This window comes from Anopheles marshallii, chromosome 3, assembly GCF_943734725.1.
Source record: "Anopheles marshallii chromosome 3, idAnoMarsDA_429_01, whole genome shotgun sequence".
NCBI classification, from domain to species: Eukaryota; Metazoa; Arthropoda; class Insecta; order Diptera; family Culicidae; genus Anopheles; species Anopheles marshallii.
In genome coordinates, this window is record NC_071327.1 from 82,759,778 (window position 1) to 83,048,135 (window position 288,358).

Below are 288,358 nucleotides of genomic sequence, written 5' to 3' on the forward strand. Positions count from 1 at the left end.
GTTAGACACTTTGGGTAAGTGAAGGAACCTTACATAACCTACTCGAAAGCTTAAAGTCCATTAGCTAGCCAAACGAAAACATAAACAGTATACCTCGTACACAGGAAAACGTATAGGAAATGGCCGATTTCCTGACCCGGGTACGAGGCGGACGGGATGGAACGACGGATGGCAAGCTGTTGCGCATCATTTCCATTCCGATTCCCAGGGCAATACGGTGGCGATTGTCAACGTTAGATTTACCCATCTCTGTTTGATGATATTGAACCAATGTTCCGATGTAGTTCCCTCCGCCGGTAGACACGCATCGAAAGTTTTTCTCCCAAGGCAAGGACAAGAAGTTCGGCTTATTCCTTAACGCAACAAATCGGACATCAAGTTATCGTAACAAGATGATTGGATGTGAGGACAACCGATAATAAGAGGGCGCTCGGAGGAAGTGAGTGACTCCCCATATCATTATGGGGAGTAAATTGGAAAAACAAAAAGTTTGCTCCGGCTACGCTTGTGACATCTTCATTCCACCATTCCACCGCCAGTGATTAAAGACAAACACTATTGATAATTAATTTCAACCAGCAATTCAAGAGCACAACCATTCACCAGAAATGCCGGCATGGAACAAAGACACGCCAAGATCTCGATCGGCTGGGCACAGCGAAATGTAAAGTTTTCTTAAACCTCACTCAATGTCTCAAGTCCCTTCAGCTAGCTGCTTTGGATTTGTATTGCACTTACAGGGTCAAGGTAGTCTGCTACTTTAAACGGTTTATTTTGAATGATTTTAATGGGGCAAGTTACTGTTTGATTGGATTGGTAGTGTTGTGCTTTCGAGCCCCACTTCGGGACTTCCGAGAAATACACAACAAATAGATATTTTCATCGAAAACGTTACTGAATTCCCGGTTCTCAGAGGTTATATTTTCAACTTCGGCATGGAAATGACGATAAAAAATAAAACGAACCAGTTTGTCATATGCGATGTCAAAGTAATGTTATTACTTTACGGTCCTTCCGAAACATTTCTCCGAAGTGGAATGTGCTAAGGATACACGCTAGTAAACTGTTTAAGGATTGCCTACGAGAACGAATGGTAAACAGTTCTGTTGGGACCGGTGTTAGGTTTCATTCTCAGCTATATTTGATGTAGCTACAAGCTTCTTTACAATGAATTATCGTAGGAGAAGAATTCCAAGAATATAAGAAATGAATACGTTCGGGTTATCGATTGCGAAATTTACATACTCGAAGTTGATTCAAGAAAATTAACAATATGAATCCTTTTAATTCGTTGAACCACATCAAATTCCGATGAAATTTAGGCAAACAATTCAAACGGCAAAGCAAACAATTAAAGAGAAGGTGGGTTGAAACCATCGGTTGGGAAGACTTGTATATATATCTTCAATGTCAGTATCTGAAACAAGCTTTTAAATATGACGAAAAATACACAGTTAACCCCAGTCTCGATTTTTCATACTCCACATTGCAAAGAACTAATTTTCTCGTATACAAGTTTTGCATTCAACCTGCCATACTGTGGCGTTGCATAGTGGGTAAACGCTTGGTCATAAAAATGTGAATGCAAAATGCTCTTATCAACTACAATCTTGAACAAAATAATAATGAAGTGTGGTTTTATAAAAAAAAAAAGTCCTGATAGGGTTTATGCCGAGCTGGAAATTCATTGAGTTAGGTGAAATGCATCCTTTCGAAATAATGTAAGAGCCCATTAGCATTAGTGCATTTACATTTCCATCGGTTGTTTCATTTTCACTAATAGGTAGATTTGACATTCAAATGATACAACGCGCAATAACTAGCAGTAAGCAGAATCACATCCTTGACCTTACCAATGCCACAAACAAACCACGATTGAATAAAAATTTCATTTATTCATTTAGGACAATCCTATTCAATTTTCCGGTGGACTTGCAATAAATTGCTGTTCCACGTTTAGTTGCACGGGGTAGTGGTGCCGGTGGAATGTCCTGAAGTCGTCCTGTTTGCATTTCCCCCTGCACGGTCATCTATCTTCGTAAACATTGGAACACTCGTCACCCGGGGATGAAGAGTTGCATCGGGCTGAGGAAAGGAAGCATGCTGCATTTTTAATCCTCCCACAACTCTTGCCCTCCCAACCTTCCAACCCCCCCTTTAGGGAGGATTTTGTTACCGCTTGTGTGACGTTGTTAATGTGCCGATGGACACAACAATCAGCCCCGCCAGGATGGATGACGCTGGCGCCGCAAAGGTAGCAGAAGCGCCCGTGTTAGTTAACCAAGCACGGCTATGGTCGAGGGAGCAAGTGTAGCACTTTGTTGGGGCGGTTCTGTGGCCGTGTAGAGGGTGTTGAAACGAACGCCAAGCGAGACCGATGGCGGGTGAAAGAGATGCAACGAAAACAATATAAATCACCGTTGGCCACGAAGAGGGAACCAAGCACTTAGCGAACGGCGCGAGTGTAGGAATGAATGCAACAGCTGACGCACTCAGTAAAAGCAGTACTTACAACAATACGCTTGTCAAATCCACCTGTGAGGTACCGCTCTTCACATGTGAAATGTGATCCGTGTTGAAGTTTGTCGTTAACCGAATATATTGAGCCATCCGCGGGTATGTCTTCATTGCTATTGAAGATATCGTGATTGTCACGTAAATTAGCACCATAAAGCAACGAAATATGGTGGAGCAGGTTTTCATGCAGAGGAAACATGCAGAAGAAATAAACTACCAATTTTATATGTGCTGTTTTAGTTAGGAAATAAATTTAACATATTTTAACACTCTACAGTTAAACTGACTTAATCCCATCTTTAAAATGCTTAACAAATAAAACAAAAGAAACATGTAGTATGTGCACATTTTCGCCGCAACTGAGTAGAATTTTTGATCGTTCAGGACTAACTCGTAATAATTAGAGCTTTTTCAAGCAAGGAAGTAATTAATAAATATTCGTCTTCACTCTAGCATACAGACACAGTCAGATATTTAAGTAACAACAAGCACAAAATATCACACTCATGCTTTCGTTTCGCGCGAAAATACGTCAAACGTGGCAATTGCAACAATCAACATATAAATTAGCGGCTTGCCGGACGATCCACATTTTGGGCTGTGTGCTTTACCTTCTCTCCCAATGCCAACAACCAAAATGTGTGTGTTCTGTGATGTCACATTGAGGTTTGAGGCGATCACTACTCAATTACCGATGAATACTGAGCCTAGATGTATTCGCAAAGAAGATATCTTTAAAAAAATATGGAACGGAAGTTAAATCGGGTACCTTAAATACAGGTAGAAAATGTTGACAGATAAGAACAACTTGTTCCGGTGAGGTGAAGAATGTCGAAAATGTCGGTCCGATATGATTGGGCTCTGCGTGTGGGAGATTACAATGCTTCTTCCTGCAACCGACGATAAGAACCATTGCAGCGTTTCTCAAATCGCTTCGTGTCGATCCATTACATGCCGGCATGGTAACGCGGCCGCGGACTCTGTCGGTCATTCGGCCAACGATCGTCCCGCTGGCAGCCGAAGACCTGTACGCGGGCGACAATTTATCATTCGATCCGGACGACAAAACGTATTGTTCCGTCGGTTGGTGCGCTAGAAAGAGAGGGGATAGCCGTGTCTCGGGAGAAAAATCAGATCGTCCGCTGGAACAGCAGGCGAGATCGGGAACGGGAAACGTGCGACAAACTTTTTTCACGGCACCTCCGCTGCTGCACCGGGGGTTTATCAGTGACGGTGTTCCGCCAGCCACGGCTCAGTTCTTCACTGGACGTCGCACGGCTAGGACACACCGTGACATAAGACATTCCAACGTCGGTTTGATCTCGCGCGCTCGGACACATCTCTGCGTACCACAGGTGGGCAAGACAGAATTGTTCTCATGGGTGACAGAGAATGATGTGTGATTCAACAGTTTTCCACCTTCCCTAACTAGTGTAGTGTAGCGAAGCAATAATAACCGGGCGAAAGGCGGACATTCGGACGGTTTGGTACGTGCCTGGGGCCAAGCATGCATAATGAAGTTGGAAATTGCGCTTTGCAAACTGTTGGCGCTTAAATATTGACCACTAAAATTCCCAACCCTCCAGAATTGGTGGGTGTGCTTTAATTGTAAAAAGTTTTGGTGTTGCCGTGCGAGTGTATGTGTGTGTGTATATGTTACGATAAATTGTGCGAATCGACTTCCGAAGAGGGTGAAAGTGTCGATGTGCGTGCGATAATATCTATTCTCCTTCGATTGCGGTTGCGGGTGGATGGTGTCTTCGTCGTTGCAGGGACTTTCGGACGTAGTCGAACACAACACAGCCGAACCACGTGCAGCTCGTCCGTCGGTTGTGACGATTGTGTGTTGAAATGAATTGATTTTATTGATTAATCGTTTCGCGAACAGTCGTCAGCCACCTATTTAGCCATCGATTTATGGTGGTGGAAACGAATTCAAAAAGGCATGCCCATGTCTTCAATGGAACTGGGGTGGAAAACTCCAGTGAACATTCAATGAGTGGGTGTATTTTTTGTTTGATTGGTTATCCGTTGTCATTGCAGAGTGACGTTACATCTGTTTCCAGTGTGGATCGCGTGTGATCACGGGTCTGTGAATTGGTCAAGAGATCGTGACTAGCGGACTTTAAGACGCATCTGCTGAACAAACTGCACCACCAGCATCATATCTCAGACACCAGCATGATGACGGCGGCGACGGCGACAACAATAACAGCGGCGACGACCAGTGCCAGCCATTGTAGTAGAAGCCCTCGAAGAAGAGGCATTAGTGCCAGCAGTGGCGGTGTTATGCTAATCGCATCAATTTTGGTATTATCAGGTAATTTTTCAATTTAACACCACATTCTCCGCACGCTTCACGACTTTGCGCTGCCCAAAAGGGGGGCACCCCCAGAGCTGGAGGCGAAGAACATCTGATGTTGGAGTTTTAAATTTTATTTTTATTCCACGCGTCCATTGTGTTCGATGCGGCGTACATGCGGGAGGGCTCGGACGGACGGTGGCCAGGTGAAGGATACAGTAAACGAACCGGAAAAATGTCGTCCATATGCAAAACAAATAGCTCCACATGCTACTAACAATCGTGCAATGCGGGAGTAGACGTAATGTCTGGTGGTTTGCTCCCGTCCGGAAAGAATCTTCTGCCTCTGGAACGGTCAATAGTCTTACGTACATTCACCGGCTAGAAAGTAACATACTACAAGTTCCAAAAAAAGAACTAATCTTAAATCATGATCTCCACAAACGGTAACCGAAATAGAAGCTACAGACAGTTCATGGCACAAGAATGGGGCCGGATTTGGAGGCCTTGCAAAAATTTCATTCAATTGAAGCTAGTTGACACACTGTCACACCACGTCCGAGTGTCTGCCCAGTTGGGAGGAAGCTTGCAAATAATACGATTGGGATAATAAACGCATTGGGATTGTACACGCTCTTGACAACGCATGTGATCGGGCAGTTTGTCGCGTTCACCAGCTCGGGAGCATACAGGAGGTGGATGCTCGCTTTTACATAATATCGCTCGGCACAGCTTCCCTGCTGTTATTGTTCCCGCTTGTACCCTAATCAGCTGGTGCCGAATGAAATTGAGCGGTATTTAAACATAATCACATCCTGCTGACAGGCGCATCACGATCACGGATCGATGCGCCGAACCAAAACATTGCTGTGACGGTGCGGCTTTACATTCGTGTGTTGGTGTCTCGAATGCTGACAGCTTTAATTATTTACGACACTTTTCCTATAAATAGGGTTAGCCGTAGAAGTACACGGTACACCGCACCCTGAAATAATTTGCGCCAATGAAGCACCAAGAACCAAATGTGAGATGCTTTTTTTGTGTTATTTCGGGAGATTTTTTTTCACGAGGTGGTTTTGTCAAACAGACTTTAAGTGAAGGTTTGGCCCACTGTAGCACCGTCGCTTCGGTATTGTACAAATGCTAGCAACCGTCTGCTTCGGGCAAACGGTCAGGTATTTGCAAATAATAATACGAAACATGAGCCTCTCGAAAGTTGGCGGCACGGTTGTAAAACATCAGTAAACGGTGCGTGCTTGCAATGGGGCGCAAACCTTGGAAAAGCGTTAAAAAACCCAAACCGTTTCCTTTCGAATTTTCAAAGTACATTTTCTTCACATGCAACTTAAAGAGCGTTTGATCAACTGGTTTATTGCTGTATTGAAGGCAAATTTTCCACGATGAATCACGCGCGTTAGGATTTCCTTCCTCCAATTGCCAACCAGATTTTGGATGACTCACTCTGCAAATATTATCTTAGCACAACTAAAATTGCTGGACTGATAATTATTGCACATGTGTGATGAAAGTTGCTGATGGCTGAAAAATACACGAATTAAAAAATAAACAAATTTAGCATCGATAGACTGTGATATTTCACGACAGCTTGAGCACTCAACGTGAAGATTGTGAGATCTAATTTGGGGATTTAGTGATATGTGCTCACTAGTCCGGTGCGGATTTTCCTGTTCTATAAGCAACGGAAAAGATAAACATGCGGTCTAGAAGCAGCCATTGTTATTTTAGCTGACTTCATACTAATTAATTTTATGGATCGGTTGAGAACAGCACTGTGTGGAGATCTGCATTTACGGAAAGCTCAATTAGTCTACTTAAACAATGATTAAATTATGTAAAGCATCTTAAGATATTAAATCTACTAATCTACTACTACTACTGCTGTACGTATTACTTTTCACAAATGTTGCGGAATGTATTTTGTCATAACGAAACGAACCAGGCAGATCATGCGCCAAACACATGATCGCGTCAGCTGATCACTATACAAAATTTGTCTCACTTGTTGTATTGAATAAAAATCAACTTTTTTCCGCTTTATTCTACCGTGCTTCATTTCCTGTCGATTGCTCATGTGAATATTCATCGTGTGTGATGTTTGCGAGCGTACCTAGAGCACACCGTAGCCTGGGGTAACAGTCCACACCGTGATCAAACAGCTGTGAGCAGCGATCACCATATGTATGAATGGGATTTAGTTTTTGTTGTGCTGGTGCCAAACTGTGACATAATATTTTTGGGGGAACAGTGTTACACACGATCATGCAGTGAAACAAAAAAAAAGGAACTTGAACTACAACATCTAGACCTAGACCTAGACAGAGGCGGCCCGGTGGCATGATAGTAGCGGCGCCGGTCTTCACACGAACGGACCGAACCAAAAACCCATCTGGATCAATCCCCCCCCAGCAAGGATTGACTATCCGGCTACGTGGTAAAATAAGTCGATACGGCCATTATTTACTGGCGCTCTTCCATAAGAATGAAGTGAAGTTGTAAGGTTGAAAAACAAACATTACGCAGCGTAATATGTAGGACGAATTGAAATGCTATAAAAAGTTGCAACCTCACAAACGTGCCCGTTTGAAGCGGTTATCAGTTTCTACCAGTTGCTACCGGTTCGGGAAGGAAATATTCCGCAAACTTTCATTAAGAAGGGGAAGTACTAATGCGAAAGGACGCTGTACAAATAAATTAAAAACACGATAAACAAAAAAAAATACTATCAACAACACCATTCAAAATACAACCGCCGGTGAGATGTTGACTGATGACGCACATTTGTAGGCGATTACTTGTACTCCACTGCCAAAAGAGGGATTGCGCTAATACCCCCCACAGCCGATCGGTTAAACAGTCAGCTGTCTACCTTGCTACTTCAGATGTCCGGATTGTACTGTAAACTTCCGGATTTTAGCGCATCATGTGGAAGACGTTGTCTTTGATGCAATTTTTCATCGCTATCCGCGTGACTTTCATCATTTATAAGCTTCTTTACCCATGTCGTCACGATATCTCCCCGGCATGGATGTTAAACGATTGACTAGTTGACATTGAACCTGAGGCCGGAAGGTTAAGCGACGTTTTCCACATTAAATCATTTGACTATTTCCCTCGCTTCAAAGCATTGTTTGCGAGATGGTCACATTTGACAGCGGCAAACAGTACCGACGCGCTTTAAAAAGTGCGACAGTGACGGAGACATTCAATACGGAGTTTTCCCACTGGAAAATGCACCCAATGTTGGAAAACTTCAACACCTCTGATGCAGTTGAGAGGGGGGAAAGAAACTTATTATAAACGTTCAGCATTGCTGTTGTTGACAAATTTATGTGTGATAAACGTACAGCTGGATGTTGCCTACTGCACGTTGGACACCAACCCGGTCTGAGAACGTATTATGATTTATTGTGTTAACTAAAGAATGGATGAGAACTAAAGAAGATCTGCAATTTTCCAATTGCACTACAAGATGCAAACTAGCTCCAAGTGGTGCTTCTTCTGTAAGGTTTACCCCAAGGTTGTAAAAGTACTTCAACATACTACCCTCGGATGAGAGTGACATCATGAAGATAAATATATTATTTCTTCCCAGAAATAAGTTTGCCAGTAAAAAAGCAAACGGTGACATAACGTTACTAAAGTAGCAATGCTTCAAGTGGGTTTGACTCAATTACATTATCAAAACAAGCTATCACGGTCCCACAGAACTATCATGCTACATATGAAAGAACCAAGGGCATTACGAACTATTCCCAACAAAAAACGTGATTTCTTTCAGATTTTGATATTTTAAACAATTTTTCAGAATTACTGGCCGGCATTACATCTGGTTTTTTATTTGAAATAACACCTACAGCAATGACCTTTGAGTATTTTTGTTGTTCAAGATCATAAAGTTCCATCGTGAGTCCATTCGGTTTTATAGTGAGTTTAAACACAAATGTCTAATGTTATTCCAATAGTTCAATGGCGGAATTCTTGTAATCTCGACTCTAGTACAACAGCAGAATTAAAAAATAATCTCTAAATGGGAAATCTACGAAGATAGCCTTATACAGCGAACATCACACCTTACTTGGCGATGACTTGTCAAAAGCGACTGAATATCAAATCGCTGATGGTTGATTACATCTGAATACCGAATACCATTAGTGCATGGGCATCACACATACAATACCCCTCAGATCGTTTGAATAAAATATTCAACTTCCGCGAGTACCCTTCCCGGATGTGTCCTAAATGATGCATTATCGAAGCTGCATTGATAAGAGTTGGAACATGGCCCTCAACGACTCTAGCCCTAACGACCGTCACAAAAACGCCTACATCCGCGCCAAAACTGATCGTTACCTAGGGTTCTTGATTTTGCATTGAAACCAAGCGAATTAATGAGACAACAGACGAACTGGCATCAACGCGTCACGTCGCAGAGGAATGCCCCGCACAGTGGAAATCTCACAACCACAGAAGCTTCTTGCCTCCGATATGATCGACGCGTTGATTTATGACTCAGGAAAGAAAGGCCGCGTAAGAAAGTAAACGTTTACCAGCCAGTCATTAAGATCCAACCCGCATCACACTCAATAAGCCAACGATGGAGTGTCAATTGCGCTAATAATTTGTCATTAGTGGCAATTGTAGCACGTGTGGGGGCGGTGCCCGTTCACACTGTCGGACTTTGTCTCCGCCGGCACAAGTGTCACAAGTTCCTGGCGGAATTGTGCGGAATGGTCACAAAATGGAATCAAACGCCTACGGTAATGCACATCAAAACATCCATAAAACAAGCGTTACAGCAGGACTGATTGGGTGTCCCTTGTCAATTACGCGGATGCGATAGGATTGCCGCGTCCGGGGAGAATCGCACACTTGCACTTGATCTTGTTGCACCAGCTGTTGCAACGGACAGAGAAAGGCCCACGGATCTGCGGGTTGCATTTATGCACCGTGTGTAATGCTCACGTATCCTCTGCATGTGACTGTGATCCGTTCTCCTCCTGGCGGTGGCGGTGATTGGCATCAGTCGCGAATGGTTCCGCAGTGTTTTCGGATTTCGTTCCAAGCCTTTCGGATATCAAGTGTCTTGCCGGAACGTGCCCCCGCTTCTCATGGTTACATTCAATTAAATCAATAAAGATCATCAGCAAGCAGAGCGTCGCGCATGCGGGGATCAATATCACACCGTCCAACACTGGGGTGTTATCACTTTACCGGATGACTTTATTATGCCGGGGGCCTTAGAACACAACTGGCTCCCAAGGGTTCGTCGCAAATGATCGGACGGGATGTACCGCACAAAGGTTCAGGGTTAATCAATAACCTCCGGCCAGCATTGTCGAGGTCAAGTGACACGAGATTTAGTGCACCGATCCAAACGCATCAACAGCACGCATGTTTATGCCAGCCGATCACGAGCCGTCATGCACGCGGCTGTACCAAAAACTCGCGTTCATGTCGTGGCAATTTCATCACACGCGGCATTTCAGCACAGCGCACGGGTGGTTGTGATGGTTTGCCGGTTCGCTACCTGAAAATTGCTACCACAAACAGTTGGTGCCTGGTTACCCCTCAACCAACGAGACACGATCACGACCCAGACGGGAGCGGCACGAATCAGGAAGTCAAATTGATTTTTCCAATACGCGCACAGAGCGCGCGTCGGACAAACAGACAATTTCCACCCGGCGTATGGCGACGTAATGCAACGCTAACTCGGGGAGAAGGAGGGAGAAAATATCCACTGGTAACCCCATGCCCGGGAATTGCTGTGCCGAGCTAGACATAGTTGTCCCAAACCCATGAAAAGTTGAACGCTAATCGGTATTTCTTCGAAAGCGTAAGACTCTCGTGGTGGACGTGGCGATGATGTCTTTTGTGGGACATTACCTTCGCTAGTGGCTGTTAAAATCTCCGGATGTTTCGCATCTGCGCCGGCCATGGAATCGCTATGAGGTGAGGCGAACTATGCAAGCACCCATTGCACTCCAGTGCTGCCAAGTATGCAATATCGTTGTGTACGACCACAAGGGATTGGCGGTTTTGCACTTCCAACATGGATGTCATGGTTTTTAAGGTAGATTGGATGTGGCCATGTCGTAAATCCATGACAGCTGGAACCAAAAACCTTTGTGTAGGTCGGCCGCAACACGTGCTATGTGTAGTAGCATCAACAAAAAAAACATCGATCATGCACCAACCATTAACCGTAGTCGACATAATTTACGGTTAATTTTTGTATGCAACCCTCGTGCTGATAGTTCTTAGTTTCTGGTTTTTCTGTCCTTTCTGGTCCTTTCTAATCGGTCTCTTTTCCTTCCCACTTCCTTTCTTTACAGTTCATTACGGCCATGCACAGGATTTTGGATATGATGGCGATAAAGGTGAGCTTAACGTTGGGCGACTGTTTGCCTACAAAGTTTCCTCTTGCACCTTTGGCCGCTCGGCGTGAGATAATCGTCGAACACTGTGCACACCACCATCGTAATCTATGGCCATCGTAACACGCACATACAGAATTTACAGGGGGGCAGAGTAAAAAATGCATTACAGCTACCAATTCCGATGCCGTGCACAATTATTTCATTAAAATCTAACTCCATCCAGTTGTCATAATACCATTTTGTGGAGGGACAACACCGAACCACGATAGAAGAAGGAAGCGAACGGAAGGCCATTACAGTGTTCGGGAGATTTTGCTGCGTGCCGTCATGTAATGATTCCCGCAGGACTGGCGTCAGGGGAGTCAGGTACTTCTATTCACCATCACCAGCTCATCATCGAAGGGCTCACGTGAAATGATCATCAGATAAATGGATTCGATCCACAACACCGGAAGAGGGATGTGAGATTGTGCAGGCAGAACAAATATTGCCCACACCGTGTCCGTGTCCACCAACTGCATTGTCATGCACCTGACTGCAGCACATGCACTGCACTGCACTGCTTTCACAATCGGATCAATCGGACTCTGGACGGCCTCCCCCCAGTCGCGCAACTGGAACCACATGTGTTCCATTTGCGTGGGATAATTAAATTGTACACTTGTCGATGTTGTGTCGCGTACGAGTTATGAATAATTGATTCGAGTCGTTCTCCCCAGTCGGTGTACGATCGTCACTACTGCGATCGTTTGCTTAGCTCTTGCGCATCGTTGTGGCGATCTGGATGGACGCTGTGGTGTAGCAGGAATCAGTGGGAATGTTACAAGGAATATGAAAAAAGATTAATGAAAAGCAGCGGTTTAGCAGTTCCACGTGCTTCACGTGATGCGTTCTATTCCTCTGATATGCGTCATACTAACAAACGATCGTTACGGGTATTTTGTAGAGCAACGTTCAATACGCTTCTCTAATAGACTTGCCTTGCTTCTGTCATCTTCCCCAGGACCATCGCACTGGGGTGAGCAGTATAATTCCTGCACCGGAAAACATCAGAGTCCAATCAATATCAACTCTTTGGACGTGAAGAAGGTCAACCTACCGGCGCTAGTGTTTCAGGGTTTCGATGTCGCACCCCGGGAAACGAACCTGACCAACAACGGTCATACTGGTAAGTGGCCACCCCGGAGCGGAGTTACGCAGCGACTTCGTTTTCTTCGTTAGTCTAACAACCCCACACGGTCTAGGCATGCGTTCTAATTATTAAAGGCAACTCTATGCGAAGACGAAACAGACAAAATAGTGCACTATTTCATGCGGCAATACTTAAGTCACCTTCGATGGTGCTTCCAAGACTAATTAGAACACACCCTAAATTGGTCGTTTTCAAAGGTGTATAGATAAGGTGTGCCTTGTCGAGGAAACCGTCTGCACGGTGAAGGTTAATTAGTACGCGTCAAGAGTTATGTATCCCGCCAATTGACCAACGAAGGTTAGTGGGACGATCGCTAGAGGTAAAGGCTGATGACTGTTAGTGCGTTTGTCAGTGGCATAATGGCAATGCATTAAAAGTTTATGATAAGAAATGCGTTTTATGGCGTGTGTTAATTGCGTACAGTAATTATCATAACTCGTTCGCTATTTATAAAATGTGCTTTTGCGCACTTGATATCCACAAAATTTTCACTTGGAAGATGCGATCATTCGCAGAAGAAAAAGCAATGTTACACTTTTTCCTTCCAAACGCTTGATTTGGTGTACGATGATCGGTATGATTGAAGTATGAAGCTGTCAACCCTGAAACCGCTAATCAGTATGTTAAACTACGACCACACAGGCACACACATCCTTTGCCGATGTTTGATGGCATCTTCGATTGCGCCACGTGCCATTGTGCAGAGTGACGGTCACGCCTAGCGTGATGTATTTTGAATTAGCATCATTAGTTTTCCACATCACCGTACATTTCTAAACAGCCGACCCTGTGCTCTTCGCTCTTCGCAGTGGTAGTCACGATGGAGTCGGAAGTGACGCCGACAGTGTCCGGCGGACCGCTCTCCGGTGTCTACGAATATTCCCAGCTTCATTTCCATTGGGGTGATAACGATACCTTCGGCAGCGAGGACATGATCGATAACCATCGGTAAGTGGAGGTAGCTTTGCGATGTTAAACTTGCCCACAACATTATTCTGCTCCGTTTGATCCTTTCGCTTAGTTTTCCCATGGAGCTGCACATTGTGTTCTACAAGCAGGAGTATAAAAATGCTCGAACGGCACTCAACCATCCCGATGGGTTGACTGTGCTGGCGTTTTTCTACGAAATTGCCCCAGAAGACAATCCCATGTACCAGGAGTTTATTGAGCTGCTTGGCAATGTCACCGGAAGCCATCTGTCCGAGCGCTTTGACACACCTCCATCGCTGAAGGACTTGATCGCGAAGGATCTGCTTCATTACTACACCTACGATGGTTCACTGACGACACCACCCTGCAGTGAGGTGGTCACATGGATCGATTTCAAGGAACCGATTTTGCTGTCACACGCACAGGTGAGTGTGATCGATCGTGCAAAATCGAACGCACGGAAAGCAACAGTTTGCTTAGTAGCCTGCTGTTAATTCAATTACGCCTAGTCGATGATCAATCGCTTATCTATAAAAAGATTTACCTCAAGGTGGTTTGCTTGGGCGATCTGGTCTAAGACTAGCTAGCGACGTAACTGTGACGCCTCAATTAACACTAATCCTATTTTTACATCTTCTTCGTATCATTGTGTCACGATCAATTTTAACACCACAAAATAATTGAACGGGATTCATGAGATACAATTTAAACACAAAAAGAACTGAAGATAGAGGAAAGAATTCTAAAATCGATCACTTTATTGCAGGTACAAGCGTTCAGAGCACTGGAAAACGAGGAGGGTCATCCATTGACACACAACTTCCGGCCTGTGCAACCGCTAGGCGACCGAGTGGTGCTCTACAATACGGATGAGCTGATCAAGGAGGTCGATCTGGAAAAAGAACATCCCATAGAACCGGAAGGAGTCGACACAAACAAGATTGATACCCCTAAATCGGACGAAGCGATAAACACACCGAAGGATCCTAGCGTTAGGAAACATCCTCGCAATGCAGCTTCGTCACCATTCATGACCCGATGGTCAGTATTAGGTGCCGCATTAGCGGTGATATGGACCGTGTTTTGTTGCTCGGATCGATGCTGAATAACACGAGCACAAATGTTGTAAATATAGCGAATAGACAGTTAAGCACACATAGGGCGAAAATGCTGGTGTTAGTTCCGACCAAAAACAAACCACCCGTTACACTGTTACCAGAGCAGCTAGAGAACCGTGATATAAACAAAATGCGCACAAGTTAAGCAAATTTTTAGATCTACAAAATATAACATATTCGGCTCACAAATAAGGATTATAGAATAGATAAATCGCGTAGAAAAATTGGCATAAAACTATCTAAAAATTGAAATATTGCCTACCTTTTTAAATGGTCATCGGACCAAAACTAACAGAGGATTAGTAATATTATGGTTTATTAAAATATCACACTCGTCAGCAAATTGACGATGCGGGTTTGAAACACTATAAATATGCACCGAGACAATTATCCGTAAAACCCGTCAAGCAACATCCTTGAAATATTTCGGCAACGTTCTAATACGTCCTCGATCGGAGAAACCTTTCGTGGTCGGATCTAGAAAAAAAGGTACGTACAGCGGATACACGGCACTGAGCGCTATCTCACAAACGACTATTGGCGTTACTGTCTCCGCGAAAAGCGCGATGCGGAGATCAACTCAATTGATTAGATAGATACGATCGTAAAAACTTACCGCGGATCGTTGAGCATCGAACTGAGCCTTCTCGAATTTCACCGTCCAGTTACGGTTGCCGGGTCCGGCCCGCTGCTCATTGTCTCTCTGCACTAGCTGAAGGTTATAGTGACGGCAGTCGTCCAGCAGGCACGTGCGCTCGCTGCCCTCGTAATGGAGTATGCTTTCCAACCATTCGAGCGGTACCGTTTGCACCCGGCTTTGGTACGCGATAGAGAACTGTAGCAGAATCTGACGACGGAACCAGGGAAGCTGTAACGATGCAACGGCTGCTTCTAGTGGAGCGAATTTAAACATGTTTTGCATCGCACCGAAATAGTTTCCGCGGTGGCATTGCAGCTGGGTGGTAATGTGAAGCCGTAGCTGCGCTTCACTTGCACCATATCGCGTAATGGCCGATTGTGTTGCTTCTAGACTGCCAATGTTGAAAGAAAGATACAGACGTTCCATTTCAAAACGGTTTGAATCTGTAACAGCAGTGTCTTGATCAATTTCCTCGTAGCAACGAAGTACTTTCTTCAAACACTCCTGCAAGTGTTGGGCACATATTTTTGGATCGAATTCAGCGATCGGAGATTCACAGAGACGGAATGCACTATAGCAAAGGAATCGTACGATCGGCTCTAGAACCGGTAACACTTCGCCGGCAGACAGATTTTGTATTACCATTTCCTGTCGGATGGCACGCATTCGGTCGAAGATAAATTCATACCGTTGGAAATACGGACGCCGGGAATCAGGTAGCACACTGTAAAGAGAAGAATATAATTAAATTTCCACAAAAAAACTACCTTTTGGGACAATCACGATACAAACATAGTCAACAAGTAGTGAACTGTTTCTAGCAGCATGCTAGGCGTTCGTATCTCCCATGGTTTTGGTTGTCGTCGATCGGCTGCTGACCGGGAAAACTCTTTGACCATTCGGTCTCGACTCGGAACACCTGGTCGCTCGATATCGGTTTCGAAGAAATGAACTAATTTCTCTCGGATTCGTCTGGAACGTTAAGACGATTGCATTATAGCACGAAGGCTAAATAAGGTAGGGCATTTCGAAAACTATACCGACAAGTCGATCTCCGCTTTGGGGCACATTTCTTCACATGTTCCACGGATGAATTCATTCATGTTGCGATCGAATACGTAGGTAACAGCAAAAAACAAAGATACAACAGATTTCCTATTAATAGACACAGATACTACGGAACAGTAAAAACGCCGTGACTAGCATCAAAGTATATTTTACACAAGTTATTTCAGTATTTAAAGCGAAATTTTAAAGCCAACATGCGAGCTGTTGCATTGTTTTGAAAACACCAACTAAACAACCAGCTGAAGGGGAAGAAACGAAGTTGTGTTTATAGGCGTTATTTCAATGATTCAAAAGAGATTGAACCACGCACAGTGGTTTGCCTTTTCGGACATATACTTTTTAAAACATAAGCTAGGATGGATGAGATTTGAGTTGATTATTTTATCAATATTAACGAACAAAGATAACAATTGTTGGACAAATAGAAATTGAATTCGAAATGAAACAACATTATGATGATTTCTTTGGCCTATATTTCAACTAAAAGTATTTAAGTCACGAGCAATATTTTATTCAACACGGAATTTTGATTCGTTCGCGAATTAATCGTTATCGATTGTTTGTTTGTGTTAATATTTCCAGTTTTGGTGACTGATTCCACATAGACAACCTCAATTCTAATCCACTTACTGCAGGATGGTCCAACCCAGACCAAGCTCAGATCAAATGCTACCAGGCCTAACTATCACGCTATTTCAACTACGAACTGGAGGTTAAAAATTAATGCTACCGTATCACTTTAAATTGTTAACCACCAAAAAAGAGAATGTCGAACATGGCATTCCTAAGGATTCTGGTGCGGTTTATTAAAGTACAACAAAAAACTTCAATGGCCAACAATGCGAAACGCATGCAAAGCAACACCGATCAAGGTTGTCGGTGTGTTGATTGTGCCTCCCTCCTTCGGGAACTCCTTGCGGCCGGAGAACATGGGAATTGTTTTGTACACTCTCACGCAAACAAGTAGTAACATCGTCCGTATGCAAAGATTGAGCTGCAGCGTGCTCTGGACTGTGTCACTTGGACTGTGGCAGCAACGCAAAGCGGTAGCACGCGACAGGAAGCCCGCGCTTATCGCGGCGAAACTATTGTAACCAATCGGGCACAAACCGATTCGACATTGGTCGTTCAGATTATACGTTAGGTAGTTCTGTAAAGTTATGCTGTACAGTTCAGCAAGAAAGCATTGGAGACAATCGTTTGACTATTTCTGAAACATTCTGACGAAAAACGTGCGTTTTCTCCGCGGAACGCAGTGCTCCTACAGAAGATCGACCAAAACCTGTGTACTGCACCGGCTGCACGGATCGGCTAAGGTTTCTGTGTTGTTTAGTGAGAGGAAAAAAGGCTTATCTATACGTTGATCGCTGTCGATCGCAGTGTCTATAATGCAGGCCATCAGTTACAATGAGCGGTAAGTGTGCGAGCGAAAATTTCGGGAGTCATTTTGTGAAAGTGCAATGCACCCAAGCGATGGTGGCAAAAGCCATTTTCAAGTCAGTTATACAGCTTCTAGGTGTGCGAAGGAATATAATCGAATGGTTTGCACAATTTTAATCAGTACTTCTCCTTGAGATTTCCATGCCTTGTAATCTGTAACAGTGACCTCGACCGAGGAACTAATTGCAATCCGTGAAGAAAGGGAATATAATGCAATAGAAAGGGAATTCTAATTGAAGTGCTGTTTTGCGTACGGTGGTAGTGAAGCAATTTTAGAACAAGATCGTATATTTTCTTTCTAACCACATCACCATTATACTTGTCACGTTAGTGTTTCTTCTGCTACGCTTCCAATAGTCCTAATCAGTTCGTTTCAAATTAAGAAAATCATTTAGATTAAACTTAAACGCCACCACGCGGACATTTTTTTTCGGTTTGAAGCACAGTCGCATGCGCTTTTCACCGTACTTGACCAGTCGGTGAATGCAGTACCGGCTTACCCACTAAGCCATCATTGAAGATGGGCGACAATATGACGAAACGAAGCGTTATCTTCATGAAGAGGGTCGTTTTCTCATTTTTATATGGTTGTTTTGTGACATCTTCACCAGTCACGTTAGAGGATGCCTAGAAAAGCGTGATGATGGTGTAGTTCTTCAGTCGCATTTCAGCAGTGAAGCCCGTGTGTGGATGATGTGCCCAAAGAACATACACTAGTGGATCGAGAGGACGTTTACATACTTTCAGTATGATGTAAAGTGACTAATTTCCATCTTACAAGAGTGATCTGTGGGATCGTTAAACCCAAGCTGTATTAAGCTCAAACATTTCTGTTGACCTGTTTGATTAACCTCGTTTCCCGCACCTAATGGCGCGTTGAAGCATCAAATTCGTGTAGCATGAAACCGTCGTTATCAGAAAACAAATTGTCCCATTCGTTCCACGCAAACCATGGAACCCGTGTGCGACTTTAGGACTGATAGAAACCTTCCGTGCGTTTTGTTTTCAGATTTTTCATCGACAATTATTCCACTATGGACGAGGACGATGAGCTGTATCTGAGCTATGACTGGTCATCAGACGCAATGTCTATCAAAAGCGCCGGAAGGTGGGTTTCAGTGGGAAGAGGAAGGTGCTGGTTTTGATGATAATTTGTAATGTTGTTTATTTTGGTTCGGTTTCAGTGACTCAAGTCGATCCAATGATTTTGATCAGAACGGCGAGCGACTATCGTTGGCATATGAACAATTGTCTCAGATCCCGCGCAAAATTGCCGAGAAGTTCTCCCGCACGACGACTATCTTGGACTTGAGCTACAACGAGATCAGGTGAGATAAAATTAGAGATAAGAATTCGGGCACGTAGTGTAACTCGACTTTCATGCAATTACAGAGACTTATCCTTCTTGACACACTTCCGGCAGCTGAACACGCTCATCTTGGATAAAAACGTACAGCCGGACGAGCGGACATTACCTACACTTCCCAACCTGGAGCTGCTATGGCTCAACCACTGTGATATCAATAACCTACAGAACTGGATCTACCGGATCCGAGAATGTTGTCCATCGCTTAAGTACCTATCGCTGATGGGTAACCCGGGTGCAACCTCCTCCTTCAACGGTAACTCTACCCTAGAGCACAACGACTACCGGCTGTTCGTGATCAGTATTCTGCCACAGTTACGCTACCTGGACGATAGCGAAGTGACACCAGCTCAGCGAACGCAGGCGAAAAATTTTAAACAAAGCTACAACCTTAATCAAGGACCGTACAACATCTTCGAGACAGTGGGCCGTCGCCAGCAGCCAGTACTTCTAGCAAGTGGGCTTGCTCCTGCAACGGAAACCCCTACACCTTCGACGACGGCCACAACGGCTCTGACAACGACCAAATCAGTTCCGAAAATTTCGAATCCACAGAAGAAGCATCGAAAACGTCGTAGCGGCGGCACACAGTCGGAGAATTCGTAAAACATTCCGCCTCGCGGACAAATCGTGTCGTAATGTTTAGTCCTACAGTAGCACATAACGCCAGGTACGCAGGATCCATGAACAACGTAACAGCACATTTTCAAGGTGCTATGTACTGTTCTGTCTAACAATAATGTTTCGTAATAAAGAATTGACCTCAGGCATGGAATGCCGACTATCACCAAACACGTTACCACTGCGGGGATTATTTGGAAGATTGTTTTGAAAGCGAACAGAACGCATGACCTATTTGCGTACACAGCCAGAATTGAAGTTTCTCCATTAGGGATGGCAATGTTTTGTTTTGATCGATTAGCGTGATTTGCAGCCGGTCAATGTCCCGCTCTTGTGTGCGTACTGTAAGAAAGTTCTTGAATTAAATGACGTCAATCGTAGCTGCTGATTATGTGGTCGTGAATCGCCGAGAACAGTTCAGCCATGTGAGTTTATTCCTCAAGAAGTCTGACTACTGATATTTCATCGCTCCGGTCCCCTTGGATGGTGTAATCGAAGACGTTTCCTCCCGAGGGTAGCCTCGTGTCCCGGGAGGGAACACATTACATCGATCCACAGGTGCTACTGAACGGTGGGCACGTGCTCGCTAGTTAAGGCGCTGCGGAAAGGTTAGGAAGGGTCTTAGACCAACCAGCTAATGCTATTTTTAAGGTCATGATGTGCATATACGTGATGCATGCTTCATTCCGCATTCGCCTACTTCGTGGCATTGACGGCGACGCATGGCAATTATGCAAGACGTGCTCACGTGTGGTCGTGATGTATGGACTCTTACTATGGCGTGTGGCGTCCGAGTGGAAGTAGATTATTCCGAATGATACTGGTGCGCAATTATCACCCTGGTGCTGATATCATCCGCGCTGGGATGAGAACTCCACTCTGTATTGATGCGATTTGAATAGCAGCTTCCTTCCAGAGGTAGATAACGTTTGTGATATTATCAAGATCTTCACTGTGGATGGTCAAGCTTTGGAAAGTGTGCCGTCACTTCTCGTGTTACTGCTAATGAGAGGTTGATAAACGACAGGTCCAGACCTTCACCGATACACCGAATGCCGGACATTGGGTTCTCCGCTACCTGTGCTAACAATTATGGCCACCACTGTGTCAATTGCTCTCAACCACTTAAGCAACACTCCCGTTTGGCAGTGTTGCCATTTTCAACTAACAAAGTAAACTGACTGATTGTCCGTCCATATCCACGGACTGGTGTGATAGCATCAACTTTCCAAATTCGATCACCGCGATCGCCGGGGCCAGATCGTATCGTCAGCGATCGATGGTAGCGGATTGCCCTTCGCGATGCACGTGCCCTTCATGCGATGCAATTCGCATGCGGCCCTTTGTGTGGCGATCGATCGAACACCGCTGCTCACGATCACCACACCAACGTGGCGGTGGTATGATTGCGAGTCAGCCTCGCCATGAAGGGCGAGGTATGGGTCGTGTTTGGCGTTCGTGTTCGACGACGAGCACGCTGTGATGCGCAGAAAAAATACGCACGCTCACAGTGACACACGCCGAAACGCTCTCCATGGTAGCACAGCTCCCCAGCGAGTTGAACGTAATCGGGTCGGACATTTCGCTTTGTGAAGCCGTTGGGACGTGAACGCGAAACAGTGTGGCTGTGGATGCAGATTCTTCAAGTGCTAGCAAAGTTGCAAGTGCGTAGTTGTGAAATTTCAATGTGGGTTTGTGTCACGCAGTAATTAAAAAGCACGAGCACGAGGTAAAAGGTGAAAGGTGCGGTGGGGACGGGAAAATTGTTGCACCGTGGTCGATTTACTAATCGATTTTTAAACACCCCTGAACCGTGATGAAAGCAGCGACAATACGGAACCACTGTGACCTATCGAACCGGCAGTGCAAGTGCGTGTCTGCAAATGCAAATTTGAAACTCAACCCTTACCCCGTGCAGGTGCCCGTTGCCGTAAGAAGGTGCTCAAGTGCACGAGGCTTGTCAGCGTGACCTGCCCTTTGGTTGCCTACCGTTTGCAAAACGCTGAAAGCTGGCAAGAAAGGTTGGAAGGAAAACTCCAGCAAAGATTGTGATTACGGGTGAGAGTTTTGGGAGCAGCGAGTAGGAAAACCGGTTTTCAGCAAACCCAACTCCGGCAGGTTCGGTTGGCTGCAGTGAGCCCGTCCGTAATGTGATCTCGCGTTGTCTGTGCGCATCGGTTCCATTCCAGCTGACGAACCGCAGTCATTAGCAGCAGTGTGTGTGGGGGAGATTGAAAACAAAATAAACACCCCAAAAAGCCAAACACCAAACGCAACAAAACAAACCAAATCCAACGCGCACGCCTTTGTACACGCACATTCAAACAGTTGTTCCCTCGCTCGACCGCGCGCTGAATAAAAACGAAGGTAAATAAAGCCGTTTTCTAGTGTGAGTGACACGCAATATATCGCTGCGTGACGTAAGCGATGGAGCCGCAACCGAACCGACCCGTTCGCGGCCGCACAAAGCGTGCTGCGGGGCAAACCGCGCGCAAAAGTGTGCGACGCGTCGTTCGGCGCGGCTGTCTGGAAGGTTTGGCTGTGTTCAGGTGCTGTCATTGATAAACTTTGCCCGTTTCGAGACGTTTGGCTTCATCTGAGAGCAGTATCATCCCGGTGTGGTTGAAATCGGATGATCGAAAGGTGATCGTACAGGTGAATTACAGAGGCGAGGGCTCAACTTCCAGTGAATACAAATTAAGTAATGACGTGTCGGAAGTGGTGCTGTAGGTCGTCGGTGTTAGAAAGATACAATTTCGGAGTAACATCAGTGTGATGTGAGTGGGCAAACGGCACTGACTTTGAATGTGAATGTTATTTGAGTTTTCCAGAATCCGCTATATTGTAGATCAAAAGTCGTAGACATGAACGTTATCTGGAACTTCGTGCTTCGCAACTTCCCAGTTCACAGTGACATTTGCGGAATATGCACTAGAATGCGAATTACATTTGCGTAGCAGTAAGTCTTGTGACCTTCATCTGGAATGATAAAACTAACCACACAAGCACCCACGAACACTCACACACTCCGCGCGAATGAGCGAGATGCCTGGGCAATTAAATGGATCCTGCTGACTGTGTAGTGTGTCAACCTTATCACGTCGCGCACCGCACATGTGTGCGTATTTACGTAACAAAACAGACACAAACCGGAGTGCTGCTCGTGTTTATGCACATTTTTATCAACCAACATTCCGCGGGGGCACACGTACGCGTTTGCAATTCGTAATTAACAACGTCCGTCCGTCGGTGTTGTTTGGTATGGCACGGGCATTGATCAGCTCGTCGGACCATCGGGAGGTTGTGTGCGAGTGAGGTGATCTCGATGACCACTGGACCACAGTGTTAAATAAACAGCTGGTACAGATGGTACGGTCGAGAGGCGAATATACGCGATGGCGGTATAAATCACGGTGCTCCTCATACGTACCGAGTTGGTTTGGTTGAAAGTCGTTTCGCCACTTTCCGTCCTCGTTCCCAGTTCAGCAAGCCAACACGTGGAAAGGGTGTTTTGCAAAATGGGCCCTTAAATCCCTGGCGTTTCTTGGATGCGATATGCTGCGCAAAACACTCGCTTCCAAAACAGATTGTTCGTGTTTGTAAAACCTCATGCGAACATCATATCTCATTTGGTGTTGTCCCAGCTCTTAGCGCTCTGGTTGCTATAACAGCATTGCTCAGCTGGATCTGGGTCAGTTGTGGCGTACTACGCAAAATTAATCGGAAGCGGCCACGATCGTCCGAGTATCGCTGTGGTTGATCGATCCGGTAGTCGGCGACCTGAAGGGCATACCAGCAAACGTGCCGTTCCATGTGCCGGCCATCGCACCAATTGAGCTCAATTACGCTGAGCGAAGCGATTTCCAACGGCCGCCTGTGACCTGTGCTGAACGACCGGACAGGGTCTCAGTGTGGAAAAAAAAACCACACCACACCACAGTTGCACCCAAATGCCACGTTAGTTTAGCGTTCGATGACTTCGCTCGACCTGCCCTCGCAATCGAAAGAGCCCGAACTCTTCGACACCGGAAAAGGGTTTCCAATTGACGGCAGACACCCCGTCCGCCTGGTCAATAATCCATGATATGAACCGAATCGACGTGTTCAACCCTGACCTGCACGAATGTCCATCAAAGGGGGCTGTGTTTATCGCCGTACAAAAAAGCCGTCACTAAGCAGTGAAAAAGAAAGCGCCGGGCGTTTCTAAACATAAAACGCTGTCACGAAGAAGCGCTTCTGTCGTGTTCGTTGGCCCTAAAACAAATTGAAACAAATCCAACCCAACCCCGGCGGCGTGCATAGCAATATTTCGTTTCGTGTACTTTCGCAAACGCTTTTTTCGCTACTTCTTCTAAGCGCAATCAAGCTCTTTATCAATAGACGCTGCGATAAGTCGTGACAATGAAAATGCAATACAGCTGCAGTACGCGGTGCATTTGTGTTTCTGGGAATCGATAAGAGGAAGGGGCGGGCAGGCGGTGTTGGGGATTTGAGCATGGGAAATAACGTAACCCACTTGAAAACAGCGGTGCTGTTGTTTTGTGGCAAATTTTGTTCTTCAGTTTCCAGGCGCGTCCTCGAGCAATTGGAATTATTTGGGTAAAACACCCGATTGGTATGTCATTTCCCTGGTAGCTATTTGTCCTATATATTTGTCTATCGAATAAAAAAAGTTGTTTTCCCGTACCGGGAATCGAACCCGGGCCTTCCGGGTGAGAGCCGGATATCCTAACCACTAGACAATACGGGATGTGCATCTTTTCGAAGCCAACTGCATGCTGCAAAGATGGTTTTATCAGCTTCATTTTACAGCTTCAAGACGTTGAAATATCTTCCGAAACGCGCCAGAAATGACATTGTTCTCTCCAACCTCCCTTCCACCACTGCAAGTGCTCCCTCTCTTCCCTTCGCGAGTCACATAACAAGCGCCAATAATATTTTCCACTCTATTAATAGCTCGATAACGATAACTACAAAAGCTGTCCGACTCGTTTCATCTTTGACATGGAAACACTAGGGAAGACGTAGCGAAGGCAGTAGCGCCCCCCCGCGACATTCGGGGTCGTCTATTGCGTCTTTTCAGCCTCCCGGTTTTCTTTTGCGAACTGCGCAGTGTATTTATGCGCCAATGGGTTGGTTCTTTGCGCGGTTTTATCATATGTAATACTTTCCACGCACGGTTACCGAGCCCGGCCATTGTTGGCCGCCATGCCGGAAGTGCTAGCACAACTAGTGCTTTGATGAAATGACAGAGTTCGCTGTGTGTGTGTGTGTGTCGTTGGCAAAAGGGGTAAGAGGCGGGATGACGCGCAGCCATGTTTATTTGGTCAGATGTCTTTGGGTTTTGGGCAGACAGTCGGAGCTGTTTTGCTTGTCAGGAGTTTATATCGTATCTCCAGCACATCATTAAACTGTAACTGAGCACTTCTGCTAGAACGCTCATTAATCAAGCAGCGAACTTGAAGCACCGTATAAACACTGCGTCGCGGTAGAGTTTGATGGATTTCGAAACGCTTCTTTGCGAATGTTTGTTTACTTTCCCCCAATCCGCAGTTTAGCGCAGTTTTCATTCTCCAGTAGCATGCAAAGGACGCTAGGCGAGAGGAAAGTAAACAGATCTTTACTCCCTGTTGGTGAACTAAATATTTTCCAAAGGCGCTCATTGATAAACATGCGGTGACATGCAATGTGGGGAAGCATCAAGAGCATTGAACAGAAAACCTCCACCATGTGGTGGGTAAAATGCTGATGAAAAATGGAACCAGTCTCGCTTAAAAACAAAACTCAAAAACACCAAAACAACCCCCACCAAACATCGAGATTACGGCGTATATTGATGGGAGTTTTTTTTCACCTTTCCTCTTTCATTTCATGGTTTCTTTCCGCAGAAATATACCAACGGCCCTGAAGTTGAAAGTCATCTAGTACGTCTCGGTCCCAAGGAGTGAGCTCGATCGGGGGCGCACACTATCTTTCCGTCCCTGTGGGAGAATTTTTTCGGCCGCACACAGGCCCGTCCCCGTCACTATCGTCACTATCAGCAAATTGCAATTTGAGCAGCCCGCAAACGGCACCCCGACCGGGCGTGGATTTATCGTAACCCACCCCCATCCCCTAAACGTCACAGACGTCAGACGGCTTGAAGTGGCAGGAAATCCACCCGCGGTGCTCAAGTGAACTGACGGGGGTGGAATTTTTTGTGTATTTTCGCGAAACGCGTGCACAAAGGTCGATCGAGTGTGCTGCTTAGAACCGACACGAACCGTCATTAGGCTGGAATCGCCGGAATCGATAACATCGCTATCGCGATAGCTACTGCGTGCTGTGGTGTGGATTATTGGACGTTGCGCTGTGAGCGGTTCGAGTTCGAGCATTGCACGACGGAAGGAAAGCATGACTATCTCAGGTAGGTTAATGTTACAACCCTGTCGTCGTAAACCGTCTAACGAATGCCGTTTCCCGCCTCCGTTGCAGCAATTCCCCCACAAGAACCCGTCTGGTGTTTGGACCGGCGGGACTCGGGCCATCTGTTCTGGCGCCGGGAGTCATCGAAGGTGAAGTTTCGGTACGATGTGGAGGTGCTCGAGTTCACCAAAGATCCGTACGAAGATCAACTACTGATCACCGACAGTGAGATGCATCGGACCAAGCAACAGCAAGCGGGTGCCGTGTCCAACATGATCGTCGTGTGTGTGACGTGTGTTGCGGCCATTGCCGTCACCGTGGTGTTACCGTGGTTTCTGATCGGATCGGCTTAGAACTGGCAGGAACTGCACCGAACGATCCCACACCCGCTATGTCATTGATGGGACAGTACCGTGTGCATAGTTGCGAGGGTGGTGGGAGTCGCTTGAGAAGATGTGAAGCGCTCGTTGGGTGTACACATCCCGAGCAACCCGATTGTGATAGCTGTCCCTAGCCGCAAGTGAGGGGTTAGGGACATTTTTTCCCCCAAAAAACAATTTTTACTAGCCCGTAAGATAAGACGTGTCCGACGTACTAACCGCACTGCACGGATCGACCGGTGACCGGTGATAGCCAAGCTGCTTCTGCATCACCGGTCGGTTTGTCACTCTCTCAATATGGTGAAATGTCCTGCTGGCGTGTAAATAGAAGCTGATTCACCGTGATACGACAGGAAACAGGGTGGTGATGAAGGAAAGTCATATCCCTACCCAGCAACTTAAGGTAGATCAAACGCACCGAGTGAAAATAGGCAATGTATTAAGTGTTAGTTAAACAAATTTGAAATAATGCAGACACACAGTCACTGAATGCCCTACAAAACCGTACAGCGCAATTGATCGTATCGAATACGTCATTCAGTAGGTAAAATCGTATGTTTGGTTGCTTACAAATGCATATAAGTTCGATGGGGTAAGGGAACAGAACATATTTTTACAACAAATAAAGGTTGTATTACTGTTACAAATATATCGACTATTAAGTAAAGGTGATGCGTTTACTTTTTTCCATCGACAATTACGGGTAAAGAATTTGTTTCTGTTCGCTTTAGGGAGGTATGCCGAACAAAAGCTTACAATGAAGCTTTCCGAAGAGGCGCAGTGTAGTCGTGAAGCTTTCCGCGTGCTGCGGTTCGTTTCACTGCCTACATTTAGGCGCAAGTGTCTATTCATTCACGGCACACTGAAGGATTCACAGAAAAATAAAGGGCGATGGAAGTGTTGCATTGATATGCATTTTCAATTATGCTTCCTGAAGGTCCTGCGCAATACACGAATAGTTTTATAAGAACGCATTGTGTTTGAAACATATGCTACTTTGTGTACGTATCCCATATGGTCTAGTGGCTAGGATATCTGGCTTTCACCCAGAAGGCCCGGGTTCGATTCCCGGTATGGGAAAAATCTTTTTTCTCGCCTTTCTTTGGCTTCCCGACCGAAATTTTGTATGTACAGAAATTTCACTAGTTTCTCAGTGTTTTATAGATTGCTAATAAGATTACTAACTGGAGTTAGTTTTTGAGAACGATTTTTTTTATCATGTTTATTTTTACGATTTTATCGATTCGCTTTTTCAAAAACGTATATACATACACATCCATACTTAACGTAAACGATACAAAATACAAATATGGTAAACAGCTAGCTGGTGGTAGCGGGAATTGTGTAAGGCGTCGCCATTTGCTCCACCCAGCAAAATGGTAGCAATCAATGGCGACAAAATAAAGAGAACAACACGAACCCGTGGTTCACAATGAATGAAACGGATTCACCATGTGAAAGTGCAACAATTTGAGGTAACAAAAATAATCATGTGGAGTGTGTGTGTGTGTGTGTGTGCCTTTGTGAGCATACTCGGGACAGTCGGTGCACTTGCGCTGCGATGACACGGTACGTTGATCCGGTTGCGTCCGGGGATAAGCACGATCCTGTGGTTGAGGGTTTATCCCACTCCCAAGTGCAATACAGATGAAGTATGCGTGTCAGTGAGTGTGCATCGCATGCCCATCATTTAATGTCGTGTAATATTAATTTAAGCGTAAATGTTTATCTTTTTTTTTGGGGGGGTGATGAGTGACAGAGATCGAGATGGCCAATCGTTGACGAGATGTCTGTGCCCTCGGTTTTGTGATTATGTGCAGTTCTGATGATGCACTGCAGAATAAGTACATACACACCAAGTGCAGGGGTGCAGCAAAAGATCGCAAACACGGTGCTGAACACGGAACCGGCATTAAAAGCCGACTACTTGGCTGGTCCCCAACTGGTGGTGCTGGCTACGGAACACTAAAAACAAACCCATGCCCTCTGACGCGATGTCTGGGGCAGGCGAAACAATGTCTTTATCGGGAAGGTTGGTGCGGTGTTCGAGATGCGCTTCGGCTGTCTCAGCTGGTCACCTCGGTTCGTCGCATCCAGGCCGGAATCTTGTCCTTGATCGCTTCCCGGATGTGTCGATACATGATCAGCAGGATGACGGGGATGGCTAGTTTCGGGTTTTTGAACAAATACAACCAACAAGCAATCACGAACAATGCCACATCCGTCAGGTAGGATACGGTAGGCTTAATATCTTCCTGCTCTAGGACAACGGGAATCTTTGGTTCCGGCTCGATCGGTTCTGGGGTGGTGATGAGGGGCTTGGTTTTTGGAGGTTCCGGTTCTGGAGTCGGTTGTTTATTCGCGATGCTTCTGGAGTTGGTGTTCGGCAAAGGAGCTGCTGTAGGTAATGTCACTTTCGTAGCTGCCGTAGTCTGAGCGCCCGCTCTGATGGCTGAATTCGATCTGGAACGATTTCTAACAGCAGCACCAGTCATTGGACCACGTTTCTTCTCCGCTGGTCTACTGACCCGTCCATTTTCTTCATCCCGAAGCGGCACTGGACTGCCCATAGTGTCTCTCGCAACGGACGGTGGTCTAGCGGTAGCATCGCTTTCGATGGAAGCTGATCGTTGCCGCAAGATTTTGCTTTCTCGGGCTGGTTTATTGCCGCGCTGCACAACGATCGGATGATCGGTAGATAGTGAAGGTGACCGTGAAGTACGTCCGCGCAGTAGATACATATCTTCCAGTGGTAGTGGCGATCGTGAGCCAGCTCGCGAAGAATTTCGCGAGTACTCACGTTCGTTCAGCCGCCGTACCTCGTCCGGGCTCATGTAAAGCGGCAGTTTGCGCGGTTTTTTCGAGCTTTCGATCTGTTGTACCATATCGCTGTAGAAGTCGGCCACCGCACGGGACTCTTCGATGGAGTTCTGACGCGATTCGTGGCGGCGCTGACGAGCCGCTTCGGAGACGATCGCACGCTCGATCTCCTGGCCCTCTGGAGGTTGTTTCTGTACAAGAGGGTACTCCTCGTCCGGATGTGGTTCTTCCTGTGGCTCTGCTGATTGTAGCTTTTCCTCCGGCTTTGGAGGCGGAGAAGGTATTTTCACCGGAGATTTCTCTCGTTCAGGAGTCGGTTGTTTTGGTGATTGAGGTGTACCAACTTGAAGATTGGTGTTCGATTGTCTAGTAGCAGTTTGTTCCGCCTTTGCCAGTATCTCGGTGGATGGTCGCTTGAGAATGGGCTTTGGTACAAAGTTTGGATCCGGCAGAGGCATCGGTTTAGTGAGGATTTCTATTGCTTGGCTTGGATCGGGGTTTTGGTACGGTGACCGCATACGCTCTCCACCTGGATGGTAAGGTTCCTCATCTGTTTCGTCGTCATCCATAAAGCCGCGTCTCTTCGGTAGGACGAGTACCTGCTGTTCGAGAAGTTTTTGCTGCTGTTCACGCCTTTTCAGCTCCTCTATCATCGAGTTCATCGAGGACGAAACCGACTCCTCCCCTTCGGAGTATCCGATCGGTAGGGAGGTAAAGGATTCTATCTGCTCCACACCTTGCGACGGTTCTTCGACAATCGTTTCCTCGGTTAGTGTGGAATGTGAATGCTGTTGTTGTTGGGATTGGGTTTGTGGCTGCGGAAGTACTTGGTCCTGCTCGAAACTGGACTGCTTCACGATCGACTCCTTATCGCCCGAAAGTCGTTTGCGCAGGCTGCTTCTACGGTCGGCCAGCCGATTGCTGACTGATGTGGTGGTAACAGGATTGTTTTTCTCTTCTTGTGGTTGCTCTTGGGCCATTGCTTGACGACGCCGGTTCGCCTGTTCCTGTTCGGCTTCCTTACGCTGATTCTCCGATTCTTCGTACGCCACAGCTTGATAGAAGCGTGCCATAGCACGCTCGTAGAGCAATTCCGTCGAACTGACACCAACACGCATGGTCGGTGCCGGTGGAGGTTCCACGTTGAGCTCCGGCGCCGATAGTGAAAGGGGCGGTGGAGGAGCCACCAGCTCATCCAACTCAAAGTCGAAGGTAGAATTACCTGTGATGGGATGAGGACATGTCAAAAAATCAGTAATATGCGCATTACAAATGATGGCCATGTGGTTAAAAATGTTTGTTAATTGAATGTGCTGCATACAGTTACCAACTCTTTGCACTTTTAAATTAGACATAAAACAATGGAATTCTACAGAACTGGTAAATCTAAGCGAACAGGTCTCTCTCGAATGTGTGACGGGCATAGCATAGCATAGTTCCGCAAGGCGAACTAGTTAATGTGATACGATTGAATCCATGCAGCGTGCTGAACATGTCGGTATCAATCTTCTACCACCTAGCAGTATGCTGAAGATTCGTCTACGGGCAGGGTCGAACACCTTACCGGAGCCGGCCCGGGAGCATCGAAAGGACATGCGTGATACCGCACCTGGGTAACCTCGTCGTGTAAGAAGTCGTTCGATGAAGTACCTATCCTTATGAAATTTCCAGCGAAACCAAGGTGTTTTCACCACACCCGTCGGCACTGGTCCGGACTGTACTAACCCGCCGGCACTGCTTGCTGTAACAAATAAATTAGCTGTACAACGTATTGCTTGTGGACGGGGACGAACACCGACTGAGTGCAGAGTACTACGAATGGTGAACAACAAAAAGCAAAACGATGATAGAAAAAAAAAAAACCGAAGCCAAAACAATAGAAGCGGCATTGTGAGGTGTCGATTTTGATGGTCATTTTATGGTAATATCTACGCTCAATAAACGGAACACAATCCCTTACCTAACGCAAACCCCATTGTTGGTGACGTTTTTTAGTTTCTTTCCCATGCTACTATCAAATCACCCTGATGGCGGTGACAAAATACCTTGTGGAGGTGTTTTGTAAGTTAATTTTGTTGTTGTGTAGAATAGGTAATAAATATTAATTCTATTTCGCACTGGCGCATCTGGCAACAAATTGCCGAACGGATGAAACCGAAAACGGTTCTATTGTTTTCGCTTTTTTTGTAGCGCCCGTCCGTCGATCGTTCATGCGAACATTTGAAGGGTGTTAGCACACGCACGACCAAAAAAAAAACAAAAGACCTTCTTTATCATAGGTTGAAGTGAGCAAAACATTAAATCGTTTGGATTTTGTTTTTTGCTTTTAGAACTATGTCTAATCCAACACAAGATGGAACGCTGATGCAGTTGGACTCCCAAAAAAATCCAAAGCTTATTGCCTTTAGCGGAAAACTACGATCATAAACAAAATGGTATTGGAATGCAATTGTTACTTTCCCAGCGCCCTCTTTAGCCTGAATCGACCATTCACGGTGATCTTTGCGCAGTACCTCAGCGCAATAAACACGCAACACGAGCATCCATTGATTGCGAGCACCGAAGGAAAATGTTTGCAACAGACAAAATACAAACTCAAAACCATCTGGGAAGAATAAACAACCATCACTGAGCACCATACTGCCATGTACTTACGTGTGGATTTCTTCGCTTCCTGCTCGTTGTAGAGGACCAACATGAACTCTGAGCTGTTGTGAATGGCCGCTTTCTGGCTTGGCTGTTGGTTGGATTGGTGCTCGGCGCCGCTTACAGAGCCAGACCCCATCTGATCGGAGCTATTGCCGTTGGAAGACAGGTCCCGATCGGACAGCTTCAACGATAGTGGGCTCGGTTCTTTGGAGAACTTCTGCATTGCCTTGAGGGATGATGGCATATTCGCAACAGGCGCACGTTCCACACTCGTCCCGGGACCGATAGATTCCGACTCAGATTCTGGTTCGGCTAGCGGGGCTGGTTCCGTGATGACTAAAGCAGGAACCGGTGAAGCGGCACTCGTGTAACCGTGCCCCATGCCAAGATCCAGCGGAGTGCCGTAGGACATCTCGCGCATGATTTCGTCCCGACCGTATGGTTCCGGAGTGAACGCTTTCTTGGGCTTGGAGGTCGGTTCGCGAAGGGGCGACTGAGAATGATCTCGTCGTTTGCGTGGCAAGGTGGATGGTTGTTGTTGGATTTTCGTTGCGTCGGTAATGCCTCGTCGCGGATCAGGGACAAACAGGACGTCCGACTCCTCACTTGGATCGCTCAATCCGTACGGATTTTCCGCCTTCACGCGAAACCGATATTGAGAGCCTTCGATGAGATCGCTCAAAGTGGTTGTCAGCTGACGGCAGGTGGCCGCCTTAAGCCACACATCCCAGCCAACCCGGTAGTACTCAATGATGTAGTTACCGATCTTGCACCCACCATCGTCTTCCGGCGCGGACCAACTGATTGTGGCGGTTTTGCCATAAGAGATGGCCACCGAAACACGTCCGGGAGGCTCTGGTCGAGCTGTAACCGTCACCAGGAAGGAAGCATTATCGTCGCCCAACTTGTTGAGGGCACGTATGTGGTATTCGCCACGATCGGCACGCTTGGTGCTGGTGATCTTGAGCGTTGAGTTCTTATCCGTGGTCACGATCTCGTGCCGGCTATCATTCTCCAACGGTTCGCCGTTGTGGTTCCACTCTACGGACGGTGGCGGACGTCCTGCCAGACCCACCTTCATACGCACGACCTCTTCCGCCTCTATTAGCAGCCCATCTTCGTACTGACGTGGCAGACGTATTTTCGGAAACGCGTCGATTGTAAGCTGACAACGGGTTACGGTGTGACCAGCACGGTTCGTAGCCGCGCACTTAATCTCCCCCTCGTCCGTTAGTGCTGTTTGATGTATGACAAGCACGCTGACGTCTGCCTCGGTGATGATTCTCGCCCGCCGACTGCTGTAGATCTCGAATCCATCCTTAAACCAACTGATTTGGGGCGCTGGTGTGCCAACCACCTGTACACGGAACTCTACCTTTTCGTTCTCGACGGCGGTCGCATCGAACAGCTCGTGTGCGAACCGTGGAGCTGAGATGGCATTTCGCTGCAGAGTTACGGTGAGCGGGTCGGATAACTCGCTGCTTTCTGATTGTCCGACGATGTTCTCTGCCATCACGCGGAACTGATACCGCCAACCGGGTTCTAGGCCGCTCAGGGACAGTTCTGTCTGCTGCACAAGCGATGGACAGGTACGGACCCAGTGTGGTGAACCGGTCCGTCTCTGTTCCACCACGTACCCGAGAATTGGCGAGCCTCCATCAGTGGTCGGACGACTCCAACGGATGGTTACGATGTCCGGTGCGGAAGATGGCGATCCTGGAACGAGTGCCGGCTTTCCAGGTGGTGCCGGTGGTTCTGTAATGCGGAGAGCGAGAACGGGAGACATAGAGAGATGAATTAAAAATAACAAATGGCAACAACAGCATCGCATCGAGACAATTCGAAATGATATCGCGAAACGCGAGATGAGACGAGAAAACCAGGCAAATTATTCGAATTACACGTTCTGGCAGTGAGGTCAACGGTTTAGCAGGGAGAGAAACAAGAACCGCAACCATAGACGATCGGCCACGAATACAAGAGGAACGGAAAGGCAGATGAATGGGCGCGTATCTCGTTGCTCGAAGAACGAACCGGCTAAAAATAGACGTTCAACTGAAAATCCAAACCCCGTTCGGTTGCGTTCGAGCTGACGGATTGAGCTTGTATCGAAGCAAGCTAAGGCTCCCGTGGCTCATTCGGAGAAGACCTACCTGCCGACTTCCAGTGTACTGCTTTCTTGGGTTTCGCTGTCGTATGTTTAGTGGGCTGATTGCCCATTTTAAAGTTGCAAACGGAACGCTCGAACGTCAGAAAACAAAATCACGTATATTATTCACGTATGTACACTCTCGATCGAATGACTAGCATCGAAGCACTATCGCTTACTACGATTTGTTCTGGGTGGATGGGTATGATCTCTATTGCACTGGAACACTTTGTTGCTTTCGGGCAGTACTCATCGAACCACTGGGCATGTGCGAGAAAGAGAGCAGAGTTATCGAAATCGGAAAGGAATTTTTCACTTTTGCAAGCGTCAGAACTTGCACATCGGACACATTTTTGTTCGTCGTCGTCGTTGTCGTCGCTGTACTGTACGGCAACCGTGAATGGGTACGCTCTCTATCACACACACACTCACATCAACACGCACGCAGCCAGGCACAAAGCGAACCTGATCGCGGATCCACGCTCGATACCGCCGGAGCGCAAGCTGGTCGAAAACTGCGGCAAGAACAGCTCATTCTCGATCGTCTCGGTTAAGGGGAGGGAAACTCTAAATATACCCTGCGCCCTACGTTCGCGCTGGTGATCTAGCATTGTGGCGGATTCTGCGCATCCGCCGACAGATCCGAAAAGTTCCGAGCCGACCACTTGTGCATCGGACCGGATTCCGACGACGACCAGCTGTCAAACCGAGTTTTGTTTACATGTGCGTAACGGAGCGTGTTCCCCCGCGAAGACGACGAACGGAAATCATAATGATCGGCGCAAAGGGAAGAAGTTTTATATCAAATTCTATTTAATTTATTTCATCCAGGCAGATGTCCGGTAATCGTGTGTCTTAGTTCCAGCCGAAGAAGTTTTGGAAGCGGGTGATGATCTGATCTACGTCGACGCCGAAGGCGCGCAGCTGACCGGAGAAGCGGGTGACATCTGGGTTCGTAAGGAGACTGGTGAAGCCGGAGCGACGGGCCTGTACCATGCGGTACAGCTCACCGAACTCGCTGGCCGGGTTGGCGATGAAAGTGCGGGCCAGAGCCTCGGCGCCCTCCAGATTGGTGACGGCACGGATCTCGTCCATCATCGCGTTCCAGGAGCGGGAAGCCGGCGACTTGGCGTTGGCCGAGCGGGTGATCGGGGTCAGACCGAGCATGGCGGCAATGCCGTTCAGGTAGTCGCGGATGCTAACGCCACGGACTTCCGTCCAGGCGCTGATCTCCTGCAGCTCTGGGGTGCTGATCAGCACACGCCACGCAGCATCGGTCTCGCCCGACTGCAGGAAGCTCCAGATCTCGCCGACCTGGGCGTCGGTCTGCACATAGCGTTGGTAGATCGTGCGCACCTCATCCATGTTCAGGAAGGGGAGCAGCTGATCAACCTCAGCGCGCAGGTTCTGCCCGAAGGCAGCACCGAACAGGGCCAGCAAGATGAAGAATTTCATTTTCGCACAGTCTCAGATAGAACTCGAGTGTCAACTGAATCTGAACAACCGCTGAACATGAGGCAGCTTTTATACCACGCTCTGGCTACTGATAAGCGCAACGACAACGATCGTTGTTGTCGATTACGTTGATATGTAGCGATATCAATCCTTTCTTTGGTGAGCTTTACAGGTGGTGCTGTTGGGCATGCTGCTTGTCTGATGTTTTGGTTATCCTACTGCGGTACCCATCAATCATGCCGGTGCGCTATCGCAAGTTTGGTTGTTGCACCCACCATTGCCGTAGTATAATATCACGTTAGCTTTGACGACAACTCCGGGGAGGTCTTTAATCGGTTCGTAAATTTACACATTTGCTTATTGGATTAAGCAGATGGCATCTACGTCATATCAGTGCACCACCCCTCACATGCAATCAGTTTCATGTAAAGTCCAAAGGTAACGAGGACGTAAAGTCCCCGTTTTGTAGAGTTCAAGGTTCTCGAGGAGCGGTGCTGTATTTAAAGTTACTCACATACAATGTTAACGCAGCAACAGAATGTTTTTCGGAAGTTACTAATTGTGCTAAAATTGCGTCAATACTGTAACACTTCAATACCTAATTTTAAATTTGTAATCCAATCGCGGGACCAATGGACTCATAGAGCTCCAAACAAAGACTGTTTTGTACGTTTTCTTTTAACGAATTTGTCTATAATGAGAATATTAAATATTGGGGTTGTTGTTCGTAGGCAGGAAAATATATAAGCTGGCAGCGGTGGGATTCGAACCCACGCCACCGAAGTGACTGGTGCCTTAAACCAGCGCCTTAGACCGCTCGGCCACGCTACCCTGTTGGCAACAGTGCGTGCAAAGTGCGTGCGGGTTGGTTAGATGTGAAAGAATGCATAATTTAGACGAATCGCGATGCTGAGTGCATGCGTGCAAAATATGGCAATTGTTGAAACAACTGCATTCGGTGAACATTGGTGCATTGAACAACAGCAAACAATAAATCAGTACGGCCAATCGGTGTCGCCGCGATGTTAATAATCAAACAGTGCGAATGGATTTCTCTTGTTTGCTATTCGATTGATATTTTGTTTTGTTTCTTTTGCTTTGCCCTTTCTTGTTATTCCATAGACAAACCAAGCCCACTTGTCGTCGGTTATCGTAACATGATGTTATCGACAATATTGCAATACGGTAGCGTTCTCCATAAACGTTCTTATCGTCAAGCGTCGCTTAGGTAGGGCGCGATCGATTCCGGTATAAATAGGAGATTCGTCTATCCCAGCGTCACCTTTCATTTGCGCTTGCATTCAGAGTAGTTCTTCAGCCTCGTCTAACAAAATGGTAAGCAGCGGGAAACAATGCTATATCTGTGCGTCAGGTCTAACATTTGCGAATCCTTTCTCAGAAATTCTTCATCTTGCTGGCCCTGTTCGGTGCTGCCTTCGGGCAAAACCTGCGCGCTGAGGTTGATCAGCTGCTCCCCTTCCTGAACATGGATGAGGTGCGCACGATCTACCAACGCTATGTGCAGACCGACGCCCAGGTCGGCGAGATCTGGAGCTTCCTGCAGTCGGGCGAGACCGATGCTGCGTGGCGTGTGCTGATTAGCACCCCAGAGCTGCAGGAGATCAGCGCCTGGACGGAAGTCCGTGGCGTTAGCATCCGCGACTACCTGAACGGCATTGCCGCCATGCTCGGTCTGACCCCGATCACCCGCTCGGCCAACGCCAAGTCGCCGGCTTCCCGCTCCTGGAACGCGATGATGGACGAGATCCGTGCCGTCACCAATCTGGAGGGCGCCGAGGCTCTGGCCCGCACTTTCATCGCCAACCCGGCCAGCGAGTTCGGTGAGCTGTACCGCATGGTCCAGGCCCGTCGCTCTGGCTTCACCAGTCTCCTCACGAACCCAGATGTCACCCGCTTCTCCGGTCAGCTGCGCGCCTTCGGCGTCGACGTAGATCAGATCATCACCCGCTTCCAAAACTTCTTCGGCTGGAACTAAAGCGATGTACATTGGCTGTCGAATAAATGTTGTTATGTGATCAAACCTCCTAAATGAAAGGTGTGCTGTTTGTACCGTCGTATTATCTTGCAGCTTGGTTGCCTTTTTAGCGCCAGTTGTTACAACTGCGGAAAACCGTTAACGTCCTTGAGCAGGTGCGGCGAGACGCGAACTCCGGTTCACGTGTCATCTGCCGGACATCCTTGCTGTCCGCAAGGTCGTACTCTCTGGTTCAATGGTGCCCTCCCTTCCCATGCATAGAACCGAAATTCGAAAGGCAGGCACGTAGTAAAACAGGTTTCAGAGAAATTGGCACTCACGCATCAGAACTCCAAAGACTCTCACGGCAGAGCGCGATCGTTCAGACAGTGCGCAAGAGACGACTAGTCGTTGCAATCGAGGCTCTTTCCTCTGGAGATCGAGTGGCGCTGGCTTGCGAGTTGCACGCATTGCTCCACTCAAAACAAAAGCTGGGCAACCGCGATCTCCGACGGTCGCGTGACGCAGTGTCCCGTGATGATCGTAGTTTCCTTACTCGATCGCGGCACTTTGTTTCGCGAGTGTGGTGTGGAAAAAGGTGTACGGTGTTTGCGCAGCCAAATTGAGCGCAGTTGAGGACCCGAGATTGTATGATCGCGATGCGGTTTATAACCTCAAACGCGGTACGTGAGCTCAACTTTGATCCGAGAAATTCCTGTGCAGTTTAGGGAGTGCCCCGCGGCTTGTGGCTTACTGTAAGTGATCGATGCGTGTCAAACGCTGGTGAGCTGGTGTGGTTGCGTGTGTGTAAATGTGGTTGTGCTGTGTGACTTGATCCGCCAAGACCGGGTGCGCCTTAAATTGCTCCATTTCAGAATTTAAGTTGCAGTTTTATCCCTTCCCCTACGCTCGCATCTTGGTCTCCGTGTCATGCAAGTTTGTTTTTTATTTTTAATGGCTTTGCATTCCCGACACCGATCGTAAAATAAGATCGCAGATCCGTGGCGCGAGATCGTAGAAACCGACCGAACGCAGGATAGCGCAACTGGCAGGGGGTGTCTGCAGTGACAGGCGTGGCTAATTTGATAAACCGGTTGCGGAGGAAAGAGAGCGTCTTATCGTGGCGGAACGCGCGCGATCATTGACCGTTAGGTTGTCGGCCACTCCACCAGCGGTTCTTCGCGTTTCCGTTGGTACCTTGAAGCAGGAATGCAAATTCGATCTCGTTAGAGTTCTCCAGGCTGGGTGACGTTTGAGGTCAACGTTGAAGATGCAGGAACCGAACGCAAACTTTCTACAATTAATGCGTTCGAGAGAAATGGCGTGCCTCATCGCCGAGAACAAGTGCGAGTTCTGCTAATCCCAATAGGGATTAAAAGGCATGGAGATATAATGAGTGGTGCAATCTTCCCATAGCTACTGTAGTGAAACAACAAAAAAAGGTCTGCAGGGAAATCATTATGTTTAGCATAAAATTAACTTGGTCGAGATGGCGTGTAGACTGTGCAGACACGATTTTCCCATCGATCATCGGGGCTGCTGTAGTGGATCGAATTTTAGCATAATCGCACAACCGCTATTTCCTGTAGCCTGGCAACCCTCAACGGTTGTCAAAATGTGGTGGTTCTATTGGAGCTTTGAGAAGGCTTCCCAACGATCGTAACCGCAGACACAAAAATTATTTGGCGAACTATTCTCTTGTAATTGCCGTTGGATCAGGTTCTATAAATATCACTGGAGATCACTGGTCCGTCTGCCAACAGGTCTTCAGGGGTGAGGGCATCCCTGAGGAACCTTTTGAAGAAACCTTCAGTTCCTTTACGGCTGCTATCTCTCACACGATCGCGTGTATTGCCACACTTACACCGAAATACGATGAAGAATTAATTACTGTTCCTTCCACAACAACGTGCTGGACGTGCCCTTTTGGTTTGCATTGTTCTTCTCGCTACGGCGGAGTTCGTCAGGCTTTGTGTGCACCCGACGTGCTATCGTTGTCAAGAAGTTGTACAGGTTTTTACAGTTACGATCAAAGTGGAGCGTCATCAACAGCAGCGTCACCACCGAGCATTGAGATAACACGCCGCATAACCAGCCATCAAGGTTGTTTAACCTGTTTCTGACCACGACCATCCGTTCTTTAATGTGGAACACGCTCCGGTCCACGCTCGATTGACGTTTGGCCAAAACCAGGAATCAAAAGAGAGCAGAACAGTTACGCAGCGCAAAAAAAAACAACTGGAGGAAGCATAATGAAATGTGGTCTAGTTCTCTTCATCACCTTACACTGACCACAGCTGGACACTTCCTTTTGGGATGATGAATACGATGGGTGGAGTATGTTATCAGGAGGATCACTTGGGGGATGATTGCTGGACGCTGGGAGGACGCTGCATTAGATGGCTTCATTCGATATAGGATGGGAACATTTTCATTTTCCAGTGTGCGATGAGTTTCCACACTGGAATCTGATTTGGCGGTTGATGACGAATTTTAAGCGGATTATAAACCCGTTTCATAAATCCACGTTAAGGACAAGCTGATTGGATGTAATGACAGACTATTTCGATAGCTCATCTATTTCCTCGTTGTCTGAATGCACGCGTGCTACCAGTAGCTCCTAGTGTACATAACCTCTTTCTAGCATAACCCTATCTAGCCATTAGCTGCCCAATTAACCTATACAAAGCGCAAAGCCATAAGCTCTTCCCGATGAAGAACCGAATTTTAAACACAGTGCACGATAAAAGCGACACTGGAAATGGTGTTGAAATTCGTGTGTCTATCGTTTGTCTAAATGTGGTGTAAAACGGCGATAAAACAACCCACTGAACCCCCCGGACACTTAGCATTCGGGTGTGAACGGTGTCGTTGCCGGCAGTCGAATGAAAGAGAACTTCCAAACGGTTTGATAACACTGTTGGACACCAAAACACCACCCCAAAATGGTTGCGTTTGTTTCCATGGCGTTTGCAGAGGTACGCTTGTACAAAGATAACTGGCTATTCTTCCGTTCTTGGGAAATGGGACGCTGTAAAAGACGTCCGTGGATAGCGAAGTTGTTGTGCTACGGTTTCGCTTCGAACTATCCTAAGCGCGGTGACAGCATCAATAAGTGCATTGTGTATATATCGAAGGTATCGATCAAGGCGATGCATTTAGAATGGAAATGGTTTTCGATGGTCAACAGGTTCTGATCGGGTTCCGCCGGGGCGTATCCACTTTACGTTTGGCTTTGCTGGAACCCCGTTGGAGCGGACACGTTGTCACGTAATCTGACACTGAAATGCACCTGCATGGTGCGGGTATATCGTTAAAGCGTTGTGGATTGCTGTGTAAGCATTACTTAAGGGTGCGAAGAGCCTATCCACTCATTTCCTAGGGTGGTGTCAATTTCGAAAGCAAACACACATTTCTCCAAGATGCGTGCGAGCTGCTGTCCGAGACCTCTAATGCAAGTTCGCTCATTTGCATAAAATGCAACGAAGAAAGGTAGGCATCAGCATTTGGATGAAATCGGACATCTTGAAGACTTGGATGACATCTCGTATGTAACGGTATGGTACCTTATTGCTAAAAAAAGACGCTCATCACTTTTACGTCCTCAAAGGCAAGTCCTCATGAACATGCCCTTTTAGGGACTTTTGGGAATCATCGTGTTTATTGTTGGTATGATTCACAATTTGCATTCGTGGCTCGCAACGGTTGATTTGTTTGTTGGGGAACATTTTTTCCCTCTGTCGAATTCGACAACCCGTTGAAAATATATGAGGAGTCGTGCAATTGCGAATGGGCCCGCCGTCGGAATGTGAAGAGCATCGTCGTTATTGGTATGTTTTATTGAGGTTGATGACGGTGTCAGCATTCCATCGGTAGGGGATGGCACCCTTCGAATGCATCGGTGAACGAGGTCGAGGAGATGAACTTTCAAGATTTCTTTTATGCTCCCCAAAAAAGGGGCTAGTCATCATGCAGCTCGGGGTGTGCCGGGAAGGACACCTTTTACTCCACTGCGAATGAATTCTTTTAATGTATGATAAATTAATACTTTTCGCAGTAGAGGCAGGACAGGGTACATCGTTCCCGCACCATAAGTGGCAGATTGAGGACACGCAGGACTCGATTTTGATTTGTGTCCGGAACACGGTAAGGTATCGGAACACAGTAGGGTTCCCTATCCCAAAGGGAAAGGATTCCTGAAGAACAAGCCACTTTTAGGGATAATGTTGTACCCGTACTATCTTGCCATGAAAATTCGATTGATTTATGAATTCTCGACAAGTTTTCAGTGGTTGCCAGTGTCTCTGCACACCGACAATGTCCAGGAAGTCCGCGCATACAGAGCACTGACACACTTTTCCCTTCGGTGAAAGAGGAATAATGAATTTCTCCCTGTTTTCTTTCTCCGACCGGCCCTATCTGCGAGATGTGTGCAATGCAATTCTTGATATTGTAGACATAGGATAGGGTTGCAGATGGGCATTGGGCCTCCGGTGCCGCCTGCACTTTGCGTCCAGTCTCTTTTGAACCGAGGGAGGCCGGGTAATAAGTTCCATGATGTGATTGCACTTGCCGCGGAAGTGCAATGTCGATGTAGGGTTGGGCTGAGAGCTAAGAATTAACGTCCGGCGAACGGTTCTTCCTCCGCGTTGTACGTTCGAAGAGATCGCGTTTTTGCACCGCGAAGCGGAATTTGCAATACGCAAAAAAGCGGTTTCATCCCTCGGGAAGTTAACCGAGACTAGAAGGAAACCACGTCACGGAAACATCCGCTGTAACGGGTTTCGCTAGGTTGGACTATATTTTATGATTGAATAAATTAAACAATAATTTTCTATCAACCGTCCGTCGCAGCGTTATTGGACGAGCCCTACGAAATGGGGGTTTGTTATGAATTTTGACTATTTTCAGCAACTGATAATAAGCACAATCGTTTAATAATAAGCGTGGACACTGAAAGAGAAAGTTATCGTACGGGAGATCAAGCCAATGACAAGGTCTTAATTACACATATCCACCAGATCGTTGGGTAGAATTTTCACATTTGGCTATAATTAAATGCCTCTGTCGCTCGCAACCCATTCCACATCTCACAAAGCCGGTTACCATGACAACGGGGTTGAATTTACGGGGTGCGCGCGCGCCCGTGTGTATGTGTACGTATTTTGCCTTCCTTTCGCTGGGTTTAATTTTCAGGTTTTGCAACGGTGCCCCCGGTGGGAAATTCGACTGTCCGCACATGACTGCCGCTCTCTTCGCGCACAGAGTACAGCAATCAAGCAGAATGTTTCTGCATGCATGACCTAAAAACAGGAAGCGAACGAAGCGGGTGAATCGAAGACAAAAAAGAAATCCCCAGTGAGCGTAAGGGAAGGAACTCTATCCACCATGGGGTTTGGATGGGGTCCCTCAGGAAATCGACGATCGATCACGGTCAGGTTGGGAAGCGTTTGCAAAACGAGTCGATATCATAAGTAAGCTCCCGTGGTGGCAAAGCCGAATCGATCACATAGAAGAAGGAGACTTTTGTTGAATATCAGTTAAGATGTACAGCTCGCTTGGAAGTGAATGGTCAGGTGGTTGTGGCTGTTGGGGTTGGGTTTTCTACTGCAAACACGACCCAACCAACGAGGGGAAAAGCAACATAACTCACAGCGCGTCTCGTTTGTTTTCGTTTGCAGTGTGTTGACATAGCTGTAGCATGGTGACAAACAAGAATGTGCAGCGAGCCCACAACAATAGCGTGAACTGTTCCGTTTTGCGGCACAGTGCTAGTGAGCGTCAAACAAAAAGCAGTGACAGCAGGAAAAAAAACCCGTCCACAGCCTGTACAACGCAACAACATAGTGAAATCATCTACATACGACCACAAACCATTGGCAGCTTTAGCGTGCCAGTGATTTGCAACATAACGGATCTCTCCATAACTTCCCTGCCCGCCCTTCCCTGCAGATTCCGCGCGACCAAAGGCACTCTGGCAATGGCGACCCTAGGCTGTGTTGCGATTTGAAAGCCTCTCCCGGTGTGAAGAGAACGAACGTGAACGTGGTGCTGCGTAGGAGAATCGAGTGGAATTTGTAGTTCGAAGAATGCAGCAAGAGAAACGCAACGCGATCATGTTACACGATGTGCGAGTGGGGGTTATGGTGATGGTGGTCCAGCATTAGGCTCCGGCCACGACTGTTTGTGCACGCGGGCTCGAAAGTGACAGTGTTTGGTTAGGTGTTTGGAATACGGTGGACGCGTGCACTAGTGGAACCATTGTGAGCGTGTATAGCGGGGCTAGGGTGAAAGCGGCTACTTGACGAACCCTTCAGGTGGTGCCACCATGGAGGCGGACGTACTGAACGCGCTCAACACGCAGACGGCGTACATGCCGGGTGGACGGGATCGCGATGGACATCCGCTGATCGTCATACCGGTACCGTTCTACGACAATCTGCCCTGGATGAAGGGGTTCCTCGAGACGACGGTCAAGTATCTGCTGACCAGCTTAAGGTAGGTATCCTTCAGCGGTGGACATGCTCCAACCGTACACCGAAGTGTACCGATTGTTTGCCTTGCTTTTCTAGTCCCGAAACGGTCAGCAGTGGCGTGGCGATTATTCTTGACGCGCAAAAGTGTTCGTGGCGCTCCACCCGCCAGTACATACGGCACGTCCAGCAGCTGTTAAGTGAGCAGATGAACAGTTTTCTCGTCATACGGCCGGACGCATTCTGGGACAAAAACCGGGTGGAAAACTGTGCCCGACAGCATCGCAAGGGTGAGGTAGGTAGATCGACTCTGTTCCACTGCCATCTCGGGGTGGGTTCTCTACCCCTAGATGATCTGTATCTCTAGATGCTTCTCTTCTTTATCGGCAACAACAAACCTCAAGAGGTGTTATAGGGCCTGCCATTTCTGGCTTTCTGTGACTTTATTTACCCGTAGCTGGATAGTCAGTCCTGCGTACGGGGGATTGGTCCGCATGGGATTTTGGTCTGGTCCGTTCGTGTGAAGACCGGGGCCGATACCATCATGCCACCGGGCCACTCCGAATTTCTAGATGCGGGGAAATCATATTTACGACAGCTTCGTCCTTTTCAGTCCCACCTCTGGACATCATCAACATCAAGATCTCTGCTTCTGAAAGTCTTCAAAACATCGTACCCACTGCATATTCCCTTGCGGGGTGGCATTGTCTTCGTTGACATTGAAGAATAGAAAATTGACCGATCGAATGTGATTGATTGCACGCGTTGCAGTGCGATCCAGGTGGGGGTAACACACGGTGTCGGCAATTATAAACCCATTTTGCGACGTGTAGATGTCAAAAAGCTGTGCGATCTTTTGCAAGCATCGTAAAGATAATGTTATCATCACTCGGGCGCACGCTTGGTGTGGTGTGCTCCACTCGGAACATCTCTGTGCAGGTGGCCAAGTCTCCTCACTGTCCAGCGCCCCAACCTTTCGGCTATGTGTGACATTGAACTCTACGCATTTGTACAGCAACTATAGTCTGACATACGTGTGTGACAGTGGTCCGAAAGTGTGGTGTGTCCGGGGAGAGGTTAGACTGGGGTGCACGAGCTGTTACCACTTTACCCAGAGGGCGTGTGCTTGTATGACATAATAACAGGGCTGCTGTCGGCAAAGTGTCCATGGGGACGATGGTGTGCGGTTTGTTTGTTTATCGATTGAAAGCCAGATACGATGGTGCGCCATGTTTTCGATTCCATCGATCGTCAACGATCAGCGCGGTACAAGATCTATTCTTATCGGTCGTTCGAAGCGATGACCTGAGGTTAGCGAACACGCCATTACGGTGGGCCTTCCTCCGTTGTAGGGAACCGGTCGATTTGATGCTCGCCATACCCAGTTTCCAGATTGTTCGTTCGGTCTTCTTGCGTGTGCGGTACTGTTTTCATATTGCACCGTGCGGTAATGTGAACAATGCCTGCCCAACGCCACGGAGGTACCTTGAATACGTACGCGGGGAACGTAATTAATTGTTGGTCAGATTGTGCAGATTACTGCATCGGCTGTTACAATCGGTCCCTTATCGAATGCTCTGAGTGGGATATCTTATCGAAACCGGGAGCTACCGGGATACTACTGCATTGGGGGTTAATTCGGGATGTTATAATGGTCGTGACGACTATCAGATCAGCTTGGCAGCAGATTCTGGGAATAGTACTATCAACACGTGCACCATTTACGTTTCCAACTCAAACCCCAAGGACGCAATGCACTTCGATAAGCACGCACAACACCATTGCATATGGAACTCGTTACAGTGCCATCATCATCATCATCATCATCAGCTTGCTCGCGGAGAAGTGTCGATTTAGACCAGTCGTCTTCAACACCTTGGTTTCCGTTTTTGGGCTATCTTTTACCCACGGTCTCACACAGATTATCCCCTGGAATACTTCAACGGCACCACAAACAAGGAGAAACGCCAGTCTAATTAGCCCTCTGTTAGGTCTGCAATTGACGCAAAGGCTCACACACGTACGCAGTGGGGTGGTAGATAATTTCCATTTTCCCTTCTAGGGATGTTTTTTTTTGTTTTCTTTCCACATTCATACCGTGACCCGGCCGGTGGGAGGAAGCGGGAACAGAGTCTCGAACGTGACGATTGGGATGGTTTTTCCCTTTCTTAACAGACTGGAAGGGTGTCGAAGGCGTTACAGCTTTCCATTGCTGAGCTTCGTTACTACGCAACTCAATCCAGTAGATATGGGGATTTTTTTTTCTCCGCCGCCAAGGGGCTATTCTACTCATACGACGGCTTACATGAGTGTCGCATAATAAGCTGGCGCATTGCTTTTCCTTTTCAGCATTTACATACCGCAATGCTAGTGCGTGAAGTGCACAGTGGTGATGTTTTTATTTTCTTAGGCAGTGCTATGGTGAGCGTGCTTTTTTCCTTGGGGTTTGCGTTTGGCTACGCGCTCCAGTGACTGAAAACACTAACCTTGCAGCTTAACGATGAGAGTACAGAACTCAGCCATCGCGAACATGTCATGCATTTGAGGTATTGCAAAAAAGGGGCTCATGTTTTTAATGGTTGTCAGAGTGAATAAATTAATGATACTTTACACATTACTATTCATGTTTTTACATCTAGTGGGTGATACATTACTGACTTATTCAGGTCATGGGTCGAGCTTTGAAGTTTGTTGTGATATGTTAAGTTACAGTGAAAATGGAGTGAGAAGTGAGGAGGAGTTATTTTTGAAGGATCTTTAGACGAATTGTTAAAATGATACGATGACGAAAGAGCGTAATAAGAATAGGATATTATCTTATTTTTCATTTTTGGCCATTGTTTTATGAATAGGTTGCACCCTTGCATACCTTCGTTGTTCAATAAATTACCTTTCTGTCAATGCTTTTGTCTACGTTTGTTGTTTTTTCAACACACGTTATTATCCACATGAGACCAATTACTATTTCAACGTTCGACGTGCTTCCAAAGCGTCCCGAGACTTTCCTGCGGCGAGGAAATCGGTTCCGGTAAGCCGATTTTCCTCGCCCAGCACACAGCTTGGCAGCAAAATCGCACGTACGTCAAAAGCGACAAAACGTAAATAGTGGGGGCAAAAAATGCTCAAAATCCGTTGTACTTTCTCTCGTGTTCTGCGTACAAAAGCTTTGCGGGAAAGCAAAATCGTTTGCTATCGTTTCCAGCGGGACTCTTGAACGACCGTTCGTGGCTTTCAGGCTCCTTGGTGCGGGAAACCGTACACATCAACACAAATGCACGTTAATATTGGTCGCTTACGGGGTTTCTTGTCGCCGCATGCACAATTGGTTGGGCACTTGCATTGATGTTCGGGATTGGGTTTTGGTGTAACGGGGCAATCAATAAGTGAGGAACTGTTTACCTGTCCCAACGAGCTTTCCGTTTTGGGGTTGGTGAAGAACGAACAAGTGCAGTGGAGAAAGCAATTGCCCGCTAAAGAGACGCTTTTTGCTGAAACGGAAAGTGTTTTGTCAGTGTTTCCAACTCAAATGGACGGCGCACGTTCGTTTTGTTGTGAATTTCGTAACCGATTACTTTTGTACACGATTCAAATAAACAAAAAAACAACCCAACACAAACGAAAACAGCAGTGTGGCATTTGATCGAATTGAAATAATTGCCCATCGATTGAGAGAAATTAGCGATTCCCAAATAGGCGTTTGTGCAATGTTCGAGCTATAAGGCACGTGGTTGTGGTTTTGAGGAGAAAAGTGGATAATTTTAATGTGTGCTAATCTGTGCACTGAATGGGTGTGCAATTTGATCGAAATTGCCCGAACCTTGGCTCATCGTAAACGTAGCGAGGGGACGACGTCGGCTCGCAACTCAATGTGCGGCTCAACTATTCACGGCCATTCGTAAAATATGCTTAAATATTAAATATGATACAGGCCGGTTGTTTGGTTGTCTAACGATAAGAGCGTCGGTTTCCTACACTGGTGTTGGTTCAAATCCTTATCTTGACGACAAGTATTGTGTGCTTTGACATATTAGATTATAAATGTTTAAGCAATGGGATGTGGATGTGGATGTTTTTGTTTCATGCATAGGATCATCTTTAGACTTATGTACTGCATCGTACATGTTAAGCGATCATGCTTATTCTGCGGAGTTCTTTCTCACTTCATGGGTCATTTTATTTTGCTTGTCAGGACCGGCATTGTTGTTTCACTTGGCATTGTTTCTGTTGATTACGAGTTTGCTCGTTAGCTAATTGTATGTTTTCTCTTCCCAGCCCACCATCATCTCAAAGTCCCGTTTGGTGAAGTATTTCGACACGAGTGAGCTACCGGAGGAGCTTGGCGGCATCATCGCGTACAACCACGAACAGTGGATAGAGTCCCGTGAGGTAAGCAAATCGAGCACAAAGCTACCAATGAATGATCCTTCATGGGTAATCAATTGTTAGAATAGTAAATAATCTTACACTTGACACAGCACACATTTTAAAAGGTACTAATTGTGAGTGGTATCGAAACATATTTCAAATTTGATAATAACCCCTTTTTCGACATATAAAATGATCTTCTTTGAAGCAAACTCTACCTATATCTTTTACCAAGTAATTAAATATCCAATAACGTTGAAGAAAAGATTCGAATGCCCTTAATATATCTATTCCGATGCTAATTGAGTAAGATTTTTGTGACGATTATGTGCCCAACTTCCTGTTTCTTCTTGCGTAGAACTTTCTATATTGCTCCCGGACGCTTTCAAACAAAACGAGTGTTTCGCTTCTCCCCACCCCCCAAGCCATCCATAAGCCAACGTAATCTCCAACACCCGATCGGTGATAAAATTCCCATTTTCAATCCGGGCTTCAAACGAGGCATCATAAAAAGCGCTTCTCACTCTATTGACGATCGCGAGGGACTAACCGTACACAGTTTTGAGAATATGTGTGCGTGCGTTTGTATGGGTCGTTTCATCGTCCACTTGACCGATCGATCTGATGGTTCTTGTCATGCGGTTTAACTAATGTACACTGTTGTTGTCGTTTTTGTTTTCCTTTTCCACTTTCATCCCGTACCATCGGGTCATCTGATGCTCTTCTTCTGTGGATGCTGTCCCGACCGCCCACTCACACACACCGACAGCGTATCGAAGAATTTCGAAAATCCTACGACAAAGCCATGGGCGACCTAGAAAACCTGCACCTCATCCTGCTAGACAACCGAACCGTACGGGCAAGCGAATCGACGACGGCCCTCAAATCTTGCCAGCAGCTTAACGTGGATGTGCAAAAATTTCTCTCCCTTGTGATGGACGGCGGTAAGTGTCAGGCGATCTGGGGGAGATCCTGTTTTTTTTTCCTTCTTCCAACTGCTTCCACAACACCGGAATCACCGGTTTGGAGCTGGCATGAGTAAGCAGCTTTATCGGTGGGCAGGAGTGAGGGAATAACGACGCATATTCATAAGTTTCTCCAGAAGACGACCGAGAAGATTGATATGCTCTGGCACAGAAGGGCTTCCATACCAAAACTTGGGGGAAAGCATTGTTGGCTCTCTTTGCCCTGATCGTCCGTAACTGCGACCATGTTTGGTTAATTGAACAATCGATGCGATGCGTCGATGAAGGCTTAATTTCTCTCGCGTCACTGATGACAGGGGGCCGTACCCACCGGAAGTTGGCAGCTGTGCGCAAAAGCAGCGATCGATCGTCTGATCTATCATTTCCGCTCGTTTCGAAATGCTGGTAGCTGGCACCACTCATTAACAACCAGCCGTACATGTCACGGTGCAGACATCTTTTCCTTCCGGAAGGAGTGTCTCTCGCATCAACACATGGTGAAGGCTGATTTTGAAGGGTGTTGGGCAACTCTAGCACATCGTTAATACTACGTTGCTTAATCGGCAGTGCGCGACCAACACCTGGTCGGTTCGGGTCCCTGCCATAACCCGGCGGTTTAGTTTAGTTCCAATAAATGGTTGTAGCTCTAGAAAAGGTTCACATGAAATTCTGCTTTCCCTATCAAATAAAACGACCACTTAGCAAATGACGTGCCTTCCCAAAACAAACTCGGGAGAGTTGAGTTTACCCAACCGCCACGAACCGTGCCACGATCTGGGTCAGTTTCGTGTGGAGCACGCCGCATGAAGAATTTCCATAACAGAGGGGTGTACGCTAATGGTCAATCTGACCCCGCGTGCGAGGACCAGTCAGTGTAATGCGAGCATGAACAATGGGTCTTTTTTTGTGGACAGGTTGATCGTATTTGAGATAGTGTTTGCAATAAATTGTGTTATGGAAAATGTTTGGAACGATAATAGTAAAATTATTTAACTCGACTTCCGTGAGTTCCTGCATAATAAACAAAAAAGACGGTTAGCTAATTTAAATTTTGTCCACTAAACACTTAGCAGCCCGCAATGCTTTCTAGCAAGTGCAGTCAGTGTGAAATGTTGACCCCAAAATTGGTTTTTTCTTTTCTTCTTCGGTCTTAACAATAATTTAGACAATGGTTGTAACAAATCGCACCCCATCCAGTTGGAACAGTTTAAAGTAACTGTTTAGGCAGCTTGATGCGAGTGGAAACGTTAATTGAATGCATAGCAATGTATTAAAGTGGCTGATAAAATTATAAATCATATAATTAAACATGGTTGGGCGTAAAGTAAGTGGTGCCTTCTAATTGTACTGTCTGTTTTATTGGGAGGGGAAATACTCCGTCCAGAGCTTTATAAAGCATAGATCTATCAGATGCGAGCATTGCACACCTACGGTAGATTCGAGAGTGGGGAATTAAAACCATCAGCTTTAGTAAATAATACCGCTTTCCATTTTACGTTTCCGTCCGTCCACCTGCGCACACGTGTGCGATCCGTAGGCAAAAAGCTGCTGGCCCACTTAAGCGACCTCCATGGTGCGAAGTCAGCCGTACCACAGGACCTCACCGACGGGAAGGCGCAGGTCGAGCGGTTGCTGAATACACTTGATCGCAAACAGACGGCCACCAACCAAGCGTGGACGGAGCTGGAACGGACGGTGGAAGTGTTGCAGGAGTTGGCCACACTGGAGGAAGGTGTCTCGCACGTGACTAGCTGGATTCTTACGACGGCTGAATCGATGTTGAACGCCCAGCTACGCGTTGGTCACGACGTTAGCACGGCCGATCAGCTCCGACTGGAGCATGAGATCTTGGAGTTGCAGTGCTGGCAGACGTACGGCTGTTATGCGGAGTTGTTGCACAAGATCGACCACTTTCCGCGGCGCAAGGATACACCGGCTTATCGGGATCTACAGTCGCAGCGCGAGTGGATGGACTTTGTGTGTCGTAGCTTTGCTCAGCGGTTGGAACGACGCAGGAATGTGCTGATAACGTCGGTACGATTCTTCCGCCTGGTGGCTGAGTACTTCGATCGTACGAGTGAGGTCTTTCAATCACTAATCATGGGTGAACGAGTCGAGGACTACGCTCTGGCTAGTACTAATCTGCAGAAACTTAACGAAAATCAACGAATGCTTGGTGAGTGCGGGTGTTCAGAAAGACTCAAACAGATGCAATAATGTTTTCCTTCTCTGTTCTTTTAGAAATGTTGGAGAAGGAGATCATCAAAGAGGGTGAAAAGCTAAGTGATGTACTACTGATGCCGGTGAAGGATGCGGTCGGACGAGACATTGATGTGGACTACAGTGAGGATATCAGTAATGTGAGAGATATCCTCGACGCGACCCGTTCCCGATCACGTATTTTCGCCGACAGTGTCGAACTGCAGAAGCTAACGCTCGACCAGATCACGCACATCTTCAAGTACGAACAGGACGCACGTACCGCCGTCAAGTGGATGGGTGATCTGCACCAGGTGATGTTACGATCGCACGCACACGTGGGGGCGAGTGTGCGCGAAATTCAAGCCCAAAAAGATGAACATCAAACGCTGCAGGAGACGGCCAAGGGCACGTACAACTATGGCTGTCAGCTGCTGAACGCCTCACTCGCGCTGCGCCAATCGTGCAAGCTCGAAACGTCGCAAAACATCGCCATGACCAAATCGCTGCAATGCACCTGGCGATCGTTCCAGGCCGTTGCACAGGAACAGATGACGCGACTGCGCGTATCGGCCGTCTTTCACCGGAGCGTCGAGGAACAGTGCGTGAAGTTGCGTGAACTGCACGAATGCGTACTGCGAATCGGCGAAATCACCGAACAGGGCCGGCGCCGGGTACGGCTGCGCAAGTATCTGGCAACACGCGAGCGTCTGTTGCTAGAGGTGGGTCGGATGGTGCGGCTCGGACGTCTGCTCAAGACGCGACTGAGGGAGCCATTTCTCCTGGACGACCGGCTCGATGCGTAAGTATAGTGCAAGGCGACGGTGATTTATTAATAAAACGCCGCACCTTTCCTAGGTCGTAAGAGTGCGCTTCAGAGCTAATGAGCTGGGACAGTGGGTTTGTACCCATGGACAAAGCGGATTAAAAATCTGCGTAGTAAAGTTTAAAGATTTTTGGAATATTGCCTCCCGCTAAAGAAGTTAATACAGCAAAAATAGAATAGAACTAGAAACGTATCTGATAGCGGAACATCCCTTGACAATTTTATCTTTAGAAGCCGTGTGGAATACCAATTTTAGCCAAGTTAACATTTGTTTCCTTCCATGGTTCCAACTTTATGTAACGCCGCATCTTACCGGGGAGCACCGGCACATGTTTTGGATGTCGTTGCTCAGTTGTTGTTCGTCTCGCTATCACCGATCTTGTTTCAATCTGTACGACCATTTCTCTCTATTTAAAGTTGAAAGTTGGGATAGCTGGGCAATTTGTCGTGTATAATTAGACGGAAATTAGCTCAACGCAATTGTTCAATTGTCTTTCCATCAGGATGGCCAGCCCGGAGAACATCATTACTGAAAGTGATAACATAATGGCGTGCGAAGCGATCTCGAATCGTCTGGCGGAGGTGGCCCAGGTGGCGGAAGCGCTGGACAGTGTGCTAAGCGATGTGCAGGGTGGTTTCGACGACGAGGTAGAAGAACTGACTAATGCCGAAGCGCCGGAAGTGACCGGCAAACGGAACGACGGTGGCAATCAAAGTGATGTGAGTGATGGTTTGTCTCGAGTGCCAACTACGAAAGCTTCATATGAGTGTTTTTCCTTCTTCGAATGTTGTACGCAGGATTGGAGCTCGAGCGTAAAGTCAACCGATGATGGATCGTTTGTGACGGCGTCGGACTGTATCTGTACACCACAGTCAAGGTCGTCGTCCTACCATACCGCTTCGGAATGTCGCGCCTCACCGTGGTGGGGTGTAGAGTCGATCGAGCGTCAAAGCTCGCTGGAGAACGATTCGGCCGAAGATCCTGATCCGGAAGCATTCCCGTCGATCAAGCTGCTATCGGGTGTGGTGATAACTTCGAGTGCGAACCTATCGTTCGACGAGTCGGAGCACAGTTTTCCGACCGCTGGTATCTCACACGGTTCGGCCAGTGTTGACTCACATCCAGACTCGGACGATACAGTACCCACGGTGTGTTCACAGACCAGTCCGATAGTGACCAGTTCGGCCTCCAGTTCCGCTCTGAACTCGATCAACCGACGGGAAAATCTCGCTCTTTCACTTACGCCGGAGGAACTGGAGCAGATTGAAAACGATATCCGCAACAACAACCTGTTGACGTCGGTTAGCACTGTAGATATTGTGGGGAAGGAGCTCCAGAGCACCCAGGTGACACCAACTAGTGAAGATAGCGGTAACGTGAGTACCAGTAGCGTTAAGCTGGATGTAGAGGATGCCACGCGTTTCGAGCCGGTAAAGGGCCCTACGGACATTTCCGGGTTAACGTACTACTATCAGAACATCATCACCAAGCACACGGTGAAGAGTTGTCTCTGAAGAAGGAAACCGATCGTCAATATTCGATATAAGAAGCCATTCAATAGCTTGCCGGTAATGCAGCAACTGTAGCTTGCCAGAGAGAACCAAGAATTAGTTAGCTTGATAGGTTTTATTGAACGAATTTGTGCATAGAAGTGTTATGAAGATATAAACGAAACAAACGTTTGCTGTGGCATAGAGAAAATAAGCTTGCATGATAACGTGTGGCATTTGAACGTTTGATTAAAGTAAGATAGAATAGCATTGTAACAGTTTGAATGTTTGGTTCTGTTAAGCATGTTGATTTGTTGTGTTTTTGGTCGTGAAATAAAAAAGTGTTCTCCGCATGAAGTAGCCCATGTTGACAATGAGTGTATATTAATGTGTGTGGTTTGTTTGTTGTTTGCTTAAATACAGCCATTGTTTTATTTGGATTTTTGTAAAACAAAACGCGCGATACGATTTCAACGTTAGGTCAGAACCCTAATCAGGCTAATAATTGCGCCTGTGAGACTGTAATGCAGATAGCATACTTTGAAACCGCCTAAAAGTATGCAATTTGGAGGTATTTTTAAATTCACCATCACTGTGGGAAAGTATTGTTGGATTTATTATTTTTTTATTTTCATTATGAATCATATCACACGATAGTTATGAATGGAAATTAAATGCAATTATTGTGCATCATTCGAATGCCTAAACTCATGTGCAATAATTGATTAATTAATACACTGATTTGAAAAATCACAAATTCCAACAGAAGCATCTTCTTAAACACGATGATAAAAAGAGATAATGGTGAAGCGTGTTCCAGCATTGCTTTGTAAGTTGTTCGATTATTTAATCTCTTCCACCCATTTCCCCTAGCAGCTTGGATTAAGAAAAAAAAAACACTCAATTCAAAACAAGAAAAGAGTAGAACAAACACCACGGCTGACCACCAGAATATTGTTTTTTCTCCAATCTCAAACACTTGCGATTGCATGCGAGAGCCCCATCTACCACACAGTCGCGAGAGACCACGTTAGTGATCTGGCGCGAAAGAAAAGGTGTAGGAGCGCGAAACATAAATGGGGAGAGAGAAAAAACGTGTTGAATATGATCGCACGCAACAACTCCCTCCAAACAGCAGGAGGAGAAACTCTCCGAACAAGGGTGACCCACAGTCTCTCGGATGCAATCGACCAGTGTGGATCGCCCTGAACGCCACGCAAGAAGATCAAGCTATAACCAGAAAATAGCCTAAAGGTAAAGGTGCGCCCGGTGTGGATCCTAGTGGGAACGAGTGAAAGTGATGTTCTAAAGTTGCTGAAGCTGTTCAGAGTGACGAGAAAAAGATGAATCGTTGATGTTGTCCAGTGCATGAGAGTGATTTTTATTCGAGCGAGCGTGTGTGCGTATTTTGATCGGCAGTCGATGTCAAGTATGCACGGTTCTGTTGTCCAAGCTGGACGCTGGATGGATGAGCGCAGAATGCGTTTCGTTCTGTAGTTCCGAAATCATCGACCATACATTCTGGCTAACTTGAATGCCCGAAGTGCCTACAGCACCATACACCATGAAATGCTTGTTACGGTAAAGGGAAGAGTTACGTACAACTTGAAGACGGAAGACCAGTGTGAATGAAATGTGGAAGCGCCTGTGGCGTCGTCGACAACACTCAGCCGGTTATTCGAAGGGGGAAAAGAAGCTTGAAGCGCACAGACGCACACGGATTGGAAAGAAGATTAGTTTTCTCAATTTTCAACTCAACGCAAATGTGTTCCGATGAAAAAAGACGCCCGGGATGTTCCGTTGGTCGAGGTGCGATCTGACGGATCGTTAACATGCGCGTGCGCAACCGTGTCACCGGATCCGAATGTTCCGTGCGTTGTTTTAGCTTAGATGTGTACAGCGAGAATTAAAAAAGCAGCCAATATGTGCTTCTTCTTGTGAGATTCGTGTGATGTTGCCGGTGCTGTAATCTAAAAGTGTTATTTTTTTTTAATAATATTTTGCTTTCTTGCAGAGTTGCATTTGATTAATTTTAGTTTTCGACCAACCGATAAGGTTAGATTTTAGCAATCTTCATCCTACAAATTTACACCAACTGTATTCGTGGCTGTTTGTGCTAAAGCGGGTGCAATGTGAGTGAGAATCACTTCTCGGGGGGAATTATTATATTGTTTTGCAGTGTAAAAAAAAGAAGAAATCGAAACAGCAAACGAAAGCGAGAGTTTTGATTTAAGTGTTGAAAGATTTGGAGACTGTAGTCATCAGTGTAGTCTCGCATTTCGAAGCCTACTGTGCAGCATAACGAGCCATGGAGCAGAAGCCGCCGGGTGTAGACGGGAAGTTCAGCTCGCTCGATGAGCTGCAGCGGCAGTTGAACGAAGATTTCGCTCAAACGCTCGGACCGATGACTTCACCTCAGCACATGGCCACTGCAGCCACATCACCAGCAGCAGCATCAGCAGCCGCGGCAGCACCGGGATCATCATCTGGAGCGAGTGCAACGATCGCTACCACCATCAGCACCATTGTGCTCCAGGGTGGTCCACTGCAGCTGGTTGTGGCGATTCTGAAGGTAAGCTTTGCTGTGTGTAGAACTCTGACCCGGGTCAGATCACCGTAACCGGGTGGATTGGGTTGGGGAAAAAGCGTAAGATCGAAGATCACAGCGGATCGCATCATCAATCATTCGCCGTGTTGCTTTGCTGGCTTTCCTGTTGGAATGGTGGATTGGATCCAGCGAATTACCCTAGGCAAGATACACCTGCGGACATGGTTGAGCTAGCATGCAGAGTTATAGAACCGAAGGAAAAAATGGAATGAAGAAACGTGAACGGGGATGCATCGCGTGCCGCACAGGGGCTCACATTGAGATGCAGAACATGCCTGATACCTTCATCAGATTTCCGAGGTTTTCCACATTGAATCTTGATACGTTCCAAAACTACAATCAATTAGTGATCTATGAGAAGATTGGCGAGGCTCTTATTTATTAATTCTTTCGCTGATAATTGGTTTGTGTGTTCTTTCGTGTGTGCTTTTAATGCTGGATTCGCATCCGTGCGTACGCACTGTACCGTGTGATGTAGGAAAAGTGTAATGCTTGCTCATCATGCAACGGTTCGGGATCTACTGCAGTGCGCTCTGGCCGACATTGTATAAGGAACTTCGACTTCGAAGACGAAGTCTTCACAACGAACACACTCACCCAGTATGCTAATTGAACTCTCCGTCAAGGTCGTCAACTGGTTTGTTTGTGATGTATTCGAATTCCGACCACGTTGGGAGGTTTTTGATGTGACGTTCGGCATAAGGCAGCCGCATGAAATGACCGGATTTGACAAACGGTTTGATTTTCCTCAGTTTCAAATGGATGCAGATACGCATACTAATATGTGGAAAGTATAAATAAGATACAAAAACAATGAATAATTGCGAATTTCTACTGTTTTAAGTTTCAAGCCGGAAGGGATACTTTTCCAAATTATGTATTCTCAAATGGATGGCTTCAAGCTTGATGGTTCAATAATTTCTTATGTATCTCAATCAAGGCTCAAGAAACAATCCAAGACTAGAAAAACTGATCCTTATCCTCAAAAAGAGAGCATTCAGATAAGAATTTCTATTCTCAAGCGACGTATCCACAGTTTGTGTTGTGAAGATTTTTGGACCTTGAAGCTGGAAAGATGCCATCAGCATAATCTATACCTTTGGTTGACTTTCTTATGATATCATCCTTGCAGACATTTAGGTTAGCTCACTGTGTTGTAACCTTCGCTACTTAGCTTTGGCTTTCATATTCCTTTCCAATGTCTTCATCAAGGGACAACAACCCTTCGAGTAATCCTTGAAAATAAATCATCAAATTGGCTATTGTTTGTGCTCTTTTCCAAAACACTCGTCGTACAATAACGTAAAATTCAAATTGATTGTTTGATTCAATTCAAATAAATGTTGTACACATAGCCAAACATTGTGTGTGAAATATGTCACATTGTTTGCATTCAATCCAACATATTTGTTCAATGCGTCAAACGATGGTACATGAATTTCGTACGCAGGGGTAGCACCTTCTGCTGCCTGCAAAATTCGCTACGCCCTTCTGGTCCACATTCTCGGAAACTCGGATGACGCGACCAGTTGTGAGCGAGTTATTAAATCGTGCGCATGAACAAACTTCATCGTCGCGAGTGTGTTGCATACTAATGCGTCGTCTTCGCGGTGCTCTTTGCAGCGGAGTTGCTATTAAAGCGGACGTTTTAATTGCAATCGTGGAACATACGAGCTCGAGGTCCGAATTAATGAAACTAGAGCTGGGTGGTATGCAAAACCATCGGCGCCGGGCGTCTAAAATCAAAGATGATCCAATGGCTGGAGGTGGAGATGTAGTGGACATTAGGCGTAGCAGATATTGAGAACAGGAGCGAAAAAAAAAATTAATTAATGTCTAATAATTGACACACTCTGCCGTTCATGCGATCGCAGCTATTTCAGTATTGAATCAACCATTTGCACTGTGCAAAGGTTTCATAGTCCATATAACGCACCACATGGGGGATGATCTGCTGGTACCAATTCCTAGAAAGCGTACAATTAAGCTGCGCCTCGCTCGTAAAACAAAATAGATACCATAATTAAAATTAGAGCAAGAACTTTTTAATTTTATCACCCCGGTATGTGCTCTGGTTTGGATTTTACTTGAGAAAGGCGAACGCCGCTCGGGAGGTGTTAGTAATGGTCGTTTTTGTTTGTAAAAAATGAGGCGCTTAAATTGGAACACTGGGCCCGTCTTTAAGAAGCGACGATTGGAAAGACGAATTGCACCCGGACATGCCTCGCACAGTCAAGTTTTACGATAAGCCTTACCCTGGCTTACCGGTTTATGCTCGACCTGGTGGACCTGCATTCTACCTTCGAACGGGGTCGATGTCTTATGCTGTCGAGCGGTGTAAATGGGACTGCCCTGGTACACTAACAAACCGGTGCATTGAATCATTTCCGTCTAATTAGAAGCAATCCCCTCACGCCAGGTCCGGTCAGGCAAAGACTTTGTTCGATAAATTATAATTTTACGAGGCAATCAAAAGAAAAGTTTGTGCCGGAATGGTTAATTTCTTCGTTTATGAAGTCCTGCTTAATCACCCTTAAGTGTGCCCTTAAGAGATAGCTGCGAGTGTGATGTTTTCATTTGAAGATTTCCCCAGGAAAGCACTGGTCGAGGATGGATTGGATGGAAAAGCAAGCCGAACATGATCGTTTATAATACCGATCACACAGCCTACCCTCCGAACCGCGAAAAGGTACCTCAGAAGTTAACATGAACACTCCATTAATCGCTAAAAGCCCAACGGCGCTCGAACTCGTTCCTTCGAATGTGCTGGTTTTTCTCGCGTTGCTTTTTTTTTTAAATCGCGAATATGCATACACAAACACACATGATCGCGTATCGGAATCAATCCGAATCTGAGGATGGGTTTCAAGATTTCTGTGTTTGTGTGTGTGTGTTCGCACGAGTTTGGACATCCAGAAGCCGGTTTTTCGTGTGGTATTATTTCAATGTTTAGCGAAAGGAGAGCGCGAGGATGGAGACACCGTTTGTGTGGAGAACCCTGCAAGGGAAAGATGAGTTCTACCGAGGGAGTTTGTGATACTGTTGCCTGAGGATGGACATTTTTTTCTCGCATTGGCGTATCGTTTGGCCCTTTCTGTGAGAAAACATCGTACAAAGAGCGCGGTTTACCAAAAAACCACATACCAAGAATACAGAACGTTCCGGTTTGAGGTTAAGAGGGTACCAAAACAAATTCTCACTGGGCTGGGCGAAGCTGTGGATGCCATCACTTTTTGGGGTTTTTCGAAATCATAACTTTCCAACAGCTTGATCTTCTTCTACAATACCTACTAGAAGCCACACAAAGCAAACCCGATATAAAGCGCGGAACACGGAACAGATACAGGGAAAGATTCGCGAATGAAATTGTTGCATCCTCGCTCGAAGCGATCGCGCGGGGCATAATTTATGGCCATGTTGTCTGTCTGCTGTTGGGCAAATGTTGGGCATGGGTCGGTTGGATCGGTTCGATTCGTGGTTCATTTTACTTATCCACATAAAACCACCCTTAAACGCCGCATACACACGCGGCAACGGGCAGCGGCAATAGGCGAAAGAGAATGTAAACAATGTTGCCCCATTCGCCACAAGATCGCTCTGCTCGGGATGTATAGGAGTTGGTGCGCAGATTTCGTTTGCGTTACTGCGTCGAGAGATAGTGAAGAAGAATGATCTGCAGGAAACTGCAGGGCCGCCTCGAGTGAGGGACTCTGGAATTATCGCACGGCGGTTCAGATTTTCGGATGCAAAAATCAGGTCATAAGCGATTCGAGCGGCAACTTCCGATAGGGTACCGGCTTGACGTCAGCATACAGCAGGGCCAAGAGAAAGGGATGACGGTGTATTACGAGAAAAACACCGGGCAAATGTTTGATGTAAATACACATTGGAGCGAAGAATTATCGAATAGAAATCGTTAATAGTAGTTTGCAAAAGTGATTACCCATGCGCCCAAAAGAAATGACCTATGAAAGATGGGAAATTCCAGGGGTATTTATAAACAGTGGTTGAATTTTTTCCCTAATTTTGGATACATTTTAAACAAGCTGGTCCATCTAATACAATAATTCGTCTGATGTTTTTGTCTAATGCTAGTACATATTTTATTTAATTTTAGGAATTTATAATAAACTATGATCCCATTTTCCCACTAACTCTAGTAGAAAGATTGATCAACACTTGAAGATATACTGGAGTTCCACTAACATCTACAAAAAATTTTACTATTAGGTATCAAGATGGATCTCTGTAGGGTTCTCCTACAGAATCCTACAACAGTTCCCTAGTTAATCCAAAATAAAACGAACAAAATCTGTCACCAAAATTGACGCAAAGGCTATTTTGCCAACAACTCTTATCTTCCCTTTCTTATCTACATAGGTGTTTTCCAAATTTCTCCTTAACATGAAACAAAAGAAAAACATGACTCTTACTCGCCTTAAAAACTTAATATCATTGTTGGGAAATAGATATTAATGTTAATGTAATTGAGTGAAAATATGCATATTGAAAAGAAGAAGCAAAATTGGAAAATTATGTTCAACAATCGCATTCGTCCCATACTGGAACTCCAATTTCCCGCCCAAATACAAGGCGAGCAGCGTTCTGCTTCAAAGGTTTGGCCGTTCCGTTGCAAGATAGTTGTTTTTTGTTATAAATTAATTAAATCACCAACCCCGAGTACCGTGCTCTATTGTCACGTTTCTGCATGAGAAAGCAAACTAATTGCAGAGTACAGATTAGATGCCACTAAATTGAATCCGGCCTTTTGTTACTTCATTGGACATGAGTGTGCCGGAGGAAAAGAATGTGATTTTTGTTGAATTTATATTTGTGGTGAGCAATTTCAACAACAGACCACTGATATTTATTCCTACGATCGCACATTCCAAATGGCAACGGAGGGACAACGGTGTTGCTAGAGAAATTGGATTGTCGCCCAGATGTGTGACGATAAATTTCACATTTTCTTCGACATTTCTGTGGACTTTGTCGAATTCGTCCGGGTTCGAGTAGGAGACTGCGTAGGAGGCGTAGCCAAGGATGCGTAAACAATGTAGGCCTCGGGCAATTTTTAGCTACGCTGAAATTATTTGTTATTAATGGCAAAAGATTTTTGCATTCTTCTCTTACATGTCTCTAGTCCCAGGGAACACCCTGGAGTTGAGATCTGCACGATCAATCTTCGGCTTTCCATTTTCAAACATCGGGAAGCCATCGTGCGTGCATGTGGCGAAGCAAATGTTTTGCTAATTTCGTTGCGTTGGCCAAATGGATTTGCCATTTGGCTGCTACGTTGTGCAGCCATTCTTCCGGAGAGCAAATTGTTTGCGAAGAATGAAAAGCTGGTGGAAGAACGAAACCACCAGCAAGAAAATGTGTGCATAACTGGTTTCCAATCGTTTTCCGCCGGATTTCGGCGATGGCAATGATGATGATTGAGATGTTTTGTAAGAAAAATTTGCAAATTGCTTTATCAGGCTGATGGTTTAACGGGCCAGCAGCTTATCGTTCTTCTTTAACACGCTGCAAATGATTAAAGTTTTTCAAACGGTACCTTGCAAGGTACTAGATAGAAAAATAAACAGCCAAATTGAAAGAACATTGTATGTTCCTCCTACGCCGTGGAAGAAAAACTGCACAAACACGTCCGACTTTCCAGCTACGAAACAGACCCTGAAAGGAACCAATCTCAAGAGTATCGTGCTATTTTTCCACCCAACCATCCGGGCGATGCTGATGTCACCCTGGTGGTGTACCGCGGGTGGTTTTGCATCCATTTTTCCCAAAATAAAATCGTTTGAAAATCCCATATAGCCCACGAGACGTGACGGTTTTCTGTCTCTACACGCAACTCGTGCGTGCGGTGGAAAACGGTAGAGGAATTGTTCAGTCTCTGGTCTCATTAAATTACCCAAGTTTCCAGTGGTAAGCAACGGGAACCGCGACCCAAGTAACATGTTGCAGAAATGTTGCTTTATTGCACAATAAATTGTTCCGAGTTGCATTGTGGAGAAGTTTGTAAAATAAACATGTCCACCCGAAGCGGACGGTCATAAAGTTATCTGTCCCTTTTTCTTTGAAATTGGGAGTAAAAGAACAGTAAAATCTGTTAAATCGTGACTTCGTCCGCAGAATAACCAACTGGGATTTTTGGGACGATTTTCCCATCTCAAAACCGCAACTGCCAACAGAAAATCAGGTTAGAATTAGACGCGGACACCAGCGTAACCGGCATTGGACGCACCAAATGTGTTTATTTTGTGCTGGTCTGCAGACGGAACTAAACAAAAACAAATTCAATTGGACTGTGCGGTCCCGGGGAGATGTGTGTCAGTTAAAATGTTAAACTGCAGAACTGGCTACCCAGCATCGTGCGAGAAAAAGAAGGAAATTGCTCGGTACAAAGCGAAACGAAAACGTCCGACCATTGAGCGATTACCAAGGCACATTTCCACAATGCTCGACATCTTGCAACTTTTCTTCGGATGAAAATTTCCATGCATTCTGGGCATTTTTTTGAGGCCACTGTGGAAGAAATTCGGCAGATCTGAGCCGATTTTCCACTGAGCATGTCCCAAATTCCCGATCACGATGACGGCTGATCGGGCAGCACCAATACCCGTAACGGAGTGCGTTTGTGCTCCAATAGTTTTCCGGACAGCAGCAGACAAAGGGGGGGGGGGGGGGGGGGGAAGTTTGTGCTCAATCTTTGGCTCACGCTCTCCGGCATGCTTGTAATTATGACTACGAGAATGTACCGTTTCTGAGACGGGAGGCAACGTGCCAGACGTTGGGCAACGGTTTCGGGTAACTGGTGGACCAATTGCGATTTGGATGCCGAATTTCGGCTCGGTGCAGGAGTGATCCAGAATTCGACTTCTGGAGCTCGTTTGAATGGAGCTCTTTCACGAGAAGGAACAAGTGGCCATGTGGATTTGTTTCATTTCATCTCTGGCTCTCTTTGGTGATGCGATAAATGATGCGTTACGGTACGATTGGTGGGTGTAATTGATCATCGAGCGGTGTTTGTTATTTTAAGCTGGCCTAATGCTGCCTGGTGAATAGGTCAATCATTGAGCAATCGTTGTGGTATGAAGTTTAAATGTATCGTTCGCAAGAGGATTTTCTGCTGCAGGAGTACAAGCACTACGGAGGAGTTGGTTATCACCCCGACGCTAATGGAATGTCAATTTACGCTTCTTTACGAGACTAAAATTTAATAAGCGCACCACCGTGTGCACGCAATGGCAGAGGATATGTTTGACATGCCGAGCACTCGACTCATAAATATAAACGATTGGCAGTAAGTACACCATTTCGCTGTTCCGGCCGGTACGAGCCGCTCTTTCTCAGCGCATACACAAATCCTGCATGCCAGTATAAATAATCGACAGGCAAGACACCACAATGCGTGTAGCTCATAAATAATGCTCGCGGTACCAGCGATCGCAAACATAACGCCGTCACATGTACGAGCAAAAGGTAAAAAATAACATAAGGGTTCATTTGCGCCCGGTCGTGTCTTGCGCACGAATTGCACACACACACACATACACACATTAATTCACACCACCCGCAAGATTCAGTGACCATCACCCCAGGCTTCTCGTCTGGAGGATGGCATCTCGTTAAATCGTAGAGTGTTCGTGTTAGTCACCACGTACCTTACATGGCGCTTTGGCATTGGATGATTTTCATGCTGCAGCGAGCGTTGGAACAGCGCATTCCCTTGTCCATTGCTACCATAGCCGGAACATTAGATTGGAGTGCGAAAACTAAACCTGCGAATATATCGCTGCTGCAAGGAGAAATAGAAATCAGCGTGTTCACATGTCGTGGACATATGGAAATGACCGTAAGCTTACATGTCGCTTCGCAAAAGCTGCACCATTCGATTGTGCTGGAAAGCGCAAAAACCGTTGCTCCGAGGTGTCATTTTGCTTGAAGATGTTCATTAATCAAAACTCGCTACGCGTTGCGAAGAAAGAATGAAGGTCGCGCGGCTTTGAAGAGTCTTCTACAGATGAAGCAACTCACAACAAACCGCTGCGCGGATACCAGCAGATTGCGCATCTAATGCCGAGGATCTGACATTTGAACTGTCAGCCCCAAGTAATCCGCAGAAGTGTGTTTGTAAACAAAGGTCGTTATCGGTCGAACCTGTTCTCGAACCCTTTCACTCATGCTCACGTGCGGGCCGTCGACCACCCCTGTGTGTTGTAAGTGCACAGGTGGGGTTGGTTCCAGTCTTAACGCCTTGACATGATACCTGATCTTGGGACAGGCGCTGAGCGGGGAAGCGGTTCCTTCCACACATTCATTCATACCGTACAGCGAAACCAAGTGTATCAACGTCCGAGGTCGTGGTTTTCGGTAAACAGACTCGTTTTGTCTTTCGCTTCGTCGCCATCCCGTCGCGTTGGCCATATTTGGGTAAGCAATCTCAAGTCTGTCATGCTGAAGCTGTCGAGGCTCGCATATGGCTTTGGGGGTGGTGTCTGTATATGTGTGTGTGAGTGTGCGACTTTTGATCTGGAGTCTGCATCCGTGTTGGTAAGATCTTTCGCAAGTCACGAGTCGTATGCAAAGTTAAGCACCAAAGGAAACTGTCCCAATTCCATTCCATAGCCAGAGTGACCTCGTACAATTTTGCCGGGTTTCTGTTTGTTTTAAAGCCGGCCTGATTAGATGCTTCGACCACATTGGGACCCGATCTCTGGTGGGAAGTTGTTCCAATCAAAAGTCACTCTGAGGAGTGCTCCATAAAATATCCATATGCGCCGCGTATCGTGCGTGCAACTCGACGGCATCTCTTGGGCCACCTCTATCCTCTAGCAAATGACGTCATGGTGGCCGTTTTGGGGTTACACGCTTCCTTCGTGCAAATGTTGCAATGTTCTAAAATTAATCTTCGCGTTTTCCGTCGGGTTTTACACACAACCGAGAGCAGGTTGGCGGCTGTGGCCGGCTACTGATCGGAAGCAGATTCGTGATGGGAATTGTTCATGTTCGCATGTGTACGTATGTAAATCGCGCATGGTAAAGGGCACCACAATGCAGCGGGATGGAGTGTAAGTTTTCGTAATGAATTATGAGCGCTTGGTTGAAAATTGGGGCCGGAAGGGATGGAGAGTACTTGAAATTATGGGACAATGGTACCATACGGCCCCAGATTTGCTGCATTTTCAGCTACCTCTCCGTTCGAAAAAGCATATGGGAATCGTGCTCCCCGTACGATCAAATCCTCTAAACCCTTCCCATTTCACAATTTTAGCATACAAAACAACGCTTCTTTCGAAGTTCCCCGGTAGCGTTCGTCTTCTTCAACCAGCAAGCACGAAACATGTGCGCCGAGGCATCGGCGTTTTGCGGTGCTTTCTACTTTTAATGCTTAGCACAACAACTTGCCCTGCGAATGGTGGCAACAAACAAAACGTGTGCAGCTGTTGACGGACAGAAAAAAGCCGCCCGTTTGGCAATGGCTTCATGTTGGTGTGTAGAAATGGTGTGAAGCACACAGGACCAAGGTGAGAGTACATGATGGATTTGGCGTAACCACGAACCGCGAATCATCAACCCTTGCTGCAGTACGTTCACTGTGCGGGAACTCGAAGGTGGATCGAACGGAGTCGCTTTAGGCAGTGTTGGCAAGCAGTGCCTGATAGATTCGGCGCCTATAAATCATAATCGATTCGATGCTCTTTCTCGACATCTGCTTTATGGTCGCTACTCGCTTGGAGTGGCGTGTTTTTGATTAGCCTCCAGCTTGATCTGGTCTTTTCCTTTCGACGAACGTCACTAAAAAGTGAACACCTTTCTTGGAAAGAAAGCCCCCACACTGCTTAGCTTATTTCCAACTTGGATGACGCTATCATGGCGCATTACATCATCTTCACAAACGTCGATGTGAAAATGCGACCCTACATCCAACACGTTGATTGCAATCGGTTCGCTGTGAGCGTGTTGAAGTCAGCACGACCTTGCCCTATTAAGCGGCAATCCTCACTGAGATCTCACGGCATTTACCGAAACAAGTCAGCTGCATAATATTTCTCAAGTGAGAAAGCCTCCACCAATAGTCATGTTGGTGAAAACGCTAGCGTTACTAGAATTCCATTTCCAATGCTGGAAAATTCCTTCCCTCCGTTTGCTACTCCCGGTTCACTTTCGTGTATGTAATTTTTCATCCTCGTCCCCACCCGTACCGAAAAAAGGGCGAACCATACCGCGAGGGCACGGGCGTAAAAATAACCTTCATTCTTCGTGTTGCCTACCCCAGCATTGTGTAGCACGGTGTGATCAGTAACGCTACACTTTCTCCCGCTGCGTTCTCTATCGAGCGAGATCCAATGAATCGTTCCGATGTATTCGCGCTTAGCATAAGAATGACGTCTCGCATGGGTGGATTACCGCTTCGCAAGTGATCTCGGGAGTCTCACACCCGAGATCGGAACCCACCCCTGTCTCGGTTCGGTCTCCGGCCAGAGGGGATCTAATTTTAATTCATCTACACCGATCGGATGTGAACCGGTTGCTGTAAGTTGAGTTGCTCTACGCGCATCAACTTGGAAGCATGTTTAACGGTAATTGGGAAAATCTGTGTACATCGGGGAATGTAGGGATGCAGTCGGATGTCTTGGTGGCGTTTCACTCGCGAGAAAGAAGCCAGAATTCTTGGCTTGACTTGCGAGATTCTTTCGCGGCGTTGTGCTACAAATCTAAATTGCTTGCGGGTTTTTTGCTCGGTAAAACTTCAAGGATTACAAAAAGGCCACGACAGTGGCTCGGCATTTGATCCGTAAGATGTCCCGACCTTTTCAACGGGGTTTTTTTTACCGTGTGTGATTGGGATGTTCTTCCCCGAGGGCGTTTGTTAAAGACTGCCAATGTGGTAGGTCGAAATGGCCGGTAAGTCTCTGTTCCTACTCGCCAGATAGCTTTCCGGTTTTCCATTACTCGTAGCCCGTAATTATCCCATTAATTCCTATCGGAAATGTAATCGGGGCAATAAATATTTCCATGCGGTCCATTCCGTTTCGCAGCTTACAACTGGTGCTTAAATGAAAGCCATAAAAAATCGACCGATGGGAGTTGCTGTGGCCAGGGGAGCTGTGGAGAAGGAGAAGTGAGCGGTAAGAGATTTCAGATAAATTTGCCTGACACTGTGCGGGATGGCTGTGATACACCCAGAGTATGGAGTTGTGCTTATGGATCCAGTTTTTGTTAACGAGCCTGCGTCCTATATGGTGCTCTAAATGTTGTCATATGACTCTACCTGGTGCTACTCGAAGAGAATAGCGACGTTCTCTAGATAATATGCACATGGATGCGCGTATTCGGGACTCGACGTTCCGTCCAGCATAAATAAACAAAAACTCACCGGAACTAAAGTCCATGTAAAGAGATTTCGAACAACAGTAAATTGATTCGTTAACGAGATGGTTGAATTATTAAACTTTACCGATAAACTGTAGCTCCAAACCGCACCCCACACCAGGTATTGGTAATTGCGCAATTTAGACTCACTTTTTCTCGCTTAGATGTTTTTTTTTTAAGGTCGACGCTCTGGAAACATATTTTGTAGCCAGAGCGGACCCGTTCCGACCGGTGTGAGGCAACACAGCAAAGACATTGCTTGGAGCGGTGGGGCAGCAAAAGCGGTAGCGGTGCTTATTGGAAGCGAGAAACAAGCAACAAAAAAGCTATGGAGTAAACATCTTGTAATGCCCCATTACACCTTATCAACTGCCGCAAACTGCCCCGGGGGGGAAGTTCCTCCGTTTGGATAGCGGGATCAACCGTGACCGTGGGCACAGTCGGCGGAACCCATCGGTGCCCGTTTAATCGTGCATCGGATGGGCTGTTTGTGAGTTACTGAAGAAATACCGTTCGAACTAAATGAAAACAGAACCCGGGAGAGCGCCGGACGTGGTTTGCATAACATTCGTGGCTGGTACGGCTGGGAATTTATTTTGTCTTTCGATCGTCGAGATTGATTGGCTCGTCCTGGGTGGTGGTGGCTTTTGAAGAAGCGCTGCACGATGGAGGTTTAGAAAGTGAAAAGAAGACTTTCAATTTTGACGTTTCACCGGCCATTGAATTGATATCTTTCATCAATATGCATTTTACGAAGTTTCGAACCCTCTCAACCGGCTTCTAAGCGTGTTTAGAAAGGAAGCGGTGTGAAAGAATCGATAAAGAATGCCACAAAGGAAGAGCGATCGAGGCGCGTTCTTAGCTTGATCTTTCGTTGCTTTGTGAATGAACAGACCCTGCGTGTGGGCGGAACATGTTGAAGACAGATAATTATAAACATATGCTTTTGCTGTGGCCGTAGAACAGTGAGTGATCTGTTATTTTTGTTGTTGTTGTTGTTGTTGAGGTCATAGTTACTGAAGCTGACAGCGGAAGCGGCTCCACTTGTTTAGGAAACATCCAAGACTCCACGGGGACTCGACCTGGCATCTGGCATTAGTTAAGGTAGCTCTGTGGCCCCGCTTCGTTGCTTACTTTTCTTGGGGCTTTTCGGGACTTTTAAACGATGCATGACGACGTCAGTGACGACAACATGTTTTACGAGATCATAACCTCCATGGCTGGAGAAAACGCTTAACCGTTCGGCTAGGCTTTCACATCTCAGACACACTTTCTTGCCGGCTTGTGCTCGGGGGCATAAACAAAACAAAAAAAAAAAGCTAGCATAGAAACATTTGTGTCAAATTATTGGTCGTCGTTTTGAAGCGTCAGCTTTTGCTCTGATTGAGCGTGACCAACGTTCCGCAACGAAAAGTCAACAACAAGTCTTTTGAGGGCTCGGACCCAACCGGGGGAAATCGACCGGTGCGAATCGGTGAAATGGAACTGCAAAATTAATATAGTGGAGGGGGGGGCGAGAGACAAATTATCCTGCCCGTTTCCCGTGCGTGCTGACCTGCATTCGTGAGCGAAACACTATCAACGCAAAGGAAGCTGACGATGACGATGGAAACGACGACATAATGTCAGCTTCCCCTGCGTGAAGGTCTGTGTCGTCGGGAAACCGAAACCTGGGCAATTAATGTTGTTTCGCCTTTCGTTAATGGATAACAGAGGGTTTTGGGAACGATTATGAGCTATGGTTATGCTGAACCGGTAGCACCCTTTCCGACTGTCCAGAGCGTTCTAATATTTCGGAAGGAAACGCAAATGTCAACGCTCTAGGGCGATTGGGTCGAGTTCGCTCATTCCCCCACCGCAGATCGGATGTGCTTGGCGCTTTGATCAGGTGAGCCGCAATACGATCCCGTCGGGGTGCGATCATGTGTCAGTACCGTCGCCACGATGGCCACGCTGCGGGTGACAAACAAATCGCTGTCAAACGTCGCCAACGTTGAAGCATAGCTAGCAAACCTTATCCACGGTGCATCCGCTTGGGCGCTCGTCGCTGTTTGGTCAAGGAGATGTGCATGTGAAGATAGGACCAATCCGGATCGGGTTACACCGGTGTACTGATCGATGTCATCGCAAAAATGGCCCCCCAAATGTACGTTTTAGCGCGTCAAAGACTCACGTTGCGGCATTAGCGTGTTCGGGTAGTTGCGCAACTGTTTGCCTTTGTGCAGCAAAACGGTTTCACGTAAGGAAATCGGAATGCATAGGTTGGTTGTGCATTAATTAACCTCTTTCTTTTTGCGGAGGAAGAACCTGTCCTTTGCACGGTGGGGCAGTGTTAATCTCATGTGGGAATCGTGCTACTACTTCATTGACGGTCATGGACAGGTTAATTGAAATGAATATTAAATGCTGTAATACTTTTGTTTTGTCTTCTCGTTTCAGAGTGGAGAAAAACTGTACATAAAGGTGGCGGATCTGCTACCAAAGTTCACATTTCTCGGTCCCAGTTTGGATGATGCACTAAAGCTCCAGAACCAACACGATGAATTATTACGACAGATACAGGTTGGTACAAACTGATTGCCCGTAGTTTTGATCGCTTGCTAATCGGGTTTTTTGTTTTTCGTTTTAGAACATGCCTACACCGCTGGAAGAGTTCTATCGAAAAATACAGGAAAAGATTGCATCCAACGAAAGACCCAACCCGACACTGATCGAAGAGATGGCCGCCTCGCTGAATGCGGTGTGGCACGACATCAAGCAGATGCTTGCCGAACGTCGAGAGATCGTCGTATTGAACGTGGCCTTTTTCGAGCGGCTGGGCGAAGCCTACGGGAAAATGTCCTCCCTGGAGGTGGCCTGCAACGATACGATGATCCCGATCGAAATCGACGCGGTGCGAGAGTTCCTGGAGTCGTTCCGGGATTTGCGCGGTGACATGCTCGGTGCAGTAGCGACAACACTTAAGGCAGGTCAGCAAATGTTGGACCGGTTGCGAGTGCTTGCCGACATAGGAACACTCGATTCCCGCCCGAACCACATCAAACTGGACGCGGTGCAAGCGATCGGTCAGGTGGAGGCGTGGCTAGAAGATCTCTCGAACAGACGAAACCAGCTGGAACAGGCGTGGATCTCGCGCAAGACACAGCTCGAGCAGTGCCTTACGTTAGCCATTCTAGCGAAGCAGCTGGAAGAGATTGAGCAGTGTCTTACTCGCGTACGCAGTCAGACGCTGAGCTCGTTTACACTCGGGGACTCAGCGCAACAGGCCGGTGATCTGCTAGAAACGTACCAAAATCTCAAGTCGGAAGCCGCCTTACTTCGTGACAAGGCGCTGAAGATCACCAGAACTACCGAAGAGCTGCTTACGAGTGGATGCTTTGCTGGTGATGAAGCGTGCGCCAAAGCGTACTCCGTACTGAACGCTTGCTCGGAGCATCTGGAAGAGATCGATCACCGAGAGTCCTTGTTGGGCCAGTCGCGTGAATTCTTTACCCGTGCGAGTGCAATTCTTAAGCGACTGGATCAGGTGGAACTGGAAGTGGCCGGAACACCCATCAGACCGGCGTCACCAAACGATCTACCGGCGCATCAGAAACTGCTGCAGGACATCCGTGAGACGATCGGGGAGGTACTGCAGACGGGATATTCGCTGGTGGATGATGTTGGACGCACCAAACCGGAGGTGGCCGGCGTACAGACCATGATCGAGCGTATCGAGCAAAGGAAGCTGCACTTCGAACGTTACTGCAACGAGGAAAGCGAGCGAAATGTTCGAACGGCACAGGCATTGAACGATTTCCTGGAACGATACGGTCAACTGTTCGCCTGGCTCGAGGAGGCGCGCGATGAACGGCTTGTTCGTGGCAGTGCCATCCACTATATGGGTGAAAATGTGGTTGAAGCGAAAGATTGTCTGCTGCTTCATCACCAGTTTCTGAATGATCTCGAGGTGGGTGAAGAAATAGTTTTACAGTATTGACTTTCTACGTTTAACAACAAAGAGCACATTCGTCTAGCGATCTTCTCACAGACACAACGTACAAGTTGCATGCAAGTTGAAGATGAACACATGGAAACAAATATTCGATTGCATTGATCATTGATCAATCGATCAAATAATGAGTCTTTGCTACTAAGAAGTCGTCTAAAATTATGTTCGATCGTAGTAGATGTAGAATCAATCGAATCGATGTAGATCGATTGTTTAACACGATGCTATCGGATTGCCCTCCAAGTACACAGTTTCAAATATTCTTCATCGTATGTCTCTGTTCAGATGTTCGTTATAATTTATAGACTTTTTGGCAACGTTTTCTTAAGAACCAAAACAGGAAGCAGAAGCGGCTGATAAACCCATCCACATTGCCTGATGGCGAAACCAATCATCATGTAACAGATGTTGATCGTGTTGTGGATACGAATGGACTGAATTTACCGAGAAATTTCGCGACGTGAAGCATATTGGGGAACTTGACAACTGTTCATTAATCCGCCCGCCTTTTACATTTTCTTTCCCCTTCCCTTTGCTTCGTGCTTCTTCCAGATCAAAGGCAACGCTATTAATAACTTGCTCGTACGGTTGACGCCCAGCCTGGAGCATCTTGCCGACGAGCAGCGTGATGACGTGCAGCGTAAGATCGATCTCATCCGTCAGCATTGGATCGCGCTGAAGAACTGCGTCATCGAGCGGGTTGACCTGCTGAAGCTGTACATCCGCTTCCACCAGGAAGCGGAAACGTTGCGCAACCAGTTCGATGCCCACGCCATCCAGTTCGCCACGTTCAAGGACAACCCGGCGGACCATTCGCTCATCCTGGCAGCTATCGCGAACATCCGCCAGACGCTGGAGAGCCTGCGCCCGCTTGGTGGGCAGTGTCTTGATCAGCTGCAGCAGGTAGGTCGCATGTAGTACACCGCTAAACACCTGTCATCGTACCCAGAAAATAATGACGACAAAACGATACTAAATAACGATTTTGGGCGGGAGGAAAATGGGAGTAGTTGGAACACTGCCAGCCGAGTTTCAGCATGTTTGCTGTTTGTGCCTGATTGCTTGGAGAAACTCGGTGTGGGGTTTTCTTTGCTGCTTGCTGTTGCTGTTTGCTGTGTGCGTATGCTTGGGTATGTGTGCGTGTTTGGGTTTGTGCGGTTTCAACGGTCATGGTGGTCTTGCGGTTTTAACGGATGACTGCCGTTGAATAATGAGCCAACGCGGGCAAAGTCGTGGAAAATATCACAGCCGAGTAGTTAGTAAAAATAAATTAAATGCTTTCCTTCTCATCAGGCACACGATGGAAGCGCAATGGAGAAGGGTGAGAGGAGGGAGGGGGGGGGGGGGGGGACAAAATTGATGTCCGAGAGGGTTTGCTTCTTTGCATGCGGGGTTTGTTTTTGCTTATTCTTACGCTCTTGTGCCTGTAATTCGATCGGTTAGACACAGGAACGATGTCAGTGGGATAGTTTCATGTTTCGGCAGTGTGCAACACACCAAATCTCGCATCCCGTATCATGTCATATTCGCAGTCCTATTCCTGGTTTCGAGCGGGGTTTTAGCACGAACTTTGGCATTAGATTCGCGCAGGAAAAGGTGTTAAACGATCTGTACGTGTCTAATGCTATTTGAGAGGCGTAAGAATGTTGGAGAGTTATTGATTAAAAATAGCTGTTGTACTAATTAAACTCGCAAGACATTAAGTCCACCGGCAGGCTTAGTGATCGCTTCGATGCTGACATATATTCGCATTTGCGCTGCCATTGTTGCTCTGAACGATTTGCTCCAGAAAATTTGAAGCTCTGCTTCGAATCGTACGGTGACGCGGTTTCCTTCTCGCGAGCGGTGTATACTATAGACCATTTGCTCGGCGGTCTATCATTCCGGTCGCCACCCGCACTATTTCCAACGGGTGTCAGCCACTGCTACGCGCACGAGAGAAAGCGAATATAATTTCGTTATTCCTGGCCTCTGGTCGGGTGGTTTGCGAGTTGCGCCTTCCTGCTCACGCTCCATTACACTTGCTTATAGTTAACGGTGTTTCCGTCTCTCTTGCTGTATCCGTACGGTACCGCCACAGATCGGGGACGCATACTTGCAGAAAACTCGCGCAGCGCAGTGCGTCGAGCGGACACTCGCCGAATTTGCCGATCGTCAGTCGGCCGTCAGTAATGAGTGGGAAAGCTGGAACAGTCGACGACGCACGGAGACCACATTGAAGGAAATCATGGCTGCCAACATGGAGGTAAGTCAATGGACAATGGCACAACCGTTCTGGAAAGCCCGTGCTACACTTCCATTTGTAACGATTCGTCTTCCGGCAGACATTGGCTGTGGCGTCGAAGCTGGAGGAACAGCTGTATCCAATCTTTAGCACCGCGCTCGACAACCCGTCCGATCTGGTCGAGTTCATCGGCCGCAAACGGGCTCAGCTGCAGCAGGATGTTAAAGCTGCCGAGGCGGATCTGACGCAGCGCTTCGATACAATCGCACAGCTGGAGCTGGCGGGTGATGCCGGCACCGAGCAGGACATAGTGGCGGTGAAGAACAATCTCAACTCTATCAAGACAAAGCTCTTCTCGCTGGGAGCCGACTTTGGTGAGCTGTCAGACGCGACCGAACACTTCCTGCGCTCGATCATGCAGTGCCGTGATAGTATCCGGGAGTACTTCGGTACCAAGCACGTGGTAACCGATCCGGGCAGTGTTGAAGCGATCGCCGAAGGCTACGAACAGTTTAAGCAGGCTACGATGGAGCATTTCCGTGGTTTGCTGCAGCAGAGTGAGCAGATCATTGAGCGAGTGAAAGCGTTGGAGCCACCGGGGGCTCGGGAGCTTGATACGGACAAGATCATCACACTGCTGGAGAACTTGCGCACGTACTTTGAGTCGCAGACAGAGTCGGAGAACTGTGAGCTGAAGAAGCAGCACAGTGTGCTGGCCTTTGATCGTGAGTTGAGTGAGGTGCGTGCTGCGTTGCGTGCGGAAGTTGATCGACTGGAGCGTGGACGGGGCCAGTATGGTGAAAATGTGGGTGACGCTCAAAGAACCAGAATCGCTTTTGAGGAACATGCAACTGCACTGCAGGTGAGTACGGCTGGCGTATTACATGGTTAAATCTTGTACAATCGTATTGTTCCGATGAAACAGTTTTCCTGCTCTGATTTGACGTTAGTCAAGATATTACCAACACATATGTAAGGTCATGAACGGTGCAATTCACAAGGTCACGCTTCTAGCCGCGATGAATCGTGCAAATTTATTTCGCCGCTTGCATTTTGCAAGTACGACAGGCGCCATCTTCATGAGTTTACCACTGCTTTTCTACCATTACCTTTCGATCGTGCCAAGCCGCACATTTGCATTGGAATAGCGCTCTCGCTGACACTAATTACCGACCAAGCGATAAAAAATACCGTCCTACGGGTGCAGGTTGTCGAGATTTCTTTCGGTATGTTTCGAACCCGACGCTTTAATGTTTTTGATTTCTCCAACAACGGCAGAAAAAAAGTGCGACCCACGGCGTATCACGTAGATGAAGCAAAGCAAACAAACCTCCGGCGCTCTGCTTTCGGCTTGTTGGCGTTACATTTTGGGTGTCATAAATTGTATTCCCACCGGCTTGCTTCCCGCGCGTAGGTGTGAATGGACGGGTGGGGGTTAGAAATAGATGGAGCGTACGGTTCACGTCCGATGAAGGATGTCCCCGCGATCAACGCACAGCTGTTGATTGGACCAATTATTGATGGGCACACCCGGTGTTTGGTGTTTCCTTGGCACACACGCAGGGTTGGGGACCTATTTTTAATATCACGATACGAAGTAATCGTTGTGGATGAAGCAATCGATAGCTCAGTGGGCCAAGCGCAAACAGTTTTCCGCTAAAGATAGCAACGAATAAAATACGCTGCGATCGAGCAAATGCTTGGCGCTTCACGCACACAGGGTGATGCAAAATGTTTTGTCTGCCGTAGGGTGGTACATACTGGGCAGAATTGCACTTGCAATACGATCTGCAGGCAACGGCGTTGCGCAAATGGGCGGGCGGGAAAAACGTTTGTTTTTGTTTATTGGCTCGGGACAGTTGAGGTTATGCTTTAGTTGTGCTGGGTCAAAGTACAAAGCAAGGGCTGTGCAGTGTTTACAGTACCGAGCGAGCGTGTTTCATCATTGTTTAGGGAAGGAACGCGATTTTACAGCCATCCTATGCACTAAAAGCGAACATCTTTGGCACTTACAACGCTATACCGGGAAGCTGGCAGCAACTTAGGGTAGATTTGATTAGGAACCAACCATTTCCGAACGGTTCGTTGATGGAGGAGTGTTGTATTATTTAGACACGGGCGTACAACATCTACTACAACATCCATACGAAACGACAATGTTTTGGTTTTTCTTCTCAAAATTTAGTCCAAAACGCTCGGGATACCCGGTACGGTGGCGTGCCACCACAAGCATTCATCCTTAAATCCATCAACCAGCGATGCGGTGCAACGTTTCGGCAAGCGGCCCATGGTGAACGGTTGCTGCGATCGTGCCCGATGACAAGGGACAGTGTACGCGACGTGTATACCGAGCTATGTAAATATTTATAGAATTGAAAGATTTGTTTGTTCTGGGACGGCCCACGGCTTGAGCATTGGGCCGTAGACGGAGCGATGGCAAGCCGAACTGGTTCTGGTGCGGCGACCCGATCTGTGAATGACGAATGAACCGTCTGGGGTCGCATCCGATGGTTTCGGGTACACGCCATCAAGCGCTCATTTCTCTGTCACTAACAATTAGCGATCGGCGCACCTGTTGCGGGTTCCACGTGCGGTTTCCAATTGCGTCGCGTGATCATGCGTGACATTTAATTACTACGCCCACCTTTTGAACGGAGGATGTCAGGTTTCGGGTGTTTGAATTGAGCAGAGGATCGCGGGGTGGTTGGGTAGGGGCGAAGGAGATTCGTAAGATATTTGCCAAAATGGTGGAAGGATCGATAAGACTAGTCAGTGTGATCTGTTGGTTGACTTATTAACCTAAGGTAGCGTATTAATGGAAGGATTTTTAATAGCGCTACAGGATGATGAATGTTAATGAATTGATTAATAGCAGTTTAGATGAATTGAACATGCACATCTCCTCTAAACCATGCTTACCTTTTACGTATGATTTATATCCTCTTCATCAGGACCTTGAGCGTCGAATCGATGCATTTATCAACACAGGAACGGAGCTGGTACGTCAGTATCCCGAGACAAGCCCATACATCGAGTCGGAAACGCACAAGATACGTAACGAATGGACCGACCTACTACGCAAGCTGGACGAACATCGTCAACTGTACAGTATCGCGATCGAATACTTCGAGTTAATAACCACGGTAAGCTACTTAGTGCCAGCTCATACCAGCTGGGATGATACTACAGTACTGCTTTCCTTCACAGATTGAGAATCATTATCGCACACTGAATGCGGAACTGATTAATGCCAACAATAAGCTCACCATACTGAACAACGTGGACGTGGCAAACGATCTGGTTGCCCAGGTGGACGATACGATTCGTACGCATGAGACACGGCAGCTGGATGCGTTGAAAAAGATTGCCAACCTGTCGGCACAGCTGTACGGTTCCGATAGGACCGTCACCTTGTACACGGAAAATACGATACTTTTCCAAACGTTCTACAAGATCAAAACGGAGGTGTATGAGCGATCGAAGGAGCTAGCAGAGCAGCAGGCACGACGCGATGAGCAGCAGCGTCAAGAGCAGCAGCAGCGTGAGCAGGAACAGCAACGCTTGGAGCAGTTGCAGCGAGAACAGGAACAGCAACAGCAGGAGCAGTTGCAGAGGGATCAAGAACAACAACGTTTGGAGCAGTTGCAGCGTGAACAGGAACAGCAACGCTTGGAGCAGCTGCAGAGGGATCAAGAGCAGGAACAGCAACGGCTAGAACAGTTACAGCGGGAGCAGGAACAGGAGCAGGAGCGATTGGCACAGCTTCAAAGGGAGCAGGAACAAGAGCAACAGCGTTTGCAGCAATTAAAGAGAGAGCAAGAGGATGAACAACAGCGTCTAGAGTTGCTAAAACGAGAACAGGAACAGGAACAACTACGTTTAGAACAGTTAAAGCTAGAACAAGAGCAAGAGCAACAACGTCTGCAACAGCTGAAGCGAGAGCAAGAGCAAGAACAGCTACGAATGGAGCAACGTCAGCGCGACGCAGAGCTAGCAACGCGTAATGAACAGGAAGTGACTGTCGTGGAGGATGTGAAAATCACCACCACAACTTCCCACTCCACTTTACCGCATCAGCAACAGTCGTTCGATGTGCAAACCATCGACGAAGAACAATACCTGCAGGAGCCACAAGTTCCGTTGGTCATACAAACCGTCGAGGAGCAGGTACACGAGCAAATTCATGAAGTCGTAACCACCAGACAGCCGGAAGCGAGCTTGCGCGTGATTCAACCCCTGGCCGATGTGTGCGTGCAGGAAGGGCAGCGTGTGCGTCTGCAGTGTGTAGTGGCGGGCGTACCAGATCCAACGATCGAGTGGTACAAGAACGGCATCAGCGTCCAGGGCAATCCCGACTATCGGACCAGCTTCGATCCGGCCAGTGGTGTGTGTACGCTGATGATCGACGAAACCGTCACTGCGGACAGTGCAGATATTCTGTGTCGCATTGCCAACGAAGCTGGCATTGCTGATACGTCCGCCCGTTTGCTCGTGACGGAGGCTCCACCGCCACCAAAGCCCGTCGGTACGGCACCAACGTTCACCATGCGTCTTCTAGATGGAGGCGTTGCACAGGAGGGTCAACCGTTCCAGTACGATTGTGTTGTCAGTGGTCAACCGACACCGGCCGTACATTGGTACAAGAGTGATCAGTGCATCGATGGTTCGCCCGACTATCGTCAGTCGTATGATCCTGCTTCGGGCGTGGCGTCCTTGCGCATCGAGCAGGTCTACCTTGAGGATCAGACGCATTACACCTGCCGGGCGGTGAACGATTGTGGATCGGACGAAACGAGCACGTTTCTCACGGTCAAGCGTAAGTATTGAAAGCCGATTCACGCGCCGATGAAGCGATCAGACTGACGTTCGGGTTTCGAGTGTGCTGGTGGATAACGGTGCAGTAGTTGGTGTTGCAAGAGAATGTGCTTCGCTTCTATTAAGCGATGTATTGGGACAGTGCGAAAGAAGGATTCAGAAAGTACGTGTGTATCGAGTGTAAACTGACTTCACCGTTGCATTTTCGATGGTTGCGATAGGTAGTGATCGTTGCGGAATTGATGATGGAGACGCCTGGTGCTTAATGTACAAGTGACCAGGCGGCTCCATTGAGTGGTTTTTGAGAGAAATGTGAAATCGCATTACCAGTCTAATGGGCATTCAGTAATCGATAATCTTGCAAAGTTAACAAACCCCCGATAGATATGATGCTTCAAGTGGTAGAAGAGTGTCTCATAAGAAGGGACGAATAGAACACTCTACACGCGTTGGCGTATTGGAACACTTTTGGCACTTGACGGTTCTAGTTTATCCACTTGCAATCTAAATCCACCACAAAGTCCGATGATTCGCAGCGATCAGGTGAAGGCGAAGGGCATACCCCCCGCCTCGTTAGCGATGCTCCGTCACAGAAATTACACGCATCGTAGCTAATGGTGCGTTAATCTTTTGCAATAATTCTCTGCACTCAATTGAAGAAGACAGATGAGGTAAATGGGAAGCTACTTAGCGGTTGCGTGCTTAAGAATCGTGCATCGTCCGACCGTCGGTACGTCTTGGCCGAACCGATCTTCTCGGTTTCATTTGAAATTACACGCTCGATCGCATTCCTATCTGTGCGCGCGCTGTGCCTCTGACCGTCAGCGTGTGTTGGCTGCACTAGGGCCGCTACATTGTAGCGGCTTAGCCATAAGCCACATCGACTAGCGATGCATCGCATGTGATGGTTATGTATGCGGCGGTGGAATATAATTTGCCTGCGATAACAGGAACGGGGTTTGCGAACGATATGTGATGCTTGAGTTTTGTCTACCAGAAGTAAAAAACAAACCTCAAGGGGGGAATTTCTAAGCAAAACGGAACGAAAGCAGCGAAGGTACGCAAATGCTTGGAGCTATTTTTGAGGACCTGAAAAGTGCGCGCGTCCGTTGGTAGTATTTACCGATAGGGCAAACACACCGAAAAAGAAGCCACTGTAGGTGGTGGTGTGTCAAAGATAGAATGGCGTTTAGCACCTACAACACAACGAACGATCAGCTGCTCGCACCTGTTGGTCTGAGCCGCTACAGGCAAACACATGAAATGTCTGCTCAATGTGCTCGCTAATCCCGATGCTAAGCCCGATTTAATTTCTTCCCTGCAACAGCGCTGGAACCGACCGAATTTCCCGACTTCCCGGAACCGCTGTCCAATGTGATGGCGCGAGTGGGACAAAAGATACGGCTTGAGGCGAAAGTCAGCGGTACACCGCAGCCGGAGCTTATGTGGACGCACGATGGCAAACACTTCACCAACCGTGAGGTTAAAGTAAGTATCTGGACGCACCGGCGGGAACCCATTAAATGTCACAATAAATCTTTTTATGTAGGTTTGAGTTTTAACAGCGCTATTGCTTTCAGCAAAAAAACAAAAACTACAACTCTGTTGTGGAATTCTCGGCAGCCAAAACACATCAATGCCTTTTTAATAGCATAATTACACAGAAAAAGCCTTCAAAACGTCATCCCCCCCCCCCCCCCCTTACATGATTCTTGACGATGCGGTACATTTTTCCGGTGGGATTCGCCGCCTGCGCTTCAATTAAGTCATCCAGTGCGGGACATCGTTTCGGGTTGTCAAACGAATTAGCGCATTCGCGTCACATTTCCCGCGCGTGTTGCCAGTGTTCTCTGCCCCATCCTCACACCACCGAGCAGGATTGGATAGTCCTTGTTTGTTTGTGTTTGTGTCCCTGGCGTGCGTTGTGTGTGTGCGTGTGTGCGTGTGTGGTACTTAGAGCTAGCTGTACATATGGCGTTTATTCCTAGCTTTAGTGGTCCCGAACACTCCTCTGCTGTAGTTTGACTGTTGTTTCCCCGTGCGAGATGTTCCTCAAGTCCCTCGTATTGATGTTTTGTAATGTACGATTGTTGTTGATTGTTGGGTAATGTGAAGGTAGCGCACTACTCCAACGTCTCCCCTCCTACTGCCGGGTTCCGTAACAAACGGGCATTTATCGTTATTTATTTCACGATATGTTCCAATTCTGTAGATTTTAATTATAATGGTTAAAAATAGATAATTTTCTCTCTCGGTCTAGCCGGAGGCATCGCGACCGGACTAGACGTGCAGAGACCCGGTGCCGGTGTGAGCGATGTGTGAGCGGTGTTCGCGCATGCTCCGGTTTACCGGTTAGTAGACGAAGCATACAGGCGCAGATTGAACTGGTGACAAACTGTCCCGAGTCTGCCGTGCCAGATGAGGGAGGCAGGCAGCCACCAACACTAGCAAATGCTGGTGCTATGATGGCACTGGGCGATGTTATGACACCGGCTGATGTTGTTCGAAAGGTGTTTGTGCGCAGCCGTGCTGTCGTGGATGAAAAACGGGATCAGTTCCAGAAGATGAAAGATGTTGCACGTACCGTTTGTTTGTGTGTCCGTGCACAATCGTGAGCTGCAATACCAGAACGTGGGAGAGAAATACAGCTTTGTTGGGAGGTAAAATGTGCGAATGAACTAAAAGTACCTTGAACTCCAAGAACTGCAGCTATTGCTTTGACTTCAAACGATCGTACGATGTCCTTGATTTTGTTTCCTTCCAACATGCAGTTCTTGACTTGCGTGTTATTGTCGCAAATGTTTACCGTCCACTTCCACCCAGCCCTATGTGAGGCTGTAACTGGAGCAGTAACACGTTGAAAGAGGAGAATGGTCGGTTGAATGAACTTCTCGCCGTCCAGCAATCCAGGCAAGGGGTCCACGGGCCATTAAAAGCTGAACATGAAAACAAGTGTCCACATAGTGGCGATGGTGGAAATGTGAAAAACGGTTCGAAAATACATCTTCTCTCTTTCGCCCATTTTCACCGTAATGTCCCGGCTCATCTTTCACCCGCCGCAGATAGACCTGCGTTGAGGGTAGAGATCGTGTCGTTCCACAATGTCCAATGAGAGGTTTTATTTCTACGCGCTTGTTTGCGTTTGTATGTGTGTGTTGAGGCTATAAATCAGTATATGTCTTGAAGGAGGATTAGCCTTCGGTTTACGCTCGGTTCAATCTCGGTAACGATCTGGTACAGAGTGAGACGAGAATACGTGTCCCCTGTGGTTCCGGGCTTCAGGTTGGGAGGTTTTTTTTTTCTCAACGTGGATATGCTTCCCAAGAAACACATAGACCACCAACGGGCATTACGACGACAGGCGCAAACGGTGTGACTACTACACCGGCAAACCATTCACTACGACTACAGCGCTGATGATGGCCCTGGGGGAGTAGAGTTCGCTACTGAATGTGTCCCGTTCTTCATTTTAGTTCTTCTACGAAAACGGCCGAGCGCAATTGGTCATAGACGAGGCATTCCTGAAGGATGCTGGTGTCTACACGCTGACCGCCAAGAATATCGCCGGTGAAAAGTGCTGCTCGTGTAATGTGGTGGTGAAGGGTCGGCTACCGAACGAAACCAGCGACTCGGAACTAGCAAGCGATATGGAGCCAGTGAAGCCCGCGGTGCAGCTGCCGTTGCGGGATGTGTCAGTGTTCGAGGGTAAACCAGTGCGGCTGGACTGTGTGATTGTGGGCCAGCCGGAGCCGGAGGTGATTTGGTATCATGGCGAGCGGCCAGTGAAGGAGTCGACCGACTTTCAGCTACTCTTCCAGGGCGATCGCTGCTCGCTGGTGATCCGCGAGGCCTTCCTCGAGGACGCGGGCGAGTACCGGGTGGTCGCTATTAATAGCGCGGGTGAGGCGTCGAGCCAATGCTCGGTGTTGGTCACACCGCTGAACACGGCCGAACCGGCGGTACGGCAGCCGGCCGAGCGTGTGCTGCCGGTGGTCGGTGCACCGCCGCGCTTCGAACGGCTGCTAAGCGACATCCTCGCGGACGAAGGTGAGCGGGTGCAGTTTGAGTGTGCTGTGAGTGCGGACCCGCGGCCAACCATCCGGTGGTTCGTGAACAACCGCGAAATCCCAACCGATGTGACCGTGTCACCGCGCGTACACTGTGTGGTGCGCGACGACGGTGTAGTGAAGCTGATCATCGAACGGGTACTGCCGGACGATAAGGGTGTCTACACGGTGAAGGCCGCCAACGTGTCCGGCGAGGCAAAGTGTTTCTCCAACCTGATCGTGAAGACGATCAACGCGCCCGAATTCGAGGCGGTGAGCACGCCCGCCTTCCTAACCGAGAGTGTGGTATGTCCGACGTTCCGTGAGCTGTTTGCGGATCGTGTCGTACGTCAGCACGAGCCGACCAAGTTCGAGTGTATTGTGATCGGCAAACCACAGCCGAAGATACGCTGGTTCTTCAATGATCAGCCAGTGCAAGGCCATGATTTCCTCGTGTCGACCAGCGGCGATCGACAGGTGCTCACCATACCCGAGGTCCGTCCGGAGCTTACCGGTAAGATCACCTGTTACGCGGAGAACGAAGCGGGCAATGCACAATGCGTCGCGATCGTACAGCTTCTCGAGCAGCTAGGCTCGGAGCAGCTTCTCGGACCTGCTCCGATGCCGGAACTAAACCTACCGCTGACCGAATCGATGCAGCAGGTCGACACGACCGGTTCCTCGTGTGTGACACTTCAGAAGCACGTTACAACCAGCTCATCATCATCCTATTCCTCCTCTTCGATGGCCACCATCCAGCAAAACGGTGTGGCTCACACCCACTCGGAGGTTCATGCAGAGTCGGCAAAATTGGATCGCTCGTTCCACCAAGAAGGCGACCAAGCCCCGCAAGTGGCTGAAGCAACAGAGCATCAGCGCTACGATAAGGTGAACGATCAACCACCGACCGTACAGCACGAGGCGTCCTCGTACGTCGGTGTCGCTCCGAACCTCGAATCGATCATTGCAAACTCGGGCCAGATCAGCACGGGCAAACCGGCGAGACGCAACATGGCGCCACGGTTTGTGACGCCATTCAACGGCAAGATCGTCGACCAAGGTGCTGACGTCCTCATCGAGGGCATTGTCGATGGGTATCCGACACCCGAGGTTCACGTCACGAAGAATGACGTTGAGCTGCAGCCGGATGGGGAGCGAATCCAGGTGTCCTACTCGCTCAACAAAATCGTCGTCGAACTGCGCAATGTATCGCCGCTCGATGCGGGCCGATATACGGCCACGGCTTCGAATGCGGCTGGAGCTTCTACCACTACGGCGGATCTGGTAGTCAAAAGTAAGCCTTCCTGTCTGTTTTACTCCAACCAATCTCAATTCCTGGAGAATCTGATAAGCTTCCCGATGTTTTGTAAAGCTGCCTAGTGTGGCGTGTTTGGTGGCATTTGAGATATTTAGGCGTGAAGCAGGGATTTCTTGGTAGAAATCATTCAAAAATGCCTTTTACAGATGGATGTCAAGGACTGTCAATGTGTCCAAAATTATGTCCAAATTTCGGAAAACAAAGTTTTATCGAAACTCATTTGGGGAACATGATTGGAAAAAATTAAAACTAAATCTTTGAATGCACTGGAAGCTTATCGGTGTCTGTTGTCACCTTCTCGAATTGATTACTTTCCTCGGATCCATCCCGGGGCCTTCTCTTTCCCTATATTCACCACATATTTTCCTCTCTCTGGTTTCACGTGATCGCCCCATCCCATCCTGCATCTCGTTCGTTGCGGTGTACATTTCGTGTCCAACCCCTCGATTCCCCAGAATCCATCTTTCCGCCAGTGTTTGGCAGACGGCTGCAGGCGCAAACCGCCCGCAACGGTGATCGGATCGTGCTGGACGTGGAAGTGTCCGGCACGCCCGAACCAAGCGTCGCCTGGTTCAAGGATGGCCGCTCGGTTCAGGATGCGCTCGCACCGGGCAGTTACGCACTGCAGCAGGTGGGCTGCTGCTTTAAGCTGATCTTCGAGCAGGTCACAATGGCCGACACGGGCAAGTACATGGTGGTGGCAACGAATGCCGGCGGCGAAGCGCAAAGCACGGCCGACATTGCCGTGTTGCAGTGTGAAAGTGCGGCACAGCCGGCACCACAACCCGCGCCCCAGAAACATGTCTCGTTCGTGGACATGGTTCAGCAGCAGCAGGTAAATACGAGACATGCCGCCCAAGACGGTGTGCCTGTGTGGGAGTGTGCTTGCGTGTGTTTGCTTTCTAGTGCATCAGTAGCAGGTGTGCGTGTGTGCTTTGCTTAGTGGTCACAACACTGTGACAGATCGCCATATTTTCCAACGCCATCTAGTAGCAAAGTAGTGGTCCGCCATTCATGAAGACTTCCCTGCAATCCTCGAAACAAGCACTCGGATTATCGCCGGGCGGTTGGATCCTTTCATAACCGATCATCTACATATTCTCTCTCTCTCTTTCTTTCTGCTCTGATCTTTCTATCTATCGTTTCATTCACGATATGTTTATGTGAATCGAATTTCATCGTTATCACGCCATTCCACCCCCGACATCTGCACATATCTCGACAAATCAAAACACACACGGGTCGCCCCAAAAATAATAATAATAAAACACGCACTTCGCAATCGCAAAATGTCACCTCGCTCAATCGTGTCACGTTCGTCGCACTCGCTTCGTGCTTGCTGTCGCCACCGGCCCCCACTGCCTGGCGCCGCCCCGATAGCCCCGTTCGGATGAGGCGTTCGAAGGCGAGGGTGGTGGTTTCAGTGCCCGGCAGGAGTACGCGAGCGAGGCGAAGCTGCACGGACCGACGACGGAGTCGACGATCGTCACGGAGACGCGCCGCACGACCGAGGCGACGATGCGCATGGAGCACAAGATCAGCTTCCCCGATCTGCCGGTGCGTTTCTCGCAACGCACGCAAACGCCCACGGTGCCGACGGTGACCGAGGGCACGAGTCCGATTGCTGACCCGTCGGCGCACCAGAGCATGGGCACCAATACCGAGCACGTACCGACCCGGTCGGACGCAACGCAGACGGTGACGGTCGACGTACCGATTGCACCAACACCGGCGCAACACGCACCGGCACCGGCTCAGCCACCGACGATGGCGAACGTTCGGCTCCCAGCTCAGTCCGAATCGAAACGGGAGAGTAGCAGCATCAGCAGCAGTACCACCGTTGTGCGCGATCGACCGAAGTCATTCGAACCTCTGTTGCAGCAGCCGCCACCGCCGGTCAACGGTGATCTCACGGCACAGTTGGTAGGTGCAGAGGTGTCTTTAAAGCTTCCACCGCCGCCGCCACCACCAGCCGGTCACGGTATGCAGAACTACCCGCCGGCGGTGGAGGGCAAGCGGGTGGACTTTTTGAAGCCACAGCCGGAAACGATCCCGACGCCCCCAATAGGAACGATGTTTCAGTCGGAGGTGGACGGATCGGCACCACCGAAATTCCCGCATCCCGAGCCGGTTCCGAAAATTGCCGTGGCTCAACAGCGCCCCACACCGGGCTACCGGGCGAGACTTTCGAGTCTGCCGGAGGCACGTGCCCGCAGCAGTTCTCCCCGGCCGTCGGCTGACGCGATCGCAATGGAACGGTTGTGGTCGTCACCGAAGGCGTTCGGGTCGTTTGGTTCCCGGGCGGCTGAAGAGCCGGTGTCCCAAGTCTACCGACAGTACCGACCACCGCCGACCGTCTTTTCATCTTCATCCTCTTTCACCAAGCATACTACTACTACCACCACTCAACAACAGCAACCACCACAGCAACAACAACAACAACAACACCACTATTCGACACTTCCGTTCGCACGCAAGCAAACGAAACCGCACCAAGTGCACAACACCGCTAAAGCTCGTTCCGATTCGATTCGATCCGATTTTCAGCCGATATACCAGCAACCCGCACCAGCAGCTGCCACCAACGCACCAACCCCGACCCAGATGTACTCATCCTTCTCCTCAACGCAGCAGTTCCAAGCGTCGTCGACGCTGGCACAGCAGCAATACTCGCAGTCTTCGATGCAGTACCAACCGTTCAAGCCGTCGCTCGCTGTGGAGGCACCTGTTCGTGCACCTTCACCAGCCCCGGTGCCGACCTTCGTACCGAGTCAGGCAGCGCCCCCACCAACCCAGAGCTTCCCACCGAAGATTACTCCCTTCAAGCCGACTCCAGCTCCTTCTGCTGCACCGTCGATGTTCACTGCGCCAGCACCAGCGCCAGTGTCTGTTCCGGTTCCAGCTGCTGTTCAGCCATTCAACGCAGCAGCACCTGCACCAAGCTGCACGTTGACTCCGATTGCTGGAGCTACTCCAGCCTTCCTGGCTGGTCCGTCCTACAACCAGACGCCGCAACCGTTTAAGCCGCTTCCGCCACCTACTATTACGCCTAGCGCACTAGGTGCCTCCACTCCAGCTGCTGCTCCGCAACCGGATGCGTTTAGCCAGGCAACGTACGCTCCACAACAGCCGCAACCGCAAGCATACGCACCACCGGCTCCAGAGCCTACTGGTCCGATTTCATTGCCTCCGTATCAGGAGCCACTTTCGTTCTCTTCGCAACCTACCGTGGAGCCACTGTATCCTGGTCAGCTGGGCTATCAGCAGCCTGCTCAACAGCAGCCCCCACAGCAGTACCAGCAGCAGGTGGAACAGCAGCAGCAGCTGTATCAGCAGCAACAGATGTACCAGCAGCAGCAGGTGTATCAGCAGCAGCAACAACAGGTATACCAACAGCAACAGCAGCAACAACACTTCTACATGGAGCAGCAGCAGGAGGAAGAGGTGTACAAGAAGAAGTCCGTGAAGGAGACGAAGAAAATCTTCGAAGAATCACTGCTGCAGCAGCAGGCCGCGTACGGCGAACTGAAGGCACCGCGTATGGTCCAGGGCGTTCGTTTGCCCGTGGCAGCGCCGTTACCGCCAGACTTTGGGTACGGTGCGATCGCGGAACTCGGTCTCGAGCCAGGGCCCCAGCCGACGATGGGCTACGCTCCGAAGGCCTCGAGCGAGCGCAAGAGCTCCTACTACCGGGAGCAGATCGAGCAGTCCTTGCTGGAGAGCATGGACAAGGAGCCGGAGCGCGTTCCGGCAGGCGGTGTCAAGATTATCCCGCCCAGTCCGCGCAAGAAGTCGAAACCGTCACCGACGGCGGTGGGACAATCGGACACCGCTGGAGGAGCGCCTGCGCCGTTCGAGCAGCCGGCAGAGCTGCAGCAGGGCCTGGGTGCCAAGACCAAGAGTCCGTTCACCGCCACCGAGAGCGAGTACGAGAGTGACCTGGACGGTACCGGAGCCCGGCGCCAGAACGGCTATCTGGCCGACACGGAAGAGGTCGTGCAGAAGACGGCAGCCGTGTCGTTCGAACAGCAGCAGACGATCGAGAGCTTTAGCAGCTCGAGCAAGGTCGAGTCTCACTCGTCAGTCGTCAGTGAGGTTGTCCAGCAACAGTCGGCGCAGGTAGCGATGGTTGAACAGCAGCAGATGGGCCAGGAGCAACAACAGCTGCTGCAGGAGGTGGCTCAACAGCCGATCGCAGCAGAGGAACTGGCGCAGCCACAGGAGCAACAGCAACAATCCGAGGAAGTGACCATCTCATCGTCGGAAACCGTCCAGAAGGTTCGCAAGAAACGCATGTGTTGTGTTGTGTTTTTGTGTGTGTGTGTATGTGTGCGCAAGTTCCTTATTGCGTCCCGATTCCGTAACTGCTTCTTGTTGTCCGGTCCGCTCACCCCTAGTCTAATCCAGTGTCACCTGTTTTCCGAGGCAGCTGTTCGGCCCGGTTTTTTTTTTGTCACTGTTTAACATAGTTCCTCCCTGGTGTGCCTTAATATGCGTGAGTGTCGTTTCGATTAATCCTTAATCAACAACTAGAACGGGGACGTGTAGCGCCGTGAGATTTGCCCTTCAAAACCACCATCCCACCAAAAAGGACCGTGACCGTCAGAGCGGCAAACCAGGCAGCATCTCGATTGCGTTGCGTGTGGTGCGTGGATCCTCTGTAACAGTGCTGGCTACGAACTAATCGATCTATGTCAATGTTTATTTTAGCGTTTTTTTATGTTCTTTTTCTGTTCTTCGATTTCACGATCGACCGTCAAAAGAGTGGCCTGTCGGGGCCAGGCTCACAACGACACGATACGTCAAGCTGCTTCTTCCTCGCACAGCCGAGAGCGACCCATGCGACATGGCGTCGGTGGGGTTGCGCGCGCGACGATGTGCGAATTTTGTGTGTCAATGTGAAATTCCTTTCGTTCCGAACTGTTGTGTAGCGTTATTTTAATTGGCTTGCCCGTACAATGCTGTCTGTTATTAACTAATCTATGTCTTTCTTCTTCTCTCTTTCTGTTTTTTTTTGTTTTATTTTTATTCTACATTTTTGCTTTCCTGTCCGCGTGTTCTCTATCAACGTCCTTTCCGTCTGTTGTCTGTGTTTCGTTACTTTGTATCCTTGTGTTTGCCTTCACCACCTTTCCTCGACGTTTTGTAACGTTGACTTGGACTATCTTTCGCTGTACTGTAGGAAACGGTTGAGGAGAGCAAGAGCAGCTTCTTGGTTAACAACGATCTGCCGGAGGACTTACAGCCGGTGAAGGTACTGCCAACTGAGGAACCACTGCCGACGCTCAAGCATGTTCCAGTCCCGGCCGCCGTACAGCCAGTGGTCGAGCAGGCACCCGCTCCCGAACCTACCATCGTGGAGCCGCCGCAGCCTCTCCAGCCGCAGCTGCAACAACCCGAACCGATTGCTCCGACTCCGGTGCAGCAGAACGGATATCCAACGCCCAGTCCGGCCCAGCCATTCCTGTCGGACTATGAAAGTGACGCAGCGGCTCCATCGCTGGCGGGTTACAAGCCGGTCCATCCGGTGTTTGCGCCACCGAAGCAGGAGTTCGCGTCGGGTCCGGCTGCACCGCCACCGTCAGTATTCGACCCAATCGACAAAATTCAAGCGAACCAAGTCAACGCACCAACCGATGCACCAAAGATTGAGAAGCCAAAACCAATCAGCTACGTTCAGCAGCAACAGCAACAGCAGTACCAATCGTACCAGCAACAGCAGACCTCCTCCTTCCAGCAGCAGACCTATCAACAGCAGTCTTATCAGCAGCAGCAACAGCAACAGTCGTTCCCGCCTTCAGTGCAATCGGTGCCGGCGCAGTACTACACCTCGGTGACGGCTCAGCCCGTGCACAACACGATCGCCACGGAGACGTCCAACTCGCTGCACATGAAGGATTTGACGGAGAGCAGCAACCGGGTTGTGAACATGCAGCAGACGAAGCGTGTGGTCAGCCTGGAGCAACAGCAGCAGCACCAACAACAGCACCAACAATCGTCCGTGTTTATGCAGAAGCCGGGACGGTTTACGCCGGGAGAGTATCGGGACAGCGATGGTTACGACAGCGATGGCACACGCATTCGTCCAATGTGGACACCGAACCCGTCGGACAGTGATGAGCCGCACTATCGTAGCGTGCGGCCAAACTTCCAGCAATCGCGCTCGGCGAGTCTGCCACGTCAGCACGAACGCATCCAAACGCCGATGGAGTTCGATACGCTGCCGGTACAGATGCCAACCAAGATCGACCTGTCCGCCGGTGTGGAGTCGAGTCAGCATCAGCGCAGCAGTTCGCTCTCCCGCCAGAGCACTCAGATCGAGACAACCACTACGATGACGACGGAAACGCTCAAGACGCAAACGTTGGACCGGTACGCATCGAAGCGACTGGCCACGACTCCAGTGCCGAACACGCGCGACGATATGGCGGTCAAGGCGCATCGGGTCGCGCCCATCAACTACATCCAGAAGCAGGCGGACGGTATGGCGCAGACGTTCAAGACGAAGGCTTACCACTTCAACAACGAGGTAATGACCGACATGAAGAAGACACCGATCAAGCCGATCCTGAAGAATGCGTACGGTGCGCCGATGGCTCAGCCACAGCCGCCACAGCCGATGGTGCAACCGCAGGCTACTGCTGCCCCACCACAGGTCTACCGGGAGGAGTCACGAGTATCGCAATATGGTGAGTACTGCATCCCCACCCAGTTCATATCTTTCCCCCTTCGTTATTGTTTCGAACCTCATGCGATCATTGCGATCATCAACCTGGCAGCGGACTGACCCTTTGGACAGGCGATGCAGGATGTTGTGTTCGATTCGAGGCAAACGCTTTGCAAACGGTCAAATCCCCTTTGAATCCTAGACATCTTGGCTTGCTTGCATAATGGTACCGAATCTCACAGGTTAAGGAACCATTGTAAAGCAACGGCACCGAAATAATAAAAACCACTGCTCGCCACTTCCGTGTGGATCGGCCATTCTATCGGTTCTCCCAGTCGTTTCGCCTCACGCTTGTGTTCCGATGGCGCAATGCGAACAACGGCGTGTAATCGAGGCTGACGCTTACCATGGCAGACGGATTGAGTATTCTCCCCTCCCATAGAAACATGTCTTTCCGTTCTGTCCTGTTGTTCACCTTTCCCCCCAGGGGATGATCGACAGCGCTGAGATGAAGAAGATCGCCACCGCTTCTACGCTCTAGATCACCGCGTACATCGCGGGATTTGTGTTGTTTTCCCATACAGTTTCCCTCGCCCGTAACGACCGCGGAACGGGGAGCAGTGGAACGCTCCGAATCGAACATCTCCCGCTCGTTCTCGTCCGGGTTGGAACAGCAGCCCGCCAGTTCGGGTGCCTGTGTGCAGAGAGAGGCAGCATCTATTTTTAACATGCTCTACCCGCCGAGAAAAATCATATTTTGCCTCGCTCACCTCGCGCGCGTGTTTTGGGAGGAAGGTGTGCGGGTCCCATCCACCCATCCGCATCGGTGTGATGTCCTTTGCTTGTGCCTGTTTAACTACCGCCGTATAATTCTGCCTTCTTAGCCTCTTCTCGCATAGCCACATCCATTAGCCATTACATCAGAGCGCTCTGCTCAATTTTGTTGCCCGTTTTACTATCTGCTACTACCACTGCTACAATTACTACTGTACCCACTGCTGGTGCTACTGTTTCGATGATCATCAAAATCACTCTTCCCGAAGTGATTGTGGTTGTTTTTATTTTTGTTCCTTCTGTTTGTTTTTTCCCCCTCCTTATGTTCATTTCATCGATTAGCAGCTGGTACGACTTGCTTTTCAGTCTTTTCCACCTTTTTTTTTTATTTCGATGATATTGCTTTGTTTTGCTCGTTTGAGTTTTGGTTTAGTGTTTTATTTTTGATTTCTATGATTTGTCGTTTTTATCTCTTCATTAACTCTTTACCAATTAACATAAACTTATTTCTGTGATGCTCGTAATGTTACATAACCGGCTGTTTATTTGATTTATTTGCTTTCACACTTTTCTTAAACCCTTTTATTCCGTCCAACACCTGGAATGTGGGGTACGTTTTATGAAATGTGTTGTGTTTCTTTATACGAACGACATACATGATCAGGCACGAAACACGTCGATCCGGACACCGGAATCATCTACTTCAAGTACGATTTCGGGTACGAGTTCGGCATCATATTTCCGGGAGAGGGCCACCGAATAGTGGCCGGACGTGCCGGTGGTGGTAACGGTAGGAAACATCCGCGCTACACCCAAAACACAGCGCAGTTCGCGGCAGGTGACATCGAGGTGCCGGTACAGCACGAGCGCACTCGGGACTCTTATCGCACCAGTAATCGCAGCGGTCCAATGTCTGGACCGACTCCATACGGTGTTCGGTCTGCTTCGGTACCGGCAACAGAAATGCACGCTAGCGCTCGGTACGGACCAGTTCCGTTTGCTGCGCCTGAGTCGGCGTTCCACGGAGGAGGCAGCGGTCGGTCGACACCGTCACGCGGCCATAGCAACCGGAACAGCTATTGCGCCACACCAGGTAGTTCGCTCCATCTCAAGTAATCGATATTGTCCAGCACGCTACGGGGCTGTTGCTGTTGAGCCATTCATAACAGCACACACTGTTGCACTTTGCTGAAGCCACACTAGCAGCGAAAGCTTGACGAGCGTGACTTAAATGTGATGCGCTTTGAATGTCAAACCTCAGTTACTGACGTCATGTCTAAATGAAGTGGAGATGAGCTTGGAATGTGTATCTTAGAGGAGAATGTTGCCTCTTCTCCAAAGCTTATTACTGTGAGCATGTTTGATGTCGTCCAACTAATACTTTACTATCAGACTCGCGATGTCATTGCCAGTGGACATCAGGTGTCCAAGAAGAATTTTCCTATGACCCCAGAACACATGGCAACTAGCGGTGTGCATTCGTGTTAACCTAGCTAGGGTGGATTGCAAATTCAAATTCTAGCAGATCATTCAACTCTTTTATCGCGGCTCTTAGCTCCGTCGAACGGGAAGTAGGCTGTCAAGTGGCCGCCTCTTAACTAATCACACTGTCGACAGCCGTGAAGGATCCGGAAGGGGGAGGTCACAGCATAACAATAGCGCAAACGCTCTTTGCGGCTGGGGGAGAAAGCAACGAAATTGGGGAGAACTTTTGCGTAAATCAGCTTGCTGACGGGCGCCGAGGATCGACCAAATTGTCACATCGGATCGCCGTCGCCAGATGCGTCGCCGTCGGTGTCTTATGTCGCAAATTGTGTGACGTACGGATGTGCGATGCCTTGATGGGCCACAGTTACATAACGACAATTAAAAAGAGTTTTCTAGTCGATGTCTGAGAGCACCACCACGATGGTGTAGATTTTATATTTCTTTGCCTTATTCCTAATTCGCTCGGTACGTGTTTGCCAGCGCCACCGTGTTTGTTCCTTTTTTTTTTGCTCGGTTGTCGAACAAACGGCTGGCAGTAGAAACATGATATGATGGTACGCGGTGCACATTAAGCAATGAGGAAAACACTACAACACCGACGATCAACAGCGCTAGAAAACCCTCCGGATAGTTGCTGGCTAGGGTCGGGAAGATCGTTCGGAATGTATTTTCAGCATCCTATCCCACCCGTTCTCGCATGTTCCGACCATTCCCCACAGCAGCACGACTGCATGGTGAAGAAGCCGGGCGAGAAATGGGAACAGTGGCTCTGCTCACGCTGTACTAACGGTGCGACAACATCATCGTCTTCTCGCTCTACCCTATCCTGAACCAAACGCAAGGGAAATCTTGATAATTTATTGGCACAATTGTTGGGACATGAGCATTTTCCGCCTGAACTACACGGCCCATGTGTGCGCTGCCTCTGCTGGGTGGGGGTTTTCTTTTATTGTCCCAAATGTTGTTGGTTTCTGCAGCTGAAACCACACAAGAAGCTCTACCTCTAGATGAAGTATTTCTCGGGGTGGGGAAATGATGGATCTATTCCGCGAAACCATCCACTTTACCCAGCGCTATTCATTGCGATATTCATTCTCAGGATTCCCACAGCGATATCTTGTTAGATCTAGGCAAGGATTCGCATGCATGTTTACTGCTGTATGTTTATGTTCGTAAATTTATAATGCCGTTTGTGCTTGCATCGTTCAAGTTGAAAGAGCCAACGCAGATGTCAAGGTAAGTGGCAAGCTTATAACTGTCAAAACCTTTAGTAACCGTCAAACGATACAGTAACGTCCAAACCAACTCGTACAGCGGGGAAATTTTCCTCAATCCAGCACACTTGATCACATTGAACTATCAGTATTGAATGCGAGTTGGTCTGGAACGTACCGATCGTCCATCGATCGAAAATCTTTTGCGCATGATCATGTTGCTTTCGTATCGCCACCTGTTAACATATGAGTGCTATTCGTGTGTATGCTAGCGTGCGTGTGTATATGTAGTACGCTCTGTAAAACATCGCTCCACGTTGTGATTGCCAAAATTTGCATTGAGCTAATCTCGTACGTCCACACTTTTGCGTGCATCCAGATCCGGCAGTTCAGGGATTAAATCGATCCACGACTAGCACGCCAAACGTGAAGCATCAGGAAGAAGGAGTTCCTACCAAAACGCCCTTGTTCGTCGCTGTAAGTATCTCTCGCCTGCCAGCATATGGAGCTGAGATTGTAATGCGTCTTTCAACGTTGTGTGTTTATGCCTGTTTCAGCCATTGAAAGACATCGCAGTTGTCAGTGGACAACCGGCGCGTTTCGAGTGCATCGTAGCATGCGATGCAGCACCATCGATTCGCTGGACGAAGAACGAGGCACCGATCGAGGAAGGGTACAAGTTTATGCCAGAATATCGCAACGGCGTCTGCCGTCTATCGCTGCCGGTGGCCTACGAAGGTTAGGAAGCAGTCCGAGTCGACTGGACTGGAAGGAATGCAGGCTCTGAGAAGCAGTGGTTCGCAAGACTAACGTGTTTTCGTATGATTTCTCGCCGTAGGTGATGCAGGCCGGTACTGCTGCCTGGCCGAGAACCATCTCGGCTACGCGGCCACCTGTGCCGAGCTGACGGTGGCAAACAGCGATTGGAGGGCGAACCAGTAAGAGGAAACGGGCAGAATTGGCCCTCTGAAAGAATAATGCATCAATGGTGGTCCTGTTTCCACGTCCACACGCCGAATAGAGAGGGAATCGCGAACCTACGCGAACACAACAGCTAGAATCGAATGAGCATGCTTCAATGATATGAAGTTGAGTTTTGGTTTTTGAAATTTTAATGCCAGCGGAAGCAGGATTTGCCAAAATTTTCGTTCGCGACCTCGTCGTGTAATATTCGATCATGTAGTTGTAAACGCTGTGTTGCTTTTATTGATCACCTCTTGCTTTCTATATGTATAGGGTTTTTTTTCTGTTCAACTGTTCATCGGTTTGTTATGACGCCTTTCGCTTTAAAATATGTCGAATCCGCTTCAAAGCACACCCGCTGAACACAACTGTTCTCGTGAGAACGTGTGACTGTGTCTGTCTGCTTCATTGCACCCTATAGTCACTCTGCTCTGTTTATGTTTTAGCCATTTTTGTGCTTCTTACCGGAAGATAACACATTTTAAAATATAGCAAAATGTTTGTAAAGATAATCTCGAACCGCTTGACCGATATATCGAGACGACAAGCATGATCTGTCAAGCAGCGCAACGTGACGTTCGCTGGAAAGGAGCGCCGTCAAGAAGATAAGGAAGCAACTGTTTAATAATCACGAATTGTCGAAACGCTGTTTCGATTGGAAGCGAGTGGTGTTATTGTACCAGGTTTTGTTCTTTGAGCAATCGAAATCGTGTTTGATGTTTATGTTTCAACTGTATTTAACTCGAACCAACTCCCACTGTTATTCCTTCTCCCGACTCATCCTGCTGTTTGCATCGAACCGAACCATCCCTCTTCCCCGAACCATTTTACTGTGCCATCGCTAAATGATTTGTCACATATTGGAGTACTATATAATGTAACGAAGTGAAAGTGAATACGAGTTGTTTTTTTTTTAAATGATGTAAATCACAACGCAATAAATGCAAATGTACGAAATGAACAGGAAATAAATGATGATTAATTAGAAACAAATCCGGTACAACGCGTCATCGAAGGATGATTTATTTCCATCTGCAGGTAAACAATGCTCGGTTGGATTGATGCGAACCAGACGTGAGGGTGGTAAAGACGTCTGTGAATGATTTATGATCTTTCATTGAACAACATCAAAGCTCGCCGCCAACCAGAGAATGCGTTATGATGTTTCTCCTCGAATATGCTAGCGACATCTCTGTCGCCAGGCGCTTGCGTATTGAGCTTAGTAAACGTGAAAGCTATTGTTGTACAGCTTTACTATGTTTCATTCAAAGCGTAGTGAGAAAAAAAAATTGTTTCTTGAATCATGCTGAACGCATTCGCTTCGCTGTGAAATATTAAGAATTTTTGCAATACATTAATATGATGCAAATCACTAGTCGAACAATACGGATACTATTAAATTTCAAAACATTTTTCGGAGAATTGTGGAACATATTTCAAGTTGTGATCAACAACAAAAAACCCTAATCATGTGATCAGCAAGTGTTAGTGTGTTTGCTACTGTGAGATCGGAAAAGCGTTTGATCAGTTCGGCTACTCTCCGCTTGGGGCGCTAGCTGGTGAAATAGACACAATGGGCATTGTTGACCATACTCTGGGGACAGATTAAAGTTTTTCCTTCAACAGCATATTAATGTTTATATTTTCTGTAATTGTTTATGATGATATGTATGTTTTATACTAAAGGAACGGCTAGGCCGTATTGCTAAATGCTGTATCATGAGCAAATTAATAATTAAAATTATTCCGACACGGTACTCACAAATAAAAGAAATAAAATGTTCTTGATTACAACATTTGCTTAAATTAGAATTATTTCTAACCAACAATAAGGCTCTGTTAAATGCATCTGTCAGTCCTGGTGAAATTGTTTCCGGTTCAGTCGAGATTTGAACCAAGACTGAGTGCTTGTGTTTGCAATATTTGAAAAAAATATATATACTATTGTAAACTCATTGGTATTCAACATCGTCAGGGAAGAGAGAAAACCCTTGCTTATCCTAGAACTTGGCGCATGACATGATCTATGATCCTTTGATTCACACGTTATTGACGACGGAACTTTAGTGCATATAACTTGAAATAGAAACAGTGACTGGTTGGTACCTTCAGAAGTGACCAACAGCTTGGATGTTCTATTTTGATGTATTTAGCTGTGACTCACGAGACTTACATACTGATACATTTTCCTCAGCCCAGGTTGATAAATAGACACCAAGAAAATCCTACGCAAAACTATCCGCTCAAGCCATAATTAGTCGTAAAAAAGCTCTTCAAAGAAATCGACTTCTCTCGTTTGGAATAATCAACTTAACACTTCATTCCTGCACGATCGTCATCATTATGCCGTTTCGGTATTGAGCGATAGCGCAATAGCAAAAAAGCGCTATTAAAAGTAAGGAAGTCTTCACATTATGCTCATCCAGCTTGACTAAACCGGAGGTGAATCATCCGTGTGATTGATTTATGACGAGCCGGGCGGTGCTGGAAAGGTATATGCACTCCGATTCGCTTTTCGCATCCCATCCAGTACCGTACAACGTCGGCCCAGTGATAAGCCGCTCTAATTAATAGGGAAGGCAAAAAAAGGTGCATTGATTTACATTTTGCGCTTGCAAATAAGCATGCGTATCATTAGACTGCGGAAAGTGTAATGTGATGCGTGTCAATGCATCATCGGACGAGTGGGGTAAGTGTGGTAGCCTCTTAAACATATGCCTCCGTGACGTTGATCGTGATAAGCGTGCCTAAGCAACTCGTCAGGTTTTAAAGACGATAATTGATTTGTTGGTAGAGAAATTTGTCTGCCTTCAGAAGATCTCTCCAGATAAAGAGATGCCACGAGCAACTGTCTTTCTTGTTTGGTTTTAAGCTGTGCGAGTGAGATTTTACGGGGTTTCTCTTTTTGCGAAATAAATTGCACGTTTTTGTATCTTTTCCAGACTCAATCTAACTCGCATTCCGATCTGCATTAGTCACCAACCAGACACGTTGAATTCGCATTACAAACTCTTTAGCCATTGTGAAAATGCGATCCGGATACCACTCATCCAACTCCGGTAAGGCTATTTTTGGCAGTGGGACAGGAAAACCTCTCCAAAGTAAAACGAAAACATATCAACACTCGAGGAAAATGCAAAAAGAATCCACTCGGAGAACGTTAGAAAACAGCCACGCTGTGTTAGTCATCGCTTCTAGCGGCGCATGAAAGAGAGAAGAGTAATGATATATCCGGAACGTCCAAAGATCAACACCACATCAGCTGTTTAATGTCCACAAAGAGATCTCGATTTTGTACGCTAATGTTTGTAAGATCATTCACGAACTGCTATTGCGCAAAATCAAAATTCACTACCCTGTGGCGCATGCGTCTAGCGTGTAGCCGGTGCTCAAAGAAAGCCCGCTTGTATACAAACAAAATCAGAAATTCCGGCGACCGGCATCGGCCATATTTGTTTACGCTGATGATGACAACAATAACAAGTTGTTTTCCCGATTTCCTCAGTTTGCGGGAAACTTCGGATCTTTCGTAATTCTCGGTAGAGAGAGGGAGAGTGAAAAGTCGTTAGTTTGTAACTCGGATGTTCGAGAATCTTCGGGGACACTTCGTTTAATCCTGCGCACTAGTCGATCGGTGACTGCTGCATTCCCTCCGATGACACTACTTCGCGTTCCACTGTCACTCCGTGGAAAACGTTTAACCATACACACGCACAAACCCGCGTCCCACATTGCAGGAGGGTAGCGCAACCGGTTGTGCGATCTCCTTTACCTTGACATCTTACAATGATTACCGTAATCCCCCCCCAACAGGGTGGATTGCACCGGCGCCATTGCTCATTCATGTTTGGGTTGGAAGCTGCATGTGGGTGAGCGCGCACCATGTCTGTCCCGTATCCTTTACCCAGCGCGTACGGCAAGAGCGTTGAACCACTTTAAGGTCTATATTGGTCACAATTCTTACGTGACAACTGGCTGTCATACCATAGTCAGTTGGAATGTGTATGTGGTGGAGGAAGCAACTCAGGATTGAGGCAAGTTCCTCGTTGCTGTTGTGCGCTGTTTGCTTCGTCCCGTCCGGCGTAAATTGAGTTGCGTTCAATTAAGCGAAGTGCGAACGCAAGACTTAACTATATCGCAACACACACACACTGGTGACGCCTTCGGATAGGTTAATTATGAAAAATGGACCACCACCCAAATGTCGAAACCTCTGGGTCTGGAGGTCAGGGTGGTAAAACAAAAACACATCAATTAAACAGCCACATTATATTTGTGCTTTTGTTTTTATTTTTTATTTTAGTTTCTGTTTCGATTTGGCAAGTTGACAAATTCCACTCTTGGCAGGGACATTTAAAAAGTGTGTGCCGTTCAAATGCGTGGGATGGTGGATGGGGCGACTCCTTTGCAAGGTGGTGCCAGATGATTGTGAGGAACGATAGGAGGAGGGGTTATTTTTAAAAATATTGGCCACCTATTGTGATGATCTTGGTGGCTGTGTGCGTGAGCAGTATCTTCGATCAGACATTGTGAAGATATCCGTAAGGTGGCGCCCTCTAGGTGGTAATTATAGAAAGCACACAGAGAAAAAAAAATCATCACGAGAAGTTTCTTTCCCCGAATATAAATCTTTCACAATTCACGTTTGCAAGATTGCAGGAAAGTTGTTGTTGGTGTTTCTTTATGTCATCCCACGAATCTCCCTCTCCCAGTGATCGTAAAATGATTTAGATTACTTTTATCCTTCGAATCATCAGAGCAACAGATGCTCAACTAGAAGAAAAGTAGGAAGTACAATAGCCTCACAAAACATGACCGGCAGCGACTTCGATCTGGGTGGTTCGGATGGACTGTTGCGTGAATTAATTATTCGCATGTCTCTGCTTTTCGCCCGTTAAACACCGTAAGAGCATCCCAACACCCCAGGCAGCAGATGTAAAAAAGCTGTAACCCCGTTCGCTTGAGCACGCCATCATCTAACCCACCGGTGCGATAAGTGACAAAAGTCTTGATGGCAAACATCAATGGACGGTTTGCTCTTTTGCTCCTTCGTGGCTATCGGGGGGCTATTCTTGTTATTGAAATCCTCAGCCCAGAGGCAGCGTATAAATAAAGTAACGTCTGTTTCAAACAGCAACAGAAAGAAGCAAGCAAATGCAGATCGCTCACATGCTATGCCAGCTCAAATTACACTCGATCATGAAAATCTCGTCACACACACACACACGCACTGCGCGGAAAGAACGATTATGTCACGGTAGCAATTATCACGCCGAGCAATAGGAAATGTCGTTACGGGAAGGAATTTAGACCCTGCTTGAGTGCTTCCTCTTTCCTTGGCGGGTCTGTAGGGCTATGGGGTAGCTTTTGGTAGCAAACTGTTCTGCTTTGTCGGTTGTTGATTGTCGATCCGTTAGCAAGTGTCGATCTGTGCCATGTGCATGTTGACAAATTGCTGTCAGGGGATCGCCGACAGCACCAGGTACTGTTTGATCGATGAGAGTTGATTGCAAAAAAAGGCAGTTCGTAAAGAGAAAAGCATCACGCTTGAAGCTGATCGGTTTTAAAGATACAATTGACGTTCGTTTGAACAAATGATGCTGACGTTGTTTTGAGCGTCTTCCAGACTGACGTTCTTTTGCACAGATATACGTCACAGATATACGTCAACTTGATAGTATTCTAGTGGTATTGAAATAACTATCTTTGTCTTTTGAAAGAATTATCAAAACAATGAATATTTTTTTTTATGGTGATACAGTAGTGACAGCTCTATTGAGAGTGATTTTACAAAATATTTGTCTTACAGTCAAGTCTTCAAAGGTCATTTAGGATAATGTACACAAGTCCGTTGAGGATTTCTAAAGGTAACAATCAACTGTTCTTGAAAAGTTTATAGGCCAACGAGGCTTGCCACCATTAGTGCTTAAGTTAAGTATATTTTAACAGAAGAGCTTACAATTTCGTACGAGAATCCACCTGTTGATGTTTCCATTCAAATCATTGCCTGCTGGGAATAGTATATTGCCCAAGATGCTTGAGATAATCGCTAGTAGACATGTTCTAGTTTAATCTTAAGTTTAAAGGGCTTTTAGCAATAAAAGAAGTGGCTAATGTGTCACGTCGCTTTGTTTTTTTTTCGTCCACACATGTCAATTATCGACCTTACTTGATAAACGGTTATTTCATAACATTGTTAAGCGTAACTTGATCACGCATGCTTGCAAGCGGAATGGCTCTTAATTAGTTCATTGGTGTCTTGACAATTGATGTCTCCGCATTCTTCGCTCCGCTGATCGTCCAAATACGCTATCGACCAATATAAAACCCCGCTTGATCGTATACGCAATGGTAGGCAAAAAAAAAACAAACTGCGAATCACGAGAGATGGAGAGAGAGTGGCTTTTCTATTTTTATTTCCACCGGTTGTCGTCGTTCAGTCGCCAGAAACCCATTGTCGAACAGCGCCAGAACGCCAGCCATTGCAAAATTGCACGCTACACAAACCGATCGGTGGATGTGGGTATTGTGTGTTTTATGAGAAGAAGTTTTGAGTCGACCAACTTCTGCTGCAAAACAAAAACAGGTTTTCCTCACCTTAAGACCGTTGTAAACGATCGAAAGTACACTACTACGCACACGGCGACAAATGCAAAACCAACACCACCATCGTATCACCATAAACCTAAATCGTGCGGGAAAAACGGCACGAGAACACATTTTCTAAAATTAGCTCTTTCGTTTGCTTCTAGTGACGGTTTTTCCAACGCCGCATCCGTTTACTGCGCTACGGTAATGTTTTGTCCTCCCTTTTGCTGCCCCATTGACGGTATAAAGATTCCCGCCGCACGACGACGAAGAAGCAAGAACGTGCAAAGGGAGCCATAAATTGACACTTTATGCGGGGAAACACCCCAACATGAAATGCGTACGAAAGTGGTCGTAATAATACTGCTTTGCTTTTGAGGGCGCCAAGTGGGTGGATGGAAAAGCAGCCCCAAGGCAAACAATTCATTAAAATCATACGTTTAAAGAGAATAATAGTTCATTTAATTACAATTCCATACAAAATTTGATGCCATTATTTAAAAAAAGGGAAAATTAATTCCAAACACTTCCCAAAAACTTTTAAAATAATTAGCAATTTGATGAACTCTTTTCCAGTGCGAATAAACTAAATGTTAAAAAGTATAAATATTTCACATTATTATTGTTTACCTATGAAACATTTCAACCCACCTTACCGTGGATGGGAAAATCTTCCGGAGACGTGTCTTTTACTCGAGTAAAATAATTCAACGATCTCCCGTCTCCTCTTGTATCACAACCATGTGTAAAAGTGTGTTGCGTTCGTCGAGAGTTTTCGTGAAGTTGCGAAATGTCCTCCCATGTTCGAAAATACGTGTGTATTTGAGTAGTCTACCCGTTCACTAATCCTTTTGTGATATTTTTTCTTCCCGATTTCGGTGTCTGTAGAAGCATCATTCCTCTGCTCAAAGGAGCTGAAGCCGAACGGTTCCCTGGAGCCGAATCATCGCGGAACGAACGGAACGGTTCGTACGATTCTGGAGGAAACGGACACGATCGAGAAGACGTATCGTTCCATCTGCCTGATACAGACATGCGAAGGTAAGTAGTTGACAGTGGAATTTTAATGAATTTTCAAAACCATACACCTTTTGAACAAGCGTTCGGGCTGCTAATGCTTCGTTGGTAATGAAGTACACTAACACGGCCACAAAATGGACGACTCTAACGTTTCATGCAACATTGACATTTGCAAATTAATGCATTCTGAAGTGGGGTTTTCCTGCACACCAACGAGCGAATCATTCATTTTAATCATGGTGGCAGAAAATGGAGCAAAACGCGCGCCCCATGGCCAATTTCATCAACCGGGACTGTTTGCCAGCGTTCAAATTGATGTTCATTTACATTTTTTCGCACCTCGCACTCTTTCTGTCACATATTTGTGGTAAAATTGTTCTCGTTTTCATCTTGATCTTCGTACTATGGGATTCTTGGGACATTCGGACTGTCGACGAACTCAACAGCGTGTTTGTGTGCATGTATTGGGTCTGCTTCGCAACAATCTTTCCTGCAACTGCATGGTTCATTCGGTTCCAAGTCTTATGCATGTTCTGTCCTGACGATCGAGTCTATCGCATCCCTATCATGTTGGTTCACTGGTCATTTCTGTCCCTACAAAAAGAAGCCATCTGTAAACCACCGTAAAGTCGAATAGAACTTAAAGAAGCTGGTGTTCCAAATCACACGACTTTTTTTTTCTCTTGTATCTCATTGCAGTGGCAAAAGGTGGAACGAACCGTATCACCTTCCGCAAATCGTAGTAATATTGTACAGATGCTAAACACCTGTAGCACAAGTGGGATGATAATAAACTGCTCCTCACCGGCACTATTGGTTTAGATGAGTTTAGAAAACAGTAGAAGAAAAGGCACCCTTCAAACACCTCCACCCCAGCATTGCCCATCGGTTAACGCGCGATCTTTACAAGCCTAATTTCCACACGCCACCACCAAAAAGTCAGCGCCCCGTAACGTGTCGCCATAAATAAAGCCTCAAGTAGTTTTCACCTTATTCCTTCCGGATCAACTCACCTGCCCTAAAGCATAAAGTACCGCAACAATTAGACCTTAACCCCTAAAACTCTGCACGTTGGCACACACCGTTCCGATGGCACCGTGCGCGGGCTGCTCAGATCATGGTGGCCTTTTTGCTGATACCTTTCTCCGCCTGTTATTTTATTTGCGCCTGTTAAATATTTATACCCATCGTATCGGCCTGTTGATTTTCTGGCGTGCGAGCATGATCAGCAGGCCGGGAGGTTTTTTTTTTACTTCCACGAGTACCCATGGCACGAAACTGTGTCACGCAAGTTGTTACCCTTTTTTTTGGTTGGTTTTGTTTGTCGGCCTTGCTTTCTCGAGAGGGGCACCGAAAGAAAGTAAGCATCTTCTGGACGTTTGCTGCTCATGTTTTGGTTGCTTGATTTTATGGTCACAGTTTTGCCGAACAGCGAACGGGATATTGGACGATCTGTACATGTTTACTGGGGCACCAGCTCTAATCAAACGTTGCCTTGATTTTGTGTAACTTCATATAAATTGGCGAGGGAAAATGATGCGTGATTGATTTATATGATGCGAGAAACTATGTTATTGTAAATGGATTCCATCACAAATCAGGTAAGATACGTACGGCTAAGTAATGTAGGTAAAATAACCATTTTAAGTTGGGCTAGGTACGTCAGGAGAATAGCTAAAGAATGAATCACTAGGTTGTGAATTGAATAAAACGACAAATATTCTAAATGACCTATCTGGCTTCACATTCAAGTGACAATTCTCGCTGTCTGCAACCATTTCGCTATCATGAATTCCCGCTTGCTTTAAATATTATCTCATGAGTGATTCAATAGAATATTTCCTAGGTTATAAATCAATCTTTTAATGATCTCCATAAAATACATCGGCAGGTGGAACGCACCTGTTCTGCTCAGGTATTTAATGCTGAGCTCTGAGTGTCAGCTGTCGAAGTAACATTAGCGCAACATAATTTTCGTTTTCGCTAGACTGCTCTGGAGTATTAAGAGTTCGATACTCATTTATAGCTGCTGGTTACCAACATGTGCATAAATACCCTCTCAACGGCATGGGAATAATACAAGCTGCAACTTCTCTCTGGCTTTAATGATCTTTTTAACTGGAACATGACATTTCTCACCCTCTTGCGGAAATGGTAGTAACCACAAAGTAACCAATGACGATGATCAATGCCACGATGACATGCACTGCTGTTAAATCTGATACCTGCTCTTCCTGTGCTTGCTGTGCGAGCGATAAAATAATGGTGAACCGTTTTGTTTTGTTAAGAATCACCCCTGATCAGTGTTTTGCCCATTAAGCACAGCCATCAAGTAGGTGCGATGTGCTGAAACGATAGCGTTTGCAAGTCTCAACCAAGGCGTCGAAAGGGTTTGCCGATACGAAGAAACCACTCGCAGAAGGAAGATCCATCAGTGTGGTTAAACTGCGGCAAATGGTCTTTGGCAAATCTTGAAGCTGAGCGTGTGCCTTCATCGGATTTTCACGCGATCGCCTTGCGTGCAGTGCAAAACGATCGTGAACATGAAACGAGCTGGCAAGTAGCGCGGCCAGGATGCACGGCAAATGGCAACATTTCACCACAAATATGCCACACTTTGCAGAATCGTTACGATCGGGAATGAAATCATCTGTATGCACAGACGTACACGGAGCTAAAAACGCTTCTATCGTGGAAATTGTGTACAAGAGAGGTTGTGTTTTGGAAAGGATTAGTGGGGTACAACGGTGCTGCCCAAATATCAACGGTTGTGAAATTCGCTAGTGTTTGGGATGTGGTTAGTACATCTGTCCGCCCACCTAAACGATGGAGGAAGACCTTGAGAGACTCTGTCCGCTCGTGGACGGAGGCCAAAGAATTGACATAGAAGCGTTTGTTGTTTATTCGTGTCGAATCATATTTCAATGTCCGCTTCGATCCAGTTTCTGAGAGAGGAGCTGATCAGGGATTTTGCAGGACTATGTAAACGAACATTATAACGAACGTTTAAGGAAACAAATTAAACGAAATAATAGAACCAACACGTAATTTCTTGACATTTCCCTAGAGCAGCACTGCCAAAATAATGTTCTCAACCTTCTCGTCTTAATGAACCATAAACATCCACTTCGCTTAGCGTTGAATGTATTTCCTCGAACCCTTGCACACCAAAAGAAAGATCCGATTCGGTTGACTCACCCCACAGACACCGATCAAATCCAATTTTCCTCTCTACTCGAAATGGAACGCTTCGTAGGTGGAAAAGCGTACCACCGCAGGGTTATTGCAGTGGTCGCGAGAGTTCATCATCGTACAAGGCATTCACCATCATCTTCGCCGTCCGTACGTGTTCTAGTGCAGAGTGTGTCAGCATGTGTATGACATGCAACTGGCTAAAAATATTGCCCCATCACCACTGATCGTCCCGTCAGGCTCCTTCTAGCCGGCTGACTAAGCGTTGCCGTCGTACCGACTGTGAGACAGCATACATGGGCCACTCGTTTTGACACCATGTTTTGACAGCACACGAATCATGATCCTCCTTGAGCATCCTCCCTGGCGATCGGACTATGAATCATCAGACCTTTCGTGGCGTGGCTGAAGTCATCTCGTAGGAATGCACTCGTGGCGAAAGCAAACAACAACCTCGGCCACGATGATTTTCACCTGTTCTTGAATGATTCGCGCAACACATTCGCAACGGGGTTTTTGGGTGGTGTTGACGCGCGTGCATGTGTGAGTAGTTTACCGCACTGGGAGTGCTGCGGAAAATTTCACAACACACGGCCAACAGGTATCATCAGCACCGGCACCTGAAAGGTGAAGGAATATTTCCGACCGAGCCGGAATAAATCTTCCATCCTAATGCTGCTGACGAGCACGATGATGAAGGTGGAGATATTTTTGCTTCCAAATATTTCCACGCCTGGTCTGCTAATTTTCTGTGTACTCTGTGCTTGCAAAAAGTGGCAAACGAAGACTCGGCAGATCTCATCGGGGTCGTGTCACGTTTATTAATAACATGAAATGTTGTTAGTACTGCGACGGAGATTGGATACAGGTTGTCCATGAGAGGTTTACATCACCATCAAGCTCCTGTGCGAAGAGGAAGGATGTTTCTGATGAATTGAAGTTAATTGCTAAAATATGGTGTGTTTGTGAATTAAATAAATAATTTGTTACGGTTCTATCATGTTTTACTGAACTTTTAAGTTGTCAAATGGATATGATGTCTATGTCGAGTCTCCGAATGTGTGGAAAAATACTAAGACTGGCTGTTGTTATTCTCAAAGACCTTATATTCAGAAAAATCCATCTCAACGCTTTCCAGCTGTGGTACACGTCTGTAGTTTCATTTTCGAACATCAAGATCTTCTCCAATCTCTCAATGATCAGGTTCCCTCCACCATTTGAACATTGTGAAATATGCGACCATTAGCGTGGTGTGAGGATATCCATTTTCTCGATAATGGTATCATTTTTTGTGGCGACACTTTGTCCGCTTCTCCCATCAGTTTGCAATAGACCCCACCCACCGAGGGATCGCTATCGGTCCGCAACAATGCCTCCGATTTAAAATGCATCCTCATCCTTCCGTAAGGCATCATTTTACAGCCCACTAGCACCAGATCAATTATCAATTGACCGTGTCCGTGCGGTTCGGTAGGTGTTAAAAAATGGCCTGCGGAACCTACGGCTGAGACCCTCGTCGGTCCGGCGGTTGGTTTTCCACGCTGGACAAACGATTCTCGCAAACACAAAAAAAACACGGGCCATCTTGTGCCGCCTTTGCGATAAGGAGCTTTTTGTTTTCCTTTTCATGAGGCGTTTTGTGTTTTTCATTGCGTTGTCCGGTGCGTTTTAGCTTAACGGCCACGCACGGTAAGTGTGCGATGAATTATTCAAACCCTCCCTTCCATCTGATCACACCTTCCATTACCCTGACGATGGTGTTACATTTTGAAAGAGGAGTAAATAAAAAGAAGCAAAACATAAACCACCCTTTCGGGGTTTTTTTTTTACGCTTCTCCGGGAAAGTGATCATCCTTTGGAGAGGGTTATGGAGGAATTTCCACCAGCTCTCTCTCCGTCTCTCCCGCTCTATGGCGCTCGGGTATTTTCTCCAAAGGGTGGCCACTTTTCTCCGTGTGGTGAATATTTTTCCATCAACGCTCACGTCACAAGTCGCTCTCGCGCTTCAGCTCCGGTGTTTGGAGCAGAGTAGTGATACGCATGCGTAGCACGGAGCGATCACAACACATCAGCCCGCATCATTCCAATGCTCGACGTTCGAGCGCGCTGAGGTGTGGCGTGTGGCGCATAGAACACTTCTTTCTCTACACATCCTTCCTCCTTCTGCACGATCCTCTACCCCATCGTTCGACCCTACCCGTCGATGGGGACGACGTTGGAAAACTGGGTAAGGCATATTTGTTGAAGGAAAAAATAAAAACTGCACGACCCGCGAACCCGTTCCCCGTTTGTGCCCCGTCGGATGTGGACCATCGTTCTCTGGTGGCATTCCTGGCCAGTTTTTCCATCACACAACACACCGACCGGACGGTGCAAAGAAGCCCAAGAGGAGAAACGAAAGAAACATTCGTGAAAAGTGTCATTATTTTTGGCATCGATCCACCGACGGTTCGTTGGTAGAGCGCCGGCGCAAAACGGTCGGGTCCGCGTGGGACATGCGCAAAGCCGGCCACGCACCGGCCACGACCACGACGGAACCGTTCGGATCCTTCCCGGGACTGTGGCGACGATTTTTGCGGCACAGAGTTTCACTCTTCGCTCGCTCTTCAAAAACGACCGACGTCTTCAGTTATTCGTCTCGGGGATGACTTGAACTGTTTTCCTTCCTACAACTCGGTTCTGCGCCTGTGTGGAAAAGTGTGTGCGGGAAAGAAAAATCGTACGTACCCACGGTTCGGTGGCAATCTTTCCCCGATTCGGCACCGTACCCCGTACCATCGGTTTGGGAGTTTGTGCTGGGTGGCGCGCGCGCGCACGAGTGTGTAAAGTGGGCCGAGTGTGAAAATTCTTCTAAGTCCCCTTTGCTAACGGGTGTTAGAGAAATTTTCGCACCGGCCGTGTAATCGTGAACAGTGGAGCTACGGGTGCAATATTGCCACTTAGTGAGAACACAGGATGGAAGAATGGAATTTATACTGATTGTAGTAAAGGAATTGGTGTTAAGTGTGCCTAACAGTGAGGCAATTAAAGAATTCTTTAAGAATTTTTTTTTCTGCTCTCATAAAATTTCCGTGAAAACTCTGTCCGGTCCTTCCGGAACCGGATGAAAACAAGTGTTCAATTTTTATGCTAAAGAAGCTTATTTCATCGAGCGCTTTTTGAGATTTTTGGTGTATTTTGTGTATCGTTTTGGTGGTGATAAAATGTGATGATATTTTTTGCTACAATTGAGTATTTATTTCTTCAATGTTTTTCGCAGCAGTTTGAGTCAGTGGAATTCAGCGGACTTATAACTTGAGTCTGATCATCAAGAGCACGTCTTGATCGTACAAGAAAAACGGGAGGCAAGCGAAATTTAGTGATAAATAGTACGCAGAGCAATACAAGTGAAGCCTCCGACCTTACTCTCCCTCACCCTGGAAAGAAGCCAGCCCAAGCCCAAAGCTAGTGGTGCCAACATCCGTGTAGGCACAATCGAAAAAAAGGAAGTGTTGTTGTGGTTTGTGGTGGTGGATATATGTGATTGATTGCTTGCGCTCTTTCGCAAAACCCGCAAAGGAAGCAAAAAAAAAGGGTTTTCTTAGTGCTCGGGGAGGGAGTAGTTTAAGGAAAACACCAAATCCAACACCAACCGAAGAGGATTTAGTAGTATAAGTTTTGAGTTTTACGAGTTATTCGCCGTGTTTCGTTAAGTTTGTTTCGCTTACATTTTGTGTGTGTGTTTTGTACAAAAAGAAACCCCCCCAAAAAAAAAACCAAACCCACTCGACCCGTCCAGCGTTATTGTGCCGCGTGATAGCGACTCGTGCATTCTCTACTGAAGGATGCAACGACCCAATCCGAACCAGCCGCCGTTCCAGCTGCAACCGCAGCAGCAGCAGCTGATGCAGCAACATCAGCAGCAGCAGGTGCACCAGCAGTCGTCGATGATGATGCAACAGTCATCGACGACGGTGCGCCAGCAGCAGCAGCAGTTTGTGCAGCGGCAGGAATTTTCGCAGCAGCAGCAATTTAGCAGCTCGCAGCAGCGGGTTAGCAGCCGCACGGAGCAACACTCCGTACAGCAGCAGCATCAGCAGCAGCAAAGCCATCAAGTCACTCAGCAGCGAGGTTAGTTCACGTAGGACCTCCATGGGAAGGAACGAGTGTGTGCAACTACGCGACGGTTTAAACTGCCACAGAAGATTACATAACGTGCTTACTATGGATGGCTGTCGAGAATAAACTGTCGCAAGTGTGTGTGCGTGCGTTTCGGTTGCGCCGCATCGGAAGGATCCTCCTTCATTCACAAATGCTTGGCGAGTCTTGTGATGTGACGGTGGACAGTTTTTGTTCCGACCTCCGAGATACGTCAGTGATTCTGGAGGTACCAGAAGGAGAATGTCCAATGAGGAGCAAAATGGTAGTGATGGAACACGATCACAGCCGAATGGGAAAATCTAGAACAACCTCACGGCCCGGTTCTTGGCCTGTCACGCACACAGCTCGTACTCTATTGCCTAGCGTGCTGTGACAGTGAGACTGCGAGCGCACGGTCTTCTGCACGGCCGCGAAAGTGCTAAAAATATGCCTCCGCTGAAAAACGTTATTTTTAGTGCACACGAAACTGCACACATACTGCTCACTCGGTGAACTCGGTGGGTCGCCACCGATCGGCAACCGCACGTACACGTACGCGCAGGATCAGGAATTTCACGATGCGTCCTGCTCGGTTGCCTGCCCACTGGCAGCCAAGTTGAACGATTTCTGCCACCACCGGCAGCAACAGAACATCCGCTGCTCGTAGCTCCCTTTCGCCCTACCAGCGTTGTGGTGTTTCGGATGCAAGTATGCGTGGGCGTTGCGTGGTCCGATCGTTCTGCAGAATGGCAGAAGAATGCGGGCCGTTGAATGAAAATGAATTGCTAAGCCAAATAAGAAAACCGCTCCCATCGCATCACATCCCGAAGGCACTTTTATTTCACACAGCAAAAAAGAGATTATTTTTAAGACAAGCGTAAAAGATTCCTTCCACCATGTGCATTCTGTAATGCTAACATCCCTCACGTTCCACTAGCGGGACGCGGTGGAATTCGTTTCCACGTGATGAATAACCTCGGGGCTGTCACCATTCATTTGATACAGTGCTGTACCGAACAAATGCCACAATTGTGGGTGGTCGGTTCCTTGTAGTGGTCCTCCAAAATGTTTTATTACGACAGGTTTTGGAGCGAAACGACTTGATCGGTGGCCAACGTACAGTTTGCAGATGGTCCGTGCAGACACCGGTGGATTGTTTAGACGCCAAGTTTGCTTGACAGATGACATATGACGCCACAGTCAGGAATAGAATGGCGCATAGAATTAGAATTGTAACAACGCCAACAATACCATGTGCGTCATACTAGGCGGCACATTCTGAACATCTGTCAGCGCTGCTTAATAATGACTCAATACAATCGTTTACCTTCGGTTGGAACGCCACCCTCGCGAAGAGTGTGATTAGATTCCAATTATCGACTCTGTCTAACATTGGGAAATTAGACTGCTCCAGTAGTCGCTGTTGCCAATGCACTAATCGATCACACATTGCATCAACAGCAAAAAAAGCAAAACAAAACCTCCATACGATATCATTGAGATGGCGTCAGCCTTGATCGCGGATGTCCAAGTTTTCCCTTCCCCATTCTAGGTCAAGCCTGTATAGGGACCGATGTCCACGGGCCGGGAGAGGGACAGAGAGAGACACGAGTGGAAAAAATTGTTTCACTTTTGCCCATCCGTGGCTCACTGTGGGATCAAATTTCTTACGACGCGGCTTGCCTTCGCAGGCGTTGCCCTCGACCGGTTCGGCCATATTTGGCAGCCGTCAGTAAACGTGTCGCCCCATGCCGTCCCTGTTGGGTGGCAGTGTGGCAGCAAGTGTAGCGGCCTCGTTTTACTAGAACTGTTGATTAGAGATCGTTTGGATCGTGCGTCCGTCACCGTACGATGCACGAACCGGGCTTAATTGCTCCCTAGAGCGTGTTTCGGGCACTATGTCATTGATGAAGACTATCGGACAGAGAAGGACCACTGTGCAGGGCGTCGGGCGGGGACTATCACTTTGACGAACGATCAGACGAACGATCTTTGATGACGATCAGCATGTTGCAATGATAATTTTTTATCGTGTTTTGTTGTGCATACGACGCACCGATTACTGCTCTCGCCTTATTGATATGAAGCCAAACGGCACGATGTCCAGAGGTCATCGAGGTTATGGGCATGTGATTGATTGTTTATTCTAGTCGGCAATTTGTTTCATTAAGAGTGTGTTCCATATGACATTTCTGGCGGATGCAACTTTTATTTTTGTTGCAACAAAAGACAGAGATATTCTGTCTGTGAAGCGATACATGTGTTCCGTGAAATCTGCTGGAATTTTGTGCAATGTTATCCAGTTCAATTGCATTATGCACAGAGAGGCATTTTCGCAGACATTCATTAAACTTTATACCCTCGGCATCATTCCGATTTGCGGTTATCAGTCATGCAGTGAATGAACCAACTCGATGATCGATTTTAAAAAGCCACAAGGTAAAGAAAATGGATGAAAGCAGAGCAATAATGAGCTTGCGCTTCCCTCCCCATCCAAAAGGGCACGGGGTCTCGCACCGTCCGGCATCCATCCATGCGAGTAGAAAATTAATGCACATTTTAACGGATGTTGTGCACCCTTTCGCTTCGTCTTCTACCATTTAACCGCAACCTGAAAAGTGTTGCAAAAAACGGTACGCCACTGTACGATACGATCTAGGCACTGAGGTGTGCATCACCCAATCATACAGTGGAAGGTGTTGAGGTATTGAGGTTTTTGTGGCGTGCGTGCGTGAGTGCGTATTTGCGACCGAATCGCTCTCTTTGCACCCTTTCGAATGACCTCACCTCTCCTATCGCCTTTCCTGATAGTACATCCATTATGCCGGCAGGCAGAGTAAGAGCGGAGTCTTGGCTCCCTACGATCCCGGAACGACCGGAAACGATCGCATATATCCGTAAACCGTGGCCGCAAAGTACGCTCCGCTGGTTGCTAATATGCACCTAGAAGGAATTCATTAAGTTAATCCATTCGGTGCGAGTTTGAAATGAAAATGAAAACGAATATTGCAACGCAATCGGCTCGATGCGAGAATTAAATCGGCTGACGCGAAGAGGTTGTTGATTTATCATTCGAGTGGAAACAAATGATCGATGATGTTGATTGCGCGAGGTATGATCACGTTATGCGGGGTATGATAATACTATTCAATACTTTTCATTGCATATTTAATCGCATTGAAGGCACAAAGAAAGCAATGAACATTCAGTCACCGCGGTTGCGTTTCACACACCAAAACAAACGTATGTACATCTGCATAAGAGCTACAAGCTGCGCTCCATAAGATATAGAACAAATTTTCCACTACCCTATCTGGTGTGTCTACATTCGTGCAAGACAACTTGTACGTAATACCATTTTCGTCGATTGAGACACATCAACAAACAAGCCGTCCCTATTTGGAGCTTCTCCGCTGTTTAAGCGTTCTAGCACTAGTTAACAAGCACTACTCAGTTGTTTGTTGTTCTACGCTTCATCTGGAGTTAATGGTTTTTCCACTATCTTGTGCGTTCATATTTTTTCTTGTGATCGCATCTGATCGTGCACCGATGGTGTGCACTTGAGGTTCTATTTAGTGACGTCCGTTCGTGATGGCACGCGCTGTAAGTGACGCACGAGTGACTTACTAGTGGACCTGAGGGATGCCAGCTAAAGACGTTCATGGTCCGGAAATGGAAACCCCAAAGGCTGCCCATGTGTAGCATGGAACACAAAAAAAAAGAACCAATGCAGTAAACAAATAAATTCACCTTAGAATTTACTGAATGGATGAAGCCTGTAGAGCTGATGCACATCCGAGCCTTACTTTAGCCGTCAGTTAAGAGCGGAGCTTGCTGATGCATCACGGCTAGGTTTATTTATTTAGCTCCGTTTTTTTATCCTTTCATCAGTGCCAGAAAGCCTACGTTGAGTTCTACGGGAGTAGCTGATTTCACGCTGCACTGATCTTCGTGCCATAAAGATCAGTAACTGTATCGCTCGGTGCTCACACGCTATCTATCCGTCTGAGCACACTATCGGCCGCAGATCTTACACAGCCGGGCAACGCAAAGTGTAATCGGTCATTAGCAGCAGAACGGATCGGATACTGCTAGTTTGTAGTCTGCTCCAGCACCGTTTGCACCGTTCTGTCCCTTACCAGCAGCCCCATCAACGTAGGCGCTTATCTGCGAACTTGTGGTTGAGAATCGGAATAATATTTGTGCAATCTTTGCCAGTGCAAGAAATTAACTTATCGCGATAGAACGGTAGAAAAAGGTGACACAAGGGCTTATGAATAAGCGATAGCATTGCGTAAGCTGTGTTCAGTCAGAGCAGACCAGCGGGTGTTGATGATAAAATAAGGTCATTCGTGAACGTGTTTTGCAACTCGATCTTCTGGATGTATGCAGGAAGTGTCCATCGGTATCATTTCACCAAGCGAAGGAAGCTCGAACTCGCTACTATTCTTCCTGTTCGGATAAGAAAACAACTCTCCTATTTCGAATGTAAATAATTCTTCTTCTCCCATCACCGTTGCTTACGCTCTCTGTACGCATGCACGAAGCACACTACAACCCCATTGAAGCGGCTACATTGGTCCGCATTGTTGCTGACACGGACACGGATTCAACACACCCGGGTCGCGCACACGGACGAACCGACCAAGGAAAAAGGGTCGCTGCAGGTTAAAAATAGTCAAACGGCAATGGTTGTCGCATTGCGTAATCTTATTTCCCGACGCGTTGCCAGATCCGCCCCAAAATTACATCACGCAGATGGTCGGCCCCGGTTGTACGGTATAATTTATGTGAAAGCGATCCGACTGCAGCTGTTCTTGCGGTGATCTGAAAACTCAGAGACGAGTTCCCCACCGTTTACGGCCCCGTTGGATTCTTCATCCGGGTTCAAGAGACTTGCAAAAGCGTGACCATACGGTATCGTCAGATCGTGAGTCAATGGAGCAGCGATAAGAATTAATAATTCTGCAAATACACCACAAACGGGACAGCAAGTTCTACAGGTGGTGTGACCTTGACCCACAAATTGTGACAAGTCAGCAAGATCCCGTCCCTTTGTGACCGATGCTCCTTTACACTCATGAGCGGTTGTTGAACTTAAGGTGTACACATGAACTTGAACGACCTAGTTGGCACACCTTGCAACCTCATGCACTACTCAGTACACCTGTGCTTCGCAGATATGGCTCTAAAAATATACACGCATAACATACAAGCGCTGCACAGGAGCCAGGGCTATGTTACTGACGGCAGATATGCGATCGGTCTCTCTTTTAATCCGTTCGTAAATAGAAAGACGATTTTATTATCGGGACAGCATCTCGTGCTTGTTGGGCTTGTCTTCAAATGGTTTCTAACCGGTTAATGTTTTTTTTCGCTTACAGTGCAACAGCAGCATGGTGGCTATATTCAGCAGAGTACTACACCGCTGGCATCGATAACACCCGGTCTCCAGACACCAACTGGAGGTGCTCCGTTCCAGCAGCAGCCACAGCAGCAAGTACCGTTGCAATCGCAACCAGCGTACGGTATGGCGGCTCCAACTCCGGTTTCGGCCGGTCCCGGTGATTACTCACCGCCGGTATTTGAACAAATCTTCAAGAACTCTCGCTTCGCCCAGGGCGGCAACGCGCTGTTCGAGGGCAAGCTGAAAGGTAATCCCAAGCCAGAAGTTTCGTGGACTCGGAAAGGCGCACCCCTTCTCGATTCCTCGAAACATCGCTTGAGCTACAATCCGGCAACTGGAGCTGTCTCGCTGCTGATCAACCAGATCGGACCGGGCGATGAGGGCGAGTACACGTGTAAGGCACGTAACGCTGTCGGAGAAGCGATCTGTTCGGTGTTCATCCAGCCGGAGGGCATGCCGACTCCACAGTTCCAACAGGTACGTCGCGAACAACAGCAAACTAGCATTAAGCAGCAGCAGCAGCAATACACCAATGGATACTCTCACGTGGAAGAAGAGTTCAAGGTAGATACCTTCGAGTACCGGTTGCTGCGCGAGACATCCTACAGGGAGTCGATCACACGGCGCTATGCCGGGGAAACGGACGCCCAGTTGATCACGACAGTAGATCGCGCTCTGGGTCCGGCGTCGGCTCCTCAGATTGGTCAGAAGCCGCGCAACTCGAAGCTGTCCGAGGGGTCGGATGCAGTGTTCAGCACGCGTGTCGTAGCGAATCCACGTCCGCGACTGTCCTGGTTTAAGGACGGTCAGCGCATTATCCCGTCGGCGGATAAATACGAAATGGGGTACTCAAACCAGCAGGCAACGCTGCGCATCAAGAACGTGAGTGCGCGCGACTCCGGACATTATACGCTGCTGGCTGAAAATCCACAAGGCTGTCAGGTATCGTCGGCCGTCTTGGCGGTGGAGGCTGCTCAGGAACAGGTGGCCGTTGAACGGGCTACCTCGTTCGTGGAACAACAGCAGTACCATCAGCAGCAACAGCAGGTCATTGAGACCTCGTCTGAGGCTACCAAGGCGCTGTCTCCATCGTTCATGACATTGATCCAGGACGCGGAGACGACCGAGGGTAAGATGGTCCGTTTCGACTGCCGCGTGACCGGTCGTCCTTATCCGGAGGTGGCATGGTACATCAACGGCAACCTGGTGACGGACGATGCAACGCACAAGATTCTCGTCAACGAGGCCGGCAATCATGCGTTGATGATCACCAGCACCAATCGCTTCGATCACGGAATTGTGACGTGCGTAGCGCGTAACAAGAGCGGCGAAGTAGCTGCTCAGGCCAAACTGGTCGTGTGTGAGCGTGAACAGGTGGTTGCACCGAAGTTCGTCGAGCGCTTTACCACGGTTAACGTGAAGGAGGGAGAACCGGTGCGGCTGTTTGCACGTGCCATCGGAACACCGTTGCCGCGTATTACCTGGCAGAAGGATGGCATTCCGCTCGTGCCTGGACCGGAAGTGCAAATCTGCAACGACGAGAACGGTTGCACTACCGTCGACATCCCGAGAGCGAAGGCGTCGGACGCCGCGTGGTACCAGTGTACGGCACAGAACGTGGCCGGTACCACGGCAACTCGCGCCCGTCTCTTCGTCGAAGCTCCGAAGGGACCGGCGCCGGAGCAGAAACGTCTCAATCTACCTCGTCCTACGAAGGTCATTCAGCCAGAGTAAGTATTTCAACGAGCGGAAGTCGATGCGAATGAAATGGTTGCTTCATAGCATGCTCGTTCCTTATTTGCAGAGCTGTTCCGGAACCGGAAATCATCTACTTGCGTCATGTGGAACGAGCTGCTCCGCATGCACCACCGAAGGAGGAGGATCGCATCTATCCACCGCCGAAGTTCATAGTCCCATTGAGCGACGTTGCGCAGGTTGAAGGTGGCAAGGTACACTTTGAGGCGCGCATAGAGCCCGTTTCCGATCCGTCGATGCGCGTTCAGTGGTTCTTGAATGGAAATTTGATTCAAGCTAGTAAGTATTGCGTAACTGCTAAACAAAAGCGATTGTTCAAACGGTTTTCCCTTTTGTGCAGGTTCTCGAGCAAATACGACGTTCCAGTTCGGGTTCGTGGCCTTGGATCTGTTGACGATTGTGATGGAAGATAGCGGTGAATACTTGTGTCGCTTGTCCAACTCGACTGGAGTGGCAGAATCGCGTGCCATGCTTAGCGTGCAGCCCCGTCCCCCAATTGAGCAGCAAACTCAGCACCAGTCATCGCTGGATCAGATCCAACACCTTGAGGACTACTCGAAGTACGTGCGTACCGAGAGTATCGAGGAAGTGGTCAACCAGAAACCAGGTTTCACCAGACCGCTTCAGGACTTGGGTGAGCTAGAGGAAGGGCGCAATGCTCATTTCGAAGCGCAGATCACGCCAGTCAGCGATCCTACGATGCGCGTCGAGTGGTACAAGGATGGCCGTCCGATCACGGCCAGCTCGCGTATTACTGCCATTTTCAACTTCGGCTACGTTTCGTTGAACATTATGCATCTGCGAGCGGAAGATGCCGGTACCTACACGGTACGGGCAGTGAATCGCATTGGTGAAGCGATCAGCACTTCGAAGATCACCGTGGTGAGCAAGGCGCCGGTTACCGGTGACTTGGGCATTTCGGAGCAGCGTAACTACATTCAGAAGATCGAGGAACTGGAACAGTACCAGAAGTACCAGAACATGAAATTCTACGAGGAGACACCCGAAAGCACGCAGCGGCCGGAATTCAAGAGCCCTATCACGGATCAACTCAATGTGCGGGAGGGTGGCTTTGCGCACTTCGAGGCCCGCCTTGAACCGGTCGGTGATGCGACACTGCGCGTCGAGTGGCTTAAGGATGGTCATCCGGTGGAGGCAAGCTCGCGTATTACCTCGTTCTGTAACTTTGGCTATGTGGCGCTTACCATCAAGCAAGTTACCGTACACGACGTCGGTACCTACACGTGCCGTGCTTACAACTCTCTTGGTGAGGCGCATGTGTCCGCTCGCTTGACAGTGCTGACTCGCCAGGACATCATTGTCGATTCTCAGACAAGCCACATGGGCATGGAGAAGATCCAGTACCTGGAGGATTCGTCGCGCTACACGCGCACCACCCAGGAACAGGTCGAACAACAGGTGGTGCAACCTCAGCCACGATTCCTTGGACCGCTCAAGGGTACGAACCGCATTGTCGAGGGCCAGCGTGCACACTTTGAGGCTCGTCTGGAACCACAGTCGGACCTGACCATGCGTGTCGAATGGTACCACAACGGTCGTCCATTGATGAGTGCAAATCGCATCCAGACCTACCATGACTTTGGCTACGTAGCGCTGGATATCTTGGACGTTCGCGCGGAAGACTCCGGAACGTACACTCTGGTAGCGGCTAACAGCTCTGGACAAGCACAGGTTGAAGCTACAATGGTGGTGGAAAGTAAGATTCAAAATCTCTGTGTACAAATTGGACCAATTCCTAACACAAACGCTTATTTTTCCCCTTTCAGCCCGTGCCGCTATCGACACAACGAGCATGCACCATGTAGTGGAACGTTCGCAGCAGAAGGTGGAGAAGCAGTTCGTTGAACCACAGTATCAAGTTGAAGAGCTGTGCAAGTCAAAGCCAATCTTTACCCAGCCGCTGTCCGATCCACAGCCCGTTGGCGAGGGACGTAACATTCATTTGGAGTGCAAGCTGGAACCGCTCGGTGATCCAACAATGCGCGTAGAATGGTACCATAATGGACGCCCGATTACTGTGGGTTCACGCTTCAAAACGTACTACGATTTTGGTTTCGTAGCATTGGACATTCTGCATTCGACGGCGATTGACTCGGGCGAATACACGGTGCGGGCTACGAACCAACTCGGATCGGCCCATACGTCTGCGTGCGTGCGCGTCATTACACGCTCGGACGTGATCACCGAGGCCCAGAGCGAAATGTCCGTCGAGCAGATGCAGTATCTGGAGGATGCATCGCGTATGCGTCGGGATGTGCTTGAGGATATTACGGTGATGTCGCCGCCTCAGTTCGCACGCTCGTTGCACAACATCGAAACGTATGAAGGAACCAACATTCATCTAGAGTGCCGTCTGCAGCCCGTCGGCGATCCGACCATGCGCGTAGAATGGTTCGTAAACGGTATGCCGGTTAAGATTGGACATCGCTTCCGACCGGCGTACGAGTTCGACTACGTCGCTTTGGACCTGCTCGGTGTGTATGCGGCAGACTCGGGTGTGTACACTTGCCAAGCACGGAACTCGCTTGGTGAAGCGGTCAATTCTTGCTCGGTTCGCATCATGGCAAAGAAGGATTTGATCCTGGAAACGCAATACCCAGCCGGGCTGGAGAAGCTGCAGTATCTGGAGGATATTGCTCGCTACCGCAAGACAGAGTACGTCGACGAGATCGTGAACGTAAAGCCGCGCTTCCTTACCAAGCCGAAGAATATCGACCGTGCGCAGGAGGGTGGTCATGCACATTTCGAATGTAAGCTGGAACCGGTCACGGATCCGAACCTGAAGGTGGAATGGTACAAGAACGGCATGCCCATCACTGTGGGCCACCGTTTCCGTCCGATTCATGACTTTGGCTACGTTGCGCTGGATATCGTCGATCTGATTGCGGAAGATACCGGCACTTACATGTGTCGTGCCGTGAACTTGGTCGGTGTTGACGAAATCGCCGTGCAGCTGGTGTGCCGTGGCTCGCAACAGATTCTTACCAACACCCAGAACGAGATGGGCCTGGAACAGATCCAGTATCTCGAGGAGAAGACACGTCAACAGCGGTCGGATTATCTTGATGAGATGACGACACAGGCGCCAACGTTCACAACGTCGCTGAAACACATCGAGATTAAGGAAGGTCAACGAGCTCACTTTGAGTGTCGTTTGATTCCTGTGTCGGATCCAACGCTGCGCGTCGAATGGTACCACAACGAGGCTCCAGTCAAGACTGGTTCGCGTTTCACCGAAACTAACAATTTTGGCTTTGTGGCACTGGATATCATGGGCTGTCTGGCAGATGATTCCGGCACGTACACGTGTCGGGCAGTGAATGCTCTTGGTGAAGCAGTTACTTCGGCCACCTGCGTCGTGCATACGCGTAAGAGCATCTACTCGGAGTCGCAACACGAGCATGCTCTGACTAGCTTACGCTATCTTGAAGACAATTCACGTTACCAGCGCGAAACAGATGTGGACGAGGTGATCACACAAGCGCCCGTGTTTACGCTGCCTGTAAAGGACGTGAAAGTGGCGGAGAATCAAGCCGTGCATTTTGAAGCTCGTCTGGTACCGGTCGGTGATCCGAAGATGCGCGTAGAATGGCTGCGCAATGGTGTTCCGATCGAAGCTTCGAACCGCACCACGACGATGCACGATTTCGGATACGTGGCACTGAACATGAAGTACGTCAACCCTGAGGACTCGGGCACTTACACATGCCGTGCGACCAACGACCTTGGCCAAGCTGTTACTTCTGCCAAGTTGGTTGTACAGTCAAAGGCATCATTGGATCTGGATACTCAGAACGAGAGCGCACTGGAGAAGATTCACCAACTCGAAGATGCTATCCGCTTCCAGCGTCGTGAAGAGGAGGATGTTGCTGTTACCCAGCCACCTAAGTTCACCACGAAGCTGCACGGCCCTACGAATCTGGTGGAAGGCCAAAGTGCGCACTATGAATGTCGCATCGAGCCGTATCCGGATTCGAGTCTGAAGGTCGAATGGTTCCACAACGGGCAACCTCTTACCACTGGTCATAGATTCCGCACGACATACGATTTTGGATTTGCAGCGCTGGATGTGCTGACGGTGTATGCAGAGGATTCGGGTGAGTACACGTGCCGTGCGACGAACCACCTCGGATCGGAAACGTCTTCGATCTCGCTGAACGTAACACCGAAGGCCGGTATTGTGCGTGAGACACAGCACGAAGGAGCACTGGAGAAGATTCAGTATCTGGAATGTGATGCCCGCTACGGTCGCAAGGGAGAAGATGAGATGTATGTGGCCGAAAAGCCGCAGTTTGGCAGACCGCTTAAGAATGCAAGTGTCGGCGAAGGACTGCCAGTACACCTGGAAGCAACGTTGACGCCGGTCAACGATCCAACGATGAAGGTGGAATGGTACTGCAATGGACGCCCTATTCAGCAGGGCCACCGGTTCAAAACGACATACGATTTCGGTTTCGTAGCTCTCGACATCCTTTATGCGCACGCTGAGGACACGGGAACTTACATGTGTAAGGCTAAGAATGCAATTGGAGAGGCTGTTACGACATGCGCTGTTAAAGTCACAGGTAAGCATGATCAATCGTTTGTTGTTTATACGTTGAGAGTAATGCGTTTTTCGTTCATGCCTTAGCAAATGCCGGATTATATTTGGAGACGCTCGATGAACAGCGGCTGCAAAAGATTAAGGAACTGGAGAGCTATCAGAAACCGCACACCCCTGATGTTGAACCGACCAAGCAGAAACCAGTCTTCCTCACTCCACTGACTAGCTTGGAGAATCTGAAGGAAGGCGACTACGCCCACCTGGAGTGCCGCGTGGAACCGATCAACGATCCGAATCTCAAGATCGAATGGTTTATTAACGGCAAGGCAATCCGCGCCGGGCATCGCTTCCGTACGACGCACGACTTCGGTTACGTAGCGCTCGACATTCTGTACGTGTATGGCGAGGACAGTGGAACATACATGTGCAAGGCCACCAATCAAGTCGGTGAAGCGGTCAGCACGTGCAACATTCGCGTCACAAACAAGCGCAACATCATCTTCGACTCGCAGCATCCAGATGGATTGGAGAAGATCCAGAAGCTAGAGGCACACGTCCGACCATCGCGGTTGGAGTTGGATGAACCGGAAGTTACTGCACCACGTTTCGTTACCGAGCTGCGTGGCACCACGGAGATTCATGAGGGACAAACGGCTCACTTTGAGGCGCAGGTCGAACCGATCCACGATCCGAACTTGCGCATCGAGTTCTACCACAACGGTAAGCCACTGCAGTCGGCTTCCCGCTTCCATATTACGTTCGACTTTGGTTATGTTGCGCTCGACATCCAGCACGTCGTTGCCGAGGATGCGGGCGAATACACGGTCAAGGCCATCAACGCTAAGGGCCAGTGCAAGTCGTCGATCAAGATGCAGGTGACTGCTAAGGGAGCGATCATTTCCGACACGCAGCATCCGGAGGGTCTGGACAAGATCAAGCAGCTCGAAGGCGCTAGTCCATTCCGCCGTCCGGAGGTGCAGGACGCTGTCACAAAGCAACGTCCTGTGTTCACTCAACCTCTGCAAAACATCGACTACGTTGCCGAAGGACAAACGGCACACTTCGAGTGCCGCTTGATCCCGGTGGGCGATCCGAACCTGCGGGTAGAATGGTTCCGCAACGAGCAGCCATTGGAGGATAGCTCGCGTATTGCCAAGCAGCACGATTTCGGCTTCGTCTCGATGGATTTGCAGCATGTGCGCGAGGAGGATGAGGGTGTGTACATGTGCCGCGCAATTAACCCGCTGGGTGAAGCCGTCACTACCGCTTCCATGCGTGTGCGCACGAAGGCAAGCATCCAGATGGATTCGCAGCATCCGGAGGGTATGAAGAAGATTATTGCGTTGGAGCAACCGCACCAGCAGCGTTCCGATGACCACGAGGCAGCTTTCGAGAAGCCCATATTCACGCAATTGCTGACCGGACCGTCAGAGCTGTGGGAGGGTCAGCATGCCCACTTCGAGGCACGCGTTGTGCCGGTGGGTGATGCTAGCATGAAGTACGAGTGGTACGTGAACGGTGTTGAATTGAAGATGGGTTCACGATTCCGCACCACTAACGATTTCGGATTTGTCACACTGGACATCAATTCGGTTGTGGCGGAAGATTCGGGTGTGTACATGTGCAAGGCAATCAATCGCGCGGGCGAAGCCGTTTCATCGACCACGATGAAGATCAAGTCGAAGGCATCGATCGCCGGAGAGCCACTGCTTCCAGAAGCCTGGGAAAAGATCCAGCTGAAGGAAGCCGCCATGAACCGTGTGCCGGATATGTTTGTCGATACGACGCCACAGCAGGCTCCGGTGTTCACCACGCATCTCGAGAGCCACGATAAGCTACAGGAAGGTCAGCACGTCTATCTGGAGGCCCAGGTGGAACCACGCGCCGATCCGAACCTCCGTATCGAGTGGTTCAAGAATGGTATCGCCATCACTACCGGTGCGCGTATCCGCAGCACATTCGACTTCGGACTCGTTACTCTCTCGATCAACGGTCTGCGAGCGGACGACTCAGCCATCTACACCTGCAAGGCTACGAACAATCTCGGCGAAGCTGTCTCTACAGCCACGCTCAAGATCGACGCCAGCCATTGGTTGCTCGGTGACACCATGCATCCATCATCTGTGCAGAAGATCCAGGACCTGGAGGCACCGCGCATGAACCTGCGCGACGTACCAGAGGATCAGTTCGAATCGCCAGTCTTCGTAAGCCACCTGAACAATGTGGAGATCAAGGAAGGCGAAAATGCACACTTCGAATGCCGCGTTGAACCGTCCAAGGATCCAACGATGCAGATCGAATGGTTCGTCAATGGTAAGCCGCTGCCAACTGGTTCTCGTTTCAAGACGACGTATGACTTCGGTTTCGTCTCACTGGATCTGACCGGTGCATACGCCGAGGATTCGGGTATCTACACTTGCAAAGCTACCAACAGCAAGGGATCGGCATCAACTTCCGGTTCGTTGCGCTGTACCAGCACCAGCACCATGTACTTGGATACGCAACATCCACAGGGCAAGGCTGGACTTGAGGCAGTGCAAGACACCGAGGCAGCTTTGGCCAACCGCTACCGCCGCCAGGAATCGAAACCGGAATCTGCATTCCCGAAACCACAATGGACGGTACAGCTGCAGTCGGAGTTCCGGCTGAACGAGGCAGAAGCACTGCATTTGGAAGGCCAGGTCGAACCCAAGGACGATCCTAACCTGAAGATTGAATGGTACTTCAATGGCAAGGTGTTGGAGCATGGATCACGCTTCAAGATGACAAGTGACTTCGGTTTCGTCACGCTGGACCTGACGGAGGTGTATGAGCGCGATCAGGGTATTTACACCTGCAAGGCGTACAACCTGGCCGGCGAGGCATTCACTTCCTCGACCGTGTATTGCGCAACTAAGGAGAGCCTGATCGAGCGTACACAGCATCCAAAGGGCACGGAGGGCCTGGAAAAGATCCAAGATCTGGAGGATTCTCTTCGCCGTCAAGAAGGTGGGCAGGCTGAATCGGATGGCGGACATGCGCCACGCTTCACTTCGGAGTTCGTCACGCTGAAGAATGTCGGCGAGGGTGAGATAGCGCACTTCGATGCTACGCTCATACCGACCGGCGATCAGTCCATGACCATCGAATGGTTGTACAATGGCAAGCAGCTTGAAGCAAGCCATCGTGTGCGCACGGTGTACGCTTTCGGAATGGTTGTGCTAGAGATCCTCGGCACTAAGATCGAGGACTCGGGCAGCTACACGTGTCGTGCCACAAACCGTTTTGGATCGGCTGAGATCAGCGTCGAACTGGAATGCGTTGACAAGTCGGCTGGACAGAAGCCACGTTTCACTACTCAGCTGCAATCGCTGGAGGGCCTGAAGGATGGACAATCGGCTCATTTCGAGTGTACTCTTGTGCCGGTGAACGATCCGGACCTGAAGGTAGAGTGGTTCCACAACGGCAAGCCAATGCGCCATTCGAACCGCATCAAGCCGGTATCGGACTTTGGTTACGTGCTGCTGGACATTGCGTACGTGCAGAGTCACGACTCGGGTGAGTACGTATGCCGTGCGTCGAACAAATATGGTGAAGACACGACCCGTGCTACACTTAAGTGCTTCGGAAAGGGTGGCGTGTATCTGGAGTCTCTGCAGCCAGACTCGCTGGCAAGAATTCGCGAGCTCGAAAGCCAGTCGGGTGTGAAGCAGACGGCGGCAGGTTCGCCGGTTGGCGAAGCACCGCGCTTCACCACAAAGATCAGCGACATTACGAAGCTAGTGGAGGGACAGAGCGCTCACTTTGAGGCACGCCTGACACCGATCAACGACCCCGAGTTGGTGGTGGAATGGTACTGGAATGGACAGAAGCTGCCGCATGGCCACCGTTACCGTACGTTCCACGATTTCGGCATCGTGATCCTCGATATTCTGTACTGCTACGAAGAAAATTCGGGTGAATTCGAATGCAGAGCCACGAACAAGTACGGGTCGGACAGCACCAAGGCTACGCTTCGCTGCATTTCGAAGGCCAACCTCATCCTGGACTCACAGTTGCCCCGTGGAATGGAGGGTGGATTGGAGAAGATTCAGACACTGGAGGATTCGTTGATCCGTACCCGTGACGAGCGTGAGCGTACCGAGGGTGGTCGTGCTCCAGTCTTTACGACACCACTATCGAACATCGATTCGCTGCGTGAGGGCGAAAGCGCTCACTTCGAGGCGAAGCTGACACCAACGGACGATCCGAAGCTGAAGGTGGAATGGTTCTGGAACGGCAAGCCACTCAAGACCGGATCACGATTCCGCACGTTCTGCGACTTTGGATTCGTTATTTTGGAAATCTCGCCAGTGTATCCCGAGGACTCGGGCGAGTACTCGTGTCGTGCGACGAACGAGTACGGTGAGGCAGTCACTACGTCAACCATGCGTGTGCAGGGCAAGCGTAGCATCATTCTTGAGTCGCAACTGCCGAAGGGCATGGAGAGCACCATTGAACGTATTGCCGAGCTCGAGGGTCTTGGTATTCCACACGGTGGGCTTGGTTCGCCCGATGATGACACTGGCAAGCCACCGGAATTCATCACTACACCTTCGGACATGACGTTAACCGAAAACTCGCTGGCGCACTTCGAGTGTCGCCTGACGCCGATCAACGATCCGAGCATGCGTGTCGAGTGGTACCACAATGGAAAGGCTCTGTGGGCGGGTTCGCGCATCAAGACGATCAACGACTTCGGATTCGTGATCCTGGAGATTGCCGGCTGCTACCAGCGTGACTCGGGATTGTACACGTGCAAGGCTACAAACCGCCACGGAGAGGCAACCGTTTCGTGCAAGCTAACAGTGCGTGGTCGCCAGGGTATCATCATGGAGCCGCAACTGCCATCGAACTTCCGCACTGGCACGGAGAGCATCCAGAAGCTGGAAGAGCAGCTGCACAAGCGCGAAGAGCTGATGGCTGATGAGGAAGAAGGCCGCCCACCGAAGTTCGTTGTCGAAATCAAGGACAACGTGGACATTCCTGAGGGTGGACCAGTCCACTTCGACTGTCGCGTCGAACCGGTGGGAGACTCGTCACTGCGTATCGATTGGTATCACAATGGCAAGCCATTTGCAACCGGTTCCCGTGTGCACATGCTGAATGACTTCGGTTTCATTGCATTGGACATGGACTATGCGTACGTCCGAGATTCTGGCGTGTATGAGTGCCGAGCCACCAACAAGTGGGGAACCGCGTCAACCACCGCCAAGGTGACTGTGGTGGCCCGCGGAGGTATCGTGCTTGATTCACAGCTGCCTGAAGGTATGACTGCTTCCAAGCTGAAGGAACTGGAACGTGGAAAAGTGACGTTGGCGACCCAAGAGGAGCGTACCTTCGGTCCACCGAAGTTTGTGTCACAGATCCAGTCTGCAACCATCGATGAGGGTGAAACCATTCGCTTCGAGTGCCGTGTCGAACCGAAGGAAGATCCGAAGCTGCGAGTGGAATGGTTCCGCAATGGCAAACCACTGCCAAGTGGTCACCGATATCGTACAATCTACGATATGGGCTTCGTGTCCTTGGACATTCTTTCGGTGTACACGGAGGATGCGGGCGACTACACTTGCCGTGCCTTCAACGAGCATGGTGAGGACGTAACCAAGGCCCACATCAGCTGCAAGAAGCTACCCTCGATTGTGCTCCAGAACCAGATTCCAAAGGGCATGCAGAAGTCGGAGACGCTCATGCAAATGGAAGCAACCATCAAGAAGTACACCGAGGAAATCTTCCTCACAGAGGACGACTTGTTCGATCCGGACCGCAAACAGCCTCCGCGTTTCGTTGTGCAGATCAAGGATCAGACTAATCTGGTCGAGATGCAGGCCACCAAGTTCGAGTGCCAACTGGCACCGGTCGGCGATCCAGACATGAAGGTTGAATGGTTCTACAACGGTAAACCACTGCCGTACAGTGAGTATCGACTAGATAGGGGATACCCGTGTTCTATGTATGGGTGGCATCATTTAATACAACATTTTGTAATTTCACAGAGAATCGTTTCACACCGATCTACGACTTTGGTTACGTTGCAATGAACTTCGGCTGGATCTATCCGGAGGATAGTGGCGAGTATCTATGCCGTGCCACCAACTTGTACGGCATGGACGAAACTCGTGCAATTATCAAGACTACCGGCAAACCAGGCATCGTATACGACTCGCAGTTGCCAAAGGGCATGAAGAGTATCCAGAAGATCCGCGAGATGGAAGCCTTGTGGAACTTGAAGTATGTTACTAAAATAAGCTTCACTTTCTTTTGGTACTGATTGTTTTCTATTTCGCTTGCAGCATCCCCGAGGTGATCGATGAAACACAAAAGCCCAAGAAGGAACCAGCCTTTGTCAGTCGCCCGGAATCGATCGAAGTCGAGGAAGGTGAATGGGCTCGATTCTGTTGTCGTGTTACCGGGCATCCAAAGCCCCGTGTCATGTGGCTCATCAATGGACATACCGTCGTTAATGTAAGAATTCGAGTAAATCGTGCTGTGCATTGTACGGGTCTCACACAAACTCTCTTTATAGGGTCAACGCTACAAGCTTACCTATGACGGCATGTATCACTTCGATATTCCGAAGACGCGTCAGTACGACACCGGCAAAATTGAAGTTATCGCCCGTAGCTCCGTCGGCGAGGCCGTTGCTAGCTGCGAACTGAAGATTACTCCTCGTCGTGATGACTACCGCGGTGTGCTGAAGAACTCACCACGACGTAAGTATACCGACACAGCCATCAATCGATCTCACTGCACCAACAACGAACTCTTCCTACTCGCGGCAGTGTCAGCCATAAAGACACACCTATCGCTACTCTCTACTCTATCTACTTACTATTACTGCCACTTTTACCACTCACACACTTACTCTTTACTACTCACTGGCCACTCGAAAAATGAACACTGGAAGCTGGTGCTTTGCTTTAGGTAGAGTTCGCTCCACTACTGAATGGAGTGAGACTAGCGCGTAAACTCCATGCTACTACACTAACACAGCGGTGATGAACACGCTTCACTATATCCACGGCTCCCTTTTTCTCATGTTCAAACTTTGCCTTTTACCATCGGGAGCCTTCCATCGGACCACTTCGCGAACAGAACCGTACTACCACATACGATATCCACCAGCAACAACAATCAAACCATTTCAAGCAATATACTCCCTCAAATTCCCGTTCCCTATTCCTGATCTTCCCGAAGAACAGTCGCCTACAATTCTTCCCCCTAATGATAGCAGATTTAGCATAAGCCAGTGCAGCTCCCGGTCCAGGTGTATTACGTGAGAGGGAGCGAGAAAGGAAACGGGGATCTTCCACGGAACTCGCCCCACCTAGTACTGCAGCTTCATGTTCTGGGATGTGGAGACAGTTATCGTTGACTTCTGTGCGGAAGATCGTCATCAGAATCGGTTCAGAATGCACCCCTATCGCGCATTCGCACCTGTGCTGTGCTAATTTTCTGCTGCAACACCGTACGACACCGTATGGAACTAATTTTATCTCTATCTCTTCTGCTCGTTTTGTATATACCTGGCACCCTTGATGGAATCGTCCCCTACTTCCAGCTTGTATAGTTTTGTGTATTTCGAAACGCCTTTCATTTCTTGCTTGCTATGATTGACTGACTATTCGATTCTATCTGTTCGGGAAGGTGTTGGGCTTTGGTTGTTCTCGCTTAATGGTGCACAGTCACGTACGTAGACGTACTGGTGCTAGGTAAGGTCTTCTAATACAAGAAAACGAGAACAACGGCAAGAAAGTGTTCTTGTGTCTAACGACGACGCCTGGTCTCTAACTTATTGGTAACCGTTTCAATTTGATTCTCAATCTACTATTAACCGTATATTAATTGCGATGCACCTTAACGGAGTTGAACCCAAAGTCTGAAGGCATGTTTGCATGCACGCAATCTTCCCTGAATGGATATTCTACTCCCGTACCTTAAAGCAGCGATCATATGGCTCGGTGATTCTGTACTGTATCATAACGGAGGACGTTAAAGAAAACGTTACACGGTCGGGTTTTCCCCCCAGAGGCCTTCCGGTGGGATTCCCCTCCATGTACGGATGAACTGCGATCTGTTGTCACCATCCATTTTTCCAACCCTAATTATCTGATTAACAGCATGGTACGACTACGATCTAGTCGCTTATCAGAAGGGACGCTCGGAGACGGATCTGGAAGCGACGCTGCAGGAAGAGAAGAAAAAGAAGCGCGTCACCAAGGTCGTGCAGAAGGCGAAGGCCAAGAAGGACGGCGAAACCGAATGGCAAAAGACGGTCAAGCAGAAGAAGGGCGAGGACTACTACAGCAAGTTGGCTGAGCTGGAAAATGAGCAGATCACCAAGGAGCAGAAGATGCGCGAAGAGAAGCATCAGTTTGCGATCCCTGGCGAGAAGGTTGTTAGTCAATCGATCGCCAAGGGTATGGCAAGTGCCTACGAGCAGACGCTGTAAGTATGGAATATGCGGACAGATATGGGAACCGATCTGACACAACCACTCAATCCGCCTATGCTTGCACATTACAGGGAGGAAACAAAGGAGAGCGAAAACGTCGAACTGATTGAAGCTCCCAAGAAGAAGTTGATCCCGGAACCGACAGAAACGTCCGTCCAGGGCAAGGAAGTTCACATCTCGCAGCAGAAGCAAACACAGAAGGAGGTGTACGATGACAAAGAAATCATTCGTAAAATCACCGCCACGGAAACGACCGAAATGGAGCACAAGGGTACGACGCAGGAACGCGTGGTGGAGGGACCGGTACAGCCGACCAAGCCACCAGTGTTCACTCGTAAGATTCAACCGTGCCGCGCATTCGAAAACGAACAGGCACGGTTCGAGGTCGAGTTCGATGGTGAACCCATGCCGACGGTGCGATGGTTCCGCGAGAACTTCCAGATTAACAATTCGGCCGACTTCCAGATCCACACGTTCGGCACGAAGTCGGTGCTCATCATTCGCCAGGTGTTCCTCGAAGATTCGGCCGTGTTTGCCGTGATTGCGGAGAACCGTGGAGGCACTGCCAAGTGTAGCGCCAACCTGGTGGTGGAACAGCGCCGGCAACAGGGCCGTGGTGGAGTCATTCCGCCGAGCTTTGTCAGCACGATTAGCGACACGACGGTCACGGCCGGACAGCTGGCGCGGTTCGACGCAAAGGTAACCGGTACGAAGCCGCTCGATGTGTACTGGTTGAAGAATGGCCAGAAGCTCACGCCGAACATCAAATACAAAATGCTCGAAGAAGATAACAACTACACGCTGCTGATCATTGAGGCGTACGCCGAAGATGGTGCGAAGTACGAGTGTGTTGCCATCAACAGTGCCGGCGAGGCGCGTTGCGATGCCGTCTGTACCGTTGATACACCGGTGACGCCTATCATCGAGAAGCCAGCCACTCCCGGAACGGAGCGTCCTCCAACGTTGGTCGAACCGCTCAAGGACAAAACGGTACCCGAGGGACAATCGGTAGAGTTCCGCACGCGAGTCACCGGCAAGCCGACACCGACCGCGCAGTGGTTCAAGGGCGATAAGCAGATTAAACCCTCCAAGTACTTCCAAATGGGCAAGGATCGGGATGCGTTTACGCTGATCGTTACCGAAGCGTTCCCAGAGGATGAGGGTCAGTATCTATGTATCGCGTCAAACCCGGGCGGTGAGGTCCACACGACTGCCACGTTGAAGGTGGTCGCCCCAGAGATGCCCGACGCCGGACCAAAGCTGGGTGAGATGAAAGATTGCATCGTGGACGAGGGTTCGCCGGCTCAGTTCAAGACAACGATTGTTGGCAAACCAACCAAAATGACCGTCCAGTGGTTGCGTGAAGGTCTTCTGATTCCGGAGTCACCCGATTTTCAGGTAAGCTGTAACCCTCGCCTCCTGCGAACTTGAGATACCGTTTATTATGCTAATTCATCACGCAAATGTGCCCTGCGACAGCTCATCTAATGGCCGTTCGTTTGGAGTTTGATTCCGTGCCAGAAGTGTGACCGCGACCGATATGTCTTAATTAACGTCGTTGGATCACCGCGCTGGAACAGACAGAACTAGCCACGATCGATCAGAAGTTGTTGGCACACGTGTTTAATGATCTTGTTAAATGTCACACCAACCAGTCATGTTGCGTTCCGTTTGACCTCACCTTCCATTTGGATGTTTTTCACGCTTTTCCGATCCGTTCCGCTAACAAACGGGGACAGCTGCTGAGCTGCGCCCATGCCAAGGTAGTAGCCATTTAATTGCCTTGGCAGACATTTTGTCGCTCATCGGTCGGCTTGTTTGTCCGTCAACACTCCTACGCGTGCTCCCGTGTAAAGTTTGCTCGATGAGCGTTGAAACCGTTTCGAAACCGTATTGGCAAACGTCCCAATGGCCGCACATTGCCAATAGCGGGTTGAATCTAAATTTGACAACCTTAAACCATGATTATCAATTGAACTGGCTCTCGGTTTCTTTCCCCATTTGCTTAGCCGTTTAATGTGACCTTGTTGCTAACGCTTTTCCAATGCTGGCATTCTCTTCTCTACCACCATCCACAGATGATCAACGAGGGCAACAATGCCGTGCTTCTGATCGGGACGACCTACGAGGAGGACTCCGGTACCTTCACCTGCCGTGTGACCACATCCGCTGGGCAGGTTGAAACGTCCGCCAAACTGATAGTCAAAAGTAAGAATACTCAGTAGAACCAAAACAAAACCAACCAACCTGCAAAACAAAACAGCAAAACACCATCAGTAAATAATTTAGTCCTGCCACGCGTTTGCAAGCTGCGTACATCCTTATACCACCACCCCCCCGCAAACTACTCTCCATTACTTTATACAAGCCTCTCGAATATTTTAATCGAATTCATAAACGTCTTTAGCTGCACGGTCAGTAAGCGTCAAATCCGTCTTGCGATAATCAAACACCAGCGAACCGAGCGGGTTGTTTTCATGGACGGACAGATTGTTGTTTTGCTGTTGTGCTACTTTGTTTGTTTGTTTATAGTCTAGCCTTTACTGTTCACCCCCCCATTGCCGTGATGGGTGTTTGCGCTCTAAACTCTGGAGCAGCTCTTTACTAGCAGACCATTATTAACCCGACACAGTAAAGAATCGGCCAAACCCCGTTGTACCAAAACGCACAAACTCGCGGCAAAATGATACCATCTTGCGGACGTAACGAGCATACAGTAAAGGATACAGGATGCTTCTAATCTCTTGCCCGAATGACTTTCACGCAAAGACGCAAACGAATGTTGGTTGGGCAATAGCTCATTAGCCAATGTGAAAAAGGCTCCGGAACTCTTAATAGCTGAAGAGGAGCAGAGATGTCAGGGGGACAGTGCAAGTGCATACATCACGAGATAATTGCGCTAGAAGAAGAGTTGCAATACCGATACATTCAGATTAGTAGAAGCACGTTGAGTTGGAATAGCGAGAGGAAGAGGCCAAACATGAAGAGAATAGCTATTTACATATTTATAATACCGCGCCATGTTTTTGATGCTGTTTTTATACGTCTAATAGTACCCTACATGATATATAGCTTTGCTGATTTTAATGATCGAATTAACTGACAATTATACACCACGCATAATTAGGCCAGCTTAGGTTTTTATAGCTTGAGGATATGTTAACACAATAAAAAAAGGAAGGCTAAAGGAAAGGGAAGTGTTTTGTCACCAGCCACCTGTAGGGGACACACCACACTGGCACACATACAGGAATAGAGCGAAACGCCGCAAACTCCATCTCCATCCGCAAAGCAGACGAACGAACTTTGATAAGAAACATTTGAAACACCATTTGTTTCGTAGGTAGATGGACAAACCCAACCTATCTATCCCCAACCACACAATCTCTTGATACCACAATGATCGAACTTGTACAGCACATGCACACCAACACGAGCACACGATACGAACGGGGAACGAGATCCCATCCACCGGGGATCTCCTTCCCACGAGTGTCTTCGCTATTTTTAGCAATGAAGATAGATCGAATGACACACATGCGTACACAGGCGAGGAATCGTTTTGTGTTAACCGGCACCACCGGTTCGACTCCGTGGCCATTTCCAAATTCCAATAGCTGTGTGCTCCCGGGAGTTGATTTTCTTCCCCCCCGGGGGGACAACGCGGTGGGTAACCATTCGCGATCGCCTTCTCCAACCCGGTCTTCACAACTTCTCCGTTAATTCGTGAAAAATCAACCACCCCGACAGTGTACAAATCCATCCCTGTACACCATCCGTTGTGAGATTGGCATCAAGTGTAACGTCCGGTATGATAATGTTCGGTTTGAAGAAAAGAAAAAAACAGTACATTCACGCAATGTACGGATTGAATAATCAATCCCATTTCCCATATCTAATCACTCTATTTGCATTTTTCTTCGGAAAAATCACACATACACCACCAGCATTGTACACACACACACACACTCACACACTTTTCCCATGCTCATCTTCCCCTCCTCCCTCCACAAGGGAGGAACATATTCACATGTCGTCGACCCATCAGTGGTTCGTTCGTCCTCTTTGCGGGTGGGAGGCCAAAAATGTATGCAAAAAGAAAAAAAAGCAGTTCAGTATCTTCCACCGTAACGCAGTCGGTACGCTCACCAAGATTAATAGCCAGCGTCCATCACAATGTCTTGAAAACATTCATTTGGCTGTACGAGAAGACCATCGACGTCACATTCATGGCCGGCCAGTGTGAAGATGCATTCTGACTTTTGATGAAGAATTTTGCAACGTCCCTGAGTGGTGTGTCGTTATGCATCGCTCTGGTAGGTGAATCTCGCCATCAAGAGCACCACTAGAGAAAAGAAGGAATAAAAACCGATGCCCACCCTAATTATACATGGCCCCGCGTCTTGGAGATACGGTTGCTGCGTGCCGTGTGCAGCACGGATGCGATTTTGAGCGGTTGTGAGTTGTAAAGGTGTGAGCGCACGTTTGGAATATTCCAACATCGGGTGAGTCAACGATTCGCAACACCGTGCCTAGGCCAGATCTCCCGAACCGCCGGTGCGTTTATGCTGGGCTGAGGTGAGCGGATGCCGATGACAAACCTGACGCGTGATGGGTTGGTGCACACACCCCACCGTGAATCGTGAGTTTTTTCACACGGCAAAAAACGGACTGTTCTAATTATAGGACGCCGTGTGCTCCGTGTGGCGTTCTGTTTAACGGCCACATCACCTCCGTCGACCACATGGTAAACGTGTGTTTGCACACGGAAAAGCATCGCGTCCCGCGCGCATCGCTTCCCGGAAGACACGGAGAGATCCGCTTCTGGAGCATGAATCATGCTGACCTTCGGGTTGAGGTTAGGAGTTTTTAATCTGTTTGTTTAACGGCAGGGCGCGCATGTATTTTTTTTCTCTGGTACGATTTCTTTCGATTGATTTTCGGATGATGAGTGAAGGCGCACTGTAATTAAAGGCTGCTCGACTTGTTTTTCGTTGGTATGTGTATTGGGAAGTTTACTTTCACAGTTCAGTAGTTTACTTTATTGCGTACGAAAGATAAAAACCAGAACAACGTGAGATTTATTACTCTTATTACTTACCTTTGGAGCGATCGATATCATTACGGTGAAAGATGCGGTGAGTGATTTGCAAAAGGGAGCAAAGGGAGGTGTAGAACCGAGAATAGCATGCACGGCAAATGGCGTTCAGAAGTTGGAAATTGAGTTTCAGTTCAGGAAGGATGAAGGAAGGATAGCGTGCAGGAAACAATTATGTAACCCCTACCCCCCAGAAAATGCTTCAAACTTTGTGTGGCGTCTAGTGCTTCTTCGAGCTGAATAATTAGCAATAAAGATTTCATTACTAAAATAGATTTCGTTAGCACAAAACCCCTCGCGCCCGAATGGGATACTAGCAAGGAGGGTATTGCAAGCAAGAAAACCGGTCGAGAGGAATGATCGTTCAAATCTGGTACCGAACATAACAACAAGAAGAGAAACGAATACAACATGGACACTGTACGGTATGGAGCGTGTATCGAACTGTAGCCATCCTACTTGATCTTGTGAAAGATTTAGAAAGATCGATCGATCTCCACAGCATCAGCTTGTAATTTTCGAAATTATTCCGACTCCGGTTGCGAAACCTTGATGCTCAGGTAGTAGATTTGCCGATATTCGAGGTATTCTAGAATATTCTCCGTGGTTCCGGTCGGTCGGTCTGAATCATCTAAGCGTTACTTAGTAAACACATTCCGAGAGTCAGTCGTTGAGTCACTCCGCTAGAACACAATGATGCTACCCACGCGTATACTAAGATCGTGTTTCTAAGGCTTGTTTTTGGACGATGACGTGCCGTGTGCTATTGTTGACAACGCCTCTCCGGGTCTTTCAAATCTGTTGTTTAGGATCGTTGCTTGTAGACTTGCGTTGCCGGTGATGTATGTACTTGCTCCGAAAAGATGTCTTGATTTCCATGGCCTGTTCCTCAATAGTAATTAGGTAGAAGTAGTTAAAAGTCTTCAATCGTCAGCATTCAGTAGGGTCTCCTCACGTCCAATTGGCGCCAACTCGTCATCACCTGTATCCTGTTCAAAAACGAAACGAAATTTTAAAACGTTAGTGAGGATGAACTTTAAGCAACCGCTACCGAAACTGAATTGCTGCAGGCGTCCTCAAGATGGTTGCAGTTTGGATGCGTACAAGCCGCTTGTTTATGGCATCAACAACCGAATCAAAACAGAAAAGCCACAACACAAAATGCCAAATTTCTTGTGTGTTTTAAAAAATCGCTAAAAATAGTCGTGCCTTTGTTTCGTTTGCGGTTTTTTTTTTGACAAAATGTCGACGTCCTTTAACCCGCTCTTTCCTGCTAGTGTGCTACAGTGTCTGTTTGCTGCTTGACCGCGCTTATAACCGGGCGAATGACCCCGAATGTTCTACGAAAGTCAAAGGCGTGCAACACGCTTTCAACATCTTTACCACGATGGCGCCCATCTGGCAGATGTAATAGATCTTTTTGTGCTTAAAGCGATACAGATTTCTTTCAAGGAGACCGTTTACCCTGAGCAGGACAATAAATTAACGATGCAGCAATTTGTTTGGTAACAATACAAGCTTCTGAAACGGTATACTTATCTTGTCAACTCGTGGCAAACATGTAGGATCTTGTGCCGCCATTAACGCCCTGCTGCATCACCTGACAGCTGCATGCAGCTAGAAGCTCCTGCTGCTGTTATCGCTTTTACTACTGATCACTTGGTGTTATGCTTGTTGTGTTACGCTTTCAATAGATGTGTATTCTCATCGCTGATGTTCGGTGGTTGAAGTGTCGGAGCAGGACGATTTAATAAGCTTAAGTCTCGTGTACACAGGCGAGCAGAGTAGAAGTCGATCGATGAACTAGCGAACGATCGTGGGTGCGTTCTGTTCGCTTCCAGCGCTTTTTCCGTTGTTATAGCTTGCCGTGTTACTTAGCTTTAGTTAAGATTTATTTATTAACAAATTAAACAAAAAACACTCACTGTATACCACTTAAGATGATTTAATTCGCGCATTAACAAATAGGTTTTGTCCTTTCCCTCCCCAAACTCCATTTTGTCACTATGCTGCGCGATCAGAGACTAATTATATGTATGTTTTTATACGTTTGTAAGTAAGCAATAAAACCCGAACTGGAGAGCGAAACATTTATAACAAAAAGATAAAAAAAACACACGCTCACTTCATTTAAATTGTTCTGATTCCTTCCATTTATCCCGAACCTATTTCCACTTTCCTTGCTTTGTTCACTAACTCGAACCGATAGCTTGGGAACTGAAATTCTGTCCCAATGGTGGCACAGTAATTTAGCGAATTCGGGAAACACTTTCGATTCGTCAGGACAACGGTGTTGACAAACATGTCATGCGCGTCACCTCCTACACACAATGGACCACACAACCACACCGCATGACGCCAGGGAACGAGTTGAAACGTCACGCGATTAGAAGCTCCCCGAACTCGGTTAACAATTAATTCTACACTCGGTGCCCCTACCAATTCCCCTCCGTCTTCCGGAGTTTGTTTGGTGTCCCCTCTGCTACGCGGAAACTGTTCCGATCCAGCCTTTGAAGCCCTTGCCCTACCTGGACCGAACCGGTTCGCGAACCGTCCATCCGAGCTAACCACACTATGTCGACTAAAGTGTCCGATCTGTTGAAAAGAGAGCGCCCAGTGTCCGCACTTGGGGCGTAATGTTGTCCTACTCGACGCATGCGCACCAACCTCCGGTCGACCACTCACCAGTGAGATATTTTAAGAAATGCCGAAAATAATTAATAAGGGTCACTCACGCTCATCCACATGATCGTGGCGCGCTGGTTCTGCTCCGGTGAGAGAATCGCACACGCGAACGGGAACGAACACTAACGCGGGAGCTGGTATCTAAAATTAAACGCCACGACGTGCGCCCTGGTCACTTTCGAAACGGTTCGACAGCCATTGTGGCTAATTCCCCAATTCTTGTTTTTTCGACGAACCGGTTCATGGTTTTAACCCCCGGATATTTTGGACGCTGTCAGTGCTTGTCAACTTTGTCCGTACACATACTACTAAGCGGGGCTGAGCGGAAGGTTCGTCTTCCGACATGACATATTCAACGCGCCGATTGTCTGCATTGGGGCGATTTATGACCCCATTTCCCGCAGTTGAATCCGAGGAGCCGAGTGCACTCCTTCCGCGCTACGAATACGCACACAACCTGCGGGTATATATGTTTTAAGTACCTTTTCTTCTCCTATCTTACCACTTTTTGACACTCACTGTCATTGCGCAAGCAGTGATAACATGAAGAGTTGTTCGGGTTTTTCCTATTTTTTGTTTACTTCGTTGATCCTTCACAGTCGCAACGATACCGCTAAAGCGTAACTTATTTTTGATGCAATATGAGACGACTCGTGTCGTCGTTTGTTTGGTTTGATTTCGGGACATTTTCCACTAGACAGGAAGTTCACTCAGCTCGAGTGATAAATGTCTAACAAAATTTACAAGATTAGCGTTAATCGTGGGGAAGAATGCTGTGAACGTATGTCGGCCTTCTACTAACTGCTAGGTGGGAAGTGTTGCTAAGTGGCGGAAGGCGGAAGAGCGCGGATAATTTGCCGAAATGAAAAATTATTTATATGGCCCCCTGTCAGCGTCGTAATCCGCCGACGGTGTGTCTCGTGTGCAGGTTGGAAAAGATTGCATGACAACGACCTGGGTGTGTGAATCTTGAATGGTTCATTCATGGTCTCATATTTCATGATTTTGTCCTAAATTGATAATACAACGCTTGATGTCGGTATGTGGGAGGTAGTAGACTTGTCCTATAGAAGCCTATAGAAGCTAACTCGAACAACACGTCTCTTCTATTTTACGTACTAAAGTTCGAGGTTAAGGATATGAATAGTACACCCCAGCGAAGGGTGTCCGGATTTGTCAAGGTTTTTCACATTACTCAGAGGATGTTTCCGCAGCACAGTGAATCATGCGGCTGTTGTTGTTTCGTCAACGAGGTAAACAAAACAAATGACACACAAACTAGTCATCGAGACTGATGCAATTTGCGGACCGTGACTAATCATTTGTGTTGCAAAGTGGCCATCATCTTGTTCTAGACCCCCGCCCCCCCCCCCCCCCCCATTTTCCTGGCCAAAGAATGTTAATTGAAGGATTCTTTTTTAAATAAAGCAAGTACGAGACATTGGACATCACGAGTGTTCCCACGCGTTATTGTTTCTCAACCAAGTCCAAACTACGATACATTACGCTAAAGAACAACAACATGTGCAGGACACCAACACGATTGCTTAACGTTACATATCCGCGACCAAGAGTTCATTACACGTACAGGTACAATAAAACCAGTACCATTAAATTCCACCAAGCATGACGAAACCGCTTCACTGCCATCGGCCATACTGCACACCACTTTCAACGCCAATCCCTTGATGAGCTAATCCAGAAATTCCTGCCGCTAAAAATAACCTATCATCTCACCTTTGCTACACCTTCGTACGCTACGCAAAAGTGCAAAAAAATAACAGCCTGCAGTAAGAGACTCCACAAAGAACAGAAGGTGGTGAACACAACCGTATACAACCGCCTAACGCCATCTGTTTACGCTTAGCATTCCACCAGCCTTGGCATCCGGGAGTTAGTTGGCTTCATAAATTTTGATTCCCTCTTAAATTTGCTCCACATTCCTGACACACGTGCCATGTGGACGCGTGTATGTTTTGCTTAGTGAAATGTAAGCATTGACTAACGTTGGCCTCGATACGATCGAACAGATCACAGCGTTGATCGGCTGCTAAATCATACACCTTCTCGTACTCTCCCCATTCCACTTAGAGCGCCGAAAGCAGCTGCGACAGGTGCACGGTGCCGATGGAGTACAGCTCCAACAGCAACAGGATGTGCAACAGACGCAACAATTTTCATCATCATCTACGGCGACGGTAGCTGCCCAGGGGCTGAGTGATGGATCGTATGATAGCAGCACCGGGACGAGCGAGGTTGAAACCGAGTTCGTCCCACAAGGTGACGAGAGTCTTCCCTGGAGACGTTCTCGAAGCTTATCCCGCGGTCCGACCACTACTACTGCCCCCTGGCGACGTGCATCTCAGGATCGTCGTACATCACGCGACCGATCGTTGTCGATCGATAAGCGCGAAGAGATAAAACCATGGACTGCAGAGGTGGTGAAACTGAAAAAAACCACCAAAGAACGCAAAAAAATCGAAAAAGAAAAACTTGAAACGGTACAGCTAAAACCGACCCAAATCCAGAAGGCGCAGATTCAGCGGGAACAGCTGGAAAAAGTCGAACTGAAGACGGCGAAACGCGAACAGCAGGAAATATCCGAGCATCACATGGAAGAGATGGTTCAAGCTATTATCGGTGAGAAGGAAGACATCGATCAAGTGGACTATCATGTTCAAAAATTGCGACATGACGAGGATATATACATTCTTGAAATACAACAGCAAGTAGACGAACTAACACGTAAGGACTCACAAAGGGCTGAAGGTGTTCCTTGGCGCAGAGGAGGACCTAGAAAGGAACAGCCTCAAATAGGCCGAGAACAGTTCGTAGAGACCGACGAAAGCACTATGCTTAAGGTAGATAGACACGAAACAGCCACAGAGCAAGAGCAACAAAAGCTTACCTTGGACCAGGGAACTGGTGTAGCTTGGAGACGAGGTAAACGCCCCGAGCCAGAAAGTCAACCTTATGCACAGACAGAAGACTCTGTTGTGCTAAGAATAGATCGTTTAGAAGAGCAAGAAGCGAAGGAACAAACCGAACTACAGCCAGTTCCATGGCACCGAGGACCGAAACTAGCTTCCACCACACCCGTGCAAATAACCGAACAGGAAGATACTGCAAAGCTCGTTGTGGAGCAAACAGAGCAGGAACTTGTACAAGATACGAAACCTAACGAACAACCGGTAGCCTGGCGTAGAGGACCTAAACCCCTCACAGAACCAGTGCCGGAAGAGCTGCAACCAGATGTAGAAGAGCGTCCCGAAACGCAACTTCCACCATGGATGCGTGGACGCAAACCGGGACCGAAACGAGAAATACCGAAGCCGCCAGAGCCGGAAAAGGTTGAACAGGTTATGCTTAAGCCTACACCACGTCAAACGAAGGAGCTTCCAAAGGAGACTATCGAGGAGGTTTCGCTGAAACCAGTCCCCAAGAGATCGACTGTTGAAGAAGTTCCTGTTGTGGAGCGTGAGGAAGTTGAAGAGAAAACGGTTAAGATCGTTAAGAAGAAAAAGCCAAAATCTGTGCCACAACAGCAGGAGTCGTTGGAGCAACTGGAGTTTACTCCCACGGAAGTACCCGAGGTCGAAAAGATGGAACTACCGGAGAAGCTGGACGAAATAAAACCCAAGGAGCCAGAACAAGAGGCTGAAAAGCCGAGCTGGCGTAGACAACAAAAGCCAAAGCCGCAAGAAGAAGTTCCGGAGGAAAAACAATGGCCCACGGGTAAGAGACGTCCTCTTCCAGAGGAACCTAAGGAAGAGGTAGTCCTTAAGCCAATTCCACGACCAACGAAAGAGGTCGAACCTAAGGTAGCAGAAGAGCCCAGTATTAAACCGAAACCAATGCCAGAGCTCGATGATAAACCTGAACCAGAGCAGGAACTAGACAAGCCTCTGGTACCAGAAGAAGACACCAGTCTTCCACCGTGGCGTCGTGGGCGCAAACCAGTAGAGAAGAAACCTATTCCTGCTCCAGCAGAGCCGGAAAAGGTTGAACAGGTTATGCTTAAGCCTACACCACGTCAAACGAAGGAGCTTCCAAAAGAGACTATCGAGGAGGTTTCGCTGAAACCAGTCCCCAAGAGATCGACTGTTGAAGAAGTTCCTGTTGTGGAGCGTGAGGAAGTTGAAGAGAAAACGGTTAAGATCGTTAAGAAGAAAAAGCCAAAATCTGTGCCACAACAGCAGGAGTCGTTGGAGCAACTGGAGTTTACTCCCACGGAAGTACCCGAGGTTGAAAAGATGGAACTACCGGAGAAGCTGGACGAAATAAAACCCAAGGAGCCAGAACAAGAGGCTGAAAAGCCGAGCTGGCGTAGACAACAAAAGCCAAAGCCGCAAGAAGAAGTTCCGGAGGAAAAACAATGGCCCACGGGTAAGAGACGTCCTCTTCCAGAGGAACCTAAGGAAGAGGTAGTCCTTAAGCCAATTCCACGACCAACGAAAGAGGTCGAACCTAAGGTAGCAGAAGAGCCCAGTATTAAACCGAAACCAATGCCAGAGCTCGATGATAAACCTGAACCAGAGCAGGAACTAGACAAGCCTCTGGTACCAGAAGAAGACACCAGTCTTCCACCGTGGCGTCGTGGGCGCAAACCAGTAGAGAAGAAACCTATTCCTGCTCCAGCAGAGCCGGAAAAGGTTGAACAGGTTATGCTTAAGCCTACACCACGTCAAACGAAGGAGCTTCCAAAAGAGACTATCGAGGAGGTTTCGCTGAAACCAGTCCCCAAGAGATCGACTGTTGAAGAAGTTCCTGTTGTGGAGCGTGAGGAAGTTGAAGAGAAAACGGTTAAGATCGTTAAGAAGAAAAAGCCAAAATCTGTGCCACAACAGCAGGAGTCGTTGGAGCAACTGGAGTTTACTCCCACGGAAGTACCCGAGGTTGAAAAGATGGAACTACCGGAGAAGCTGGACGAAATAAAACCCAAGGAGCCAGAACAAGAGGCTGAAAAGCCGAGCTGGCGTAGACAACAAAAGCCAAAGCCGCAAGAAGAAGTTCCGGAGGAAAAACAATGGCCCACGGGTAAGAGACGTCCTCTTCCAGAGGAACCTAAGGAAGAGGTAGTCCTTAAGCCAATTCCACGACCAACGAAAGAGGTCGAACCTAAGGTAGCAGAAGAGCCCAGTATTAAACCGAAACCAATGCCAGAGCTCGATGATAAACCTGAACCAGAGCAGGAACTAGACAAGCCTCTGGTACCAGAAGAAGACACCAGTCTTCCACCGTGGCGTCGGGGAAAGAAGGCAGGTCCCAAGAGAGAAATTCCTGCTCCCGAACCTGCTGTCTTGGAAACGGTCACACTCAAACCTACACCAAAGCGGGCTAAAGAACTGCCTCAAGAAACAATGGAAGAGGTATCCTTGAAACCTGTACCACAACAAATGGAGATTGAAGATATTCCGGCCGATACGGTGTCAGTTGCTCAGGTGAAAGAAATCGTTCCAAAGAAAATAAAGAAACCAAAACGAAAGGAAGAAGTGGAACAGCTGGAAATGCCGGTTTATGCGGAGATTCCAGAACAAGAAGACGTACAGTTGGAAAAGACGGAATATGTCCCTGAAGAGATGCCTAAAGCACCGGAATCAGCTCCTGAGCAACCACCTTGGAGAAGAACTCCCAAGCAGAAGCCAGTTGAACCGGAAGAGCTAGAAAAGAAGTGGCCTACCGGTAAGCGACGTCCTGCAGTAGAAGAGCCCAAGGAGGAAGTAGTGTTGAAACCAATTCCAAAACCAACTAAAGATGTCGAACCAGAACCAGAGCAGCAGGTTACAATCAAACCGAAGCAATCGGAACCTTTACCAACGGAAACATCACCCGAACAAACTCCATGGCGCCGTGGAAAGAAGGAAAAGCCACTTGTCGAAGAAGAGGAGCCAAAGGAATGGCCTAAAGGAAAACGAAGACCTCTGCCGGAAACTCCACAAGAGGAGGTAGTACTCAAACCGATACCTAAACCGTCGAAAGACGAAACTCCAAAACCGGCCGAAGAACCAACAATTTCACAACAGGAACCTAAGCTTCCTGAACCGGAACAGTCAAAACCCGCACCATGGCGCCGTGGAAAGAAAGAACTCCCCATGGAGGAGGAGGTCCCCAAGGAAGAAGTTACGCTTAAACCCATTCCGAAACGCGCTGAACCGGACCAAATGGTGCAGGAAGAAATTATTTTGAAGCCAGTTCCCGCGCAACAGGCGGTGATCGAGGAAGTGTCCGCGCCACGCGAACTGCAGCCCGTGCGTGATGTGAAGATTGAAGAGACGGTCACGAAAACAACGAAACGTATCAAAAAGAAAATCATTAGACCAAAGTTCCCTGAGTCGGGTATTGCAGAGGTAGAAGAATCAATAACATTTGAAGAGCCCGAAGAACCGGCACAAGTGGCAGAAACGATCGTTGATATTGTACCAGAGGAAGTGTTGGATCTCATTCCCGAGTTGGCTCCGCGCGAAACTGCCAAGAAGCGAAAATCACGCAACAAGAAGCACGTTGTATTCAAGGAGGAACTCAGTACGTTTGCGATGGAGCCCGAAGAGGAAGATGAAGCAGACGAGGAAGAAGTAGAGCAAGTACAGGAGATTTCTAGATCCAGCATAACGCTTGCCCGTCCCGTTCCGGAGACTAAACCAATGGCCGCACCCATTGAAGATGTTACCATTGAGGAACAGACTGAGTTCCGCAAGGAAATGGAGGTGCGTGTCCAGTCTAACGTGGTGAAAAAAGAGAAACAACGGCGTGTGTTTATTGACGATAGTCAACCGCTGCCAGAACTGGAAATTATCACCCAGAAGCGCATCCAAGAAGTCACAGATAAGATCGCTGAAGAGGATATTCGCGAGGACCGTCAGTTGACCGAAACGACTCAGCAACACATCGCCGAGACAAAGATCCAAGAGCAAACGGTGAAGATTAGTAAACCCAAAGTCCAACCTCCCAATATAGTGGAGAAATTGCAGCCCCAGATATGCGAACCAGACAAACCGATACTATTACGTTGTCGCATCGAAGGCATTCCATTCCCAACGGTGCAGTGGTACTTCAACGATACGATGTTGTTCGCCAACTCGGAATACATCATGAACGTGGTGGAGGATGTGGCCACTTTAGAAATCTCTACCGTACAACCGTACCATGTCGGAATCTACTCATGCGAGGCCAAGAATGTGGCCGGGGTGGCTATCAGCAAAGCTAACATCGTCGTCCAGGAGAAACCAGAGCATGGTGAAGCACCACGCTTTGTAGTTCCGCTGAAGATCGAGCTGAACGAACAGAAAACGGTTGCGACCGTGACATGTCAAGTGGCAGGAATTCCCACACCGAAAGTACGCTGGCTGCGTGATGATATAGAGATCATCGAGGAGGAGGAGGAAGAGATCGAAACATACTACGGAGAACAAACAGGACATGTGCGGTTGACAGTGAAGCGGCCGAAGCAGAACGTACCGGTCGTGTTTACCGTCCTGGCAGAGAACAAATTCGGAAAGGCTGTGGGTAAAGCAAACGTGTACATCCAGTCGGTAATGCTGGAACGGGCAAAACCATCAGCAGTTGCTCCACAGATTGTGCAACCACTGGAGGCACAGGTTGTACGTACGGGTAGCACGCTTGTATTCGAGTGTCGATACACTGGCATTCCAAAGCCCACTGTTAAATGGTTCCGCAATAGCAAAGAGGTTGTGGAAGAGGAGGAAGAAGTCATCATCACCAATGAGGAGTACTACAGCCGACTGGAAATTCGTCGAGTGACCCGCCAAAGAGGGGGCAAGTATGAGATTAATGTCACAAACGAGGCTGGCCAGGCTAAATCGTCTGCCTCCGTTGCTATCTCCGATGCTACTGACACTGACGAAGCCAAGGCACCGCGGTTCATTGAGCCGTTAGTGCCAAAATTAATCGCCGAAGCCGAGGTATGCATTTTGGAAGCATCAGTCGAGAGCTATCCTACCTCAACCTTCCAGTGGTTCAAGGAAGGCACTGCCATTAAGTCGACCAATGAGCAGCGCATCGTCACGAAGGAGAACCGCTCGATTCTGATCATTGAGTCGTTCACCCGCAAGGACACGGGCGCGTACACGTGCCGAGCGGAAAATGTGGCCGGTTCGGTAACTTCTACTGCGACCGTCCAAACGTTGGACACCATCGAAACCGAGGAAGTTACCGAATACATATCACCGCGGTTTTTGGAGACAATCAAACCGACGCGTGTTATGGATGGGGAGCGGTTAACGCTCGAGTGTCAGGTGGTGGCGATGCCACTGCCAAAGGTTCACTGGTACCACAACGCGCAGCTGATTCAAGAGACAAAAGACAAGCAAGTACAACAAGACTCTACCGGGCGCTGTGTGCTCACAATTAGCGAAGTGTTTCCCGAGGACAAGGGTGAGTATACATGCGTGGCCACAAATAAAATCGGTGAGGCCATATGTCGCACTACAGTCAACGTAGAGCCGTTCGAGTATGTGCCCGACTCGGAGCAGTTCCGTAGCTCAGAAGAAGATTTGTTGACTGATAAGGTAGGTACCGGTATCGAATATCAACAACCAATTCGTTTGTAATGCTAACTCTTGCCTTTCCTACGCCTTTCAGTCTATTTCAACACTCGAAGAGTATGCGGAACCGATCGAGTATGCGCCGCAGATTGTGAAACAACTGCCCACGATCATACACACGCAGGAACGCGAGTTGACTAAGCTAGAGGTGAAAGTATTAGCCCATCCGAAGCCTCAGATTCGTTGGCTAAAGGCGGGCGAGGAGATTATTCCATCGGAGGAGTTTCAAATTGAGAACTTTGATGATGGAACCTCCATACTCATCATCAACGATATCTACCCGGATGACTCTGGACAAATTACGTTCGAAGCACATAACGCACTCGGAGTGGCGATGACAACTGCTGAACTGGTAGTGGAAGGTACTTATTTTGCTCGTGTGTGGCACACGGTTCAAGGAAAATCCCACCATCCTTGTTTATTGGTGTTGGTGGATACTGTAGATATGCTTCACTAATATCGCTTTTGTCTCTTTTATGATTCTAGTAGGCTGTGTAAATAAGAGTTCTGGCTTATGTCTGGAATTCTTTAGGCTGCTTTCACTTCTCTAACATGCTCTAATTTTCTCTGATTTATCTCTATTTCTTCTTTTACAGCTTTTAGTAGTACTTACGAATGAACTGTATGCATTAATTTCAATTTTCTCTCTTTATTTATTTTCTATTTAAATCCCCCGTTTTTTTATTCCTCCTATTACTCCTATAAATCCCGGAAAAAATCTTCCACGTCAACATAATCAAATAAAACACTACCGAACTATATCTATCACTTACTATATCTACTACATGCGTCATATTCTAGAGACAGTATTTTAAAACTCATTCCAAACCGCACTCACACCACTGCAAGATCAATAAAACAATACTTCATGATAGTCTATTTCCACAGTATCATACACTGGGTACTTACCTGAGCACATCACTGCAAGGGACTAATATTTAATCTCTTGTACGCTTGCAGAAATTGTCGGAACCAAAGCGTATCGCAAACCGGAATGGGTACAACATATGGAAGAACTGAAGGAGGCACTCCAAGGTAAAACATCTCCCTACCAAAACGGACGTATTTCGCATCACTACGAAACGTCGCAGTATACTTGGATCAGTTTTGTCAAAATTTATTTCACCATCACAATCATGCACAATTTCAAAATCACTTATTCACCATCGATCGGTTAACGATCACCACAATCTACCAGTTGAAGCCACCATAATCTATTACTATATGCTTCAACTATGCTTCTAGTAGACTGCATGTGTTTTTTGTGTATCGTGTGAAAGCTATTGTCAAATTTTATTACACTCTGGTTTTGATGTTGTTCTGATCGAGTTTATGCTCTTGTATCGTTTTTTTGTCGAATGAAACGTAACTTTTAATGTTTTGAAATACCTGATAAGTTTCACTAACACTTTACGAGTGTGCAACAACTTCTAACGTTGCTTTTTGTAATGTTGATGTTGTTTTCGTTTACTAACACCGTTTAAACCTTCTTTCACACGCAGAAAGTAGCACCGAAGAGTTGGAAGAGTTTCTGCAGTTGGAAGCGTACTGTCGTGACAGTCCGCCTACTAGATGAAAAATAGCCAAAGATGCATGCTTTGCTGTTCGATGTCTGTTTCACTAGTAACTTTGATGATGCATGCCGTAATTAGTGTTATAATGTAAATACTTGTATAAATAGTATACGTAGTTAGCTGAGTTCACCCACCAACAAGAACACTTGTTCATCCTTTTTCGTCCATGAGCGTACACTACTCATCAAGGCATACACTGACAGGTGAGTATAGCACATAGTACACTTTTCACCTGCACTAGCTACTGAAACTTGGTGCAACCGTAAATTCATAGCAACCGCGCATTCATTCTTAGCCACGCCCAAGACGTTCTATCGGTGTAAGCTTCTAGTTATTAATCAATACCTTTCCTGCTCTGCATTTCTTGCCTTGCTGCTATGCAAATTGCGTAACAAACAATATTTCAGCCTCTTATTCTACGCCATCGTACTCGGTTGAGATCAAAGATTCACGCGCCATGCTTGCCGAGAAGGGCTTCTTCGAGTGTCACTTCGCGGGCAATCCTAAGCCAGGTAGGGCAATCGTTTCTTCACTGCGCATTTCATAACATGAATACAATATAACAACAGAATCGATACAGATGATAATCAATTACATACAGCCACACAAGTAGCTGGACACGCAACGAGACATTCAATCGAACAAATGAAACATTCTTTGTTTACACCAGTAAATACAGAAACCATGCAAATATCCAGCCCAACTCAAGTCACACGTTCAAATAAACGCACGGTGTTCTTAATATCGTACGAATTTTTAAGGGTTTGTTTGCAAAAAAAAAACAAATCTCAGAAGTTTAATTCGCATGATTTAAAGTATACCGCACCACAAGAAGGAAACAGTGACACAGGAAAGCATGAACCGTCAACAATAGAAATCACTTCGACGAATGAAAACACAACTTGAACAACATATGGGAATATAGAAAGTGTGTACCTCGAACTCACTGGTTTCTAATATTCTAGATATACTGTGGTACCGTAATGGAAAGATCATCATAGCGAACGATCGAACAAAGATTCGCACGAGTGAAAACACTTCCACGCTCACCATCTATCCGGTGGAGGTGTCCGACTTTGGCTTTTACAAATGTAAGGCCATGAACGAGGCCGGTACAACTGAATCCATCGCTAAGCTGATCGAAAGCATTGTTCCAACGTTGTCGGACGATGAGAAAGCCGAACTGGATGCAGCACGCAGTCCGAGACGTGGTAGTCGTGCTGGCATTAAGAACGGCAAAGTGAATGACAAGATCGAGCTGGTAGTCGAGGAAACCGAGGAAGAGCGCCGTGCGAAGGCTGAAAAGCGCAAGAAGCGCGACGAAAAGCGTAAACAGAAAGAGTCTCAGTTGATCGAAGAGATTGTCAAGCAGGAAATGGAAGCATCCTTGAAGGAAAAAATCAAGTTTAGCTCGGAATCGACAACCACGCTGACAACGAGCACCACCTCTGAGATGACGCAGGATGTGAAGCTCACCAAAGACCGTGCGACGGTGAAGTTTAAGGAGCACGTGGAAACACTGGTCGAGGAGATTGTAACCACCGAAACGGTTCAGGAGATCGAACGAATGGTCATTCACGAGAAGCTTGACGTTTCCGATGTAGAGAGTGTGAAAAACTCGGTCGAGGTTAAGGAAATCCTCACCAATCTCAAGGCTAGTGAGTTTGGACCGGGTGAAGCACCACTGCGCGAACTTGCCACGATTGCCTTCATGGTGAAGCACGGTGTAACAGTCAGTGAGATTACCAGCTTCTATCAGGCAAGCCACTTCCCAGCTCTGCAGAAGCCAGAATCACAGTCGGCGATGGTACTGCTGCTCGAACGCGAAGGATACGCCAACATCGTCACGGAGATCCTCACCGAAACCGATATGGACGAAACGCAGCTGGCTGCTACGGCCGGCTTCCGTGCATTCATGCGCATGATCGAGGTGAACCACGCGAGTGTGGAGGAGATCATCGCTCACTTCTCTCCGGACGATTTTGTCGTGCAGGAATGGAAAACGGAATCAGCATTCGAGGTGCGCTAATCGACGCCAATATTTTTCCTTCCAACCTACTAGCAATGGCTCTGCTCATTGAAGCTCCCGCAAAACTAACATTGCCCAATTCCGTCCTGATCCTTATTGTTTTCCAATACCTCACACAACTTTGATCGTGCGATCTGCTATGCTTATACTATCTTTTCAATTCTAGAAACACGAAGAAACGCGCTTGATTTCGTCGAGTGAAGTGCGCACGACTGGTAATTGTTTATACCCACATCAACTCTCCCAGTACGGTCTATGCTAATTACGTGTTATTCTATTTATTTTTTCTTCTGCAAAATCCGTTGGTCTAACTTTGTCAACGGGCGCCATTCTATTTGCTGCGAACACTTTAACAACCTGCTCTCGCAACTGTCGCATGAACTTCCGAACAACGTCCTTATGCCACCTTCGTCACCGCTCATGTCTCTCCACGGTCAATCTGCAGAGACTACCGTCCGAACGATGAAGGAATTGGACATCAAAGGTTTGCAATCATAACGTCCCTTTCGCCTTCCCCTGTGCTCGCCCTACTCTTCTTTCCTCACTTGTATTGTGTTGTGTGTTGCCAACCGCCAACTCGTGTGCCCGCCCTGCCTGTGCCCGCTTGCTTGCAGAACTTATGGCCCATCCGGGGCCAACGCCTACTCCAACTCTGTCTATCTACTTCTTGTACATCTTTTCTTCCTGCTTCGAGCTACCTCTCCGAAAGCTAGTATATTAGTAGTGATCGTTCGTTACTTTTTTACATTTTCCTCGTTATTTAGAAAGCAAGATGATTATTTCGCACTCAATTAGAACAGAATGTATACAGAACTTACCTAGAGTAGTTGCAGATATTGCGATGTGTGTTTTGCTTTAAAGAGCTGTAATATGCGTCGCTCAACTTCAGCTAAGGAATAAAGCGTCTCTTTACCTAAAATAAAGACACGACGTATGGATCGTTCCTGGTATCTCTTAAACCGTAGAAAGATCTCATCACCCTGAGCGAGCTGCTTTATGACGGATGTAATAAAATGCTACCCGCGTATACCGTCTTCTGCAACTTTAACTTGCTTCAAACTTTGCAATTTCATTGTTTTGATGGCTTTTTGTTTAGCTTTAACCTTAAATGCAATGCTTCTTTTATAGTGTTATTTGATAGAACGTGACACGCATCGAACTGGACCACAAACCGTTTACCCGTAAGTACAAGTTACTATTTAACTTTACTAGCAGTTTCAAACCCCTCAAAAATGATTGCATCCTATGGTTAGAAATCAATCTGCACCTCTGTCGAAGCTACTAGTTTGGAATGCCAATGTACCTTTAAGTCTGTCTTTCCTCGGCCAAAGTAGAATAGTGTTGATGGAATGTTTTGGAATGTTTGTTTCAGCGTCTATCGTTTTACGTTCTTCGCCTCCGTCTATACTCTGCCTGTTCTACTAGCTGGTGCATTGCAAGGGTGGCCCAAATGCCAACCCATTACGCTGATGCTCGTTGGGGAATGACACTATGGTTAGCGCCCTATAATCAGTAAACGCCTGTTCGCCATAGTCTTCAAACACTAGTTTCTAGTCGTGCTATACGAACCAACGTAAGCCTGCGCATCCGATTCATAAGGATCACCGGAATGGCTGTTCTGTCTTGCCTTGCCTAATGATAATGTGAATGAGTTAGTTGCGAAGCCTCTTCACTATCTCTGTCTCAATTGGATCGAACTTTGTAGTGGTACTTGCACTGCACGAAATTAAACATTTTCTCGTTTCTTCTCGATCTGTCGTCTTTTTTTCTACAATTTTCGTTTCTGTCTCTATAATCAGCTATCTTTCACAAACTCTGTCTTTACTTCACGTTGTACATCTCCTACTCTCGGTAGGCTTCAATTGAACACTCTGTTTTGCACCAACACACGTACTGTGTCTACTCTTACACATCATACTACTTTTCCGAGATCAAACACACATAATTGCACTGAATTATATTACAGTTCTGTTTGGTTTAGAATAGTCAACATACTTATTGTCCGATACATTGCGCGGCTCTGCTGCATAAATCCATTGAATCCTATTGTTCCAACTTCGCATGATTCCACAGAAACACCCGATCTCAGAGAAGACGCTCGTAGCACTAGCAGCCACACTGCGATTACCACCATCACCACGAACAACACCACTGTCACGAAGAAAAAACACAAAAAACTTCGCTCCGACAGGAGGCAACAGCACAAACACGAAGAAGAGACAGAGATTGTCGACAGCGAAGAATCAATCGAGGAACGCAGGCGGCTATCGCAGCAACGTCGTAGACAACCCCTGCACCCGCTACGGCCTGTGCTGCCGAGCGAGGAGCAGGTTGTGGAGGAATTGGCCCCCGATTTTCTTACTTCGCCTACACGGGAAACGCACAGCCTTCCTTTGGAAGTAGCGTCCGTAACGAGCGAATCGACCGTGTTGAGCCAGGTGTCAAATCTAGTCGAACCTGACTCTACCGTCGGCACTAGTGCTACGGTGAAGGTTGTACCCGAAACGGCTTTAGTGACTGAGGAGATCTTTTTGTCCGAACGAGAATCGGACTCGATGCTATTGGACAGTACGCGTTTAGCGACTAGTCCGCATTACAAGCTATTTGGGCTGAATGAGCCGGTTCAGGTTTCCGAGGTGAGTCCGCAGGAAAGTTCACTAGACCAGGGTGTGATTGCAATGCCGCAGGAAGCATCAGCCACTACCGATTTTGTACCCGTGCAACCGCTTGTTGTCAGTGAGTCCACGCCACAAGATTCAACAGCCGTGTTGGTTAAAGCAATCGAGAATGTTAGCAACGCTACGTTGCAGCTTCTGACGCACGATGCAACTATTGTGCAAGAAACCGTGTCTTCACAGTCCGAGCAAGAGTTATCGGTCCTGCAACGTCCGACACCCAGCCATGCTTACTCCAACGTACTGTCGAAGGAATCGCTACAAATAACAGAAGTAAGTCGTATCGAGAAGGAAGAAATTTTCGACGGCCATCTGAAACTACCTGCCGTGCAACCGCACTATCAGATACTTCCTTCTGAGTCCATTCTGACTGAAGAGACCATCACGCAGGACGCGCCAAGCCGCTACTACCCCGAGCTAGTCGTGCCTACGGAAAGCGCACGTCCGGCTATTGTCGAACAAAAATCTTACACTACCGAAGTTATGAACGCTCCGGAAAAGGAGGACACTTATCAACCCGGTCGTTTACCTCCACAGCAATGGGCTGATGTACAGCTGTTAACTAAAGAGCCGTTGTCCGTGACGGCACAACAAGTAGAAGAGTCTGAGATTGAGTTCTCGGCTACACCAAAAATAAGCTCCTACCATGCGATCGGTTCCGTTGCGTTGTTCGAAAACCAACTCACGACGCAACTGGTTAACGACAATATCACCACTCAAGACTTGCAGGCTCTGCCATTCGAGCATAAACGGGCTAATGTGGAGTTCCTGGAGCGCACGAGTGTCTCCGTGTCGAAAGTGCTGAGTAATGAGGCTGAAGCATCGCTGGCACCGTTCGAAGTTACGGATTCCGCAATGGCACAGACTACGCTTACCGCACTCAAACCGGTAAGTCAATCGACGCTACAGTTTATCCACGAGAAGGAAACCCTGCACCAGGGAGCTCCTCGGCCCAACGAAGCTATTGCCGCCACGCTGCTTGAACCGATAGAGAATCTTGCAGTCACTGAAATAGAGACAGCTGATACTGCCGGTCGATTCTCACCGGAAGCTGTGGAACGGTCAGAGCAAGCATCAGCCAGCTTTGTTCCCGTGCAGTCACACACCGTTGTCACGGTGGAAGCGAATGAAAAAGAAGCTGATCTACCCGCCAAAACGCTCATGCCCTCGGTCTATGCTGAAACGCAGCTTAACCTTCAGCATCAACTCGAAGTTGTGCAGCATGAAACAGCAGAACGTGAATACACTTTCCAACCCATGGCCTTGCCACTCGATCAAGTACTAAAACCAACGCCCACTGACAGTCTGAAGTCGGTGCTGATAGAGGAAACAATAGCCAACATTTCCGCGGGTGACTTACAACAAATCACTCCATCATCTCAGCTGGCACGTGTCGTACGTTCTGGTGAACACGAGGAGAAGATAGTCTCTGAAACGACCATCTATGAAACGCTTCGTTCCCAGGAAGAAGTAGTGAAACCGGAAGAGAAAACTGCAGAACTTCAGCTGCCCAGCTTGGCAAGTGAACTGATTGTGACGGAGGTTATCAGTGGGCAAATAGCGAGTGATGAATGTAAACTGCACGAGTTGGCAAAGGATCAAACGCTCAAACCCATCCCAACTCACTTGCTCAAAACGGTTCTGGTTGAGGAAACGGTTACTAGTGAAGGGGTGGATCGTTTGGATGTTCAGCAGACATACGGCGCCACCAGAGCTAGCGTGAAGGGTGACGAACTGGAAGAAACCATTATATCTGAATCGATCGTATTGGAAGGTACGGTACAGTACACGTCACCGGATACACCCGCACAAAAGTCTGCCATTGCAAACGTTGAGCGTCCTGTCGAAGGATTAACTGTGACAGAGATAATATCGGAGCAGCGCGAACAGGAAGAGGCAATATCACCCGCCAAAGATTGCTCGGCAAAAGCCGTGCCAACCGAAGCACTCAAATCTGTACTCATCGAAGAAGTGCAGCTATCTAGCCATGCCGATACACTGGAGACTACTGAGGCTCACATTTCTGAGGCTATCATCAAGATTGGCGATTCGCTAGAGCAGACTACCGTACAGGAGCTGCTAGTTCTAGAAGATGTTAACAAACTTACAGAGGATACTAAACCCGAGCAGAAACAAGCGGAAGCACTTCTCCAACCTCGCTCTGAACTCACCATCACCGAGGTAGTCGCGGAAGATCGCGAACGGGAAGGTTTCGATGTGGCCGAAATAGCTAAAGACCACACGGCTCGTTCCGTGCCGACACATACCCTCAAATCCGTACAGGTCGAAACTACCGAAACGGTCGATTCGGTAGCGAACATCGTCGCACCCGTTATCGCAGAGTCTCTTGCAACATTGCAGCATGATGAATTAGAAGAGAAGATTGTCAGTGAACAACTGGTCCTGGAAGGGGTTCATCAGTACGAACAAGAAACATTCTCCATGCGCCAAGCAGTTCCAGCACTTGTACCAAATACCGAGCTGACGGTAACAGAAGTGGTGATCGAGCAGAAAGAACAAGAAAAGGTTGACGAGCCGATGGCCAACGATGCACGCGCCCAGCCAATGCCAACACACATGCTGAAAACGGTCACAGTTGAGCAGGTTGAAGCGTCTGAAAGTCTTGATAAGATAGAGCAACTCGTTTCAGTCGAAAGCCTGGCAAACGTCCGCAGCGATCAGCTCGAGCAAATGGTGGTTTCGGAAACGATCCCTTACGAAGCCACTGCTGGTATGGTTGAAGAGGGTAAACCAACGGAAAAACGCGCCGATTTGACGATTATTCCAATCAATGAACTTCTTGTTAGCGAAACCGTCGCAGAACAGAAGGAGAGAGAAGGGTTCAGTGTGGCGGATATCGCTCTGGATTATGTTGCCAAACAGGTGCCGGCACATTCGTTCAAATCGGTCCTCGTGGAGGAAACTATCACCAGTGAGGATGCATCCCAACTGAGCGACGCGGCTGCTAATGTTACGAAAGCAACGACCCATAGCGACGAACTGGAACAAACAACCGTATCCGAAACATTTGCCTTTGAGGAAACTCCAATATTGGAAGCGGCTCCGAAACCCGCACCTAAATCGGCCGAATCTTTGTACGAACCGCAGATCGGAGTAATAGTTACGGAAATTAACGCAGCACAAAAAGAGCGTGACGGCTTCAGTGTGGCAGAGCTTGCTCAAGATCACACGGCAATGCCTGTCGCAGGACATGCGCTGAAGACGGTCACAATAGAAGAAGTCTCGGTAGCTGACACGATCGAACAGTTAAAGTCTCCACAGCAAATGCTCAGTTCAGCTTCCGTGCGTAGCGAACAGTACGAACAGACAACAGTACAGGAAACAACCGTCTACGAAGGTTCACAGCAGCTGCCGGTGGATGAGATACCGGCAGCAAAGTCTGCCGATCGTTCAGTCGTACCCAACGCCGAGCTGGTGGTTACCGAAATCGTAAGCGAGCAAAAAGAAAGAGAAGGTTACAATGTGGCTGACCTGGCTCGTGATCACACGGCAACAACATCGGTAACGACGCACTCACTCAAAACCGTTACTGTTCAGGAAACACTGACGGAAGAGCGCGTTGACAAGCTTCAAGACGAGCAGACAGCTGAAGCCTCTTCCGCCACTTGCACAGACGACAAACTGGAGGAGACTGTAGTGCGGCAACCGCTTGTGCTAGAAACCATCGATAACTACACGATGGAGTTTACTCCGTCTGAAAAGCAAGCACTACCAAACGTAACACCTATGAGCGAACTGCTTGTGACGGAGGTAGTGGTGGAACAGAAGGAAAAGGAAGGCTACTCGGTGCTCGATATCGCACAAGAGCATGTTGTCAAAATACTTCCATCGCATACCCTGAAGTCGGTCATCGTGGAAGAAGTGCAGACATCGGACGTTGTAGAGGACGTCGAGGAACTGCGCTCAGTCCTTCTCAAAGCTAGCGTACGCAAAGAGCAGCTGGAATCACAAACCACTACGGAACAGTTAGTACTAGAGGGTCTGGACCAACTTGATGAACAACAGAAACCTATTCACAAATCTGCTACTTCTAACATTGAAGCCATTAGTGAGCTGCTCGTAACAGAAGTCGTTACCGAGCAGAAAGAACAGGAAGGGTACGATGTACAGCAGATCGCGAGCAACTACAATGCTAAAGAAGTTCCTTCCCACACGTTACGATCAGCACTCATTGAAGAAACACATGCCATAGATGATGTGAAACAATTTCTCGAAACACCAAACACATCTCATGCCAGACCACTCGCGGGTGAGATAGAGGAACGTGTCATTGCGGAAACGGTTGTGCTGGAAAATGTTGACACACTTGAGCAAATGGCACAACCGGAGGAAAAATATGCGGAAACCGTACTGCCACGTCTAACGGAATTGCAGATAACGGAAGTGATCACAGAGCAGAAGGAGAAGGATGGATACAGTATATCTGATTTAATAGTACAACAGTCGGCGAAAACGGTGCCCACTGAACCGTTTAAGCCGATCACTGTCGAGGAAGTTGTCCTTTCAAACGCAACTGAGAATATTGCTGATAAAGAAACGGTACCCACCACGCTTGCCACCGTGCGCAGCGTCGAGCATCAAGAAACGTCCATTTCCGAACAGGTCGTGCTCGAAGCAACCGACCGTTTTGAACTACAAACTGTGCCAGAGAGCAAAACGGCATCCACCTCGATGCAGCCTCGTGAAGAATTGATTGTCACGGAGGTCGTCAGTGAGCAGAAAGAGTCGGAGGGTTTCGATGTGCATGCAATTGCCAGCGGCTATTCGGCGCATCTTGTTCCATCACATATACTCAAATCACTTGCGGTGGAACAGATTCATCCCGTCGAGATGCACGGTGAAATGAAGGAAGAATTCACAATTCCCACCGAGAATCGGGCATTGATAAATGAGTCGGAACATGAGCAGAAAACGATACAAGAAACCATGGTTTACGAAATGTTATCAGAGAAACCAACAGATCAGACTCCAGAGCAAAGACTAGCTAACATTGATGTGCAGCCGGTTCAAGAACTAGTTGTTACTGAAATAATTATCGAGCAAAAGGAACGAGAGGGCTTAGATGTACAAGCCATGGCGAAAGATTACACAGCTCATCCCACTACGGCCGGTTTACTTAAATCCATTGCAATACAAGAGGTACATTTGTCAGATGACCTTGCCGAACTAGGTACAATTATTCCTGCCGCAACAGCTACTCTACAAACGGACAGCTTGCAAGAAACGATCGGGTCAGAAACTACAGTACTGGAAGACATTACACACATGGTGCCTGCTGATCGTCCTACGGGAAAGACTGCCACAACAGCCATTCTACCGAATGTTGAACTGCAGGTAATGGAGGTAGTTGTTGAGCAGAAGGAAAAAGAAGGCTACGACATTAAAACATTCGCCAAAGATGTTCATGCTCAAGCCCTTTCCGGAGCAGAACCACTGAGATCGATTGTAGTAGAAGAAATCCACGTAAGTCATGACACGCCACAACTATCTTCGAAGGTTGGCCAAAAGCAGGAGGCGACCACAATCAAAGATCAACTCGAACAAACAATTGTAAGTGAAACGTTGGTCTACGACAACTTAGGACAACAGCAAGATCGGTTAGCTCCGGAAGAACATCACGCAGAACCGAGTTTGGATGCAATAACTGGAGTAACCATAACAGAAGTGATCACCGAACAAAAAGCGAAGGAAGGCGTTGATCTAACAGAAGTAGACAGTCAGAAAGCAAAACTTGTACCGAGTGATGCTATGAAGTCCATAACAGTGCAACAGGTAGAAACACTTCAAAGTGTGTCCGATGTCCCGAGAGACCAGACACCAAAATCGAAGGCATTAATCAAAAGCGACACCATCGATGAAACGACCATCATGGAGACGATGGTTTTGGAAGACATAACCGAGTACAAACAAAATCTGGAGCTGACTGAACAAACGGCTAAGGCACTGGCGGATGAGGAAATCAAGAAATCACTTCTTGTGGAGCAAGTATTGACGTTGCAGGAACCGAACTCGTTTATGCTTGACGATGCTAAACCAGTTGAAGCATCCTTGACTGCAGAACAAATGCTGCAGACTACCGTAGAGCAGATAACCGTTTTCGAGGGAGCTGAACAGCTGACATCAACGCTGTCTATGAATAAAAAATATCCCGTACTCGATATGCAAGGACTGGAGCTTCCCGTTCAAAGCACTGTGGATGTATCAGTCGCTTTGAGTGATTTAACGCCAATCCAAGAGACCGCGGCTAGTGCTAAACCCGATATCACGGAACAGCTTCCTGCGGCTTCCATCACGGAAACTGTGAGTCAGGACTCATTCGGCAAACTATCGACGGCTAAGGAAACCGCCGCTCAACAGGCGCAACGCAAGGTATCCAATTTATTTGTATCGACTACAACCGAAATGGTGCTAGGTGAAGGGCTAGAAAGAACTGATTTCAGTCTACAGTCAGAGGCCCAAACTGCGTTCATGAAGTTTACCGAAATGACAGTTGCACCCCTGCAATCTGAACTAGTCACATCTGATACGGCACAGCTACTCGAAGCGACCACGCAGCCACGTAAGTTTGCCTCTGCGACGGTGGAGGAAGGTTTGAAGGCACCTGAATGTTTAGAGGTAGCTAGTAATGAACAGAGCGACGTCGCCGTGGACTTTGTAGCGTCTGGCAGACGTGCATCTGTTACCTTTATTACTAACCAAACGGTCAATGTTTCCGAAACGACTCTCGACGAGTACACAGATCGGATTGAGCTTGCTCAAGAGCCAGAACAACGGTTCGCAAGATTGACAGAATCTGCTCTGCTCACGTACGAGGAGTCTCGTCCTGTGATAGCAAAGGGTAAGTACTGGGAGGGAAATTTACTTTCGTACATACCATTTATTATTGTGCTCATGTACACGTTCATACATTCCATAATAGCTGTAAGCGTAATCTATTCGATAAAATATACATATATATGTCCAAACACGTACACGTTTACAAAATGCTTAACAAATACAAGCGCAAATTCTCGAAACGCATTGTACCGCGCTAGTTCCTGAAATTGCCCTGACAAGTTCCCTGTCTAACTTACAAAACACTCTATTGTCACTATTTCAACAGATCACACTGGCCACAAAACACGTAATACTACATCACACAGCAGACAGATCACAAGTCAAGCCACTACACAACAAGAAGAACAAATCTCACACACTGAAGTTACACAAAACAAACTCATTACCAGAAACACGCATGCACTACATACCATGCCTGACGATGTAGAAGAAAGTTACGAAGTCTATGATGCGGGTGAAACTAGAAAGCGAAAAGTGCAAAAGCGAATCATCAAAACAACCGAAAATGGGAAAGAGCAAATTACCGAAATTGTCACAGTTCATATCGATAGCCAGCCTCCAATGACTACAGTAACTGTAAAAGAACAGGATCTGTCATCTGATGAAATACGCAACATAAAACCAGGCAACGCGACGAAAACGATTACTGCGACAAGTACCAATATTATCGAGAAAAAGACGAAAAAGCCCAAGCAGGGTGAGGCCACCAGCGAGGAAGTACCTCAGGAAGAGGTTGACGAATTGATCCTCGCACTGGCTCCCTTGGAACAACCAGTTATCGAGGAGCTTCCCGAACATGTTGAGGTCGTTGAGACTATCACCCAAGAAGGAAAACCCAAGAAGCATGTCACCAAAACTAAGATCATCAAGAAGAAGACGGCCGACAAGGTCGAGGAGGTGAAGATTGTGACTGTGCAGGAAGACGATCAAGTACCAGAGACCACGGTCACAATGACTGAAGAAGAAATAGCTCCTCAGATTATGCAAAGCACATCTGACGAGATGCCTATGATTGAGGTCGTCAAACCGAAGAAAAAGAAGGTTAAGACCATCCGGAAAAAGGGTGAAGATACTGATCGCATTGTCCAGAAGCTCCTCAGTTTGGAAGTCACGAGCACTGAACCAGAACAATATCAGCAGCTCGATGAGGATGCCCCCACTCTACCCATCTTGCTTCAATCTGCTGTAGAAGCTCTGGAAATCGAAGAGCTTCCCGAAGAGGTCAAGGTGACTGAAGTTATCACCAGGACTGGTCAAGCGAAAAAGCAGATCACCAAAAAGAAAACCATCAAGAAACGCGTCGGCCAGAAGGAGGAACACATCGAAGTGGTCACTGTTGAGCAAGACGACATGGCTCCAGAAACTACCATTACTGTCACCGAAGAGGAGGTCCCGGATTCCAAGCCAGTGGATGACAAACCTAAGCCCAAGAAGAAGAAGGTCAAGACCATCAAGACCACCGACGATTCTGACGATATCATTGAGCGACTCCTTAATCTTGAGGTACATAAAACTGAACTGGAACAGTACGAGAAAATCGACGTTGACCTACAGAAGCGTATGCGTCCTGTAGAGGAAACAACGATCGAGGAGCATCCCGAAGTCGTCGAAGAAGTCAGATCTGACTCAGGCGTAGTCAAGAAGAAGGTCGTCAAGAAGAAAATCATCAAGAAACGTGTCGGACCCAAGGAAGAGGTTACTGAGGAAGTTACCATACAGGAAGATGGCAAGCAGCCCGAAACAACGGTCACGATCAGCGAACATGAGGTACCTTACGAGGTTACAGAGCCTTTCGAGGAAGAGCTCAAACCTCTTGAAGCTGTTGTGGATGTGTATCCCGAGCCGATGGAAGCTACTCTCAAGACGAAGAGTACCAAGATTATCAAGAAAAAGACGAAAAAGCCCAAGCAGGGTGAGGCCACCAGCGAGGAAGTACCTCAGGAAGAGGTTGACGAATTGATCCTCGCACTGGCTCCCTTGGAACAACCAGTTATCGAGGAGCTTCCCGAACATGTTGAGGTCGTTGAGACTATCACCCAAGAAGGAAAACCCAAGAAGCATGTCACCAAAACTAAGATCATCAAGAAGAAGACGGCCGACAAGGTCGAGGAGGTGAAGATTGTGACTGTACAGGAAGACGATCAAGTACCAGAGACCACGGTCACAATGACTGAAGAAGAAATAGCTCCTCAGATTATGCAAAGCACATCTGACGAGATGCCTATGATTGAGGTCGTCAAACCGAAGAAAAAGAAGGTTAAGACCATCCGGAAAAAGGGTGAAGATACTGATCGCATTGTCCAGAAGCTCCTCAGTTTGGAAGTAACGAGCACTGAACCAGAAGAATATCAACAACTCGACGAGGATGCCCCCACTCTTCCCATCATGCTTCAATCTGCAGTAGAAGCTCTGGAAATCGAAGAGCTTCCCGAAGAGGTCAAGGTGACTGAAGTTATCACCAGGACTGGTCAAGCGAAAAAGCAGATCACCAAAAAGAAAACCATCAAGAAACGCGTCGGCCAGAAGGAGGAACACATCGAAGTGGTCACTGTTGAGCAAGACGACATGGCTCCAGAAACTACCATTACTGTCACCGAAGAGGAGGTCCCGGATTTCAAGCCAGTGGATGACAAACCTAAGCCCAAGAAGAAGAAGGTCAAGACCATCATGACCACCGACGATTCTGACGATATCATTGAGCGACTCCTTAATCTTGAGGTGCATAAAACTGAACTGGAACAGTACGAGAAAATCGACGTTGACTTACAGAAGCGTATGCGTTCTGTAGAGGAAACAACGATCGAGGAGCATCCCGAAGTCGTCGAAGAAGTCAGATCTGACTCAGGCGTAGTCAAGAAGAAGGTCGTCAAGAAGAAGATCATCAAGAAACGTGTCGGACCCAAGGAAGAGGTTACTGAGGAAGTTACCATACAGGAAGATGGCAAGCAGCCCGAAACAACGGTCACGATCAGCGAACATGAGGTACCTTACGAGGTTACAGAGCCTTTCGAGGAAGAGCTCAAACCTCTTGAAGCTGTTGTGGATGTGTATCCCGAGCCGATGGAAGCTACTCTCAAGACGAAGAGTACCAAGATTATCAAGAAAAAGACGAAAAAGCCCAAGCAGGGTGAGGCCACCAGCGAGGAAGTACCTCAGGAAGAGGTTGACGAATTGATCCTCGCACTGGCTCCCTTAGAACAACCAGTTATCGAGGAGCTTCCCGAACATGTTGAGGTCGTTGAGACTATCACCCAAGAAGGAAAACCCAAGAAGCATGTCACCAAAACTAAGATCATCAAGAAGAAGACGGCCGACAAAGTCGAGGAGGTGAAGATTGTGACTGTGCAGGAAGACGATCAAGTACCAGAGACCACGGTCACAATGACTGAAGAAGAAATAGCTCCTCAGATTATGCAAAGCACATCTGACGAGATGCCTATGATTGAGGTCGTCAAACCGAAGAAAAAGAAGGTTAAGACCATCCGGAAAAAGGGTGAAGATACTGATCGCATTGTCCAGAAGCTCCTCAGTTTGGAAGTCACGAGCACTGAACCAGAACAATATCAGCAGCTCGATGAGGATGCCCCCACTCTACCCATCTTGCTTCAATCTGCAGTAGAAGCTCTGGAAATCGAAGAGCTTCCCGAAGAGGTCAAGGTGACTGAAGTTATCACCAGGACTGGTCAAGCGAAAAAGCAGATCACCAAAAAGAAAACCATCAAGAAACGCGTCGGCCAGAAGGAGGAACACATCGAAGTGGTCACTGTTGAGCAAGACGACATGGCTCCAGAAACTACCATTACTGTCACCGAAGAGGAGGTCCCGGATTCCAAGCCAGTGGATGACAAACCTAAGCCCAAGAAGAAGAAGGTCAAGACCATCAAGACCACCGACGATTCTGACGATATCATTGAGCGACTCCTTAATCTTGAGGTGCATAAAACTGAACTGGAACAGTACGAGAAAATCGACGTTGACTTACAGAAGCGTATGCGTTCTGTAGAGGAAACAACGATCGAGGAGCATCCCGAAGTCGTCGAAGAAGTCAGATCTGACTCAGGCGTAGTCAAGAAGAAGGTCGTCAAGAAGAAGATCATCAAGAAACGTGTCGGACCCAAGGAAGAGGTTACTGAGGAAGTTACCATACAGGAAGATGGCAAGCAGCCCGAAACAACGGTCACGATCAGCGAACATGAGGTACCTTACGAGGTTACAGAGCCTTTCGAGGAAGAGCTCAAACCTCTCGAAGCTGTTGTTGACGTGTATCCCGAGCCGATGGAAGCTATTCTCAAGACGAAGAGTACCAAGATTATCAAGAAAAAGGTGAAAAAGCCCAAGCAGGGTGAGGCCACCAGCGAGGAAGTACCTCAGGAAGAGGTTGACGAATTGATCCTCGCACTGGCTCCCTTGGAACAACCAGTTATCGAGGAGCTTCCCGAACATGTTGAGGTCGTTGAGACTATCACCCAAGAAGGAAAACCCAAGAAGCATGTCACCAAAACTAAGATCATCAAGAAGAAGACGGCCGACAAGGTCGAGGAGGTGAAGATTGTGACTGTGCAGGAAGACGATCAAGTACCAGAGACCACGGTCACAATGACTGAAGAAGAAATAGCTCCTCAGATTATGCAAAGCACATCTGACGAGATGCCTATGATTGAGGTCGTCAAACCGAAGAAAAAGAAGGTTAAGACCATCCGGAAAAGGGGTGAAGATACTGATCGCATTGTCCAGAAGCTCCTCAGTTTGGAAGTCACGAGCACTGAACCAGAACAATATCAGCAGCTCGATGAGGATGCCCCCACTCTACCCATCTTGCTTCAATCTGCAGTAGAAGCTCTGGAAATCGAAGAGCTTCCCGAAGAGGTCAAGGTGACTGAAGTTATCACCAGGACTGGTCAAGCGAAAAAGCAGATCACCAAAAAGAAAACCATCAAGAAACGCGTCGGCCAGAAGGAGGAACACATCGAAGTGGTCACTGTTGAGCAAGACGACATGGCTCCAGAAACTACCATTACTGTCACCGAAGAGGAGGTCCCGGATTCCAAGCCAGTGGATGACAAACCTAAGCCCAAGAAGAAGAAGGTCAAGACCATCAAGACCACCGACGATTCTGACGATATCATTGAGCGACTCCTTAATCTTGAGGTGCATAAAACTGAACTGGAACAGTACGAGAAAATCGACGTTGACTTACAGAAGCGTATGCGTTCTGTAGAGGAAACAACGATCGAGGAGCATCCCGAAGTCGTCGAAGAAGTCAGATCTGACTCAGGCGTAGTCAAGAAGAAGGTCGTCAAGAAGAAGATCATCAAGAAACGTGTCGGACCCAAGGAAGAGGTTACTGAGGAAGTTACCATACAGGAAGATGGCAAGCAGCCCGAAACAACGGTCACGATCAGCGAACATGAGGTACCTTACGAGGTTACAGAGCCTTTCGAGGAAGAGCTCAAACCTCTCGAAGCTGTTGTTGACGTGTATCCCGAGCCGATGGAAGCTATTCTCAAGACGAAGAGTACCAAGATTATCAAGAAAAAGGTGAAAAAGCCCAAGCAGGGTGAGGCCACCAGCGAGGAAGTACCTCAGGAAGAGGTTGACGAATTGATCCTCGCACTGGCTCCCTTGGAACAACCAGTTATCGAGGAGCTTCCCGAACATGTTGAGGTCGTTGAGACTATCACCCAAGAAGGAAAACCCAAGAAGCATGTCACCAAAACTAAGATCATCAAGAAGAAGACGGCCGACAAGGTCGAGGAGGTGAAGATTGTGACTGTGCAGGAAGACGATCAAGTACCAGAGACCACGGTCACAATGACTGAAGAAGAAATAGCTCCTCAGATTATGCAAAGCACATCTGACGAGATGCCTATGATTGAGGTCGTCAAACCGAAGAAAAAGAAGGTTAAGACCATCCGGAAAAGGGGTGAAGATACTGATCGCATTGTCCAGAAGCTCCTCAGTTTGGAAGTAACGAGCACTGAACCAGAAGAATATCAACAACTCGACGAGGATGCCCCCACTCTTCCCATCATGCTTCAATCTGCAGTAGAAGCTCTGGAAATCGAAGAGCTTCCCGAAGAGGTCAAGGTGACTGAAGTTATCACCAGGACTGGTCAAGCGAAAAAGCAGATCACCAAAAAGAAAACCATCAAGAAACGCGTCGGCCAGAAGGAGGAACACATCGAAGTGGTCACTGTTGAGCAAGACGACATGGCTCCAGAAACTACCATTACTGTCACCGAAGAGGAGGTCCCGGATTCCAAGCCAGTGGATGACAAACCTAAGCCCAAGAAGAAGAAGGTCAAGACCATCAAGACCACCGACGATTCTGACGATATCATTGAGCGACTCCTTAATCTTGAGGTACATAAAACTGAACTGGAACAGTACGAGAAAATCGACGTTGACCTACAGAAGCGTATGCGTCCTGTAGAGGAAACAACGATCGAGGAGCATCCCGAAGTCGTCGAAGAAGTCAGATCTGACTCAGGCGTAGTCAAGAAGAAGGTCGTCAAGAAGAAGATCATCAAGAAACGTGTCGGACCCAAGGAAGAGGTTACTGAGGAAGTTACCATACAGGAAGATGGCAAGCAGCCCGAAACAACGGTCACGATCAGCGAACATGAGGTACCTTACGAGGTTACAGAGCCTTTCGAGGAAGAGCTCAAACCTCTCGAAGCTGTTGTGGATGTGTATCCCGTGCCGATGGAAGCTACTCTCAAGACGAAGAGTACCAAGATTATCAAGAAAAAGGTGAAAAAGCCCAAGCAGGGTGAGGCCACCAGCGAGGAAGTACCTCAGGAAGAGGTTGACGAATTGATCCTCGCACTGGCTCCCTTGGAACAACCAGTTATCGAGGAGCTTCCCGAACATGTTGAGGTCGTTGAGACTATCACCCAAGAAGGAAAACCCAAGAAGCATGTCACCAAAACTAAGATCATCAAGAAGAAGACGGCCGACAAGGTCGAGGAGGTGAAGATTGTGACTGTGCAGGAAGACGATCAAGTACCAGAGACCACGGTCACAATGACTGAAGAAGAAATAGCTCCTCAGATTATGCAAAGCACATCTGACGAGATGCCTATGATTGAGGTCGTCAAACCGAAGAAAAAGAAGGTTAAGACCATCCGGAAAAAGGGTGAAGATACTGATCGCATTGTCCAGAAGCTCCTCAGTTTGGAAGTCACGAGCACTGAACCAGAACAATATCAGCAGCTCGATGAGGATGCCCCCACTCTACCCATCTTGCTTCAATCTGCAGTAGAAGCTCTGGAAATCGAAGAGCTTCCCGAAGAGGTCAAGGTGACTGAAGTTATCACCAGGACTGGTCAAGCGAAAAAGCAGATCACCAAAAAGAAAACCATCAAGAAACGCGTCGGCCAGAAGGAGGAACACATCGAAGTGGTCACTGTTGAGCAAGACGACATGGCTCCAGAAACTACCATTACTGTCACCGAAGAGGAGGTCCCGGATTCCAAGCCAGTGGATGACAAACCTAAGCCCAAGAAGAAGAAGGTCAAGACCATCAAGACCACCGACGATTCTGACGATATCATTGAGCGACTCCTTAATCTTGAGGTACATAAAACTGAACTGGAACAGTACGAGAAAATCGACGTTGACCTACAGAAGCGTATGCGTCCTGTAGAGGAAACAACGATCGAGGAGCATCCCGAAGTCGTCGAAGAAGTCAGATCTGACTCAGGCGTAGTCAAGAAGAAGGTCGTCAAGAAGAAGATCATCAAGAAACGTGTCGGACCCAAGGAAGAGGTTACTGAGGAAGTTACCATACAGGAAGATGGCAAGCAGCCCGAAACAACGGTCACGATCAGCGAACATGAGGTACCTTACGAGGTTACAGAGCCTTTCGAGGAAGAGCTCAAACCTCTCGAAGCTGTTGTGGATGTGTATCCCGAGCCGATGGAAGCTACTCTCAAGACGAAGAGTACCAAGATTATCAAGAAAAAGGTGAAAAAGCCCAAGCAGGGTGAGGCCACCAGCGAGGAAGTACCTCAGGAAGAGGTTGACGAATTGATCCTCGCACTGGCTCCCTTGGAACAACCAGTTATCGAGGAGCTTCCCGAACATGTTGAGGTCGTTGAGACTATCACCCAAGAAGGAAAACCCAAGAAGCATGTCACCAAAACTAAGATCATCAAGAAGAAGACGGCCGACAAGGTCGAGGAGGTGAAGATTGTGACTGTGCAGGAAGACGATCAAGTACCAGAGACCACGGTCACAATGACTGAAGAAGAAATAGCTCCTCAGATTATGCAAAGCACATCTGACGAGATGCCTATGATTGAGGTCGTCAAACCGAAGAAAAAGAAGGTTAAGACCATCCGGAAAAAGGGTGCAGATACAGATGATATAGTTCAAGAACTTCTGCATTCAATCATTCCTGTATCTGAAACGGAACCGTATGACCAGTCTTTGATCGAGGAGACTAAAGAACCTTTGTCAGCTGATAGTGAGCATCCGAAAACAATCAAACCAACACGAAAAGCCAAACCCAAGAAGCAGACACACACAACCACTTCACAGCTTGATACACAAGACACACTCTCACAATCATGTATTCTACCACAACCTCTGGGTAAGAGAATAGTTACGCTTTTCTTTGCATCATATTTTACTCTTTTTACGCCATTACAACATCTTACAACAATTTACCTATTATTCTAGATGCTGAAACTCACGAACACATATCTCCAGAATACATCACCACATTTGAAACATGCACAGACAACAACCAGACATTCATAAAGTCCCGAAACATTAAAATCATTAAGGAACATGGCGCAGTAATCGAAGAAACATTCGATGAGGCCGATACTCACACTATCTCTCATATGCCGTCAGAAGTTCTGATTGAGGAAATTGAAGGTAAAAATAACACAACGCAAACCATGCTTAATTTAAATTCTTTATTTTGTATGGTTAAACACTATCTGCATTGCTCACTCATTTACTTCAATTTATACCATATTTTTGTACACATTCCATGTTTTACTTTACAACATCCAATTGAAACAATACAACAACTCTTTTACTCCCAAACTAATGTATGTACTTGTCTCACAGAATCTGCACCATCACTCCACACCACACAACTCGAAGAAACACCTCAAATCGTACAGGAAGTCGCCACAAAACATAAACCCAAGAAGAAACAAACACAAACACAAGCAAACGAACAATCCGAGACTGTAACAGTTGAGGAAGTTCAACTGATTCCGGAAGATACCGAACATACCGCTGAAATACGTACGGTAGTCTCAAAGCAGGCTAAATCCAAAAAATCCAAAGTTACTGTTATTCAAGGGGTCACTGAAACTGTTGTTGCCGAAAACGACGAAGAACTGCCTTTACCAGCTCAGCTCATTCCCGCTAGCGAGCAGGCTGTTATTATTTCTGAGCTTCCAGAACAAGTGTCCGTGAAAGAAATAATTACTTTGACAGGAGAAGCGAAAAAGCAGATCACCAAAAAGAAAACCATCAAGAAACGCGTCGGCCAGAAGGAGGAACACATCGAAGTGGTCACTGTTGAGCAAGACGACATGGCTCCAGAAACTACCATTACTGTCACCGAAGAGGAGGTCCCGGATTCCAAGCCAGTGGATGACAAACCTAAGCCCAAGAAGAAGAAGGTCAAGACCATCAAGACCACCGACGATTCTGACGATATCATTGAGCGACTCCTTAATCTTGAGGTACATAAAACTGAACTGGAACAGTACGAGAAAATCGACGTTGACCTACAGAAGCGTATGCGTCCTGTAGAGGAAACAACGATCGAGGAGCATCCCGAAGTCGTCGAAGAAGTCAGATCTGACTCAGGCGTAGTCAAGAAGAAGGTCGTCAAGAAGAAGATCATCAAGAAACGTGTCGGACCCAAGGAAGAGGTTACTGAGGAAGTTACCATACAGGAAGATGGCAAGCAGCCCGAAACAACGGTCACGATCAGCGAACATGAGGTACCTTACGAGGTTACAGAGCCTTTCGAGGAAGAGCTCAAACCTCTCGAAGCTGTTGTGGATGTGTATCCCGAGCCGATGGAAGCTACTCTCAAGACGAAGAGTACCAAGATTATCAAGAAAAAGGTGAAAAAGCCCAAGCAGGGTGAGGCCACCAGCGAGGAAGTACCTCAGGAAGAGGTTGACGAATTGATCCTCGCACTGGCTCCCTTGGAACAACCAGTTATCGAGGAGCTTCCCGAACATGTTGAGGTCGTTGAGACTATCACCCAAGAAGGAAAACCCAAGAAGCATGTCACCAAAACTAAGATCATCAAGAAGAAGACGGCCGACAAGGTCGAGGAGGTGAAGATTGTGACTGTGCAGGAAGACGATCAAGTACCAGAGACCACGGTCACAATGACTGAAGAAGAAATAGCTCCTCAGATTATGCAAAGCACATCTGACGAGATGCCTATGATTGAGGTCGTCAAACCGAAGAAAAAGAAGGTTAAGACCATCCGGAAAAAGGGTGAAGATACTGATCGCATTGTCCAGAAGCTCCTCAGTTTGGAAGTAACGAGCACTGAACCAGAAGAATATCAACAACTCGACGAGGATGCCCCCACTCTTCCCATCATGCTTCAATCTGCAGTAGAAGCTCTGGAAATCGAAGAGCTTCCCGAAGAGGTCAAGGTGACTGAAGTTATCACCAGGACTGGTCAAGCGAAAAAGCAGATCACGAAAAAGAAAACCATCAAGAAACGCGTCGGCCAGAAGGAGGAACACATCGAAGTGGTTACTGTTGAGCAAGACGACATGGCTCCAGAAACTACCATTACTGTCACCGAAGAGGAGGTCCCGGATTCCAAGCCAGTGGATGACAAACCTAAGCCCAAGAAGAAGAAGGTCAAGACCATCAAGACCACCGACGATTCTGACGATATCATTGAGCGACTCCTTAATCTTGAGGTACATAAAACTGAACTGGAACAGTACGAGAAAATCGACGTTGACCTACAGAAGCGTATGCGTCCTGTAGAGGAAACAACGATCGAGGAGCATCCCGAAGTCGTCGAAGAAGTCAGATCTGACTCAGGCGTAGTCAAGAAGAAGGTCGTCAAGAAGAAGATCATCAAGAAACGTGTCGGACCCAAGGAAGAGGTTACTGAGGAAGTTACCATACAGGAAGATGGCAAGCAGCCCGAAACAACGGTCACGATCAGCGAACATGAGGTACCTTACGAGGTTACAGAGCCTTTCGAGGAAGAGCTCAAACCTCTCGAAGCTGTTGTGGATGTGTATCCCGAGCCGATGGAAGCTACTCTCAAGACGAAGAGTACCAAGATTATCAAGAAAAAGACGAAAAAGCCCAAGCAGGGTGAGGCCACCAGCGAGGAAGTACCTCAGGAAGAGGTTGACGAATTGATCCTCGCACTGGCTCCCTTGGAACAACCAGTTATCGAGGAGCTTCCCGAACATGTTGAGGTCGTTGAGACTATCACCCAAGAAGGAAAACCCAAGAAGCATGTCACCAAAACTAAGATCATCAAGAAGAAGACGGCCGACAAGGTCGAGGAGGTGAAGATTGTGACTGTACAGGAAGACGATCAAGTACCAGAGACCACGGTCACAATGACTGAAGAAGAAATAGCTACTCAGATTATGCAAAGCACATCTGACGAGATGCCTATGATTGAGGTCGTCAAACCGAAGAAAAAGAAGGTTAAGACCATCCGGAAAAAGGGTGAAGATACTGATCGCATTGTCCAGAAGCTCCTCAGTTTGGAAGTCACGAGCACTGAACCAGAAGAATATCAACAACTCGACGAGGATGCCCCCACTCTTCCCATCATGCTTCAATCTGCAGTAGAAGCTCTGGAAATCGAAGAGCTTCCCGAAGAGGTCAAGGTGACTGAAGTTATCACCAGGACTGGTCAAGCGAAAAAGCAGATCACCAAAAAGAAAACCATCAAGAAACGCGTCGGCCAGAAGGAGGAACACATCGAAGTGGTCACTGTTGAGCAGGACGACATGGCTCCAGAAACTACCATTACTGTCACCGAAGAGGAGGTCCCGGATTCCAAGCCAGTGGATGACAAACCTAAGCCCAAGAAGAAGAAGGTCAAGACCATCAAGACCACCGACGATTCTGACGATATCATTGAGCGACTCCTTAATCTTGAGGTACATAAAACTGAACTGGAACAGTACGAGAAAATCGACGTTGACCTACAGAAGCGTATGCGTCCTGTAGAGGAAACAACGATCGAGGAGCATCCCGAAGTCGTCGAAGAAGTCAGATCTGACTCAGGCGTAGTCAAGAAGAAGGTCGTCAAGAAGAAGATCATCAAGAAACGTGTCGGACCCAAGGAAGAGGTTACTGAGGAAGTTACCATACAGGAAGATGGTAAGCAGCCCGAAACAACGGTCACGATCAGCGAACATGAGGTACCTTACGAGGTTACAGAGCCTTTCGAGGAAGAGCTCAAACCTCTCGAAGCTGTTGTGGATGTGTATCCCGAGCCGATGGAAGCTACTCTCAAGACGAAGAGTACCAAGATTATCAAGAAAAAGACGAAAAAGCCCAAGCAGGGTGAGGCCACCAGCGAGGAAGTACCTCAGGAAGAGGTTGACGAATTGATCCTCGCACTGGCTCCCTTGGAACAACCAGTTATCGAGGAGCTTCCCGAACATGTTGAGGTCGTTGAGACTATCACCCAAGAAGGAAAACCCAAGAAGCATGTCACCAAAACTAAGATCATCAAGAAGAAGACGGCCGACAAGGTCGAGGAGGTGAAGATTGTGACTGTGCAGGAAGACGATCAAGTACCAGAGACCACGGTCACAATGACTGAAGAAGAAATAGCTCCTCAGATTATGCAAAGCACATCTGACGAGATGCCTATGATTGAGGTCGTCAAACCGAAGAAAAAGAAGGTTAAGACCATCCGGAAAAAGGGTGAAGATACTGATCGCATTGTCCAGAAGCTCCTCAGTTTGGAAGTCACGAGCACTGAACCAGAAGAATATCAACAACTCGACGAGGATGCCCCCACTCTTCCCATCATGCTTCAATCTGCAGTAGAAGCTCTGGAAATCGAAGAGCTTCCCGAAGAGGTCAAGGTGACTGAAGTTATCACCAGGACTGGTCAAGCGAAAAAGCAGATCACCAAAAAGAAAACCATCAAGAAACGCGTCGGCCAGAAGGAGGAACACATCGAAGTGGTCACTGTTGAGCAGGACGACATGGCTCCAGAAACTACCATTACTGTCACCGAAGAGGAGGTCCCGGATTCCAAGCCAGTGGATGACAAACCTAAGCCCAAGAAGAAGAAGGTCAAGACCATCAAGACCACCGACGATTCTGACGATATCATTGAGCGACTCCTTAATCTTGAGGTACATAAAACTGAACTGGAACAGTACGAGAAAATCGACGTTGACCTACAGAAGCGTATGCGTCCTGTAGAGGAAACAACGATCGAGGAGCATCCCGAAGTCGTCGAAGAAGTCAGATCTGACTCAGGCGTAGTCAAGAAGAAGGTCGTCAAGAAGAAGATCATCAAGAAACGTGTCGGACCCAAGGAAGAGGTTACTGAGGAAGTTACCATACAGGAAGATGGCAAGCAGCCCGAAACAACGGTCACGATCAGCGAACATGAGGTACCTTACGAGGTTACAGAGCCTTTCGAGGAAGAGCTCAAACCTCTCGAAGCTGTTGTGGATGTGTATCCCGAGCCGATGGAAGCTACTCTCAAGACGAAGAGTACCAAGATTATCAAGAAAAAGACGAAAAAGCCCAAGCAGGGTGAGGCCACCAGCGAGGAAGTACCTCAGGAAGAGGTTGACGAATTGATCCTCGCACTGGCTCCCTTGGAACAACCAGTTATCGAGGAGCTTCCCGAACATGTTGAGGTCGTTGAGACTATCACCCAAGAAGGAAAACCCAAGAAGCATGTCACCAAAACTAAGATCATCAAGAAGAAGACGGCCGACAAGGTCGAGGAGGTGAAGATTGTGACTGTGCAGGAAGACGATCAAGTACCAGAGACCACGGTCACAATGACTGAAGAAGAAATAGCTCCTCAGATTATGCAAAGCACATCTGACGAGATGCCTATGATTGAGGTCGTCAAACCGAAGAAAAAGAAGGTTAAGACCATCCGGAAAAAGGGTGAAGATACTGATCGCATTGTCCAGAAGCTACTCAGTTTGGAAGTCACGAGCACTGAACCAGAACAATATCAGCAGCTCGATGAGGATGCCCCCACTCTACCCATCTTGCTTCAATCTGCAGTAGAAGCTCTGGAAATCGAAGAGCTTCCCGAAGAGGTCAAGGTGACTGAAGTTATCACCAGGACTGGTCAAGCGAAAAAGCAGATCACCAAAAAGAAAACCATCAAGAAACGCGTCGGCCAGAAGGAGGAACACATCGAAGTGGTCACTGTTGAGCAAGACGACATGGCTCCAGAAACTACCATTACTGTCACCGAAGAGGAGGTCCCGGATTCCAAGCCAGTGGATGACAAACCTAAGCCCAAGAAGAAGAAGGTCAAGACCATCAAGACCACCGACGATTCTGACGATATCATTGAGCGACTCCTTAATCTTGAGGTACATAAAACTGAACTGGAACAGTACGAGAAAATCGACGTTGACCTACAGAAGCGTATGCGTCCTGTAGAGGAAACAACGATCGAGGAGCATCCCGAAGTCGTCGAAGAAGTCAGATCTGACTCAGGCGTAGTCAAGAAGAAGGTCGTCAAGAAGAAGATCATCAAGAAACGTGTCGGACCCAAGGAAGAGGTTACTGAGGAAGTTACCATACAGGAAGATGGCAAGCAGCCCGAAACAACGGTCACGATCAGCGAACATGAGGTACCTTACGAGGTTACAGAGCCTTTCGAGGAAGAGCTCAAACCTCTCGAAGCTGTTGTGGATGTGTATCCCGTGCCGATGGAAGCTACTCTCAAGACGAAGAGTACCAAGATTATCAAGAAAAAGGTGAAAAAGCCCAAGCAGGGTGAGGCCACCAGCGAGGAAGTACCTCAGGAAGAGGTTGACGAATTGATCCTCGCACTGGCTCCCTTGGAACAACCAGTTATCGAGGAGCTTCCCGAACATGTTGAGGTCGTTGAGACTATCACCCAAGAAGGAAAACCCAAGAAGCATGTCACCAAAACTAAGATCATCAAGAAGAAGACGGCCGACAAGGTCGAGGAGGTGAAGATTGTGACTGTGCAGGAAGACGATCAAGTACCAGAGACCACGGTCACAATGACTGAAGAAGAAATAGCTCCTCAGATTATGCAAAGCACATCTGACGAGATGCCTATGATTGAGGTCGTCAAACCGAAGAAAAAGAAGGTTAAGACCATCCGGAAAAAGGGTGCAGATACAGATGATATAGTTCAAGAACTTCTGCATTCAATCATTCCTGTATCTGAAACGGAACCGTATGACCAGTCTTTGATCGAGGAGACTAAAGAACCTTTGTCAGCTGATAGTGAGCATCCGAAAACAATCAAACCAACACGAAAAGCCAAACCCAAGAAGCAGACACACACAACCACTTCACAGCTTGATACACAAGACACACTCTCACAATCATGTATTCTACCACAACCTCTGGGTAAGAGAATAGTTACGCTTTTCTTTGCATCATATTTTACTCTTTTTACGCCATTACAACATCTTACAACAATTTACCTATTATTCTAGATGCTGAAACTCACGAACACATATCTCCAGAATACATCACCACATTTGAAACATGCACAGACAACAACCAGACATTCATAAAGTCCCGAAACATTAAAATCATTAAGGAACATGGCGCAGTAATCGAAGAAACATTCGATGAGGCCGATACTCACACTATCTCTCATATGCCGTCAGAAGTTCTGATTGAGGAAATTGAAGGTAAAAATAACACAACGCAAACCATGCTTAATTTAAATTCTTTATTTTGTATGGTTAAACACTATCTGCATTGCTCACTCATTTACTTCAATTTATACCATATTTTTGTACACATTCCATGTTTTACTTTACAACATCCAATTGAAACAATACAACAACTCTTTTACTCCCAAACTAATGTATGTACTTGTCTCACAGAATCTGCACCATCATTCCACACCACACAACTCGAAGAAACACCTCAAATCGTACAGGAAGTCGCCACAAAACATAAACCCAAGAAGAAACAAACACAAACACAAGCAAACGAACAATCCGAGACTGTAACAGTTGAGGAAGTTCAACTGATTCCGGAAGATACCGAACATACCGCTGAAATACGTACGGTAGTCTCAAAGCAGGCTAAATCCAAAAAATCCAAAGTTACTGTTATTCAAGGGGTCACTGAAACTGTTGTTGCCGAAAACGACGAAGAACTGCCTTTACCAGCTCAGCTCATTCCCGCTAGCGAGCAAGCTGTTATTATTTCTGAGCTTCCAGAACAAGTGTCCGTGAAAGAAATAATTACTTTGACAGGAGAAGCGAAAAAGCAGATCACCAAAAAGAAAACCATCAAGAAACGCGTCGGCCAGAAGGAGGAACACATCGAAGTGGTCACTGTTGAGCAAGACGACATGGCTCCAGAAACTACCATTACTGTCACCGAAGAGGAGGTCCCGGATTCCAAGCCAGTGGATGACAAACCTAAGCCCAAGAAGAAGAAGGTCAAGACCATCAAGACCACCGACGATTCTGACGATATCATTGAGCGACTCCTTAATCTTGAGGTACATAAAACTGAACTGGAACAGTACGAGAAAATCGACGTTGACCTACAGAAGCGTATGCGTCCTGTAGAGGAAACAACGATCGAGGAGCATCCCGAAGTCGTCGAAGAAGTCAGATCTGACTCAGGCGTAATCAAGAAGAAGGTCGTCAAGAAGAAGATCATCAAGAAACGTGTCGGACCCAAGGAAGAGGTTACTGAGGAAGTTACCATACAGGAAGATGGCAAGCAGCCCGAAACAACGGTCACGATCAGCGAACATGGAGTACCTTACGAGGTTACAGAGCCTTTCGAGGAAGAGCTCAAACCTCTCGAAGCTGTTGTGGATGTATATCCCGAGCCGATGGAAGCTACTCTCAAGACGAAGAGTACCAAGATTATCAAGAAAAAGACGAAAAAGCCCAAGCAGGGTGAGGACACCAGCGAGGAAGTACCTCAGGAAGAGGTTGACGAATTGATCCTCGCACTAGCTCCCTTGGAACAACCAGTTATCGAGGAGCTTCCCGAACATGTTGAGGTCGTTGAGACTGTCACCCAAGAAGGAAAACCCAAGAAGCATGTCACCAAAACTAAGATCATCAAGAAGAAGACGGCCGACAAGGTCGAGGAGGTGAAGATTGTGACTGTGCAGGAAGACGATCAAGTACCAGAGACCACAGTCACAATGACTGAAGAAGAAATAGCTCCTCAGATTATGCAAAGCACATCTGACGAGATGCCTATGATTGAGGTCGTCAAACCAAAGAAAAAGAAGATCAAAACGATTAAAAAGAAGGGAGACGATACCGATGCAATTATTCAAAAGCTTCTCAATTTAGAAGTGAAGAAAACTGAGCTGGAAAAATATGAAAAAGTTGATGTTGAGTTTAAAAGCAAAACTAAACAAACTGAGGAATTCGTTATTGAAGATCATCCTGAATTTGCAGAGCTTGCCGATGCTCCCGTACAAAACGCGGTAAAGAAGATTACGAAAACGAGATCTTTGAAATCCAAGCAACCACAGGAGAGTGCAGAAATAGTTCCGATGGCACCCATGGATGAACAAGAACCAGAAGTCCATGTTGCGGAACATCCTAAATCGATTGATGACATTGATGAAATATTCGAGCAAGCTGAAGAATTTGCTTATGCGATGCCTGAAGAGCAGATGCCTATTGTTGAGGAGCTGCCAGAAGAAATTATGGTAAATGAGGTGGTTTCACTTAGCGGCAAAGTAAAGAAACAAACCACAAAAAAACGCACAGTGAAGAAGACTACAGGAGACAAACAAGAACTTGTAGAAGTGGTTACGGTTGAAGAAGAAGGCCAACAACCTGAAACAACCATCACTATCATTGAATCAGAAGTTCAGCCAGAATCCCCAACTACTACTGAGCAAAAAGACACAGAATCTATCAGCCAACCGCTGGAGCCTCGTAAGCTAAAAAAGAAGAAAGTTAAAACTATCAAAACTACGGATGAGGTTGATGACATCATTGAGAGATTACTGAACCTTGAGATAAAGAAAACCGAACTGGAACGTTATGAACGAGTAGAAGTCGAACTAAAAAAGCGTCACAAAACAATGATCGAAGAAACCTTGGAAAGGCCAGAAGCGGCAATCGCTATTTTAGAAATGATAGACTCGCCTAAACCCGAAACTGTTCGAAAGTCTTCAATCACACAGCAGCAGATGACGGAAGAGCCGAAGAAAACTGTGAAGAAAAAGAAACCAACATCTTCAACAGTTGCTGAAACTGCACAAGATCTTGCACCGCTCACGATTAAACCATTGGAAGCAACTGTAGTACCGGAGGAAATTACATTAACGGAAGATACGATGGTAAAACAAGAAGAAATGGTGCCAATTGAAACGATCACTAAAAAGAAAGCAGCTAAAAAATCTTTGCGCAAAGAGCAACCGTTAAACACGGCCGATTCATCAACTGAGGAACCTTCCTTAGCAATCAATGTTCCAGAATCGGTAGAAGAGTTTGATATTGAGCTTACAGAAACAGATGTCGTTCGAGAAGTGTTGGTAGTTGAACCGCAGCCACAAGAAGCCTACCTGGAAGAGTTTGATAGATCGTTCTTAACCTACGAAGAAAAATCGCTTAAGAAACTACAAGAACTACAAATGAAACCGGTTCCGGAGACACAAGTCGAACTTAAAAAGACGGAAAAGAAGTTGAAGAAAAAACCCAAAAAGGAACAACGTCCGGAAGAAGATGAACAGCTGCAGCGCTTGTTGAACTTAGAGGTCGAAAAGACACAACTGGAACAGTACGAAAAAATAGAGCTCGAAGGTAAACCCAAACCTGAGAAGCCTAAACTTACATTGGTGCCACAAAAAATTGAACGCAAAGAACAAAAACCTCAGAAGATGCTGATATCAGAGCCAGAAGATCAACCCCAAATGGTTAGGCTTCGAAAAGTAAAGGTACCACATCGTAAGGAAATTGAGGAAATTCTTGTGCCCAAGGTATTGCTCAAGAGTCGCATTGTCGCTGTGCAGTATCCACCAGAGGCGATGATGCCAGTCATTACTGACCTGACACCGGTCAAAGCCGTTGGTCAAATGTCGAGAATAGACGAAGAAGAAACAACTGATAAGCTGAAGAAGGTGAGGAAAATAAAAACTAGCAAAGGCAAGAAGCTGGAATTGGAAACACCAGACAGCATGGAATACGAAGAGGAAAAACCAGAAAAGGAAGAATTTGACCAGGAAGCTCACAAATATCAACGAAAACCTAAAGAAACGATTGATGACACACCAGAAGAGAAAACGCTGAAGCTTGGTAAAGGTAAGCTTAAGAAGGAAGATGATGATTTGGAGCATGTTAAACTAAAGAAAACACCAAAGAAACCAAAAGAGGATGAACCGGAAGAGCAAAAGTCCGTTAGTAAATCGAAGCAAACACCAACTGAGCTTGAAAGCGATAATAAACAGCGTCATGTTGAAAAGCCAGTATATAAACCGACTGACATACCAGACTATAGCACAGAAATGGAAGAATATAAAGCTCCCGAACCAACACCTGACGAACCGGACGAAGAGATGAAGAAAAAGCCTAAGCCCAAAAGGAAACCGGAAACGCCGGATGAAAAGGAAGTCGAACCAAAGCCTTTGGTCATGGGCAAGGGCAAGCCTAAACCTGACACTCCAGAAGATGATGTTAAGTTCAGAATTCCAGTTAGTAAGAAGGAAGACGAAGAACCAACAGACATCAAGCTGAAACCATTCACTAAACCTTCCTCCAAAGAGGAAGAACCTGATAAGGAAGCTGACAGAGAAATGGCGCTACCAGCTAGCACTGAAAAACCAGAAGAGCCTGAGGTTGACACCACTTCCCCACAGAAGCTGAAGAAAATTGTAAAGAAATCTAAACCAAAACAAAAACCAGACAGTCAAGATCGTGCAGAGGAGCCAGTTGAGGAAGAAGTGCCACAATCGGTGCCTGATGTCGCAGAAGATGTCCCCGATATCGTTCATGCCGTCGTACCCAAAACAATCATGGATGATGATTTCCAACAACCGGAAGAGTTGGACCTAACACCGAAACCGCTGGTTGATTTCGTAATAGAACAGCTTCCCGAAGAGGTCAAAGTGACACAAGTGAAAACGGAAACGGGTGCAGTCGAACAGCAAACAGTCAAGCGGCGCGTCATCAAAAAGAAGAAAGATGACAAGGAAGAGCTCATTGAGATAGTTACCGTACAGAAAGGAGATGATATTCCCGAGGCAACAGTAACAGTGACACAAGTGACCCCAGAAGACAGTAGCGCGCAGCCGGAAAGCGCGAAGCGGAAAGTTCGTATCAAGAAAACGGTTAAACCTGACACTCTGGAAGCTGACATTGAGCGATTGCTCAATCAGGAAATATCCAAAACAGAACTTGAGGTTTACGAGAAGACAGAGTTTGAGCCAACGAAGCGTGCCAAGGAAGAGCCTGTGGAGAAGCCTGTACTTCAAACAGCTGAGCCGGAAATCCCATCGCCCTCTGCGCCTCAGAAGCCGAAGGTTAAGACCAAAGCAAAGAAACAACACCAAGTCACCCCATTACAAGAAATACCTACAGAATCATTAGTTCCACTCGAACCAGCCATTGGACACGAAGCTACCCAACAGACACTCGATACCACACACACTGAAGACAGACGGCCGATCAGTAAGTATCCAACTTTATCACAGAAGACACTGCGTCTAGCAGTTGATCGATACTGGATATAGGCTAATGTTAATAACCGTTTGTGTAGTTTAAATTTACAATTATTCTTAACGTTTTGCGAGCTTTATTAAATTGAAAACAAGACAGAGCAAACCATCGACGAGATGTTTGAAACAACTACCTGCACAAACGATCGTTTGTCAATGGTTTCTTTGTTTTTATGCGTGTACATATTCTTGAACGGGATGCTTTGACACACACTAATGCCTTTCATTCTTTCAACCAACCGTAGGTGCAGACACTGTTGATTTGCAGGAAGACACGTTCGAAACGAATGAGTTTGTCGAAACTGAACCGCTGGGTGATGTTGTGCAACCGGTTGACGTACCGGAAGCAGCCCTGGAGAAGCCTGAGGTTTCGCTGAAGCCTCAGGTTACATCCGCCCCCATCGAGCAGGTACTGGACGAAACAGTGGAACAGACGGAGGTAGTAGCGGCCGAGCAACCGCAACAAGAGCAGGCAGCTACATCCGAAATTCCGTTAGTCGTTACGGAAACCCCAATCGTGAGTAAACCTATTCTTGAAGCAGCTCCAATCGAAGAAGTTCTTGAACAACAGGTTGAAGAGACGGACAATGTGCCTTCGCTGGCGCTGGATACCGTACAGGTAGCACCAAGCGATGTATCCGAGCATGCAACCGAGACTCCTACGGTGCATGGGAAACCTCTACTGGAAGCGGCCCCCGTGGATGATCAGTTTGATGTGTCCGTAGAGGAAGCCGACACCGTCGCGTCGCTGACGTTGAACGAAGAACACCTGACGCCGGTGGACGTAGCGATGGGTGCGACGGAAGTACCTTCCGTACAGAGTAAACCGACGATTGCAGCAGCCCCATCCGAATCACTTCTGGAGCAACCACTGGAAGAGACCTCAGCGGTGCAGGAGCCCCAGCTGGAGACGGAAAAGCTTGTCCCCGTGGAAGAACAGCGTGCCGAGCCAACGGAAGAAGCTCAGCTCCAACCAGCGGCCGCCGTTGAAACTGCTCCGGCCGAAGCTCCGAAGAAGGTGGTGAAGAAGGTAACGAAGGTAACGAAGAAAACTAAGAAGTCCATCGACGATGACGAGGAACTCCAGCGCTTGCTGAATCTGGAAATTGAGAAAACGCAGCTGGAACAGTACGAGAAGGTTGACGTGGATGGCAAGCCGAAGGTCAAGCCGGAGAAGGGTGAGATTGTTAAGCTAGAGCCTATTAAAATCGAACGTAAGGAACAGAAACCGATTAAACCCGAAATCACTGACACACAAGAACCACAAACAGTTAAACTGCGCAAAACCGTTGTACCAGAAAGGCGGGAAGTGGAGGAAGTCGCCGTACCGAAGGTGCTGCTCAAGAGCCGCATCGAACATGTGGAGTTTTCCGTGCAGGGACAGCAGCCTGAGATCGTGCAGCTAGACACCCGACCGGGCGTGGGTACGTTGTCGCGCATTGAGGAGGACGAAGTGGAGCGTACGAAGAAGGTTATCAAGAAGGTAAAGGTTATCAAAAAGGAAAAGCCCCAACTGGAAACGCTGGACATTGAAAAGTACGAAAAGGAACCAAAACAGGAAGAGCCCAAGGATGAAGAAAAGTCACAATACCAGCGGCAGCCAAAGGAAGCACCAAAGGATGAACCGGAAGAGCGCACGCTGCAGATGGGTAAGGGTAAGTTAAAGAAGGACGAAGAACACCACGAAGAGGTGAAGCTGAAGAAAACGCCATCCAAACCGAAGGAGGAAACTGTGGAAGAAGTAAAACCGAAGAAACAAACTCAAGAAAAACCAAAAGAAGAAGATCTGGACAACAAAAAACGAACTGTTGAAAAGCCGAAGTTCACTCCAACCGATATTCCAGACTATGAAACACCGCTGGAACCGTACGTAAAGTTGGAACCCGAGCCGGAAGAAACACCAGTGCAGGAGCCAGAAAAACCGAAAGTTCCCAAGGAACCAAAGGTACCGGAAATTCCGGAAGAACCAGAGCACAAGATTGTTCTGGGTAAGGGTAAGAAACCGGAACCGGAACCAGAAGATGAGTTCAAGTTCCGCAAACCGGTACCTACTAAACCGGAGGAAGAAAAGGAAGAGATCAAGCTGAAACCTTTCACAAAACCAACACCCGACACAGAGCCCAAAGAGCGTGACGGTGATCGTGACATGGCTTTGCCAGTGCCGAAGGACGTACCAGATGATGCAGATACAGAAACAACCAAGAAAAAGATAGTTAAAAAGGTTGTTAAAAAACCTAAGGTGCCTGCCGCGGAAGAGCCCCAACCTGAAGAGGCTGTGCAAGTGCCAGAAGCAACAGTGCCCACTGAGGTACCTGCTCCTGTAGCCGAAGAAGTCGTACCAGAACCTACCAAAGAAGTTGAGAAACCTAAGGAAGTACAAGTGGAGCAACCGAAAGAGGTGGTACTGCCACAACCGGTCGTGGAAGAGACACAAGTTCTTCCTGCCCCACAGGTGCCAGAAGAGAAACCGATCGAAACTGTACAAGAACCCACACCGGAGGTAAAACAAGAGATCCCGGTTGGAGTGCAGGAGCAGAAGGAGAAGGTAATCAAGAAGAAAGTTGTGAAAAAACCAAAGAAAAAACCTGAAGACGATGCCGAGCTGGAGCGATTGTTGAACTTGGAGGTCGAAAAAACAGAGCTGGAGACATATGAAAAGATTGACCTCGAGCCGAAACCGAAAGAAGCACCGCTGCCGGTCGAAGTGCCGGCAAAGGTGGCGGAACCGATTGTTGAAAAGCCAGCCGTTGTTGCACCGGTCGTTGAAAAAGCACAAATTATCGAAGAAATAGCTGAACCGGAGGAAGTCAGTGCTATTGCACCTGCGGAAGTGTCGAAACCAACCGAACCTGTGCCGAAACAAGTACCAGAGGAGGTTGTTACCGCTGTGCAAGAACCGGCGGTTGTTGTTCATACAGACGAACCAAAGCCCACGCCTGTGGAGCCGGAACCGGTAGAATTACCGGTTGAGCCAGCAAAGATTGAAGAGAAGAAACCGGTGGTCAAGAAGAAGGTAGTAAAGAAACCCAAGAAAGCATCTATTGAGGATGATGAACAGTTGCAGCGTCTGCTGAACATGGAAATTGAAAAGACCGAGCTTGAAAAGTACGAGAAAATCGACGTAGACATCAAGAAGCCAGAGAAGACGACTGAAACGGTTGAGGAGCCTCGCAAAGCACAGGTGGCTGAGGTTGAAGAACCTGAACCGGTAGAGGTAACACTAAAACCCAAGAAGACCGTTAAGAAGCCAGTAGAACCGGAACCAGTTGAGGCTGAGTTTAAGATTGCGAAGAAGCCACGATTACCCGAAGCTCCACAAGAAGTGGAGGAGCAAATCGTTCTGAAACCAACGCCACAGAAAACGGAAGAAACGGTAAGTGTTGAGCGAATCATCAAGATTGAGGTCGAGCAACCGGAGCCGGTCGAAGCACCGACCATTGAAGAGGTCGAAGCGGATGAACCACAGCCCGTGGAAGATCTAGAAACGGTGGAGCCAGTGGTTGAAGAGCCGTCAGAACCGGAACCGGCCCCAGTAGAAGAAATCGTACCAGTACAACCTTTGGTGGAAGAAGTACACGATGTACAGCCGATCATAGAAGACGCTGTCATTGAGGCGCTGTCGGAGGAACTCCCAACGGTGGTGGAGTCGGTACCGATACAACCCATCGTGGAAGAACCGCAAACGGTGACACCACTGCGGAAAGTTTCACTCAAACCGGTTGAACCTCAGCCAGAAGCGGTGGAGAAGAAACCGATCGAGAAACCTAAGAAAAAGGTAGTTGTTACGAAGAAAAAGAAGGCAAGTATCGACGATGATTCGGAGTTGCAGCGATTGTTGAATTTGGAAATTGAAAAAACCGAACTCGAACAGTACGAACGCGTCGATGTGGATCTACGCAAGCGCGAGAAGGTAAAGGTTGAAGACCAACCACAACCGCAACAAGCGGTAGAGTCGACGATCGAACCCGAAGACAGTGCACAGGTGAAATTGCCACGAAAGAAGAGCAAACCGAAGGTGGAAACGATCGAGGAAACTGAGGTGGAGTTTAAGATCAAACCCAAAAAGCAACCTGTTGCGGAAGAAACGGTACAAGAAGCAACAGTATCATTGAAGAAACCTAAGAAGCCTGTTGCAGTTGTTGAGGAAACGGCCACTGAAGAGGTGGTTTTATTGAAACCGGCCGCTCCCCAACCGGAAACGGTGGAAGATGTGGAGGAATCGATTAAGCTGAAGCCAAAACCAGCACCATACACTACCGATGAGGCGGAAGCATCGCTTAAGATAGTGCGCGAAGCAGAACAACCCGCTGCACCAGAGCCGATCCAACCGGAACCTGTGAAGATCGAAGAGAAAAAGCCGGAAAAACCAAAGAAGAAGGTTGTTCCGAAGAAAAAGAAGGATGACGATGTTGACGAGATCACCAAGAAGCTTCTCGAAATGGAGGTGCCGAAAACTGAATTGGAAAAGTATGAAAAAATCGATTTGGACATTGTGAAACCAGCAAAGGAAACCATCGACGAGGTTACGATGGTCAAGCGCAAACCGAAAGCGAAAGCTCCTTCGGTCGAAGAGGAGGAAGAGGTAGAGACGAAGCTATCCCTGCCCCGGAAGAAACCATCGATAGCGGAACCAGAGGAGGCGGAAGCTACGTTCAAGGTGGCACGAAAGCCTTCCGCACCGCAACAGCCCGAAGACGTGGAGGCATCGATCACGATTACCAGGGAAGAAGAAGTACCGGCGGAGGAAGAGATCACCGAGCACGTTGTGGTGCGCAAACAGCGTCCCCGTCCAAAGCCTGCCTTCCGACGCGAGGTGCTGGACGAGGAGGAGGTGCGCATCAAGAAAATCAAAAAGGTACGCCAGCCGCGTCCAGTTTTCAAGGACATTGAGCCGGAAAATGTGACGTTCCGTCCAAAGCGCACCAAACACATTGAGGACATTGAGCAGGAGTTCAAGATACAGCTTGATTCGTACGCGCGCGAAGAAATTTCCATGTCCGGCCGGGTGAAGCTGCCGACACCGTACAGTTACGGTGAAGAAACCGGTGAGGCTCACATCACGATCATCAAGCAGGTGGATGAAGATGATGAGGTCGTGTATGAGGTAATCTACGACGATAGCGAGCAGGACGCGGAGGAAGAGTACCGGTACGAGGACGAAGACACCGAAAACGTCGTGATCGAGCTGCGCAGACGGCGCGAGAAGCTCGAGAACTTGATCATGCACCACGAGGAAGAAATCTCACTCGATCTGACGCAACGAAACAGATCACAGTTCACCACCACCACACACGAAGATGAATCATTCACACTGAAACAGCCCAAGAAAGTCCTACCAACATACTCAGAAGGTTTTTATCAAATTCCTATTACTTCGTTATGTTTGACACTTTCTCCTTCTCGCTCTCTTTTTCTCTCTATCTATCTATCTATCTATTTCTTTTTATTTCTACCACTTTACATTTTCTTACCTTGCTGGCGAATGGTTTTGAAGCGAAATTGTTACCTTTTCTATCGCTACCAGCTCATATTACTACGCTGATTTTCACAAGCTTCTTATCGGCCAAAGAACATTCCATCCCGTGGAATACTTTCTTCTATTACAATTACATCCTTTATCTGAAATTCTGTCACATTGCAGCACGGTGGCCAACGCCACCCTGCCCTTAGCCTGCCTAACTCTACTTCTACTCTTTTCAGCTTCAGCATTAAACAAAACATGCACACGGATGATACACGAGTTTTTGTAAAAATAAAACAGTGAAAACACTCTTAAGCAAAACCACACAGAGCATCTGCACTGCTACTACCTTCTAGGCAAAAAAAATAAACGTTGTATATTACCCTCGTTCCATTCACAACTATTGTTCCTGTGCTACTCTACTCTTCTTCCTCTATACAACACCTACTCTACATCTGTTTGTTTCCACTCTGTCTCTATCCCTTCGGAGTGAATTCTATCGTGTGGTGATTGGTTTTGAATTGAATTTTTCTCCTAGCGTTCCTGGTAGACTAGAAACGACTGCAACGATTGCTCACTATCTTACAGTACTACTACTTTTATAACAACTACCATGCCTACTTCACTTGTACACTAAAACCAAGGTTTTCTTGCATTGATACTGACAGTTTTACCTCTATGAATTCCTCTTCAATTCATTCCATGTGTATATTTCACAAACTGATACACTTTCTTTATGATTTTCGTCTTATCCGATTCACGTGATGGTTTAGAAACGGCATCGCTGAAAATTGTTCGCGAAGGTAAGCTATCTTCGTTATGGTTCGTACGAGAATTGCTACTTTATAAACTCACTTTTTGTCTGTCCATTGCAGAAGATGCCAACGACATGTACTGTATTCAGGCGGTAGAAGCCGAAAATGAAGAGGCACTACACATCGTGGAAGGAGAGAAGGTCTATGTCATCGGTGAGTACAATAGCGTAGTTGCGATAAGCAGTGTTCGAACTATTCTTAACGTCTTTTTCTTCCTTTTCTTTTTGGGGTCTTGTACGATCGATGGAACAGAACACAGCAACTCCGAATGGTGGTACGTGAAGCGTTCGTGGTGTGAAGAGCGCGGTTTCGTCCGTCGGGAATACCTGATGGATGCAGTCACCTATCCGCAGTACGTACAGAAGACATTGAACGAGAAGATTGACAAGCTGCCGGTGTTTGAAAGGCCAGGCCCTGGCGATAAACCGCTCGCTCCGAAGATAATCGAGAAGCTGCAACCGATCACTACTCAGGATGGCTATACCGTGCAATTCGAGTGCAAGGTCGAAGGATTCCCAAGACCCTCGATTACCTGGTTCCGCCAAACGGCTGTCATTAAACCCTCGCCAGACTTCCAGATATACTACGATGATGACAACGTGGCTACCCTGATCATTCGGGAAGTGTTCCCGGAAGATGCTGGTACGTTCACGTGTGTCGCGAAGAATATTGCTGGTTTTGCGTCGAGTGCAACGGAGCTGGTCGTGGACTCGTTCAGCTCAGACCATGGTTCCGACGTTGCAACACTGTCACGCAAGAGCATGTCGCGCGAGTCCTCTTTGGCCGACATTCTCGAAGGCATTCCGCCAACCTTCTCACGCAAACCGAAGGCACAGTACGTCGATGCTGGGTCTGATGTACTGCTTGAGTGCCGTCTCGTCGCAGTGCCGGAACCGGACATTCTCTGGTACTACAACGGAGTGGAGATTGAAAGCAAGGACAACGTGCAAGTTGTCGTGGAGTCGGACATGCACATGTACTGCACGGTGGTTCACATCAAGGGTATCGACAAGGTACAGGAAGGTTCGTACCAGGTGGTCGCTCGCAACCGCGAAGGTGAATCGTCCCTGGACATCATGGTGAAGGTAAAGACCGGTGTACAGGAACCGCCCCAGATTTTGGAACCGCTCAAGAGCATGACGATCCGCCAGGGTGAGACGGTAATGCTGTCCACCCAGATCGTCGGTAATCCTGCACCGGAAGTACAGTGGTTCAAGAATGGCGTTGCTTTGGACGTAGCTACACAAACTGACCGTAACATCTACACCGTGACGCTAGTGGCACCGACACATGACAATGCTGGCGAGTACACCGTTCGAGCCAAGAACCCTGCCGGAAGCGTCGAAACAAGTGCCTTCCTTACGGTGGATGAGTCGAACGTCGGCAACCCGCAGGCTCCACTCTTCTTGGAGCGTTTCGAAGAGCAGAGTGTACCGCAAGGAGGTACAATCAAACTTCCGGCAAGGGTGACGGGTAATCCGGTACCGGAGATTCTATGGCTGCGCAACAACAACACACTGCTGCCTTCCAAACGCGTCAAGCAGGCGTACGACGGCGAAAGCATAGAGCTGTTGATCAACAATGCCGATTCGGAACAAGACTCGGGCAACTACAAGTGTATTGCTTCCAATACGATCGGCAAGGCATCGCATGGTGCGCGTGTTACAGTGGAGGTAGATAAGGTTACCTTCACGAAGAAGCTGAAGAAGACGATCACGGTGGAGGAAAGCAAAGCAGTCACGCTGGAATGCGAGACTTCGCATACCGTCTCCACCAAATGGTTCCACAACGGCAAAGAGCTCAGCGGTATGGATCATCGTATGATTGTGCAGGAGGGTAAGGTGCACAAGCTAAACATCAAGAACCCAACCATCAACGATACGGGTGTGTACCGGTGCACGGTCAAGGACCAGCAGACCGAATGTAATTTAACGGTCATCGAAGCTAAGCCTGAGTTCCTGCGTAAGCTGGAAGATATCGAAACTAAGGAGAAGGAACCCGCCGTTCTAGAGGTTGAGATTACCTCGGAAACGGCAGACGTTACGTGGTACAAGGAGGGTCGAAAGCTAGTCGAAACCACTGGCAAGTATGAGTTCGCCAAGAAGGGTAAATCACGCGTGCTGTTTGTGCGCAACACCTCAGTTCATGACGAAGGCGAGTACACCTGTGCGCTTGCCGATCAGGAATGTTCGGCGGAAGTGTCCATTATTGAGCTTCCACCAGAGATCATCAAGGCTCCACGCGATGTAACCGTGGCTCGGGGCGAAGATGCCATCTTTGAGCTAGAGCTTACGAAGGGTGATGCCCTGGTGCGTTGGTACCGCAACGAAGATGAACTGTCGTTCAATGGACACGTGCAACTGACGATCGATGGTAAGCGACAAACGCTTAAGATTAACAAGACCGTCGATTCGGACGCCGGCGAGTACACGTGCGTGGTTGGCGAACAACGGGCCAAGGCTCGGCTGACCGTCGAGAAACCGGTTGTCGATTTTGTACGACGTCTGCCAGAAGTTACTCTGACCACACGAGATAACGATGCCGTATTCACGGTGGAGCTCTCCGAGTCAGCCGATGTCGTATGGTACCGCAACAACCAGATCATTACCGCCACCAGCAAGTACGAAGTGGTTGTCGAAAAGTGCATTCGCAAACTGATCGTCAAAAACACGGTCGAAGATGATGAGGATGAGTACACGTGTACCGTGTCGAATGCTAAGACTTCTTCGAAGCTGAAGGTCGAGATTATAAAGGTTGCTCCCACGATCTTTGAGGATGGACCTCGCGCGTTCACTATCCGCAAGGATGAAGACGTTACGTTCAGCGTTAAGTTTAACGCCACGCCAAAGCCTGAAGCGGAGTGGCGCGTCAACAAGCGGGTCATCATCCCATCGGCAAAGTTCGTCTCGACTGTGACAGAAGAGACGGCTAGCTTGACGATCAAACGTGCTGCTGAGGTTGATGCTGGAGAGTTCACTCTGAAGCTAACCAACGAGTGTGGTGATGCAAGCGCCTCCTTTACGCTCGTAATCAAAAGTAAGTTTCATTTGCAAATTGTGTTTTGTTGAAAGTTTCGTGACCAAATGTTTGTGGTACCTCTGCTACAGAGCAACCGGGAGCGCCAGAAGCACCGGAAGCAACCCTCATTACGGATGACTCCATCACACTGTTCTGGAAGGCACCGAGCGACGATGGCAACAGTCCCATCACGCAATACGTGCTTGAATACCAGGAAAAGAACCAACAGAAGTAAGTACAATTAAGGCGTTACCCGACATTCCTATTTCAATTCGGGTTCTTGCTGCGTCTTTCAGGTGGACCGAGATTACAAGCATCACCGAAACGACCACGACAGTGACGAAGCTGACGAAGAATTCCGAGTACACATTCCGTGCCACAGCGGTCAACGAGGTGGGCAAGGGTCCGGCATCACCAAACTCGCCCTACTACAAGATTGTGGCACCGATTCAGAAGGAAGCTCCAACGGTAAGCGAGCACCTGAAGGATGTGCACGTTGGGCTCGGACAGTCGGTCACGCTGAGCTGTATCGTAACGGGAGTGCCCGTACCGGATGTCGCCTGGTTCCGCAATGGACAGCCGATCAAGCAAGATGTCGTATCGTACGAGAACGGCTCGGCTAAATATCAGCTCAAATCAACCACCGTGGAGAGTGGCGCCAAGTATACGTGCCGTGCAACCAACGAGGTTGGCAGTGTCGAGAGCAGCTGTCAGGTGGTGATCGAGGAAAAACCGACGCTGACGGTGGAGAAGAAGCAGATTGTGCAGAAGTTGCGTGTTGGCGACGAATGGAAGGTGATCGCCGAATTTACTGGCTATCCCGCCCCGGAACTAATCTGGCACCGAGAGGACGAGAAACTTACGTCCACGGCAGAGCATACGATTGTGACCGTCGGTCAATCATCGACCATTGTCATCTCTTCGCTGGATCGTGCGCACACGGGCAAGTATACGGTAGAAGCGCGCAATTCCGCCGGTTCAGCGACGGTCGAGCTGACGCTGAAGGTGATCGACAAGCCGAGCAAACCGGAAGGACCAATCGTTGTGCGCGAACTCAGTCCCGAGGCAGTGGTTATCGAGTGGAAGCCTCCGTCCGACGATGGTGGTCTGGAAATTTCGCAGTTCACCATCGAGAAGTGTGACGATGCGAACAAGAACGCCTGGATCAAGGTGGCGGACGTGCAGCGTAACATCAAGTCGTATTGCATCCAGAAGCTGATCGATAGCACGCAGTATCACTTCCGTGTGATTGCCCAGAATCCGGTCGGATGTTCGGAACCGTTGGAAAGTGCTACGGTCAAGATCCAGCAGACGATCGAGCCACCATCGCTACCGCGTGGTCCAATCGAAACATCCGGAATGACAAGCAACTCGTTCACGCTCATGTGGCAACCATCCGAATCGAATGGTGGCAGCAAGATCACCGAGTACGTCGTTGAGGTTAAGGAAGCGAAGAAGAAGGTGTGGAAGGTGGCCGGAACGACCAGCGCCTCGGAAACTTCGCTGCTGATCGAGAACCTAGCCATGAACAAGGCGTACGACTTCAAGATCATCGCCAAGAACAAGGTTGGCTCAAGTGAACCACTCCAGACGGTGGAAGCTATCGTTGCCGGAAAGGAAATTAGTAAGTATGGTGGGCAAGCGAATAACTCAAATGTTGGCGTTTACCTCTTAGTGCTAATGCTTCTCAAGTGACCGTGTCCTGTCCTATGTCCTGTTGGTATAGCTAGCATAACTCACCCTAGAATCAGATCGTATGTCATCAAAGCTCAACAATGATCATCTCGTAAAACATTCTACCCAAAATCTAAATCCACTGACCACCTCTCCAGCCGACTCTTAACCAAATGTAAACCAAACTTTAACACTCCACAAACTACAAGCTGCAACTAAAACCACTCACAAATCAACTCACCTTGACTAAAAACAAGTGAAACTAGCAAGTTTATAACCGTATTCTGAACACTTTCAATCAATCCAAATCGTCCCACATCTGTGTGTACATCGTGTATGTCGTGCGCCATCAACACACCAACATCAACACCAACAGCTCCACCATCAGCGCCGCGAAATCTGCGCATCACGAACGTGACCAGCAAGAGCGTGAAGCTCGAGTGGCAGCAACCGGAAACGAATGGAGGCTCAGACGTAACAGGATACATCATCGAGAAGCGACTGACAACCGCACAGCAGTGGACCAAGATCAAGACGCTCGAGTCCAACTGTCTGTCGTACTGTGTGGACAATATGAAGGAAAAGACCGAACTGTTGTTTAGGATATTTGCCGAGAATGCGGTCGGACTGAGTTCGCCAACGGTGTCGGAGAGTGTTGTGCTGAAGACACATGCCAGTAAGATACCAATATCCACACCCTATGTATTACCCTTCACTTTCTCTATGTTCTATGTGCTATCTCATCTTTTCGTCTCTATCTGCTGTCCTTGAATGAAACTTCCGTGCGACGTTAAACTCACGAATTGTCTTTCTCCCCACCCCAGCTGTTCCGTCCCCACCAACTGGTCCGTTGGAGGTACGCTACCTAGGACCCAACATTAACATCGTCGAGTGGGGCATTCCAGAGTCGGACGGTGGTGCACCGATCGAGGGCTACAACATCGCCATCCGGAACGCGAAGAAGACGATGTGGATGGAAGTTGGTCGGGTGGCGGCAGACTGTCAGTCGTTCAACATTAAGGATCTGCAGGAAAGCGAAGACTATCTAATCCGCATCATGGCTCGCAATGAGGTCGGTATCAGCGACCCGCTGGAATCGGAGGAACCGTACACTGTGCAACTTGGTGCCGGTAAGTAGCAGCTGTGAGCTTGACGACTGTTTCACTTCATAACACCCCGTGACGATCGTTACAGCACCGGACGATGTGCACGATGAAACGACGAGAGACTTCTCGGAGCCCACCGGCACTAACACGTCATCCTGGCTGCGGGAACACAACATGACGGCTGACATCAACAGCTACGCCCGCCATAAGCTGCTGAGGAGAAGCGAATACTTCTTCAAGCTGTGGGTCAACGCTAAAAATCTGTTCAAGTAGAGAGTTTGCGGCTTCGAGTGCCGCTAGAAAAAAACAGTCGTCAGCATCTTCCGCGTGCACGACGCTGACGTAGATGTATATTGCTTCTAAAACTAGACGACGATGTGTGAAGAGAGATACAATCATTATTCAAGCAATTTTGTTCATTCGGATATGGACAACACGTTCCATGCTTCTGGTAGGATCGTTCGAGTCAAACGCTATGTGTATGTGTAAATGTTGCTCAAACCGAAGATGTCTATATACGAACGTCCTGTGCTACCCTTCTGTGTCCCAGCCCCAGCAATAAGCAATCCATAACGGTCGGGGAAATCTGTAAGAATCTTCATGGAACTGTGATAAAAGAACAAGCTAGTAAAACAGCAGTAACGCTATCGGTAGAACTTATCCCAGAACCGAGGACAGAGTACTATCGCACGAAATAGAAAAATAAACAGCCCACTTGGCTGAGTGCTGATAAAGATGAAGCGAAAGTAGATGAAGAAGTACACGCACGGCCACCCATCACATTGGCCCCTATCCACAATCCCCCGCGGGGGTCACTGTGTTTGTGGGTGGTTGCGGCGTCTAACGCGTAAACGTATAAATGTAAATTACTAGAGGAAACACTCGGCCGAATTCGCCGGTACATCCCGGCAACGACACGCAGCAATACGACAGGGCATCCGCAGGATCTATCTGCTGCCCGGCTGCGTTGGAACATTTGTACTGCTTCTGGGCTACTCCGGATGAAAACTCGCGCCACCTGGTGTGGACGTCACGTATTCAGTTGCCACGTCCGAAGGGAGATAACATTGGTGCGAATGTTATCTTTCATCGGGCGGGCAGGAATTAGGGCCGGGCCTGCCAATCAAGCGAATCAGCATGGAGTAGCGAACCAAACGAGATGAACAAAAAAAAAATACTTTCTTTATCAATTTATCTATGATCTTTGATGAATTCTTTGACGACTAGCAAAAGAAAGAGTGAGAGAGAGACACATGAAGCAAATGAGCGAGAGAAAGATAATTTATTTTTAATGAATGTTTTCTATTCTATCATGTTTATATTTTCTTTCAAGAAACCAAAGCATTAGCAAGTTGAAACGATGTTTTACACTGTGTGTTAAATAAAATACAATTTTTAAAGCTATTATTCGAAACCTCGTGTATTACGCTTCAATTATAGAATCAAGAATGTAGAAGAATTGGAGCATGGATGAAGCCAACATAGAGGTGTCGAGTTAACGAAGGCAGCTTATTCCATCTCGCCATTAGTAGGCTAAGTCACCATACTAAGTATATTCGTAAGCAAAACAGTGTAATTGAACTTCCTGAGGTCATCCAACCAACCGAAGAGGTCATTCCGAAAGGGATTTCCCACAGTCGCAGCGGTACCAGTCGTCAACTGGTAAATAATTCAACCGGCAGTTGTGAAGTTACGTGATGCGCACCACTAACCTACTCCGACACATCGACCGACCCGCGATACGGTGTTGCTGCCTCTCCCTGTTGCGCAACCATCCCCAGAAGGCCCCAAAGAGGCGTGTGACCCAAATCGAAGAAGTTCAATGTCACGCACGAAATTCGAGCAAAATTCCTCGCCTACACGCGTACCGATACCGATTGATAGCAGTTGTTGCACTATTTGTACGGCACATTATCACCTCCCGGCTGGGAGTAGCGGTGGGTCTGCACGGTCTTTACCACTCCCGATGCATCATGCTCGACGCTGTTATGCGCCGTGCTAATAGTGTGGCAATTATTGCATAATGCTTCGCGATGGTTCAGACCGCCTTTTTGCGTGCAGTAAGCAACAGCCCCACTACACACACGCTAACGCCTGAAGCTGATGCGCACGGACCGTGGCACACGTAGGCGCACGGGTACGGGCTGGGCGGGTTAATCGAAAAATTTTCAATTAAATCAACAACCCTCTTAATCGGTCCAATCCCCTCACATGCTTTCTTTCAGTTTTTTTCTTCTCTGGCTAATCTGTCTACACAAGCGCGGGAAGGCCGCCTACCGTCTGTTTTGGGGTGGGCATGTTGAAAAGTGGCAGTATGTCGCTCCCACTTTGACTAAACTCAAACAAAACTCTAAGCACATCGATCGAAACGAAGACGAGTGTTGGAAAGGTGAAAAATAGCTCAAACTTGTCGGCCAATCCTTACATAAGCTTGTACAACAATATAATCTGTGTCATAATGCGAACCAATCGCGAACTGATAGGGTTCGTCGTTGCCGGCCCATTGCTGTCTGCCAGGCGGCCTATTACTGTATGCATGTTTTGTTCGACACGTTTGTGGTGGGTTTTTTGGTATTCACCTGCCCATCATTCTTTCGCCATCTTTCTCAGCACTGTTTAAACCGCCGCACAGTTTAGGCGACGATACGCCGGCCCTTAAATGGGACGAACTGCGAGGGGTTACCCAAAACAATTTAGCAATTGTTGCTTTTACACGTTTACAATTGCTTCATTTGTATGCTTCTGTGAGCTATGAAACTTGCACATAGTTCCCAAACCGATTGTTCGTTCCAGAAACAGTTGGTTTCATCATTTCAGATTTCAGTGGACAGAAGTTTCTTGACTCACTCGTTATCATGAAAGATCATGGAAGAAGATCCTCAAAATTTTCCGTATCAATTTAATAGTTCGAAATATTGTGCGATGGAATGGTGAAAATATTTCTCATCCTAGAGCCTTTAAATGTCATTATTGAAAAAAAATCTTGAGAATCGACCCGACAAACACGATGGATTGGATTTCAGCTAACAAGAGAAAATCCATTGCTGGAGGTAATACTAATCTGATTATCTGAGTAAACTGCCATTATCATTAGATATTTTGCCTCTATAATAGGGGGTGACATTTATGCACTAACCAATACTTCCTAGAAGTTAGATAACCTGCCTTTCCAGCCACCCGAAACACGCTCGTTAAGCGCATCAAATTGCTCGGACGTGATCGTGGGGAAGGGTTTTGTATTCTGAGCTCACAACTAATTCGTCCCTTCCTCTTGTGTGTCTTCCAGCAACCTTCCACACACTATCGTTTGTTCTCTTTCGCTCGATCCAGATCTTTTACGGCATCCGAGGCAGATTGTCGAACATCACGAAAGTCCACAAGTACGTTGAGCAGATAAAAAAGTCACCATCATCATCGTCGAGGTCGTTTTGTTTGGGTGTCGGTTATGAAGCTGCAGGGGGCTGCACCAGGGAGGGAGAGCTATCCTCCAAAAGACACTGGACCGGTCCGAAGGATCGGACTCGAACCGCAAGCAACAAGTACACATGTTACTCAACCGGCTTCCCCTTCTCTGATGCGTCAGCAGCGAACTGTGTCGTAGGTCCCTCCCAAATGGGCGACTAAACGTGCTAGCGAGACCTACCGACCGACTGACTGCGCTAAAAAAAGCAGCAAAAAGGGGCCGAGTATGCGCACAAGTCCACCATTAGCTGAGACCCTCGATTCACCCACTCGGAGCAACCGCAGCAACCCTACCCAGCGCGTACAGTGACAGTGCCGGATGAAGGATTAAGTTTGCTTTTATCATTAACAAATAACGCTTTTGCTTGCCAAGTTCAGCAATTAATAAGAAAAAAAAATTAAAACATTACAAAGCTCTAACCTAACCCGGCCTAACCTTTTCTTTAAACACCCAATGCGACACCCATCACTGTACACTTACACTTTCATCGACAGTCGCCATCGAAGGTGGCTGTGGCTGCACATTCGGTGCATGTGAACATTCCTTTCCAGCAGTCCCCCGCCGTATGCACTATCGCCACCATTGCTTTATGTGGGAAACAAGCCCGACGGAGAAGAAACCACAACAACAAAACAAGCCTCTCATAAAAAGCCCTGCGCGCTTAGCGCCCTCCTGCCGCCCTCCCGCACCGGGCGAATGGCATTACATCAAAAGACTTGCGCGAGAGCAACGCGAGAAACCTCCTTCTTCTGTTGCTCGGCAACCGTTGCCGGGTATTATAGCGGGGTTTTCGGTTTCGTTGCGCTGGTTTCGGGCCACACGGCAGCACCGTACCGGAGTCAGTATCCACTTGGCCGACGGTGGCACTAGACGCATAAACATTAGCTCGCCGCAGTTGTTCCCCCTTAGGTAACGCATAGACGCAGGGCAGCTAGACTACGGACCAGCTTTATTTTCCAGCTTTGGCGTGTTAGCGTTTAGGGTTTTTTTTATTTTAACGAGCTACTAGCGATAACGCGTGTGCGTGTGTGTTTGTGTTTCTTTCCCGCGGATCAGATACACCTGGCTGACAAGTGGGATTGCATTATTTCCAGCGCTACTAACGACGACGGTGACGCCGATGCTTACATAAACAGTGACAGATATTTGCATCAGCAGCGAAAAGAAAGGAAAGGTGAAGCAAGAAAACACCGTGCAGAAACAAAAAAAAACCGCAAGTGATCTCAACAGTTACACAGTGAAGTCTCCCGATTTGCCGAATTTCCAAATTGGTTGAAGCTACAAAAAGCATACCCTTTGCCATCTAGTGCTCATTGGTGGTACAGTGTCCCGAGTAGTGTTCTTGTTCGTACATCACCGTCTTCGCTGCCATTAACTATGAAGCTGCTTAACGTGCTGCCGGTTGCTGCCTACTTTTTCCTCTTCATTCTACTCTCCTCCAGTGACTTCAACGAACGGAGGTCGCTGGTGCAGGCTCAGGAGCCACTGTTCGAGCTGCCGGTACAGCTGATCGGTTTCCCCGTAATCATTCTCTCCGTCCGTTTGGCAAACTTTGCCAAAAAGCTAGCCTACTCGCTAAATCCAAGTAAGTAACGCCAAGTGGCTGGGAAGGTCACAGCACGTGCTAGAACAATGAACACGTATTCGGTCTTTACGCACCGCTGCGTCCATGTGCGTGCAATTGCCCATGAGTTTTTTTGAGTTTCGCTTCGGCTCAAATCATGTAAGGACAGTTTCTCAAGTAGCTTGTGTCAATGCACGCCATACTGTGCGCAGCCTGTGAGGTCACGACTAATTAAGCGAGAACAACTTGTCGAAAAAAGAAATCTCCCATCCAGCGCGACCTAGACGGCAAGCATAAGGCTGAAGGTGGCTATTTCCTTGAAGTTCCCAATGCGATGCCCTTTTTGGTAACGGACAGCACCAAAACAAGTTGTTCTAGTAGTAGCCTTCGACCTGCGTTTGGCAGATACCACAATCAGTCAAACATTTCACCTTGGCCGCAAGGTAAACCGGTGGCCATCACTATCGCTGATCATGACTTATTCAATACACGATCCGTTATCAGTTTCGATCATCATCGCCTGCTTTGTGTTTTCAAATTTCAACCACGGCTAGCCATCCAAGCAGCCACACATATACGGTTTATTTTAAGCTTCTAAGCTCCCAGTGTAGTCCGGGCTAGAAGATTAAGGTGCAAAAATGGAGCTTTTTTTGCTGGGATGATTTTATTTTGACCATTTCACAGTCTTTCTTCCTTCCACCAGTAACCAGCGCCTCACGGACTTGCTGCGTTGTATGATGATGCTATGGGGTAGCTCAACCGAGGTTGACCACTTGACCCACATTTGCGGACGCTTCAAGTTGCGCGCACCGTACGTTCGCTCATCTCACTCACGTACTCTCTCACTTACCCTTTCCTTACGGGGTGCGTAGACACAACAGATGATTTATACAGCGAGGAAAAAGCGGTTGGGTGGAAGGTTGGAAGGTAGAAGTCTCAGGGGGGATATTCATTCGGTGGACGAAACTTGCGTCTTGAGTCCCGTTGCAGCGAAAATGACATGCGGATCGACGATAAGTGATGCAGTCGTATTGTCGATGTGCTCCACGAACCGTTTCCAGCGGCCAGATGTATCATTTCGAAACATCGTCTGTAACTGACCGCTCATCGCTTTTTGGCCATTGGCCGTCCAAAACTTTATGCCGCATGTCGGAAGCGTTTGGCGATTCATTTGGGGCACAGCTTCGCGTCCGGACCGATGGATACGACCCGGCTGCGTGACCTTATTTTGCGCATCAAGCCCACCTGTTGTGCATGGCAGATCGAAAAGATGAAACATGTACGTGTTGTGTGTGCTGTGCAGTCTCACTCGAACACACACACGCACATGGTAAAGAGAGTGGGACAAAAAGCTCGTTAAAATATTTTCACCAACCAGGAGGTAGTAACTGTAAATGGATACACACCCTGTAATGTTCGGGAGGAATCAGAATCGGAGAAGTACTGGGGACGGTCGAGTACCTCCAGAGTGTTAATTTCGCCCCGAACACCACCCGAAAGTAACGGAAGGTCGTCCGGTTGTTTGTCCGGCAATTACTGAGCGCTTACTCACCACACAGGAAGCGGATTTCTGGAACGGCGGACACGTTGGACATTGGCGGACGCATGAGAAGTGAAGTTGTGTCCTTCTGTGCCTAATTTTAAGCTGTCGGCTATAAGCAGCAAACGTAATGGAGTATTTTATTGCGTGTTGAAAGAGCTTAACCCCACCATGTCAGGGTTGTTGAAAGCTCCAGTGATGGAGTTGCAGGATGGAGTACCGCGACCTACATGATAATGGAAATTGCTACTCAAGAAGGCTGTCCAACACAGCAAAGTCTTTCCAAACTCGGGACACGAAACAACGAAGCTTCCTCAATTTCTGGACGAGAAATCCCTCCCTGTCCCCATCTACAGCGAGAAGCAAAGAGAAAAATTGGGTCCATTAATCGCACCACGTGTCCGCGTAGGTTTTCGCAATGCTTTCTTCCACCTTAATGCCTTGGCATGTCAATCCGTCAATTATCGTCCAACCATTAAGGCAGGTGTGCCTGCGCAAAACTACAGAAGGAAGTCTCTTGGGGAGATTAATCCGCGCAGCGCGAATATAAAAAGCGCACGCTAAACGATCCACATCGAACATTACCGATCTCTCGGTCGTATTCGATCAGGTGGAATGAAAAGAAAAGCCCCTAATGTGGAAACAGTTGTCATTTCCTTATTGGCGAGTAAAAATGAGCGTTTGTTTTTTTTTTTTGTGTGTGTTGTTTTCGTGGGCAAAGGAAAGCGGAGTCGAGCAGTGTGACTGCACACTACACCAGCACACGGTTGAAACATATATTAGCCAGCACTAATTTCTTCTTCGTACTCGCGATCAACGCCTGTACAGTGCTTTGTCCCTCCGGGTACATGGGAGAAGGGGGCTGCACTATGGCTCATTAAAACCGTTTGCATCGAATCTTCGAACCGATGGAATGGTGCCTTTTTTCTGGAGCTGCAAGACACCAAAGCGACAAGACATGCTGGCTGCTCCGAAACCGAAAAGCCGTCACGTAATCGCATCAAAATAGAAGCGCATTGCATAAATATGCTTTAAACTGTGTCGATGCTCGAACTAAACTGCGTACCACAGGTGGGATTGGTTCGCGTCGGTTCCAAATTGGCCTGTTGTTTTCTGGCTGGTTGACTGGGTGGCGTGCGATGAATGGAGCGTAAAACTGAAAGTGAATCGGGGCGCAACGTGGTCGGGGTGATTGGATGATCATAAACCGTAGAAGCATTCTCACAGCATTTGGTAAACGACATTATCTAAAACTGGTTCCAGCGAAAGCATCCACGGCTAGAAGCGTCCACCCGAGGCTTATGACCTTTTAATCACCATTTCACATCCCATCTTCTTTTGCCCCGATCTCCGACAGAGACCTACCAATCTCGTAGCCGTCGGGAGACGCTGCATCCGGAAGAACTGTCACGGCTAGCGATCGATGTGGTACAGGCGGAGCGGAAAATTCTTCACGAGTTCGGACCCAAGGCATGCATCGAGGAGGAACCGTGTCGAATTCACGCCGTCAGCAGCGCACGGCTAGACAACTATCAGCCCGACTGGGAGGATATTTTGAAGTAAGCATTATTAAATTCTTACACACCAGTACGGTACGATTACTAACATGCTTATGCTTCCCATCCACACGCATACCCACGCAGAAACTACAAAACACAGACCAGCGGTATGAAACAGTGGTACTTGTTGTCCGTGTTCCTCGGTGACTACTTGCGGGACGTACAGTTCTGCAAGCAGCTGGCCAAGCGATTAGACTGCAATCGATACCAGAGACCGTTCCTGCGAGACTGAACATCCCCGTGGCGGTGCTGTTAGCTGTAAATTATCTGCGTTGTACATATAGTCCGAAAGCGATCGACCAATAAAGAGCATACGGTTTAGGTGTAAGTATAGACAACACAAAGACATAAATACATTTTACTTTAAACTGACGTAGACAGGTCGCTTATAAACGGATTTCTGGGGTTGAGATGAAAGAAATAACAGGAGCTGTTAAAGATGCATGTCAGGAATTAAATAGAGGTAGAGGAGAGAAAAAGAGAATCTGTGAATCGAGTTCACATTACCACATACTATCAAAGACAAGATAGTGATCGAGAGTGCAAGTAAGATGGAGAAATCGAGAGCAAAAACTACATACTTCAACAAAATCCACATACTTCAGATTGAGAAGTTCTTACAAAAGATCGTGGAAGTTCGCAGAATATAAATGAAAATTCACCATCATCTAATGGCCGGGTTTCGGATGAAAGCAATACTGCAACTGGCGTGTTTCTGTTCTAACAATGAAATCTGTACATTTAATTCTTAGTATAATCGCTTTAGATACTATAATCGAGTTAACATTCTATTCAATAAATACTATTATGATGTCCGTAACTATTAGCAGTTTGCTGTGATCTTGCTTACGTTTGTACGGTTATAGTTAGATTTCATTTATGGTTTGTGGTATGGTGGACTCACGATCAAACATGGGCTTTCATGCTAGAGTTAATCAGTTTAAAAACTCATGCGCTGTTTTGCTTTACTTGAACTATACTATACTGCTGAGTTATTAATTTTCGAAGCCAAACACTCATTTTACTTGCGGCTTTGCAGCTACTACTTACTACACCTCTGTCCTTCTTGTAAAAACGGAAGTTCTCACCAATCTGATATTCCTGCACAAAGTGATGCAGCGATCCGCGAAAACTCATGGACTTATATTGTGCTAAAACTAGGCGGCTTTTACGTCAATGTGTATCAATTTGAATTTGAAATTCAGCATTGTATACGTTTCGCTGCACTCGAGGTAACTTATTGCGATCGAAAGTAAAAACAAAAGTCGTTCACTAATGTATAGGTTCTTATAGTCCATATGACTGAGTAGATTTGTATTTGTTTTGCAAAATTTTATACATACTGGCACGTGTAATTTCCATTTGATTGAAGTTATGTAACATATGTATTTCCTTCTCCTTGCTACGGCGATAATTTTTTTACGATATTCAACGTTAACAATATATGTAAATGTGTCATTCGATATTTAATTTACTTGGCAAAACTTAGAAATACATTTCGCTATCTTGTATTACATAGTAATGTGAAAAACGTGTAGTTTTGTATTCCTCTCTAATAACATTTACTGGAATTCGTTACATTACTTTTATTTTAGTGTGATCTCTCTTTTGGTTCAACTTTGTTTGCGGCTAAAGGTTCGGCAATCCCAACCTATTCCAAATTTTGCATTTGTATTTGTTCGAAATGATTTTTCATCATGCTACGACTCCTTCTTTGCAGCAGAGTCTTTCATTAATACCTCTGCTGTGTATTAAAATCATAACATATACTTTGAGGATAAAATTACTGAGTAAAATTGTTACAGCCCGAAACAAAATCTATGCAAATTTTCCAATATCGTCTATTCGAACGATGATCGTTTATGCGATGTATGTCATGTAAACAACTCTTTGACGCCGGAGTTGCAACGCACACACACAATGCATGACTATGAATTACATACGTATTGTAAAATAAATAGAAAACTGTATGAAAGCAGATACCACGTCCAGTGAAATCTCATCCTTAAATATCGTTTAGAATGTGTCAAGAAAATGTAGGAAATGGAAATGAATGAACGGTATGAACAACAAATGCAAGAGCGTGTTCTGTTCTGCAAAACTCAAAGCCAAACTTCATCAGTACCGGTCACCTACAAGCTTTCACCAAGCGTTTGGTCAGAGTGGGACTAGGAACAGTTATGTGTGTATGTGACAGCTTTAAAACAATTGTCCGTTTCATTGGGAACTCGTTTCACAGCGTTCGCTTAGCTTAGTGAACAAATGTTATGCCCCTTAATCGTCCATCATTTGTACAAAACTAACCGGAAACATTCCACGCCTCGTGCTGTCACCTTCAATTTGGCCTTCCATCCAATTCTCATCGTCGGTTCGTTCGTTCAATACGAGTAATACTTCGCCCTCCTTGAACTCAAGCTCATCATCGTTATCAGCATTACAATCGTACAATGCTCGACATCGCCGCAATGCTCCGGTCTGTGTTGAAAGGGATGAGAAGATCAATTCTTCTTATTAATCGTTTGATAAATAACACAACTACTAGCTTTATACTTACAAAACTTCTACTGGACAAGTTGAAGGAATCTAAACCAACAGAGGCAGTACTGCCACTCTTATCGTTGCGACTATAGCTACTGTTGGAAGAATCGGCGTTACCACACGACGAAGACGCTATCGAGTTGTCTAACGTGTTTACTCGTATACCAGAAGTATCATAGTCGGGATAAGCTGATCCCTTCATCATTTCATCCATGTTCGTTTCGTACTCCGCAGTTACTGTTGGACCTTTGGCCTGTTTCGTGGAGATTATAGCAAAATATGCATCGAGTGAGTAAGTTAAATTACATTGTTTGTATATATGCCACATTATTTACCTTTCGTCGCATAACAATTGCATCATCCACAGAGGACAAGCTTTCATTCGATTGTCCATTGGAATTTAATTTTTCTGAAGAAATTAGGGGAAAAGAAAAGGATTATAAATACTATTTCACTCGACCATTAATGTGCCGCCATACCTGAATTGCCAATTATTGTTCCAACCACCTGGGAAGGGATCGGTTGTTTGGGACGGTTAGACACTGGTTTCAGCTGTGGAATTTCCCCAGCAGGCGGCAGAACTAGTTTAGCACCAGCTACAGAAAATGACATTAACAAACGTGCATTAGGTTATGAAAGACTAAATAAGAACCCATTTGAACAAGTATTGCAGCGTACCTAAGTTTCGCCCAAGTGATTCTCCGCTAGGTGAGCGCTTATGACCTCCAGTGAAGGTACTCAAGAAATTTGGATCACGACTGCCACTACCTACGCTAGTGGTAGCGGTTGAAGAAGCATACGGTTCGTATCGATCAAAAATTTTGTTATCGAACTGCAGCTGCGCCTGCATCGATTTAGTTGATCCTCCGCGCATTTCGCTCGACAACAGCACGGCGGGTACGGACGAAGCACTGCTATTGGACGCAGCATCGGATCCTCGCAAATGTGGTAATGTACTATACATGTCCGGATGATGGTGATGCAGTCCATGCAGACCATGATGCTGCGATGCAACGCCGAACAACTCATTGTCTAAGTTCTGCGAATGTCGTGGAGCATGTGGTAATGTCCCGTAGGTAGTAGGAGGAGGTGCCGGCGCCGTGCGTTTCTTCAAAGATCCCAAATTTACTGAAACAAAACATCAACATACGTAAGAATTTGGTTATGATGAAATGATAACAGTTTCACGAACCAGATGATGGCTTTTTACTGGTAGACACATTAAACGCTGCCACACTGGATGATGATAGTTGGGACGATGTAGCACCCGGCCTGGAGATGCCACTGGAGCTGCTAGATATTGGACTAGATCCCGATGTAGGAGCAGAGCTACCAACACCAACGGCATTTGATACAGAACCGCTGGTACCACTGGCATAATGCGAGGAGAAGGATGCGGATGTGTTGAACTGTTTCGGACTTGTTCCGGATGATGGGATTGGTGGTATTTGACGTTGATCGCGGACCGCATTGGGATTACAACTTGAACTGGGACTGGAACCGCTCTGAATCGAATCGCAAGTGGATGACCGCGATCGTAACGCAACCGGTGAATCGCCCCCAACAAAGCTTGGAGGTCTGGAACGCGACTTCCTTTCATCCATCAAAGCGGTATCGTCGTCTGAAAAGTCCGTTGACCCATCGTCATGTATGTTCCAATCCGTATTAATATGATCAAAAGCACTTTTCTCGCGCTTCATGGCATGTTCAATCTGCAGGAGAGAGCGAAAGCGTTAATTATTCAATACAATACCAATGGTAATATTCGATGGTGCATGGACGTTACCAATTCTTTGCAAGCTTCATTTCCCATCTCTTTGGCAATATCCAACGCAAGCTTATTCTGAGAATTACGAATATCGCAATCACAGCCAGAACGAAGCAATAACTTCATGCACTCCCGACGATCGTGCAGTGCGCATAGATGCAGTGCAGTGTTCTTGCCACTCATTTCCATCGGACCGGGTGGATTGGTTTGTTTGTTCAAACCCTGCGCAGTCATATTTTGAATAAGGAAGTCCACAATATGCAACGTAGATCCCATTTCTCGCAGCACCGCTAAATGGAGAGCTGTTTCACCAAAATCCTACAAAGAACACGAACCATTAAAGGAATTTACTATTGTTTACTATTGTTTTATAAACAGTCTTGAACTGATCTATCATTCCTACCGATGATGGCAAAACACAAGTTAAATCTGCACCCTCTGCCCAAACTTGTAACAGTTGACCAAGGTCAGCGTTAATGATGGCTTGTTCTAAGTCGCTTCGAAGATCTCGATCGTCGGCACATGTTCGCATTACGTATCGTTTAGCTACATATTTAGCACGAATGAAATCGTATCGTTCCTCCCTAGAATAAGAACAAATAACACATTCGTCAGGATATAAATCTTCAATCTGTTACAACGTAGACAGTACATAGAGCTTTCCGGCGTAAGTTTTCCTTGCGCAAGGGTGGCCTCCATCACTTCGTTCAGCGCATTATTGCCCATCGCACGGGCAACGAGAAGTTGTGCAGTAGTCAGATTATCCAGCGTTAGACTTTGTATGCGTGAATGATGTACGCCCAGATCTCGATGCACTCCCGAGCATTGTATGCACACCAGTATGCCAAAGTTCAAGCTTATCCATGTGACATCATTCCGGGAACCACAGTCACAGCACTGATCATTCCCCGGCAAATTTTGTATATGTTTAATGACGGTTTTTTGCAACTCTATTAAGCTGGGACTCATCTGTGGATTGGCATGCTGAAATGCTTTCGCTAGGGCCTTCTCTTTACAGTTGATCAATACCGACATCCACGCCTTCTGGTCCGCCTCGTCCTCCGCTTGGAAGTGATAAGACCGATTATCTGCAAACAAACAAAAAAACGAGAAGGTTAATACGTCTACTGTGTCCGATATGCCCTGCTGCAAAATAGCACCCATACGCATACTTACAACTAATTAAATCAAAGCCTTTCCTATCGTCCGCTAGAGGTTTTATCTGACAGGTTAGCAGATTTACCCTTGTCGGTGCTTTGGTTTCGTCTGCATGGCAAATGTCTAGAAATCCATCGGCTGTTACGCGGCATCGCCGTTTTTGCCATACGCGTCGCACTTTGCCCTCGCTTTTCTTCAGCAAGTGTCCACTGCGTGTAATGCCATGATTTTTATCGCCTTGTAATTGATGTAATGAATACCCGACCGCTCCACCTTTGTCGCCGGGTGGAACATTTTCCACACGATCAAAGTCTGGCGTGGAACGCAAGAGGGTACGCAATTCCAGTAGCTTCCGACGTTCCTCGTCCTGTTTGTGGCGTATGGTTTGTAGTTTAATACTGAGTTCCTCGATGTATGTACCGAAGTGGGCGATTGTCTTTAGACCATCCTTAAAGTAGCTGAAGAAGAAAACAATCACATGAAATGCGTTGTAGAGCTGCAAGTTATACTTATTCGGATAATGGTTTAATTGTGTTTTTAACGCTTGTTACTTATTAATTCTACTTACTTATTTTGAGCATGATAATATTCAACCAAGTGCTGTAGCAATTCGATCCCTTTTTTGGTTTTAATTTCATTGAATTTTATAAGATACTGTAATGGATGCGGAGTAGACAAGGTTAGAGATTTGTGTTACGAGTTAAAGACAGCACATGGCTAATATTGCTTATTCATTGTACACATTACCTCGCACATCTGTAACTGGAACACACGTCTTTCCTTTTCAATTTCCTCCGCTATTTCGGCAGGCGTAACCTCTGTTCGCATCATGCCAACTTCTTTGGCGAGAGCCTTCTTTTCCTTCTCAATTTTCATCAGTTTGGAATCGTAATCTTTGGCCGCCTTATCGAAGGGTCGTTTCATCTCTCCTTTCATACCACGCAGTTCCGACTTGAGCAGAGAATCGACAGGAAACATCACAATATTGTTGATGTTTTGCATCTGCAGACGAAAGTAATTGTTGTCAAATACAACGTCCAACAACGCTTTGACGAGCGTGACTTCTATACTAACCAATGTTTTCATTAGCGCACTTAGCTCTTTGGTTACAACGGAAAATTTCAAGAACGCTGCTCCAATGTCCGGTTCCTCTTTGGACAAAGCAACCGACCCGAGCCGTTCCAGGGCTCGCACCAAGCACATCTCGTTGTCCACATGGGCTGAAATTGAATTGCGAATCATATCGTTTCGTTTGCTCGGGCCGTTCTCGTACTAAACTTACTGTTTCCGGAATTGTGGATGGCTTTGACAGCTTTTTTAAGTTTTGTTAATCCTTCACGATCGAAATCCAATGTCTGGAAGAGAAAAACGAGCAAAAGTTACTAGTACCCAACTGTCTCTTCTGGAGTATCATGAATTCTTTTCATGATTGCATGTATTCGTTCTGAATTCTACATGAAGTATACAATAGTTTATTTGTGCTACTAAAAACTAATATATAAATTCATTCTACCATTTCAACGATGCATCCAATATGAAGAAAAACGCTCCAACATTATCTATCAGACACACGTTCCAGTGCTGCAGCCTTATATGGCTTGCACATACGGGTGCAGTGATCATTTATTGAATTTTCGAGGACGTCTAATTATTTATTCAATTCACCCTCGCATCATTAATACTGTCTGCGTTCAAAACACAAAGATGATCATACTCAATACAGCGCCATTGAAATAAAGTCCAAGATATTATAAGAACAGAAGAGTGGAGTTAATCCAACAAGTGGTACCATTTAAGTGAGCTAGAGTTTCATCAAACATTTATGGTACTGATTTTATTAAATATATGATTAAAAAACTCACCTCTTCTAGCGCTGCAATGGTTTGCCGGCACTGAACCATACGGGACACGAACGTGGACGTTGTCGGAGAGTTGTAATCCTCTCGAGTTTCTTCGAGGAACTCCCCGACACCAATAAGCTCCGGCATGATTATCGTTTGTGGATTTGATTAAAATGTATGAATTTGCACCATGTACACCACCATCAATTAGAAGAACACGACGAATCCAATAGACACGATTGTTTGTTCATTTATAGTGCATAGCTCGTTGCACTTGTACTAGAATAAAGGTAAAACTTCACCATCTTCCACTGACCGTACATTTTGTTCACACATTAACTAAGGGCCCCTTTAATCGCATACATCGTCTTCGCTATACTAATGCCTTTGCCTCAATTTCCTCTTTGCGTCTATTGATAACTTATCCTTGATCCTGTGTTTGTCCAATAGCATCGAATATAGCCTTTCACGTTGATGTAAAATGCGTGCGATCAACTTGAAAAGCCAGTGATGTTGAGTTCCATAATTTCTAAAAATAAATAGTCCACTTTTCAGATTTATTTATACGATCACACCTTACATTTCGGTGACACCTTGCTGTATTCGCGATTCACGAAGCGGATGGATGTTGTTATTATAAGTAATTTTTATGTTCTTTTTGTAGCACTACGCCTTAATTGGTATCAAAATCATATCTCCAAGTTATCACTAGAGGTACGGTTGGAGTGCAGATGCTAGACACGAGAATGTTGCTTATCATAAATGGGATTAACATGTTTCGAGCACATTCCTACTTTTTGGAACGTATTTTTGCACATTTAACAAATATGCAAAACAAAGCTCCAAACAAGGTAGTAATACGTGGATTCTATATACGTAAAAGGAGAGGCATTAATTTATGTTCGCAGAATTTATACGAACGCATTTGTATGACGCATAAATTTAGCGTACAAGCAGATAACTTTTTTGGATACTATCTCTTAATGCACAGATCAGATTCGCGTACATCCTGACCCGCCTAGAATCTGCTCCACCACATTCAACAAGCAAATGATTTCACAGGTATCACGCCCTCGATATACACAGCACATAGAGGATATGGACTAGAGTTTAGGCAGCTCACACTCTTATTGCAAATGCGCTTGAATCATCCGACCAATTGTCCGAAGCCTCCAGGAGGATAAAGTTCACGAGTGAATAATAAACGCTCCGCCTTGATACGATGCACCACCTGTAGTTAATCACGGATAACGATTGTTTGCACCAAATCTAGCACGACGTCGTCACTGTGATTAGGTTTTCCTACTTGGTTGTTTTGTCGTCGTACCGAAAAGCTGTTCGTTTTGCAATTCTGTTTCTTTTATGTCTGCTTGCGTCCTTCTGTGCAATGGCAGTGCTGCGCAAATGTCGCTTTTGTACCGTGGAACATTTACAACGATTTTATAATAATTTTAACGCGCTTTTGAAACGTTCACAAAATCAACTGCAGCAACATTTTAAATTCAATTTATTTAAGCTATATTCTGTGGTGTATATTTCTTTACTTATTTACAAAGAAATGGGGTTATATTTGATGTAGAAATAATTATTTTACACACTTTTCGAAAAACCTACTCTGTTTGGCAGCACGGTTGCAAAACGTTCCGAAATGACAGCAATGTCGAGGACTATACCAAGGTACTCATAGATGATGTAGGTACTGGCAACAGTGTGGTGAGTAATACACAGTACATGGTGAAATATTACCGAGAATGAGCAATGCTAATTTTTACTTGCTGAACTCTTCACATGCGACTGCTGAAGCAGTTAGTAGACATACCCATCACGTTCTGCTGAAATCCATCAGGCAGCATAAAACATTCCAAACATATTTCACGACGGACAAACCCGGCGATATTGTTTGATATGTCCGATCCCCACCGCGCACTGTGAACACCTTGTTAATATCGTTTGTTTTGATTCTGAATTGGCAGTTTCACTCACAATCATCGGTTGGCAGGGCACGTTTTCAATAATATCATGTTTCAGTCAATGTTCAGTAAATTACCTTAACTATATTTATTTACTGTACGCTTATAGAAAATGGTTACAAAGCTCTCTCGAGAAAAAGAGTTGTAAAAACTATCGACGGAACAAAGCAAAAAAAACTTTGCGGCATGCATGCTCCTGTATAGACATCTTGGGCCACTGAAAATTTACAACTTGTCAAAAACTCTCTTTCGTGTTGGAGGCGTGAGTGTTGATATGCTGTTGTTTGAAGAAAAATCTGTCTTAAAACGTAAATCTGCTGTTTTAGCTCGTATTCCCCGTTAATCGACTGGAACGGATACTTCCGGAGAGCGCATAACTGAACGCTATTCCATTATTGTCAATTCGCAAGCAACAGCCAGCTGTATTGTTGAGCCACCAGATCAACGTGTACGTGTCGCGGTTTATTGCCTTTCGTAACCTCACCTAAGGTTAGCGAGCTGTTCGTACAGTTCCTCCGGCTGTCATCTAGCGAGCTCGGTTGCCCTTTCCTACAACCAGATAGTCTGCTCTGGTGCCGTACACTATTTCGTGAATTTAGCAACAGTTTTCGTTAAAAGCAAGAGCTAAGAAGAAACGTTCACCACCGTTCCGGAGCTGCGAGTGACAACATGGCCAACAATCGGCAAAAAAATATCCAAGAAAAAAACGTCTCCGAAGCAGAAACGACGGAAACGCTTTGCGTGGTATGCTTCAAACCGATAGTATACTTTGCTGTTGGCGAATGTGACCATCTTTGCTGTTACGAGTGCTCTACTCGTATTCGGGTGTTATGCCAGCAGAATGATTGTCCGATCTGTCGAAGAGATCTGGCCAAGGTAGGAGTATCTAATGCTTCCGACGAATCCTCGATCTCGGCATTAATTCTGTCTTGCATACCGTCTACAGGTTATATTTTCTAAAACACTTACTCCGTACCATCAGCTGGACGTGAAAAATCGTTCGGGACTGTATGATAAAAAGTATCGCATTTGCTTCACCGATGCAGAAGTTCAGCAGGCGTATTACGACCTGCTGGATTATAAGTGTCCTCGGTAAGTGCATCACGAATGAACCCTATTTTTAGGCTTGCATTCATCCCACGTATATAAATGAGTTTGGCACCATATGTGCCGCATAGCACTGCACACATATCCACTCACGGTGCTACATGTACTTTCACGGTCTTTCAGATGTGATCAGAGGAATTTTCCCAAATTTGAATTGCTGCGGGACCACGTACGAAAACAGCACGAGCTATTCTACTGTGACATCTGCACGGAACATTTGAAGGTATTTTCCTCGGAACGACGCTGCTACAACAGACAAGAGCTAGCGCTGCATCGTCGCAAAGGTGATCCGGACAAGGTTGGTCACCGCGGTCATCCTCTGTGTGAATATTGTGATACGCGATTTTTGGACAAGGATGAACTGTTTCGCCATTTGCGGAAAGACCATTTCTTTTGTCACTACTGTGACGCTGATGGGCGAAATTATTTCTACGGGTAAGATAAGAAAGCTCGCGCTTATCTTCAGTAGGAAGCTGATATAATGGCAATTTTGTTTTGTAGAGATTACGTGTCGCTACGCGATCACTTTCGGACAGATCATTTTCTGTGCGAGGAAGGTGAATGTGAGCAAGAACAGTTTACGTCAGTGTTTCGCACGGAGATCGATTTGCGGGCGCATCGTGCCTCGGTGCATGGAAAATCCATGAATCGGTTAGCGAACAAGCAGACCCGAACGTTAGAACTTGAGTTTACATACGCACCACGGCATGGAGCTGCCGTTGCAGGAGGTCCCGGTGCATCACATTCTGCTGCCTCGTCCGGTGCTGGACCGTCATCAAACCGAGGTCGAGGAGGCCGAACGGGTAGTGCCACGGGGCGTCCCGTTCCTACAGCATCATCAGCCGATTTGCTACAGCACGAATTCGACAATCTTGAACTGGCAAACGATCACGCCACCAAGCAACATCCCAAAAAGGTGATAGATGCCACTAGCGAGCAAGATTTCCCAACCCTTGGAGGTTCGGCGCCAAATCCAGTATTTCGACCAAACAACGTCACCATACGGCAGCGTGTTTATGGAGCCGCCGGACTTGCGCGTACGAAAGAGAACTTTCCCGCCCTCGGCTCTGGTGGTGGGGAAGGGACTGGTCCGACCAGCCTGAACGAAGGATTTAGCAGCAAAATCACGGCGAGTTCTCTGCTAAAGCCCAGCCAGCCTACTGCTACACCCGGGACGAGTATGATGATACATGTTTCAAACCGGCCCGCAGGGTCAAGCGGTGGAAAGGTGAACGGTGCATCCGTTGCATCCATGGTTGGGAAGAAAAGTACCTCAGACTTTCCTGCTCTGCCCGGTTCGGGTAGCAAGGGATCAAGCAAAAAGACTGGAGGAGATATCTATGCGGACATGGATGAACGTGCTGGTGGCGCAGCGATGGTAAATCTCAACGCAATCTCTGCGAAACATCGCGCCCTGGTAGACGATTACGTGTCCGTATCTAGTGTCGTTTCGAAAGTGACGACAATATCTGCAAAGGATGCCAAGAAACAGTCATCTGCTCCCGCCCAAAGTTCCGTGCCTAGCGTGAACTCAATCAAAGCGTTTCCTACACTTGGGGAAGGTAACAAACCGGCATCGGCTAAACCAATGCCGTGGGCTTCGGGAGCTGCAAGTTCATCGAATAGCGGTGGTGGATCTGCCGCAGCATCCGGCAACAACTCGAGCAAGAAAAAGCCAACGCCAGCCCCAAATCTGAAAGATGAAATTGCTTTTGTCAATCTTAACGCTTTAACGGGTAAAAAATCGGCCGACAAGATGAAACAGAAGGCGGACGCATCCCTCTCTAACGTGGCAGATGCGCGTAATAATAATCATAATAGCGAACCGGCTCAGAAAGGCTCTGGAGCAGCGAAGGATCGTAACAAAGACCAGCAACAAAAGCAGCAGCACTCCAAATCCAATGGACAGAGCTCGTCGGGAAGCCAAACATCTCATGCAAACAACAACAACAACAACACTCCTTCCACGCTAAACAATTCGTTCCCGGTATTGGGGAATTCGAACAGTGTACAGTTCGCACTAGCTGCGGGACCAAAGCGTACACCGCCCGGATTCGAAAATGTACATCTAAAGCGTACGCCTGGCCCACCGCCGGGATTCGGGAACGTGACGTTAAATTCTGTTGCACGAAATGCAAACAATATGACGTTCACGAATTCGACGGGTGAATCATATAATATATTGCCCACGCATAGCTACGTTTCACCATCTAACGCCAGCAAACGGAATCAAGTAAGTAACTTGCTGGGTAATAATGGGCAATCTACGTTATTAACATTCTTTTCCCTTTTTCAATTTCGATAGGTACTTGTGACACACTTTCAGAAAGCGTTGAAAAACCAAGATGCGTTAATGGAATTTCGGACCATATCACAGATGTTCCGCGATGGTCAGTACGAAGCATCGGCTTATTATGATCACTGCAAGATAGCACTAGGCGATCGTTTCAATGAAATATTTCCCGAACTGATTGCGCTACTGCCAACTATCGCCAAACAACAGGTAATGATTATTTGATGTTGTTCGCAGTCATGGAGTTTTACATAGGCTCCTTTTTGATTGCAGGAACTTTACCTGGTGTTTTATCAAGATGAGAAAAATAGACCGAAAGCTGCGAAGGGGAAAGCTTCTAACGCGTCCAAACTGGAGGTGTGTCATGTTTGCAAACAAGTGCTCATACAAAACGATTTGACGGAACACTATCAAACTCACTACATGGAGAATAACTTTCCGAAGCTTGGAACAGCAGACGAGGGAAAAGTTGATTCATCGGCATGGAAGAAATAGTTTGCAGCTAGCGATCTATCCTTCGGTTGGTGCAACACGATAAACCCCTAAGGCCATGTTTATTCGGTATACGAAAGATATTGCGGTCAATGGATCATGGAAATACGATCCTCTGTACAGTTATTTTAGGGCGTTTTCTCCGATTTGTTTGCCGGATTATCGATCGTTATTGGAGTAATTTTGTAAACCTACAGGAATGCAAACCATCTCGTTATTTTTATTTAAATCTTTCTAATTAAACATTGAACGAACATTGTGGTACAATATTAACGCGATACAGGTAAAACCCAAACGTGTGTTAGGAAGAGCTATAAACATTAACAATAATTGGCGTAAAGTTGATCCGCAACACTATTTTTTCCATAAAGCTTGTTGATTTCATACGCTTAGCGTTGTACTAATTGTTGTTCATAAACGTTATGCTCAATTTTAACATCTCCATCACATATACACACAAGCCAGAAGTTAGCTATGGAAGTTGTACAAAATTGTAGAATAAATAACAATGTACATAAAATAAAATGGACACCTAAAATACTAACTAAAATGCTTCTCCTTTAAACATCCCCTCATAGTCGATCGGGACTTTGGGCAAGAAATATTACCTCTGCTAGGCACGATGAAGCAAAGCTAGTGCTTACTATCAATCGAATACTTACCTGTGCGTCATTGGTTCAGTGCTCGAAAATTCGCAGTTCAACTCATGTGTACAACAGTTTATATTTATTTTTCAAATAAAGAGAGCTAGTTGAGAATAGCAATTCAAGGTAATTGTTGCACGTAGACTTGTGGGCAACAAAATGCATCGAAAACGAACCATTTTCAGGACCATAAGGGACTGGTTTGTGGATAGGAAATTAAATTTTGTCTAGATTTTGTGTGCCGAAAAGCAAAACGAATGATTCATTCGTTCACCTAAACCCCAAGCGGGTTTACCCACTCCACTGTAGTAAATGTAAAGCATTATAATAACAGACGGCAGATGCAGGTAGTAGAGAAGTTTTGTTTTTTTTGTTACACCAAGCTTTTACTTTTTTTTTCTCACAAAATAGTGCAGAACGTTCGAATGAGTCGTGCTGGTAGGAATAAAAATTGGAAAAGGAAAAAGGAGTGTTATCGTCGTAAGGATTATTCAGTGATATAAAAATACAATTGTAACGAAATGTAAGTGTGTAAATGTGTAGAAGACATGAAGGAACGAAATGAAACCTAACTCATCTTCTTTAGCGAAAAGAGTAAAGCATTACGATGGCCAGGAACATCGTAAAACGTACGTACTAGTTTTTATTATACGAGAAAAGGGGGCTTCGTTTGGTTGGTTTTCTTAAATTGTCATCCATATATATTTCGATATTTGGTTTGAACAGTTCAAGCGTGTTACGTTATTAAGTGAATTCAAATGAAACACTATCATCGTTTTTTCTTCGAACAAGAAATACAAGATAGTAACAATTGAACAAGTTTTGATTTTTTTGTCTTTTCTGTTCAATCGTCATGCGAGGAGCCAAAAGAGAGCGAGAATAAAAAAAAAACAAAACAAACAGGTGAATCACATTTGTAGATTGTTACATAGGAAACAACACGAATTAACGATTGGTATGTCACGTGGACAGATTAGTGTTGTATAAGGACATTTTCATTGTGACAAAGTGACGGAAAAGAGAAAAAAGAGAAAAGAACGAGAGAATAAAATCGATTATCAGTTAGATTTGTATAGAGAATCAGAGATAAAAAAAACATGGCTAGCGTTAAGCAGGCGGCAGGGAAACAAAACAATACATATTTATGCAGTAAAAGAAAAAAAAGAAAACGTCTAAAATTAATGTCACGATTTACAAGAGGGACACATTTGTGAACACAGTAAAACTAAGCAACCACATCTCGCGATCGAGAAAACAAAAGAACTTGGAACCGAATAGGAATCAAAACATTGCACGATTTGTTAATCATAATGAATAAGGAGAACGTTTAACGGAGAGCAATTGACAAATTGTGTGTTTTGTTTTTATTAAGGACAACCGTACACAATTAAAAAAGAAACATACCAGCATGTCGGCCAGGTACCATGCGTTTGAATCGTTTTACATGAGTGAGAAGTAGTTGGAGAACGGAAAATGGTTGTGTTTTTTTTTTTTTAGAATTACTCCTGTATGTTGATATAATGCTTCGGTTTGAAGATAACATCTATTCACTAATTAACAGTCAATGGATATCGAAGATTTGTCAACATGTCAGCACTATATTCGGGAGGTAAATTTGGAAACCCTAATTTTGAAGTTCTCGTCGCTTTCAGAGTTCAATACTGGCTCAGAATCATCAGCTGCGTGTATCGATCGATCGTATCGATAAGTATCTAACAGAGCCATTTGAATGATCGACCAATTCCGATCCGTTAAATTCGGACTTTTATTTCATTGCAGCATTCTGATGACTCCTTCCTGTAGGTAAATTTTGAGCAAAGTACTACCAAACCTTGAAGTTGCAAAACGCAACGTCTGTTACATCGTCAGTTCTGTTCGATTTGCTTGTCGCACCTGGCGGAACGAATGGTGATCGAGGATTCGGGCTGACTGTGCGTGGCGGTTTTTGAATGTTTAGCAATTCCTCCAGCGCAAATACTACTCATGTGAAAACGTCATGGCGAACGGAGAAAATGATGATTCGAATGTAAGCGCTATTAAAGGGGTGGCGGATGTTAAATTTTACCTAACTTGGTAGCTCTTGACTCACGCTTGCGGCGTGGAGGCACTGGTGGCGAACCAACTCTAACACCCTCCGCAACAGGCTGAGTCTGTTTCGTTTGAGCAGAAGGCTGCGTGTTAAGCTGAGGTGGTGATGATGATTGTTGCTGTACAGATGGAAGCGTCATGTCTGGTGATGGTGGTGTTAAAATTGGCGACACTTTCTCATCACCTAAAGCGGTGGACGTGTGCGGTGTGATCGGACTGTAACTCGTCTTTGCCATGCTGGACGATACTGTCGGTGAAGGCGATCCGATGGCGGACGAAATGGCAGTGACGACGGAAGCCTTTTGGTTAGCCGGGTGGTCATTGCGCGAAGCAGACGTTAAGGATGATGAAGATGATGATGGGGATGGCTTTCCTGGCGCTTGAGTGGTCGACGCGGCATTTGTAGTAGTTTGCTGTGGTCGCGACTGTGGAGAGATGTGTCGTTTTTTGCGCAATGCTTTGACCGGTTGCTTTGTGTCCGCCAATGCATTCGGTTTACCTGCAATCGATTCCTGTGCCACCTGTTGCTGGGCTGGCGCTGGTGCCGCAGGTGTGGCTACAGGCTTTGGAGTGGATTTGGGAATCGTCGGTTGATAAGCGCTGACGTTACTACTGGCTTCCGGGGCAGTGCTTGGCATCTGCCTTTCTCTCTTTGGTGGCACCTTTTCACTTGTGCCAGCTTGCTTCTGGGACTGTTCTTTCGCGTCCACTCTCGCTAGCGGAGGTGTGGCAGTAGTAGACGCAGCACCATCTACGACGTCTTGCTTCAAAATCTTCTGAGAAGCATCTAGCGCGGTAGACCGTTGATCAACTTCTCTGTCCGACTTTTCACGATCATCTTCGATCGACGGATCGTAGACGAGTTTCTCGTGCGTACGGGTTTTGCCTTCTGGACTCTTCGTCGTTATAATCTGCCGATAACCTGCAAAGACTTTCTTGGTCAATGTTGTCGTATTGGTAGTCGGATCGTACTGAATTGGTGGCGGCAGCTTTGCTTGGGTTCGCATCGCATGGGTACTTTCGATCGATGATAAACTGATAGCAACGTCGTCTTCCTCCGCAATGATCGGCGGCGGGACGACTAGTACTGTAGTAAAATAGTTTGCATGGGTTTGATGATGGAAAGCAGCCCACAAAAACGTAGACAAAGATAAAGAAAACCAGATGAGTGTAAGTGAATCATGCATACAGCATTATTCCCCGTATATGAAATAAAGCGCGCAAGCAATACCACAAAATAGTGAAAAAGGCACATCGGTTTACACAATCAAACGTGGCCCACGTGGCACAGTTCCGGATGCGGAAGTTGGGAAATGGGGAGTATATTTTGGGGTCATGGTTGTTTTTTTTTTTGTTCAATAAAAAGGAAAGAAAAGAAAATTAAGGAAGAAAAGGAAATCCTTGTTAGTGTTTGAAGACTATTGTATGAGCGGCACCAACATGTTTAATAGTGACTAAAAGACTGCGAAAATAACAACTTTCTTCAGTAGTTTCGCTTGAATAAAGTTTAGTAATTGAAACATAAAACACGTTATAGATGAACAATTCTTCTTATTTTATGTTGGAATTGTTAAATTGCACAGAATAAGAAAGAGTTCTGTTGTTCTAGTCATTTAATTACTGATGTTGGACGGTTTCATTCCACATATCTTGCACCAGATCGTCACTTCCTCTGTGTTGAAGGAATATTTTGTTTAATCTGCTTCAAACTATGATTTTAGTATTTCAGTTTAACCCACATAATGAGAAGTAAACACAACGCCGAAAATACTTTATGAACATCCCATTATTTGATGCTTGAATGTATGTATTCTGTATCACTCGTTTAGCTTATAGTTAATCCTTCTGAAATATAAACAACAAAAAAACACACCCACGTTTGATGTAAGATGAACGCTTACAGAACACAACACCAACCAGGAACAATAATGATTACATATATTTTTGCTAGAATGAATTCTTTGTAGGGGACACAGTTACACAATTTGCTAAAAATGATTGTACCATTTCACGAATAATAGGGCCTTAATCTTTACACCTTGCCGAAAGATGAGACGAATGCGAGTATTGTTGTTTATTCTTGTTTTGCCGTCCTTTTTTCGTTTGTATCATGCGTTTCATTTATTGTTTTTTTTGTTTTTCATCATAATTATGTTCACAATGAGTGTTATTTTCTTTTCTTGTTTCTTGTTACGTCGCCCTGTTCGTTTGTACAGCGTTTGTAAACTGTATGATTATTCGTGTCAGATTTCTTCTATGATTTAATTTTTTTAACATTTGCTTTCTAGCTAATGGCACTATGAGGTGTGAAGTATTAATAAGAACCAATAAAACGTGTACAGTGTAAGTTACTTTCCCTGCTAAATCGACTGATTGAACCAACATAATGGGTGCATGTATCGAACCGTCCTTCATTTCGCAGTAAGTAATATATGCAGCTACATTATATAAATTGTCTATATCATCTGAAAGTTTCTTTTGTGCGACAGTTGAGCGCGATGGAAGATTAGCTAACAAAATAAAACAAAATGTCCTACAATCATGACGGATGAGTCGGTGTTTAAACTAACGTTGGTTCCACGGTTGGTAACATGGGCCAATGTGAATATGGTGAAACGTTGATACTGGTCATTGTAACAATATTAGAGACACGACGTACGTATGATAAGGGAGACAACACACAGCAGGAAAACAATTTTAAACGATGGATGATATTGGTTAGTTGGAAGCAATTGCCTGACTGGTGCCGCCGGTGAATGCAGGCAATGGTGATGGTGGGTCAATTACCTTCCTTTTTATCGACAGGTTTTTTATCTTCCGGTTGCGGCGTAGGCGACCGATCTTTCGGATCCCTTTTCGGTGTCGCAGAGCGTGATCGCGATGGACGGCGACTAGTGCGTTGTGTTGGAGCGGGGGATACAGTCTCCACGGCGGAGGAAGACTCCGCCTTATCTTCGGCACCCGAGCCGGCCCCGGAGTTGAGGGTTTGTTGAATGCGTTTCCAAATGTTTTCGAACGAATCTCGACCCATATAATCGATGTTACCTGTTTCCCAACATTGGCGTCTCATGTGCTCTTCGTAGGCTTCTTGTTCTTTTGATTTCGCCTCACCAAGATGCAACTGAGCCAATGCTCCCGCAAGACCACTCTGTAATGGAACAATCACAAGCCAAGGCGCATAAGTTAATATTTTTTTCATTGGGAAATGCAGATCACAGTGGACGATAGAAACACAAAACATAATCTGAACAGTACAGACATCGAAATGATACAACATTTTCTAAACCAATTTTTTAAAATACAGAATTCACCTCTTGCTATGAATATGAATAGTTGAACGGAATACACTGCAACGGATCGTTGAACGAAACAAGCAAATGAAAGAAAATGTCCTGTCGGTAGAAAGCAATTTAATTGCGGTTGAATTGTGATGGGTAATAACAATGTCCACACAGGCGTTGATTTTTGCACACATAATTTTTATAAAACAGCCTGGGAGGAGGAGCCAAAACAACACATACACGACAGCTACACGAGCAAATGAATAAGGATAATGTTGGCTACAAGCGCAATCACGCATGAGGTTAATAAGCTCGCATGAAGCGACTGCTTTCTGTTAGATAATTTAGAATAGTCCTGAAAGTTAAAGGTAAAGATATCAAAAGTACTCATGCAAATAATAAACGCAGTATGTAAAGAGCAACTATGAACACACACACACTAAGTTTAGTACAAATTGAAGACTATGAGTCAGAGATGCTTTCTTTGATGATATTGACGTTCATTGTTTTTAAGGTACCTACCACATCCCCAACATTACCACCAGCGTCAGATTCCCTCTCGCTTTGGCTTGGTTTCTGTTGGTTGGTTGGTTCCTGCTGGGAGGAGGAACTCGGAGGATACGTTTTGTGCTGTTCCAAATCAGTACTCTTACTGCCGGCATTGGCGTTACTAGCACTGTCACCAACTGTGATGTTATTGTTTGAATCTGGCAGTATTACTCTGTTGCTCGCATTATTACCAGCATTGTGGTCAACCGTTCTGAAGTGGGGTGATTCCTGTTGCCGAACAGCGAACACCATTTCCCCAGAATGTTTTTCCCAGTGACCTACGTTTTCTTGATGCTGTTGAACCATTCTATCGACCCACTGGTCTGTACGCTGGAAAGCATTGGTATCATGATGATCATGATGGTGGCCACGCTCTGTATGACCACCATCAGCACCCCTGTGCGGATCCTGATGCTGTTGTTGTGCAGCATAATGTGGTATATCATGATATGGCGACTGTTCATGGTGTTCATGTTGTGTATTTACGAGTGATAGTTCATACTGTGTGCGGCTTCTATGTTCTTGTGCGCGTAGTTCGTTCAAATATTGGAAGTACAATCGTTCCTCCTCTTGCTTGCGCAACACTTTCTCACGCTCCTGTCTCTGCAGGTAATCCTCCCAGGGATCTTTATAACCCGTTTCCGGATCATACGAAACGACAAACCCTTCTCTTTGCTGCTGCTGGTGCTGGTGGTGGTGCTCTTGGTAATTGTCTTGATATTGCCAACATAACATCTGACTATCATTATCTGCTTCATGAGTAAAATAGACTGTACTCAAGGGCGTTGAACGAGATTGATTAACACTAACCTTGTGCAAAGGTTTAATCCAGTGAGCTAAAGCTCGTTGCTGTTAGGAAATAAAACTCAAATCTTCTTAGCACAAACACACGCATGCATATACGAATCAAAAGCAAAATCAAACTTGAATCACAAGTTACATTGAAGAAGGACATATGCACTATATGATAATCGGTTCGACAACATACATACAACGGCACGTGGGCAATCTGTGTCTGCAAGCACGTTTTGCGTTACTGTGGGGAGGAGAGTGTTGTTCTGTTTCAAAGTTGAAAATTACATTTCGTTATGCTTCTATGCTACATTTAATGTAGAATCGTTTATTTTCCGTATCATGTATCATGCTGAAGGTGTGATTTTGCCGAGTTGCTTTTTTAACACCACAACAACTAGTAGAGAGCACTTCTATTGCTTTTGTCCAAATTGAAATCGGCAAGTATAACACACACACATTCCAATCCAATGCATCAAATGTATCAAAAGGGTAAAATTATGTTATTCGAGCTCGCTTCCTTTATCCATGGTTTGCTGAATTTTGGCCCAGATATGCTTAAATGCGTCACGTCCAACATACTCTGCATTGCCCGCTTCCCAGTATTGTCGGCGCAGTTTCTCTTCAATGCGGTCCTGTTCCGAAGTGCGCGGTTCTCCAAGCGTAACATTAGCTATCGCCCCAGCGAGGCCATTCTAGGGTTTTGCGCAGGGTTTCATGTATGCACACAAGGGTTTAGAAAATCAGGATAGTTTTGGAAAGGATGTAAAAAAAAAGAAGCGAGAAAATGACAAGATGTGTGGCAACGAAAAAAATACATTAGCCGAATCGTTTTAACACAATAAAGTTGGAATTGAATGTTGGTTCGAATTTCTTTTAGGCAATAACAGTGGGGGAATGCGAGCCATTTTGTTCGTATTGAAACATTCTTGCTCGTATGATGCTGTATTAGTTTTCATTTGTGTACCAGCTTTTATCAGCTGTGCGAATGCCTTTTTATTGTTTGGATTTACATTTCCTGCCACAATCCTCTTTTTGCGATGAAAACATCGCAGGCTCATTGTTTATGTAGTGTAGAAACAATTTACAAACAGTTAATGTAGGTTTGTATCTTTTTTTCTGGAAGCCATTACCAACAAGCTCTGCCTCCCGTAACCAAAACATGTACAGTGCGCGTTGTATGTTGTCACGTTATTTATGATTGTTTGTAATGATTAAAATATTACTCGACGCAGTAACATCCGGTACGAAAGAAAGATGCAACACACATTCAATAACCAACAGCAGTGGCCTTATGATATTCCTTTCTTTTGAGTGAGTAAAGCAACTACTTTCGAAAGCGTTTTATCAGTATTTCTGCTGCTAAGGGTACAGTAATGCAACTAATAATTTAAAACAACAATTAATGGCTTCAATACTATAAAAAAAACAAGCAATAAGGCATCACTCTTCATTACAGTAATAGTGTGGAAATGCTAAGCTCTACCTACGGGAAACCAACAAACAAAAATATGACGAAATTGCATTCGTTTAATACGCCAAATTACGTGAACAATTGAAATGAAAATGAATAATTAATAAAAAGCGTTTGCAAAAGCTGATGAAAAGCATAGTACAAAAATATTCAAATCTAAAAGCAAACTAAACAACTTTGGCAATAAGTTCATCTCAGGGTGCTCATACGTTCTCTTACCTCCGCATTGAGTAATATACTCTCTTTCCAAACGGAAATAGGTTCAGACTTGAAATTTAATTAGAATGTTTTTGCTTATTAAAATGTGTGCCAATCGCATGTTACTTCACAGGGTGTTGAGTACCCTTATTGCATGCCCTTCTGGAAGACATTCTCCACGTACGAAAGTTCTGAACTGGGATAAAAACTGGGATTGCCAAAGGCAGAGACAGGCATGCCAGGAAGCACACGCTATACACTTCGTATACGATCAAAAGGAGAAGGACAGCGGGAAGACTTTTCACAAAAGGCCGCATCGTAAAATGTGTGCATCTGATTCCTGCTTTTGGTAGGATAGCAATGGCGAATAATGTGATAACTTACCATGTCTGGGCTCAGCCTTGAATGGACATCTTCGGCAAAGATGTCCCACCAGTACTGAAGAAAGTTCGCCAGATGCTGATACTCTGAAGGCACATACACTTTACGTGTTTCAGAGTTGAAGTTCTGCAGCCATGGTTTGACAGTGCCGATGAAATGAAGAATTTTGGTATTTTGTCCAAACCTGAAACAGCGTGTAGCATTGTAGGTAAGCTTCATTAGTCCATTCGTTGTGTTTACATTCGGCGTTCACACGTACTGTTTAAATGCAGGCAAGTAAGAGTACGTCGCTACCGAGGACGTGTTGTAAATGAAGGGTAAGTGCTTTTGAATATCCTTGTGGGCCCAGTCAGAGAAGTAGGCATTCAGCAATCCTTGATCCCCGCCATCGAAGCTTCCGTGCGTCACCGCATATTGCAGCAAACTGGAGAAAGTCTCCAGATTGGGTCTAAACACGTACACGCCCGAGTTGAAACAATCCGGCCAGCCAATATCCGGTGCAGCCGACAGTTCTTCGCGCTCGAACAGTTCGTCACTATTGCGCAAAACAAGCGTGTCCGCATCGAGAAAAACGCATTTTTCAAACTGCGTAAGACGCCAGCAGTGCAATTTCGTGAACGTAACGCCCAGTTCTGGACGCTTTAGGAGTGCTAGATTCGCTGCATCCTTCGAATCTAGTAGATTGACTTCTTCTACTACGTTGAAAACAGCACGCAGTTTTGTTCTGTAACAAATTACGATCGCAAAAATTCAGTACTGGAGGAAGGAATTGATTACGAAGCAGTAGCGTCTTACTTCATTGCTTCCGATACTCCAGGCGTAATGAGTACGGCCATTTGATGCACAGTATGGACACGTTTCAGTGAGTGAGCAACAACAAGGGCTCCCAGCGAGTAGGAATCGTTGGTTGCTAAAGTGACCCACGCGTACTCTAGAATAAAAGAAAAACAGGAGAATTTTTAATATTCCAATTGCATACGATCATTCATTTCCAACATGACGGACCATTATTAAATAAAGACCGACCCCACATGATAAGTGACAACAGTTCTCTCAATACCAATATTTGGTTTGATAACCTTGAAAGCTAGATTACAGCAACAACACAATCCTAACTGTTACTTTTCCCAGACGTTCGCGTGATGTAATCATATTCAAATACAAGAAGAACATATGCGTTGAGTATGAAGTTTCATTAACATGTGATAACATGGGTGGTTCAAAAATTAGTGGTGTGAATTTATTTTTGTAACATCGGTTCGTGTTCTCAGATAAGGTTTTTCTTTTGTACTAGAGAATAATTGGAGAGTTAACATCAAATCAATTGTGAAGACATGCGAAAGAGAGAGAGTGAGAGAGCAAAAGCAAGTACATCAGTTTGGCAAAAGGAAATTTTGTGCTTTCACTGCTAATCGATCCGTCTTGCCCCGAAATGCACTCATTTCAATCCATTGATAAATGGTGCATTCGGTTACAAACTATTTAATTTAACAAGAACACAAAAATCGACAACGTGTATTTAAAAAAAAAAAACTCTACAACATCAGCACCGCAGATAAAAGTTCAAGAAATTATTAGTCTTTTTGAAATGTAATAACTGTTGCAAATGTATGCTTTATATTGCTTTGGATAGCATAAAAAAACAATAATCAATGGAGATGGAATAGAGCTTCTAAACTTTTATAAAAATATGACCGACAGCAAAAAACAATGAGCAACAAGGTTTTTACTGTGACTTTAGATGATAGTAAACCGGTCAGCGCCAAAGAAAAACAGAAAATAAATATTCTACCGCCTAGTGAGTTTTCTAGGGCCTAAATCCCCGTGCCGGTTGCATCTATTTGACTACAATTAAACAGCCATAATGACGACACTGATAAGAAGCGAACGTAAAGGATGTTATGTTGCCATTGATGACATTCTGTGACGTTCATTATCATTTGCACTATCTCTGTTTCTGATGAATGTTGTTCATGGCGCCAACTCTAGTCTTGTGCGGTAGAAAAGCATAAACACTAGCCGATTAACATAGAACTTTTTAAATTGCAGCTGATAACATTAAATGCAACTGCGGTGACCGTTGCCGGTTTTCCTAACAATTATTAACGGTGCGATTCAATCAATCGGTTAGGGGTATTTGGTATGAAAGATAGGCGCCAGCAATCGCGTCATGAGGTAAAATTCAAATAGCCGAAGATTATTTTCGGTAAGCCAAACGCAAACTCCAACGTTGTTGCCAACGATGCAAACCTACGCAAGATTAAATTTAGAATTTTGGTACCATGCGGGAGAAACACCAGTCGATTCTTCATTCAGAGCTCGATTCGCATACAAGTTTTTACAATCTCCTCCGCTTGGAAAACGGAAACCTTCAATGTGCATGAGACAAGTTAACAACGTAGTTAATTTAAAAAAAAAGCTTTAAATATTTTATATGATTGTTGTATTTGTCAGGTATTTACAAACATACCAATAAAACAATAGCAGAAAAATGTCACAAAGGAGATTTAACTATTGTCGAACTGCACAAAGCATTGCACTTTTCGAAACAACACCACATTTTCTTTTTTGTTGTTTAAAAACATGCATTTGTTTTCAAAAAGTATGTTCAAGGTCATTCTAGGTCACCTACTTTGACATCTAAATCTCACATGTCGTGGATAGAATGGTGCTGTTGTTGCTTCACACTGTTTTCGCCGTGCCGATTAGTCGGACCTTTTACACTATTACGAAACACTGCGTTTGGTTCATTGTTTGGTTCTAGCTTCTGTATACTTACTGCTCATTTTGCTGATTATTGTACTATTATGTTCCTATGAAACGTGCGTTGAACTTGATGTTTCGGCACTGAAATGATGCTGCACTGGTGGCCAAAGTAGAAGATGCAGATAGAGGCCGATACCGATGGACTTATCAATATCGGACGACGAAGGACGAAAACAACAGCTTTAAACGAAAACAGAGATACGTCAATCGGTTAGCAAAGGTATTTCGCACGAGCACGTTTCACAGTTGAGGTTGCACACCTAAAAACACCCAAGCATCACGCACGAGACTCCGTGATGCCGCGCTTTAGTTCGAGATGATGGTGATGATGATACGATTCGCGAAACTCTGCCGGTATTTTGTGGGCAGTTGTTTCACATAGTTCTATAAATACAGCCAATCCAAGGAATGCCCGGATTATGGAGCACCACGGATGATGCGTATTGTGTTGTTGACATAGGCAGCGCGCTGTCAGTTCTCGAACAAGACAAACCAGACCACACGACAAGAGCAAACCCGTGTAATCGTATGCAGGTGCACTGTCAACTTGTATCGAACATCCCACACAAACACGACAGAAAACAAACCAGTTTGGTTTTGTCTGGGATGTCTGATTCCCACTTCGAAAATATGTATACCTTGGGAATCCGATTAGAACAAGCACAGTGGACTTAGCCCATATAAATAAAAGTAAAATAAATAAATATAGGATGTCATGTTTCCATTTTTTCGAGAATTCCATCGATCTCGAGTGTCGCGTACCTCAGGAAAATACGGTACATTACAACTGTTTAGGATAGATAGAACGCCTAGAAGGTAGGCAATAAACACAGCGAGACAGCTAGCGCCATCTAGGCATGAAAATAAGCACTATGCGTTAGGAGAAAAAGGACATGATTAGTTTTGGAATCTAAGCAACAAGGGAGATTCAACCATGTAAAATCTAAATATCGCTAATGCAGCAACACCATCGATGGAGACTATCCATAGTGTTCAATAATCCAGTCAGTAAACTGCAAGATTTCGGAGTTGATCCTTTAACCACTCAGCTGTCAGCTCTATTGCGAGTTCTGGTAACAATAGACCAATTCTCCAGTGTGTTAAAATCAAAGCTGTTATTTTTGGCTCCATAGAGAATTCATCACGAATTCTAAAACAAATCAGTTTAGTGCGCAATCCTAAACAACAATAATCGAAAAATAACTGTTTTATATGACATAGGAAGCTTTTTCAGACCAATTTTACACCTTTTTGCTTAGATTTTGTGCTATAAACTAACTCAGCTGTCAAATTTCCTAAATCCGCGTATCTCGGGGACAGCCTGTACCTAATTTACACAGGTAGGCGGTTATTGGCACTACCGTTAATGCTTCATTTAAATGTCCACCTACCCGGGTATGTTTTTCACTTTTAATTTTAAATAACCTTTGAAAGAATACAAGTACCGACATCAAACATGAAGAAATCCTGTATAAACATGTTTTGATGATGTATACGAAACCCCATGTTATGCCATTTTTTAAATATGCTTGTAATGCAATATATTTTAATGCAAGACAAAAACCTTTTACCCTTTATCCAATAGTTCATGATTAACATCATCCACACAGTGCTTATTTAAGTCAAATTTTTATTTTAGAAACAATCAATTGATAAAAAATGTGTTTATGTGTCTGGTTTAAATGAAAGATTTCTTTTCGGTTGTCTATTGTTACTTTTTTCCGTAATTTTCTATTTTGTTTTGTTGTTAAAAGGGATTCTCATCTGCAATGGATGGCGTTTTTAGAATGTACAGAAGAAGTCAGATTTAAATTATGGATAGATAAGGATTCTAACGGTAAGCACTGTATAAAAAGAAATGGGATTTTTCTACCAGGGGGTCTTATTGTGTCAAATTTGCACCCTATACGTTTACTTAAGTGCGATTCGTACTGTAAAAATTTGATACAAATTGAAGATTTTTTGGTGCGAGAACGAAACGACGAAATTTGCATTTCAATATTCACTATGTGAACATGTCGCTTGTCTAAACACAGCGGCACGTGTAAGTTGTAGATTTTCTTGATGGGTTTAATTATCGTTAGAAAAAGGAGATCAAAATCTAAACTTTTTAAGCCTAGAGTTTTGCGTTTTCTTTCCAATTCTATTTGTATATAGTGTGTAGTTTATCCTTATAAATATGCCTGTGCCTCCACCACCTGTGGCCATAAACGCGCTTTTTTAAGGATTAGTTGCGTGTCCGATGCTGGTTGGAGGCTGTTTCTTCATCTTACATTACGTTTATATTACAAACTCCGCACAGATTCTATCTTAGATGTTGGAATTTTGACTATACAGTACTATGTTTGGATATCATTCGTTTTGGTTTCGCTTAATCGTACTCGATCGCTTTGATTGTGGCCATTAAAGGATTGCAGTTGTTTCTATATACATTTCCATGCTTGAAACTTGAAATTCCATTCCTAAGGCATTTTTAGTAGTTGTAATTGTTGTGTCCTTTACTTCAAATCCTTCAAGCAGTATGGAACTTAGCTCAGTTATTCGAAGGTAATGGGAATTCTTTTATTGCAACATGCATTACCCTTGCTAGGAGCCGTCTTTTTTCACCTTAATTCTCCTACGCTGAACGCACAACTAACTCAGTGGACTGTGGAGAGATTGCTGTAGTGATCCATTCCCTTGACCGTTTTTACGGTTAATGTCATTAGTTATGAATTCGTATTGGTGCTTGCAGTGAGGATTCTATATTATTCTTCTTCTGTCTTTCGATGTCTATCATGCTATATCGTCCCTTTGCTCACAAGTTGTGGGGGGGGGGGGGGGGTTTGATCACTAGTTAGTTAAGTGTTTGTTACAATTCCCGATACTTCCACCCTTTTATTAATTTATGCGGAGGTACCGCATAAAGTCTACAATTATACTTACGGTTATCCTCACGTTCATTCACACGCATTTCCAGCTCCTGAACGCTATCCTGAGAAAATTCTACTCCCATCATCTCAAACATATTCTGGTGCATTCTAGTTGCCCTCTTAACTCTCTTTGTAATTCTTTCATACCATTTTGTAAAGCGTTTACAGTATACCAAAGCGATCATATTTTTCTCTTACGTCCAGCGAAGCATTTAGATCCGTCCATCTGTTTGTGATGCTTTGTTAGTTTTGTTCAAGGTTACGCTACAAAACTCATATGAAAAAAAAAATCAAAAAACCGAAAAATAACTTCTTCTTTAATTAATTCCTTGTAAGAAGTCACATTGCTTTACTAACATTATTTTTTGGTTGTTTGACATGAGATGTGTGTGTGTGTGTTTTACAGTGTTTTTTTCTTGTGTACTAGTAATTTTGGTAGTGTTATTATTAACACTTTTTCAAAAGTTTACTGTCATTTATGTAAAAAGGAGAATGAACAAAGCAACTAATAACTCACATGAAGAGTATGCATTAAACTACAAGCGACAAGCGGCTTAAAACATTCGAAAAGTCAACATTAATATGGATGGAACAAAAATGCATTCCATCAACGTTCGATACGCAAATAGACCGAATAATATCTTTGAGGTTTGAGGCTTTTGTAAGTATCGTATAAATAATGCTTGTGTAATTTTCCATATTCCTCTGCGTATCAGAAAATAGTTTTAGACAAAAAGAACTACCAATGATATTAAACACATAACTGTTCAGGGGCAGTTTGCATGCAGAAGCCTTCTCGCGGACCGCATTAAATCCGATTTTCTGATCATGTGAGCCGGTTTCTGATTCATTTATATTTCAGAGAAGTTGTCGATATATAAGTATTTCAAATGCTTGTTCAAGACACACTAGAACTGCATTTAACGATCAGGAAGTGGTGTTTAGAGGAGTGATAATTTTATAGCAAAATATTACAGTTACAGTAACATATTTCATTCCCAAACAACATGATTACTAGTAAACATGATTAGGACTGTATTTGTTTGTTTTGCTACAAGACTGCCTAATTCCCTATCCTACGTACAACTTCACCTTCGCAATCGTCTCCAAACCAATCGTCTTGGTCTTCTCTATATAATAATGCTTTTTAACATTTGCCTAATTATAATGTTCGTGTGTATGAAAACAACAAAGTTACCTTCCTGACAATGTACACGATTGGACTAGAAAAATATATATTTATTTGTATCCATTTGTATCCAACCTATCATTTGCTTCAACGTGGTTTTGTTTCTTTCAGGCTTAAGTATGCTCTGGGTGCTTTCAGGAGCGCTTATAAAAAATCTAAAGGCATGATAAACATCTTCCGAAGCAGTAACTGAAACCGTACTTTCGGAAGATAAACGTAACTGAGTCTTGCTGGTCTTGAATCTGCCTTTCATCAAAAAGTCTAGAGCTACGACAGACGACCATTAGTAAATATAGGTTTTTTTTACTTAATTTGATCATTTATCACAAGGACGGGAAAGTGAGGAACAGCCCTATGTCTTCGAATTTTCATCGCTAACCTGCTGTCTTACAGGCTGTTTTAAAGAGTGCAAAAGATGAACAAAAAAAACTGCCCTACAAAACAGAACCATCCTCAATACTGCTTAATTAGAGATGAGTTGCAACAGTTTAAAATATAGTAACAATCTTTGAAGCTAAATATTTCGATGCATTGCTTCTACTGTGATGATTTGTGTGATTTTTCATTTCACTTAAGCATCCACGCACGAACATTTTATGTACAGCGGTTGTGAATTGGCTATACGTCTTTCGATCGTCCTTCCGTTCGCGATTAACGCGATGAACATACATACAAGTTCTTAAAATGCCTTAACACCAATCGTCATTAAACTACTACTGTTTGACACACTCGGAGTGCGCAGTGTGCGTCTCTATCTACTGCTCTTCCACTACATTGGACCTTGGTATTGGATTTATAGGCGCAACTTTGCTAAAGGTTCGTCACGCGCGATTTCGTAAGCTTTCTTAAAGCTGTATTTTGATGCAAAAGAAACAAATTATCAATATATATCGACTTTAAATAAATTTGATCTATACGCTATATATGTATAAGAGAACATGCTTGCAATGGATATGTTTCATTAATTCGTTAATCGGATTCTATCTCTTTTATCTGAGAAGGTGCTGCCACTGTCTTCGAAGAAATATGGCGTATGCTATAACCTCTCACAGCTCGGTCATGTTAATTTTGTTGACATTGTTTTCGTGTTTCATTCGTTTTCCGTTGGCCGAATATGTACAGAATGCTCCAACAGCTAGAACCTATGCTTAATTTCTACACGCATTTTGTTCCCTCCATCTCTGTTAATCCTTCTTATTAATTTTTCTTCCTCCTTCTAAATGTAGCAGCTTTGCAGTTAAACGATTGTTTTATTGTTATTAGAAGTAGTAGTTTTTAGTGTCCTTCATTAGCAACACTAAAGTTAGCAACAATCCTAAGTACAAAATTTACCATTTATATTTTCTTCGGTCCACTTTTTTTTCCAGCTGTTACAAAGTTTTTATTATGAATTTAATGCTAAATGTTATTTGTCAATGATGTGTAACCTAAAGATCGCTTGGGTACAATTGGTCATTTGTTTAGTTTCATATTCTCAATTCCAATAGCTCGGCCAACATTATAATATTCTATTATTATAATATTCCCGAACCAGTAGCGCACATTAGATTAGATACCGATCACTTCAGGATTGTGGGCACTATCAAATCTCATTGTAAATCTATGACACTCTTTGGTTGAGAAGGGGTACAAGGAGCTGCTGATGAAAGAGTGATTGCGGGGAGACGAAGGCAAAGTTAGCAAGGGTACCTTCGTAAGCGAGTCTTCTAGTACCTATGTCTACAGCGACGGGTGTTTGGCTAGCTCTATATCCACTTGTTGCTGCGTACCGCCGAGCGGAGCCTTCGGCCCCACATTAAGTTATATCATACGATCGTACCATGCAAATGTTGCGGTTGCTGGGAGGATTCGTTCTGCATCTGAATGTTCGGCGTGGAGGCGCTATTATTGGTATCTATTGAGGTGCATAGTCCAAGCGTGGAACCACCTAGTGTGGAACCGCCGAGTGTCGATCCTCCCAGCCCGGAACCAGGTCCACCGAGAGTGGACGGATTAATACCACCGCTCAGACAAGGTACTCCAATGATGGGTAATGGTTCTTCTGGAGGAGTTACCTGTTATGAGAGTAAATGATCGCCAAAATTTAGAGCATTGCTCAGGTTTTAGACTCTTTAGCGATGGTTTACCTCCAATCCGATGCTTCCGTTCAAAGCAATCTTGATTGGATTCGAGTGATTTGTCGCTTGCATCAGTGTCGCAAAGTGGCTAATACCAATCTCTTCCAACGATGACTTCCGACGTCCCGATGCTCCGATGTTCGGTAGTCCCTGTCGCAGTGAATTGGACCGTCTAAGTAGGATGTCGCTGTCAATCTGTATTTGAGGAACAGAGTGGTGCAATTAAAGTCGGTTGTTTGTTTTTGTTGTTTTATATTCCAACCAGTCTTTAAACAGTTTAAAGAAAACAGTCATTACCCTTAAGGAGTTGCTCCTTCCCCGCATCTGTCCCATTGCATTAGGACTATCTGGAAGAGATAGAGAATTCGATTTTGTTGTGACCAGCGGAGGCGCCCGGGGCGTTACGTAACCTGACATCGGCTGAGGTCCACCGATGGTATTCAGCCCGATGCCGGAACCGCGCCGTGAACCGGCCGTCGCCGCCGTCAGATTGATGTTGGAGCAGAATGATATATTTGATTTTCGGCGCGAGTTGTGCCGCTCAAAAGTTTTCTGGGCCGAGAAGGGAGAGGGTCGCACCAGGTAACTGGAAAGGTAGATGAAGAAGGAAGCTAAAGACTTTTAGAAAATTCGAAAAAGTTTTTGCACTTACATGATATCGCCCTCCTCTAGCTTTAGATCGCACGATGGGTTGATGATAACGTAGGACAAGTGGTTACGCTTTTCACTAACGTCGTCATAATCGATGCTAGGGAGATTGAGTGACTCCATCCGACTGCGCACCAGATTTGCGATCTCGGCCCGTTCGATCTGTTGCACATGATTATCGCGCGCCTCGTCTGCCATATTTATTGAGTACTGCAACATGCAAGACAGTATCGAAGGTGGGGACAGATACGAAGACAGGGACAACGAAGGACGACGAGCGCATGGTATGGTAACGAATAGACAGAAAAGGAGGAGAAAAAAGAAAGAGCAATGCAAATCCAAATTAGAACCACTCTAAAGATCGTCGTACAGGTGGCCATGTACTGCCCCTGTCTTCCTCTCATAGTTGATTTGGCGCGCGGGCACTTGAGCGAAGGTGTATGTTGGAATTAGTGACAAGGATATTATGTTGCCATGGTTCCCACAGCCTAGGAACTGAATCCGAAAGCGTTGCGCCCCATTAAAATACATCCTATATAAACACGCAGCAAAAACAAATACACGCACGTACACCAACAAAACGCATAAATAACACACAAACAACACAAAACAAATCATATGAAAACAGAAAGGATGGTGAGTTGTAGTAAACAGTGGTAATTGGTGGTGGGAGAAATATCAAACGGTGAGGTAGTGCCGTTATTATTCCGGCAGAGCATTACTTTTTGGGGGCTCATATACAGATATGTACAGCAGGAGCGTATCTGTTTGAAGGTTTTTTGGCATATTGGATACTACCGTGGACATTTGCACATTGAAGGCGCTCTGACGTCTCTGTTTTTTGGTGCTGTGTTTGGAAATTTGGTAAGTTAACAAGTGCACAGAGCAGTACACAAACACTTGAACAGAAGGAACTTGTTGTACAGCATTAGTTAAGTAAAGTAGTGTACATTTTTTGGTACTCTCCTGACAATCGTAGGGAGAGTATCGTAGGGGTAAGTGATTTAGATTGTCATTTACACATATTGTTTGAATAATTAGGGCAACAATTTTCTGAAATAATATTATATAAGGAACGCATGTACATTTATGTCCAGCTTAATGTAATCTGAAATGCATCTGAATTTTGAGACCACAAAATTTGGATCTGCTATAATTTTACAGCCGACCGTAGGTACTGCTATAGGAACTGTTAAAAGCGTCTGTTCGTGTCGCATGGTGCAATGCAATATAGGTAATGCACTTATCATCGTCTGGAAAAGTGGTTTCATATATTTAACACTTAGTACGGCCTATCGGAATATTTTGTGCGGTTGACCACTGCTTTAAAAAGCCGTACCTTCATGAAGTTTGCTGTTAAAGACAGAAAACTGAAGTACTTACCTGTATGGTGTCTCAGGTACTTAGGAGAGCTTCTATATTCATCTATGTTAATCGTAATGCAGTGTATATGTGTATTATTCGTAAACGCAACTTTGTAAAGTATATATGTGTGTTTTCAGTGTTGTAAACGCAAATAAAGGCAAGTGCCCATGCTGCCTGACTACAGGTGACTCCTTTGGACACGTAGCTGGAGCTCTTTTTATGACTTTGGTACCTTCTAAGCGACACCCAAGTGTTGGTTCAATCGAACAAGTCTTGGTATACTTATAAACTGACACCCGGGGATAGTACCACAGTGTATATGCCAAGAAAGTCTCCAAGCGGTAGTGTGCGAAAAGGAAGTTAAGAAAAACTCACTTATATGTGACCTATAAGTCTAACTGAATAGGGGAGGAAGGATAACAGAACGAAATGTTCTAAGAAAGAGAGATTTGAATGCGTTTGTTCAAGAGATGGTGAAACTAAACCACTAGAAATAAGTATCACACTAGCTGGCTTGGTGTACATGTGCTATTTTTAATGTGATTTAAATATATCAAACGTGTAAAAGACAATTACATTTTTTTCAAAATTGTGCCTGGTGAAGGTGTCGTTGGAGTGGATGTTGTATAAGTTTTAAAGTCATAAGTTGCATAAGTTATTTAAAAGGTTGGTAAATTTGGAAAAAGAAAGAAGAATAACATTCTAAATGACAGGTTTGTAATATATCTTTAGAAGAGAATTGTTGTCATGCGACTCGCGAACATAACTCGCATGACATTAAATCTTTTCTTAACAAGGCTGTCACCTGAGAGAATATATGACAATTAGTAAAACGGTGACAGAAAACAGGTGAAGAGGTGTTTAAATCTGGCTTCTAAGCCTAATAATCTAAGAAAACTACAGATACTAGACTTAAATAACTAACTAGGAGCCATAAGGAGGTGAAATAGTGTGCAGCATTATAGAAAAATAGTGAATATTTTAGTACGTGAAGCCGTGTAGTTGTGAGTTGTGTAGAGGGAGAGTGAGAGAAAGATAAAAACGAAGAGACAATGAAGAGTTCAGAACTTACGTTCGATCCTTTACGGGCGGTGCATCCACCCAGACAGGACGATGACTTGCGGATTACAGACGGCGGCGGCCGGTACGTTATACCCCTGAGGTTCGCTTCCGCAACACCCTTGATCGGTACACCACTGGCCGATGTACTACTAGCGGTGGCGGTAGTTGTAACCACTTCCTCTTCATACTACTCGGTTTATTCGAACATGATTTTTGTATTTCCAATTCATTACAGCATGCGCGAGTTTCACAAGCACGAGCAGTAGAGGTAGTGGTAGCAGTAATAGTAGTAGTAGTTGTATTGGTGGTGATAATAGTAGTAGTAGTAGTAGTAGTAGTAGTAGTAACAGTAGCAGTAGTAGGTGGATTATCAATCAGATGCCAAATCGAATGAGAAAACAAATTAGTTCCACACAAGCCAGCTGGCCGATGCAAGCCGAAATGTGAGAGGTAACGAACAGAAAAACCCAAAACTAAACACGACGTGACATTAACGTAAGTACATGTAAAGTTCGGTACGAATAAGGATGATAACAACAAAGGGTATCATTTTGAATTTGGTTTTACAAAGAAGTGAAAGAGAATAATATTTTAGCGTAACGTTTTTGACCACTTGACGACGCTTTGGGACCGCCAAACATCACATCGATGGGAAGGACAGAGTTTGTACAAAACACCACATAGAGTATACAACTCCAAAGGAGTTCAATTGTCTATTCGAAGCTGGGTTAAAATTTAGTGTAACTATAAGTGTGGTTGATCGTTTCACTGTACACCTTGTGAGAAAGATGAAACCACATACAGTTTAAACGACAATGAGCCCAATTCCTCGGATAGTGAATTGAGCGCCAAAGATCTCAGTACGGTAGAAAAATGTCTCTAGAGGTAACAACTATTACCGTGGGATGTTTTAAAGCGAAACTCAAAAAAAAAACTGAGTAAACGTGATCAGCTTTTGGATCAGAAATTTCACTATCTCAAAACAAAAAAGCAAACTAGCGAAAGCTTCCTAGGCTACTACAAATGTTGCTAATGAGTTGAGTGTAAGCTTACTTTACTAAAATTAATGACAAACAGGGTATTGAATATCGTTTAAAAACATAAGGTGATAATGTAAAGGAAAAAGGAATAACCGTAGTAATTTTATTGATTCACAACTAATACCAAACGAAATTTACACGAAAAGGTGTTTTTAACGATTGCCAGAAGGAGGAGATGAAGAACACGGAAAATCGACAATTCATCTGGCAAGCTTGATCTAGTAAAATTCTGGCCCTTCTCATGCAAAACTTGTAAAGGTGCGAAGAACAAAAATGAATAATATCTGGACACGGAATGATATACGCGTATATCGTTTATTTAGGTCCTTCCTGTTCATTTTGGGATGTTGGGTAAGAAATTACGATATGATCATACAGTTATTTCGGGCATGGTAACTAATTGGTGTACAGTTTAAAGAACAGTTTCACATTCAAATAAGAAAGCACTAAAATTGTTGATTACCAATATCAAATTCCAAACTAAATCACACTCAACATGTCATAAAACAAGACTTAAAATTGCCAAAAAGATCAAACGAACTACTTGGGAGAGTGACTGAAGCCTTACAAAACGATTACTTGTACAGTTATTACGGTCATTTTATTTCAAATACTCATTTGAAATGGTATAGAAACTGGGAAAGTAAAACTCAAAGCGGAAACAATGTTAACTAATTAACTCACTGTGTGCGTGTGCGATCAAATAATTCGTCCAGATTTTTTAAGAGGTACGCTTTTGCTTTCATCTGCTGTGTGATTTTATTGTTTATATTATCTATTTAGAAGCTATGATTATTATGACATTGAAATTAGCAGAAAGAATTCGATGTATATGTATTTACTATCGATAGTATATATTTAAAAAACCGAATAAACGACAGGTAACAGGGATATTCAACAGTGTTAGAATCTAACAAAGGAACAAGTGGGAAGTAACAGATAAGTAGCAGTCCAAAGAAAATTTAAAAATGAAAAAATATATAGACGTAATATATAGACGTCATAGACGAAATAGACGAAAGAAATAGCATAATATTGAAAAAAAGATATAGGATTAGAATGAGAAGTTTTAGTGCAAAATAATTATCATAAGAAGAAAAAAATAAATAGTAAAACAATAGATTTTTTTGACGGAAAATTTATTTGCAAACCAACTATAATAATATAAGCCAAATACGCGAGGTAAGAAATTTCAAATTTGTTACAAACATTAGAAAAGTTGCAAAAGGCGACTATAGAAATATCTAAATTGGAGCGATGGTAAGACAGAAGTATAAAAAGAATACTAACAAACAATAAAAAACAGCAAGGCAAGACAAGAGAGTGTATGATTATTAGATATTCACTTTAACTTAAAATTATCATAAACGTAGACATTAGAACAACAACATGTTAATACCAAACAAAGGAAGTCAATGGCAACAATTGAAAGGAAGTAGAGTAACAAGAAAACATGTTTATGTTAATTCTACTAACTTTTGATAGGTTCGTATCATTGCTTTCTTGGTAAAGTCCTCGCTAGGCAGTGATAGTAGCCATATTTGTTTGTGCACCGAGTACGAAGCCGCGCGGAAATATGATGGGGGCGTTTATATTTGTTTGATTTTTGGTATTAAAGCGATTTTATTGGTGAAAAACAAAAAAACAAACAATGAAAAGAAGAAAAGAATAGAAAAAATCAAATTGGACACTCCTTCGTTTTGTTGTGGAAGCGTTTTGAACGCATCCACGGATGGTCACGGAAACATTAATGTTTGCAAGTCACTGATGCCGATGGCGCGGTTTTGATACATCTGCGATTATCTCACTAGACACCGATGACGATGTTAATGAAAATCAAACCTTTTTTCCAGAATTTTGTAAAACGGTGATGAGAGGGTTTCATATCGTGGAAGAAATGCACCAAAAAAAAAAAACAGTATATCGCTCAAAAAAAAAATGGTCGCCAATTGCTCTTAGGTTTATTCTAACCGTTCGACGTATTGGATTGGGCATAAGCTATTTTAAAAAACTTATTAATAGAGACGATTGTAGAAAATACTATAGAGAAGATAAAGGATATAGTAGTATAAGATAGTGAGACAAAGAGAAAACCAACCAAGACATAGAGTAAAGTGAAGTGAAAGAGAGAAGCAGAGAGTCGAAGTAACACTTGGGAGAAAGAGTGGAAACCGAACAAAATAAACTATTCCTTTAATCCAGGTGTTTGATGTAAGAAAAAGGATAACGTAGGACATAGAAATATGGAAGCTTATGAACAGAGCAGGTGGAAACCGAATGATTAACTGATAAAACTGATAACACATCAACAGTAAGGAAAACAAAATACAGATGAACGTAACAAACAAACGATAGCGAAAGATTTAGTGAATGGCAATCATAATTCTGGAAAATATTGTTCACTTATTTTTCTTTGTTTTTTGTTTTGTTGCAGTTGTTTTAAATTTGTTTAAATGTTGAATTGCTTTTGCGAGATTTAGCTCTGTTTATGCGTTGGTTTTTAATGTTTGGACTCACCGATGGTCGCAACCGCACACAATGTTTAAAGGTCCCGAAAGATCCAAACGGACGCCATTTTTCGGCGACTGGCGAATTACTCACATGTGATGCATCCGCATTGGACGTGTCCTGGGTACGGTAGATACCAATCGGAATTTCGCACGTGGTGGAGCAAAGCTTCTGATACAGCCGGCCGTATGTACGTATCCACATGTCATCTTTCGTGATCTTCATCTGCAACAAGTGATGACATAAAAGGCAAAAAAATAGATGTGGTAGTGAATGATGTAGATGATATATTCATCATCGTATAGGGGAATGAATCGAAGTAGCATTAGGCTGTTATCGTCGTTTTATTGATTGGAACAGGCAAGGGTGAGTCTATCAGTCAACTGTCGTATGTCGTTTGATCTCGGACCGGCCAGTTCACCGTAATTGAGTAAAGCAGCTCTTATATCTTATATTTTAATTGAGTAAAGTAGCTAGTATCTGTGCTGCATGGGTTCATTTAATGGCTTGATAAGTGGACCTAATGACTACTCGGTTCGCTTACCGAAGTGAGGAACCCACTGCCCGGTGCTTGATCGATGCCGAGCAACAGTCGCACAAATGTAATCACATAGTCCTTCACGAATGCTTGATAAAGCAGTGTGTCCAACATTGAAGCACTGAAAACGTTGCCGGCCGCAAATGGTAACCGAAACATATATGATATGTGAGAGCCTCGCTCCTTCTCTCGCTGTACGTCCCCGCACGGTTCGGAGTCATAAAGGATGCAAAGAGAAGATTCGTTAGTAACACTGTTCAGATAATGGGAGTAAATAAAGATAGGCTCATCCAGGATTGCCCGTGCAGTACCTTCTCCATTTTACTGAGATGCAGTGCGTATTTGTCGTGAGCGCGGAACTGCATGAACCTCATATTTGAGCTTTGGGACAGTTCGGTGATGCTACGAATGCTTGGAAAAAATCTACCAAAAGCGAATAGTAGTATACAAAATGCAAGAGAAATAGAAAGCGAGAAAAAGAGAGAGATAAAGATAGAGAGAGAAAGAGAGAGAGAGAGAGAAAAAAAGAGAAAGAAAAGGGGAGCAAGAAAATGCAATTAATTTTGTCATCTGAATTATACGACACCTGAAGGTTGACAATCATTGTCATAAGACAGTCACATACTTAAACATAGTCTGCACAGCAACGATGGTATTACAGTCAGCTAGTGTATCTTCTTCGGCTGAATTTGATAGCTCCTTGTTCACGACAACAACATTCTCCGCCAAAGTAATACCAGCCCGAAGTAGATCGTCTAGGCAGTCGATTGAGCCCAGCATCCAATACACCTGGAAAGTGAGTAAATAATGTGTATAAAATGTTGGCACAATCTAGCAGATACATTTTTTTACCAGTGGGAAATAGGAGATAGCATCTAAAAAGGCAATGTCGGGTCGTCGTTCCAGCAATAGGATGATCGGATTGAGCGACGTTTTCGAACGAAAGTGAGCTCTCAACGGAATAATGAAGTTGTAGATGCCATTGGATGCATAATCGGCAGCTAGAATTATGGTTTTATTTTGCCATTGGTATTCCTTTGCGTTTCTATAGCTACAATGTTCGCAGACCTGTGGGAATGAACCATAACTTGTAATGTTTTATGTGAACCAATAACCCACACTTACTTGAGCAAGTTGTAGGCAGCAGAGAGGTTTCTTTTCCTTGAGTAGAAAACACAAAGTTGGACTTACGCCAATGAAGGGTGAAACCGGTGGAAACCCTTTCACGATCCTACAAAAAGTACAAAAATCTCCGTTTAAGATCGAATGATAGTGGCACATTATCATGATAAGAGCATCTAGGAAACCACGTTGTCCCAGCGTCGCTGAATGGCGTGTAAATGAAACTTTCGATTGATACGATTGATCCGATAGAATGCTAATGGTTTAGTCAACTTCCTGATCCAATCTCATAACAATAATAGGCGCAGTGAAGCCAATATCGTTAAAATAAATGAATTGCTTAGGAACGCCCTATCGTGAATGAATATATGAGACAGGCGCGCGAAACTTCTAACACACGCTCTACACATACATTACATATCAATGATGCGAAGATTTTAGTACAAGCAAACGTGGCAACTAACCGAAATAGCATCTACGCAGATGACAAAGGATATTGAAAGAACGAGTGAATTTAGGCCTATTGTTACACGAAATGCATACTTCAAGTATGCTAACTGCGCAACACAAATTTATTTATTTTATTATTCTGTTACATGTTATTAAGTTCCTTTAAACAGAAATGCCATTCGAAGTAGCCAGAAAGACACAACTATAACACATGGCAATATTATGAGAAGTCTAGTGAAGTGAAAAAGCCGTTCAAATACTATGAAAGGTAAAAGATTGAAATAATTGAAAATTTGTTCATCTGAACGTAGCGTAATTCGACTGCTGGGCAGTAATTCTAACACCATTCCGCTTCTATTTCATGCAGCAGGATCATTGATTCGATAGAGTGTCTTCATCAACTCATCGCAACTCATCTTGCTAGTTGCTGATGATTCTCAGTTTATGACGGCATTATTATTGAAGGTTTTTTTTTTTTTTTTTTTTTTTATATTATATTTTTTTTACAGATATTAACTCTGAAATAAACACGAGTTAAATTTTGAACAATAGCAAAATATGAACAAATTGCAACAATGCATTTAATTGAAATGCAACATCATAATTGCGAACAAGAAATAATACATCCAAAACGGTAAATGGACAAAAACATCGCGCGGTAATTCTTGCTGCAGCTCATGACGTGTTCGTGTTGCGATCCGTGAATGAGTATTAATGATTATCAGATCGTTTTTATCATTTCCTTTCTGGTTTTAATTCAGCCTGCACTGCATTTGATGAGATGGTTGTTTCGCGAATACTGCGCAATTACGATAGTGACTAGACACATTGTTTCTTTGCAGATGTACTTTTGAAGATTCACTATAACGAGCACATTAGCGTTATTAAATATGACATACTAGTGCAAAACTAGAAAAGGAATTAAGAAATTCATGAATACATGAATTTTGACTAATGTACCGTAAAATATAACGACCATAGCTCTGAGCATCGTTATTGCGTAAAACTGGTCTTTAGGAAAAAGGCTTCCACTCGCTAAATGCCATCTAATGCCTCTAAATTTATGGCTCCGTAGAGAAGGACTTAGAGGCGCTTAAACACAGCACACCGACACAGCACACGCACGCTTTGTCTCTAGTCTTCCATACGAACGTATATCTGAGACTTCTCATTTGGCAACAGGAACTTCAGCTCGATTCGATCATTGCTCGTAGTCACAGAAAAAGTATTACACATGAATGAATTTCTGTTCATAGATCGATTAGTCACAGAGCGTCACAATTTTAAGCATGAGGACTGCTCGTCCGACACGCCCTTCGTAATTTCGTTCCAAAATCGCATGGCAGTTTCGCGTCGCATCGGTTGCCCGGAGCATGTTTGATATCGACAAATTTCTACAATGAACAACGACTGGTTCTAGAAAACCACAGCACAATAATACTGACAGTTGTTAAATAACGAACGCATGCATTTTAGCGACTGAGAAGAGCACCAGCACTACATAGTAGAATTACAAATGACAAAGCTGAGCTTCTTGATTTCATGTAGCTGAACTTGAAAAAGTTTGTAATACGGTGTATAAAAATACTTAAATCAAATCAGTAAATAACTATGATAGATGTAAGGATTGTAAACTATAAAATGAAAGGCGCTATGAAAGGTTTAGAAAAGGAGAAAGCAGAACAACGAGTAGCAGCAAAAGCACCACACAGATCGTTCCTAAAAAGCCCTGGAAGCGGTTAATTTCTGTAGCAGCAAAAGCACCATATAGATCGTTCCTAAAAAGCCCTGGAAGCGATTAATTTCTGAACGATTGAAACGAACTGGAGCGTTAAGAAAAGAAAAAAAACAAGAATAACACTTACCGGGAACAGTCTGTTTGCCATGCAGGGGGTGTGTGAGTTGAATCTTTGGTATCGGATGTTGAACTACAACATTTCGATTCGCCGGATGAGCTCAGAACGAGCGAAACCGTTTGCAGGAGCGAAAGATCTGCACTTCCGCAACTAAAGTGTGCGCGTGTTTTTGTACGTAGGTTGGTGGTGTATCGGTGGGAGAAGTGAGGAAGAAGGGATGAGGATAAGACAATACGAGAGACGTGCGTGTGCATCGGCGCATGAGTATGAGATTGTGTGAAGGTGTATGTTTGAGTGTGTTGTATATGCGTTCAAGAAGGAATATTGTTTAGATTACATCGAAATCGAAACCATAGCAATGAGTTTGACAATATGATGATGTTCGGGTTTAGTGTTTGTGTTTTGTTTTGCAAGGTTCCATGGAATTCCATCCAAGGTGGAGGAATGTAACATACGTTATGTATTTTATAATTTGCACAAATTTTTTTTTGAAAAAGTCTCAGTAAATTTTTAGTTTGTTCATTCGTGCAGTGATTGAAAAACGGTGTGAGAGAAAGAAAGAAAGAGAGGGAGTGAAAGAGAGATAAAGAGAGAGAGAGAGAGGAAGAGAGAGAGAGAGAGAAAGAGAGAAAGAGAGAGAGACGTGCAGATAAAAATGTGGAAAAATAGAAAGAATGTTCAGGCAATTATAAAGAAATGTTTAAATGTATGTGATGAGCATAAAAACAAAAAAAACATTAAACAAAGTTAAACAGAAATGTGTACTAAAAAAATTATATTTGCTTAAACAAAAGAAAAGTAAGAAATGAACCTAGCAAACATGCCCATATTGACTTTTATTATATTTCTTTGAGAACGGCCGTGCCGTATATCTGTTTAGTTTTTTAAAGGAGCTTTTATTAAAAGGACGAGTGAAATATGTGCTAGTGCTTATAGTTAATTAAAATAACCTTCTACTGCATGGGGTAGCATCCTAATAAATCATGCCTGCCATTTCTGACTTACTAGACTTATTTTATCACATAGCGAGATAGTCAGTCCTTGCTAGGAGGGAACACAGGTCCTAGTAAGGAATAGTGATCTGCACAATTATTCAGAATGAATGAATGATTTAAATCTTTCTAGGGAGTGAGTTAATTCAAATTATCAAGACGAGAATTTATAACTCTTTGTGATTTGACTCATTAGTAAATAATTAAATCATTCAAAATAATTAAGATTAAACTTTTCACGGTGACCTTCGACTCACGGTTTAAATCGTGAGTTAACTTGTGTGAGTTAAATCGCAATTTAATTTTTCACAGCGACCTTATGGCCGTATTACACGATAGTTTTTTGGTTGGTTATTTTCTGTCAAATCGCGTTTGACAGATTTTAGCCAATCCGAAAAAAGACATTCGACATGACCAATTCTTCTTTGCCATCGAATGTTTTTTTTTCTGTCAAAGTTAAAATTGTGTGTAAACATCCACTGTTTGGTGTAAGAATCATCGTCGTCCTCAGGCCGATCATTTCAACAGCGGTGTTTCGTTCAATTTGATGTGAATAAATCATGCTTTTTGTTTTAGAAATAAATTAATGACAGAAAAAAAACCTGTGGGCCAGGCTCATTGTATTACACGGTCCAAGTGGAACTTTGCGTCAAAGTGGGGATTTTGACAGAAATTAACCAGCCAAAAAGCCTCTTGAAGTGGGTTAACTCTTGTAGGACCCCACTTCGGCCTTGAACTTACGATTCTAAACTAAATTGCAAGTTAATTCCAACAAGAGTTTTAAATCGTGAGCTAAAAATCACCGTGAAGAATTAAATCGCGGGTTAGTTCACGATTTAAATCATGGGATGAAGGCCCCAGCAGCACGAAATTATTGAAATCTTCAAGAGTTAGTTTAGGAGTTAAATCTTCATTTGAACTCTTTGAGTCGGTTTAAATCCTTCAATAGAATTAAATTTCACATGCCTAGTCAGGACCGTTTACATTTCTCAGAGTTTATTTAATCTTTTCAAAGTGATTCTATTATGCTAAAGTAGGATAGTATGTGAGGAAAAGTACTGTTACTCACTAACATGCGATGTTTTAATCTACATTGGTGTATCGATTTCATCAATGTGCAGTTGTTCATTAAATCGATCAAAAGAATAAAATTGTATGAAGCAAAAGGAATTATTAAATCTCAAGTTTGTATCTATCAGTCAAAGAGTTCTATTTACAGTAAGTTCGAGTAAATGCGGTAACTTTATAGCCATTTATGGATTTTATTACAAGTAGAACAAAACTATAAATATAATTCGAATCCTTTTCACTTTCTGGATTTTATATAAAACTATATTTTATTGTGTACAAAGTTATCTCGACAAAATCTTCCGTCATGTCGGAAAGCTAAACAAATGTCTGAATTTAGAAAACTTTACACAAAATTTATTCCGACTTGCAAAGGTCAAAAGTTTCCACAATTACCTAATTAATACCCCAGTTAAACTTGAAATTATTCTAGAAACTGAATCCTTCTAACACCTTTGCTGGAATAAAAAAAAAACTATTCTATTGATTGTTTTAAACCCCTTTCCTGGGAGTTCATGTTTGAAGCAGATAAAAACTGTCAGATGGAATAAAATTGTTGAACAAACTTGAAGAGTGACGATAGACTGTTAAAGCTTAGATACGCCGTAATATTATTACGCATGTATGTCTGCGAGTAATTTGTACGAATGGATAGAACAAATCGTACGGGAGTTCGTACTTCACGTTCATTTTGTAGATGGATGGGATAATGGGACGATTGGCGATTGGCCAATGGAACGATTTGGCGGACCGATAAGATGTGTTATTTATAGTTTTATGGGAGCGGAGAGATAGCACTGACCAACAACTAATTCAAAGCAAAAAAGCGGGTTCCATGCTTGCACAGTTTATGCAGGCCCGTATCTATCTGCTACAGTACACCGCTTTTGGAAGTGCAACTGACAGATGGATGTTCGTTTCCTTTCGATCGATGTTTCGCATCGCATCGGAATGGAGCATTTTACTCCCAGCTCTCCAAGAGATTAGAGAGTTCTGTTTCATGCTGATAAAATCTTTCTGCCCGATTTTCTGACCCATGGGTGAACGGAAGAGAGAGTCACCATTTGGACGTAAAATCGTGTTATAGTCAAGTAGTTGGAAAATGTCACTTACGGACAAATACTAGTTCTTCCCCTGCTGAAGTGACCATCCCATATACAGCGACTTTCCAGTGTTGCATGACGGGTGTAATACTTACGCAATTTTCTCCGATGGTGATCGCCAGGGCACGTCATCGTCGATTTCGTCGTCACTCTCGTTGTCCTCCCCGTCGATTCCGTCCTCGCCGGAGATACTAAACGATGACGATGTGAACATGTCCGGCACTGGTAGAATCGATGGTCTTCGACTGCCTATAGATGTGTGTCCAGCGAGGAAAGAAGGGTTAAATTGTAATGACAAAGAAGTAATGAATGAAATGGAAATTCATGCGTGTACCTCTTCGTTGATTGAGGATATCTGGACTGAGCAGATTTGGATTGTTGCCGCTAGGTATCTCGAGATGGTTTGCAGATGAAATAGTTGGAGGTCCTAACGTTGATTGGGTTGTCGTGGTCGTAGTTGCGGTGGTGGTTTGAGTATTCCCAGCGAAGGGGGCGACCACACTTTCTTTGAGATTGGGCTTGGAATCCGATATAGTGATAGTGCTGGTGACAGCTGTAGTACCTGCCACCGCATTGCTTCCGCCAGTAGTAACACTTTCCGTGTAGGTCGTTGCTGCAACGGTAGTTGTGCAAAAGGTCGTGAAACGTTCTTATCGCTGGTTCGGTACTAATTTAAACGCATCTAAAATAATCTAAATGAGCATCAATTGGATGGGTGAATGGATGAATCGATAGATGGTACGCAAGGAGTTTTTAAAATTAGATATTAAAACGGGAAGGATATCAAATAATTGAATGAGAATAAACATTTCTACTACAGTATTATATCAACACACTTCAAGTAAAGTGTGTTGTGCTGGCAAATTGGACTATAAGCTACATACATTCGGCTACAAACGAAAGTAAATGACAATGACCAACAATCATATCTGCAAAAAGAGTCACTTAGTCAAGGTCAAGACGACAAATAAAATAAAAATTATAAATATGATGGATGGATGATATCCCTTATAAATGTGTACTGTGTTGATTAAAAGATATTTTGTATCGTTTTATTTTTTTTTATAAATTGAATTATTGATTAAAATACCGGAAAATATAGCTACTGATGAAACCGGCAAAGGTTCAGTACTACCTTAAAACTTATGCAAAAATGCACCGACGGACCGACTGAAAATTGAATTGATTTATCGAAATAAAAATAACGAAAAAAAGAAATAATCCAATATGATAAGGACGATTGGAAAAACGGCAATCAATAATCAACTTGGGAAGAATATCTACGTACGAATGTGGGTTAACGTAACACACATACATGCAGATAAATTGAATCCAAACATGTACGGGTACGTGTGTATAATAGAGAGCGCAGGTTTGTGCAGTAGCAATTCGCTAATTGAAAAGCATAAATAATTTTAATGTTTAAACATGAACACACGTATGAAAATCGATTGTTAATGATTGAACACCTGGTGACATACATAAAAAATACTTTGCTAGAAATGAGGCTCTATAAATATTAATTTAACGATTAATATCTTTCAATTGTTTTGTTGTATAATGCAGTTTGTTCAGGATAAAGTTGCCGCTAGGTATCTCGAGATAGCTTCGGGGCGGAACGGCGAAATATTAGTGCGGTAGTAGGAATTTAATTTACGTTAGAGCAAATCAGAATCAATTATATGAAACTGTCTTTAAAATTCATTTTATATGTTACATAATTGCATTTACATTGAACATACAGAAACCAAATACAATAGAACGTCGATTATTCGAGGCCTGATTATCTGCCGGCGGCTTATACGTGAGCTTAAAAATGACAGCTAGTGGAATAATTTTAAACAAGCTGAAACCTTTTTACCGGTAGGCCCGAGAGGAATGATGTTTTCTATAAAGAGATTACCAAGTTAAACTCCCTGAAAAATGTTCCATATTGTTAATAAACACTAACTTCTTATATTAATAACTAGGAATGCATATAGCATAATAACTAGGAATGCAAAATTACACAAACTAATTATTTCTACATTATACAGCAGAAAATGCGAAGAAGTATGTCAAATAGGCAAAAATCTCAAGTGTTGTTTTCCTCGATTCAGAAGAGCTCGAAACACATTGAATAAGGAGATAATTCACTTATCGACATGCAGATAACAAAGATATTTTAGAAGGCATCCGCAAAAGTTACCCAACAATTTATTTCTACAGATAACGAGCAAGAGTGGCAGAACTAGAAAAAGATCAAAGACGTAGAAGAGATAAGATTTGAGAAGCCAACGTAACTGGGGTAGCACAATTAATGTAAAAAATATTGAGTCAAGAAGGCGTTCAAAGTTCTTGATTTTGAGTTTGGTCGGGAGTTAATTACAGCGCAAAGGCGTTTTTGTTTAAAGCAACGGCTGCAGATACGGAGTTCCAGCGGGTCTTGTATTACGGGTTGAAGGTTGGAGGGCTGGATTTAGTTGAAAACAATTTGGAACTGGGGAAAGAACACTCACGCACGGCCAGTGTCGTGAAGTCGTGACCGACCGTCTTGCTAATAGCCCACGGTGAGCCGGGACTGTCAGAGTTGGTCGAATTGAGACTGGGACTATGCGGCACGCGCACACAGACCGAAGGCACTGGGGCCATGGGTGGTACGGAACTACCCCTGGCACCGATGACGATGTTGTTGTTGATGTTGTGGTTGTTGTTGCTACTGCTGTTGTTGTTGTTGTTGTTCGCGGTTACTGGTAGGTCGAGATAATCAGAGGAAGAGTGTCATTAAGAAGGAGGAAACCACCGAGTTGAGCTATGTGAGCTTTGTATGTTTTGTTTTTAAACTATTACTCCTTTTTGGGAAGAAGGATTGAAAGAAGGAAATAGCGTAAGAATGCGCAAGGAACTCGTCTCAGGTGCGAAAATTTCCGTGAACGCTCGCAATAATTCCGATGTTTTACTCAAAATCCAAAACAGAAGCCATACAAAAAAACACGAAAATGGAATCGAATTTGTCGTGACTTGGCACCAACCGAGTCGACTCTGACAAATGCCGTAAAGCAAGGATAGAAATGAGGAAACACTGGGCAACATGGCGTCCATCGAAAAGAGTTTTTTGATTGGGAGCACCCAGCACTCAAAGCTACTAGCCTAGTAGGAACAAGTCTCACGCACACGCAAACACATAAGACAATAAAAAGTTAACCAAAGAGAAATTAAATTTCATACTCTCATTAGAAACGATGTGTACTGATTATTTATTGGTTAAGCCGTTTAGCTAGGATCGTGTACGAAATACAAGATGTTCAACAACAGGAGTAAGAAGAAATGTAACTTAAAAGAAAACTAATTCTTTGCTTACAACGAAAAGGCAAATAGTATGAGTTCCATTTAAAGCTGTATGGGAGAAAACACGATAGCAACAGACAGAGAGAGTTATAGACCGACATATTGATAAAAGAAGAAAAGAGAGAGTAAGGAAACAGGACGAGATACACAGAGAAAGAGGGAGACAGCGAAGGAAACGGATCTGCTGAATCACTTCCTATACCACCTACCTTCCTTCGGAGGTTGATCGGGACTTTGATTTTGGTTCTGGTTCACCACAAAGGCCGAGTTTTCCTCTTTGGTGATGCTCATGTAATAGCAAGTGTCATCCTTCTTCATAATGTGGCGCGGTCCAGGATTGAGCAAGATCGTTTCTTCATAAAACTCAGGCAGCTCTGCGGGTCGCACTCCGACTAAGGCCACTCCGTATCTGCCAATAGAAACGGTATATGGTAGAATATAATTTTGAGTAATCGCTTTCCACTGTCAATACCTCTTTTTCCCGCACTTCCCGCTACTTACTTGCGATGCGAATGAAAGCTGGCGTAGGTGAAACTTTTCCCCTCGTATTCACCGAAAAACCGGCTGTCCCCGAGCACGATGTGATAAATCTCGTTGCCTGAGCATTTGCCGTACAACCGATGCCACTCTTCCGCAGACTGTTGGCCTTCCCTGTAGAAGAAATTGACGCAGATGATCATTTCTTCTGCAGCAGGAAGTTTTTGTAAATTGTTTGCGCGTATGCAGATGAGGAAGGGAAGGATTTAGGTCGCATGACACACAATTAATATTTTTAATGCAGTATAGTTCAATTGCTTTCGTGTTGTAGAACCAGCATGGGTGGTTCCAGTGGATTTGTTATTGTATCATTTCTACCGAAAATATTACAACGATTCAATACTGTACTTCGATGGCGACTACAGGGTAACAGCCAAAAGGTTATTCCTAGTAACTGCACTGACAGGATCTTTGACGAAATCTCAGTACATTTTTAAATTTATATTATTTTTTACCTCTTCGGTTGTTGCTATTTTGTTATACTTACTGTCCCCGTGAAGTGTGTAGCAACAGCGTAACGAGTGTGCTCGCCCCGGGGCATGTGCAGTTGTTAGCGAGCAATGCATATTTGAACTCATCCTCGCAGACGACATGCTCGGCAAACTTTACATGCAGTTTATTCTCTGGTCTATAGAACGGAAGAAAGTAGAAAGTCAACAAGTGACGATGAGCATATTTCGTACTAAAATGCCCAAAGTAAATGGAAACCGGATACTTACCGGAAAATTTGCACATACTGTGGGATATTGGGTGCGAAGTCCTTCACGGCCCAGGAACGCAGAATAGCGTGTTCGTCCGCGGCTGTCTTGTCGGCGTAGCTGCGGGCAGCCAGTATGAAGCACGCCTCAGCTTCGGCCATGCGAGCTCGCGCCAGATCCCCGTCTTTAAGACAGGAGCCCTGAGGAGAAGAATGAAAAGCCCTTGAAAATAGAACATGGGACCAGTTCGTTGGAAAAAAGGGTTGTTTTATACTATTTGGACCGTGTAACTGTATGAGAACTGAAAACAGCAAGAAAGATGCGTGCGTGCTTCTTTCTCTATGAGTATTTTAACAAAACGGAGAAAAAAATAATAAATCTCACGAGTGGTATGTGTAAAAATTAATAGAAACACGCGCAAATCGTGCACCGATTCAAAGCAACTGCCAGTATTGCCAGCATTCCATCCTGGCCCTCGAAAAAGCGTTGTCGTAATGGAGCAACGTGTACTACCGTTTGATCGCGTTTAATTAGATGCGGAATCACGTTTCCCATCAGACGAACGGGCAATCACGACTGTACCTGGATGTAGATGACGCGTTGAGCCCAGATCGGTACCTGCAGGATCATTCGCATGGTGGTGTCGAGTTCCATTGGGCTGAGCAGTACGACGTAGTAGTCCTGCAGCAACGGATGAGCGTAAAACTCGTTCAGGAAGTCCATGATAGTGTCCGCGTGCAGCGTAGTCGAACAAACAACGACGTGCTTCTCACTTTGTGCCCGGTGTGAGGAGTAACTGCCTCCTAGCTTCTGGCGCTCCATCCACGTGAACGCCAGCTGCTCAAACTATCATGCAAAAAGAGAATTGAAGAGCGGGAATGTGAGATACAGTGTGTGTAAGTAAAAGGTTACAACGTAAAACATATTAGCACTGAGAGATGGATCAGAGCATTATCGACTTAATTTTTTTTTGGTTTGCCGGAATAATAATCGCCGGTAGAGCAAGTTGAACACTATTGGAAATGTCATTCTATGTAACAGCAGCACGACTGCCTACACTTGGCGTCACAGCCTCTGTCAACAATAGAGTGCAGGTTGAATTAGAAAGCACTACATGTAAGCTTATTGATTTTCATTACTTCTGTTCAGCCCGTGAGAAAGCTTTTAGACTGTCATGGCATATTTTGAGCCATGGGTCGTGATTGGTCGAGCAGCTTAATGTAAAAAATTGTTACTATAATGGACGATGATTGTAACTTTAGCAGTTAGCTGCAGTAGCTCAAGAAGAATAGTAGGCAATTAACACAGGATGCAGATTTATTGTGAATATTGAAGGACTTATGGATAGACCCATCAGACCATGAAAATTTCAAATTTTAAAATGATGAGAATAAAAAAAACCTTATTATTTATACTAGACGCCATTTTCTTTGGCGTTTTGTTTTGCGCGAGTCTACTCACTTGCGTTGGAAGTACTATCAGTGCTACACAGATCATGATGACCATGAAAAGTTGGGAAGGCCAGATATCAGGCACAAAGTCACCATACCCAACAGTCGAGAATGTTACCACCACGTAATAGGTGCTCTGAAACAGATTGAGGTGTCGATGCCCAGCCCGTTGAAAGTGCTGTATACCGCAAACGCTGTGTGGATGAAAAGAAATATTCCGGAAAGAATGATCGGTAAAGCAATGTCTGGAAGCTCACGTTTTATTAAAACGAGAACACAAAGCTAGAACTACCGGAAGTGTTCAGCATTTTCTAAATCACGAAAGTCGTTGTTGTTGTTCGCGAGTCAGGCTGAAACGCATCGGTAGAAATTGTGAACGGAGGCGTTCATGGGATTGGATTGGATTGTTTAAATTAAATTATTACACCAAAGACATTGAAGTGAAGCGCAAAACAAAACAAAAATAACAAAGAGTGCAGTATCGTACTATTATTTTTCATTCCACTCCATTCCACTATTATTCGGTTCGGCACAGATGGAGCATTGGAACAACAATCTCGTCAGCTTTCACCATCCCAGGGTGTCTCCTGGTCCGGCCCTGACCCGATCGGCCATTTACATAAATAGTGGAAATTTAAATAAAGTAACCAACTATGCAAAGTACCAAAGAGGAGTCCTCCATAGTCGCAATGGTACACAGGCAAATGGAAATAGTAACAAAATAGGAAAAACCTCCATTTGGTTTACTTTGCATTCTTGACTCCGAACTTGAGGAATGCTCGCGTGGTCGTTGGGAAATGGGGATGGGATCTAAAAGCTACGCTTGGGTGATGGGCATTTTATCGCAGGAACCGATTCTGTCGCAATTTAATTATGGATTTTCATAGTGTGTTGCATGTGTGTTTCATACTAGACAACGGGGTTAAACAAGGACAAAAGTGTTGGGTCTAATAGTGCAGACATAAACGTTTTATATGCATTATGGTAAATTTGATTTGTGGAAAGTCATCATCAGGTGATAGGTTTTCGGGTGTGCAACAGTGGGTCATAATGTAGACTCAGCGTATAGAATAGAAATTCGGGAAGGCCAAGGAATGTTTAGGAAAGATAACCAAGTTACCAGAGAACTATTGCACAGAAACTTACCTTGTAAACACTAGACAGAGAAGAGTTGCTGACAGTATCGTTAGTTGTTGTGATAGCGCTGATTGTGACTTTTGCATCGCTCGGTGGAGATCGTTCTGCGGGGCAGAGGAATAGGATGTTAGATTATTAATACCAAAAAAAAGAATAGTTGAAAGTCATGAAATCTTCCATAATAGATACCAGCTTATGGCCCTTCTACAAATTATTACATATGAGAGAAGGACTACAATTAAGCTCTGTTATTTTTTTCATTCCATTCATTACTTCCTTAAGGAATTCTAGAAAGGATTTTATTTGGTCCAGGGTTTTGCACACGACTGCTCGAACAATTATTGATCATCTATCTCACGCTGATTTACTCACAGTACAATCCATTATTATCCAAAAATAACGTATTTTTTTGTATTTTTCGCAGATGTATGCGTGGCCAGTAAAGGCACAGCCTTTCAGCAATAACGACTCACATGGGACAATTGCCAAATGACACTTTAATGTTTGCCTGGCAACGGTACGATCATGAATAAAGCTCTCACTTCAAAGTTTTTCTCATATGATTAGGCAACGATGCAGAATTGCACCCAACAACTTAGACCGAACTAACGTGGCTCATCATCATGGTCTCTTTAGCGTGCTACTGTATGGGTGAAAGGGTGTATTGAGAAAGGTACCGAAAAACGCTTCACCCAAAATGAACGCTCATGTATGCAATAGAATGCTTCGTATAGCAATTTTTTTATGCTTCGTGAGTATGAGGAGTTATCCCTGAAGCCAATGACGTTTAACGTCATGCCAGGCGTCATTCTGTGTTAGTTTTAGCATTGACTACTCTCGAAATGCTCAATGTGGAATAAACCGGTCGCTGGCCACAATCGTTTCGCAAGTTTTATGAAATAATACACCCTCCAAGAGCGCCCAGAGAACCAGAGAATGAGTTGGTCGTAAAAATTTGATATGATAATAAAATAAAAATGAATGAACCATAATCAAAACGTTGCTGGCGTAGCACAGGTTCTTCTAGCATACACACTTAAAGTAGCGAACGATTACTGAAAGGGGAAAGCAGGGGAAGGGGGGGGGGGGGGGGATTGTGAGCCGAAAAGACAATGAGTATAAAAGGTTGCGGAGCACTGCTAGCAAGAAGCGTTTGTGAAATTATCGCATCTTCATGTTGTCGAGTCGACTTAGAGCAATGCCCCCCATCAAGCATAGGATCTAGGGAAAACATGGTGCGCTTTTGGTTAACTGGAACAAAAAGGTCCAACAAACAGGCGGGGTCATAGGGGACTTTTACACTAATGAAAGAAGGGGCAGATAGAAATAGAGAGAGAGAGAGAGAGAGAGAGAGATAATGGTGATGAAAATGTTGAAGTCAAATACTTACAAACATGTTCTCGAGCGATCGTTTAGCGAGCCAGCAGTTAAGAAACACTGGAATGAATAAGTTCCTGAATGGAGGCCATAAAATCTGTTCCATGGGTATACATAGGTCATGATTAAATGCCAGAAATCATGAAATGAAATCAAAACCCAAAAACAAAAAAAAGAAAAGAAGAGAAAGAGAGTGAGAAAAAACGGTTAAACACGCATCATTTATTCTTAATTCTCTATTGAATCAGTGCGCTACGCGATATACTTGTAGTTGAAATCTATCTACACATCTTCACCAATTGAAAACTACGTTTTCTTATCAAGTCGGCATCTAAATACACTGGAAAGTGGGTACTTTTTAGAATGATGAAGAAAAACGCGTTCCAAGCACTCTGTCCGTGAGTTTGAAAAGATACGGGAAGTCACACAACACAAATGCACAAAAACACACTACACATAAACAAACTGCACACTTTTGTAAGTTCATCAACGATAATTGAGTAGGACCGTTTGTTCGTGAGAGGAGCATTAGAATCATTTATCTTACCGTCACTGTGAATGGTATCGTTGTAACGAGCTCCAGAATAAAATGAAACGATAGAATTTGCTGCCAGATGTTGCCCTGTAATGAGAGATAATGTATGTGGTGAGTAATGAATGTGATCACAACCAAGCAAGGAACTTATTGTATTTTTGTTCACTTCACTTCACTTTGTTCAAAAGTTCTGTTCACAATAAAGATAAGACTTATAAAATTCATCGATGATTTTACATAATACTCTGCTCGCTCAAACTTACTTGATCGTATGAAATTCGCAATCATGTGTTTATAGTTTGCTTGTTTATGAAAATCTTACGCTCAACTAAGTATCTACTAAATGGTTCTCGAGCTATTTGATAAGAAGATCTGAGTGCGTTAATCATTTTGGATCACTAATTAGACAGACCCTGCAAACTAACATGGTATTGCACCTTATCTCTGCTCATTAGAGCACTGTTAGTGGTCCTATCCCGAGTAAGTTCGAGACGTAATGAGATATATCGCATCCAATACCACATTTACCTTATATCCTAGGTACGCCATGAGCAGCGCTTCTGTGAGTGAAACAAGTGCCAGCACCAACTGAACGGCCCACAGCTCGGTTGGCCGATTAACCCATAGGATCGCGTCCCAATTGATGATGGGATCTTCCTGAAATGCTTCCTCGGTACGTGTTGCCGACCACAAGAATTCCGTTTTGTTGCCCACCTTACAGCCGTAACTGGAAGAAAACGAATGCAGAATTCGGGATGTAGATTTAAATGTTTTAATAATAAAAAACAAAACACATTATAAGCATACAATATATTGAAAAACTCTTAGAACCGGGTCATAAGGTACGCAATCTACAGAAAGGAAGGGTGTGACCGTCGTTATGTTGTAAATATCGTTGGAAGTTCATTCTGACCATGCTGATGTCATTTTTGGATATTCCCCAGAGTTCCTTTACGGAACAAAGACGCACGTATGTTTGCTGTTAAAACGCTCGTTTCAAATGTTCTGTTCTAGGTGAAGCGAGAAAAGCACTGGTCACGTTGAGTTTCCAGTTTCAAAGTTCATGGAATATTCATGTCAACATTAATTGAATTTATTTCCACCCGGTTTCTTTCTTTTAAGGATGGTATGTTGTACGCGCTTAAGTGTGGTTGTCTCTCAGTCGCTGTTCAATTGGGACCTTTAATACGTTTTTAACCAAAACAGACGGGTTGTTGGAATCCTGTTAATGATGACTTTAAAATTATAGCTTCATAGAAGTAAGGTGATCCATAAACGTTAAACCAAGTATGTATCATCATGGAGCATATCAAGCGTTGCATAGAGAGTTGCATGCATATTATATCACAGCATCGACACCTTTCCGTATACTTAGCCTGATGTGACGCGCACACAACAATTGTCTCTCAAATCCAAGGATTCCACAGATCCGTTTCATTGTATGGGATGGTTGCAAAAATTAGAACTCCTTTTCGAACAAGAACAAGTTGAGTTGTTGGACAAACAGAACAGCTCCACATACACATTGTTACTATAGCTCTCACACTCGCGTTCATGTTCATTTGAAAATTCCATCAAATATTAACATTTTTATTGTTTTTCCCCTGCGCAACGTACAAAACATCCCGTGGAACTTCATTAAAACCAAAGGTGAACCCGGTTCCATTCGGTCATATAAAATCGGACAGAAAAAAGTTTCCACCTTCTTTGTTGTTGCTTCTCAGGGGACGGAGAAAGGACTGCTTATGATTGACAACGACCGTCCAATGTTCCTGCTAGTGTTGGGAGTTTCCCTTTTGGAGGAGGCTCAAAACGGACTATCTATAGAATTTGTGTTTTGAATATGGAAATGGAAACCTTTATACAAGCATATTAGTAACGGGAACGTTGACATAGATACTGTAATATAATATGCATGTGATAAAATTCATTTTGTTCATTTAAAAACAGAAAATAATAAACGTTACTCTTGCATAATTAACAAGTAAATTGCATTGAATGCATATTTATTAGCCGTATGCTACAAAGTCCTCCTCAGAGAAACTCTAAAAAATTATAGCAAACCATACGCTACCACTGTTATGTGGAATATAGGTATACGTGAATGTTACGAAAATTTAGCATCTTTTGCATTCTACCGAAGCAACGATAAGGATAGTTAGTGGTATACATTCAAACAAAATTTCATCCTGCTGGAACATAGTGCCAAGTATGGTTCGCTTCATAATTAGGTTAACTAGAACATATTGGTGTTGGATTGGTAAGGATGAAGGACAGAGCAGGAAAAAAACAACTCGCTTGTCTAGCTGCTAGCGTGAAAGCAAACCAACACGTTGCACACCATCCGCCTTGTTCCGATATCCAGCTTAGGTACAACCGTTAACGATTATTAACACCGTCATCGACACGGAACATGAAAGTTTAAATTAATGGATTAAGTGGTTTTGTACGACGATGCCTTAGTGATCCAGGTCATTTGGTATGATTCGACGGTAGTGCAGGAAGGCAACAGAGGTTTTCTATTCGTTTTAATTCACACACACACCTTTATTGACCCTGTCTGAAACGTACTATGGATTGGTACATTTTGAATGAGCTATGTGACAGCGACATTGATGAATACACGATTCAGTATCGATTTTTATTAGTTTCGTAGCAATAGTTCTCTACTTACCAAGTTGCAAACGTTGGATTCAGATCCGTAACTACCCGAAATATGTATAGTATGCAAGTTAATAACTTAAAGAATAAATTTGCGATACGGATCCTTAAACCTGTGGACGAAGCAGAGTGATATAAAAAGAGGTAAATTATTAATTTATTTTATTATAGATTTTTTTTTCTTTCTTTTTGCATCGTGAATCACGAATATTAACAGCAAAATATTCGTAAAATATCGTTTTTCACTCAAACTGTGGCCTTTGTTGGCCCAATGTATCCCCTACAATTTTCATCGCTTTCGAAAACCGGAAGTCGTTTAGAAAAAGGTTTTAAAATTTGATTCAATCAATAGCAAAATGAAAGTGCGGGTTGAAAATGTCCGAAAATAGGTTTTTTTTATGTTCGATACCATTCTCGTAGTGAGAGACAATCGATAAAACTGTTTTATGCTGAACAGCGAAGAAAGATAATTATTTAGAAGAACTTCATCTGATGTATTACTTGATTCTCGATAAACCATTCAGGGAAGTACTGTACTGATTAATCGACGGCTAGCAAGAAAGGGGTCACGTGAGAAACACTGGGAACATATTGTTGTAGGGATGTTTGTATCGTTGTTACATTTTTCCCATCCTCACTACTGCCGGTAACTGATTGATACCTTGAAAACTTACGTTGAGGTTAGATTTAATACTTATAGTATATTAAAAACACGTGTTTACTTACTTGATCGTTGATTCTTTATAAAATATAGTTGCAGTCTTTCTTTGAATGTGTTTTCATTTACATAATATTCTACCCGTACTCTGAAAAGAGAAAGAGAGAAAAATGACATGAATTATAATGTTTAGTGTGTTGGAAATAAGGTGTAGGATCGTTCAAATAGATGTGAATTAAATCGATTTCACAGGGACACATTTGAAACAACTTGTTACATGCCTGGTTAGTAATGCTAAACACCTTTACTTTCTTAGTTAATAGTTGATAGTTTAACTGTTAGTAATGATGACTGTTAATATGAGGTAAAAACTCAACTAACTGAGACTAGCAAAAGTTTCGTCTGTAAGGATCAGAACAAGGATTGAGGAGCCGCTCTACGAGCTGCCCGGCTAACTTACTGTCGTGAAGCAGGTTAGACTCGCCAAGGTCCGGGGGGTTAGTCACGTCATGAGAATGACACCGGAAGACCCAGCTCGTAAAGTCCATTGTGTTCATATACATAGGCAGAGGAGGCGTGGTAGACCCAAATTGAGATGCAATTATGACGTTGATGAGTTCGCCAGAGAGGTCGGGATTATGGAATGGCTGAGGACAGCGCTAGACCGTGAGCGGTTTCTCTTGCAGTGGAGGACTCCTGCAACAGGCCAAGACGGTTGTAGCACCGGATTAAGTCAAAGTAAGTGCTATTCTGTATGCTAAGGATGTTGTTTATCTCAGAAACAGGAGCAATACGTTCCATTCATTTATCACCCTTTGAGTTAAGCACATCACTTAAAGGCTCGACAGGTTTTGTTATTCAAATTGCTTCAAAAAATGTTTCTTTTCACTGTTGGAGGCATCGAGACTGTTAAAGTAATGGAATCGATCCCGGTCGTACCACCCAAATTTCCATCGACACATCAGCTGCCCCGTGACATGGTAAATCAAAGTCGTATCCCAAAACTTGGCCGCATGCCAGATCTATGTTATATCGTTGTGACACGAAAATAAAACCACGCACACGTTATAAATAGAAATCAAATACTTCCGTAAACCATATCTTGAACACAGAACCATCATCCTGTGGGTCATGGACTTCGTCAGTTCCATTTAATGTTAGTAGAATAGAGTTAAATTATTTTTGTAAGATATTCTTTATTAAACCAACCGTCTACTTCGTTGATGACGTCGTTAGTCAGAATGTTACGCAGGTCTGGGAAAACTTTTAACAAAGAAATTTTTATTTGTCTTTTAGATCAGGCAATACCTGATTCGAAAAAGAACAATGCCACTGAAACGGGAAAAATCACAATTCAAAAGGTCACAAACCTTTTCCAATCGATTTCTTTTTTGCATAGATTCATTAGCCAAAATGTCAAATGGATGGCGAGTCTAGCCCGCTTTACGACAGTAAGTTCGCCGTGCAGTTAGTGGAGTGCCTCTTCAATTGCCCTTCGACACATACGAGGCCAAATATCCTTCTGAGCATCTTCCTCAACGATGCAGTTTTACCACTAAACGTTACAAAATACAGCCCGAAACACCAATACTTTCCCTTTCCAACAATACAGCACAATAATTTCTTTAAAATAGCAGTTCAATTTTTATTAGAGTCGATTTCGGTTTGATTGTATGGGGTTATCAATTTAAATTAAAATCTCACCATTTCAACCTCAGAAGCATTTATCAGTATTTACAAGAAATGAAACCATTTTGATTTTTCCTAAAAAGAATTAAATGCGAAAGCTGCTATACTACCAGCGGAGGTGTCGTGAACGAAAAGAGGTGTAGTGAAAATGAATGTGATGGAAATTGGATGCTTGTTATCAATGCAATCAAACATTGGATAAGGAAATGCCTTTTTCAATGTTTAGTAGAGTGCATGTGAATGCAATTTTATCTTCTCAAAATCATTTTTGTGTTCATTAGAATATTTCTCCTTATGTGGGAACTATGAAAATATAATTACATAAAATATGTTAGAGGCTAAACCGCGCGTTTGCTTATACTTTATTTATTTCAGTTTTATTTCCGGTTGCAACATTCGAGCACCAATGCCATCAGTGGGAAAAGTGTATGTTATTGGGTCTTAATCGCAGGATGTATGGCAAGCTAAAACCAGCTAAATTTAAAACACTTTCATTACACAGTCAAGTGTGCCATTGAAAAGAGTGTTCATCTCTTATTGGCTAACAAATGGACTGAAGGGCGACGTCATTAGCGACGGATTTACTGAGTTACCAAAATTTCAAATTTGCTAAGCTGCTATACCAATTAAAAATGAAAAAAATATAGCGACGGTGAAAACGAACTTAAATTCTGCTTATGCAAAGGAGGCGCCTGGTTATTTGTATTATGCCGCTTATAAAAAAAACACAGAATGTGAATAAAAAACAGCTGTTGATGTAATTTTTGGTGTTAATTATTATTATTGGGCTGCTTCAAATACAGATTTAAATGAAATGAAAAAAAAATGAAAATTGAGGGAAAATTGAGAAAAAAACAAATAATAACCATCGAACTGAATCGCATTTTAATGATGACTACATTTCCCGCTTTGGTTTTTAGCTTTGTTTGCTTGTACAAATAAAAGTATCGCTTGCACATTTTTTGTGGTCATAAGGTTTTTGTTGGTAAAAAAAGGCTTTCTTTTCTTTTTAGTTCCAAGATTTGATTCCTTATTCGTAAGATAAATTCTAATCATATTCAATGAGCATGGAAGCATATTTGGCAGAACACGAAGCAACACGCGAATCCTAGCGCCATGTATCTTACGTTCACTAGGAATGTATCTTTCAGTGAAGTTTAAGGGATTTACATGCGTTCATGTGCGAGTACGCGCTCAAAAATCATTTGTAGCCTTGGATTGTCCATGCATTCAGGCGTACCGGTCGATTCGTTTGCCGTACCGGGATTTGCAAGATAATAAATTGGATAAATGATGATCAACATAATCTAGATAGGAGACTTCTTCTTAAGTATTTGGGTGCGTCGAGTATTCCATCGTGGTGTTCGAGCCATTGCTAGGGAAAACATATTTTTTATATATAGGCGAGTACCCGCCCCTCTGTATCTATGAATCGGCCTTTTGTAACAAAAAAATGTTAGAGAGCAGAGGAACGTGCAGCACCAGTAGTAGTATTAGTAGTGCTTCCAAAGAGAAGACAATATAGATAAACTTATTTGTTAAGATAAATGTGAAATACAAATTTGTTTCGTTTTTCTGTATTCCGGATGTTGCTTATTATTTCTTATTTATAAATTAAACTGCAATTTGCTGCCAGCAAAGGCGATGTCACAAAATTCTGCTCAAGATCTAGTACCAAAGGTCTGGTCTAGAGAATGGAACGTTTTCAAACGAGATATACTTCACCGATGGAACATTCTATTGACAAATTCTATTCCGAAAACAGTAAGTCCGTTGTACGATGGCGCAGACACCGAATTAAATTTGAAAATTCATTTCTCGTCCAATGACAGCAATGCAGTGGGATTCAGAGTCGGATTAAATACTGCAACATTGCTACAGTCGGCACATTGGCGGGATGAGGAAATGCATATTTTATCTATTGGAAAGTACGTTTCGTACTGATGACTATGGTAACATGCCAGAGGAAAATGGACCATGAACGAGGTTATCAATGGCATAATACAACGTAATGGAACATTATAATTATATTCTAGATTACCTTATGTTCTTTGCACAATTTTGAGATTCACTAAAAACAACTAATTTGTTTCGGCAATAAGCCCTCACCGTGCTACGTGTTAAATGAAAAGGTTTTGTTCTGTGTTTTCCACTTATTCCTGGCTCAGCGTAACATTCACTTAATCTAAACGGAAAAATTAATGAACATTGTTTGTCGCAGCTGTTTCTAGTAATAATTATCCATTATTATTGCAGCTCGAAGGTGACAGGGGTGTATGGTCGACGAGATGCGCTGAGAAGCTTGCAGTCGGCGCATACTCAATGTTCAAAAATGTGAACAAACCATCCTGATGACGAGGATTGTGTCCCGATGCTTTACCAACACCAAGGAAAATGTCTTGTTGAAGAAAGTTATGTATTGTAGGTATTTCCAAAAGCTTTGTTTATGGAACAAGGGAGTGGTGGGGACATTGATCTCCAACTTTTCCAAGCGCTACCTCAGTAGTATTTCCTTATGGTTGCTGAACTTTTTCAAATACAATTTGTTGGTCGTTGATAGAACCGGACAACCGGGAGAAAAATGGAAAATCGACCTGGACACGATTATTAGCATTAGTAAGAGAGGAGGTTTGAACCTTTACTGTTGAATGAAGATATGAAAGCAAGGAAGAAATCTGAGGCCAACCAAGCTGTCATTCAGGCAAAGTCATTTTCAGCACTTTTGGTGATAACAATGGTAGATGGATTCTTATTTTCCTTCCCTTGGGTAAGGTTTTTCCGGCGGCATTTATTTTTTTTATTTTTTTTATTTTTATAGCAAAGCATTTATTGGGGCGTTGGTCAGTTGAGAAGACAAAGGAAAATAATAAAACAAGGAATGACTAATTGTTTCAGTGGTAATATTCACAAAGAATCTGTTCCGTACAGGACAGATTTCGAGGCAATTTGGTGTGAAATGAGTATTTGAAATTTATGTCTACCTGTACTTTTGCCTTGGAACTTCCATGTGCAATACGTTTTTTTCTATGTCTATAAAATTTCTATCTAGCTGTTTGTCAGAATACTGTTATCAAGTTTGTAGTAATTCTCCGGCCGTACTAATTCTCTTCCGTGGGTTGAATTAATGTACAGCTGGTAAAAGTATTGGTTGTAGTACAATGGTTACAAGTAGAGATGGGCGAAAATAATCGACTCTCTTATGCAGGGTAATTCTTTCAAAAGAACGAACGAATCGATTTTTCATACTTTTTATTCACAACTCTTCAAAGGGGTGAAAAATAATTTTCGTTTTGCACTGGTATAAGCGATGCCAACGGTTCTCTTCTATTTCTCGCTAGTAAAGAGAGAACGACAGATTGACTGTGTCTTTATCGGACGCTTCTGATACCTTTGTTTTATTTATGAGATGATATTTTCAGGAGAGAATATCAGTTGCGCAAGCCACTTTCGTTGCTTATATATCATTGTCGTTTTGTGTTGTTCTTTACCGATCAGCGAAAACAGTACACCTAATTAGACAACAAGGTGGGAGAATCGAGTTTATTGGTGTTAGAATAGACTCTCGAATTGCATTGACTGAAACACTGTCTTAAAGTGTTTTTACACGATCGCAACTTTCGCTTAACCGCAACTGTCAAACGCTTTTTTTACCGAAACGTTGGATTAAACATATAAGAGATATAGACAGAGACTATCTGAACGATTTGCTTATAGCAAACAAGAAAATGATAAATTCGCTCGATGGCACATTCCCTGCACCAGTCATACACATAAGGCACAGGTAGTTCGTCCAACAAATTATAGACGTTTGCTTAACCTGTACGCCTGGTAAATCTATTATCTGAAATAAATTCCCAAACATTTAGCCCACCAAACAAGCTCGAGGTTGTGCACGTGCAAGCTTCTGCAAAAGTTTAAAATTTTACTCATTTGCCATTTCGCTCATCCAAGCTCATTTTTCATCATTCATTTGCGGTAAATTGAGCCTTAACCAAAGATGATTCAAGTCCTAGCGCGCTTTTCGCTTGGGGAAACTTAATTACAAATTTGCATTTCCGTGAGTTGCTCCTTCTTTGCTGACCCTGCTCAATCCACTAAATAACACGTTCGATGGCAGACGGGTCCAGGGTAGTGACAATGAGAACGGCGCAAAACGGGACCTTCTTCCCGGGAACGGGCCCACGAATGGGGATGAATGTTTTTCACTTGAGAGTAACATTTGCAAACCATCGCGCAGATGAAAGCTCTACGGGTCGGATTACACCGAATAATAAGAGTAATTTGTTTCGGTCGGAGCATGTAAATTGGTATTTCGAAATGTTGTTTCTTTTTGCAGTAGGTTGTTTTTAGGTGTCTCCGACCTGGGCAAATCATTTCATCGGAGGTAATGAATGGAGTAATTAAAGTGAAACGAAACGTATTTCGTTAAGGTGAACAAGGTGTCTTGTCTTGTGCGTTGTAAGTTTTATATACGTAAGATATGGGACTAGGCTTTCATTAACAACCCTGTGCTGTGCTGACAACGCGTGTTGTGATTGTTACGTACTATGTAACCAAGCACTAGAGCGTAACAAATAGTAAGTTAGCAAATTGTGTGTAGCAAATGTTGCATATGTACAAATGTAGCTTATGTAACAAATAGCAATAAGTATTGATTTCATCTTGACCTATTGATTTTTTATTGAGATAAAGAAAAGAAAATAAGCAAATCGTTAATCTTGAAGCAAAATATAACGGATAAATAATAAGAATAACATATCGTTGTATGGTAAAGGCAATTTGCTGCAATTGTATGCAATTATATGCATATTTGGATCAAAATTCGAACAGTATAGCTTTCGGCAGTATAGTGCAACTGTTTCGGCAAAAAACAAAAAAAAAACACCTATTGATTGATTATTAGTGTCATTCTCATGACGTGACCAGTCCGTAACCGGAGCCTGGTGAATCTAAGCCACTGCAGCCGAACAGTAAGTTCGCCGTACAGCTCATAGAGTTTGTCATTGTAGCTGCTTCTCCATTGTCCTTTAATCCGATTATTCCAAACAAGCCGAAGTTGAATCCAAATGTATCAGTGCAATAGTTCACATCATAATTACAATGTACAAACACTTTTTGTTTCACTTTACTTCCTTCCCACCGATATAGTTTCCATAACATTTGCTCTGGAGTAGAAAACACCCTGTCGCTAGGGGCATTCCACCGCAGCCATGGGTCTTCCTTTAACTTTAGAGTTTTTACGTTTTAATATGAGTTGAGTTCTGTTGATACTTTTTCCTCGAATTGCCTTTTTCTATTTTTGTTTTTGAATATCGTTTGAAAACGATTCAAATCTTCTAATTATTATGTAAACTAATACGCTAAGAGCACTGATACATGTGAACTAAACTAACAAAATCATTGTCCATTATGCGAACAACCGAAAGAAATTAATTTTTTTTATGTGCTGCAAACTGGTTGAGTTACCGAACAAATAGTTTTTTTGGGGGCAAAACCGCATTCAACACCTGGGTACATTCTGGAACAAAATCCGAGCTAAATGCCCAGAGTAAAATTGAGAGTAAAATCCAGAGTAAAATCCGGAGTTAATTCCGGACTAGAAGGGTGCAGGGGGTGCTCGATTGATTAAAAAACAGAAAAAGAAATGCTTGTTGTAACATTTTACGTATTTTCTTCTAACATAACACCAAAGTTCAAGCAATCCTCTGGGAAAAACGCGCGATAAAATATGCTTCACCGAAAGTGTTTCGAAATCCTTCAGGCGACATGTGAAAATTTCTTTCCCTTCTCAACTGGCCGCCTCCATTCCCCTTCTCACCTTATTCACCATTTATTCTTACGGTTTGAACGGTAATATTTGACAGGCCATGAAAGGAGTGCCGGTGCAGTAATATGGATAAAAATGGCAAGACGGTATCTACCACATATGTAGAGGCACCACATATGTATATTTGTGTGGTTCATGCGATATTTCGTTTGTCCCGGTAGCAGCATTTTGTTCTCCTCCATTAGTTCTATCACATTGTACAACTCGAACGTTTCACAGAGTTCTAGTAACACATTCAAGCAGAGCGGAACTTTGTATATAGTACTGTGCTATAATACCCGTTAGTTTTCCACTACATCTTGTGGAATGTTTTTTCCCGGTCTTCTATCTCGTTACCCTTGGGACAGCGGGCAATCCACGTGGCGCACAATGACAGCGTCACGCCGATAGGGTTATCACATTGCATGGAAATTGTAGCTTTGAATTTCCTTTTACTATACAGGATTAGAGAAACAAAAATATTGAGAATAAACTTGACATGGTGACCAACAGAGTGTGGGGTTTTTATCGTTTTATAATACTTATCAGATGCTGCCGAGAGTTTTTTTTTTCTGTTGCTTTGCAAATCTTTGCCATGGTATAATCATGGCAGCTATTTTATTACTCTCAATAACAGCATGTCACTATTGTGGAACTAGACAAATGTAGGTGGATATGAAAAATTGCCAGTTCGTATGGACATGTGGGGAAAGGTATATAATAACACACCACGGACTTATATGGTGACCAATATATATATGATATAATATAAAAATAAAATATAATGATATTAACATGTTCTTCCTTTTTATGCACAGTATCATTTTACATTGTAATCGCCAGTTGAAAGCAAGAGGCAGCAGTATCACATGCGTAAGCGTTTTCTTTTCTGTAAGCTTTACAAACTAGTAAAATAAAGACATAATGAACAATAAATGTTAAACTCAGTCTTGCTGAACTAACCGGTGCACTTCTGCTAACACTTTCTCAGTACTTCTTGCGAACTTGCTCTTTGGAAAAGAAGATAGGGAAGGTGTGCTTGTGTTTACGAGCACTTGCGACACAGGAAACTGAAGAAAGAATCCTATTTATGTCTGGGTGATTTCATCTGGCGTTCAAAGAACGATTTATTTTCGGGTTATGTTTTTTTCGTTCCACTGCATCGTAGCGAAATTTCGTGAGAATCGTGAGAAATTTTTCAAGATCAAGAAAAATAACGATTTGCGAGTGTCGGCACCTTATCATAAGATTGTTTGGAAGTTCGAAGTATATTTTTAAAAGAAAACATTTACAATTGACGAGAAAATCAATTACTTACAATAAATGGTAGCTCTTAAAATTAAAGCTACACTGTACATCAGTCTCGAGGCACACTTTTATTTTATCTGGTTGATGTATAAATGGCACTTATAACATTCCACTCGACCGTAAATAAAAGAATAATAAGTCCGAACAGGCCAATAGTCATTTTTTTTTTCGGTTCTATTTATAGTACTCGCATTGTGAATGCTCGTTCTCTCATATGTGGAACCAACGATCGTTATGGAAAATGAAACTGGATATCACCGAGATGTGTCCGCTTCATGAAGAATAAAAATTACTCTAGATTAAAACAATCGTTCCCATGTAGTGTCCGGGAATGGGATGTGTCCTAGTTCACGCATGACTAGTATATGTGGTGCATGCCTCACATCGGGCATCCTTTGAGAATATTACATCAAATTCGTATCATTTCGGAATGCTTGTTATTGACTTAAAAAACAACAAAAACAGAAAATCGAATATTTTAAAAAGAGAGTTTTTGCAATAGTAACCTTGGTATTTTATCATATGAATCCCATGATGTCAAGCAGTTGTAGGATGAGTAGCGACTGGTTGCTGCCATAATAAATTCCCTCGGACAGTGAAACGAAGATGAGCTTCTCCGTGCATGGGGCATAGGAATCGCTTTGCTTCACGCACACTACCACAACACGTACGACCGCTAAACTAGGTTGCTGTTTTATTTGTTACCGATTTGATTTTAGGGTGTTGTAGATTAATTGGTCGTGTTTCACTTGTTTTGTTAAGCTTCCTGTATTGCCGTAAGCTACCACTCGATTACAACGAAATAAAAACCATATACTTCACTATATTGCACTTTTTGGCACTTTGTCTCGGTGTTTCTGTATTTCCAAAGGGGTGGATTGGCGATATGCTGTTAATATCATCAAACGTTCAGGCAGGGGGCGTATAGAAATCCATCAGAACTTTTCTTCTACCCACAGTGCCACTAACACTAAAGAGCTCGGGAGGTTATGGTAAAACAATTTCCACATCACACGATCTGACAGGAAACTTTTCAGAAACTGTAAGAACCGAATACAATGCAACTTTAACAGTGAAGGAGAAATCACATCCAAATCGTTGGTTTTTGCACTGTTTCAGTTCAATGTTCCACACTAAAAGATCCCAAACGACGATTGGGACGTCACGATTGGCAGGGTTGGCTCGGTGGAGTGCTGAGTAATATGGATCCTGCCTGTAGCCAGCAACACGTTCCTACACCCGTCAACGTCATTACTGATAGTGATATGAAATATAATCAATATTTGTTGATAGTCCGGTATCGGGACACACAGTTTTGATGGAGATTGAGGCATTGTTTTGGGAAGTGCGGTGCCATCTAATGGTAGTGCTTTGCGTGTGTGTCAGACTTGCACAGTTGGTAAATCGTTAAGGCAGGGTTGCGGGTTCATGTTTTCCCAAAACGAGGAAAGCATTGCGTGTGAAAATGAGTAAAATATTGGCTGAACACCGATAATTCCATTGAGCCACTTTCACATTACACGTGGAGATGTTTTTTTGTGGTACTGTGTTTTTGTGGTATGGTTTTTGTGGTAAACAATGCGTTTCAGAACTTCTGTATTATTATTGCTTCGATGGTACGTTGAGATCACAGATAGCTTTTAGCTTTTGTTTAGCTTTGAACATTCGTTGCTCAATGCTTGCAAATTTGCACATGCAGAGTATATTTTTATTTTCTTATAACTTATTACAGCGAGGCTGTGTTGCACTGCTTCATGATATAAAACCGTTACGAAACATATCCAATTCGTTTTTCAAATATCATTCTCTTGGTCAAACTCAAAACCGAAACTAATTTCCGTTTTTCAACGAATGCTAAATGCTTATTTGCGTTCCACAATCCATACCGTACGCCGTTTGTAATTCGTATATCCACACAACACACTCACATACACGCACACACATTGCCAAATATGCACGCACACAGGTGCAGTAATCATTTCTTTGTGTGTCGGCTCATTTGGTGCGAGATGAGCTACGACCGCCTGTGTACGCGGTAACGGTCGTTTAGCAACTGAAGAATATAGCCTCGAATGCTACGTGGAAAGGCGAGACAATGTTCCTCGGGCCTTCGGCACTGATACTCAGTTCGGACAGATGGAAGTTTGGGCGATACAGTACGATGACGTTGACGTTCGAGAGAGATGCAGGATGGCGAGTAGTTTCAAAGCTTTTTGGTTGCTGTGTTTGCTAAACTGTTCTACTCGCAGTAGGGGATGTGAAAAAGGGCTTATCGTGGTGCTTTACTAACGTGCCTGAACAGTGAGTGACGCGTGAGTTCCCTTTCCGAATAGAGCTTTCCCAGCCGACGACGTCCGGCAAATGCGAAGGAAAATGTGCTTTCGATGCTTGGAATTTTCATTGTGACGATTTGTTTACTTTTTAAAAGGACATGTTAAAAGAGGTGGGAGCCGTTTGAAGTAGGGGAAATGTAGGCACTCAATGAGTATAAGAAAAGCTTTCAACACCCGAAGCACGAGCTTTCGGGATTTTCTCCCGATTTTCTTCTCAAGTGACTCTCTTCCCTCTTCTTCAAGTGAGTATTATGAAAAAATACAATGTTCGACTGCATTAGAGTTGAGATAGAACATCGAAAGTATTTTCTAGCATGCAAAATGCACACATTGCCAAATTCACGGTTTATTCTATCACACAAACCACGGGAAGGTACACCACCGAAAAGGATTCTGATTTTCTTGTCCTAGATGGTTTCGTCCGTAATGCAACTGGCACTAGGGGATCTGGCTAGGTAATGCCGAAACCACTTAAAAGATACGCGTTTTCGCAAGTGTTTTCGGAATGGATGTTATCTCACGCACACGCACAATAACGACCATGCTCAAACAAAGTATTAAATAGTAGGTTCTCTCAACCTTATGCGTATCTACCTTTGCTGTCCTTAAAGGGATTGAAGAATGTTTGCGTCTTCTCCCCAAAATCTCTAAAAGTGTATTGAAAGAATGACGCTTTTTTAATAAAATATATTTGTAGTTTAACCCTTTGCACTCGAGAGCGTTCTTGCCTGAATTCGAGCAGATTTGGCAAACATATTATAGGTGTACGAAAATACTATTTTAAACAAGCATACACATAAAATCTCAAAAGTTAGGTAGTTCAGTAATTCGTATAACGCAAAAAAAAAAACAAAATGTAATTTAATTTTTGTCCTGTAATTCGGCTTTTTGTGATATTTAGTGCACTGACGGATCGTTTCCTTTACATGCTCCGAACGGTATGATGGAAGTCCTGGGTGAAATAGTTCGGGTTATTGTCACATGTTGAACCGAATGAGCGAGGGAGGGAAGGAGACAGGATTGTCGCTTACCAATTTTACTAGAGACCCCCTTGTAATACACTTCTAGGCCCTCTTTTACATACTTCAGGGGAGGGTTGTAGCTTGGTTTGTTTTGTAGAATTTTGTTTCAGTCCCCCAGACGATGAGGCCCTAAATGGCCCGCCTACTCCGCCCACCGTTAAATTTAGTGATTTAGTGACTTTCACTGATTTAGTGAAACAATTTCCAAAATGCATTCTAGGTTTATGCGAACATTTAGCACAATATTAAGAAATTTCCCGACTACATCCAGGCTTGGTGCGATCAGAGCAAAACTTGCAGTCTCTTTTTAACCCTTTTTGCATTACATGTAGCTACTCGATTAGTCTAATTTCATCGCGATGTGACGTAGACGCTTCTTTTCGTTACGTAAAGTCAAGCGTTATTGCTGCGTCAACTGTGTAACGCGTATGTTTCAAGGAATCGCAAAAGGCTTATTGGCCTTTACCCTGTTTTATTGTTTCAATTTTATATAAATGGAATACAAATCATAATACAAGGTACAAAAGTTTCACGAAGGATCGATAACTGAAAAAATAAGTCAACCTAAACTAACTCATACGAAAAGTTATTTCACAATACATTTTCAACCAGGCTTGGCGCCGTGGCACCGGTTGAGGAGACAGGGTTACTATTTGCATTGTTCTACTATAATTAATTATATATAAATTGCGGCGGCTCGGTGGTGTATGTGCCGATAAAGAAGAAGAAGATTATGTATAATACATCTATTCCTAATTTTTTTTTTATTATCTTTTGCACTCAAAAGAAAATTTTGGATGAAGTAGTAATTGAAAAAAAAGGTGAAATGTGTATGAGCAACAGATTATGTTACAACTGATAATCATGAAAAAGTTTTGTGCCTCTTTAGTCTCCGAAATGGAGATCCTGTTTTGATATCAACAGCGTCAAATTTGTCAACATAACCTTGCATATGTTTTTCGTATCATTATTGTCCTAGCCTCAACCTTGACGCATCCTTTTGTAAATGAGTCGTTAAAAAAAGGTAAGTTTTATTTCAAAGCTGTTGTATATGTATGGGTAACGGTTTATGAGAGGAATAAAGGGTCTAAAATAACTGACCACTTGAATACGAATCGATGTTTATTCAGGATACGGTTAGTAAGTGATATGAATTTTGTTTCGTTTTGGTAGTCGTCTCTCGGTTTTATAACGTATCCAACCCACTTAGCTACTTAGCTTCGTTCCTTCTCTCGACTAAGCAGCCTCAGTCGCAAAATAAAAACAACGCAAAGTTGATAAATATTTGATTCGAATTTCCGTCGCACGAGACATATTGTCTTGTGAATATCCTTCATAGCCGTGGGAGTTCTGTGGCTAAAACAGAATGTTACCATCATCCCTACCGCCAAAAATCCGCACACACGCACGCGTTTGTTTGTGTTACGTGGTTTTTAAACCAAAGTAAACGTTACGCTGATAATTACTTTGCTTCATTGATGCTTTAAAATGGGACTTAATCTCTGAACAGAGGTTCAAGGTAGGAATTTTCTTAAGCAGCGCGCTGTTAGTTCTCGAACAAGACAAACCAGACCACACGACAAGAACAAAACCATGAAATCATATGTAGGTACACTGTAAACCTGTATCGAACATCCCACACAAGCAAGACACGAAAGCGGCGTTTTTTAGAAAAAACTTTATAACGTGAGACTCCTTTTTCATTTTACTCCTTAACTAAGGGAGCAGCGCATAATAATCTGGTTGATCTTACTTCTTTATCGGCACAACAACCTCAAGAGGCCATTTTAGACATTCTGTGACTTTATTTACCCGTAGTTGGATAGTCAAGTCGTGCGTACGGGGGATTGGTCCGGACAGGATTTTAGTCCGGACCGTTCGTGTGAAGACCTGCGCCGCTACCATCATCGAACCGCCCCCGATCTTACATTGATTGATCCTACAGCTCCTATAAAATTACCATCATCAAAAGCTTTCATTGCCCTGCGACACTGCCGTATGTTATCTGGTTGGTCAATGAGTTTATTTCTCTAGAGTATCTAACAAAATACTCCGTTGGTAATCTAATTGCACAGTGGAAAATAGGAAGGAACATTAGAATTATGCACAACACACAGGATACCGCACTTCGTGCACATCGCATGCACACATGTATAAAAAATTCAAACAAAACTGGGTGGAAAAGTAATTATGATGCCTCCTAAATGACTCCTCGTTAAAGATTCATACGAATGACTTTTTGCAAAAGATTCATTAAGCACAACACTACAAAATTGGGCCTTCATTTCTTCTGTCAACTAGGTTGCCTGGGATAAGTCAAATTTTCGGAACTACCATTTCCAAGCTGCACGGTTAATTAAGTTAAATGGCGCCCGTATAATAAGTCGGCGCTCCAATGTAATGAAACTGCAAATTTCTTGAAAATGTCTGATTTTGATCCGAGAAACTGTCATATGCGGGAGGTGTTGCTGTTTCCGTTTCAATCGAAGAAAACAGCAGCCGAAGCGCATCGCGAACTTGTGAATGTTTACGAAGAACAAGGTGTCGGGAGTGATTTCGACGCTTTCGAAGCGGTGATTTCCCTGTGGAGGACCCTCAAAGCGAAGGAATGCCCAAAACGTTCGTCAGGGTGGGACCAGCTCGGCATCGTCTTTTGAAACCGGGATAAACAATCACTGGTAAAACCTACCGAACATAGTTGACGCGTTTAAGCCGAGCACTGCGTGAAAAACGGCCACAATACTCATCACGGCATGACAAAGTCATTCTGCTGAATGACAACGCTCGGTCATATGTTGCACAGCCCCTAAAAAACTACCTCAATACCCTCAAATGGCATGTTCTACACGTATAGGGCATAGCTTGACTGATCAGCAGTTCTCGACGTACGAACAGATCCAGCATTGGTTGAATACCTGGATTGAATCAAAGGACGTAGCATTATTTTGAAAAGGAATCCGCGATTTACACGAAAAGTCCTACAAAGTAATACATAATAAGGGGCAATACTTTGATCGTCCCAGTTCTTACAAATAAATAAATAGCTTGTGGCATAGCTATAAAAAATATGAAAAACGACCTAATATATTTGTGTTTGAATTGTACTTTAAAATGACGATAATAACGACGAGACGATCATTTCTTATAAAATTGACACATTAAACTTTATTGCAAACACATTACACACTTTCATAGGACGTCGGGGCGAAACAGGACACGTTTGCTTGCCATCGCGGGTGGCCGCGTTGGAAGAGCAATTAACAAATGGAAGCTCACGCAACCGAAGGTAACCGAACGACCGTTTTGTTGACCGTTATGAAAAAAAAGTTGCAGTTACATGGGCAAAATATAGAATAAAGTTAGTCGTACTTAAACCATCAAGCAAACTGGGCGTGATTTTAATTGCACTGTGCCAACATGTACATCGGACGCCGTCACGTAACGAGACGATGGTGTCTAGAACACATGGTGTATAGCCCACTTTACACAACAATTACAATAGCTCATTTCGAATGGGCTGGTACTATAACAAATTTTCAAACAAACTACTCTTAACTTGTCGTATTATATTCTCATATGCTTCTTTTCTATTATCTTCTTGATTGGTGCGCATTTGAGAATGTGCCCTTTTAAAATACTGGGATATTTCTTTGATGAGTTTTTAGACAATCGTGCTTTACTTCAAACACAAAAAAAGAGGAGTAAATAAAAAAGATTTGTAAATTGTAACATAATTTGTTGTAAATTTACAACATCAGCTAACCGAAGGAATAGGAACAAAGAAATGTAAAGCACCTGTTTCTTTTGAAAATGGTCCGAAAGTAGGGTAATGCAATGAGAGGCAAAGTTTTTAATGAGATAATTTCGTTATTTTAAGTTGCGCAAGCGTCGATACGGCCTGACCACTCTTACAAAAAAAATAATTAAACGATCACAACACGCGGTGCTGCGAGTGTGTGAGCAGTTCCCGAAAGATAAAGTCAGGAAAGCTGGATGTGAGGGTAAGATTCTTAGCTTCCCGGCGAAAATAAAGTGATTTGGTGGAAAAATTGATCAACTGGATAGATGGATTGTGATTACAACGGTGAAATTTCTGACAACAACAAAGCTCTAAACAATGGACGTAAGTTTGTCTTTTTTTCATTTGGGAGTCTGTACGTTTGTTTTTTATTTGGGCGAAAATCATGGCGCACAACATAAACATGCGAGCAAACAATAACATCTTTTTACCACCTCTCTCCCTTCAATAGTTGTTTATTTCCAATCTTTTCCCTTCTGCTGAAGCCAATATTTAGATGGAAGGACGGTCTAGCTGGTGGTTTTATTTTGCGATAAATACCTGGGGATCTGCAGTGCAATCTCGTCGAGACTGTCGGACGGGCTCATGGGTGTCTTCTCGAAGAGCCGAGACGGTCCAAGCGTCAGGTGGCTGAAGCCGGAATTACAGGATACACCCCGGAAGACTTTGGCACCGCGCCGTTGCCGCTGGCGCTGCTGCTGCTGTTGCTGCTGTTGTTGCTTTTTGCGCTTCTTGTTTGCCTCCTCGCGCTGGAGATTGTGCAACCGGAAGAAGAATAGCGACATGCTGCTCTTTTGTGTGCCCAAGCCACCAACCGAAATTAGCCGAAATGTTGCGTCCGAAAATGAATTAGGAGTTGTATGTGTGTGTGTAGGTGTGTGTGTGTGATTGGACAGTATTAAAGTGGTTCCATATAGTGAAAACACACAACACGCCATTGTCACGAGCAGCACACATAATAAAGAGATGGTGAATCAAACAGAACATGATCAAAATGACTAGGAAATTACTACTTAATGTAACATAAATAGGAATATAATTCAAGCCACGAGGTGGTGATATACCCCAACTATAGTGTTGTTGTTAGTAAGGACAGTTGAAACCAGCGAGCAAGTGAAGACAGCGGACACCAAAATCTAAGCCGCATGTTCACGGCATAAAACGAAACGTGCACCAACATGCAGCAAAAACGACATTGTTACATGAAAGATCAAACGTTAGTAACGTAACGCTAGGAAAGGAGTTGAAGTGGACGAGTTAATGATGATGTTTCTTGCAGTGAGCATACAACTCAATGAGGAACCAGTCGCAAAGAGGCTCGTTTGATGATGATTGTATTAAATCTTTGATATGGGGGCAGCGTTTGAGTAACGGTTGGTGACATTCGATCTCAAACGACACGCATCAAAGAAATTGACGGATTGTTATTTTTTTGCTGTCAATAGTAGTGTTATTGACTTACCTGCCAAGTTGTATGTCAAAACATTCATAAGAGCAGGAGATATCATTTGTTTTGTGAGCTGCTAACCGTGCAGTTATCGTTTTTCGCGATTTTTTTTTGTTTTTTTGGTCCGCTAACATTGGGGTAGATCATACAAGAAGTTAGAAAGCTTAAGCTTTAAGACTGTATCTGCCAAACAATCCAGTTACCAGGCTGTATCACTCGTTACCGGGCACTATACATAAAAATTGTATAGATTTTTTTTACTCATTGCTGTATCCCCGAAGATTTTCTACACCATTCTTAATGTATCCGAAGCAGAAAATTCGTTGCGCAAACAAAATCTTATGCACATTCTTTGCTCTACAAAATAAGACATTACGAAAAACGAAAAATTTACAAAACAAATCATATCTCCTGCCATTATGAATGTTTTGACGTGCAACTTGTAAGTCAATAACAGTACCATTGACACCAAAACAATAACAAACTATCAATTTCTTTGACGCGTGTCGTTTGAAATCGAATGTCACCTTATTTATTGGACAGAATAGTACATTTTACTTAAAATGAAATTGAATTTAAGTAACTTCAAATAATCCCCTGCTAACATGCATTCCTATTACTAATGTAAGAACTCTTGCCATGTTTTCTGACATACTGGCGTGGCATGCATTTCTAACAAGAAATATTCTATTGTGAGCAAGGTTTTCATTAAATTGTGAGCAAACTTGACCATTTGCTACAAGCACACTTTCATCGTGAACGAGCGGATATAGTAATGAAAAATGGCATACTGTGAAACTGACAGCGCATTTGGCAAATATACAATAACAGTATGCTTTTTGAAAAATAATTTTAACTGTGGAACAGATGTCTGATGAATGCAAGCTTAGTAAAGTAATTTAAAACATGTACATGTGAATGTACAAATCAAAAAAGCACAAAGAAGAGTACTGAGAACGACTCAGGGAATGTAAGCGTCTGGCTAGTAGTGCAAATCGTTTTCGTCTGTACGTCTCTTCCTTGAGTACATTCGCCTCACAATAAAACCCAACAAGAGAAAGATTGATTTCTTCACGTTCGAAATGGTGGGAGAAGATACTCAACAATGTTACAAAGTCAGGCATCAGTATTCTACATGTAACCTAACAATTGGAACTTTGCCATGAGGAAAATGTATTGTTTCCTCTGCCTCTAGTCAGTGCTTGTCACTAGGAGGCGGAACAGAGCGAGAAAATTCAAATCAGTGAAGAATGAATTAACAAACTACTGTAATCAGGAAATTAAATGAGGCGGGAAAGCGAATCACACCAGGCTAAACACCTTCATATAAACAATAGTACTAGCAAAATGATTTTATGTTGAAGCCTTTTTAAATGCATCTCTCTGATGTTAGAATCGAATGTCATTGTTCTGCCCGTAAGTTCTCCGCCATTGTTTTATTCACGTATCATGTTTTGTACCCTTACTCGACCCCCATATATAAGAAGATAACGCCGACTATTGCGGTTCCGGTGGTGGTTGTACATTTGTCTTTGCATTTTCTGCAACCAGTGTTGTTGACCTTTTTAAATCGAGTTTTTGTGTGGCTTCCCCGTTCGAGGAAACTGTGGGTTTCATTCGGTTTGTTTTGTAAAAGCAATAAAGAGCAATAACGAATGCCAATAAACGGATACTGTTTTAAAGTTTAAAATAAATACTCATTCATTGCTAAATTTTGTATATGACATACTTAGCCAACTTTATGCTGAGGCTAGTTTAATCTGTACAGTTTTTTAATAAAGTTCTTCTAACAGAGGATAACCTATTGAGCACAAAATACATCCCAATTAAAATTGGAATCAATTTACCCAACTACGGTAACCCTCGTGTAAAACGAAACATAAATAGAAAAAAGCTTCGTTTCAAGGATAAATTTCATGTGTAAGTCTTTGCTGTGGGAGGGATATTCACCAAGTTAAACCTGAAACCATGAACAGCTCACAAAGTTTTAATCTGTTTACGCGCGCGCCAGTTCCATGCCAAAGGGAGGCTACCGAAATATGGAGAAATCCGGCCTGTCAACTACCGCTATTGGTGTTGCACGAAGTAGTTTGATAAAAACCGACGGAAAATATGACGCGAGTGATTAATATTTCATCCCTAGTAGGGAAATCTTAACCCACTTCAGCTTTTGTGAAAAGCGCGATAAGTGTGTTGAAAGTCAAGTTAAACATAGTGTTGTTCTCCTGGTGTAATAATTTATAGTCGTTCATGTACCCAATCTTTTGTAACGCAGAAACACTAGTGAAAAGAGTGTAAAAATAAAAAAAAACACCTCAATGTTCAGGATTGTAGTTATTGTGCTCGTTGTTTCTGCCAAGGAGTTCTGATATGATTGGTCTAATTCTTAACTGCTTAGAACATTGATTAAGCAGAGGCAATAACTGAATTTTGACGAAAAATAAAAGAATGGTGTTACAAATAGAGCTTGCAATGTGAGCTAACCTCCAAATGTAATCAATTATCTGCGAACAGCAGCCATTACACGACAAAAAAATCAACAGAATTTTGAATATTGTAAATATTGATTAGAAAAAAATCATTAAACATTTTAAACTACTAGATGATTTTTTTTGTTGCACGATTGAAATAGCCAAATATCTTTTGTACAGTATTCACTTGGCAGTAGCAGACGAACACCACTGGTGTTCAGGGTCGGTTACGGTCCATTGATTTCGCCTCTGTATGCTGTTGTGCAACAAAGAGCTCACCATATATTACTAATAATATTACTCAAACATGAGTCTCCGATAGTCGATGCCCTTACTTGCGGTGTCGGGATAATTAATCTTTATTTTGATGGCACAAACCACGAACGAAGAGAAAACTAACGTGCATAGCCAATCCTTCCATGAAGAACTTTATTAACTCGACCTTTTATGACCTCGATCGTTCCGCCTCGTTACTTACATTACATACAGTCAACAATGCGATTATTCGGTCCAGTGTGATACATAAGTTTGTGATAAAATAAACAATCCAAGAAGGAAGAATATATAAACATGTTGGGTTGAGAACAAAACTGGGAGAATGGATATATTAATGATTGTAATAGCACCATCGGAACACATCCTGCTTCTTCTTCATTGTCTGCAGAATAGAGAACCGGTTTCAAAAGAAAAATTTCCTGCGATGCTCCCGGAGGGTTGTGCTGGCTCTTATGAGCTGAAGTGTGTAGACTATTTGAGCCCAAGTGTAAGGAGAGACTTGCTGGAAAGGATAAAGGCAGTGTAGCAATACGCACACGCTCACTCAGGCATCCATAAAATCTGATAGCATCACGTACGGTGTTTGGGGACGACACATACTGTCTCAATCCCTACACTGTATCAGCGTATTCTGGATATTGTGTATAAATAAAATATTTCCTCCAAGAAAAGAGACACACAAGACTGCTTGTTGAATGTACATACATACAGAGGAAAATGTGTCCTCGTTTTACGTGTACGATAATTATTGCCATATGATAAAATACATTCTACCGCAACACAGTATCATAGAGACGAGAAGCACACAGCGACACAATAGCAGAGAGAAGAAAAAAAGCCCAGGAGGATTCTCCGCTAGTTCCTTCAGTAAAACAAAAGCGTGATAAAAAAAAATTGTACCAAGTGTCAAAGCTCAGTGAAAGGATCAAGAGGAGTAACAATAATTTTACAACGGACCTAGTAGGATGATTTGCTTTGGAGAAGTTTTACACCAGCACGTCTATTGTTAGTCATTGCCACTGTCGTTTATTGTCCTCTTTTGTTATTTTCCTGACTCCATTGATAACCTCGTTAAATGGATCAAATAAGCTTTCAAAAAGGTAGTAACAAGAGCTTTTTCCCACTCACTGTATCAGTTAATGAGTTTGTTGGTTGGTTTTGGTTTCTTTTAAAGAACTTTTTTTATGTTGTACGAAGAACTATGGGAATAACGCCCATTGTCTTTAACTGTTGTACAAAACTCTGTTTCAATGGATTTCACAATAGTTTATTTAATTAGCATAACAAAAGATCACCACCCTTATCTCTATCGTAGAATGAAGCACCTGAGGAGACCGGATATTTGATCTCTTGTGGCATTTCATATGTTCATGCGTGATTACAAGTATGGTAAAAATCGATACAATAAATAACAACAACAGTCCATTGTATCTTTCGTCAACCCAGAAGCGATACAAGTTCCAAGTATCAGCCCTGTCTCGTCGGAAACCCCAACGGTAAGATTCAAAACGTGCCAGAGAACTACACTCATAGCTTGGGTTATTTTTAAACACTGTTCTATATCAGAATGCGGATTTGCGACCCCGAGAGGAAACACATACAAAATCTGATGTTACCAGTATGTTTCTGTTCGTGCCCTTCGCCATCCTTCGACCATACGACAAAGGTCAAATCATCTGACTACCCTTGGGCGGTACTCAACATGCAGAGCAATACTAATTTAACACCATAAATTTTTAATAGAAATTTAAAGGTAAATCGAAAAATGTTTTCGTTTTCATTATAGCAACTTTACTATCCTCTTTAAGATTTTCTTTCGGTTAAGCAGCAGCAAAAGACGATAAACTGACTATAAGTTAAAGCGTGGTGTTCTGAAAAATTTCACAATGATGTTCTCTTTTGTATCTAGAATTGCAATTCTACTGGCAATCTGTTTTTCAGAGTTTATTCACTTAAGGAAAAAGACGCACGATCTCAAAGGCCGTGTGTGTAAAACACAATGCTGTTCTTTCCTGTTGTGCTCTTAAAGCAAGGGTTGGCACGAAAGGAGCCTGACAGTAAACAAAAAAACACTGAAATTACAAGCCAGATACTCCAAATACATTAAAGTAAAAAAGGTAATATTACGGTGGTATCTTAAAATTGTACTGAAAACATAAAAATACATTTTCAAAGCTGTAAAGTAATGTAAACAAATAATATATGTACACGTTTTAAATTATTTAACGTATGTGTTGGATATCGCTTTTTTCTTAAGGGATAGATGTAACCACGTCGAGGGACCAGTTGAAACTTGTGTATTCCTTAGTCCATCTACAGTTTCCATCTACAGATTATATAAGTTAATTTTTCATTCCCATTATCCGGTTCGTTTACACTTGTTACCTAATTTCCTAGCTATTATCCTAATAGTTCAAACAGTATCAGTAAAAGAGATAAAATGTAAAAAAATCACGCGATTCAGGTGACAATTTTCTGTCATCTGGAAGACAATTCACAAGTCAGTAATAAATATATACTAATTGAATAAAACATTAAGTAAGTAATCTTTTTCCCCTCAAAAGGACGAAATCAAATGCAAAAAACACAACCAAAATGTGCATAGAATATAACGTGCCTTATTGTGAATCACTGTGAGATATGTCATAAAGCGATGAAAAACATGTTTTTCTGATCGATAAGGGGATTTTGTAGAGCTTTTACTTTTTCTACCATTAGCTATGCATGAGAAATTGTCGTAATAATGTGGATTAAATTATTTGCTGCCAGTTAACAGTACTACGCTTCAGCGGTTATTTGAAAAACATGTTGCAATTAAATTTGAGACGAAAGCAAACAAACCATATATCAATTGCGGGACATTCCGTTTCGCGTTGGTATAAGGCGTTAATGAAGTTCTGGCGGAGTAATACCATTAACGTCTTTTGATGGTAGAATTTTTTTTACAAGTTTCATCAAGATACCATCGTACATTCGTCCCAAAACGGGACCTGGTAATTCCTTCGCCCTACACCCAAATATACTTCATTGTATATGCCTGTTTTGTGGTTTCCAAAATTTCAATTAATACATATTGAACGTACCTAGTTTGCTCGGTCCGTCGAGAAAGGGAGAGGCACATTTTCGCCCCACACTGTTATAGCAGGATACCGGTTCTATGTATGTTCGTATTTTTGCGAATTTAGCAAGAGCCCCCAAGAAACCCATTGTCTGAACGCCGGTACATTGCAATGAATAACGAATGAACTAATTACGAATGCTGAAACAACGCAGCGCGCTGGGTAGACTGGATTACCTATTCGCAGGACCGACCAACGATATTATGGTACCAACAGATACAAACAGAAAAATGGCAGCACTAAAGAGAAGGATCTTGTCGGATTTTTACTGCCTGTTTGTTTCTGTACTTTATTATTTTTCAACAATGTTTACTCGGGTTGGAATTGTGCTCACCCTGCAAAGAAGACGAGCGGATGTTGTGTACAATGAACGAATACATCCATATTATAGTTATGGTTAATTGGTTAATTAAGGTTTGGTTGATTCACATTATAACTTTATGAGAAAATGAGCTTTATTAGCCTCTTAAAGAAGACGAAGAACTGCACACTGATATGTTATAACGGGAACGTAATTAATTAAAGCGTACAAAGTGCCAGAGGTCGAGTCATTGTAGACCAATAATCATATAGGAAATGCTTTTCAATAGGAATTATCATATAGGGATTGCCATCAACCCAGTAATGCACAAAAGAGTGTGCAGCAGCATCACCGATAAATTCCAAATTATGCATGAAAGAATCATTACCCAGTGTTGAATCCATAAGAAGATACACGCACGGATGTTTATATATATTAAATTACTCTTTGAGTGTATCGTTCCTTGCTAACTTTAGGCTATGATCTTCGACGTGAGAGTATCGGTCGTTCATGCCTCGATTTTGACCCGGCCGCAAGCAAAATTGCAATACATTAGATAATAAAAGTAAAAAAACTTTCTATTGTTTTATTTTGTTATTGGCCAGATTAGGCTACTCACTATAAAAGAATATACATTTATTTTCACACTTATTGCAGTGATACCATAAAGCAGTTTTTTTTTTGCTTGTACACTCTATTTACGGATACCTTCCCGTTATTCATATTAGCATTTTTACCCTATTATTTCCTTCGTGTTCTTCTTAGTAGTATAGTTATCGTCTACATTGACAGAAACCCAAGAAAAAGAGAGCACTTTGACACGAGCCTGATTTTATGTCAGTTCTGTAGCGAGCTGAATTCGCAGTGACGCTTCGTCACTCCCCGGATGAATCGGAGATGATCGTAAACGTGTGGAAGGTGGCTGACAAATATAATGAGACACTTTTACCACACACTCAAGTAGTTCGTGCCGTTACGTGGAAAGCTACGCTATGGTGTTTCGGCTTCGATAAACAAAACTTGTCTACTGAATGCAGAAAAAAGGAAGTAGACGAAACGAGTAATGAAACGAATACAAGAAATAAAAAGATAGAATTCTGAAGTGTGAGATAATTGATCGGTTGCCGGCTAATTAACACGTTCTAGGCGTTTTGGCGCGAGATGTAGATATTTTCTTATTCGCTCAAAAAGCACCCAAGCAGCAGGATTATAATATCTTTCGATTAACGACTGCCTTGCCGTTTCAACGACCGATGAGACAGAGGTATGTAGATAGTGCGAATTTAATTTTAATTGAAATATATAGTTCTCGTTAGTGTTTTTTTTTGCGTGACGTCTTCTAGCTTTATTAAATGCCATTCCATATGCCATAGGATAGAGGTGTTTTAAAGACCTTTCTCATACATTCCGATGAGGCATAATGTCGCGGGTAAGATTGCTGTACCTTAGGAACTGGCCTAGGCAGTTTGAGTAGTAAATTCGCTACAGGAAAAGTCCACTCAGAAATAACCCCCTACACACAACCAAACATCCTGGAGTCTTTGATCACTCAAGTTCAAATTACAAACGTGTGAACGGTTAACGCATACAAATGATTCTAATTTGCCCCACTAAAGTCCAACATAACTAGGACGTTTGGGATGAAAGGAAGAAAAAACTACAAATACACTCTTAAAACCAAGCAAAAAAGCCATTCTGCAAAACGTGACAAAGCAAGAATGAATAATGATTCAATTCTATAAGTCAAACAACTCACCCGAATGCTCTTATATCGGATTTACCACGGGTGTTGTCCAGAATGATGAATCGATGGCATATTTCCTTTTTTACCGGATTCGAGACTACAAAAATGCTTTGTTTTTCTTCGTGGTCTTTTTTCACCGATGGTATATAACAAGCGCTTGGACGCAAAATAAACTTTTTGAACCTTTTTCTACTTGCATTTTCAATCAATCGAAGGTCAATCATTCAATCTACTACAATCTGAATAGTCTCCATCGAAAAGATTAATTCAGGAGCCCTGTTGGCGCTAACGCTTGTACCTACGCCTATAAACGTAAGTTGGATGGGTCAAACGTCAGCACAAACGGATAAAGGATTGTGCGTACGTTGCAGCATGCGATCGTTCTCTTTTCCATTCAACCATCGATGAAACAGGACGAGTTTTTGTGCTCGCATAACCCTTCTCGCACTTAAAGCACCTGTTTAGAATAAAACTAACAATGACCAACTGGAAAAGTTTGAAGGTGGAATAACAACGTTTTCATACGATTCATATTTGAAAATATATGTTGGTTAATTATGGAGAGTACATATGAAACTTATAATCACAGCTGATATGTGACAACAAAGCTACCAAACGTTACCTTACAGGGGATGCTTAATAATAATAATGAGGATTTCATGCCGTGGGAGAAGCGAGTTTTGGGTTGTTTTTAACGTCAAATCTTCTATTTTGACTCGGGATGTTTTCGATGATCACAAAGCGCAAAACAAAATTACTACAACTGGCAAACCGTTTCGTGTTTGTCCATTTATCAATACACTTCGAACTAGTTTTCTCAAATTCTCAACCTTCAATTGCTCGAATCATCAAACATCATCGAGGGTTGTTGATAGAACGCTTGATTTGTCGGCAATAGAACAGACATCATACCTCTGTAACATTCTCCCGTTGAAAAGAGCGACAGTAGATGTTTAATCGTTTCCCATTAACTCGGTATCTTCGAGCTAACACGTTGAAGGAAACACACTTGATCTTCTGCAGCAGTATGACTTTTTGATTGATGATGAATTTTAGATATGCATCAAAGGATTTATAGAGCCGAACGTTTTTCGCTGTCTTCGTTGATCTCACGGTGAGATCATTTTTAAAGCTCTTACGGGAAAAGATGCCGAAGCGGCAACATTAGCTCTCGAGGAGCTTTCCGCGTTGCCGCATTTGAAAGGAATTTGTACAGAATACGGAAAATCCTGCTAAGCGCCTGGTAGTGCAAATTGGAAAGCTTTAGTGATTTTAATACTTTTCCTAGGAAGCCTGTATTGGTTTCGTGAAACAATTTACCTACCGCAAAAGGATGGGATTTGTGTGGGATCGGTTTGGCATAAGTTAACGGATCCCACCGTGAAGGTTGATTGAAATCAACTAAACTTACGTTACCGTTTTGAGTTGGATCTAAATTGCCAAATAAATATTCATTTTGCTTAACAATGTTAACGTACCGCATTGCGTTGTAGCTTTGGGTATTTCTCATGTCTTTGGTAATACGGGCATCTAAAACTGGACTTCATACGGCATCGCACGATTTAGAAACGTTCCATCGTTTAATAATTCACATCCTTATTTTCATGCATTACGATTTTTTCTACAGTTAGAGGCACTCGGAAGAATCGCAACAAAGAGTCAGCGGCCAAAAAGGATACAAGCACTGTTTTGTTACATATTGTATGATATGTGGGTCGAAATATCCGACGATCTGTGATAGAATCAAATGGTAGCGAATATGCGGCTTTTGAAGAATAAGGCCAAGCATTATTCTATAGTTAAGAATAGTGTGGCGAAGAAAGACTTGTTATTACGTAGGTTCCCCTAAATTGTTATTTTGCTATTCTGTAAAATAAATTGTTTGTAATAATTATTGGTTCCATCCATCATTCCGAAACATCCTTTGAAAGTATCCTGTAGTCCGACAAGATAAATACTAATTCTACTAAATAAAGTCCCAGTATGTAATAACACAAAAAAGCTTTAGCAAATTATCGCCAAATTATCATTATCATTATTATTATCAAAAATGGAAAAAATATCAACAGGCGTTGTAGGGCTGCTTGTAGCCATGTCAAGAGGGACTCTGTGGAAAGTAAACGTTAGGAGAAAGTTGGAAAAAGCGTTCTTTGAAGTATGGCAACTCCAAACCTCGAAGAACCACCGCTCCCCTCTGATCGACTTCTCCCCCGGTGTTCAAATCGCTTCTAGACTTTACAGCCCAGACGGTCAGAAATTTACTCATGTGCACCCCCTTCTCCCTGCTCAACTGGTTTTTAATGATAAAAGTTGTCCGGCCGGTTGAAGCGAGGAATCGATCCATAGTGCGCCAATAACTACCACTAGTTCGGGGACCAACTACCTTTCTGCTTGAGGCCTCCAAAACCCTTAATCCACCTCTGCGTACGAAAGAACTCTACCAGGAAGCCAGAGCTCCAACGCAGAATAAAAACACGTCGCTTAAGACACTGTTCACTGAAGTGTCTGTACTCGGCTTGTCTTATCGTTCCAATGACTATGGAGGTTTCTTCAGTAGAAAACAAGAAAAAGAATTTATAAATTTGAATATGTTGGTCTATTACAATTCTTGGGTATTGCTCTGTATATGCAATACAAATAAAATGGGCAATTTATCTACACCGAGGAGGTAGCAGTAGCTAGTGTTGTTAGAAAATGTGCAATTCCTGTACAATGAATAGATACTGTGGCGAAGTTAGAAATTGTGAAACCTGCAAAGACCGATTCATAAGTTTAGTTTGCACAAATATCAGAGATTGACCTAGGCCTATTAATGCGATAGACGACCGTAAACAATGTTAGGATCACGGGCACAAACGAAAAATTATCGTCATGGCTTCAATACAGTGAACATATATGTCACGAGGCAGTATCTAAGCGACATTGTCAAATTTGATCAAAGTATGCAGTTTCATTTGACAAAAATAGCGCATGTGTAAGACAATAACACATGCGACACATTAACTAAACTTTCGTCAGTAGTCCACAATGCATAGTTTGAAGGCGTGATTGACGTATGAGCATGTATTTGCACGGCAATATGACCGGATGTTGGAGTTGAAGAGATAGATTCAGCCAAACATGGTAGTCAAAGTCCCTTACGTATCAACTCTATAGTTTCACCATCGCAGTCTCAAAGTAATTTGAATGTGTCAGAGAAAATTTTGAGTAATGGCGCATGTATATATATCTTTGTCATTCCCTTTCTTGATGATAAAGAAGCTTAAGACACGAACCAGGAGGTACATCAGAACAACAAATTAAACAATCAATAAGAGATTCGAGCAGTACTCTTGATGTTTGGCTATTTATAGTCACGACATAGTAGAAAACGTTAAGTATTGATACAAATAGCGTAAACCGCTTAATGCGCTAAATTTGTTCTGCAACATCTACCACACGGCAAACTGTGCTTTGAAACCAACATCTTAGAACGGCATGATTGATTTATGCCAAGCGAAATAGGAGCAAATGGGTCAGCGAGGAAACGAACCACAAGATGGATCATCTGACTGCTTTTGTTACATCTGAAGTAAATCGATTTTTTTTCACGAAAATACGTTTGAGCTTTCGAATAAATCTTTTGAAACAAATGCAAAAACAAGAACAATCCGTTCGACTAACGATGAGACATTTCTTTCTTTTTGCAATTAACCCTATGACGATTACCACAAAAATTATAGCATCCTGTTGTCACTCATTTTCAGCGCGGAATAATAGCATTTCGAACATTAACAAACTGGGTTGTTTTTCATAGAGCATTGTTATATTCCCCGGGTATGGGGAGAGAAACAGAAATTATTAACGATGTGAATGATATATTTTGTATCAATCCATCATCTGTAAAACGGTAAAAGATGAAAGCAGTTCTTTTGCGCTGCCCTTCTGAGAGAATTAACAAAACGTAAAAATAAGTCTTTTGAAAAGATTCACAACTAACAGCAGTCAACAGCATATCGGTAAATCAATTCGAATGGAATGAAATTTAATAAGATGGCAAGGAATGCTGACAAGAAGTATTTTTCCCACTTAAAGAAGACTTTACATTCCTTGAGTAATAGATTATGGTTTTCTGGAAGTAAGATTAAAAAAAGGGTTAGAGTAGAAAAAATAAACATTCCAAACGGAGCCTCGTACTTCTGGAAAGTGGACCATATTCTGTATATCAAACATTTAACTGTGTTCGCACGCACCCTTAGGAAATAATGCGTGGAGACGAAATCTTCAAGAATTTCCTTTATTTCACTGTTAAACCTGACCTTTTGACTGGTTGACTGTGAGTGAGGAAAAACTAATCCGTTTAGTGCTTTTAGAGGACTAAGGAATAGTGCTGTCTAAAGATTGTTGACATCACAATCGTGACTATTTAAGTCTACACT

At 45.2% G+C, this 288,358-nt stretch overlaps 14 protein-coding genes and 3 non-coding genes across 17 annotated transcripts; 9 read left to right on the plus strand and 8 right to left on the minus strand.

Annotated features, from left to right (window-relative positions):
• The first annotated feature begins 4,701 nt into the window (after window positions 1-4,701).
• LOC128715754 (carbonic anhydrase 7) lies at window positions 4,702-14,447 on the plus strand. The gene is made up of 6 exons (XM_053810669.1): window positions 4,702-4,837; window positions 11,176-11,220; window positions 12,224-12,388; window positions 13,222-13,360; window positions 13,434-13,767; window positions 14,109-14,447. Exons 1-6 carry the CDS (start codon window positions 4,702-4,704, stop codon window positions 14,445-14,447), a joined length of 1,158 nt encoding a protein of 385 aa, XP_053666644.1.
• Window positions 14,448-14,863: 416 nt separating this feature from the next.
• Window positions 14,864-16,203, minus strand: LOC128713259 (germinal-center associated nuclear protein). Its single transcript, XM_053808116.1, has 4 exons — window positions 16,145-16,203; window positions 15,893-16,072; window positions 15,077-15,824; window positions 14,864-15,010 (listed from the first exon to the last, which is right to left on the minus strand). The coding sequence occupies exons 1-4, from the start codon at window positions 16,201-16,203 to the stop codon at window positions 14,864-14,866; spliced, it is 1,134 nt and encodes a 377-aa protein (XP_053664091.1).
• A 1,353-nt stretch (window positions 16,204-17,556) lies between these two features.
• On the plus strand, window positions 17,557-19,580 carry LOC128715755 (leucine-rich melanocyte differentiation-associated protein-like). Its single transcript, XM_053810670.1, has 4 exons — window positions 17,557-17,582; window positions 18,618-18,716; window positions 18,793-18,936; window positions 19,001-19,580. The coding sequence occupies exons 1-4, from the start codon at window positions 17,557-17,559 to the stop codon at window positions 19,578-19,580; spliced, it is 849 nt and encodes a 282-aa protein (XP_053666645.1).
• A 1,439-nt stretch (window positions 19,581-21,019) lies between these two features.
• LOC128713260 (uncharacterized) lies at window positions 21,020-26,353 on the plus strand. The gene is made up of 3 exons (XM_053808117.1): window positions 21,020-21,031; window positions 25,908-26,001; window positions 26,070-26,353. The coding sequence occupies exons 1-3, from the start codon at window positions 21,020-21,022 to the stop codon at window positions 26,351-26,353; spliced, it is 390 nt and encodes a 129-aa protein (XP_053664092.1).
• On the minus strand, window positions 24,274-24,345 carry Trnae-cuc (transfer RNA glutamic acid (anticodon CUC)). Its single transcript has one exon. It is a non-coding gene; the product is annotated as a tRNA-Glu (tRNA).
• Window positions 26,354-27,388: 1,035 nt separating the features above from the next.
• On the plus strand, window positions 27,389-27,460 carry Trnae-uuc (transfer RNA glutamic acid (anticodon UUC)). The gene has a single exon. It is a non-coding gene; the product is annotated as a tRNA-Glu (tRNA).
• A 986-nt stretch (window positions 27,461-28,446) lies between these two features.
• LOC128712212 (titin) lies at window positions 28,447-34,069 on the minus strand. The gene is made up of 4 exons (XM_053807108.1): window positions 34,003-34,069; window positions 31,856-33,604; window positions 30,717-30,941; window positions 28,447-30,422 (listed from the first exon to the last, which is right to left on the minus strand). The coding sequence occupies exons 1-4, from the start codon at window positions 34,067-34,069 to the stop codon at window positions 28,447-28,449; spliced, it is 4,017 nt and encodes a 1,338-aa protein (XP_053663083.1).
• A 784-nt stretch (window positions 34,070-34,853) lies between these two features.
• Window positions 34,854-35,453, minus strand: LOC128714721 (protein G12-like). Its single transcript, XM_053809600.1, has one exon. The coding sequence runs from the start codon at window positions 35,451-35,453 to the stop codon at window positions 34,854-34,856; it is 600 nt and encodes a 199-aa protein (XP_053665575.1).
• A 519-nt stretch (window positions 35,454-35,972) lies between these two features.
• LOC128713261 (protein G12-like) lies at window positions 35,973-37,449 on the plus strand. The gene is made up of 2 exons (XM_053808118.1): window positions 35,973-35,993; window positions 36,853-37,449. Exons 1-2 carry the CDS (start codon window positions 35,973-35,975, stop codon window positions 37,447-37,449), a joined length of 618 nt encoding a protein of 205 aa, XP_053664093.1.
• Window positions 36,203-36,284, minus strand: Trnal-aag (transfer RNA leucine (anticodon AAG)). Its single transcript has one exon. It is a non-coding gene; the product is annotated as a tRNA-Leu (tRNA).
• A 6,307-nt stretch (window positions 37,450-43,756) lies between the features above and the next one.
• Window positions 43,757-53,780, plus strand: LOC128715346 (SEC14 domain and spectrin repeat-containing protein 1-B). The gene is made up of 8 exons (XM_053810228.1): window positions 43,757-43,926; window positions 44,001-44,196; window positions 48,174-48,287; window positions 49,036-49,210; window positions 50,769-51,407; window positions 51,473-52,232; window positions 52,760-52,976; window positions 53,055-53,780. The coding sequence occupies exons 1-8, from the start codon at window positions 43,757-43,759 to the stop codon at window positions 53,769-53,771; spliced, it is 2,988 nt and encodes a 995-aa protein (XP_053666203.1). The 3' UTR covers window positions 53,772-53,780.
• A 2,275-nt stretch (window positions 53,781-56,055) lies between these two features.
• LOC128715344 (titin) lies at window positions 56,056-193,081 on the plus strand. Its single transcript, XM_053810227.1, has 45 exons — window positions 56,056-56,319; window positions 70,174-70,296; window positions 70,364-71,683; window positions 72,278-72,628; window positions 73,806-73,970; window positions 74,050-74,811; window positions 76,901-77,092; window positions 77,157-78,765; window positions 80,092-80,252; window positions 82,238-84,104; window positions 84,584-84,963; window positions 85,509-86,051; window positions 86,676-88,406; window positions 89,311-90,817; window positions 102,711-102,863; window positions 115,538-117,290; window positions 117,365-117,594; window positions 117,656-119,032; window positions 119,103-121,901; window positions 121,967-127,813; window positions 127,894-128,128; window positions 128,191-128,362; window positions 128,424-128,610; window positions 130,018-130,345; window positions 130,424-131,750; window positions 132,431-132,560; window positions 140,227-146,660; window positions 146,734-147,058; window positions 147,657-147,731; window positions 152,373-159,833; window positions 160,098-168,428; window positions 168,518-168,718; window positions 168,917-170,274; window positions 171,490-175,423; window positions 175,513-175,713; window positions 175,912-180,687; window positions 180,980-186,085; window positions 186,969-186,998; window positions 187,071-187,163; window positions 187,263-190,046; window positions 190,118-190,259; window positions 190,325-191,652; window positions 192,079-192,378; window positions 192,527-192,832; window positions 192,897-193,081. The coding sequence occupies exons 1-45, from the start codon at window positions 56,056-56,058 to the stop codon at window positions 193,079-193,081; spliced, it is 68,883 nt and encodes a 22,960-aa protein (XP_053666202.1).
• A 4,567-nt stretch (window positions 193,082-197,648) lies between these two features.
• Window positions 197,649-201,166, plus strand: LOC128714201 (uncharacterized). The gene is made up of 3 exons (XM_053809076.1): window positions 197,649-197,856; window positions 200,733-200,934; window positions 201,019-201,166. The coding sequence occupies exons 1-3, from the start codon at window positions 197,649-197,651 to the stop codon at window positions 201,164-201,166; spliced, it is 558 nt and encodes a 185-aa protein (XP_053665051.1).
• Window positions 201,167-203,208: 2,042 nt separating this feature from the next.
• Window positions 203,209-208,386, minus strand: LOC128710756 (arfGAP with SH3 domain, ANK repeat and PH domain-containing protein). Its single transcript, XM_053805609.1, has 15 exons — window positions 208,261-208,386; window positions 207,681-207,753; window positions 207,473-207,618; window positions 207,146-207,400; window positions 206,967-207,052; window positions 206,417-206,856; window positions 205,893-206,328; window positions 205,644-205,824; window positions 205,259-205,558; window positions 204,665-205,184; window positions 204,151-204,600; window positions 203,952-204,068; window positions 203,808-203,881; window positions 203,489-203,725; window positions 203,209-203,409 (listed from the first exon to the last, which is right to left on the minus strand). The coding sequence occupies exons 1-15, from the start codon at window positions 208,384-208,386 to the stop codon at window positions 203,209-203,211; spliced, it is 3,642 nt and encodes a 1,213-aa protein (XP_053661584.1).
• Window positions 208,387-210,878: 2,492 nt separating this feature from the next.
• LOC128712043 (E3 ubiquitin-protein ligase ZNF598) lies at window positions 210,879-214,104 on the plus strand. Its single transcript, XM_053806937.1, has 6 exons — window positions 210,879-211,085; window positions 211,156-211,301; window positions 211,440-211,751; window positions 211,818-213,549; window positions 213,622-213,819; window positions 213,883-214,104. Exons 1-6 carry the CDS (start codon window positions 210,879-210,881, stop codon window positions 214,102-214,104), a joined length of 2,817 nt encoding a protein of 938 aa, XP_053662912.1.
• Window positions 214,105-215,514: 1,410 nt separating this feature from the next.
• Window positions 215,515-224,443, minus strand: LOC128713262 (AF4/FMR2 family member lilli; the record flags this gene model as incomplete). The annotated part of the gene is made up of 7 exons (XM_053808119.1): window positions 215,515-215,585; window positions 216,811-217,920; window positions 219,621-219,981; window positions 220,637-221,512; window positions 223,512-223,692; window positions 223,768-224,232; window positions 224,304-224,443. Coding segments are annotated over 7 exons (3,204 nt in total), but the record flags the coding sequence as incomplete, so codon positions are not given.
• A 7,737-nt stretch (window positions 224,444-232,180) lies between these two features.
• Window positions 232,181-275,373, minus strand: LOC128714716 (potassium channel subfamily T member 2). The gene is made up of 29 exons (XM_053809596.1): window positions 275,123-275,373; window positions 258,694-258,773; window positions 257,981-258,080; window positions 255,835-256,033; window positions 255,319-255,393; window positions 254,785-254,868; window positions 253,404-253,498; window positions 252,268-252,451; window positions 251,389-251,652; window positions 250,828-251,006; window positions 250,596-250,736; window positions 250,073-250,222; window positions 249,781-249,980; window positions 248,743-248,973; window positions 246,579-246,857; window positions 246,340-246,493; window positions 243,091-243,231; window positions 240,779-240,884; window positions 240,506-240,721; window positions 240,279-240,442; window positions 239,965-240,076; window positions 239,660-239,845; window positions 239,125-239,340; window positions 238,084-238,125; window positions 235,578-235,754; window positions 233,145-233,350; window positions 232,790-233,078; window positions 232,502-232,687; window positions 232,181-232,429 (listed from the first exon to the last, which is right to left on the minus strand). Exons 1-29 carry the CDS (start codon window positions 275,365-275,367, stop codon window positions 232,181-232,183), a joined length of 4,950 nt encoding a protein of 1,649 aa, XP_053665571.1. The 5' UTR covers window positions 275,368-275,373.
• Window positions 275,374-288,358: the final 12,985 nt, after the last annotated feature.

Excerpts from the sequence above, each read along its gene's own strand:
- LOC128715754 (XM_053810669.1), top strand. The coding sequence starts at position 4,702 with ATGACGGCGGCGACGGCGACAACAATAACAGCGGCGACGACCAGTGCC. Across the intron at positions 4,838-11,175 it reads ATCAATTTTGGTATTATCAG|TTCATTACGGCCATGCACAG; the intron begins GTAATTTTTCAA and ends CTTTCTTTACAG. Across the intron at positions 13,361-13,433 it reads GACATGATCGATAACCATCG|TTTTCCCATGGAGCTGCACA; the intron begins GTAAGTGGAGGT and ends CCTTTCGCTTAG.
- LOC128713259 (XM_053808116.1), bottom strand. The coding sequence starts at position 16,203 with ATGAATGAATTCATCCGTGGAACATGTGAAGAAATGTGCCCCAAAGCG. Across the intron at positions 16,073-16,144 it reads CCCAAAGCGGAGATCGACTT|ACGAATCCGAGAGAAATTAG; the intron begins GTCGGTATAGTT and ends TTAACGTTCCAG. Across the intron at positions 15,011-15,076 it reads TCGATGCTCAACGATCCGCG|ACAGTAACGCCAATAGTCGT; the intron begins GTAAGTTTTTAC and ends CTTTTCGCGGAG.
- LOC128715755 (XM_053810670.1), top strand. The coding sequence starts at position 17,557 with ATGCAGGCCATCAGTTACAATGAGCG. Across the intron at positions 17,583-18,617 it reads GCCATCAGTTACAATGAGCG|ATTTTTCATCGACAATTATT; the intron begins GTAAGTGTGCGA and ends TTTTGTTTTCAG. Across the intron at positions 18,937-19,000 it reads TTGAGCTACAACGAGATCAG|AGACTTATCCTTCTTGACAC; the intron begins GTGAGATAAAAT and ends ATGCAATTACAG.
- LOC128713260 (XM_053808117.1), top strand. Across the intron at positions 26,002-26,069 it reads GGAAAGCATGACTATCTCAG|CAATTCCCCCACAAGAACCC; the intron begins GTAGGTTAATGT and ends CCTCCGTTGCAG.
- LOC128712212 (XM_053807108.1), bottom strand. The coding sequence starts at position 34,069 with ATGGGCAATCAGCCCACTAAACATACGACAGCGAAACCCAAGAAAGCA. Across the intron at positions 30,942-31,855 it reads GGAAGCGAAGAAATCCACAC|CAAGCAGTGCCGGCGGGTTA; the intron begins GTAAGTACATGG and ends TATTTGTTACAG. Across the intron at positions 30,423-30,716 it reads AATCTTCAGCATACTGCTAG|GTAATTCTACCTTCGACTTT; the intron begins GTGGTAGAAGAT and ends ATCCCATCACAG.
- LOC128714721 (XM_053809600.1), bottom strand. The coding sequence starts at position 35,453 with ATGAAATTCTTCATCTTGCTGGCCCTGTTCGGTGCTGCCTTCGGGCAG.
- LOC128713261 (XM_053808118.1), top strand. The coding sequence starts at position 35,973 with ATGTTAACGCAGCAACAGAAT. Across the intron at positions 35,994-36,852 it reads TGTTAACGCAGCAACAGAAT|AAATTCTTCATCTTGCTGGC; the intron begins GTTTTTCGGAAG and ends ATCCTTTCTCAG.
- LOC128715346 (XM_053810228.1), top strand. The coding sequence starts at position 43,757 with ATGGAGGCGGACGTACTGAACGCGCTCAACACGCAGACGGCGTACATG. Across the intron at positions 48,288-49,035 it reads AGTGGATAGAGTCCCGTGAG|CGTATCGAAGAATTTCGAAA; the intron begins GTAAGCAAATCG and ends ACACACCGACAG. Across the intron at positions 52,233-52,759 it reads CTGGACGACCGGCTCGATGC|GATGGCCAGCCCGGAGAACA; the intron begins GTAAGTATAGTG and ends TCTTTCCATCAG.
- LOC128715344 (XM_053810227.1), top strand. The coding sequence starts at position 56,056 with ATGGAGCAGAAGCCGCCGGGTGTAGACGGGAAGTTCAGCTCGCTCGAT. Across the intron at positions 56,320-70,173 it reads TGGTTGTGGCGATTCTGAAG|AGTGGAGAAAAACTGTACAT; the intron begins GTAAGCTTTGCT and ends TTCTCGTTTCAG. Across the intron at positions 72,629-73,805 it reads GTCTTGATCAGCTGCAGCAG|ATCGGGGACGCATACTTGCA; the intron begins GTAGGTCGCATG and ends GTACCGCCACAG.
- LOC128714201 (XM_053809076.1), top strand. The coding sequence starts at position 197,649 with ATGAAGCTGCTTAACGTGCTGCCGGTTGCTGCCTACTTTTTCCTCTTC. Across the intron at positions 197,857-200,732 it reads AGCCTACTCGCTAAATCCAA|AGACCTACCAATCTCGTAGC; the intron begins GTAAGTAACGCC and ends GATCTCCGACAG. Across the intron at positions 200,935-201,018 it reads GACTGGGAGGATATTTTGAA|AAACTACAAAACACAGACCA; the intron begins GTAAGCATTATT and ends ATACCCACGCAG.
- LOC128710756 (XM_053805609.1), bottom strand. The coding sequence starts at position 208,386 with ATGCCGGAGCTTATTGGTGTCGGGGAGTTCCTCGAAGAAACTCGAGAG. Across the intron at positions 207,754-208,260 it reads CCATTGCAGCGCTAGAAGAG|ACATTGGATTTCGATCGTGA; the intron begins GTGAGTTTTTTA and ends TTTCTCTTCCAG. Across the intron at positions 203,410-203,488 it reads ACTTGTCCAGTAGAAGTTTT|ACCGGAGCATTGCGGCGATG; the intron begins GTAAGTATAAAG and ends CTTTCAACACAG.
- LOC128712043 (XM_053806937.1), top strand. The coding sequence starts at position 210,879 with ATGGCCAACAATCGGCAAAAAAATATCCAAGAAAAAAACGTCTCCGAA. Across the intron at positions 211,752-211,817 it reads GGGCGAAATTATTTCTACGG|AGATTACGTGTCGCTACGCG; the intron begins GTAAGATAAGAA and ends TTTGTTTTGTAG. Across the intron at positions 213,820-213,882 it reads CAACTATCGCCAAACAACAG|GAACTTTACCTGGTGTTTTA; the intron begins GTAATGATTATT and ends TTTTGATTGCAG.
- LOC128714716 (XM_053809596.1), bottom strand. The coding sequence starts at position 275,367 with ATGTCGCTATTCTTCTTCCGGTTGCACAATCTCCAGCGCGAGGAGGCA. Across the intron at positions 251,007-251,388 it reads AACGCGTCATCTACATCCAG|GGCTCCTGTCTTAAAGACGG; the intron begins GTACAGTCGTGA and ends TCTTCTCCTCAG. Across the intron at positions 240,443-240,505 it reads CTATCTCCTATTTCCCACTG|GTGTATTGGATGCTGGGCTC; the intron begins GTAAAAAAATGT and ends CTCACTTTCCAG.